The 288,358-nt window shown below is 44.3% G+C and overlaps 9 protein-coding genes across 13 annotated transcripts; 4 read left to right on the top strand and 5 right to left on the bottom strand.

Moving 5' to 3' along the window:
• Window positions 1–38,511: 38,511 nt before the first annotated feature.
• barhl2 (BarH-like homeobox 2) lies at window positions 38,512–42,032 on the bottom strand. Its single transcript, XM_070961018.1, has 3 exons — window positions 41,098–42,032; window positions 40,166–40,391; window positions 38,512–39,257 (listed from the first exon to the last, which is right to left on the bottom strand). The coding sequence occupies exons 1-3, from the start codon at window positions 41,645–41,647 to the stop codon at window positions 38,945–38,947; spliced, it is 1,089 nt and encodes a 362-aa protein (XP_070817119.1). The 5' UTR covers window positions 41,648–42,032; the 3' UTR covers window positions 38,512–38,944.
• Window positions 42,033–95,939: 53,907 nt separating this feature from the next.
• On the bottom strand, window positions 95,940–121,048 carry znf644b (zinc finger protein 644b). Its single transcript, XM_070961245.1, has 6 exons — window positions 120,937–121,048; window positions 102,789–105,470; window positions 101,183–101,752; window positions 99,745–99,852; window positions 99,504–99,600; window positions 95,940–98,664 (listed from the first exon to the last, which is right to left on the bottom strand). The coding sequence occupies exons 2-6, from the start codon at window positions 105,454–105,456 to the stop codon at window positions 98,487–98,489; spliced, it is 3,621 nt and encodes a 1,206-aa protein (XP_070817346.1). The 5' UTR covers window positions 105,457–105,470; window positions 120,937–121,048; the 3' UTR covers window positions 95,940–98,486.
• Window positions 121,049–146,362: 25,314 nt separating this feature from the next.
• Window positions 146,363–208,366, bottom strand: tgfbr3 (transforming growth factor, beta receptor III). The gene is made up of 17 exons (XM_070960916.1): window positions 208,189–208,366; window positions 203,808–203,982; window positions 186,735–186,922; window positions 174,849–174,986; window positions 166,878–167,061; window positions 164,174–164,336; window positions 163,593–163,740; window positions 161,412–161,601; window positions 160,891–161,156; window positions 159,757–159,912; window positions 158,378–158,521; window positions 157,753–157,938; window positions 155,929–156,222; window positions 154,395–154,521; window positions 150,959–150,994; window positions 150,154–150,261; window positions 146,363–146,932 (listed from the first exon to the last, which is right to left on the bottom strand). The coding sequence occupies exons 2-17, from the start codon at window positions 203,866–203,868 to the stop codon at window positions 146,814–146,816; spliced, it is 2,508 nt and encodes an 835-aa protein (XP_070817017.1). The 5' UTR covers window positions 203,869–203,982; window positions 208,189–208,366; the 3' UTR covers window positions 146,363–146,813.
• Window positions 208,367–215,133: 6,767 nt separating this feature from the next.
• brdt (bromodomain, testis-specific) lies at window positions 215,134–227,422 on the top strand. Of its 5 annotated transcripts, none has more exons than XM_070961405.1 (20): window positions 215,134–215,609; window positions 219,335–219,598; window positions 219,713–219,850; window positions 219,950–220,088; window positions 220,293–220,414; window positions 220,643–220,987; window positions 221,084–221,212; window positions 221,657–221,839; window positions 221,937–222,121; window positions 222,237–222,511; window positions 222,614–222,721; window positions 222,814–222,951; window positions 223,338–223,393; window positions 223,491–223,671; window positions 224,134–224,204; window positions 225,275–225,329; window positions 225,411–225,517; window positions 226,003–226,178; window positions 226,351–226,573; window positions 226,658–227,421. In XM_070961405.1, the coding sequence occupies exons 2-20, from the start codon at window positions 219,413–219,415 to the stop codon at window positions 226,721–226,723; spliced, it is 2,883 nt and encodes a 960-aa protein (XP_070817506.1). In that variant the 5' UTR covers window positions 215,134–215,609; window positions 219,335–219,412; the 3' UTR covers window positions 226,724–227,421. The 5 variants fall into 5 exon arrangements, with proteins under 5 accessions (XP_070817506.1, XP_070817507.1, XP_070817510.1 ...); XM_070961406.1 differs by having other exon boundaries at window positions 215,170–215,255; window positions 226,658–227,422; XM_070961409.1 differs by having other exon boundaries at window positions 215,477–215,609; window positions 222,240–222,511; window positions 223,338–223,381.
• Window positions 227,423–228,288: 866 nt separating this feature from the next.
• Window positions 228,289–239,148, top strand: ephx4 (epoxide hydrolase 4). The gene is made up of 7 exons (XM_070961584.1): window positions 228,289–229,066; window positions 230,796–230,881; window positions 232,438–232,595; window positions 234,643–234,771; window positions 235,130–235,233; window positions 236,276–236,424; window positions 238,211–239,148. Exons 1-7 carry the CDS (start codon window positions 228,824–228,826, stop codon window positions 238,449–238,451), a joined length of 1,110 nt encoding a protein of 369 aa, XP_070817685.1. The 5' UTR covers window positions 228,289–228,823; the 3' UTR covers window positions 238,452–239,148.
• A 1,386-nt stretch (window positions 239,149–240,534) lies between these two features.
• btbd8 (BTB domain containing 8) lies at window positions 240,535–262,770 on the top strand. Its single transcript, XM_070960354.1, has 19 exons — window positions 240,535–240,738; window positions 241,508–241,656; window positions 242,862–243,041; window positions 244,369–244,493; window positions 244,820–244,934; window positions 246,114–246,203; window positions 246,896–246,976; window positions 247,061–247,157; window positions 247,719–247,807; window positions 249,485–249,587; window positions 250,057–250,239; window positions 250,332–250,502; window positions 252,704–252,833; window positions 253,763–253,824; window positions 254,686–255,229; window positions 255,899–255,986; window positions 257,518–257,645; window positions 257,730–259,631; window positions 261,850–262,770. Exons 2-19 carry the CDS (start codon window positions 241,553–241,555, stop codon window positions 262,347–262,349), a joined length of 4,692 nt encoding a protein of 1,563 aa, XP_070816455.1. The 5' UTR covers window positions 240,535–240,738; window positions 241,508–241,552; the 3' UTR covers window positions 262,350–262,770.
• Window positions 262,771–263,356: 586 nt separating this feature from the next.
• Window positions 263,357–265,861, top strand: LOC139329763 (protein SPO16 homolog). The gene is made up of 5 exons (XM_070960200.1): window positions 263,357–263,422; window positions 263,673–263,766; window positions 264,070–264,241; window positions 264,396–264,474; window positions 264,587–265,861. The coding sequence occupies exons 1-5, from the start codon at window positions 263,357–263,359 to the stop codon at window positions 264,692–264,694; spliced, it is 519 nt and encodes a 172-aa protein (XP_070816301.1). The 3' UTR covers window positions 264,695–265,861.
• Window positions 264,047–271,041, bottom strand: LOC139329745 (glomulin-like). The gene is made up of 18 exons (XM_070960161.1): window positions 270,921–271,041; window positions 270,184–270,309; window positions 268,908–269,018; window positions 268,720–268,828; window positions 268,279–268,528; window positions 268,068–268,158; window positions 267,803–267,969; window positions 267,637–267,690; window positions 267,515–267,545; window positions 267,314–267,403; window positions 267,027–267,068; window positions 266,858–266,931; window positions 266,278–266,362; window positions 266,022–266,131; window positions 265,582–265,645; window positions 265,355–265,490; window positions 265,148–265,242; window positions 264,047–265,075 (listed from the first exon to the last, which is right to left on the bottom strand). The coding sequence occupies exons 1-18, from the start codon at window positions 270,960–270,962 to the stop codon at window positions 264,980–264,982; spliced, it is 1,773 nt and encodes a 590-aa protein (XP_070816262.1). The 5' UTR covers window positions 270,963–271,041; the 3' UTR covers window positions 264,047–264,979.
• Window positions 271,042–284,262: 13,221 nt separating this feature from the next.
• On the bottom strand, window positions 284,263–287,183 carry gfi1ab (growth factor independent 1A transcription repressor b). Its single transcript, XM_070960600.1, has 6 exons — window positions 287,039–287,183; window positions 286,199–286,384; window positions 285,207–285,571; window positions 284,924–285,061; window positions 284,621–284,786; window positions 284,263–284,443 (listed from the first exon to the last, which is right to left on the bottom strand). The coding sequence occupies exons 1-6, from the start codon at window positions 287,148–287,150 to the stop codon at window positions 284,265–284,267; spliced, it is 1,146 nt and encodes a 381-aa protein (XP_070816701.1). The 5' UTR covers window positions 287,151–287,183; the 3' UTR covers window positions 284,263–284,264.
• Between the last annotated feature and the right edge of the window lie 1,175 nt (window positions 287,184–288,358).

Raw genomic sequence — 288,358 nt, 5'->3', positions numbered from 1 at the left:
GCGCCCAAACACTGAACTTCTGTTCAGTCCCATTACAGTTTGGAAAGGATGAAAAATGCATTAGGTGTGTATATATACACTTTTTAAAGCAACTCTCGCTTATGGTTGAAACACTTAAGCCATGAAATCCCACAGAGCCTCTTGAAGAGTTTCTTCTCCTTTGCAGTTTTCCAGAACAATCTGCGGCTGATTCTGAAACAATTAGACATTTGAGTAAATATTCAGCGACGGTAGCTGGAGGACTCGGGGGTATATTTATGATGCCGACAACCTGGGGAGGTCTGGTTCTCTAAATTCAGTGAGGGGATTTGTACGGCATGCGCAGATCTTGAATTCAGTGACAGACTGCTGTTATGCGGCAGATCCTTAATGGAGAATGATCTTTAACTGACTGGTTCAGGGCCAGCGCTTCACTGTCGACTCCTCAACAACAGGGCTCCAGGGTAGAAGAATCTCTCTGTGTATAACACGTCTGTAAGTGCTGTTTGTTGTCAAAAAAAATCTACTACCCAGTGTCCTGGATTAAAAATGCAACATCTCCTGTTTCTGTTCTCTTTCTCCCAGTTTCCTCTCCTGTAAATGAGCCCAGTCAGGTTAAATAAGAGATGCAGATTGACTGCAACAGGAATCTGGGGGTAAATAGACATGTGCTCAGCTCACTGCAATCCAACCTGTGAGCTTTGCCAGACATCTCTGCTGTCATTTTGACTTGTGTTACAAGGAAAGCTGTTTCAGGGCATATGTTTTAACATCAGTGAACGTAACGCCACAGATTGCTCCTATGGAGTTGTTTTTTTGACTCTGCATGAAGATGGAGAAATTTCTGATCATGCAGAAAAGAGCAGCTCCGGCACAGTACTGTCTGAGTACAAAGACTAGCTCGCTGCTGCTGGCTTGGTTGCCTCTGTTGGCCACGTGACCCTCGTTGCCCCCGCAGGGTTTCCCCGTTAGCAAGTCCAGCTAGCTGCTGCTAGCTCCAGCAGCCAAAAAAAAAACCTGTACAATCTCTTAACTTTTGTAATTCATGAAGTGCTTTGTCCTTGTAGAGTGAACAATCAAAGCTACTGGGACAAGCTAGTTAGATAGCTTGCTAACGATTTAGCATCTCCGTCCTTTTTCAGCTAAATTAAAGGTTATTCATGTCTCTATACTGCATTTATTTACATGTTAGTTGGCTAAAGCACAAATATTTTGCGCTTGTTTTTAGCCTTTAATTGACAAGCTGGTTTAAATTAGTTAGCAGTTTCCATGCTAAGCAAGGCTAAAGCCATGTGACCAGTGGGTTTGTGACAACAGCATTGATGTTAGCAGGAGAGCATGAAATCATCACCGAGCGCCTGGAAAAAGTACAAATACACTACAATACGTTGAAAGATCTCATTAATGTCAGTAAACCACAAGTTAGCTAACTATAGCTAACATTAGCTACTATTAGCTCATACTAAGCAATGACGCTGCAATGATTCATTTGTAAGTGAATATTTCTTTCAGACATGACATAGACTCTTCATGAAAAAACAATAAGACTGATTTAATGCCATTTTATATTCATGGTTGACTTTTAAATGGCTGAGGTGTGTTTTGTAAAGGTGATGTTAAGTTTTGCTGAACGTAAACCTCAGTATCACATTACAGATTGGTTTAACGCCTGAATGAGCCTGAATGGTGATGATGTCTGTCATTTACAGAAAACACTGTTTTTATCTCTCACATTGGTTAGAGATGATGGAATTAATAATTTTAATAATTGTGATTCTGATTACTGTAGTGTTAATGATAATGGGATGAGCGAGCATGACATCAGTGCTAAAAATGATCCTGATTTTATTCCTTATTATTAACAGCAGAGCTTTAGCCACAGTGTAAGTTGCCCAGCAGCTGCCTTTCCCTCGCTGCCACCATCCACTAGAAAGAGCAGCAGTAAACTGTGTTATCTCATCTGGGCCTTCTGTGCCATGTATGCAGTGAGCAGAGACTTGGTGGGGAGGCTCTGTAAACACAGCGTTACAGGGAGCACACATGTCTACCTTCTGAAACATCAGTCTCACACTGAGGCTGTCAAAGAAACGAGGCGCAGACTCGCAGCACAGCACACACAACGGGAACGGACCTGTGGCATCACTTTCAAATGCAATCAGAGCTCGGCAAACCCAACAACGCAAAGCAAAGGCGGAGTGTGTTTTAGCTGAATGTGTCACATCTGAAAAGATACAAATCAGTGTTTGTCTAAAGCGTAAATGCAACCGTGACCTGCGTTTAAGGCAGGTGAGCAGAAACAGCTCATCGTCTGAAATCTCCAAACACGGCGAACCGAACAGCAGCTGATCTGAGGGGTGTGTTGAGGAAACGTAATGACTGAGTGAAAATAGTCGCTTTACTCAGACTGACATGAGAGAAATATGCAAAGCGCTCTCCCTCACGCTGCTGAGAGGAAGTATAATCGTTCATAAACTTGAGATTTTACCAAAACTAGCAGGTTTCTTGTCATTGTTTTAACACCACCCACTCAGAAGCCAAAAAAAGCACAGCAAGAGAGTGAAAACGGAGCCATTTATGGGATGTCTTATACACTGAGCAGATATTCTGCCATCAATCTGAATGTTTTGAGCTTTCAGATGCTATAAAAGCACTGGATAATGATTGTCGGAGACTCTATGACTTGCTGTTGTTCTCACAGAGACGCGGGGCTCTCAGTGTCACCCGTCACACTCTGCCTTTAATTGAAACCATTTCCTCCTCTATGTCTCGACGCCTCATCACAGTCTCCAATGAGCTTCGCAGAGGTGCTCTAAGGCAGCCCCGATGCTAAAAGGATCAGACCTCTGGGGTGATCCACAGCCGGAGAAGACAGCGTTTACGCAGCGCCTTTAAAGAGGCTGTTTTCCTGGCTGTGTTGACTGGCTTTGGTCCAGGCTTCCTGTGACTGGGACAGTCAGGGAGCCAATGCGGTGCAGCCGCTGTGATGTCCTCATTTAAAAAGTTCTCGCTCTGAGTTGTGTGCTGTACAATCCCTCGCCACTTAGGGAGAAAACAGCCGCTTGAGAGCGCTTTGATATGTAGAAATATGAAGGCGTCATATTTATCCCCTATCCCCTTCATGGAGAATGCTTGGATGAAAGCAGCAGTGGGAGCGGGCTGAAGGCTGAGGATTAACAATGACATAACATGAAGAGGGGTCTGTCAGCGCAGTGACACCTCGTTTCGCCTGCCATTGTCTGATTACCCCAACAGCAGCCCACCAATGACAGGGATGATCACAGGAAGGCGGGAAGAACACAACTGTCAGGCTTAGGCTGCAAAGCCAATTCCCACCATATCTGCTGCTTCAAACCAGATTTTAGACAAGAAGAAACAAGAGAGCAGTGGAGAGTGAGTGAGAAAGGGTGGAGGAGGAGGAGAAAGAGAAAGAGTGAGGGAAAAGGACACACGGACAGCTTACAGGGGATACAAACCAAAAGATTATGGTAATCTTCCCTTCTTTGTCCCCTGCGAAATGTTTTCGTACTACGCCTTTTATCTGTGTAAGAAGGGATGTGAACCTCTTCAGTTAGTGACAGTGGGCACTTTCTGTGTGGTTTCTGGGTAATTAGCACCAGTAGCAGGCCCTTTCTTTTTCTCTGCTCAAGCTTATGGTCTTCTTAGGGACGGCAACAGGGGATTTTCCCCCTGCAACCCTCTGTCCGCTCTTAAGGAGCGATTCCCAGCCCGGGCCGAGCCACAACAACCATCTGTTAGCGCTAGAAGGATCAAAACCTTCAGACTCTCAGCACCACTGACAATCAAATGGACAGCTTAAGTTCAGACAGGTGACTGAATTAATTATTCTATTCAGCGTGCAACAGAGATGCTTTCAATAGAGTGGTCAATGGACTGCTCATATGCTCTGCTCAGCTTTGTGTTACTGTGTCCGTACTGCGAAAAACAATTAAAAGTCTGAGTATTATTTAAGAAATCATTAAAATCTTAACTTAAATGGGCATAAACTTTCAAACTTCTTCAACCTCCTGTTGCACACCAGCTAAGTGAATCAATTAGAAGCACAAAAACTTTCTAATGTGTTTTTTTTTGAAGTCTCAAGCTCTGACTCTGCAATTTCCCTTGGTGGTCATTTTGCGGGGGGGGGCACTAATCTTTTTTCCCATGCAGAGTGACAGAAGCCAAAGGATAAATTGGCTGCTGGCAGCACAAACACGCCTTTTCAATTTGGGATAGTACCAATATAAGATCTAAAAGAACACCCAAAGCTTACGCTCATCATATCAACTGGGGCTTTTCAACGGGGGGTCAAAGGTGGCCCTCAGATAAAGTGCTATACAAGAGATCAGTGGGGCCGCGCCTTCTACCCCCAATAAAAGCACTCACAGTGTTAATAGTGATAAATTTCTTGATCAGAAGAGCTGGCACTTCTCTGTGAATTTGTCTTCTTTTCCTTCATCCTTTGATGTGTTTTTCTCATTTTTTCTTCAACAACACCTCTTCTCTCCACTCCAGTGGATGAAACCTCTTTTTGTTGTGGTTCAAGCTGCATCTTATTGTCTCTGTCACGGGTGCTTTGTCTTACCAAGGCCTGCTGCACCCACAGAAAAGCAGGGGGGCTTCATCAAAGCCCGGGCGAGATGGACTCAACAACAGTGGATTAAGGTCTTCTGCATGATAAAGTCCCTACCTAGGGGTGGAATTAACTTAATATGTGAAAGAATGTTATTGAGAGGGAATAAAGTGCCAAAAAGCTCTGTCATTCTCTTCGTAATGTCCTAATCCAGCGCCTGACACAGAGACCTTGGGCTGGAGTTTGTTAATCACAGAGATGCCCATCTGTATTCCCTGTCCTTTAAGCTATTTAAACTTCGCCTAAACTCAATTATTGTCCCTGGGAGACCAAAATGGCATATTAAGTTACGTGAAAGGGTATTCGACCAGGGGGAAAAAGGAATCCCAGCCTTAAAACGAGGAGATGTCAACGCAGCCAATTTAAGTACAGCTAAACAGATTAGAGGCAGGATCTATAGACCTGAAAAACAACGTGACAATGAGTTAAAGAGAGGAGGAATCTCACTTTCAAAGCATCCTCTAAACTGTTAAGCAACCTAATCATGGAGGATCTGAGGGACTGTGCCCCGGCATATATTTCTCTATTTACAGCTCACACATGGCTAAGATCACTGAAGACCTCAGAGATCCCGGGATAAACTGAGTGTGGACAGCATTTATTCTCACACCAGCACGGCTCACCTGACACATGATAATAGTTTGATTTTAAAACATCTCTTGCTCAAATCTGCTTAATGTCAGTCAGAGTTTTTATATAAAAACAACTAAAAATAAGACGCTAGATTCTCTGAACAAAACCTTGAGAAAAAGGTGAGATATTTATATTTTTACAATGAGAGAAAACTGGTTTAATCATCAATATTTGCAAAATATATTTAGATATATTTATAACAAAGGGAAATCTAGAAGCTAAAAATGGGCCACTAGTTGCACATCTCTTGTATTTTCTTCTTTTTCAGTGCTTAAATTTTAAGAATTATCCATATCAGGACAGGGAAGCAGACACTTTATTCACCACTGGGAAAAAATAACAAGTAATGGACGAACCATTTGGATAACGCAGTTAAAGGTGGAGTGCAGGACTTTAACAAATGAACGTCTGTGACATTCGAGGCTTTTTAAGGCACACAGTGCTGATTAAGTCTATCGCCGCCAGGTAAATATCTGTATTTTGCATTGTACTGCCATTGTTTACAGCGGTACTGAATCGTTTTATAATAGCAAGCAATGATTGGTTTTCCAGAGATGAGGAGGGCTGCAGCAACCCTAACCCTAACCCTAACCCATGTAATAATAGCCAAATGCATCTACTTTAAATACTCGTTTAATCTACAACATATTTTCTAAACTCATCACATTTTGTATGTTAAATCTGAAAAGTAACTATAGCTGTTAAATAAATGTCATGAAGTAAAAAGTACAATATTTCTCTGTAGTGTAGGAGAGTTGAAGGATATGATAACATCACATAGAAAAGCTCAACTAAAGCAAAAGTCCCTCAAAATGACTCTACAGCAGATGAGTAAATGTACTGAGTTACTTTGAGCTGCCTGAAGATAACTGTCATGCAGTCATCAGTCACTCCATTATTAGAGTCTTTCAATGTAATGAAGTTGGATCAGACTAATTACAGGTGCATAGAAAGGGCATATATTTGATTCCCAACACTCCAAAGTGCAGAACAACCATGAACAAAGGATGGATGCAATTTCACGTTCAGCAAAGCATATGAACAACAAATGTATGTGACGGCAGTTCTGTTCCATATGCAGCCTAAATGTCCCTTCATTTCAGGCGCATGGTCAAGTGAAAGCGCAGCGGTCGAGGCAAATGGACTCACTTTGTGGCGCACAATCATGCCAGATTGGCTTAGAAGCAGAGGGAGCGTCCTGCCTTTAACGTCAACCAAATACTTAAATGGGAGCATTTGTGCGGCAAGCTGGAGAAGTGCTGGCCTTTGTCAACCCATCCGTCCAAAATGGCCAAACGCACTCGAGTCTGCAAGAAGTCGCTGCTGCCTCCAGTGAGCGTGGTTTGCATATTCTGTCACGCAGGCAGTAAATGACACAGGACTGTACAGAACTCTGGAGAGGCTCCACTTCTCCCCATGTGCCCTGAATGGTGTGATACCGCTCAACAAACTGTAAACAGGCAGATTAACAAGGTTTGCCACACCATGATTCACACGTTTGCTGTGAAGATAAGAAATGTGACTCGTCCGTGTGACGCTGATGTGAATCTATCAGTGCCAGCACAAAGACAGGGATGATAAAATTAGCTGACCGTGGACATTTGGTGAGTATATGAAACAGTACTGAGATAACCATGGTGTCAAAATACGACTTTGCATCCTACCTCACTTTTTTTTTTGTTTTGTACGCATGACAAACAACACCTCCTTTCTCACCTTCATCCAGATAACTCTGATTATGATGTCAAAATTAGGAAAAAAGAAACATGTCCTGTGGTTCTGTTGCAGTGGAATATTCCCAGCAAACAGGTCGGAGCTAGCCGTCACACCAGTGTGCACATCTAGTGGAGAGGATGCTTCTGCTGACATGCTGTATGGAGACATTAACCTGGCCAACCATCTTGCCAATGGTGAAAGCTCCTGAATAAAAAGGAGGACACGATTGTCACAGCGTGTTTGCTCTCTTTGCTTCTCTTGTCTGAGCCATAAGGCCGTCGCACAGCGGAGAGGAAAACCCACAAAGAGGGGCTCTCTAATGAAACGAGAGGCGACCGGGACACTGAACACGCTTTAACATCAACACAGAGAGCGAGAACTAATTCTGCTGCTTTCACTTCATTTTAATCTCTTTTAACTGAGACTTATTTTCATGCTCCACAGATGCTAGAAACCTAAAAACTCCCATCTCATAGCAGGGCTGTTAAATGAATGGCTAATACTACACATCTATACCAGTATCCAGAGGAAAATAAACAACAGAGGAGTACTAACACAGTCGTGTGGAAGTTGGCTGCGCTTCCCTCTGGATAAACCTTTGAGCAAAAACACCACAGGCTATATGAGATATGTGTGTCTGCTTAAGAGCAAGAGCAAGTTTAATTACTGTGAATAAAATGGTTATGCCATGTGGCCTAAAGGGAATGCTACAGTTTCTACTTCCAGTCAAAATGTTTCTTTATCATTACAACTTCTAATGCTTTAAAACATCCAAATTAATGAAAATATTCATATCTAATGGAATACGAGTGCAGCCGGCTTTGTTCGAACAAGGCCGGCATTGACTGTCAGCAACGGCGGCAAATCACATTTCTCTAATACGTGTATCCCACTTCCAGCTGCAGTTATTTTATTTGTCTCTGTGATGGTAATACAATCGGAAACTTGTGCTCCAATTTGTCTCAATGGTCATCTCACCACGGACACGCCACTGTCTCAGAGAAGCCTGGCCCTTGGCGTTCAATTTGGAGCACTTTCCAAAGTATGGATCTCCCTCTTGCCCTGCAGTCTTAAGGACGGCACACATCAGAGGCAGATGTTGCTCTAGCACACACAGAACCGATGTCAAACATTATGCAAAACTGCCGTACACAATTCTTCTGTTCACTCTTAATTCTATAACTCACGTGTCTGCTCGTGAGGGCTGTAATTAAGGAGATAAAATAGAGTTTGAGGGCTGGATGGGGTAGAAAGTGGAGCTAACAGAATAAAAGAAATGACCTTAGGATAGTGAAGACAGAAAAGAATGCACACATCTCTAACTGACCACTCATGCTCCATCAGAATCATATTTTTTCCACTTCATGCTTGGTTTGCCAATGAACCTTTTCCTCCTCTGTAAACAAAACACATATTTGCACAGAAAATTACATATACAAGGAGATGTGCGTTTTACACTCAATGCTTTGGACACCGCGGCTTCTCCAAATGGAGCAAAACAAGGGCCTTTATATCTAGTTATGGACAAAGTGCACTTCAGCATGGCTAAGTGGTTTTAGAGGGGGTAGGGACGGAGGTGGAGTCAAGATCCATCTTGACATTTCTTGCACCACAATTCTGTAGGATAGAGAATTCAAAGACAGATGTGAATACTAACAGAGACAAGCTTTAAAGAGCATTAAACAAATACACTTTGGAATTCAAACCAAGGGGTGTCACAAATGCATTTCCTGAAACAACTGCAGTGGGAGACTAAAAATTTTGATGTTTATAGGTTATAATGTGGCCTCCTCGTCGAACAGTCTGGGATGCTGCTGGACCACATGGCACAACAACTGCAATGGAATCACATCTGACATGTATATATTCCAAATACAATTTATAAATAGCTTAATAAATGTTATGCTCTCCCGCACCACAATACTATTACTCTGGAAATAAATGAAAGGAGACATTTGCCCTCTGTCTCCTCAGCACACAAAGAAAGGAGAGTTGTTAGTAGGTATGCGTGCATCTAATATGGAAAGGTAGAAACGAAAGAAACCCAAACAGCCAGATAGCAGAAAGTCTGCTTATTTAACTCAAATCCTTACAAAGCTAAGTAAAGAAACGAAGTTCTTCACGCGTTCTCTCTAAAACGAGAAACACACTCACTTTTCAACATTTCTGCTCAGCGTAAGACAGCAGCGAAAGAGCCAGTGATGGGAAAAGGTCAATTAGCTTATTAGAGCCCATTCAGGTAAAGGTGATTTCATGCTGTTGACATGTAATATTCCTTCCCCATCTCTGATTTGACAGAGCGCTTACAGTCAGTAACATTTGCAATTTACTCTAAAGATAAATGTGAATGCTGCAGTCCAGCGTTCAGCATAGATAGATAGATAGATAGATAGATAGATAGATAGATAGATAGATAGATAGATAGATAGATAGATAGATAGATAGATAGATAGATAGATAAAATCAAAACATATTTGTAATCTAAGTATATTGCCAAGTGTACTTTCTCATTTCAAGGGTCTTTGTAATTAGCAATAGTTGCAAGCTAGCTAGTTAGCTAGCTTAGAGACAGACAGACAGACAGACAGACAGACAGACACATAGATAGATCGCTAGATAGATAGATATTGCAGAAAAATTAAAATCAGTGTATTTGTATCTTAAGTATGTCATCAAGAGTGTTTTTTCACTTCAGGGGTCTTTGTATTTAGCAATAACTGCAACTTAGCTAGTAAGGAAGTTAGCTTGTGCTGCTATCACCAGTTTCTAGGCCAGATGGCTAATTAGCTTATCAGCCACAGATCATTAAATAGCATGTAGACGAACCGGCTAATGTCAGATTGGTCCATTTATGCGCTAATGTGGTCCTTACTCTTCCACACCATGGACACCAAAACACTGTGCATGGACATATTTTCATTAGCCTATTACTGATGGCAACTAGGCATGACCACATGTGATACCAGAATAACTTTAATACCTAGTACACTAGCAGCTACAGATCAATATGACCGTAGAAAAATTAAAATATCACAAGGATGTCGCTGAGCATAATTAGCTGCATGACCTTTATAGCTGCAAGCTAACTAGTTAGCATCAGCTTTGTACATTTATCTGACATTGCCCAAGCTGCCAGATCGTGTATGAAACACAATAATAATGATAAAATGTGTCATATACAGAATATGGCAACTTGAGCAGCATTTCACTGATCAGCGGTCTCAGTACCAGTAGGACAAGCACTGAAATCCACAGTTCATACCTCAACAGCTTCTAACACCCTGGGAATAAATTGTGGCAAGGTGAAGAAAAGAAGAAAAAACACACAATTGGAAAAATACCTGCTGGCATGGGCTGCAGAGAGGTCGGCTCATTGATACCGCTGGCCTGTCAACTGTGTTCTTTTTGAAACAAGTCCAGTCCCAGGGGTCACTGCAGGGCAGCCACTGCCCACCGACATTTGTGTTACTTTTCAACACTGGCCCCTGAAACATAGACTTGAGACAATTTTTAGCTTTCCCTTTCCCTTTTGCTTTCACTGATTATGGTCACAATTCTCCAAATGCACTGATCTTATTTAAAACCGCACGTTCTAACACTTTTTGTCATAATACATTTGGGTCTAATCAGCCTTAATCAGGCATGTGAACAAGCATCACTTAAGTTCCATAACTATTAGTAGAAGTTAAAGGATAATCTCGTTTAAAATTAAGGAAATTGGTGCATGAAACACTTTAAACCTTATTGACTTCTACTGTAAAAGCTTTTGCCGCCCTCTAACGCAGCCTGACACACATTCAAATGTACTAAGATATAGTTTTTTAATGCCCTAGTCACAAAAGTCTATTCCCAAACTGTCTTTGGATTACTTATCTTGCAGCAATGAGATGATTGATGCAAACACTTAACCAACCATCTCATACTCTTCCTTTGTAAGTTTTCATGTGTAATTTTGTCATCTAATTATTTATTGCAACTTCCTGATTTATCACTTGTGATATTAATCATAACCGTTTAGTTTTTACAGTGTACATTGTACTACACACATTTTATTTTGCTACTACTGTATATACTTATTTATTACTTATTTTTATTACTGTACATTTCATTGTGTTGCATATTTTGTATTGTATATTTCTTAATTTGTGTTGTATATTTCTTATTTACATATATCTTTAGTATTAATATTCTGTTTCTTAATATTGCCTTTATATATATATATATAGTTATTCCTTCTTGTTCTTTCTCTCTTTTTTATTCTAATCTGTAATTCTGTTTTGTGTGGAGCACTGTACAAAAAACAATTTCCCCTCGGGGATCAATAAAGGAATGCTGATTCTGATTCTGATATAGTATTCTAGTATATTGCTTTTATTTCAAGGTTATTTATCAATATGATGCATCTGTTTTAGTGGCTGGTTTTGCTGTTGTGACACTTACGATTAAAGTTTATTTTTGTCTTGATTTGATTTGATTTGTCCTACTTATTGCACAAATCATACTTATCTTGACCCGAGATGATCAAAATTTGAACAAAGATTAGCACGCCTTATTTCACCAGCAGAGGTGTTTTTGTTCCATGTGTTTAGGTCGAGATAATGAAATAAAAACAGCTGTGGTTCATTCCTAACAGCTTTAAAACGAGCTTCTGGCACATTATGACTTCCAGTATCACGTTGTTATCATAGCAGATATAAAAATAACACAAGATTCTGTTAAGTTTCTGTTCATCCAGTGTTCTGAGGAAGATATAATCTTAATATAGATGTTGTTGTTCTGCTCTTGCTATGAGATTTAACACTAACGCAGGCAGCCAGGCCTGCTCCATCACAACGTCTTCCTCTAATGAACAGTGAAACGCTCCATTGACCAGGAGGAGGGAGGGCGCTGGTTTGAGATCACAGCAGATCTGTCTACAACGCTAATGATCATTGTAGTTAAATTCAACTAATTAGCCACATGCATGCCTGCTGAATGTGCTGCTGGTTTCTGATACGCGACAAGAAACACTGAGCTGGTGGTTTCAAACGCGGAGACATCTTGAAGTGCAAAAAAAGATTTCCCCCAAAGGCTCCCGTGGCCGTGTTCATGGCACCCAATATAAGTTAAAGACATTCTCATGCTTATGAGAGAGAGCAGGCAGTGTAATTTAAATTCTGTTGACATTTACTGTCAAGGAGTATTAATTCACAGGCATCCTCTGCTGCATGGGCTTACTCAGCACCAGCGGGCCGCAGGCTCTGGAGAAAGACATGCTCCCTTTACTGTACTCTTAGCAGATTTCCCCTCAGACTGTTGCTGTGATCGGAGGCGCACAACCCCCAACCCATAGGTCATAACCGCAAAATGCAGGGATATAGCCTGGTGGAATGTCATATATACAGGTTGTGTCCTCTAAGCGCAGAGACACCTTCAGACTGCATTTCAGGGGATGTGCCTCTCTCATCATCCCATGTCACAACAGAGAAGATCCCATATTTCTTCAGTGCTCCACTTAGAGGAAAATATCAACCCAGTTTGCTTAGTGTGAGATCTATTTCTGGTCAAACTATGACTATTATCTGGTTAAGCAGCACAGCAATTTCCAGAGGGTAAGAGTAGCACAAAAACACATCTATTAAGACCTTATGTCTCATATCTGCTCTTCGACTACTCCTGCGATTCATATCCAGCATCATGTTTTTCTAAGGAGGAGGTGAGAGAAAATGCTCATTGAGGTTTGACCTGATTTGACTCACAACAAGCAAATCAATTGCTTGAGCTCATCTTCCTCTAATTTACTCTTCCATTTAATTTTTTTCATTTGACTCTTCTTAGATTCGTATCCATGTGTGATGATGTGCCCATATGTGTTCACATGCTCCTTAAAGCGTAATTCAGCATGTGCGCGTGTACATTTAACCGTTGAAATAAAGTCTGTTGGACAAGGCTTGTGCTTGGTTTAGCTTCTAGCAATGACACAATCTTGAGTGAATAATGCAGTCCTAATCAGCCGATGATCTGGGGCTAAAAACTGGAGGGAAAATCAGGAGCCTTTAAATGTAACAGAGAACAATTACTTATTTGCGCGGGGCTAATACATAATTGACTATATTTAAGGAAATGTGTATTATGTGTGGAAAAAGATCCAGTTTGGAAAGAATCAAAGAGCATCGAAAAATTTAGTGGTTATATTAATATGTGCTCAAATAAAACACACAGTGAAGCAGAGAGATGCTTCTGCTCTTCAGCCATTATTTATTTTCACATTTAAATATTCTGGATGCAGGAGTAGCCAGGAAGCAGGGAAATATTAAAAGCTAAAGCTGATAAAAGCTCAATTTTAAACTAGCAAGGGGAATTGTGCTCCTCTTATTTTCTTAAATTAAGAGACGTCTGAACATAAACCCTATTTTTTGGTGGTGGATTGTGACCTAAATGGAGGATTAAACTGTGCATAACAGAGCCTTTAACTGCCTGTGCTGGAGCTGTGACAGGTCCTTGGGAGATACACAGAGACTGCTTGCAACACATGTCATATATCATAGCTTCAATCTGTACCCCAACCACTACCTGCAAGCTACAAATGTGCACTTCTCCTGTCATTTCTGCAGAGACAGAAGAGGGGGTGGGGGGTGGGGGGGGGGGTGAGCTAAAAACCAAATAGCTTTGCATTGTTTGTTTTTGTCTAGCCTACATTGTTTGAATGTGGGAGAAAAAGAAAATGCTGTGATTTGGAAACATAAGTATGAATTTACTTTTTTTTTTGAACAGCGCCTTTGGACGACATTTCCATCACGAGCTCTGATCGCTTAGATGTATTGTGTGAATATAGTTGTGAGGAATAATAACACTTAAAGGGCTTCATTTTGTTTTGATTTTTTTAATTTGGAAAACGCTGTTGGCCCTGTGTGCTGCACAAATTAGTGCAAAGATGATCCAGGTACAGGTGCACACTGGAGAAACAGGAAGAAACAGTAACTGTCATTTTAATAATTTGTGGAAGATCAATTATCCAGCTCATTTTCAAGTGACATTAGCATCTGATATTAGCATGTATACGTTGACAGATTATCTATGTACAGACAGACAGACAGACAGATATGTTTTAAAAACTTATTTCATGAATATTTAAATTTATCTTTCAGGGCTTCTGTGCAGACCACCAGCACTCCCTCAGACAGCAGGCGTATGCACCACTTTGTCCTCTTGCTTTAGGGAAACAGCAGAAATTGTTTCTTGCTGATGTAATTTCTTGTTCCTCTGTGTAAACTGTTGTAGTGTTTGATAAACAGCCCACCTGCCTGTCATGATAAAACAGGTTTTTATTGTCAAAGTGTTCCCAAATTTTTGGACACAGAGCTATGAGACGTCATCAATGGACATTTTTATCTAGCTGCCAGTTAACTATTATAAGTTCTAGTTTAGCTGCCAACAAAATAAACAAAATGAATAATATCTTCATCATGTACCTTCATTAAGAAATTAATACAGCATTATTATCCGGTATTGCAGGCTTTGATTTCAGATCATCCTATTAGTAGGGCGAGCAGTAAACCTAGTAAACATTTGAGGACAGTATTCCAGCAATACTTACTGCCATCACAAAGATTATAAGTTTAATTTTTTGTTGAAAATGTTTCAGATAATTTTGATTCAGCTTATGTCATTTTGGAGGCTGCAGTTTGTGGATGTCAAATTGTATGAGAAGCCTCTCAAATATTTTATCCACCCAATTCACATCAGCGAGGGTAGACTGAATATTAGAAAGTGAAATGAGTTGTCTGAGCGTCTGGTGTTCAGAGTTTGTAAGGCAGAACTTAGATTTTGAGTGCATCACATTTTAAAAAAGAAATATGTTTACCTAAATCTCCCTGACAATTATCCAAAATGGGAAACAGTCAAGCAGAATAGACACCAACTGCAGCTGTAAATTAAATCATCACTAACCAATCATACCACTCGAGCTTCAAGTGCAATATGAGTCACACTGAAAATCAGAATCCTTTACGGCAGACCCAACACCTGCCAGTTGACTTAACTTGGTGGATAAACAGTTTTTTTTTTTTCCTTTTTCTCAGTCAGTATCCAATCATTCCGTGCTGCAGCAAATCAAATGGGCATGAGGAAGGAGAGCAAAGCACACCTCGTTTCTGCAGAAGAGCCTTGGCTGGATGAACAGGTGTTATGGCTGAATACCAATTCAACTTCAGAAAGGAAATGCTGCAAGGCTAAATCCCGCACTGCAGTGACTAATTTATTTCCAAATAAGCATTTAAGATCGCTAAACTAAATAAAAAGAGAAAAATGAACTGGTGAAAATGTTGCATTTGAAAGAACATAATTAAAACAAAGCCTCTCACTGTGTAGTAAATCAGTTTTTACTGCTCTCTTGAATTAAACAGAAATGAAGGGTCCAGGTGGTGAATTTCACACAGGTATTTTCATTCCGCTTTTGTGCTGTTTAAAATTGTATTGGTTTTTGAATGCTCTGTCTGTCAATATGCTGTCTTATACTCTCTGCTCAGAGCACCCTCATGACTGTTTCTTCACAGTAGTTAGAAAAACCATCATGTTTTATTTATTTTAAATTAGTTATACTCGGTAAAATCTTTCTTTGTGGTCGCTCAAGGCTGGTGTAATGAGATAAATTGGTGCTTATAATTTTAACCAGGCAAAGCTTCAGTAGGCTTTATTTTAGGCTTGTGCAGCACCATAACTTTGAGATTTAAGCCATGAAGCAAAACAAAAAGGAGAGTGCGCTATCACCTTCTAATGAAAATTATGCTGGTTGTGGTGAATGGAATTAAATGCTGTACAGCTCAAGACTTGTTGTACATCCAGATTTTAGAGGAAGTCTAATGGCAAAATATTTGAGAAATTATCAGACCTCAGAAACCATAAGCTAAAAGTCTATACACACAAATATTCACACTGCAGTGTGTATTACATAACAATTATTTAGTCAAATGGTTTGAAAGTGTTTCAGATGTCCCTCTATGCAGATGACTATGTTATATACACGTGCTTTATCATTGTTTTGATACTGTGATTTGTATTTTTTATCTCTTCAGTGGAGCAGAAGCTTCAGAGGATGTTTAAGTTTTCAGCATTTCCACTCTTTCACACTTTTTTTATGCACAAATTGAAAAATTTGCATAAACACTGGGAAAATTGATGTGAAATGATCTTCATTGGCCGTCACACTAAACCTCATGTTGTATATCAGGAGAATTTGTTCGCAGACATACTCTTGCTAACTTTGCTAATTCCCACTCAAGTAGGCCTAAGTAATTTCTCAATCACTATAATCTCAAGCAACACTTCATGTTTAAGGACAGTGCTATACAATATGTTAGCATGCTAATTTGTTTGGTGATACAGCTCAAAAAGGTGTTGACTACAAAACTGTCATCTTCACAATGATGAATCAAATGTTCTGAATTCATTAGTCAAAAAGCCTGAAACATCTTCAGAGCATCTTACACAGAGACTACAGGCTACTTATATGTTATTCACATGTTGAAAACATTGCATTTCTCTGCTTTAATATACTTTGGCTGAGGTCTGCAGTTTTTTTTAGTGCTCTGTGATGCTGCTTATTGATTGTGCATGTTAGTAAAATACATCAGAAGGCCAAGCATTACTGGTGACAGCAGATGCTATAGGTAATCAAACTGCAATGGCATTTATGTTTTAAGACACCGGGTAACATTGAAAGTTAAACTAAAACCCACCTTTAAGTCATCGGATCTCGCTGCATGGTAGACATAGCAGCCATGTCAAAGTTATTCCATTTGTTCCGATTCCATCTGTACCTCATTACATTTCTAGTTTCAAGATTTGGTAAACAGCCATTCACATATCGCAGTATGACACGGTTACACTCATCTTAGCAAAGAACAAGAACGTTTGTGTTGTAAAATTACTGGTGGTCTCCTTTAAAAGTCCCACAGCACTTCAGCACGATAGGCTATTTTTATTTTAATTAAAGGTTTCAGTGGCATCATGATCATCTCATGCCAGAAAACTTCAATTTTGTGAATTGTAATCTGATCCCTGCCACAGAGAATGAGCAGGCTCACGCTGGCTTCTTAACTGCTGACACTGCCGGTCAACGAGACGATTTTTTCCTCTCCACGGGTGTTTCTCAACTTGAAATAGAGTGCATTGGCAGGACTTAAATTGGTGGCATTTTGTGGTCTTTATAGAAAGGGGACTCATTAAAAATAACCCAGAGAAGCCTTCAAGTTTCCTCCATCATTAGCCAATGTAACAGCAGATAAGAGAAGTATAATTATAGATCTGGGTAACTTGTGTTGTCAATTTAAAAGTGATGGAGCTGCATAATCCCCAACCTTATAATTGGCCGATGGCCCCTGCAGCGTCATCCCTGTTTTTAATGAGTGTTAGCCTGAGCAGAGGTATACTCACAGAGATGGGCACTGCTGATCGCATGCACGATATTATGTCTGTTGTAAATCACCCAGTGTTAATCTTGTCACTTTCAAGTCTTGCTACCTGTTTTGTTTAATATGTATGACTTACATTATACTGTAAATATCTTTGAATGAGGAACTGTAACTGTATATATCCATTCTGCTAGTATACAGGTAGAGATAAAAAGAAATTCAGATGCTGTAGAGAAGAAGTCCTCAACTATATTTGTCCAAAGGCCAGAATACTTCGAAGCAGATTGTGGGGGCCAGACATTCAAATAATAAAAAAAAAAAAAACACTTACGTTACAAAACTTTATTTGCTTACATCGGTGTGAACAGACTTGAATGAATCAGCTCTTATCTCAACAAAAATAATAAGAATAATAAAGAAATAATAATAATAATAATAATAATAATAATAATAATAATAATAATAATAATAATAATAATAATAATAATAATACCATAAGAGCTTAACTGTTTTCAGAATCAATGTTCCATTAATGAGAAGCATATTTTGGTCATCTTTACTTCATTGATAAACGTCTCGGCCGATCAATTTAAACTCTGATAGTTTAGCCTGTGCATGCTAACTCACCTGCGCCAAGGTTTGTCATTTGTGTCCCAGTTTGCACTTTGTAGTCCCAGAAACGAGCAGAGATGGTTGCAGATTATGGGAGCAGCTCCTGGATAAAACATCAAGAACATTAGGTGAAGGTGAACGCATCAATTCAAATTATTAGTCCACTGCAGTCACCAATGCAGGTATTGTAGATACAGCATTAGAAAGCACCTGCAGCACTGACTTTACATTTTTGCAAACTGCAATCTTTTTGGCCACCAACAGGTTGTAAACACAGAACACCTCATCATCCCATTGTAGAGTCTATACGTTGAGTGTGTAATGAAGCAGCTGTCTACATGCACAGTGCACACACAGAGCCACTTTAACATTCACTTGGAGTTGTGTTTCTAGACACTTGATGAATGTGAGTCCATTACTCATTAGCTCTGGTTTAGTCTCCACCAACTCCTGAGGGAAACATCTGCTTCTTTAGCGGCTAATTGTTCCACTATGTTCACCAGGCAGTTGCCAACTTTGCCTGTCTGCCATTTGTTGCTGGAGAGGTCAGTTTTTTGCAGCTTTTTTGATTTCACTCTAACAAATCAAATATTCAAATATACAGATTCATGCAGTTTTGTCAAAGAAGGTTGAAACAATAATGGAAAAACATTTAAAGAAAAATATTCATATTATAAAAGTTGAACTACTGAACTGTATGAATGACTTCAAGTGGCTTCAAGCTGAAAAATAATCTCTGTATCATATTTAATTACAGAATAAACTTTAATTACAGCAATTAAAAGTTATTTGGGAAACTCCAAGTGTGATTAAACATTAGAGGATGTGGCTCAAACAGGCATTTTACCATAAAATTGCAGTCACCCCCCCGACCACAGATCAAAAAGAGAGGAAAAAAGGAGCTACACAGTAGTGCCACACATGTGGTCGAGGGTTTAAAAAATTAGCAATGCTCAACTGGAACGGAAGTAGCTTGCCGTGACTGCCACAGCAGAGTTCCTCTAATCATATGTAACATCTACCTTTGGAACGTAGCAGAGGGAGTTTACAATAAGCTTAACCCCTACTTTTATATTGCACTCAGCAGGTTTCCCTCTCCATGTTGGGCACTTTGAACACTATTTTGTTATTCTGACTTCACTTGGTTTAATAATCCGCAGTTCCCTTTTTTTTGTCTCTTTTCTAAAAGTCTACCTCGCAGGGCTTTGATGTTTTGTGGAATACGCACTGTCGCCGCTTTAGTCGGCTGGCGTTTGACGGGTTAACTATGGAAACCTCACAGCAGAAAACACTTAAAGCAGACGTTAGCTTTCTTCGACGTTCACTCATTTCTAGCCGTCGTTAAATTAAACTGGAGCGGAGTGAGCGTGAAAACTGAATTTTTTTGTCAGGTCATGGAAGGTAATTTGTTGATGGTGGGAGAGAAAGGGAATTAGGGAAAGTTCCCTCCCACTGACCCATTTGATATCACACAACGGAGGCTGTTTGAGAATTTGGCAGCCGGCGCGGCACGTTTAGCGAGGGTCGAACTTTCGGGCGCTCTGTAGAAACGTGGGAAGAGAGAGCTGGAAAGTGGACGAGAATTAATTGAACTCTGCACATAATTCTGCGTCAATGGCCTCCTCTGTCCCTGGGCTGAGGACTGAGAAAGAGACAGGGTTCGATTGCTCAATATTCATCTACATTTTTCCCCTGGATAGGCACAATATGGCGGGCTTAATTAACTTCTCTCAAAGGTGAAGCAGTGCGCACCATCTGCTGTGAGACAATCACATTTGTATGCCTCTCTGAATAATCCTGTTACTCTATTAAAGCAAGGCAGTATGCAGAGGAAGAGAAGTCTGGGCAGAATTTACACAACTTCTCAATCATATGTGGAAACCTAAACAGTCTTTTAAAGAGCTGAATGTGGATCTTAGTTCACACGCTGCACCTTTATGTCCCTGCAAAGACGGGAAAGTTAGGGACAGTTTAAAAAAAGCTTTCCACCAAACCAACTGTCAAAAAAACTAAACGTTTAAGCATGGCGGTCCACGCCGGCGCGGCCCATTCACACACATTTCTCTGATCATTTCATACATTTTATGGCGAGACAATTTGAATTCTTTAATATATCTGAAGGACCACACATCGCAATCAAGGGCCTGCTGAACTTGCCCTAAAGCCGGGTCATTATTTGATCTTTGTGCATCTTAATCTGATTATCTCATTGTGGAGGTAAACTTCAGACTCAATCTTGTTAGCAGCTGGCCAAGATGGATTACGACGGCCAGTGAGGTGGAAAATGAACTGAGCAGTTCAGCTTTGGCCTTGCTCTCTTTCAAGATACTCACCACCACTACTTCAACTCCTTCTGCTTTTCTTTCTGCTGGCCCTTCAAACGAGATATTATCCTCAGGAAAAGCACGGGCACCCCCTCCTCCCCACACACCCTTTTCTTTATCTCTGATGCTTTAACTAAGTGAGGACAATGGCGAAAAATCCTGACCTCTCTTAAACATTCAGATTTTCAGGCACACCGAGTTATGAGAAGTTGGTAAAGTGGCTCAAACCCTAACTTCACAAAAAGACGAATCTCGCCCTGAAAGGCTTAAATTCTAAGACTTTGTGTTTCAGCTGTTGTCGGGCCATTTTGACCAAAACATGCAGCAACCCGATAGGTCGAGAGAGGTATGCGTTGCCTCGATTCTCATCTTAAATGAAGAGGGTTGGTTTTTTGCCTTTTCTTTTTTTTTTCCTCCCCTCCTTAAATTATGCAAATGCCTTAGATGTGTGGTCCCGCTTAAGACACTCAGTTTTGCTTGTGGTCTTATTGCGGTATTGAGTGCCTTTACAGTGAATGCACACCACAGTCCACAGCACAAAAAGTCCCCCTAAAGGCTGAAAGGAGTTCAAAGCATTCAAAAGACAAAAAGGACTAAGCTGGGATTTTTTATGTACACTGAAAAGAAGAATAAAATATAAGTTCCCTATTGGTGCCTGTTATGGCAATGGCACCCATATTAAAGCATTATGTTGTGACATAAAGGCAGCCTGAAATTTTTCTTGCGCACCATATGCAAAGAAGAATCGAGAATAACTTAGACGGGCGCTGATTTTGTAACACGAAGCGCTGAATGCTCTTTTTGACACACCATTGAGGGAACAAGGAATTCAAAAGAGGTTATATTCGATCAGGTTTTCTGCCTCAATAGGTTATAATCACTCCTAAAGTATTGAGCACTACACAGAGAAGAGAGCTTCTAAGGAGGCTAATCAGCAGGTTTTCTCCCTATTATCGTTTCCCATCTGAGGGTAACAGCACACAGAAGTACCCCCTTCTATTGATTATCTGGACTGGAATTTAAATATTAATACACTGCCCGGCCCTGCTTGGCACTCTCTCTAGAGCTGGGCTGCATGGCAAAGCACTCATTCCCCAGATTAAAAACCCCCTCGTTTTTTTTTTTTTTTTTTAAAGCACAATCCTGCTCTCTTTTCAGCTATAAGAAAAAAACTTCAAGGGGGAAGTTGAGAGGAGAAAGGGGCCAGAGCTCTGTGTCTCTGCAGCGAATTCAAAGACGACACTTTTCCTTCAGGCCTGGGTCTGCTGAAGATGCAGGAATCACACGGCAGCCATTTAACCGCTGTCTGCTACAGAGAAGCAGAGCGAGGAGCTGTGTATGTCCTCTGCTTGGCTGGGCGAGTAAAACTAAAGATTCGCCGAGCTTTTAGCACATTTTAGCACATGAATTCTGCTTGAAAATAAGGTAAAACATATACAAAATTGCGGGTTTGAGGACAAACTTGGCAACGTAAACACCCACAACACAAGCTGGCGACATAAATGAGATGTGACCGTTTCTCGTATGTTCTGTACATTACGAGCATGAGCCCAAACAGCCTTGTCCACTCGACCTTGTGAATGAGCACATTTGCCTCCAGGGTTTGGTTCTGCACAGAGGGGACACAAGCGTGTTGACATCAGTATTGGTGGGGCAACCCAAACACACAAGTTACGGCCCCCACTTGACACAAGAGTAGTGAGCCCCAACAGAGGAAACAACACACAACAGCACAAAGCGCTCAGTGAGATAAACAGTCGAACCAAACCTGGGATCAACGGATCAGCGGGAATTTCAGGAATCCCAATCACAGACACAACATTCAACATCACATTAACAAAAATAGATAATAGGTACATGTGACTTTAAAAGTGATTTAATATCGCCGCCCTCCATTTTCATTTCCCCGTATGCCACTTCAATACACACCTCAGCGTTGTTTTCACTGTTCACATTATGAGTCAGAGGGATCGTCCAAATCCCGGAGTAATCCTCCAAGAGCCATATAATGAAGAGATCAACCCAGAGCACAAGACAAACAATTTAGCATGACGCTAAGTCCCCGTCTCATACAGTGAGGGAGATGTCCATTAATACACCTGCCTTGATTTGCATTCACTCGGGTCGAGGGACGTTGAAAGGAAAAAAAATCGGTCGGGCCCCTAAGTCAATCAGCTCCTTTCACTCTGAAATTGGGTCCTAAGATACATAAAGCTTTGCCTCTCTGTATGAGACGTATTGAGGCTGTAATAGAAACTGTTGCTGAATTTGGAATGACATACTCGTCTCCACCGAGGCACTGATACCGCCACTGTTTCTTATTACACAGCACACATTCTTGTTGCTTTAATAACCAATTTTAATCAGAAAATATGCAAAAATAAAAAGCACAAAAATCTTCCATTCTGCTCTGTAAGATGTATGCATGTTCCCTCGTTTACTGTCACTAAATAGTCAAACTTGTTGCTGAATTCGCTTATTTGGTTTCTTTCAGAATGAGCTGATCTCATGTCTGCGCAGTGCAGAGATGGAGTTTGGATGTGGTTAGCTTAGCTTAGCATGAAGCCTGGAAGCAGCCGGAAATAGTTACTGTGGCAAACAACCAACCAGCCTGCTCTCACCAAATAACATACAAATAACACGCCACTGTCTGAAGTTATTCTGCGGTTATCACAGCACATTTTTTGCTTTTCTGGGGGGACGCTGACTGAGCGTCCTCGTTTAGCTCGTTTCTTTCATAATCATCACGCGACAGGTTGACTGAAAAGCTTCACTGCATTTTTCTCTTTGCTGGAGAGTTTTGCTAATTTTCCAAGCACAGCTGTGCCTGATTACTTCCTATTTTGAGCTGACAAGCTAACAAGGCTAATGAAAAGTAGCCTTCAGCTGAGTCGTGACCCTCGCCTTGCACATCATAGCGGCCAATAAAAAGTCTCCTGTCAGGTTTTTGTTTCTGAATGTGCACAAAAATGCAAAACACTGCGACAACAAGACTAAAGGTTGAACAATCAAGATGTTACTTGGAAAGACTTTTTTTTTTTTTATTTTGGATAGAGACTTTATGCAAAGCTAGGCTAACCATGCCACAACTCCAGCTCTGTACTGTTCTTAATACGCAGATATGAGATTGATATTGATCTCATCTAACTAAAAATTCATTAAATTCTGCTTACAACAAGCACATCAAATCACATAAGAGTAATATGCCAAGTCTGTGGTCCTAACAGTACCATTTGCAGCTTGTGACTGTATTGTAGGCGAATACGTTAAAGTTGCTCGTCGTCCCCACACATCCTAATTATCTAACCTCATTCTGAGTATTAGTACAGCTTTTTCTGATTAAAGGTGAGGACCTCTCCATACACCTCTGCCACATGATAATGTGACAGCAAAGGCCATTAATGCAAGAGCACAGAGGTCATTAGCATCGCTCCATGGTGTAGCATAAAGTAATCACCTCCTGAGATCCGTCTCCTGTGACTGCTGTCCTCCCCCTGTGGTTATTCTCTACACGTGTAAGGTCAGTTAATGATGGTGGACAGAGATATCTGACCAGGGGAGAGCACTGGCAGCTGATTATGCTCCGCTCCCGACACTTCTTAACCAGCCACGAGATGACAAGGCTGACACTGTTAGGGATTTTTAACATTCCTTGCTGCTCATCAAAGATTTTGCAATGAGAGCAGGCTGACCATAAATTGGGATTTAGCTAGTAGGTGTGAAACTCTGGTTTTCCTGCAACATTGTCACCTTCCAGCAGGCTTAATGAACGACGTCTCAGCCTACCAGGAGATAAAAATAAAATTTCCAGATTCATTTTGTAGCTGTAGATTTTAGCCCAAATTATCTGTCAGATAAAGGCTCCAATTAATCACTCTGAGCTTTATCATGGAGGAGCAAAAACGCGGCTTTGTAGCGATCGCACAGCCCAGCGTCCTACATCTGAACTGGATCCTTACGCAATTCGCAATTTACGCTGAGCGCCAACAGAGACGGTAGTCCTTAATATGTCCTTAATGTGTAGCAAGGCGAAGTCCAGCTTTCAGTCCAGAGTTAATGTCCGTGTAGTTGTCCATCTAACCTTAATCCTACTCTAACTTTCAGTTGGCTAAAACCTTCCATACTTCCTTAACTAACCATAATTTATTTGCCACAATCATGAACTTTCTCTAACTTGTGCACACAGATTTTAGGAGTATTCAGTCTAGTTTTCAGTTTTTGATAATGGCATTAACAGGATCGATATCTGATATCTATGTTAGATGACGTTCTGGGCACATTTCCGCTCTTCTTGCCTGATGCCTAATGTTTGGCAAATCACTTAATTGTAGTAAAAATCTGTATTTCTGCTGCGCTGCATTTCAGAGAGAAATATTCTAAGTTTTACTTTATATTTATTTGACAGCTTCAGTTACTGGTTATGTTGCAGATACAGAATTCATTGGAGCTCACCTCAGAACGGCGGACTTCACGTCAGGGTAAAAAGGTGAAAATCCCTCTAGAGTCAGTGTTGGGTTTGTCACTTCTGGGCTACTGTAGAAACACGGCAGTGCAACATGTTGGATTTTCAAACATGACAGTTTTTGGTTTCAGGTGATTGTATACACATGAAAACAGAATTATGAATGTTCAGTTTTTCTGCCAATAGATTCCCATAAATCCTACATAATGGAGGTTTAAGTGTGTATATTCTGATGTCACTTTATGTGGTAGAAAGTGTAAAAATGGCGGCATCGGATGAAAACAAAAGTCATTTTGCAGAATCATACTTTCCTGTCGGGTTGGGTAGAATTGTTGTGTTTGAGTAAATACTACTAACTACTATTCCAAAGTTCAAAAATTTGCTCTGTGAGTTCAGTTTTAATAGTAAGAAAAGTGCGTTCACGTCATCAGTGTTGCGTCGCCTTATCGTGTAGCCTCGACTGCCTCGAACCGTCTCTGACTGATTTGTGCTGATTTAGCAGTAAGTGGCTTGTTGAGAAACAAGAATGGGCAGCCTTGGCGTCTTGTCTTGTCATTCATATTTTCGAGTGTGTGGTCTGAGCATCAAGGGCGTGATTGGATCAAAGCTGACGAATTCGCCAGATCTAAAACCCAAGTTCCTTTAAGCACCTTCAAGAAACCCAGCGTGGCATGTTAACATTCCTGTTGCTGTGGGGAGACCAAACAAAAGGAGACAGCAGTGACAGTTTAGCATGGATGACAAACAAAGATACAAAAGAGAACATCACACCAGAACAATATATCACTACAGCTGATGTTTCTCCTTCACACAAATGGCATCCCAGTCATTTTTCTTTGAGATGTGTGAATGATGTTTGCAACCATCCATCATAAAAGGACATAATGGAGGTTGGGGAAGTCGAAGACTTGGACACTCCAGGGAGCTCATTACTGGACCTATTAATCTGTTATTTGACCCCTGCGAGAGCACTCCCCAATCTAAAAAAGACCTATGCTTCCTTAATCCAAAGATAAAAACAAAACCTCAACTGTGTCTCGGGGATCAACGCTCCAATTCAGACAACAAAGCAGAGAAATAACAGCCTTAGATTGGTCTGTTCTCAGTGTTAGATAAAAGCAAGCTGATACATTTCTTCATCTGACTGAGTGCTTTGAAAATGAACTCCAAGCAAAAGCTAAATTATTGATATTCAAGAGAAATCTTAATGTTGATGTCGGCGCTGAACCGCAGTGCAAATATAAAATGAAGCCGGGGAAACGGAGGGTATGAAAATCACCGTCCGGTACACCTTTGTTATGACTGAGGAACTAACCACAGGAGTATTGGACAGTGAGTGCTCACCACTTTCCCTTTAAAGAAGAGTCCTCCTGCCATTCTGTGTATGCATCCTTCCTTCAGGGGTGATTGTCTCCTTGTTAGTGGTCTGCTGTTGAGCTCAGCACTTTGCCAAGTCAAAAACAATGTCATGCCTTGGAGGGCTGTGTGCATCTCTCTGTCCTTTAGTAAGGCTTCTGCACCACTCAATTAAATTTCCTGCATGCAGCAGACAATAGACGTAGGTATTATCGGACAATTCCTGTTTTCTACCGTCAGTTTTCCCCGGAGAGACTCTTAAAAATGGACTCTAATGATTTTATTAAGTGGCGCAATTTCTCAACCGTTCACACCTTAATCACATTATCTAACATGCATTAAGGTTTTGTCTTCCCTCATAGATTAACAGTGATGAATCACTTTCCGTCTTGTTGCATGCAGCTTTCATTGATTTCCTTCTGCATTTTACACAGATTCAAAGCCACACTGCTGAGCCAGTGAGCCAAAGCAACGTGTTTGAAAAGAAAATATATAGCATAGGCATTTTTTGTGCTGAGATTTTCCTCTCAGGTTACAGCGAACACCTCGTGTTATAAAAAGCCTTTTAAATTAAAGGTTAAAATTCAACAAACACCACCATAATCCCCCTTGTTTCCTGTCTTTCCTATTAGCCTGTGGTACCTCGCATCCTTCCAGAAATAAATTCAGTTGCTTCTCATGTCAGGTGACTGTGAACCATGTGAATAAAAGTCAAAGTATTGCCTTAAACTGGAGCTGAAAGCTAGTTTCAAGATAATTGTCTCCATGTAAATATACTGTGTTTGTCCTGTGTTTGAGATTTGAGGAGCTTCATAGCTCAGCGTCTTCAGCACGTCAGTGAAAACAAATGTTAAATCTATTTAAAAGCATTATTTAGCTGCATGGGCCTTAGTTTCGGCTGCGAAAGTGAGGTAGCGTCGCCTACAACGCTAACTGATTTTTAAACAGTTATAAACAATTTTAAGAATTAGGACGAACTATGTCGACTGGTATTCATGCAAAAAACAAACAAAAAAATCAAAGTGATGTTGCTGTTAATGCTGACTGGCTAACTGAACCGTAAAGCAGCTTTCCGACAGTGTGCCACCGTTGATGCTCTTTACCTCCTCTCATCTCACCACCTCGCTAAAGAGCATTTGCTAGCATCATGTTTACATTGAACATAATGGAGGCAGAAGCAGCAACTGCTTACTTAATTAACAATTTGAAATTAATCACCTGCAGCTAGTGCAGAACAATCCACGCAAAGGTGAGTTGTATTTCTCTTTTGATCATAAGCTGGGAGCGATGTGTTTAAATTGGGATTTAATACGAAAAATAATAATGAGTGTGAAATTGCATATTGCTGCTCAGGTTTACATGATGTGATATGTCTGATTTAACTCTTGCCTTACATTAGCTATTGGACTTTTAGGTATCAGGTTATTTTACTGAAGTTTCATCAGTTTGCTTGGTAGTTCAGAAATGTCAGTTTAAGCACAAAAGTATAATCGGTAATTCATGTTGCATTAGAAAGGAGAGTTATAATGATATTAACTCATTAAGTGAGTTACTGTGATTCAAATAGCCTTAAAACACGACAAACTATTGGTTGGTATATCAAACAAAAATGTTTCAGTATGTATGAAAATCTCATATGTACGTCACTTCGGATAAAAGCGTCTGCCAAATGACAAATTGTGATTGTAGTATGTCAAACTCCACGGGAGTATGAAAGCAGTTAAAACTACGATGTTCAGGCAAAAACAGACAATTATGTATTTTGATATTTTCCCAGCGATCGCTGACGCCGTCGCTGCGCCTGCAGTGGATGTTCATGTTTTGGAGGTCATGAGGGGCTCTGTGCCAGGTAGCAGGTTAAGAAATGATGACACTGTGTGGACACTCCATTTCAAACTGATTCTCACAGAAACTTCTGGCTTTGATTTCCCCCTCAGATGGCTGGAATGAAAAGGACAGTTATACATATTTCAAGGCCCAAGGCTCCACAAAGGGACTTGGGAATAAAGAGGTATGAACCTTTGAACTAAACAAAGGTCCATCACCCACATTTCATATCAGATGTGCTGTGTAGCCCTTGTAAAGACGTGGATATGGAAGGAAAGGGGAGAGGAACCAGCATGCCCTTGCAGACAGGTTGTCTGAGTGTTGTCTGCATGTCCCATGACCCCCATCTTCCCCGTGCCTCCATCTCTAACCACAGCACTTGTCGGCCACAGAGGTGCGCGGAAAGCCTCCACAGCGTCGTCCATCTGTGGGCCTCTTTGAATTGGACCAGGGGCTCACAACAACAGGCAGTATCAGTTGCATTAAGTTGATTAAAGTGCTTGGCGTACACAGGCACTTGTGCTCTCGCAATGCTAGATGAAAGAGCAGCGTGGCGGCGGCCCCTCTCCTGGTTGTCAGAGAATCCGCCTTTGCTCTCAGCGGAGGTCAACAAAGGACCAAATAAGACCAGAGTGAAAGCAATCGAAAGCTTCTTTGCCAAATGATCTCTAATTGGCCCTTTCTTCCTTGCGGATCAGTCATATGATTTTGGTGGTGACGGTCGACTTACCCACAATTCTACCTTTAAAAGCTTCTCTTGAAAGTGGACTCCTTGAAAGAAGTGACCATTACCTAAACTACATTTGTGGAAAGAGAGAGAGAAAAAAACAATCTAACCCAAAGTACAAGAAGAAAGATTCCCACTCGTTGAGTTACGTTTATCAAAAGCAATACATAATTGAATTGCAAATAATTAAATAAGGAGAAGTGCTGCAGTCAAAGGGAGCAGATGACACGTAATTAAAAAACAGGCTTCAGAGAATTGTGGTTGTATTTCTAAAAGAACGGCGCATTAAAAAAAACAGAATGTGATCAAGATCTGACAGCACTTCGGTTTCATTTATCAGCGCTCCGCCGTAATTTATTCAAATAATTACGATGCCAGATGCCATCCCCTCTTTAACCATCAAAACAAACTACAAGCTTTGTCCCTCCCTTGCAGCTGAGGAGGTGTCATGTGAGGCAAGCTTTCCTTTTCATTACAGATACGATTTGAGGAACATGCCATATTCCACTTTTGGAAAGGAGTCAAGACAGAAACTGACAGTATTGTTCTAGTATCAGTGTAGAAAAAAACAACAGGAAAAACAAACAAAAGCTTTGGCACTAAGGAGCTGTTCCAGGGATGATAACAATAAAAAAGGCGAGGTGATCAATGCTGTTCTGGATTTTGATAACACAATGCTCATGCCTGAGACAAATGATGGAAATTCTTAAGGAGAGAGGGCCTGCAATATGCCAAATATGCTCCAAATTAGCCTTCAAGAACAGCGCTCAGTGTGTATATGGGAGCTGCGTGAGTAAATAAAGGGCCAGCATAAATTACCTTTAGATGTCAATCGTGATAGCACACCCTGTTTTTCTTTTTGTTATCGTGTCGCCTATTCGTCTCGCTGGCGGATGACATGAAATGAAAGTATTCTCTCTCTAGCACCACCAACAGTACTCAGAGCGCTTTCTGACACTTGAAAACGCTACGGGTTCGTGAAACCACAGCTGGGCCCCCACTGATTGGCTTGCACACAGGCTGCCACTAAACTTTCGCTGCTTGAGGAGTTGTCTGTGCCGGGACAGGTGGTGTTTATGCAGATGAATGAACGCATTACTGTGTGCTCTTCCTTTTGGTTTAAACATTAGCGTTTCAAATGTGACAAATCAGATGTTCATCTCCTGCTATATGCAGCCATTGTGTATGCTGCTGGGAGACCCTTGTATATGAATTCCCGTAGGTGTTGATGTGCACATCCATAAAGTATGGACAACGTATGCAGGCTGTGATATATTCAGGGAGTTTTCTTTGAATATCTGCACTCAGACATGGTAGCAATACTTGAGTGTTTTTAGTTAGATTCCTTATATCAGAGCTCCTGTATATTGTGATGATAACTTTGCTTTGCAGGGTTTTTGGGCTCCAATGAGGAAGCTGAAATGCATTTTTCATACTGCAGCTGAGTGCAGTGGAGTTAGCTGCTGGGTTTTAAAAGGGGTGTCGTGAACACCATGCAATTATCTCCCAATTATCGCATATATGCTTGTTTATAATTGGGCCTCTCCGCCAGTCAGTGCAGAGTGGATCAGCCACAGTGGATGGCAGCCTGTCGACATATTACATGACAAAACCTAAAGATCAAACAATAAAAACATCATTTCTGTCTGTGCAGGTTCTGAAAACTGGTGACATTCATCGTCTTTACAATTATTTTCATTATTGATTCATCTGCAGAGGAGCTTCTTCATCAGCTGACTCATATTTCGGTCTGTAAATGGTCAGATAATAGTGAATAATTCCCATCACAGTTTGAGTCCGAGCTGACAAATTCAAGTGTTTTCTCCAAAATCCAAACACTTTCAGTTTTAAGACTCAGAAAGCCAGAGCAGCATTACTCGAAGAGCTAACGCTCATGAAAACAGGCTCAGTCACAATTAATAAATGGTCGAGACTGCTGATTATTAATCACTATTTGATTAATCTTCTAATTGTTTCAGCTCTCATTCTCTTCACGTGCACGCTCTTCACTGGATGTTATGGTTGAAATCAGTTTCACAATATTCATAAAAAGATTTTTCAAGTAGTTTTTGACTTATGTAGAGCAGTAATAAGATAGAAAAATGGTACAGTTTCAATGAAAGCCAATAAATGGTCACAGCCCTACTTCACTGTTAATGTACTCGAGTATTTCCAGGGCTGCTGAGTCTTTTGTGTATATGTATATAAATGGCAATAAAACAAACTTGAAAATACATTTTCTGTATTAATGTGCAAAAGGAATCTGGCATGACGAAGTATTGAGGTGCAGGATTTTACCAAAAATTGATTTATTTTTTTAACAAAGTCTGGAGATGGATGAAAGGTCTGCTTGACGAGAGCTGGCAGATTAGACAGGACATTTATAGACTGAGGCCACGACTTTATGAAATGTTTGCTCCACTTGCAGCGAGCTGCTTTGTTTCTGCGACACTCTGTGCTGTGGGTGAGACACTAAAGTCCCTATTGTCTGAGTCAACTTGACCTGACCTAGCTGGTTAAGCTGAGGCATTGTGAACAGCAAATCGCTTCAACTAGGGGGGTAGCTGCTTTGTGTGGCTATGGGGAAAATAACCTTATAAAAAGCCCATACCCATAGTTAATGCAGAGAAAGACCAGTTTTGTCCCTGCAAAAGCTCTGTTTATTTCCAACTGCCAGTGAAAAACAACAATTGTTTCAATGCGCTCTGACTCCCTTGGTGATCTTATCCTTCCTGATCCATTTAGCAACACTTTTAGCGATCCCAGTTGTTTATGCACACGCATTTCTCCACGTTTCGCACCACTTCCTGTGCACCAGATACCGACATATGTCTGCATATGCACGTGTTAAAAATACAGTCGTACTCTCGCGGAAGATGACATTTGTGAAATATCTAGAAAGGCGGCACCAATCAGCTCGCGTTCTGGCCCGAAGCCTGCAGCGGTGAAGTGGTGAGAGGGCCAGACAGCGCTTAGCACAAGCTCCTAATCACATTTCACCACTCGGCAGGTCTGTGCTTGCACATCGCAGGTACTTGTAAACTCCTATCAGTCCTTCTCTTCACACCGGATGTTGCTCTCAATGTCACTCTTCGCCAAGCTGATCTGGAGACAGCCTTAATTTAAAAATGTAATTAAGTGTGCCACAACACAACCTCCAGGAAGCGCTTGCTGCTTATTCTCGTGATTCAAAACAAAAACAAACAATGTGATGGAAATGAGGTTAACGACGGCACCCTCGCTTCGCCACGCTGCGAAATCAGATCCGGCTCGGGTTGTTTAGACAAGGTTTCGTTGGCTGAGTCTGTACGTATTATTTATTGTCACAAAGTGAAGCTGATTGTTGTTGACACAGTTTTCTTTAACAGTCATCATATAACAGATCAGGCAGATTTGGTCGCTCTGTAATGGCGGATTGGTTCCATGAAGAACACTGTTGGCTTTCGGTAGATGTGGCGTTTGCTTGAATAATGACAACAAAACAAACTCTTTACCTCATAAAAGACATAAAAGTCTTTCCTCGCACACACAATCGCACACGGACACGACGGATCAACCGTGAAAACTATCAAAAGCTGAATTACTGGTGGTTTAGTCCAGACCAGTCCAAACTTGTATGATTGTCTGAACTGGGCACAGCTCTTGTTTGTGGTCTCCCACAGACTAGCGAGAGGGCACAGAAGGGGGACAGCCTTTCTCTCCCCATAGGCCCAGTGCCACCTCCTCATTTCCTGCTGGACCTCACCAGCAGACACCTCCCTGGCTCTAATTACCACAGCGTTAGTTGCAGTTCCAGCAGCAGCAGCCCTCCCCAGCAGCACCTCATCCCCGCGATGAAGCACGCGGCTAATTGTTCCATTACATCAACAATAACGCATCTTAAGAAGAACAAAAGATGAAGAAAGAGAAGAGAAAAGCACAGAGGTAGAGACTAACTTGACATGCTAATTTTCATTAACCCTGATCTTTCATCATCCGCCCTCCTCCCCGCCGTCTTGCTCATACAGGGTGGTGAAGCACTCACATTATCCACAAGCATTCCAGCTATCACTAATTATCCAAAGAGTTCCTCATTAGGCTATTTCAAATCCAACCTTAGATCAACACTTACTCAGACCTCGGGGATTCTTGATTCCCAGCAGCGGTTAAACAAACAATCAGTTCAAAGGATCAGGTATTCTACTTTAAGAGGAGGAAAAAAGCCAAGGGTAAACAACTGCTCATTTGAAAGAAACGACTCCAGCGGCTCTCTGGCATGGATGCAACAATCCATAGTTCATTTTGCTCAAATACGTCCAATTTCTCTCTTAAATTGGGTCATTAAGTTATGAAAAGGTCTAAATACGAGGGTGCTGGCTTAGCCCGGACTAAAGCCGAAGCGCTCTACAGCTTACGCTCGCTGTTGCTGTAAAGCGGCCATAATCAATATTTCACATTAGCAATGGATCACATGACTACCTGTATGTGAAAGGGGTAACTCACAATGATGAACCCACAGTAAATTACAGCAGTTCATTTTCTAATGTAAAACATCACCAAACGACCAAAGAGCAAATGGCCACACAGAGTTAGCAGCTAGCTGGTGAACACAATTTAGCATTTAGCATCTAAAGAGCACATATTTTCTCCTCAGGAGTTGGTGGAGACCAAAAACGAAGCTAAAATGAACGTAAACATTAGGCTTGCCAGGTGGCCATACAAACACAACTCTGAATGAATGCTAATGCTGGACGTGTGAACAAGCCGCTTGATGCTAACAGGTTAGCATCATCAACATGGCTAGGCGAGGAGGCCTGACCTTAAAATTAAACAAAGAGAATCCTGCTTCATTATAAAGGGTCACGAGTAAAAAACAGGTTGGGAATCGCTGTAAATCTCAGTGATACGACGCTCAGCTAAAGTTGCTGAGCTGTTGAGACACGTGCAAAAGAAAATTAGATATTCCATCAGTTTCACATATGGGGTCAATACTTTACACCCACGAGGGTCGACGCACAGTTCAAGATGGAGTGTTAGAAAGGATGTTTGCAAAGTACGTTACACTGTCCTTTGTTTGGCCTTACAGAGACCAAACACCGGTGTGTACAGTATGCTCCTCAGAGAGTTGCTGCCTCTCGAACCAATCACAGGCCTAATGTGCAGTAATTCCAGCTGCTTCTCAGCCGCCATCCTCCTGAGCGCACTCCCTTAATGTCAGCGCTGTGCTCTGTGAAACACCACCAGAATTTGAGTCTGTCACTTAAAATATAATGCCGTCAGATCTGTTACTTTAACCTTGAAGCAATTAGCTGTTGCTGAGCCGTAATGAATCCTGACATCACTCCGCTGTGATGAAACCCCTAATTGCTCTGTAAAAATTGAAGCTTTTGACATCACTGCTGACAGACTTTTTTCTTCTTGGTTGTGCGGTCGCATGTGACGGCGCCTGGTTGAAACTTGAAAGGTAGCGGAGCTTCTCTGCCATCAGCTGTCCTGTCACTTGACAAAAAGAGAGAGGGAAACTGGCTGGATTTGCTGAAATGATGAGGCCATTTAAACTATGATATGTCGCAGCTATACGGCATCATTCAGCGGGACTGTTGCAGATGTCCGTGCTAGTCTGGGCTCAGCCGTGAGGTGTTCATGAGATGACGAGTGGATGGCTTACAGCCTCCATGTCAACAAGTCTGTTCACTGGGTACTCACTGCTCTTAACAACCAAACTTTAGGAGCATTTTTAGTTGGGAAAAGCTAGAAAGCTCTTTTTATCACAGATACTTCCTGGCCCTAATTTGTTATATCACCGCAGAGGGAGTAGAGGTAACATGTTGCCAGGTCAGAGAGGACGGCAGCTCCGCACACATGAACTGACAGTCTTTGATAATCATCTTATGCCTTTCGGTTGCAGAGTCCTGACCTCGGTGCACTTTAAGTATCTTAGATAACAAAATAACTTGTGGGTAAGAGCCAGTAGTCCATGGATTTTCTGACATCCCAGAGCTACAAAATCGTAATATCGGTAAGTTGAAAATGAAATACAAAGTCTGTGGTGGACAAATAAGAAATGAGATCTCAAAGTAAGTTATTTTTAGCTAATTTCATCTGGAAAGTCGTCTGGAAATATATTTATTTCAATGAGCCCTGATGAATTTAGTGTTAATTACTTAAATATAAAAAACATATTAACAGTTAAATGTTCAATCTGTTCAGTGCTCAAGTAGGCTAAGGCTTAAAATGTGCTTCTTAGTGCGTCCATGAGTGAGTGTAATGTGCATCATACCTGTTAATGTTTTAGCATTTACATAAAAATTAATGCTAATTAATGCTAAAAGACAGGGGGCTTTCCCTTCCTTTAGGTTTTTTTTCTTCTTCTTCTTCTAAGAAATCAGTGGAAGACGTTGCGCACAAAGATGCTGTGTGGGTGACACCATGAGATTACAGTATGTAGCCTATTTATTTTTAACCATCATTTCAAAGCTGCAGACTCTTAGCATCATCTTGCAGCTAGAGGCTAGCATTTAGAGTTTAGGCTTTAAAATTTGAAAAATTGGAAGCACACTCTCAGATTTTTTTTTTTTTTTTTTTTTTAAGAGTGCTGATGATTGGGAAAATAGTCAAAGAAGTGGCCTTGAGAGAATATCACGGCTGACCATCTTAGGCTTGCTTTCATGTGTTTTGGACTGTGATCAGTCCATACACTAACGTCATGCATGCGTGTGTTTCAGTGGCAAAAGCAGCCCAGCGCCTCACCCCCTGCATGTCCATCTGATGCATTCTTCCAGCAGAAGCTACCAGGTACTATTTTAAAATGTGATCGGCCTTGTAAACGCTGCTGGTCAAACTGCTTTCATGCAGAGCTTTAAATTCTCCTGCAGGCTCTTAATGAAAAGGCGCGCTGCAACGCGCATCAGCTCACAGTCAGGCAGGGGGACGGTGGACAGCAGCTGCTGATAACAGTGTACAAGATGTATGGGGCAACTTAGCGCCAAGATTTTTGGGGGAAGGGGGTGGGGTTAAATTTGTGTTTAGTGAGTGATGTAGGAGATGTGATAATGAGAGGCCAAGGAGAGCAAGTGTTACCTCATTATTGTAATGAAAAAGATATCCCACCATTACATCAGTTGGAAAAAGTGGCAATTAAAGTGCCCAACAAGGTTCCTCGAGGCAAGAAGAAGACGAAAACGACTCTCTGAAGCCCATCTGTTCTGGATAATATGCGCCATGTAAAAGAAAGGCCTAATCCTCTTTATTCAAGTCTGCTGCCCCTTTTTCCACCAGTGATTGTGTTTTCTCAAGTATTGCTCATCTCCCACAAAACTCCGTTTGGCCTCACAGCGAATTAACAGGCAGATGTAGCCCAAATAATAATAATAATAATAGTAATAATAATAATATCGGAACATAATACTTTATTATTATTGTCAGGGCAGTTTTCTAAATGATTTCACCTGTTTATATTTTATCAGTCAAAAAAAAAAAAAAACTCGCATTTTGTCTTTTACGTCTTTAAATTCTTGTGAATTAAAAGCATGAATAAAAATAGTGGTAATAATAATAATAATAATAAAAATAATAATAATAATAATAAAAATAATAATAATTTTACATTCAAACTAGCACTGACCGAGTCCTTAACAAATGCAGAACATGTCAGTCAGCCTCATACTGCCAGTTTCACTCAGACTCACTGTGGCCCAGTTTAAACTGACTGAAAGCTGCTTTCTTTTCGGCTACATTTGCGGAATTACCCCCAAAAAATAGCGCAAAAAAAAAAAAAAAAAAAAAAAATCTGAATATATCCACGCCCAAAATCACCAGGTAGTACGAGACGGTAGCAGCCTATTAATTCAGTGCTGCTGTATGGCTTAGGCTATTATTAATGAATTGGAACAGCCCGCACAACCGCCGACACCCCCACCCCTCCCACCCGCAGAGTGCAATAAATAAATAATGCTGCAGAAGTCATGCATATGAACAACGCGCGTCGGCAGTGTACTGCAGTAATGGGCAGAAGCTGTAGGGTCAATATGGTAGGCTAATATTTCTCAACATTGGCGGTATAGGCCAGAGCTGCTTTCGCAATCATCCCCAATTGCTTACGAGGCCAAGAAGAGAGCGATTTATCCTCCACCAGCCTGCTCTCCAAACGCCTCTTCTGCAGCCGGATGTGGCTTCGCTCTATTATCCATAAACCAAGAGATTTAATGAGAATGGATATTGTATTTAGTGTAATTACTCTGAGCGCTACTGTATGAGGAGCGCGCCGTAATTGTGCTGCGAACACTCGAGCCAACAATACTCCTGGCCCGGGCGGTTTGGTTAAATGGGAAAAAACGCATGTAATGGCTCGAGTGTGTCCTTAAAGGCGATGACCAAAATGCAGAAAGCTGCAGAAAGTGAAAGCGGCGGGGCTGTTCTGCGCGGAAGGACAGAGAAGTGAGTGACGAGCAGGCGGCTTAAACAGGCCGCGTTAACATGTGTTACAGCATTAAGAAGCAGATAAAGTTAAGCCTGCGTTTCCGGCGTCTTCTGGCAAAGTGACACTGCTGTCCCGCGTTTCTGTCTGTCTGTGGGGCTGTGCATGCCCGCTTTGCTCAGGAGGCAGATTTTTATTTTTATTATTACTATTATTCCAGAATTAGCATTAAAATGCAGCAGTGTTGTTAATTTTTTCTCTCTAAAATGACCGGAATGAAAATAACGCAACCAAAAAAAAGCGCACATGAACTCTTAAAAATGTTATAGCTGAAAATAAAATGTGTATGGCTACTGGAGGTTTGTATGCATTCTTCATTTTTTATAGACCAGCAAAGGTCAATTTGGCTCACTGTAATAAGCAATGGTTCAAAGACAAGAAACCCAAACAAACGGGCCCCGAGGCGCTAATTCACACGCAGCGCCTCCGCGCATATTCTCCGGGGTGCGCGCTTACAGGAGGCTAAATAAAGTCAAAGTATTTTGATAACGTTTAATTTCAGACCCGAGCTGTGTTTGTTCAGCTCTGCTCCTGATGCAGCATCGTGCCGCAGTGCAGACACGCTGAGAGAAACGCTCACAGAGATGTGCATCATTTAGTCACCGCGCGCCATCACCGCAGAAAACACGAAAAATACAATTTGAGAAAGGTGCCAAAGCGGCGTGACGCAAGAACGTACGTGATGCAAGGCTGAGGCAAAAATGAGTGTGACACTGAAAAACAGCGCAATGTGAATTAAGGTCACTGGAGATTATTTCCCCTCCAAACTTCCTGAAACAAGTTCACTGACGGCTGTTGGTTATTGAGAGTGAGCAGATTATCAGCACTTTTGTTTTCTTGCAGGCTTCTTGTCCGGATCCTGCGCCTGATCGCTCACGCTGAGAAATTCAGGCTTATTGTCTGCTGTGCTCCCAGGGAACAGCTGCTAAGCCAAGGCCACATTCCCAGTACGCCCGACTCATCAGAGCCATTCATCCCACCGCCAATCAGCTGCTGCGCATCCATATGTATATATGCTGCTGACCAGAAATATGAAGGCGTGGAAACTGACCTCCAGTCAGTGAGCACTGGTTTAAAAACTAAATTAAATACCGTCCACTTAAGACCATATGCTCCAATAACATATTAGTCACGTTGATCCATTTACGTGATAAAAATTGTCATCCTAAAAAAAAAAAGTGAGATTATTTGAGTTAGACTGCAATTATGCTAAAATGTCACTCACGAAATTACTGTATTCAATTTATCTAAATAAAGTAAAAGCCTCAGAATAGCTGTAAAATATTTTCATAATTTTAAAAAATAGATTTAAGTGCTGTGTCACTAGAGAAATATCCCCGGTTCATAATCGATCATATGTATTGATTGATAGCTTCTACGTTTTTTTGTTTTTTTTTTTGCATCTTCTTCTATGAAAGTTTGTAAAATAAAATAAAATAAAAATAAAAAAAATGAAATTTGAAGCCAAGTTTCAATAGAAGCCTCTACAATTCAATTAGTATCATTACTTCTTTATTCATTCCGTTCTTCTCCATCTAATAAACTTTATAAGTTTATTTGCTAATGTAAGTGTATTTGTACAAAAGACAAACAAACAAACAATCAGACATGAGCAGTCCTCGCGCTCTGTCCCGGCCCGGACAGGAAGTCTTTAGGACTGGGTTTAGGCTATCTGGGCCTATATTAAATACCTCCTTTGCTTCTGTAAAATGTCTTTAAATGTGTCTTTCTGGGGGGAGAAAAAGTCCTGCAGTGTGCTTCCGATGCAGTTACTCACATCACGTGTTCAACCAGGTTTCTGGTCATCGTCTTTTCTCGTCTTATTTCGTGTTTTATCGCGGATGCGGTGTGCCGGGCATGGGGTTAGACAGGGGGTTTAGTGCCGGTTGCCCCCCCGGCCCAAGGCCATGAATGAGCACCCTCGGGACCAGAGGTCTCTGGAGGCTGGGATGCGGCGTGGAAGGAGTCCGGTACATACTGCTGTACATGGCCGCGGCCGCCGCGGCTGCCGTCGTGCTGTCCACGGTGCCCAGCAGGCTCGGGTGGTAGAAATAGGGCGACGGGAACATTCTCTGTAAGGCCGAGTAGTTTCCTGCTTCAGCCAGGAGCTCTAATCCGACCGCCGTTTGCCTCTTCCACTTCGTCCTGGAAATCAGATCAAAATACAGGAGATGAATTATTTAATCAGCTCGCGCTCTGCTAATTCCCCAAACGCCTCCTTAATTGGTATGCAGAGGCCTAATTATTGCAGGCACCAATTTATGGTTAAGGTTTAATTAGGAAAAAAAAGAAAGATCAAGACAGTTTGATGATTTTTGATGCAAACTTATCAAAGTCTGCTTTTCTCACACCTGCTCAGATAATAAAAACAGGCTGTAAAATAAAGTGTTCACACCAGCTTTTATTTTGAAGAGTCGCAGGTAAAATGTAAAAAGTGCAGGATTTTAAAAGAAGCTCTGCGGGTGGAAATTGATTTTTATTTTTATTTTTTTTTAACTCAAGGACATTTTCTGCAGTCGTGAAATATAATGTGACACTTCCAAAATTAAATATATATATTCAAGCAATGAGTCTAATTAAGATGTAAACAAGCAGCACAAAATATTAACAGAAAAGGACATTTTCAGAAAATCTGTAAGTTTTTTTTCTGCAAAATTCATCCAAGACGAGACAGAGCTTTTATTTTAAATGTGTCATAATGTCAGCCTCACGTGTGTAAATGTACTCAGTGTAGAAACAGAGATGGTTTCTGGTTTTTGAAAATAAAAAGGCTGCAGAGACCGAGAGGCGGGCTGCAGTGAGAGCTGTGCAGGTCTGTGTGGCCTCGCACTGAGCGCACAAACACAGGCCTGCAAGCATGTGGGGAGGACGCCACTGAATAAAATAAGTCAGCAGCTTTTCTAAAAAGCACCCCTGAACGCGATGCGCAGACAGAAGATGTCAGAGGTTTATTCTGATTGTTTTTGTGTTAACAGCATTTCTAAAAACGAGTGTTTTGCGGGCTCTGCGGACGCGCCGCGGTCTGCGTGTCTGAGCGTGAAGCGCTTTCCTACCGTCTGTTTTGGTACCAGGTCTTGACTTGTGTGTCTGTCAGGTTGAGAGCCGCGGCCAGGTCCATGCGGTCCTGCACGCTGAGGTATTTTTGTCGCTCGAAGCTCCTCTCCAGCTGGTTGAGCTGGTGGTCGGTAAAGGCTGTCCGTGCTTTGCGAGGCTTTTTCGTGCGCATCGGTGGACTGTCTCTGCTACTGGAGATCTCCCGGTCCCCCTCTTCTTTAGTCCCTGAACACAGATCAGGGAGGAGGAATCGGATTAGTGGCTGAACATGAACGATTAGATATGCTTGGAAATGTTTTCACTTACTGTCCAAAATTTTGATAACGGCTTCCTTTAAGCCACACAGCCCATAAAGACAAGAACAAGCACACGGATCCTCAGCCGCAATGCCTGCAGTCAAACTTTGACCAACTCTTCTGACACGTGCAAAGCAGGAGCAGGAAAGAAATTTCTATTTGTCACCTGAAGTTTTTTTTTTTTTTTGTTCTTTTTTCCTTCAGAAAACGAGAAATCAATATGTCAATCCATCTCTATTTGTAGCTGTTTTTCACTGCTCCATGATCCCCCCCTCCAGGAAGAACAATAATCTCTCTAATTGACCCACTAGGGAGGCCCCGCGCGCGGGGAAAATCACCAGGCTTACATCTGTTTTCACATCTCCTGCACTAATAAAGGAGGCTCAAACTAACAAAGAATCACACAGTGAAACATTATTATTAATAATACTATTATTATTATCATTATTATTATTAGCATTCTTATTATTAGCCTGTTAATTGCATCCCTTTTTGCTCAGTCCCTGCTCTATATTTGTTTTTGCTGGCTATTCTTTTACAGCCAATAATAATTCAATAATTCAGCTGCATTTTCACTCCTACAGCTCTCCTCCACTGCGCCTTTCTGGGGGAAGTGTTATTTTCGGAGCTCTTACCGTTGCATTTCATTTCACTCTGAATGTCGTCTCTTTTGTCCAACTTGCTTCTGTTCTCGTCTTGTTCCAACTTGGGCCTGAAGCCGTCCGGAGCCGTGGCACTTTCTGGTTTTGGCGTGTGATGGGGGGAGGATACGCTGGTGCTGTAAGGTGCGCAGGCTGCCAGCGGTTTACTGTCGCCCAAAATGTCTTTGATTAAAAACGAGGAGGTGGCAGTCCTCGGGGCGCAGCCGGCCCCGGCGAGCGGCTGCTGCTGAGGCGACAGCGGCAAACTCTGCGGCTGGTTGTGGTGATGGTGGTGATGCTGAAGGCTGTCCTGGACCAGATGCGGATCGGCGGCGTGCTCCATGGTGACCGAGATGGGGGATGAGGGGGCCGTTCCCACAGTGTCTATCTCCGAGCATGGTGACGGGGTTGCCTGGCTCCTGAAATCCGCTGTCCTGCTGTCGCCGAGCCGAAAATCTCCGTTCATGAGCACGGGGTTACCAGAGTTAGAAGCGCTGGATAAAATAGTGTCTATCCCAAAACTCGACCCGCTGGATGCTTCCATGTTAGGAAAGGAGTGATGAAGCCTTCATAACAACAGTGAGATGCTTCTCCTCCGGTGCAAAGAAAAAGTCAGCAAAATGAAGTGCGAGTTGGAGAATTTTTTTTTTTTGTAAAAAAGACAAGAGTTGACGAATAAACCCAGGAGAGAAAGAAAATCCACGTTCAGATCGGCTCAGCTGGTCCAAGTGTTACATTCAGTGGAAATGCGGAAAAGCAAAGTGTGGGTCTGCGTAGTCCACGTCGCTTTTTGTGTTTGGATATTGAACTTTGTGTTAAAAGTTGAGGCGTATAGAGAGATATACATAGGGCTGACTCCTCGACATCAGGCTCCCCCTTTTTGCTGCTAATCGCTCCAGTGTTGCTCTACAATGACTTCCTATACTGACGTCACGGCCCACGGCGAGGGGGAATTAATATTTTCTCCTTTATAATAAACACTCGACGCCTTTCCTCTCTCCCCCCACCTTCCTGCGCTGCCATTGGCTGCCATCCTGACCGGCTCCGGCACCTCACCAATCAGGGATTTGTTTCTTTATCTAGACAGTTCAAGACAACCGTTGAATTGAGTTTAGTTGTGGAACGGCGCTTTAAAAACGGAGGAAAAAACACGCGAGTGCTTTAAGGTCAAGCTGTAAACAGTTTTATATGAAAGCCGAGCTGCGCCAGAAAAGACTAAAAAAGAAGAAAATTCATTATGAAGTCTAAACAATTTAAGTGTAACTAAAAGGCAAAACTCCACAGTGGCTGTGCAGCACTTCCAGCACTCTGGTAGGATCAATGAAAAATATCTTTTCCAAATATCTTCTCACTTTCTCCACAATCTCCAGCTATTGTGTGAAACTTTCCAGAGCGTTCAAAGCGGTGTGTGACAGTCTAAAAAGGCTCCACTGTTGCTGTATTTTAACTCAAATTTCTAAATCATTTAGAGAAAAAGAAAATACAATTTGAGATGCGAGCATCGGGCCGTGATCGGAGCGGCTGCGGTGTCACGGATGCATCTATATGCATAAATCCTCAGAGCCGCAAGGTCGGCATATTTAGGGATGAGGAGGAGTGGTGGTGACTGTCATGACGGCGCATCTTCTTAATAAGCATGTCATCCTAATTAGTGGAGTAATTATGAGGCGCTAATGAGCGTTCAAAGGTAGCAGAAATGCAGCGCTTCTCCCCTGACGTGGATTTGCAGGATATGGAGGAAAATGCGCGGCGCGCTCGGCTCGCGCAGTGTGAGCGGAGGGGCTGCAGGTCTGCATGTGCACTCTCTCTGGATGAGGTCTGTTCTGGGAGCTGCCACCTCTCTCTGATAGCTGCATGCATGCTCCTGCTCCACTTTGTTCTGGCGGACGTGAAATTCCTCTCAGATGGATTTTTCCCTCCGCAGCCTGCGCACTTTCCCGGAATTTGGTGATGGAGCATCGAGCGGGTCGAGCTTATTATTATTGTTTTTTTCTTCTTCTTTCCTCTCCAGCAGGTTGATCATCACGATGGTGCTGATGATGATTATTGATGTGAGGCGGATGAAGATTTTATGCTGTTGTTCAGAAACCCGGATTTGTAGGTTTGTTCCTGATTTAATTGTTCATTTTGAGCCGTAATCACGCAGGGCCTCGACCAGCTGCAGGGCGATTTATTTATCAGATATTTCTTTGTTTTTATTTAATTGGTCTTTGAATGCAGCACGTTGCAAAGAAATGTACTATAAGGAGCCAATTAGTGAAAAAACCATCTCACCGTTTTTACAAAAAAAAAACAACAAAAAAACAACTAAATGTCTGGTTTTTAACCTCTTTTTGTAGATTTTTGAATTTCTCTAAACTCACGCGGAGCCGCAGCACAGAAAGAAAACACTGAACTTTTATTAATAAGTCAAATGCTTTGAATTACCAACAAGCTGTAAAGCAGCAGACTCTAATTAACAGCTTTATGTGTGGATTATTCACACAGGCTGAAACGTTCAGTGCTCAGTGTTCTTCCTTTCCTGACAGTCTCTGGGTCAATTAAATAAGAAATGGTGCTGATTTCAATTTCAACATTTAATCTAAAAATCGAAGAGTGCGTTTTCTATCCGGCCTGACGCGGAATAAATGAAATGAGTGTGTTTCAGTTAAGCGTCCTTGAATGCTGCACAGTGGGCTGATGGAAAAGTGAGCTTCTCCTGCTCCAGCACGCTGATGTGGACATGCAGGACTCCTCTCGGTGGGTCTGGGCTTCTCCTGCATGAGATGCAGGCGCAGTTTGAGCGCAAGGCGGCGACAAAGCGAGGCCAGAGCGTGCAGGAGCGAAGTTCATGAGCACAGCGAGGCCTCAGCTGCCCTCCAACCAGCCCAAAGACTGCACTCCGACAGCTTGATATTAAATTAATACGGACTAATTATCAACCAGTCAGGCCCCGGTGAAGCCGCAGACTAAAACAAAGTGACAGTCTCAGAAACGCGATGAGAGCAACAACATGGCACAAATAAAAGGCTTCTCCTCCACTGTGGAAGCAATTAGAATATGCAGCCTGTAATCAGGCCTCTTCCAAACCTCATTCCTACAAATCGCTGCGTTCAGATCAAAGCGATGCCTAAACATGTCAGTCAATGGTGAGAGGCGCACGAGCTGCTCATCAGCCGCAAACAGGAACAATCAATCGCTTTATTAGCTTTAAGGCGCCGCAGGAGCAGATTGAATGCTACCAGTTAGCGGATGGTCTTATTGGCCCCGGCTGATGGTCGATGATGGGACGGTGTAATCGTGGCTGGCACCATATTGATTCTGCGGAGGCTTTGCGTGTAAGCTGTCACTTCACCGCTGGCGACCTTTAGGTTGCACAGTTGCAGCGTTTACAAAGAGACACCCCGCATTTAGACTGTCAATCACCGCGGGGAGGACGCGGGACCAGCCGGACGCGCGCAGACACGCAGAGGCTGTGCTCAAGCTGCAAACAAGACAGTAAAGATTACACTTAATTTAAGGCTGTGTGTGAGTGAACCGCAACACGTTCAGGAAACAGGCGCACGTGGCCGCGCTGATGATCTATTGGTCTCATTTCTTTTAAATTACACAAGAATAAACGTCATTAACAGCGGGATCCAATCAGGACACACATGGGAGATTATTAGTGATGACGAAAATATGCAAGCAGAAAAATTTCGAGTTACTGGCAGGATATTTCTATTTCTAAGCATCCAATTAAAAATAAATGTAAATATATTTTTCATGAAACTTTAATTAAAGTATCTGATCGAGCTGCTGCGAATTCAATCGCTTTTCAGGGAGAAATAAATAAAAAAAGGTCCTTTTTAAACAGGAAACAGCAACAATGACTGAAAATGTTTTTATAGAGTTCATTTTAATATTTGCTGCTTTTAACTTACAATAAAAAAATTAAGTTAAATTTAAAAATCAACAAAACTGAGTCACGTGATCTAATATAAACACGTCATTTGAGCAATTAAAACGTGTTGATTACTTTTTTTTTAATTATTATATATACAGTGATGTGTGATAAATAATTTTCATTTGTGATTTTAAAATCACATTTTAAAAGAAGTTTTGTTTCATTCAGAAAAAAACTTAAGAAAATGGAAAATCTGAAGAAATGAAGTTGCTGTTTTTTGCTTAGTTTTTTTTTTTTTTTTCTAATTAGAAACAGCTGAGTTAAATCTTGCCTAATTGAACTGAAGGGTTCATATTGTTGTGGCCTGAAAATGGCAGAGCAGTGGCATGTGCAGGGTGTGGTCTAATGTCTGGCTGACCATCCCATCGAAGCGCTGTTGTCCTTGGCCGATGGTCCAGGAATCAGTGATTAAAAGCTGCGAAAGGACGAGCTGTCTGAGGGGACGTTGAGTCAGAAGATCAGGACTAACCAAAGCTTTCTCTCACAGACGTCTCCTCTGTTTGGTGGTCAGTGCTTATGCATTAATTAAAGAACTAAACAAGCTAAATGCTTAATTTACCTGTGTGTCAGAATATGGCTCCATCAGGGCTCTTTAGAAAATGCACACCCTGCTGGATTATTCACAATCCCAAAAATCAAATCCTCTAAAATCCAAGAACCACGCTGGTGCAAATCACACCGCTCCAATGAAGACTTACTTCAAGCAGGGAAAAAAGTGAAAATGAACCTGTGCGAAATATCTTCCCAGACTTCAAGACCGTTTTAACACCTGGGCGCACGCAGGTCTCATGTGCTTTCAAGTATCTGGCTACAGCAAATATCACACGCTTCCTCTTTTTTTGTGTGTTTGTGTCGTTCCCGTGAGGTCAGGGCGGTAAGCCAGAAGAGAGTGTGTGGTTTAGAGGAGGACTTCTGGAAACAGGGAAGGTAACTGTGGTTAACGCACTTCCAAAACCTCTAACGAGCTTCAGCAGTTGGTGCAGAAGTTCAGAGGATTAAAGCACAAACGTGTTGATCCGAAGAATCACAGCTGATATCAAAAAATATCAAAAGTCCCGCTGATGATGTGCGTGGACGTCAAAACATCTCAGCTTTTTGATCAGTGACAACGTTTGGAAAAATTCTGCGTAACTTTTAGGTGACAGAAGAAGATTTTTATCACTTCTCAGTGAAACAAGTGAACTAATTTACCTGTTTAAACTTTCATGCAAATGATCACAAACGATGTCAATTAATTCATCAAAATGTGTTCGAGGCCGACTTCAATCTACCTGTGCTTACAGAGATCTTCACACTGCATGCGCTCTGCATTGTGAGCGTGTTTGCAGTAAAATGTCAACGTGAATCGGACCTGCAGACCACTTTGTGGGTGATGTTGGTGCAACTGTGGCAACAGTTTGCTCAGCTCGGAGCTCAGACCGAGTCGAACGAGGCTCGAGTGAACCCGGCACATTTCATCAGGAACGACGACAAACTGGCAAATAATTGAACTTCTGTTTGAGCTCCCCGAGTCTCAGCGCAGTCACTGAGAAGAGACACGATGGACATGGATTTCTGCGTATATTGTCAAACATAATGAGACAAAACCACAAAGTAATGTTCGAGTTACACTCCATCAAACTCAAGAAGAGACATCACACTGAATATGTTTCACTCTGCACTTCTGTAACACTTTCACAGCCTGTTTAGCATTAATAAGAAGCACATAAACACTTAATAACTGGGTTATAACACACTGCAGTGATGCTGTAATTGTACTCAGACACGGGGACATTTAAAGTGTTTATTAATGTATTTGTTAACTTTGATTATAGAAACATATACGAGCATCTGTATCTGCTGTATGAACAGTAAACAAGCTGTTACCATATTTAATGACACACACACACACACACACACACACACACACACACACACACACACACACACTAAGTATTTAAATTCATTATAAAGCGGTTTTAAATTCACTGATAAATCACGTCGGCAGGTTTCAGCCTGCTGAGCTCAAAAGGCTTCGCTCAATGTCCACTTCCTGGATTTCCCCGCAGCTTTCGGCCACATCAGTTTTAGATGGAGTTTGCTCAGTTGTCATGGAGATGATTAAAGCAATCATTAAAAAAAGACTTAAGCAATAAATAAAGCCTGTGATAGCGGGGCAGATGTATTAAATAAATACTTAATTCATGATGTAAACAGATGCAGACAAACATGATTTCTGTGATTGCAGCTGCTCTGTTTTACTGTCAGTCTTTGATTATCTGTTTATACACCAGCTGATGCTTCATTTATTACATTAACAACCTTTAAAAATGACTTTATATTTACTTACATCTACACTATAATGTGTTATTATAAACCAACTGTTAAGTGTTTACTTCTTAGAAATGTTTACTTAAAATAAACAGCTGCAAGTTTCAATGTGTTTCTCTGTTGATTATCAATGACGGCCTCTCTGCTATTGATCCACTCGACCTGGATATTCTATTTTGCATCCTGCAGTAATTTGCATTTCTAAATCCAATTTAGGGATTGAGACTGTCAAACAGGTGAAAAGCAAACTGAACACGTGGTCGCCTGCTGCAGTGAGCTAACGAGTTCATTTCCTTGTGTGTCTTTTGTGTGTTTTGGAGCACATAAGCTTGTTGAAGTTGGAGCGTCAGTGTGGTGGATGCTGTGATAGTCGGGTGGACATTCGCTCCATTTACTCTCCTTTACAAGCGTATTAGTGATCAGATCACACATGCAGGACAACGCAGCTCTACTGTGGCAAATGTACTTTTTTTTTTCATTTCCGTGTGATGGAAAAAGGCTAAGACGACGAGATGATGGGAATCAAATTTCAATGCAAAATTACATCCCAGGAGCTCTGGAATGAAAGGTTGCGGCGTGACAGTGATCTGACATTTAGGATGGACATATTGTATGTTATTCCAACCTCTGGACGTCATTTCCACTCATGCAGTAATGAAACATTTGACATTCAAGTTCAATCTGAAGTGCAGGTTAGTATTATTCTGTGGTGTACAATTCAAAATATGATAAAACAGGACGGAGAGTAAAATCTGCTTCTTTTCATCGAGGGTCCGCATTAACATTTCCGGTCTGCTATGAGAATAAAGCGTCCTAAAAATCTGAATTATGTGTAAATGTGTTTTATTTTAATGCTGGAGCATCAACCAGAGCTATTGGCTGCCACTACAAATATTCAAGGAAAGCAGCGTCACTGCAAAGCATTCTGCTTTTCCTCCTCCGGTGTGAAACACATGATCAGAAATACTGAGGCAGTGCAGAACACGTTGATTTGAGAGTGTTCCAAACGCAGACTGGCCCTGACAAGGTTGTTATAACAGTCGGAGGGGTCTATACAATCACTTAATTACCAAAGCTGTCAGTCAAAGAGGGTCGCTGCTGGCTCCATCCATGGCTGCGAGCGGCGTTCCACTCGCAGCCTCTCTGAGTGATTGATCCATGCTGATGGCATCGCAAAAATAATTACAACTCGCCTCCTGATGTGTGATTCCATACCACATTCACGCTTCACAAAGGTAATCGGGGGGATCAGGAGGGGTCAGTGCCATTTCCTATTACCTGAAGTCCAAGCAAAAGGGTAAAACAATGCAAACAGAGTGAGGCGAGGAGAGAAGACGGCGGAGGGGGGGCGGGCGAGGGGGGGTGGCCGATGGACATTACGGATAGCCGAGGAAGCTCGTGTGCACTTTGTCAAACTGTGCTGTGTAATTTTTTTCCCTCCCCAGAGCCAGCAACAGCACATACTGTAACAGATTGATGGTGTCCAACACGGGCTCATGGAAATTCAAAACAATCACAGGGTCATTAAGTTGATTGGCATCACAATTGTCAAGCTGTTGGAGGCTAAATGAGGAGGGCGTGTAGCTCATTCACAAGAGTCCACTTTCATCCGATGGCAGCGTTTGGTGTCTGTAATCAGCTGACATGGCTGCACAGGCGTGCCCACCCCACGCAGGAGGGTCAGGGGAGACAAACTTTGCACCCGATAAGAGTCCGACCATCATCACAGACGTCTGAAAGCTTTCACTAAACATAAAACTCCGCAGCAATTTCCTCTTTTAACCAGATTTAAAAGAATATATATTGTCAAATACATTCGAGTCCCACTGTGACTTTCACTCTGAGTGTATACACAGAAAACCAGAAAAACAAACCTGCCACTTAAACTTTACTGTCCCTCATAATTCTGTCCATTATCAATATTTCTGCTCTTCTTGTGCCAAAGCTGGGAATTACTTGGTGTGGTACCCTTTAGTGTTATGTTAATCAACCTTTTTCCTCACAGATATTTAGTATTGGCTACTATCAGTCATTCAACTGTCAGGCAAAAGGAGCCAAATCACAAGTGGAATCTGCCATACGGGTTCAGATGCACTTTGTGGAGGCATTCATATTCATGGTGAACGCATTAACCGGCGTTAGCCGTCTCCCTGGTCTTGACACAGAACTGCAGCATAAGGAGGACTGGCGGAAACATGGTGCGTTAGTGCCACGCATGGCCCATCCTTCAATCCCTGACAAGACGCTCGCTCCCTTCACCGCGGAAGAAGCGCCGCGAAGACACAAACAACACAATGTAAATTGTGAATCAAGCGAGTAAACAATGTACATATGGTATGTGCACCTGAAGGGACCATCCCATTCTCCTTGTGTTATTGTGAGCAGGCAAAGTGGAGGCATGATGTCACTAATGAACCCTGCAAAATACGGCGGTGAATAATGAAACACAACATTGCATTTTGCAACAGAAAGAATAAAAGGTGAAATCATCAGCAAGCAAGGGAGGAAAGAGTGAAAGAAAGCAAGCAATGATTAAATGATCAAAAGCTGGCAGAGCGAGTCTCTGTGTCACTGCAAGGCACACTCATCTACCCACAAGTGAAAGTTAGGTTTCAAGCACAGTGTAATTATAGCTGGGGATGTCAGTTTGACATTAATGCAGCCAGCAGAAATTCCCTAATTGGCCTCAGAGGAGAAAGTGAACCAGAAAATATATTAACATTTTAAAAAAGCATATTTTGCCTAATCCTTTCACTTTCCAACAATATTTGAAGACCAAAATGCCCCAGGCATGAGAATTTAAATGAGCAATTTTGTTTTTGAAGGAAACGGCCAATGAGACAGAAAATAGACTAAAGGGAAATCATTAGTGTATGAGAGATCCTGACAGGCTCGCCTTGCTGACTGGCTGGCCTGTCACTAGGAGTCTGTGTTCTTCAGCTCCACGCTATGAGCTAAGCTGATAACATGAAAAGACCCATAAACGTGCAGCCAGAAGTCAAAGCCTATTATCTAGAAATTCAAATGCGGGGGTAAGGATGAGAAAAAAAATGTGGGAGGGGGAGGCCTAGCTCTCTCTGTCTCCTGTAGGGGAAAACTGGCCAGATCGAGAGATCTTGTAATAGGCCCTGTTATCCGACACAAACGTGTGGCAGCAGCGCTGCCAGAAAATATTGCAACAAATCATAACATCACTCAAAAAGGGGGGAAGATAAAAGCAGGAAGAACATGGATGGCAACAAACTGCTTAAAGTTAGGAAGAGATGCAATGTCACATGTGCCCAGGCTGATGTGATATGACCGTATCAGAGAAACACAGCTAAGTGCAGTCAGGAGACGTTAGCCCAGTCCCCCGGTGATGAAGCAGCTGAGGCAAGCATCGCCCCTGGCGTGGGACTGCAGGGCAAACTGCTCAGGCTGGAGAGCCTTGCCCTTTTGAAACAAAACAGAGAGGAATGGCCAGGGGAAGCTAGCCGGCCTCAGCGAAAGGGGCCAGGTTTATTTCCTCCAGCAATAAAGAGAAAAAAGAATGATTGAGAAGACAGAGGAAAGTGAGAACAACAACAGATCTCGGCGCTTGCGTCTCTTTTTGTGCGACAACAAAGGGCATATGATATTCCAGCCTCCTTTACAGCTGGCTGGTCAGAGGTTTCTTCTGGCACCTCGGTATCCTCCGCTTTATTCTGCTCACAATCATGCAAGGACGGCTTGCCAAGGTATAAGGATTTGATTTTTTTTCTATTAGGCTGTTACCCTGAACACAGCAATTTAATCAGGCCCTTTGATAAACATTTGACACAAAGCAGTGGGCTTCTGTCTCTGCTGCCTACAGCCCAGGGCAAGAGATTGAGACTGACGAATTTTCATCCACAATTTTCTCTATTTTAACTCCACCTGTCAAATGGTATGCCAGTCAGTGTGACACAAAGATGGGGGAAATCAAAGCCTCTCTCATCTTAAAGGAACACAGACGTGCAGAGGGGCTGCAAGTTTAGCGGGGATTACGACGGCACACAGGCAGACAATGAACCGATGCAGATCGGGCGCCGACGGTTCCGTTTCTCTGCATGCGCTGCGAATGAACGCAAACAGTGACATAACGCTAATCACCAATCAACAGCCGGCTCATACCGCATGCACAGGAAGCGCACACCAACATGGAAGCACAATCACCTCCTTGAGCAAAATGTCAAAAACATCCCAAACCCCTCCCTGCTGGAGATACCTACTCCGCTATCAGCCCGAAACCTCCCAGTTCTCAACAGTCATTTGCAACAAACATCTAACTAGAGGAAACTACAAACTACAAACCATTTGACCCTGCAGCACAGAGTATGGAGCAGCCCTTTCTCGCCCAATGGAAGCAGGCTCAGGTCACCAGGGTCAACACCTTCTTTACTGAGCCTACAGCGGGATGGAAGCCGCAGACTGGCGTAAACATCAGGGGACTCAACATGGCCTGAGAGCTTTGCAGACCCGCAGCAACGCTCCCCAGAGACCGTGCAGGAAATGTGCGCTACAATAACGCTACACAAGCAGCAAATCTACATGCAAAATGTGATTATCTATTCATTAACTCCCATAATTGAGGTGAACGGTGCTAGTTACCAGACTGTCATAGAGGCTGCTCTTATTTGCCCCTCTGGTGCGAGCCGGCGCTACAACACAGGGAAGCAAAACATAACACATACAGCATTCCAGAGGCATCAATGCTGAGAATAAATGATATGACCTCTGGCTACAGTATGGCCTTCAAATCTAAATCCCTACCTGACCAGCAAGAATCATCCTCCTTTGTTCATTCTTCCTGCATACCAAGTACGTTCTGCACTGAATCACATCTCCATGAATCTTTTGATTCCTTTCAATCAGTTTCAAGGACTGTAAACAATGGGGCTGCGAGTGTGATAGGAGAGGAAATCTACCTCAGCTCAATTAAGGAGCTGCCCCGCAGCCTCCCGCGGCCCTGAGAGATAGGAGCTATAATTAGAAGAGGGCAGTTAACTCGCAGACATTATTGATGATCCGCTCCTGACACCTCCCTCATGTTAGCATTAGCATTTTCCCTGAGCTGGGGCTCATGTCAAGAGAGGCTGGTCTCTCAGAGTCCGTGTCAGCAGGGGGGCTATATATGAGCTACACGGCGAGTCCACATTATGGCTGCAGGAAGGGAGAGAGAGGGAGAGAGAGAGACACCCGGGCTCTCCTTCAGGCCCCTCTTGGTGCTCGTCCACCTGATGGGAACACGGAGACTCGGCTGTTCTCCCCCTCATCAATACAGCAGGGCTCTTTGTCAGTAATTTGCAATAAGTGTCCGCGCCACATCTTAAGGGACCTGGAAATCATTACTGGCTGAGGCCCTACTCTGCTACTAATTGGATGCGTTGGGCCTTATCAACTGAGGATTTTCCGAGACCTTTGACAGATACCAATTCGAAAATCATTGTTCAGTTGTCAATTTAAGAGACCGTTAAAAGAGCTTATTTTAATTTTAATTGGAACTTCCTCCTGCCTTCACAGTGTGCTGCGAGGATTAAAAATGAGCTCAGGGCATGTGTGTGTGTGTGTGTGTGTGTGTGTGTGTGTGTGTGTGTGTGTGTGTGTGTGTGTGTGTGTGTGTTCGCACTCCCTCAGAAGAAGAAGAGGGAAACTATGCAGGTCAAATTGGCGGGTAACAGTTCTGACCGGCGTACGAATGAAGACAGCACGCACACACATTTAGTTTACAAGAATCCCCCAGCTTTCCTGGGACTTCATCATCAACATCAAATAAGTCGGAATCTGAGCTGCAAAGCTCCCAATTAAGCAAAAACCGCATCCGCTTAAGATGTTTGTTGGGGAGTGTGCTGGGACCATCATCGATCACCCCCAGTAAACTGACCGGCTGATAGTGCTGCCCTAACATATTTATGTGCTGCACTCTCTCAATGACCCTGAACTGAAACACTCTCTCGGCTTTAATAAGGCCTGGGAAGGCTCAGTCCTGACTATGTATGCAGCCACGCAGGGGGAATGGCTGCGAACGCTGGCAGATGCGGCAAAAAGCTAATATGCGTAAACGGGCGTAGGGCTCCAATGAGCCGCTGACGGTGGCGGGGCCACCCAGGAGCGGAGGGCGCGGGGCCGAGGGCGCGGGGCCGAGGCTTGGCAACGGATGGGAACCGAATTGTTTTGACACCGCTGATAATTTAAAACGCCAGTGATCCCTTCTCAAACCGCGGCGTCTTGGCTTTGAGTGAATTCACCCCGACGCACCACCGATGTAAAACAATTCAAAGCGAGGTTCTGCGAGCGTGTAATGTTTGACAAAAACAGCACACCGTGTTTTTCTTCTTTTTGCTTAAGTAAATAGAGCTGTCATTTGATAATAAACCTGGCATTAATGTTAATTCTACCATCCAGTATTTGCAGTATTAGAGGCTTAGAGCAGGAGAGTAATACTGTTCAGAGGGTAATAAGTGTCTAATTAAGGACTAGACAGGAGGGAAATTGCCAAGGTATAAAAGAGCTTTTTTCTCCCTCTCTCTCCTGCTTTTTCACAACCGTGTCTCTGGGAGCCGGCGTTGTGTTTGCCGGCTGTTTTACTCGCTGTCAGAAAGGATTTGAGGCAAGGAGCCATCTAAGCATGCGTACGAGGGGATTCATTTGACCTCATTATACATCAATAAAGAAGGAAGCCGGTTTACTAAATATCACCATGCTGCCCGCACTTCATGTCAGATCATGCAGGAGTGTGCTACAAAGATGATTCCAGAAACGTCTGGTGAGCAGAGAGGGAAGGGGAGGGAGGCGGGGAGGAAGAGGGGAGAGAGGGGGGAGGACGGGAGGGGGGGGGGGGGGGGGGGGTTGAATCCTGACTAGCCAGGAGGGATTCTGACAAGCACAGAAAAAAAGCAGATACGCAAAGCCCTGTTTAAGAGCAGAGCGACTGAAGAAAAAGATTTATGCTTTTAATTAATGGCAATTAAACCGTGCCTGTTGGGCTGGCCTATGGCAATTGTTCTCAGTAAAAAGGAGGCCGAGCTGGTGACAAGCATTTGAATCCACTAAGTTCTACCAGGGGAGCTGACACTGCAGGCATCAAACCTAAACTAAATCAATAAAAGAATTAAACTTTTATAAATTGCATTTTGACAAGTATCAGATAGCGCTAAGCTTTGATATTACGAATTCCTCCGAGGTGATGCAAACAAGGAGAGGCACACTTAGAGATCCAAACAATCAAAGGGTCTCGTTAGCATGTGCTGTCAGATGCAGCAGTGCTATTAATTACTACAAATTAATGTGACTCTCTCCACCTCTGCTGATTGGAATGATAATCGAGCTCGGCTCAGCGCGGGGAACATATGCAACCCTGCCAAAAATAATAAGGACACAAACCAACAGACGCTCCTCTATAGTTGTGTTTACAAGCCCAAAATGCTTGTTGCTTATTTTATCCTGCAGCCACACACACACACAACCACACACACACACATAAATATGCAATCCTGCACCGCTCTGCTAATTTGCTATGTATGTACATAAATGTACATAATGCGCTTTTTCACTTGATTTTTCCACGAAGCCCTAAATCAGTCGAAGACATAAACAGACTTCAAGGCCGCTGATATCAGCTCCCTCCCCAACACACACACACACACACACGCACACGCACACACGCACGCACGCACACACACACACACACACACGCACACGCACACACGCACGCACGCACACACACACACACACACACACACACACACACACACACACACACACACACACACACACACACACACACACACACACACACACACACACACACACACACACACACACACATTTGTAAGACAAAAAAGTAGCAGTTAAACTGAGCAATATGTGTTCAGACAAAAGTAGGCGTGACAGTGTCTAGAAGGGGAGCAAAAAAAGGGCGGGGGGGGGAAATAGGAAGTGTTCAAAGCTGGCATGACGGCTCAAACGTCCTGTCACTTAAATCACTGTTCATATCTGCACGTCACGAATCCAGAAACGCATCCAGCATCGCGGTGACATCACGCACCCGAGCGCCAACAGGCTTTCTAAATGAGACTGAAAGCAGTAATTACCGCACGCCCCCGCGCTAAATTGTTTACCATGAGACTGATCCAGCTCGCTGGTGCTGCTTACTCACCCAATTTTTCATCCTTAATATCGAGATCTTTCATGGCATGCAGCTAACACTCGTAGTGGGGCACGCCGGAGCTCACACCAGTCTAATTTGTTCAGCAGTTATGTATTATTCATTATTATTCAATGCATTTTCAGAGTGATTTGCAAATTCTATCGGTATACTTAAGTTTACACACATAATACAAAATGTAAGATTTTATGTTTCCCTACAAGACACAATCGCTTTAAGGGAAATACATTTTACAAAAGTTGGCAATGTAAATTTAATGGCACAGATAAATGGATACTCTGCCTTGTGAACATTAATATGTGGAAATTCTTTTAATAAGCGCAGACAGTAAATGCCCAGCACAGCATTTGAGGGGAGATGCACAGAGCGAGGCCGGCTAATGAACTGCAGCGGAAATATCTTCATTGTTTATTGGCAGGTGAGTGTCGTCAGCGGCGCAGAGCACCAGCTGGCCTGCAGGTGTTTGCCCTTGTTGACGTGATTTTTAAGCGCAGCCTACATGAGCTCGTTCCCTTAATAAATTTGTCCCAGGCTCCACCTGGCTTTGGCGACCCCCTGACCCCGGCAGATCTGCGCACCCTCGAGGACCCTAATGGTGACCTCATGGAGACTTGGAGCGTGTTATTAGCTACCGTTTCTGCTGAGATTTGAGCGAGTAACGCGGAGGCCGTCGAGGTCCCAGCGGCTGAGAACATAACCTCTCCTCTCCCGGCTCTAACCGGGGAACTTAGGGGGGACGGCTCCACTTTCAGACTAATTTCTATGCAATTCTCGCTCTCTGATCTCGAGTTAAAAGACAACGTCGACACTCTTAAGAGCATGCTCAACTCTTTTGTGCATAATGCGCCTAAAATTCAGGTCATCTGTTGTATTTTTAATTTTTGACAAAGTATTCCACCTTTAAGAGGAAACATGCAAAACAGAGGACGCGACACTCGTGTTCTATCATTACCTATTCCCATTGTCACTGAGGTGCTCTAACAGCGGTGAAATGTGCTGCAATGCAAATCAATGCTACAATATTAACGCAGGAACCTATAGAAATGTGCACGTATATAAAGATACCGTCTCAGTTTGCAATAAAGAATGCATCGCATTATGTGTAACCTCCTCCTCTGATTTTAATGCTTAGCATTTATATGCAGTTAGACCTCATTATGATAATTTGATATTTTGACTGAATGGCTAGAGGCAGGATTATAAGAGAAGTCTGTTTGAGAATGTTAATGTCTGCCTTTGAAACTAATGCATGTATTTATTGATTTTTCACTCCTAAATCTATCCTTCTTAAGTTGTCATGGTTTAGTTGGAGGAGGAGGGACGTGGGTGTCTTTTTTTAACAAAGTGGTCAGGGCCCGATCTGGCGAGCGTGAGCGGCGCGCAATCATTAACATCGAATCCCTCGCAATCGTGTGTTACGCCTCATCTTCTTCTTCTTTTTTTAACTCCTACCTTCAATGTCACATTTCACAGATGTAGTATTAGCTACGAGACACAAGTGCAGGCAGGAACGGGTGGAGAAAAACCTGGCGGAGGAGAATCTGAGAGACAGATTAATGCCTTGCTGGTACTTCAGTGTATCAGGACAAGGATTACTGCAGTAACAGCTGCGCCCATGAGTCCCCTGACTGAGAAGAATTACAAGTATTATCACCTACATCATTAAAGTAGGGTTCATAGATGTGGAATGGCTTCAATCAATTCATCCCCAGATAACACCGAGCCAGCTGGACCCCCTGCGTGAGAACTTGACTTAATTGGCCAATAAGTGGTGGGGAAGGGTGCATGCTATTTGATCAAATTACAGGGCCCCAGCGAAGGGATTACAATTTTCGGATGAGTGCAGGAGGAGGCTGGCGGCGGAGGCGGGCTGCGGGTCAGGGCTACCGTTAGCACGGGCCCAAATAAGCCTGTCCGTGGCTAAGTGTGAGGCCAGTGAAAAATGGTGGCCCACTTGGCACTGGGGAAGGGGAGGAAGGAAGCCGTATCCAGGTCAGCCTTTTGCTTGGGGAAATATACTCATTCATCATCCCCCCTTGGCCTCATTTCTGGCTGGTGATACTTGTAAACTAATAAGTTGCTTGTGCTATTTAGTTAGGATCATTATGCTGCAAATTCAGTAACTTTTACTTCATTCATGCAGTGTGAGGAGAAGCAGGCAGCAGCTCACACAAGAGAGATAATGAAGTCGTTCACCACAAGGCAGTGAGGAATTTGTGCAGAAGGAATCTGCTCGTCCCGTCTTGAAATCAAGGTTGAGAAGCTTAGACGTTAGCATCACGTACGGCAGAGCAGCTTTCGCCATGTTGTACCGCGATTTCAGCTGATTATTCAAATGTTTAATTAGCATTCAGATGTATGGTTAAGCTCTTGTGGCCATAATGCATACACAACTAAATCTGCTCCAGTAACCATAAAACCAGCCAAAAAAACTGGAGCGATAACAGGAATTTAAATTAGTTAAAATGCCAACGCTTCGCTGAAATTACCTCTTTGCAATATTCATGGGTGAAATGGCTTGGCTGAAAGGCATTTTCATTATCATTATTCCTAAGTAGAGTACAATTTAGTCATCAGTGCCCGACTCGGTTGCAGTTCTTTTTGGAGGTGGGAAGGAATTCACCTCTACAGAACATGAGGGTAAAGAGACTCTAATTAGTGCTGGGGCCCTGAAAGGCGATAGAACATCTGAAAACGAGTTGGACTTGACTCTGTTTACAAAATGGGGATTCATGATGCAATTTCAGCCTGCGCTCGTGTGTGTGTGTGTGTGTGTGTGTGTGTGTGTGTGTGTGTGTGTGTGTGTGTGTGAGGGGAGGAAGAGCAGGAGAGCGTGTCTCCGCAGCCATTTCTCAAGATAATTCCTTGCTGGAGAGCATGTTTGTCATCGCTGTTAAAGTGTGGTGCACATTAATTCTAGTTTTGCCGTAGTGTAATTCTGGCAAAATGAGCGGCCCTCCAGGGGGCCCTGCGTGTAGACTAACTACCGGACAGAATTAGACTCCACAGTCCCCGCTATTCATAATGTCATTAATATAAAGGCAATTAAATGAGTTTTTAACCTCCAACCTCTTATCGTTATTAATGAACAAGCAGATGGAACAAAAACCCACCCGAGATGAAGCTGGTAATTATCTTTGCATCAGGCCTTTGAAACAGGTTTGGAAATTAAAGCTCGGCGAGTGAATTGTTGGGGTTTGTTTCCAGGCGAACCCAGAGGGAGATGATGTGGTTTAATTTAATCACATGATGTCATAGCAGGAGGGTTAATTAGATGGGTTTTTACAGTCGCTGGGCTCGGTGGCCGACGCGCTGGCATCCTCAAACTCACGCACCCCCCCCCCCCCCCCCCCGCTATCAAACTGTCAACCTGGTCATTAGTATCTCGTAGGCTTTCACTGTAAAGAACACTTGTGTGGGAACGAAAACACAGTTCGAGCAGGATAATTAAAAAAGGGATGGAGATGGAGTGCCCGAAGGTCGTGTTTTCTGATACCCTCATTATGGCCTTATTGCAGCAGTAATTATGTAAGTGATTGTGCAGCTCAGCCGGCGTTATCGAGCTCCTAACACGGTGACATCACAAAGCACCGCGGCTCAGTTTCACGGCGAGGAAGAGAGGCTGCTCTTCAGCTCGTTCGGAGTCACAAAACTCGCTTGACCAGGAGCAGAGTGAGGAAGCGGCACAGGCAGGGCAGGTTTTTCTTCTCTAACCCTCGCTGCTCCCCAGACGGTGCGGGTGAAGGTCAAGGGTCATCGTCACTGTGTACCCAGTTCTGCAAACAGCTCATTAGCGAGTCGGCGGTCTCACAACAGACAGCACTCTTGGGAGCGGGGTCGCGCTCGTACCTGCTCCACGCCCCGTTTGTTTAGAGGTCTCTTTAGGGACTCGCTCATGCTTTTCTCTCTTCTGCTTCATGTTTAATTAATAATTAACTTATGTCAACCGCTTGTTTACCCACATGGGGTAACACAAAAAGAGATGAAAACGCTGTGATGCCATGACAATGATAATTCACGTTTATTGCTAGCTTGTTAGCTCAGCCCTTCTGGTCTTGTAATCACTGCCCTTTGGTTACAAAACGCCTAATTTATGGAAGATACAGAAAATACTTCTGCGCTTTATTGACGACGATAAATAGAAACAAAGGACATAAAATCTTTATTTCGAGGTCACGGTTCTTTCTCGTGGTGAAAAATATGACATATACCCGGCGGGTGCTGCAGCTGGAGGTGAACCTCAGCTTAATCTCACAATTTCCAGTCTCACATTCCCGGCATGGCTCTCAAATTGGAAAAATAGGTGTGAGTGTGATATTTCACAAGTCCTTGGACTGCTAACTAAGCTGTCAAACGGGTAAACTGCGCCCCATCTTGCTGACAACAATCCGCAAATGAGCTACAAGTAATTTACTGTGATTATACTGGCAAATGAGTCACTTTTTTTTCCTCCTCCTCCAAACAGCCTGAGTCTGACAGGAAGACAGAAAGGCTACCCATCAAAGTCCTCACCTCGCCTCATTTGGCTAATGCATTTGTTTGAAATCTGAGTGTTATTCAGCAATCATGACAATTACCGGTGAAACGAAGAGTGACAGGGGTCAAAGCCTGACGTCTTTATTACAGTTGTCTCCGATCACAGAAGGCACGGCTGTGGTGGGAGCACCCAGACTCGCGGCCGGGCTTGACAGTGTATAAATCCGTCTGTCTGAAGGTCAACAGAAGTGAAGAGGTTCTCCAACCCCGTGACCCACAGGTCCAACTTGACAACTCTATCTATAGCCTGTGCCCATGATGAAGGCACCGCTGACAGATGGAAGCAGAAAATAAAAGAGCAGGCTGCACTTCTGACGACCTGGACGGTATCTTCTGCAGGAGGATAACCGCGTGGTTAAATGTCGGCTCCATAGATTGACTCGTTCTGTGCTTTTGATGGTTAAATGTCTTATGGAAATGGGTTTCTCGTTCTGTGGGAATATAATTATCTGCTGGAAAGTCTACATTTTGAAAGCAATGTGAACCAAAGCTGTGAGGAATGGAAGAAAGTAGTTGAATACATCACTAAAGTACTATTTGGTTGTACCTGAGTATTTATGCTTATCTTTATTTCTGAGGAAAATATTGTACTTTTTCTCCACGACCATTACCTGCCGGCTGCTTTGCAGATGAAGGTTTTACATAAAAAACATCTGATGCATTTATTAAATATGGCGCCACAGATGAAGATCTGACCCGAGTCTGTTGTCCCCGTCCAAAGCCGAGCCGAGGCCGCTGCAGTTGTGTCGCCCTGTGCTGCCTGCGTCCTGCAGCCTCTGTCCACACGCCACTGCCAGGCTGCATTCACTGCCTTCTCGCGGTCATATCTCATCAGAGCCCCACACGTTTCACATTTTACATAACCAGCTGCTTCGTTATCATCCGCAGTGACGACCAAATGGAAAAGCCTCCGTGTTGTTGATTTTCCTGCATGGTTTTTGGTAGTTTTAAACTTCCTGATGACCCATTTGTTTGACTTTCCCTAAGCTAAGCTACATGAACAGCTATGAAGTGGCCTATGTGCTGCGTTCAGGTGCTCCATCAGTCAGGTCATTAAACATTAAAATGTTGCTTACATGTAAATGCATCAGCAATAATAATTCAACGATATAATAAATAGTTATGTAACATGGAGAGGAACAATCCTGCTGTGTCTTTTTATGGTTTTTAAGTACATTTTGCTTGCTTGCTTGCTCATAAAAAATTCTTCTGTATTTTTTATGAATTTTACTCAAAATACTAGCTAAATGCGTACTACTGTGGCTGGGTGACAGAGTTGACGTCATTATGATGTAAGAATGTTTTTGGATATCATACACAATCACACTATGGAAAATACACGTTTTATCATATCAGAAAATAACATTTAAAGCCATTCTATTGTCATTACATAAGACTGAGCTCGTCACTAACTTTAACAACTCGTTTTGTTTTGTTTGTTGTTTTTAATGAAAGCTTTCTTTAGACAACAGATTCTTAAAGTATGAATCCACAACAGGATCATAATATGACAAAACTATTCATCTTAAAATCAATAAATGATAAAAGTATCACTACTTAGTACTCAGTACTTATTATAAAAATATTCAGTTCACATGGTATCAGTCATGCAGTGTGAAATTCTCTCAGAAAATCCCAGTAAAACATGAAAAACACAGAAACACAGAGAGTGATGTGATATTGGACCTGGAGCCCAAAGTTTCTGTTCTAAGAAATCACAGCTTAGCTGGGACTGTTCACACTGCCTGGACACCATCCTCCTCCTCAGCAGCCACATCTGAGAAATTGTTGATTAATTACAACCACACTAAAAGTAGAAAGTGTGCTCTGATGCGTCTGGGTATCTTTTTGCCAGCACATGCTCCTGGCCCGGGCCCCTGTGGCTCTGATGGCTTTAATTGACTGTCTCGCTGTGATTAATGGTCACATGTTAAACATGCACATTGTGGACATTCTTACACAGATGCAGAAGGCAATTTGAGGGAGAGGGGCCATCTCTGGAGAAGCACTTATCTCTGACTGTGAGCTCAGCATTTGGGATGGGACGGCTGAGAGGAGCACCGCTCTGGTCTGCAGGCCCCAGAGCCGACCTACGCTGCATCGCAGTGACATTGAGGATATTTAAAGAAATGGCCTCCCCCCACAGGGCCTCAGACAATGGGGCTCTGGTAGCAAGGAAATTCACGGCTGAGGCATGATAAAAGGTCGGAAAACAGAGACGGGTCTACGGTTTTATCAGTGTTTGAAGCTCTCCAGCAGAAATAGGAAGCATTAGTACGATAGTGACAGAAATGAGAGGCGTAGCACTCATAAAAAGTACCTTGAAATAAATCTAAAATACTACACTAAAAGTATTTCCCCTCACATGCTTCATCTTGTGTCCATGAAAATCCTTAAACAGCATCAACTTCCATGTGTGATCACAGCCCTGCGATCCCCCTACACCCCTACTTTGGTCACGGCTGCAGATTACAAAGCTTGCCACTGATCTGGGCTTTAAGGAACTAAGGGATTCACCGCAGTGACAGTGTTTACACAGTGGGGTCCACATGGCAGGGCTCTGTGCAGAAGCACAGGCCAGCATCAATCAAGCCAGCACCAGGCAGCCACCAGCCATCAGGACCAACCACTGCTCAGACTGATTATCAGGGTAGCTTTTACATCATTAGCCCAACCCCCTGCCCCCGTACCACACATCCTGATGACCAACAAGGCTTGGCAGGCCACCGCTGAAATGTCTTGGCCAACATAACCAAGGACCCACCATTACCTGGAGCCACATAAACACCAAACAATTTGACCCTGTTCGCCGAGGGGCGGCCGAGGCAACGTGCAGGGAAGAGAAAATGCAACTGGAGACAAAGCCCTTGAATGAGAGAGGTCAGTGCTGGAGCATGTGATTGAGCTAATTGAAATCAACATCCATGATTGGACACGCAGGCTAGGGCACTTGGCAGCGCGTCTCATGCCAACATCAGTCACCGTTCGCGCTGCCCTGCCGGCAGTGAGGGCAGCCTGCTGAGGAGTGGCAGGGGTCGCATGCCTGTCATGAGCGCGGCGAGCGGTGGATCATAGAGGAGCTTCTGCAGCGTCACTGCTGCTCTCCGCGGCCGCATCGGCGCTCCTCCACAAGGACATTGAAGATATGGATCGGAGGGAGCTCCGAGCCTTCACCCGGAGTCTGGACGCGACTGGGTCCAGAGCGCTCTCACCTCCCAGCAGGCTGCCTATAGGCCAGTGTTAATGGTGGCTGCTCCACAGAGCCATGCCAGCCCCCACACTCCCCCAACAACTCTGGGACCACACTGGCCCAGGGCTGCACACATTAATGCTACACTAATTAGCAAAGGAGCTGACCAACCAATTATGCACAGTTCAGTCAAGATTCAGAGGTTAAAGGGTATTCTAATGCCGCATCACACACTTCAGAGTGATCTAAATGTACAGTACAAACGAGCCATCTGTGGGGGTCACACACTGTATCCCAAACCCACCATCCACGCCCCGACGAGGTGCATGTTCAGCTCACTAATTCAAACTCACACCGACTTCACGCTGCAGACACACAGAGCACGAGAGCACGGCGGTTTAGCATCAGGCCACGTTTGACAAGAGCATAACGACACAATACAAGCTAAATTAAAGCAGCATGTGCATGTTTTGTTAGAGATGTAATGATTCCACTGACACAGCCCGCTTTGTTGAGGGTGTAACCCGAAGAAAAGGATAGCAGCTTTATTTATCGGCCATTGCTTTATTTAAAAGAGAAAAACACAGTGACCCATTTCTGCCACATGCTTTTGTCAGGGGTTGTTACACACTCACACTGAGCGCGCCCAAACACAGCAGAGCTGACAAAATGTGACACAAGTCGAGCCTTTGTTTGAATCCGCTGAATGACAATTGACCAATCGCGGTCCCAATACATTTATAAGCTAGCCAATAAGCACAGCGTCTACCTTTGATGTGTGCAATAAAGGCGAGCATCGGGCATTGCTTGACGTGTGCTCATAAACAGTGGCGTGCGTGCGTCGCTTCCTGTGAATCCTCGAGCAATTCAATTCAGCGAGAGATGGCGGACGCCGCCACTGCATGCACACTATGTATGGAGAGATGACTAATACATTTAATGGCTAAAGCCATAAACAGTACAAAGAGTTGAATTGGTAACAGAAGAAAAGTAATGTCAACAGTTCAATCCACACTAACAAATTAACATTAACTTACCTTCTTGTGGCATTTCTTAATTGCTGTGAAACATCTTTACATACTTGCATGCATGATATAATCATATACGCTTGTTACGGAGTGATCAAACTTTGCATCTGGCACTGGTAACCGGGGGAAACCAGTCTCCTGCACAATTTCTGAAATCTACCCACAGCCCAATTAGCAGGGATGTTTAAAAGACCAGACTTGTGACCAGAAGGTTGGAATCCCAGCTGGGACGCTGCTGTGTATCTAAGGTACTTAACCTGAATTGCCTCAGTAAATATCCAGCTGTATTAGCAGATATAGGACATACAATGGGAACACACTTACCCTTCATATGGGATTTAATGGGCAACATGAGCACACTGTCAGTTCTGCAGCTTTTTCTGCAAACAACATCAATAACTTTGCACAAATGAAAAGTTTGCTGTCATAAAAGCAGCAACAGCAGAAGGCTATGTATTATCCCAGAGGCGGCCATTACTGTGCCTTTGTCCTAACGGGATCCACAGTTCACTCCATTGGACCGCACTCATTTGTATTCTGTTGGCACGGCACTGATCATCTGCCACCATCTGCATAGTTTTACTGCCTGTGATCATGGTGCTGTTCTGAGGGGCTGTCATTATGCTTTACAGCATTGTTAAAGGCTGCCTGGGTGCAGCATCACAAACATCCCCTCTGCCTCTCTCTGTATATGTCCGGATCAAGGGTTACGAAACACACCTCATCTGCACACAAGCGCCAAAAGACAAAACTGACCAGCACTTTGCGAAGTGATGCGCAGAGCCACGGAGGCGAGCCTGGACTCAAAAGGTCTACGCTCGTCAGCGCCGTGAGCAACGCGGACTTCTGACTCCTCATTCCTCGTCTGATGGACAGACACATAAAACATCCCCTCAGACGACAGTACCGTCACACTGCTGCTTATGTATATTGTAAATTGCTTCAATATGAAATACATCAAGCCCAGGGTTATGATATGTAATACCATATTACCTATTCAATGTAGATAAATCATGCATTTTAGTGCGCTGTGAAAACAAGAATACAGAACTTCTTTGAATAATGACTTTCCAGTGATTTAATGCTGAAGTCTACTTCCTTTTGAGAGTCCCAGGTGCTGGCACTTTGCATATTGTTGTGAATAACATCCGTTTGTGTGATGGGGGAGAACCTAGCATTGCCCCTTTGGCAATGTAAAGCAGTCCTTTAGTGTGAATCACTTAGCCGGAGGTTATCGCTTCAAATTCTTGAAGTTCGAGGCAAATCAAAGGCCTGATGTAAATGTAATTATTCAAAAGACAGTCAACTATTTTGTTCAAGTGGCAGCTAAACATTTCACATTCACGTCATCTGCAGCTGAGCTTTTAATAGTTTCCATCAGGCTGTTATTGTGCATTTGTAACGTGATGCTTATAGACGAGGCGCGAGGTTCTTACCGCACAAGAAAGACGAGAAGCGCCGTCAACAGGACGGATCTGCTGGAGTAAAACGCTTCCCGCGAGTCTGCCAAGTCGCTTTTTCTGTGTTCTAAGAAAAATACTGTTCTGTTCTTGTATTACAGCCACACATTTAAAGCCAAATTCATCATCAGTGTTCATGCTGCAGCTGTTACTTCATAATCATGTGCTTATTACGGCTGTTTCTTTTTATTACGCAGAGGAACAACCTGCTTCTACTATTACAACCACGATCGGCTGAGGCCACGGCTTCTGTCTTTGCTAACATCAGCAAGCCGTGCTGAGCGGATACTCAGACACAACAAACCATCTGAGAAGTGACGCAAAGAAGCATTTTGGATGGATGAACTGCGGATAAACGTGAAGCTGTTTGTTGACTTTTTAACGGCTTTTATGGCTTTACAGGGTCGTCGCTGACACATCAGATCTACTGCGTCGTTTACTTGGATTTTATTCAGATTAATTCAAATGAATTATGAGTTTGTTCAGTTCAGATTGAAGCGTTTGAACTACTGTTAATTGTTTTCACATTTAGTTTTCATGAATGTCCAGCAACACTATGTAACATTTGAAAAAGAAATATGTAGGAGTTTAATTTGTTTGTGTTTGTAGAAATTGTTACAAAAGCTTTAAAATGTTTAAAACGTCCTTGATTTTTTATATATTATCCTTAAATGACATCAAAAACCAGAACAAATGTTAAACACACTGACATGACTGGTGAGCTGGGTGGCACATTGAAGCAGTCTGTACTGTGCAGATTATCTTTCAGCAGCGTTGTTGCTAATTTGACTGGAAACGTATCAGCAAAATGGAGTCAGACTTTGCAGGAATTTGAGGCGAGTTTACAGAACGAGGAGCTTAGAAAAAGGAGGCGGTGGGCTCGGGAAGGCCTATTGATTTCTAAAATACATTCTAAAAGGTCCCATGCCTAACTTTAGTTTGACAGCTGGATTTGTGAAGACTTTGAACAACTCCAGAACAAGGGTGCCGAGATAACTCGTGAAAAGACAGCGCTGGTGTGGACCGGGCTAAGAGGGCCTTAAGGAGACGTTCAGAAACAGTTGACGACTCCGCTTCAACCGGCACGCAGGGCCGACCCTGGGCCACAACCATTAATGGTATGGGAGGATGCTGGAAAAACGCTTGGCCCAAATTTGCATGTATAAAACGCCAATGGCACATTCGGATAACAAGACAACAGAGGAGGAGGAGGAGGAGGAGGAGGAGGAGGAGGAGGAAGAGGCAGGGTGGGAAGAGTCAGCAGCATCCTTAATAATATCAGGGAAAACTCAGAAAACGAAACTCTGCCTATAGGTATGGGGCTAATTAACAAAGTTTTGTCTGAGAGAGGAATCCAGGGCAAAAGAGAATGGTTAGATTCAATATTCCCCAAAGATTGTCTTCAAAGCTTAAACCGAGGATATTAAATGCATCAGAAATAATAATAATGCGAGTGTGTGTGTCACTGCTGGCGGCTTCCGTCTCTCTGACGGTAGGCGAGATGTGTGTGTGCGTGAGCAGCCGCTGTTTGGGAAGGAAGCTTTAAACTCAAGAAAAACCGTCGCGTTCGCAATCAGCAAACACCAGTTTTCATGAAAAGGAAGAATATTTTCATACATGCATGCATTCACAGACAAGGCGCGCACACACGTCCCCCTCCATGAGACCCGTCCCCTGGAGACCCCCCATTACTAATTAAAACTCTTGACAAACCGTCTGTCTGCCTGGAACGTGGTCACCGTAGGACCCCCGCGTGTTGATGAGATGATGAACAACGCAGATGAGCAGAGGTTTATTTTCTAACACATCCTCCTCGAGCGGGGAGACAGATGCATTCATCTTTACGATAATTGAACCTGCTCGTGCCGCTCTGTCAATTTATTTAAGTCGGGACAGCGGCCTCGCGTAGCCTGCCGCTACGACAACGCAGCAACCGAGCTTCGTCGCCGCTTTTGTTCTTCTGTTGCACAAAGAGTTACTGGTTCAGTTCACCAAATTACAAAAAACTATGCTCATACTATACAGTTTTATAATACAATAATGCAATAAGCTTGGCGATATTCCATATTTTTCTTATTGTCCCATGAAAATACCAAAACCAGCAAAGAACAGATCCCACACTGTTTATTGTGAGTCAGTGCTTCTTACACTGTCCTGTGCTATAAATACTCAACAGACCACCAAAAGCAAATCAATGCAGGGCTAAAAATAGTTACTGATTACACATTTTTGAGTAATTGTTGCTAAACATTACTTTTCAGTTCAGTTCAACCTTAAGCAGGAAGCAGTGGGCTTGAAGCTGAGTGTCACTGACAGACAAACTCCTGTTTTCAGGGTAAATGATGCACGTTTACGCTCATTTTGGTTTCACCTGCTCACATTTTGAGGCGCATGTCTCTGAGAGTCTTGCCTCCACCTCACAGTCGTGTGAAATTGCATTTAAAAACTTTCAGCACCGACATCTCTTTCCTTAAAGTGGCCCCATCGATGTGCAGATACTTCAGTAGAAAGCAGCTCCAATGAAAACTGTTCAGTCTGTGGATTAAACGCCACGTGAGGTAAATTAGCTGTTTGTAATCTGGGTGAACCAAACCTTTAGGACTGCCTGCAGTGGAGGAGAACTAGCTAAAGTGCATTTTACTGCATCCTGTCTGTGGCTGGTGCTGCAGCCGCAGAAAACGCTGCTGTGCTACACTTACAAGAGCGTTTCTTTTGAGGCAGCCCTCAAATATCTGAGGCCAATTCAGCGTGGCAATAAGTGAAGAATTACCATGGAAGCACTCTTGATTCGAGCCCTTTAGGTTTCCTCCAGCAGCTTGTTTACAGTCGGGCTTGCTGAAGGTTGACCCCGGCTCTTGTCAACCTTGAGCAGGTCTCTGACTCCGGGCTTGTCCCGTCCAACGCCTCCGTCCATTTGTGGATCTTGGAGGGCTGCGGGGTCAGCTCCGTTCTTACACCGTCAAGCCCCCTTGCCTGGATCCTCACTCTGCCAGCTCCACTTACTGTCTCCTGCCCCGTCTCCTGCTCGCTCTGCAATCTGCCGCTACCTCAGACCGACCCTGATACATAGCAGAGCACTACAAGACATGTTTCCCTCTCAGCCAGCAAGGAGGGTTATGTGTTGTGTTATCCTCCACTATCTGTGCCTTTCTCCATTTTTTTTCCCGAACTGTCGACTCACATTGCATTACAGCTGCGTGCTATAAGACTGGAAGCCATTGCAAAGGATCAGCTTCTATTAGGGTGCCTATTATCATCCCAAATCAGTCGCATTTTAGCATTTAAGTGTCGAAAGTTCACGCTGAATTTTCCAGCACCGTGCCTCAAGGTATAGAAGGCACATCAGGCAGCCGCCGATAACATGTTCTCCCTCTCTCTCTTTCTCTTTCTTCCTGCTTCTCTAACACGCTGACTGTTTGCAAAATTACAAGGGCTTTCACAGGGCCAGAGCTGGGTGTGATGAAATGCTTGCTGAAAGTTCCTGGCACTAGCAATAAATGTTCACGATGTTCAGCCAGTGCTGCATTGTCCAACAAATATTAAGCTAATCATCAGTCACTTTTGTCTTCTAGGCAACACTGGAGCCCTCTTCATAATCCTATTTACCATTTCCAGTGAAGCCACCCCCTCGTACCCACTGCCCACCCCCTGCATCCACACTCACCCCCCCGCCAATCCAACCCGAGGCTGTTCATCTCTAATGAAAGAGAAGATAACGCACAGACAGTCGGGATCACACACTAAGATGCCTGCCCTACATTGTGCCTTTTCTTCCACCAAATACTTCACAAGATGTCACTGACATTATTTAAAGTGATTACATTTAGCAGAAGTGATCGCAGTGGAACAGCGCAATTACTCTCATGGCAAATTTAGCCCTTTTGACAATCTCCCCTACAGGTTAGCCCCACCCCAGCCCCGTCAGCACCCACCCAGACACACACACACACACACACACACACACACCACCTCTTAACGCAGAGACGAACACAAAATGTCCCGTCATCCACGGCGTGAAAGCTACACGTCAGAAAACAAAGAAAACGCCGGCTTATGTTTCAACCCAAGAGGAAACATCGGCTGTCAGGCGAGTTCATCTCAGTAAACAACACGAGGAGGCTGGTGCTGCTGCGTGTCTACAGCATCGTCAGCAGAGCAATAATAAAAAGAACAACTTCATTTAGAGATGCCACTTCGTGTGCATAATCTGGATTTTAATGCTTTTTGGGTAAAATGTAAGATGCTACAAATCAATGCAGATCACACACAGAAGCAGTCACATCAATTGAACACTAATAGAAAAATCTGTTTGGTGCAAAGAATTAAAATTCTGATATCAGTGTAGAAAATCCATCTGAAACATATGCACACACACACACATTCATTCTCTCACACGCGCACACACACACAAATAATTGAGATTTTTTTCACAAGGACATGTAGAGCCTGAAGCCAGCGCTTAATTGCACGAGCTATCATTACACGGAAAATCAACAATTTTAAAAATACACCGAACACCTTTCATCTTCACCCTGCTCTAATCGCACCAGTAAGAGCCGTCTGGAAGGGAGCTTGATGTAGTCAAACTATCTAAACAGCGCCAGCGGGTGCCTCACAATCAGCACCACTGATGCAGATACTTTTGGACATGGCGGAGTGCTGCAACGCTGCCTCGCACTGCTGCCATCCTCTCACCATCTCGTCTCCAAGAGGGAATCAGATGTGACCCGTGTGCCATGTTTGCCTGTTTCGCCCATGGTGAACAGCAGACAAATGAACCAGAATCGCACACACCGACACAAACCTCTCCCCACTGTGCTGCTCTCTGCTCGCCTCTGAAAAGCCGTTTGGAGATCGGCATTGAAACCAAACTGTTACTGTCTTTGTGGAGCGGTGAGGATGCACTCGTCTCCCTCCTTCCCAGCTGAAGCGCTGCCCTCAGCCCTCAGGGAAACGATATAATGAGGATCTCTATGCCGACACTCTGCCTCATTTCAATTGTAAACGCTGCACACACCCTGCGCTTTGGACCGGTGATGGTTGCATTATGGGCCGCGCTCAGAATATGACAGTCCATCATGTCCGCACAATGTGCCGCTTCGCTTTTCACTGCAGCTTTCAGAGCTGTCTCCTGCACTTCGTTTCACACGCTTTCAGCTGCTTTGAGAGAGTTTGAAATGTATTAATGTGATCGCCATCAGTGATGAAAAACTATGCTAACAACGCCGACAAAAGCTAACCTAGCCGTGTCGGTGCCAGCACGCGAGGAACCTGCTCAGAAACAGCTCGGTGTTGTTGGTGCAAATGAACAACTGAACGGAACCGCTGAGGTCGAATGCAGCAATTAGCAAAAACAAGGTTAGCGAATGAGTGACATGCTGGGTTAAAGGTCAACTCACATTTGAGGCGAGCAACGGCGCCAAACCCCCAATTTACACACACTGGTCCAACCTCTTAGCCTTAATATTGACAAATGCATAACAGCAGTGTCAAGTGCTCAAGGGTGATCTACTTTTCTCCTGATGTGGGGCTCCCCTGAGTACGCCGCAGAAACATATTCTCTTCAAACAATCCCAATGACAGCCAAATAGCCTGCTTGTCGCTTGTAAAAAACCTTCTAATGATGCGTGTCGAGGGAGCGCCCTGCCTTCTTGTAGCAGACGACTCCCCTGTGTACGAGGGAAAGCAGAGGGAAAAAATAATCATGTTTCCCCCAAATCATTCCTCCTCATGAAACCCAACGACACCCGAGCATCTAAACAAACCTCGTCTTCTCTCAGGATCTCTCGCGTTTCCTCTCTCCTGCTTTTCTGATCCGCTAAGTCAACATTCATTACAATAACCATTAAATTTCCTTTTTCAAACAGTATTTGCACATACGCGCAGACTGGAATATCTATTGGAAAAAAATTGGACATGATAGGTACATGAGTAGAAGCACAGGGGTCCTCATGCTGCTATTGCATCGACGTAACACTGAAGCAACTGTGCAAACACTTCAGGTTCCCCTTCACCTTTCATATTATAATTAGAACAAAAATGATGCAGAGCTGGATGTGTGCTGTCTGGAGCTTGAGGTTCCCACATGAAATATTGGGGGAAGAACACAAAATCGCATTCATGCTCTTCTAATAGTATTTGTTAAAGATCGCAGTCTTGGCTACCAATAGAGAATAAGTTAGGTTAGAAATGCCACCAACTAATCTGAGATACTGGAGGTTAAATTCGATTGATATATTAAATTAATATTTACAGTCTAGTGCTGCAACTAATTGTTGTTTTCTTGATTATTTGACTCATAAATCTCTGAAATGAGTTTAAAAAAGGTCAATCCCAAGTTGCCAGCACGCAAGTTGAAATGTTCACACGGTGGCTTTGTCCTATTAACGGTCGGAAATCCAAAGATTTTTTATTTACTATCACATAAGACAAAGAAAAGCAGCAAATCCTCATCATTAAGAGGCTGGAACGAGAGAATATTTGGCATTTCTGCTTGAAAAATGGCTTACATGATTAATCAACTCTGAGAATACCTGCTAATTAACTTCCTTTGATGACTGACTCCTCGTTTCAGCTCTATTACTGTCACATCTTCATGAAACGGACACATCTGCTACTACAACTGTATTCCCTTTCGCTGTGCAGAACAAACCCCAATTAGACCACATACAACCGTCATGATGGTTATTAAAGAGAAACAGCCTCAAAATTCATAAAACAGTGATTTACCAAGAAACTCAGCGGTTAATAAGATCATTAGAGAAGCCGTGGAACAGTATCTCGATCTTGAGGGAGCAGGCCGGTTCATTGTCAGATCACAGAGCCTCGATTAAAAACATATCTTTTTCATGTTCACTGAACAGATGACAGGGCGGCCAATGAGAGAGCAGGAGGCTCCGTGTCTTAATGCCAAGAAAGTGGGAGTGCTAACGGGCCCTGATTAGCTCCGTTTATCTCTAATTAATTACCTTTACCTAATTAGATGCTCTGTTTCAGCTAGACATGGAGTCAAGTAGACTAGATTATTAGTGTGCTCATCGGGCCTTTATAAAGGGCTGAAATTAATGTTACGTGCAAAAGAATCCGCTGCTTTAATTGCACAGGTGTTGCCTTATGGCAACACTTCATCATCCACCAGCTCCCCAAGATTATTAGCAGGGATTCATACAAAGGGACTATTCTGTGAACTGCACCGTCGCAACAGCTCATTAGTTAGGCTTGTTATTGTATTATTTATTACATTTGGCCTTCCCCCATTGCCCATATTGATTCATAGACCCTATTTTTTTACCTCCTCTTCTCCTTGGCTGTCTGTTATTTCATAGCCAGTTAGTGAGTCTAATTTCAAAGGCTGTTTTTTGCAGAACACCAGAAGCCATGAAGATGGAGGAAAAGAGGAAGAGTGTGTTTTCACACTTGCATCTCTTTCATGAAGAAAAGCCCCGATACATTTCCAAATAGCTCTCCTTGATAAACAAGAAAAACACAACACAAAGACTGTAGACGGGGTGGCAAAATTAATTTGTTGATAACTAACTTAACATTGATAAAATTACACATTTAAATCCCCAGTGTGGGTTTTGTGAAGGATATTTCGAGAATACACACAGATTTGTGAAGCCCGGCTAACAGATAGAAAACAAGCTCTTTGTATTTTCTTCATTATGACCCCAAACATCTGTCTGCTAATCATACAGAGCACACAAACCCAACATTTACTACTGCAAAATGCATTTGCATATTATTCTGAAGGTCACACAAACACGGTGAACCACTGACTTTGGTTCCATGCTAACATCGTTTAGCTTCAACCATCTGAGCAAGAAACAACATGCTAACAAGAAAGCGTGTAAATACTGCAAACCAAAGGTGTGAAAGCATTTAGCTCTCCTGTCAGAATTAACTGTGAAACTTAATGTGGAGGTACGTTAAATATAAGACTTATCTTTGTGCAAAGAAACAGCTAGCTTGACTCTCCAAAGGTCAAAAAATCTGCCTAATGGCATCTCTAAAGATCACTCACTGACACATGCAGTATTTCATCTGTGGACCGAGCCATGCTAGCTCTTCCCCTTCAGTTCCAGTCTGTGTGCTAAGCTAAGCTAACTGGCTGCAGGTACATATTTACCCCACAGACATGAGAATGGCATCAATCAGAGTGTATTTCCCACAACGCTGAACCATTGCTTTAACTAGCTGATGTGCAACAGTGTGACCTTTTGTAAAATACATGTCGCAGTGCTCTGTCAGTTTAAAATTTCTTTATTCTTTTTTGGTGGCATTTTTTTCTTTATTGATATGGGCAGCTGAGGGGAGATAGACGCAGCAGGGGACCCGGGCTAGAGTCGAACCCCATGAAACGGTACCAGGTGAGGCCCGTGTTGAAGCGACACGCAGGTCCACGACAGCCACATATGAAAATGCCTTTAACGTCAGCGGCTGCAGCTAAACCTTCTTTTAATCTGACTGTGACGGCCTTCTCTTCTCATCGCTCTCCAGCTGCACCAGCTGTTTTTCTTACTCTCCTCCAACCATCAGGGGGAAAGCACGGCTGACAGCTCGAGGAAGTCTGATGTCCTGGCACTTATAGCCCTGCAAAGGAGTGGATAATGCAGTGAAGTGAGGGATGTGGAGCCTGAGGGAAGCCGTCCACTGGACATGCATATGGTCCTCTCCTGGTTAGCTTCTCCACCGCTTCCTCCTCGCCACTTACGGCCCCTCGCAACCCCGTCTTATGGCACCTTTGCCAATAAGAATGGGCAAGGCAGCTGTAACCAAGCATGCTCAAGGCCGCTGACCTGGAAACGTGGCTCAACCTAGCAAGCCCACTCACTAGCCCCTACTGGATTTGTATTGCCGGGAGAACGTGAACCCCCCGCTCCCACTCCATATCACACTGCCCATAGCGCTCTTATTGTCCTAAAACGCTTGTGCTGAAGCTCTAAATATGTATACGAGCATGACAAGGGAGATTAAAATGTCAATATCCTCCAACACATGCTGTCGTGTTAGCATCAAGTCTTAGCGTTAAGTGAAGTGAACACTTCAAACGCCGAGCGAGTCAAGAGTCTGTGTTTGAGGGTTCCCTTTAAGGTGCTCCACTATAACGGTCTTTAGCTAGCTCTGATGGATATATTAAGATAAATTTCCGACCGCACCCCCACCTTTACTTTATTTCATCACATGTCGGTAACATATCACACGCTATGACAATTTCTTAACAAGGCACACTTCAAATTTAGTCAACAATAGGCTATCGCTTCAGAAACTTCTCTCAGAGGAGGAACACGTGCACGCCATGTTTGTTCAACGGCTCGGAATGAGTGAAATTAACAAAGATGATGTGACACTATCTGTCACCAGCCATTACAAATCAATGGGCTCTCCACCCGCCCGGGCATATTCCCAGTGGTTCTACTTCCTTAAAAGTACAGCAGGTATTTTAATGCGTGATGAAAGGCCCGTTTCATAGGCGAGCATGAAATATGAGGGACATGTGACGACTGCGACGCGACCTCCCGTCTCAGAAGCCGCTCGCGGAGACGAGACGAGAAATCAAGCGTCACTTTTGAGATGTGACGACGGGCTTTAAGCTGAAGTATCTTAACTTGTGTCACGTTTAGAAACAATTAGAGCCCACTGATGTTTGAAGGTGGAGCGGGGGGGGGGGCTGCTCATTTTAGACGTTTAGCGCCTCAAGTACGCCGACATATTCGACTTAAGACAAAAGGCTGCATTCGACTGATAGTGTAATGACAGACATTGCTTTAGCTTGTCTTACACCTGCGTCGTAATCAACTTACTTCAGCATAAAACAAGCAGCGGTGACCTAAATTTGCTCCATATCGCCCATTGATGTTCCCCCTTTCATTCTATTATAATACATATACATATGACAGCACGGCCGCCGTTTGAAGGAGGATGTTCGCCGCGCTGTGATCATTTATTCCTGAACTTCTTTCAAACCAGTGGAAAGTTGGACGAAGGCCCTCTGCCAGACAAAGGTCACTCAGCCAAGAGCACAGAGAACATTCTTCCACTTTCCATCCCGTTTCTTTGGAAGTGTGGGTGGAGCGTAGGGGTGTCTCTCACACTCTCTCTGCCTGACACACTCCCGCCGCACTGCTGTCCTCAGCATCTCCGTGGGGCGGTGACTAATTGCCCCCGTAAATCACTGTGCGGGCCGCGCGATCCTCCGTTTATTTTTCCTGACAGTAATTTAGTGCTTGCTCTTTTACACACTTGTCATCGCGTGTTTTTCCTCACATTAGAGGCTGGTGGAAAAAGGACGGTAATTAACGGTGCGACGCGCGCTCGCCACGGCTCTTTCATCATAGTGTGATAATTGTGCTCCTTGTCTGTCACAGTAACCTCTCAGTTTCCCCTGGAACTTCCTCGGCGCTATTTGTCAACCCTGAGAAATAGGCAGGATTCCGGGGGCCCGGCTGCGATCCGGCTCGCCTTGCTCCCGGTTTTCCTATTTGTATCGAGACTGGGTCATTTATATTTCACGCAAAACTTGTCAGAAATATTAGCCTTATCCTGCACAGGCAGATAAAAGATATATGGTAAACACACCTGAGCGCTTGATAGCTGAGGAGTTCCACACCCTCCTCTGCTTTTTATTTCCTGACTCTTTTCTGCTCCTGCAGGGAGGGGAGGTCGCCGAGGAGTTGGCAGGGGCAGCCTAATAAACAGTCCTTCCATTCACACTGCTGAGATGCAAAAGCCAGGGCAGTGGGGCTGCGCAGAACAGCTGAAACCGTAGAAAACCCTTTCAATGAGCTAATCTATTTACAGGGAAGCCCAGTTCACTCATCGCTTTAGAATTTACAGCGGAGTAATGCAGCGTATGTGCTGCAGAACGTGTCATATGCTATTTTTATCAGCTGCGGGCAGGTGATTCACTGTCTGCCTTGTTATCCTCTGCTGTTCCATGCTGGGGATGCACAGTATCCATCACCCATAACCTGCACCCCAGAGGTTAAGTCATCAATAACTTTGCTGCTGAAAATATTGCAGAGGACTTGGAGGTTTGCGTAAGGTCCTTTGACTGACTGTCCATGTCCCGCTCCGCGTCCCCCTGCACCCGCTTCTCCCAACTTCTCCCGGATTTTTTAATATCTTTATTCTCCTGTCACAGACAGGGGCTAATGGGATGTGTGGTCAAGATTTCAGGATCCATCACTGGCTTGCTGAAGAATTAGCATGAGCCCCATGCATCACCTGCCAGAGCTGTCAGGCCTGCTGTCTCCCGCGCTTCATTATAGCGCTGGCACCGTGCTGCCTGTCTCCCCTCTGCGCTCGCTTCTCCCCAGCCAGAAACCACGGCCGGGGAAAAAAAGGCCCTACCACGCCCCTCAATGTCAGCCCTGGTCACCAGCCACCAAATTAGGATAGACTGTCGCGCTTTTAGAAATTAGGAAGAGGAGCGGACGGAGCTTCTGTCTGCCGAGGATGCTCTCGGAGACAAGCGATTCCTCCTCCCTCCTCTTATCCTTTCACTCCTCCTCCTCTCTGTGACATAGCTTTAAGTGGGTTTTTTTTCTTTTTTATCAAGAGTAAAAAGTCTTTAAAAACTATTAGGCTAATTAAGCAGCATTTGGCCCCTGTCGCGCTGAAGGAACTATTTGATTACTCATGTCCCTCTGGTTGGGAGTCGGGGGTACTGCTCTCATTTTTGGTGGCTAACCCCCTTGTGCCTCATTCAGAGCGTGGACCCCGAAAACCCCCTCGAGAGCCATTCTTTATGTCTCCTCTGCAGCGCAGATTAGACCAGCAGTGCTAAGAAGGTCACAGTGAAAATGAAGAGAGCAAAGCAGGACTACAGCTGGGGACCCTGCCCCGGTCCTTTCCCTCTCCCTCTTATTAGCAAATCAAAGCTGCCTCCAGAAAGATTCACACTCCTCACCTGATTTTGTCCTTTTCCGCTAATCACATAGCCACTTTGCCTTGACTGACAGTTTTCTTTATAATTGGCCCATGATCTGGCAAGGATCTAATAACCAGAAAATCCCCTCTGAGGGTCCGCCGGGCTTGGGCGACCTGTCTACACACACACGCGCGCGCACACACACACACACACTGCCTCCACCATCCCCCTAACACCATCTGCAAAGGGCCGTTGCCATGCCACACTGTTTGTGCACAACAGCGGCGAGCTAATCTTAATGTTCAATAATGGTGTGAATATTCAATGAGCAGCCCAGGCAGAGGATCCACAGTAGCACACTCTAATTACTGTTCATTTGCCAGAGTATCAAAGCCTAATTACTGTTCATTTTAATGCTCCAGAGAGAAGGGAGGAGAGTCAAGGCAGGGTTAGAGGAAGATGCCCTCCAGAGATCAGTCAGTCAGTCTTTATCCGTCTCCTTCGCCGTCTCTCTGCTCGCAGCCACTTCATTGTCTTTGTGCGTGCGAGCGCTCGCGTCCGCCAACATCCTGCACGTCTGCGTGTTTCACTGCGCGAGCAAACATTCTGAATTTCTTCAAACAAACACGTTAATCAATCACAGAGACAGCTTAGAGGAGAGAAAAAAAGAAGAAGACACGAGAGCAGCGAGACGAAGGCGAGAGACAGGGTCCATAATCCCGAGCTTATTGTTTCTTTTCTCTTCTTTATCTGTTTAATGTGTTTTGGGTAAATATCAGACAAGAGGAGGGAGGGGACTGCCGTCACATTGTCTTTGCCTTCACCAGAAGAAAGCTCCTTTTTTTCCTTCCCTCTCACCTAATCCTGACAGAAGCCACCACAATCACTATCTGCCACCCATTTGACAGTTTCTGTCACCAATTAGCAGCTAAATCAGCATCTCCCCAAACAAGAAAATGAAGCAATTTATATGTCTTATAAATCATTATTTAGCGCTTGTCTAAGTGGCTTTTCTTCTCTTTTCATTCACACTCTCACTCCTTCACATTAGAAAACTGCAATGCAGTTGGCGGCTCGCTGGTCCTCTCAGATCTTCGGGCTCGCTGCATCAGCGCAGGAGGCCCCTATGGGCGGGGAATAAACCCTGTCTCCCCTTATCAGGAAGTTTGTCTTGTGAATTTTCGAGCCCTTGCTCCGCGAAATTTACAAGGCATCGACAACCCTTTTAATGAGGCGCACCAAGCTGTTCGCCGGCTTTCCCCGTGATAGGATGTTAAATGAAAAGCTGCGTGCAACATGCGCGGTTTGTTATCATTCAATCTGCTTGAGACCACAAACTGGTCATTATCCGGCCATTATTTTCCTTGATTTACAATCGCGGGTGGAGGAGGCGATTGCGGTGGCTTGTTCTCCCCTCGGTGGGACGGATGGGAACCAGCTTGAAAATTTGCATTTACATGATCCGGCTGAGCAGCTTATTAGATCTGGATATTTATTTTCCACTTAAAGCAATGTTTGATTACACTTTAATAAAGAAGAGAAAGCCACTGAGCTGGCTGGGACTGACTGATCCTGCCCACTGATTTCTTTGGGATTTTGTGTAATGAAATGAGAGGGACAAAGGATAAGGAAGCACCAACAAGGGGATGCAGAGAGGAGACCCCGTAAAAATGGCATCTATTCCCTCAATGCAGCTAAAGTGTTACTGTCAGGGAAAGGCAAATCATAAAGGATAACAAGGAGACTCAAAACCAACAGTCAGATCAGTCAGAGATGCTTCTTCAGACAGGCTGAACCTGCCGTTAGGAGGAAAACACCAAACATTCAGCCTATAAAATATGTCACGACCCACAACAATCGCCACAAACAACACGGCAGAGGTGTTTCTGTGCAGAACCGAAGTGCAGCAACAGAAAGCACATGAAGGACGGAGGGCTCGAGCCTGTCGGGCTTTCCACACACAGACTGCTCAGTAATGTATTATAATGAAATACAAATCACACTAACTAATAGATAGAGGGAATAATGTGCTCAAAGGCGTCAACTAAAGATGATTTTCATTATGGGTTTATCTTTTATTCTCTCAAAAAGACTCATCTTTGGGTTAAAAAATGTGGGAAAATAATTCAAAAAAATGCCACAATATCACGAAGCCCAGAGCATTTTTATTTTTGTCTGAGTTCAAAACCTGCGTAAATATTCAGTTTATCACCACGTAAAACAAAGAAAACCATCATAATTCAGATAATGAGATATTTTTTATCGAATGCAGCATATTGAGACGTCTCAGATTTAAAGATCCCCTCCAGACGTATTTTAATGCTTCGTCCTCATTGAGAGATCCAGAAACATGAAGGCGCGATCATTGTTCATTTCAGTTTTAACTTCTGAACCTGATGTGTGCCACGTCACTAAATGGTTCGTTCTCAGTGTTTCTGCACCGCGCTCGTGCAAGTTGCATTCTGGACCCCGATTGGCTCCACGCTACTTGTGATGTCACAAAATTCCGCTGGTGTTTGCAGGCATTAAACTGAGATTTAAGGTAACAAGAGAGGAACTTTCCCTCTTCAGCAGATGAATGTGAAGCTCTGCAGGTGCATCAGTCTGCACGAACGTCTGAGTGAAGGGGAGAGGAAACATCATGCATTCACAATGTCGCTATTTTATCCAGCTTTCTAAATGAATTTCAAGAAAATGTCCGATTTTGCTGTGAAATACATGTAAAATTTCATATAGAGCGATAAATCCATATATATACCTATGAGCCACCCCTGTGTTCACATCATTTCTGTCAATCAACAGTCAAAAAAGCCATAAAATGACTCAAAGACTCAATTGTTGTCTTTAGGCTCTGAGGCCAAACTTCAGGCTACTGGTTATTGAATAACTATCGACACCCAGTGAGCAAAAAGAAACGCTGTCCCACCTGACAGCACGTAAGGGAATATGAAACAAATGAGCGTGTCAGCCAAAGCAAAAATGGAAAATACTACGAGACAACGAGCCTTAATTGCTTATGGACATTTACTTTAGGCCAGGCGATGTTGCACTTGACTTAATCAATATTTGCCTTGAGAAGCCATTCATAACCGAGTCACAGTTGATGAATAAGTCACAAACAGTGGAGAGCATCTCTGGTGTAAAGCGAAAGGTCGTGATCGAAGCCGTGGGACGGGGGCGGTGTGGGCGAGGTGTGTTTTCTTGGACACACTTGCTCCTTTCTGGACTTCAAGATGATGCATGTGATCCGAACAAGAGGCTTATTTACGCCGCAGACACCAGAGGCGCCGCGCCTCGCAGACGGCCGCCGCGATAACGACAAAAAGGCCGACGCGCGTTCACTGAAATCACGGATTTCAGCTACAACTTGACAACAATGGACTCGCACACACCTTTCCAACAAATAAACATAATTCCCCTCTTCCAGCTCCTGTTACTGCTGCTTGTTGTCCACTGAGGAGCACAGGCTCACAGAGAGAAAATGCAGAGGTGAGCCTTTGGCCTGGAGTGCCCCTCATTTAAGACGATCGACAAAATCAATAAAGTGAAGTATGTTTCCTCGCTCTTTTGGCTCTGTTCCCGCTCCTGAAGCGTTCCCTCAAGTAACCCACTCCAGCTGAGTTCTGTTACTGCTGCTCTTCCCCCACGTGTATACATCCTCAACCACTCTGTCTTCCCCTCAGCAAAGTGAAAACTCCACCAACACAAACTATATGGTGTTGTCTTAATGGTTAACGCGGTGGTGGAAAACAAGCCGAGCCTCGACTCAAATGCCAGAGAACGATCTCAAAAGCTTCTGCTTCAGACTGAACCTCTGTGCTGTTGCACATCCACTCGTACAATGGAGGCTGTTGTTTATTATGTCTCTACAAGTCAGACAAAAGCTAATGGGAGCACCTCAACCACAACAGCATGTAGGCTATATGGATTTCTTATTCGATATTGACTGACTCCTGATCAGTAAAATCATCTGTATGATGCAACTTCACTGTTTATTAATCGCACAGCTGCTGGTTAAAGGTTTTCTGGATTAGCCTCTTTTTGACAGTCATGATATAATTTAATGAGAAAACAAGACTGCAGCCATGCTAGCAGCTCTGTGAGGTCGTACATTGCTAATGCCAGCGTGCTAACATTATGGCATGGCTAACTGGTGATCATCATGGTTTAGCATGTTAGCATGGCAAAACTTGCTAATTAGCTTTACATACAGACACCCGCTGAGGATGATGGGAATGTCAGTAGCTCTGCTTGTATTGCACAAATTAAAAGTGTGACCTGATGATGGTGCTGGATGAAAGATCAGGGGATCATGAAAGGTATTTTAATTGATCTGCAGGGACTTTGCTTTGTCATCCAAACTCAGAAGACATCTGGAGCCAAGTTTGTGAGTCTGCACTTCACCCCCCCCCCCCCCCAACCACTTCCTGTTTACCTCTCTGCTACTGAAAAGCAAAAAACACCATAAAGATAATCTCTTAAAACCGATGATGCTTCACTATAAAGCTCACGCACCCTAAAGAAAGCCAACCATCAGCACTTCCAATAAATATCACATAAGAGAAAACGGCGCTGCTTTTCCTCCTCTCTTTATTCCCAGCATGCCCAATTAGCTAGCACCTTGCTGGGCGTGCACTGTCACCATTGGTTACTGTAGAAATGGGAGGGGGGCTGAATATATCTTGGGATTTTAAAGTCTTTGATTGACGCAGAGACATCCCCGGGCTGTGTACCCATCATCATAAAAGCAAATCAACAAGGAAATATACAAGGTGGAAAAAACTGCTGCTCTGCTATTGTCAGTGAAATCCATTCATTTGTAAAACAAGATCATTACTTACAGCACACAGGAGCTAGCTTTGTTTTCTATAAAATATATTTTAAATACGTTATGAACACAGTGTGTTTGTTAGCTTTGCTTTTCAGAAATAGTTTGACATGTTGGGAAATTTGCCTTATTGCCACGTGTTCAATGAGAAGATTGCTAGCCTGAACAGGAAGCTACAGCCAGGAGACTGTTAGCTTAGCTTAGCCTAGCATAAAGACTGGAAACAGCTAGCCCGCCGTTGTCTGTAATAAAGAAAATGTGCACCAGCAGCTCTACAGCGCACAAATTAACACATCATGTTTGTTTTATTCTTACAAAAAGAGATGTTGTGGTTTTATTTCGTGCAGGACAAAGACGTTTCTCCCTGTCTCCTGTCTTTAAGCTAAGCTAAACGTCTCCCGGCTGCAGCTTCATATTTGACATACAGACACGAGAGCGCATCAAGCTTCTCATCCAACTCTTGACAAGAAGGCAAATAAACATATTTTCCAATATGTCAAACTATTCCTTTAATCAGCTGATCAAATTCATTGAAGCATCACAGCACATTCCACCAGAAAGAGGAACTAATAGAATAAATGTCACTGTAAATATTGTTTATTGACAGTGATTTGATGTGATTTTTAAGGATATTTTGGACTCGTTTCCAAAATGAATTCTTGTCTTTTTGGCCACAGAATCATTTGCTTATATCTGCTGCACGTGTCTGAAAAAGTAACTTCTTCTTCTTCTGGGTTCTAATAAGTGAGTGCTCGTTGAGGTGTGAGAGATGAGGGGGGAAACAAAGCTCGAGTCTGGAAGGTCAAATCTTTGGGTTCATAGACCCCGAGGAGGTAAATTGATTGTTGAGTGTTAGGGGAGGGGCAGGAGGTAAGCATTTAACTGCTGACAGACAAACTCTGGCCCTGCAGGGGAGAGCAGGCAGCACATTGCTTGACATCATTTCCACAGGCCTGTGTTCTGCAATCCTCTTCTGTTCAATGGGGCAAGACCCTGTGCCTTTGTTACAATTAACCTATTAGGAGAAGCCTTTCATTCGCAGGTGATTCCGCGCTCCCCTGCGTGCCTCAATAACACTATTTTGATCTGGGGGACTACGGCCTACAGACATTTGCTGGATAAATTCTGTTGAAAAGTGGAAGATGTTTCATCAAAAGCGATAGGTCAGCAGCAGCGTGGCTCTATCAAAACTTAACCACGTTTTGGTGAAATAAACAACATTAAGCACACTTTGTATCCCTTGTTAGGAATAAATGTGCTGTTTCTGCAGGTGTACATGAAGTATACGGCCGACAATAAAAACAAATGACTCTTACCCTCGGTGAAAAACATAAAAGTATTTAAAAATTGACCCCAAGGGTCTGCTTTGTCCGTGGCTGGAGGCATTATTATACCCTGGTTGTCACAAAGTACCCCCTCAGGTCATTACTCCCGGGCAGCCACCGACCCTTTGGCAGACAGAAGCTGAGCTCCATTATCTGGGACGCAGAGAAGGGCTGAGCGGAGCAAAGAGGAGAGGGGAACGAGGGGGACGCACTGGCCGTGGATCTGAGGAAACAGAGATGTAGCGGGAGATGGCACCGTTCTGATGTGACGCTTTCTGGGGCCTCGCCCAGGCCTGGAAGCCGCCCATTTGGGACAGGTTCTAGTGGTAGCTGGCATTTGCTGGCAGGGAAATACTTAACCCAATCAGGAACATAATTGCATATTTTTTCATCTGCTTTTCATTTGATGCATATATTCTCTTTAGTTAAACTGTTTTTTCTCGCCAGTTCCAGCCCATTGGAGTGCAGATGAGAGTGAGACGCTTTTTGTGTGAAATAAATCAAAGCAAAGGCCCATCGTAAAATACAGCAGCATCACTATTCTGAGGCCAAACAAAGGAAAATGTGTCAGTCCACACAGCCATCACAATGCTCCCTGCATAATGTATACTAAAACAATACATTAAGTGTTTAAAATCACAGGCAGGCGCGCTGCGGTGCTGAAGTTGCACACTAGCTCTTAAACAAAACAACGAGTGCAGAGTTCAAGAGTTGACTCGAGCGTGAAGAGGTTCGTGTGCACAATGAGGGAGTCATGCAGCACTTTTTATACACAGTCTGCCAGTTTTACAACAATGAAGCAGGCCAGTGAATTAAAATATTAAAGATGATTACTTTATTGAAGCTTGTGGGTCGAGGAATGATGCAAAAGCAAACTTTGAAAGAGTCTACAGCCACGCTAACGCCTCTGTGAGGCCTGACGTGTGCATGGTCCAATGCTGAGCTAAATGCTAATGCTAACATTCTTTCAAAGACAATGTAAACATGCTGATGTGTAGCAGGTAATGTTTACCATATCCAGCATTATAGTTTAGCGTTAGCCTGCTAACATTTGCTAATTTTCCATTTGTTTGTTATTTGTTTAGTCACAAACCAAAGTAATGAATAAATTAATCTGACTGTTGAAAAGTCCAAGAACCACCAAAGTTACTCTGCTTCATCGTCTCCGGACCTTGAATGTCTGAACTGAACGTCATGACAACCTCTGAGACAGATGTGTTCCTACATGCAGCACGCAGTTTGCCGTTTGAGTGTTTGAGTGGGATCTTTTACAGAATCATCATTAGTTTTAGTTTGATTGTAATAAAACATGTTTCAGAATGTAAACATGCTTGCTATAACAGATTTCACATCACAGTTAGCTATTATGATATGTAATTTTAAGCCTAATTGTGCTTCAGGGGCTCTACAGGCTATTACAAGCAGAGCAGAGTGGAAAGTGGAAAGTGCTTGGCCGATGGTGTTTCAGAGAGAAAGTGACGGTGTTCTGTGTTTAGTGCTGACACACTGAACATTAAGCCGGTTTGTGGAATTATCTGTTTAGCAGCTGTGAAGATTATCTGCATTATTAGTAAGATTTAAAGCCGATACTGTGATACAATCTGCAAGCTGTTATGGAGTTTATGCAAATTTCTCTGCGTGAACTCGGAGAAATCCCATCAGAGGAAATGTAGAACACTGTTGGTTTTTGTGTAATTACTCATTCATTACATCTTCGGTCTGAAGACAGCAGAACCATCATGTACTGTGTTCTCACTGAATCTCTTCCCCTCTTCCAGGGCATCGCATGTGCACGTCAGACCGTCAATCAAACATGACAGCTATTTACACTCACTGGGTGAGATGAAAGGTTCTGGGTCTATCACTCAGGCCCCGCTCACCTAAGAGAATGGGAAAGAAGACAGACAAAGCAGGAAAAAGGCCTGTAAATTTTTATATTCTGGGCTGTCTCGGATGCTTTCCTATGGCAGGCACGCCGGCGTGCACGCACACTCACACGCACACGCGCATGCACGCACGCACACGCGCACACACACACACACACACACACACACACACACACACACACACACACTGCTGCTAATACGGCTGTGCAGGCCTTTGATGTTCAAGGTGCTGTATCTGTTGTGCATGTCTGTCCTCTCAAATCATTTCCAGCTCTGGGAGTAAAACATGGAAACAAAGGCAAACAACATATTCAAAAGTGTCAAACGACACATCTGGTGTTTCATGTTAGCTGGATTGCGGTGACACGGAGGCAGCTTCAGTCAGTTAAGATGCAGGACAAGCTAATTGACAGTGGCTGCTGCAGGAGGCGAGAGGTTAGAGAGGCAGGGAGTATCCATCTCCGCCATGAACTGTCCTCCAGCAAAACTAACTCTAATTAGGCTGTGGATAAATAGTTAAAGGCTTCAAATTTACGATTACAAAGACGTGAAAAGGCTCTAACCTGACGCACGGAGCGGCGGTGTCCACTGAAAATTAATCAACAGTTCTGATAACTGATTAATAATTCAAGTCGAGCATCAAGTGAAAACGTTCTCTGCAGTTCCTGGAACAAGAGATTTGATGCTTTTCGCTGTTTAACATGATCGGAAACTGAATACCTTCGGACATCAGGCGTTCAGACAAAGATGCTAATTGAGGATGTTAAATTGGGCTCTGGGAAGTTGCGAAAAAATAAAAAATACTCATTAGTAGCAGCCCTTTTTCCATTTGACCCGAACTCCACAGCTGCTCACAACCTGACCCCAGATCAGTGGGGACGCTGTGTAAAATAATAAAACAGAAGGTGACCATTTGCTAATCCTGTTCGACATCCAGCCAACTGAAAACAGCACAGAGTCAATATATTTAATGTTTGAGCTCATCAGCTTCATTGATTATCTGCTTATTCTGAATTTGGGACAAGTGGGGACAGGAGCAACAAAAGTCTGGGAAAGATGTGGAACGCTCCAAAAACACCTGTTTGGATCATTCCACAGGTAAACAGGCTCATTGGTAACAGGTGAGAGGATCATGATTGGATATGAAAGGGGCGTCCTGGAAAGGCTCAGTCGTTCATAGAGGATGGAGCGAGTTCACCACTTTGTGAACATATGACTGGATGAAGGAGATTGACACATGGATTAATACAAAGAGAGAGCTAATGTATGAAAGCAACTGCTGCTATCATTGGTAACAATAACGAACCTGTAGACATGTGACTGTCAGTATCACTTTTAACCAGCGAAATGTTCCAGTATGTTCACCAGTTAGTCCCTAACGTGTCTGGTCTGTCTGCTGCTTGGTGCTGTTTCCTGCTATGGCTGCAAACCAGTTCAATGAGAGCCGTAAGACTCAACCGAAATATCTTGACAGTATCAGTCTATATATCATCATAATTTCTTTTTTCTACTCTAAAATATTTAAAATATTCTGATCGGCTGCAAGAACCGGAATCTGTCAGACTCTTATTGGCGTGTCAAAAAGCCTAAAACTGGCTGTTGGTTTCAGTGATATGTCTGCTGACTAGTGGTTTCAATCGGTCATGCTGGCAGCGTTGACAAAGGTTTCTGAAAGACGTGAGGACATTTTTAATCCAACAGGTTGGCCAATGCAGTACCATGCCACGATAACGTAATTCTGAACTCAAGAAAACAAGGTTTACTGTGACGGACTGTGTAACTTCAAGCAGGTGTCAATTCTGTCTTCGTGCTTTACTGCAATGACTAGAAATATGGCTTCAAAAAGGTACGAAGAAACATGAAGAACTACCGCCGCAAACGCTGGGAGCAGAGACATTAAGTGTTCGTGAATTGTAGCAAATACAGCTGCTAAAATGTGCGAAAACAGCAGCGTAGTCCTTCCATGTTACATCACATCAACATCTCTATAACGCTTTTGTAACAATTTCTCAAATATCTACTTAGAAATCATACATAAATGAAACGTCCTGCCATCTTTAAGCGTAAATGTTTTTCACTGACGTTAACAGACTTTGTTAAAGAAGCTTTCTGTCAGGATAAATCAGGCGTTTGTTCTGTTGTTCTACAGTTTTGTTATTTTCAGTAAAGAGATTTGGTGAGTTTCTATGAAGAAAACTGTGGCTGATGTGTTCAAGTTCTCTCCGCAGCTCAGGACGAAGTCCAGGCCTCTATTTGAAAAGTTACAGTCCAATTATGCTCAAACAGAAGACAGCCTCGTGGGATCTGTGTATTTACTGAAAGTGAGTGACAGAGGCGGTTTTTCCCGGTCCGAGCACAGGTGAGGATGTTCCTCCCCTTCAAACGCTGTTGGTTTAAATACATTTGCAAACAAACGGCTGTGATTGTAAAAGCAGAGCCGACGCCTCCATCGGCGCATGTCATTCGCCGCAGACGCAGCTGATCGGTGACTCCCTGCTAAAGGACGGCTGTGACTTTCAGCTCCGCTAATAACTGCTCACTTCTGTGTGAAGCAACACAAAGGCGGCCGTGTGGAAGCGCGTGCCAACGCCGGCTTCAGAAATGATAATGAAATGACTCTGAAAGGTGTGGAGGAAAACAACTCCGCCTGCTTCATAAATCACTTCAGAAAATGATAATAGATGCTGAAATAAATTTGACAATTATTGGCTGAGGGGAAACTTTTCAAATAAACAGGTTTATGGTAAGTCATATCACTTGGCAGTTGATCATCATGATCACTCCTGGATTGTCCCAGAAGGTGGCATATTTATTAGTATGCAACAGATGGGAGGCATGCGTTTTCCTTGCTAAGGCCTGTGAAATTGGTCTTTTGGTAGCAGTATAAATATGATGAACTGTAGCCCATAACAGGCACTGGAACCCACACAAGGACAAAATGTCCAAATGAGCAGCAAAAGCCGTGTTGTAGCTGCTTTACAACACCGCCATCAATGATTGATCTACACCCCGCTGAGCCACTACAGGAAACAAAGTATAGAGCCTATAATTTAGTTGGAAAACAATGCATGAGACCGTCAGCTTGTGCATCCATTTCCACACAAGCATTCCCTGGTGCAGATAGATCATTAAACTACCAGGCGCTTTGCAATATGGTGCAGTCAATGTCACTGAAAAGATGGGACAATAAAGTGAGGTAGGGGGTTGCAACAGCAGGGAGAGAGCATGGAGATGTATTAATGTCACATAGGCTTTAGCCTGCCTCCTTAAGCCCTGCAAAGAGTCACCCAAGCCAATTTCCATTATCATATTGATTGAAATAGTTCATCATAGTGTAATTTTAGGTTTATCGCCACCCGGTTGGGAATAAGACCAAAGCATTATCCAACAAAAGCTATTGTTCCAGGGGACGTTTCGCTGTTCCAGTTCATTGATGGAGTTGATTAAGTTTAAATGAAGCAGACACTGGATAAAAGTGAGGGTATTGACCAGCGAGCAGTGTGCCGCGCTTGAAAAAGCCTGATACATGCGGAAAAGCAAGATTTGCTAAATGCTCTAATCTTCAATCAAATCTAACATCAATACAGACAAAGTTTGGTAATGAGAGATTCAATGAAGCATGCAGCAGAGAGAATTAATCCCCCTCGCCTAAACTGAGTTCAACTTTGAAGCTTGCTCCTCAGGATAGATAGTTATCTAAATGCTAAATAAGAAACGTATTGTACTTTTCACAGCATACTAATCATTTGTTCATTTTGTCTCCATTATTTGTTCTCTCACACATCCCGCTTGTTGATCTGGTGATTAGATCAACCTTGGATGGTGGAGGAGAATGGAATAATGAGGCTGCCGGGGAGATTTGATGCACAGCGGCACGTAATGCTCAGGCCTGCGGGGACGCTGCCACCGTGCGCGGTTACAGTTCACAGAGTGGGAAATTGGGCAAAAAATGAAGAGCATTTAAAGTGCAGCATAAAGACGGCTTCACACTGGTCCACAGGTTACGAGGAAATAATTCTGAATGTTCGGGGGGCTTCATTAGTGGTTTAGTGGGGAGCAGGAAAACTAATTCTCAGTTTAGAGAAGCTCACTTTCTTATTTCAGAAAATCAACAATTACGTGCTTGTTGTTTTCTCCGGTGTGTTGCAGGTCATTCTCACAGAGCAGAGCAGCCCCCCCCCCCAACCTTCATCACTCAAAAACACTTCAATGAAGCAACGTCTGCTTGTGAGCCCTTGCGTCCAGCTTCATGTGTGGACGACCTGTGAGCAGCTCAGATTGATTTGACGCCTGCAGAGCGAAAACGATGCAGTGCGTCACAAAAAATGAGGCAAAAATGAATTTAAAGCAGCAGATTTGTTTCTCTCCTGTGCATAACCAGCCTGTGACTCTTCAGACTGAGCTGGGGTCTGCGGGGGGGGGGGGGGGGGGGGGGGGTCTGGGGATGACGTTTATGCAGGAACATCTGGCCCAGGATAATTCACAGTGTTCTGAAAGCCTTCATACAGTAAAATTAAATGTTCTGCATCACAGCTGGGTTCACGTGCACGTGGGGAGATCTTACCTTCTGCTGGTCGGACGCGTCCGTCTGAAGCTCCATCATGAAGAAATCCTGCAGAACATCCGCGCGCAGCTTCAGGTGTGTGCAAACACCTTTCTCCAAACTTCCAGGCACCAAAGTTAATTAACATGCACGTACGAATTATTTAGCAACAAAAAGCTCAAATTTGTTTGTTCCTCCTCTTCTGTGCGCCACCCAAAAACGCGCCATTTACCTGGATTTCCTGGATTTACAAGACGCATGTCCAAATTAAGGGTCACGTGACTTTCAAAACTCTTTCAAAACTAGACAATAATATTTAAATTTTTAAAAAAAGGCCAAACAATGCATATATATATTTATTAATGTTTGTTTTTATGGGTAAAACACAAAAACAAGCCTGTTAGGCTGCACGTTTGAATCTATGAGCACATATTTAAATAAAATAGTTTTTTTTTTTATTTTGTTTGAGGATTTTTGTTTGTTTTTGCTTTTTGTACTAAAACCAAAGTATTTCACACATAATGCGCAACATGTTTTACAACAACAGAGAATAAAATCTCCCTCGGCCTCAGAGGCGCTTCCGGCCGTCAGGTGAGATTTGTCCGGGCCTGAGGAGCCGGACCAGCCGCAGCGTGGCGGTGTGCGTCAGGTGAGTCTGGGTGCGGTGCTGCAGGCCCGCTGAGGCGGTCCACAGCGGAGCAGCATCCTGGAAGGTGGGTGAGTGAGCGGAGGCTGCGGCTGACACGCAGCCTGCTTCCACAGAACAGGTGACAGCTCCGTGCACTTGAAGTAAGCGTTACACATGCCTCGTAAGGATTTCTCTCCTTCTTTAGAAAGGCTTCCTGCTGGCTACGCCCAAATCCACTGTGCGTCACTGCATGTGAAGACAGACTTTTTGGGGTTTAATTTCTATTTTAGAAATAAAAAAAATAAGAACTCATGTGCACCAAATGCGTCAAATTCACGTTTATCACACAAATGTATTATTTATTATTATTTCTTATTTGTGTCTGCGCGCTTGAAACGTCTAAATAAAGATTCTTGGTGCCACCCATTGGGTCTTAAGCGGACCAGAGTAAATATCAGTTTGTCTTAACTTCCTGTATTTACTTCCAGATGCCACCTCATTATTTGCATTTATTTTCTGCACAGTGACGGTAAGTGAGTGGATTTTCCGAGCCTGTTTTTCATTGTTGAGATATGAGCTGTGGGACATGAAGTCTGAGCTGTGTGTTGTCACAATCCCATCTAATCTGCTTGTTTGTTTCTTAAACAGGGCATGTTCACTTATCCCCCCTTCTTTCTCTGCAAATCGACAGGAGATGCAACCCGGGAGAAGTGCAATAAAACAAACTCTTGCTCTCAAAGGTGCGCGCGGCTTTGTACCGGCGCGTTTTGCCTGTTAGCTGCACATCCTCCGTCTTTTCATCTGTCAGTTATTCCCCCTCATGTTTTGTCATTTGCTCTGTATATTCATTTGTCGCCTGGTATTTTTTTCCACTGCCTGCATACACCCGCGGTTGTAATTAAATTTCTCCCTCAAATGCGACAAAGGCAAAGAAGATCTTTTTGTTCTTGGATCTGTTTGATTACTGATCTGATGTTGAGACGATCTGTGCAGCTCCTGCAGACTCGTGCGTCCTGAGAGCAAGGCGCGGATGTGAGCTTTCAGTAGCCACAGCAGATTAATAAAAATGGAGAGGAATCACCCACAAAACGGGCCTTAAAGGAGGTCTGGAAGTCAGCTTGGCTTCAGTGCTGGGAGCTCACTGTCCTTCACCCTGCAGGAGGAGGGGGTCTGTGCGGTCTGCAGAGGGTCTGTGAAGTGAGGGATCATTGCAGGATGTTGTATCAGTCAGTGTAAAAACATCACAATGAACTGAAGAGCAGTGACTCAGGCAGCTTGAAACACTCTGCAGCGACTTTTATTTTGTCGAATAAGCAGCTTAATTTCCTGCTGCTGTCTTCTTTTTCTCTCATTTACTTCTTTATTATTGTTTGTAATATCAGTGGAACCACTTTGTGTAACCCAGCTGATGTGTTTCTCCCTCTGGCTCTCAGAACGAAATGAGCAGCGCCCCCTGCCGTCCGAAGGCGAGGCTGCGCGGTGGCATCAGCACATGAAGCTCAGGGCCCAGTGGTTCCTAAACAGTTTGTGATCCCACAGAGGCGCTTCACACTCCTCTAAGTGATTACTGGAAACAGTCACTAATATTCAGCGTTTGCGCGAAGGATTGAAACGTGTTTGTTTGTTTGTTTATTTATTTATTGTGGGGTGGATGGTGGTGGTGGGGGGGTGCAGAGATGGACAACATGTGATGGGATCAGGGTGGATGGAAGTCCATATTAAAGGGGAAGCGGTTTCAGCAGTCCGGGTGTAATATGATGGATCACTACAGACACGAGGTCCAAACCAGAAACGTCCAGGTCGGATTTTTTTTTTTTTTTTTTTTTTCCAGTTAGTTCTTCGGCTCTGCGGAATCCAGCCTGACTCGTCATTTCTGGCTCATATTCTACATTTCTCCCTTCATCCAAATCAAACCCCTCTGTGCTCGTACACGCTTGTCAAGCCTCCAGTTTAGTGATGTAAAAAAAAAAAAAAAAAAAAAGGAGGTCAGTCTGAGCCCGGCGGGATGCAGGGCAGCTGCTCCCTGACCAGTCCCCCCGTCACACCTACTGCAGCGCCCTCTCTGAAGGCATTTGCTTGGCGAGTAATTAATAGGAAATAATGATGTTGCCGAAGGTGCGGCGCATCGCTGCCGCGGACGTGAAGACTGGGCATATTGTTGACTGCATTATTAATCTCCTTCCTGCAGATGACACAGTGATGCTGCCGATGATGCTCAGCCTGTTGTTGAGCAGTGATGGACGCGGAATAAACACGCGGAGAGGTGGACAATTATAGCTCACTTTTAATATTTGAAACGTGAAAATATTACGCTTAAAAAAAATTAAAAATGCAGCTAGACTGATCCTGTTTTTCACTGTTTTATTTGGAAGATATTTTTTCACGCACCATCAGCTCCATAATATTCTGCCAGAAAAATCCTCTGACTTAGGTAATTACAGCAGATAACGTAATCACGCCATAACGCACTTGTCTGCCCAATTAGCTGAAACAATTATTGCAACTTTGACTTTAATTACGTCTCAATTTGAGCCCTCGCGCTGGTCTATAATTCAGTGATTAAAACCCCTGTTTGCCCCAGTGCCTTTAGGGCAGCGCCTGATTAGGACCTGTCAGCTGCCGGAGTGAACGGAGGCAGCCATGCGTGTTGTGCAACATGACCCGCTGTTGTTAAACCTTGTCAACATATTAACCTGAATTCCCCAGTCATTATAGACTGAACGGGAAGAAGATTGTACACATATGTGTGTTTAATTGAAAAAAAAAAAGAAAAAAAAAAGGTTATTTTCTCAAATGAACAAGGAGTCACATAATGTGGCTGAAGGTTGAGTTTAAATCTAAAAGCTGGAAGGAAAACCTTTGTGTGTGAGCTGCAGACGCGCATGTGTTTATTATATTTCTAAGGTTAAATGGGAGGAACAAAGATGCTGGCAGACGGTTAACGCTTTCATTTTGTTGCTAAAAGTGATCTCAAAAACCACAAGTCACGGGACATCTGATCATTACATGCGGACAAACAAAAATAAAGAGGTCTGACAAGAGGAGAAAGACTGTTTTGGAAGGGCCAAAAGGTTCATCTGAAGCACATTTGATCCTTGTCAAAATATATTGATTCATGTTCTTTCAAGAGACAGTTGATGTCTTCCTTAATTTCTGACTGGCCATCTGGACTGACTGATGAGGGCAGACCCTTGTTTTCTTTGTGGGTGAAGAATTAATACGTCAGGAGGCTAATAAGTAAGTTTATGACTATGAAAATTATCATTTCCCATAAAAAACATGACATTTTCCTGCATGATAATTTGCAGGAGAAAAGGTCACTGATGTCACGGGTGTGTTTTATGTATAATCCGAAGCGCAGGGAGAGCACAGCCGAGCATGCTGTAAGCATGGTTTGCATAAGTTTGCAGGAGTGGCCATGCAGACTGGGCCTTAGGTTTTTATGAATTTCCCCTCAGCCACAATCAGTGCAAGCCAGTTTCCTTTGGTGTATCCAGAGGTGAATAATTTATGGGGGGATAAAAGCGTTTGTGGTAGAGAGCTAGACAGTCAGACAGTAGAAGGAGGCTGGCTGGAAATCCCCCCCACCCCCAGCCCCTCCACCCCGCCCCAGCCGAGCTCGCCCCTTGCCGTGTGGTGGCCTTGCACGATACCTCCTCGGACGGCTGCTTGAAGTGCAAATCTGTGTTCCAACTTGTTCCCGGTGGCTGTCAGCATGTTTTCCTCTTGTCAGCAGCCATTGAGTGTGGGCCTGTGTCACCCTTGTACCGCCGCTGTAACAGGATCATTGACAGGCCAGTGACACTGCCCAACCAGATAATGGAAACCTATTGATTTTTCTCCTTTTTTTTCTTTTCACACAGGCAGTCTGTGGCACTTCTGAATAACTGGCCAAAGGACAGGTCATGATCAATGGTCCTGATCTCTGGATCACCGCTGCCACAGACACTGAATGGGAAAAAACACAAGACTATAGCTGACAAAGAAGTCCTCTTAGTGAGTGCACACTTTCTGAGGAGGCAGCAGCAGACAGACTATTCAAATGAATGACTTACAATCCAAATTAGCTTCACTTGTTAGCAACCAAACGCTCCAAAAACACCGTCATCCAAGAGTTTCTGACGTTTCCACCGGTTCCAATGTGCTAAATCAATAGAAAGTGTTACTCCTGACTAAAATGCAGGTTTTCTCTGTCTCTCTCTGTGAGTACATGGATTGGCGTTTGCAGTTTTAATGGACCAATCTCCAGAGAGGAGGCCCCTTTGATACCCATGGCAATGATAAGCATGCATTGGCTGGCTACCATTGGACCCCCATGGCAGATGGTGAGTGTGGGTCCTGCAACAACACATTTCTTTATGTCAGCCTTGTCTCTGTCTCTCTCTCTCTCTCTCTCTCTCTCTCTCTCTCTCTCTCTCTCTCTTTCTTCAGCCAGTGGAATAATGAAAAGCCCAATTCTGGTCATGGCTAACTCAATCTCATTATAATCTCCCCTTTTTTATTCATTCGGCCCCTTGGGATGCTGTCTGCCAGCGATGTGGCTTTCAACCTCCAGAGAGAACATCTTTTGAAACAGCCAGGAGACCTAATGAAGTCACAGAGTGGCACAATTATTTCCCAAAGACGGAGCATTAATGTACTTGAAAATTCCCTCCGGAGAAGCATGATGACAATTGGTTTGTACAGCTTTGATCGCTGCTTTAAATACTGCCCAAGATAAACTGCAGGGTTAGCCCCCTTTGCCACTGGTAAGTAGAAAACCCAGAAGTGGCTATCAAGCATTGGATACATCAAATACTCAGCCTGCAATGCTAAAAACTGGAGTTTAAAATAGTACATAGCCTTAATATCACTTCCTGTTGGGAAAAATGACACAAAATCACACCGATAGCGAGTTTCACCAAAAGGAGTTAAATTAGTCTGTTTGCCGCAGGCAGGAAATGGGCCACCATCACAAAACACACCTTAAACAACAGAAAGGGTCGACAACAGCTGCAGCTCAAAGTTATATCTGCACTTTGTAATGAAAGTGGGAACGCTGTCTGTTATTAAACTGTATGGAGAGTAATAGATTACACCAGAAACAACTTTGAACGGTCTCATACAAAACACACCAGAAATTCATCTTTTGATTTTATTTTGCCGGCATGTTTCTTATATCATTATTGCACGGTGAACCTCAAATATGTCACCAGTATTCACATATTCTCTGCTGCTCAAATCATAAAACATATTGCTTCCTGCGCAGCAGACAGTTTCCCTCAAAAAGACCCGACAGTCAGTGGAAGCAGCAAAGACAAAGTCATAAACGTTCAGGTTACAACGATGTGCTGACATGAACATGTGAACAATTAGAATAATACAGATAGAGCAGAACTTGACATAAAATGCATAAATACTGGCATCATGGAACAACTGCAGGTTTTTCAGTTTCTGTGAAGAGCTGTGAGCGAAACTGTGACAGAATCACTCAGAAATGTTTGAGTTTGTTTGGCTGATTAAGAATAATTAATAATAATTCGCTACGTCTTTAAATTTAGTGACATTTTTGTATCATGCGAGTTTATTATTAATATCACAGATTTCTATACAAATATGTATCTACAGAAAAGTCGTATTAGGATCTGACTAAAAGTCTAAAAGCTTTGAGGGTATGAAACGTGGAACTGTTAGGGAGCGTAACACGTCCACGACTTTAAAGGGTTAGTTCAGATTATCTGAAGTGGAGCAACAGTAGTTCAGGTGTAAGAAGCCAAAACATATTAGCCACCAAATAAAAACCTGCCTGTAAAGTCAATCTAAGTTTTCCATGTTAGTCTGGACCTGAACTCCAAAGTGACACAATAACACAGAGAGACGAACCGATCGAGGCGACGTTAGAGCAGCGACCAGAGCTAAAATCACTGTTTCTGTCAAAGGAGTCTGGTGGATTTGAAGGGAGCACAGATGGATACAACGGCTTCAGCTGCAGGTCGGACGGAGCTGTCTGATGAGAAGGAGAAGCAGTGAAAATAGTCTAAATATAGCGTATACATTCAGCATTTTCAGCTGGTTAATATGTTTTCCTGCTGCGACTGCAGCAGGACATCGCTTTACTTCCTGCACCAGAGCTCCTGCTGCTTCTCCAAACTGGGGGCGCGCAGACCTCCAACTACTGGATTAATAACTCAACAACCACATTTCAGAAATTTTGAACTAACCCTTTAAAAGCCGCTGTGTAACAAGTTGAATAGTTGAAGAAAGAAGATAAATATATAAAATACCTAAAATGACCTTCAGCTGTTAAAGCTAAATATGTCTTTGATTCATGAAAATCTACAGTTCTATTATATTTACTAGCTTTTAATACATGAAAAACTATCCTGGGCCAGCCGTCCTGAAAGCAGCATATACATTCATATTCATTCATTACAGATGGTACAGTATATATTCATGTTTTTCTTTCTAATATTGGACTTTAAAGAAAAATATTTCTCAAAATTGTGAAGTGTGAGTTTGCTTTGGCGATGGATTCAAGCAGACTGAACCGCACAGGTGTGCATGATGCGCACACAGAACAAACCAAAGGCAACGTCCTGGGACAAAGACGACATGCCCTCGCCCTGGGATAGACCCTGAAAAACGTTCAGTTCAAGCATCGCTTCAAAATGATCTGTCATCTTTGCACACTGCATAGCCTGTGTGGAAGAACGGAGGCGTCCCTGCAAAAGAAGCACCAAGTCTACGAGTTGTAAACAAGTTCAGAGATCAGGCGATGGACATGCAGATGCTCGGTGGGTTTGAGAGTGTCCAGTCTGAAATTTAAGCGCAATGTCTCTAATTACAACATTTTCTTACTCGTGAGAGACGTAGAGAGCTGCCACAATGAGAAAAATGCTCTGACAATGTGTTACCAAAGGTTTCCTGTTCAGAGTTTTCTCACTATAAAAAGACGCTGCTATCGTGGCTGTAATGAGAGCCGGAAATTACACCGACGGCTGAAGGTTAAGCAGAAGAACAACGACAGAACAAGCTGTCCCAACATGACGCAGCATGCTGAATGTCACTTTGATGAAGAGAAATGCTCTCTGATTCAGGCACAGAGAGGTGAGACCCTTCAAAGCGCCCACCGTGTAACGACAGCCCTGTGAACACCGCTGAACAAGAGCACAACTCTACTTTATGTCGGCTCCAAAAGAAAGTGAGACGTGAGCTTAATTGAAATGCTGTTTTTCCAGTAGAGGAGTGGCAACGCTCCTTTTGTTCTGACAAAAAGTTTCTCATTAAAAGAGAGGAAGATATCGAAAAATGTTTCTGATAATGCTGAACTTTTCTATTGAGATCTGAAATGTGGATATTGTGTTAAAGCGAAATGATTAATTATTATTAAAGCAAACTGTTGTGTCATAATAACAAGGCACTTTTTTACCATGACAAACAGAGGAGAGCAATGTTTTCCTAACAACGGCAGCTCTGCACTGCCGGACTAGCTTAAACTGAAGAAAGAAATCCTAGAAGTGGTATTATAAGGCAAAGCATAGCATTAAAATGTCCCCTAGTAAACTTTTTGCTAATATATAGAGTATTTTTAACATGTGCTATCAAGTGGATTAGTGATTATATTTTTATATAAACAGTTACAGGACTAATCTAAAACAATGTGCTGATATAAACATTGTGCAAATTCAGGCAACAAATTCAGGCAAGTTCTACTCAAGATCTTGGTGCGCACCAGACATGCTTATTTGTATTTTGTGATGAAGACCCAAAACCTCCACCATCCCTGTCCCTGAGTGGGGCACGCTGGTGTGCAGGAGGTGCCTCTGTAAATGCTTGATCCAGTCCTCCTGGATAGACAGGGGACCCTGGAAGACGAGATCACAGAATCTGCAGAGACAAGAGGACAAGCAGGTTTCTCGAGTCACAGCACAGCCAGCCTGAAATATACGCTGTATCGTATTATTTGACTGTAACAAGGTCCCTCCAGCACCCAGTTACATGGTTACACAGATTGGCTCAGGTGGGTCGCAGTCACCTGATCCATATGACACGTACACTGTGTTTGCTGGAGGGGACAGTCTCAGCAGTTTATGAGTAATCTGGAGCTGATTCCCACCTGAATCTCTGACTCTCTCAGAGAAGTCATTGCTCCTGTGATATTTGTGATAAGGCATTAAATGTGGCCACATTTGAGGTTAAAATGGGGAGCAGATCTAGAGGAGGGATGACACTCTGGAGGAGTGAGGGTATGAAGGTGGTCTCACATGGCCAGACCAGCTCCACACTTTGAGAAAGGTCCAGCTGAACCCATTATCAGCCCTTTACCTGAGATAGGACCTGGACTATCTCTAAAGACTGCTACAGAAGGCCATCACTGTTCCCAGGAGGCCTCTGGGCCACTGCTCAGGTGGCAGGTGGTAGAAGACTGGGCAGGTCAAGGACTAGGACAGGCCTGCTTGGTGCTCTGGTGACTTGAGGGCCTACTTACAAACAAATGAGCAGTAAGGGCAGCAGAGCAGGAGAGCGTGGGGTACTGCTCTGTTCATGCCCTGCAGCAGCTGGTCTTCGGTGGTCCCAGATAAGGACTGACGTCTGCTCATGCATCATCTCATTTCTTTCATTTAGGGCCTATATGAGACATGGAACCGGGTGAGGAGCTCCTTCACGTCAGTCTTCAGTGAGAGGACCATGTTTACATACAGCATGCGGCCTCGCATCCTCTGTACCTGCAGGTGAGTGTGTATATCTCAGCATTCAAGGAGTGTAAAATCTTCTTTTTCAGCCCAGGCCTCAGTCTTGGCTTCTTCTGCTTATAATCAGAGCCTGAAAAGACAAAACGCTGACTGCATTATCTGAGGGAAAGAATTAAGTTATCACTAACGAGAGGCATGAAAATATAATCCCAGAGCCGAACTATTATTCACGACTGACCACAGATTGAGCCGTAGTTCATTGTCACAAACTCACCTGGTCCTTCGAAGACGCCGGCCCTCTTCCTGTGTGCATAGGCGTGAAGATGAGCAGGAAGCAGTGCGCCGTTACACTGCACGCAAATCTCACTTGAATCACATTCCTCTGAAAGATAGAACGACGAAAAGAGAAATTAAACTCAAAGAGAGCAAAGCAAATGGATCCAGATGTTTAGGCTGAAATTATGTGATTATATTTCCACTTGCTTCATCTGCAGGCTTTAATGGGAAATTTGATTGGATGATGTTTTAATTTTAATACAGTTTAGCTGAAACGTGGGTCTCACATCAAGGTTTGGGATCATCAGACGTTCGATGGTGCAGCATTTAAGGAGAAAATCATTGTAACAGTGTTTGAGTTCATGCAGTAATTTTATTATCATGGAAAACTGTTAGTCCCACTGTGCTCCGACGCCGCCTTCCACCTGGTTTCATCCTAAGCATCTGATTTGCACTTTCCAGTTTGAAAAGTGTTACTGGTGAAGTTTAACACGATTTTGTGTCTTTGGGGGAGTTATTTTCACATACACAACCTCATGAGAGTCACAGAGGATTCATAAACTACACAAAAACTGACAGATGTGTTAGTCCTCTGACAAAACTGGAGATGACACTGCTGTGCGCCATAACAGGGACTGCTGAGTCATCACTAAAGATTAAAACTAATCTGAACTTTCACTTTTTCATTTCATTCTGGCTTAAAGGGAATTTCTCACTGAAAATGTCTGAGCAGAAAGGAATAAACACTGATAAAAAGATGAATGTGAGCCGCAGCGCAATCATGAATATTTATCATCTTTAACACCTAATAACAAGTAATCTAAAGGGCACTGACAACAGAACACTGTCTTTGGACCACTGAGACGCCATAACAAAGGAAAGCGCCGTACCATTCAGTTTAAAACAGCTCAACAAACCTCAAAATCTTCATCATCATCTTTTTCAGTATCTGACTGAAAGTGTGATTTGGACAGACATTAAACGAAAGTGTGTAAACACGGATGATTGGCTTCCAACTAAACATCAAGAGCATCTCATGATTTTTTAATCTGAATTTCAAAAGCACTCACACAAATTCAATCCAGTGTGTTTTTTCTTTTTCCACAAATCAAATGATCGTGATCTCTCCTCGCACCGTTTCACTGGTATCTACCTGCTGAGTGCAGCTGTCTGTCAAGAGATACTGAACATTCATGGTACGGATCGTTTGTGTCTGAACAGCAATAAACAGTGGACTCATCTGTAATCAACCAAAGCGAAGCGACAAACATATGATCTTTGACTGCATCAACACCGCTGCTGAATCCTCAACCTGAGAGGTAAATACTCCAGGTTTCACTGTGATGTGAGGGCTGAGCTGCATGTCGTGAAGAGCTTCTTATGTCTCTGTTTTGCCAAATATCTACAAATGAGGTAAGCTGGACTTGAGTTCGTACCGTGAGCCCACTTGGGTTCCACGCTGGTCCTCCGGGTCTCCTCTGTGTAATCTTTGGTCAGGTCTCCGAGCCTCCTGGTTGCATAGGCGTCCTGGTTGCTTCTCGCTGCACGCTCCATACTTTTCTGTCTCATCTTAAGCAAATCGACTAAAGTGCTGGAGGAGGATTTAGAGCCTCTTTGTGCTTCTACCAGAAGCGTCTTCCTGTCTGAGAAGGCCTCTGCCTCCAGCTTTGGTACAAGGCCGTCCAATATGGGATGTGGACTCTCATACTGGATTTTCACTGGGATGCCCACGCTCATCGGGACCAGGCCGGTGCTGAATAGCTTCTGTGAGACAAAGGGCCGTGAGGGGAAGCGGCTCTTGTCGAGGACCTGGAGGATGTTCCGATGTTCTTGTTTGTCCTGCAGGAGTTCATTTAGGATGCCCAGCGGGGACTTACTGCTGCTGCTCACTCTTCGGCCAATGCGTTTCAGATGTCCCCTCACGTGGTTGGACAGTCCGGTCTTGGTATCAAACCAGCCCCAGCACAGGGGACATGTGTGCTGGCCTCGGGTTTCTGGCTTCACAGCTGTAATAAATCACATGATGTGTGTCATAAAAGTTTAAATGAACCAAGTTACTGTTTCTAATATTACACTGCATGAGATGGCTTTATAATGCGCAAGCTTTCATATCCACTATCTGTATCACACACTGCAGCTGTTAATCTAAAGTGGACGTAATCAATATTTTTGACAATGTGAGGAGTGCTCGCAGTGACGAACCTGCAGAGAATTATCAGCTGAATCTACGGCTCATCTCAGCTTTACAGAGCTTCATAACAGGTCTCTGATCGCTGTCCAGCTGTCCGGCTGTCCGGCCCACGACTTGACTATTTTGGCCAACTGTGACTCACAATATTCTGAGATTCTGCAAACGGATGATTATGTTCAACGTGTTATATAACCTTTAAAGATATCTGCACATGGCAACAGCGGTATGGTTAGGGTTTGGGAAAGATTACTGAAGTTACAGCAAACAAACTGCTTCTTGGACGCTTCTGAAATGGAGACAGAACGTGTCCAACGGAATAGCATGACATCAGTCGCTCTGTCAGATGTGCAGCGGACAGAACCCGACAGAATCAGCTCTGAGAATCTGGATTTAGGCACAACAACAACACACTAAAGTAAGAATAACGTACACCACCATATTAGTTTCGATGGTTAGCATGCTAACATTTGTCAGTTACCACTGACACAAAGTACAATTCATCCTGTTGGGAACATAAATGTCATAGCAGTCCAAAGAAAGCTGTCAAGAGATTTCATTTAAAACCAGAACTGTTAACATCGTGGTGGCCATAGAGGAAAAGCTAGAGGATCACCAGAGTCTATAGGATTCATCCTCTGTACGCATGAGCCAAATTTCATGGTAATCTAGTCTAGAGTTATGGACCAGTGAGGGACCAACAGTCTAACAGACCGATGCCATCTCTACAGCCAATGCTGGTCGCATGGCTGAAACTCTGATTGCAGGTGTGTGCCGGGTTGCAAACTTCCTTAAAGACCTTTTGTGTTGCGCTGTCAGTGTGTAGCTGCTCGTAGCTCAACCCGTACTCGTACCTTTTCTCACTTTCCTCGTCGCACAGGGGATCCTTCTCCGGATTCGTGGTTGATGGTCCCGCAGCGCCACTTGCTCTGGTGAAACCATGTGGCGAGCGTTATAGCTCAAACCAACTCGGTGAAGGTGCCCTCGCACATGATTGGACAGACCCACTCCGGACTCGAACATGGCGGGGCAGTACGGACAGGGCTTGTGTTCGACCCCCACTGTGGGGAAAACCTCAAAGCTGTCACTCGTAGACGTACGAGGCAACTGTGGGGAATCATCACGCGCTGCTGTTTCGATATACTCCTCTTTGATTATGAGTTGCTCGATGTCACTGCAGTCTTCATCGCCATCATCTTCATCCTTGAGTGCATGGGGGCTCTGGTCTTTGGCCGAAAACCTCAGCCTCTTTCTGAAATACCTCCGAGCGTACGGGTTCCTTTCATTCTCGCCGCTTTCCTGGAAGCTGCCTGTAGCTCCACCGGTGTCGTCACTGAACTTACTGCTGCCCTCACAGCCTTTCTCTAACTCCTTATCTGCAGACTGTTTCTTTAGCCGCTGGCTAAGTCGTGGCGATTTATTACCATTCAAATTGTCGATAGTGTTATGTGCAGGTGTTGACATTTCTCTCACTGATGGAGAATTTTGCTTTGCTTGTAAACTCCTGCGTACCCACTCGTTCTTGCTACCTTGACACAACATCTGGTCTAATTTAAGATTTCTGGCTGATAGTAAAAAATCAGGGGTTGCAGGACAGTTTGCCTGCTTTGTGCTGCCAAAAGCCTTGCAGTCATCGTCTCCTTCCACACAGGTGAGATCAGTTGCCACATCTAATTTTTGCAGGAGTAACTTCCCGTGCCTGTCGACCCTCCACAATGATGGTGAGAGCATGCTTTTGGCGCAGCCGACGGGACACTTCAACTGAGGAGAATTTGCAGTTTTTTCATTGGACTTTTGAATGTGAGCGTCCCAGTTTTCACCGGAGCAGAGGGTGAAATGGGTCGTTTCTCCAAACTTAGTCGACAGATTTGGTTCAGATGCAACAATTCTGGGCTGGTCATCAACCTCACCATTACCACTATGCGATTGCTGGCGCTCTCGCTCGGAGCGTCTTTCCAATACTATACTGTCTCTGCTTCTGAAAAATCCCATTTTACACTGAAACTGAACACGCTTCCCTTCCTCTGCATCATTATGAGTCGCTTTCCTATATTGCGGCTGGTGCATGTTGAGGTGCGCGACATGTAAGTGTGCTTCGAGTGCTTGCTGCGTCAGTGTAATGTAGTTACACTCCTCGCAGAAGTAGTAGTGCTTTAGATTATCGTGTGTTTTGGCGTGCTGGACAAAGATTTTAGGACAATTGCAACCAAAGACACACTGAGGACACTTCCTGCCTTCGAATTTGGTATTTTTGAGACTTTTGATTTCTTCCGTAAGTTTTTCCAGCCTGTCTTGGTGAATAATGATGTGGCTCATGAGGGAGCTGCTATCACAGAACAAACGCCCACACTCCCTGCATATAAAGGGCTGTGAAACATTCTCACTGTTCACCTGATTATGCTTGCCTAAATGATACATCATATGTCTATGGAAATGCATTTTTTCCTTGAAATTAACATTGCATACGGTGCATGAAAAGAGAAGCGGATCCTGCTCAACTTGCTCTGTCTTCACCTGTTCCACTTTTGGACTAAAATTGTCTCCATCTTCACGGTCATTTTCCTCATTACAGCCTCGCCGCGCTGTGCTATAAATACAGCGCTCAGAGTCTGAAGCTGTGTTCCTAGACAGATCTTTGAATGGCACACCAGAATATTTAATATCAGCTTGTGTACCCAAAGAATCATCTTTGTTGCCAGTGTCAACATTTTCAACATCATTACCGCTGCAGAGACAGAAACGTCTGTGATTTAGGCTGTTGTTAACCTTTTCCGGAGAGCCTGACATGCATTTTACATGCAGATTGTGCTTCATGTCTCTTTGGTGCATCACTTTGGTCTCCAGCCTTCTGTCGTCGTGCGAGGAGCGCTCTCTTGTTGAATCCCATCTGATTACTCCAGCGTCATCGTAATCATCGGAGGAGCTTTCTGACCGTTCTACGTCCCGTCGAGATCTTGTTTTCATTGTCTGCTTTGTCAAAGGTTGGCTAATGTGCATTTGCTCCGCACCGTCACCTGTCAGTGTGGAATAGGCCAGTTTAGACTCATTCTCCTCCGAGTGAGACAGTGGCGTGTTGACACCTGGCTGTGTGGCCAGTGTTTTTACGACGGGCCCCGCTGTGTTCTTCCAAGCGTCTGATTGAAGCTCACTAGGTGGTGGTAACACCTCGGGGCTCGTGTCCTTCTCCGCTTGCCACGCGGCATCCAGGACATTGTTGGATAAAACAGTGCCTTTGTTCAGGACACAGTGTACCTCTGAGGTGGGGTGTGAACCAGGTCCATTAACAAGTGCTCCTGAAGGCAATGAATTGCCTGCATGGGGAACAGCAGGGACACTGCTGTATACAAATGGATTCGGCTGGGTTCCATTTAAAGGGTTTTCGTGTTCATCTGAGGACAGACCTGCAGCATTGTTCTTCAGGGAGAATGTGTGACTCTGTAATGGCTGCTGAGTACGACCTGGGCTGTCAGACACAGATTCCACGTCTTTGTCCTCTTGTGCATTTGGCTTCAAATCAGACATAGTCGTGGTACTTTCTGAAATATGAAAGAAAGTCAGAAAATGTTTAAGAGCACTTTTTAATCATTTCAAGAAAGTCAAGCAAGGCGAGCGTAATATTTCCTTTATTCTAGTGCAGTGTCCAACCACGTGAAGACGATCTGCTGGAGGAAATAACGCAGATGCAAATTACAAAATGAAACACTGCTGCACAACAGGTATAATAAAATCATGCTGATAATGTGCTGCTGTTAAAAAAACTAGGTTTTTTGGGCTATTTGAGCGGCATTATTCTGTGCCACATTATGATTTTCCAACACCCTCTCTTGCCACCTCTATTCACAACAAACCCTGCTGTTAGCCCTGAATACCCTGGCGAGGATGCTTAATTATGTGAGCGTACCTCTGGGATACAACCTTCCTGCTTCTCCACATAAAGTTCTCAGTCGACTGCTAAAATTGACCAATTTCCATGGGAACAAAGTACACCTCCAATGAGATCATATTGCGTCTTATCACTCTGTGATGGTGCCAACACAGATCCCAGCATGAGACTGTTGTTACTTGAATCCTGACAAATTGGCAGGCACACAATCTGTCTAAAACACAAACACAGACCCACACAAAGAAAACATATGCCTTCGCACATACGCACACACAATGACTCATTTATTTCATATTCGGACAAATCTCTAAAAACTGAAGGCTTCGAGTCGTTAAACAAGATTAGAATCGGCATACAATTAAACGTGTGTGCTCCATCTTACAGCAGATTACACTCGGCTGTCCGGAGCTGATTTACTTTAAAATGTATGCTCAGTGGATTTGACATCCAGGGCTGGTTGCTCTCTACAGGAAGCAGCGTTGCTAACGAAGTGGTAAATTCAGTGTTAATGAGTGGCTTCACTGTTACCACCTCAGAGGTAAAACCTTCCGAGCTCCATATTCTCCCCATCTGTTGTGGTGTTAGAGGTTCGAAAGGGGAACAGACGCTCGACATTTAAAGCGTGCTTCACTGTTACCCCCAAACGGCAGGGTGGCAAAACCATCAAAATATCTTGGTTCAGAACGTGTAAGCCTCATTAGCAGCTGACTCACACAATTGGCTTCTATATATAACGAACTGGGGTTCAACAGAAATATAATTCTTAAAAATGCATTTGCTTCTATTTACTTCATTTAGTCAATGTTAAAAGGCTGACTTTGCCTTGCCTGGAGATATTTACAGGGATTAGGAGCTTTAATACAGTTAAGCTGTATGCACAGATCAATCTGCTGTGAGCTTTTTCTAACCCTGTCTGGCATTTTCTCCAAAACACTTGCCTCATTTTTCAGTTCAGTAAATGAGATTTAAGAGGAGCGACAGCGTCACTGTTTACTGTTTGACGATGGAAAACAAACTCACACTTATGTGTTGAGCCATCTTTTGGCTTTTTTAATGCCTTTTCTCTGTGTGTAAGATGTATTTCTCACACTGGCATCTGTGCAATGCAGTTACCATTTTATTAGATCCGTCTGTACAGTCAGATATAATCCAACACAGCAGCCCTGCAAGTACTTCTACCTTCGTGAAAGAGTCAATTGAAGGTTATAGTCAGAGGTGTCCTTAAAATCTGTCCTTGGGGGACAAAATATTAGGAACACACTCAGTGGCCACTTACTGTAATTAGGTACAATTTAATGCAATCCAATACAGCAGCTGTGCCGTCCTCTGGCTGCTCAGCTCCATATTTATGCAGCTTATACTGTTCAGTTTTTGTTGAGAATATAGTGGTGGTCATTGTATTGACAGTTTTCTCTAATCTTCTGCTCCCACGATGCACAATGTGTGAGTGGGATGGTGAAAACATTAGAAACACACCTCAACATAATGCAGAATGAACACCTGTGTAACTGATGTAATAAGCTTGTTAATAGGTTTTATTGTTGTATTGGATTGCTTTGGTTTGTATGGGTGTATGTAATAAACCACATTCAAATAAAAGCTTGAATTTGCACCAGCAGCTAAAAAAGAGCAGGATAACATGCAGCATGCTCTGCTGGTTGGTGGGCTGGGACGAGTGCCATGTACTCACATCAGCATGGCTTTGAGTCTGCTCACAACCTCAGTGCATGTTAAGCCCTATTCTCTTTCATCTGGCTGTCATTCTGCACTGTGTACATAACATTTACCTATAAAAACTGTGCATTGATTACTTGTTTCATTACACCAGGTAGCTGTGTAAGTAGTAATTTTGCATGTGCAAACATGCAGAGACGAGCCGAAGCAACAATCTGCCTCCATCTCAGTGCAAAGGTCAAGCATTACTGCGTGACCTCTCCATCTAATTTTGTAATTACTTCCTCATCTACACTTCAGGAACCATCTCTGCGTTAAGGCTGAAATCTCCAGCAGTGTGACGACGATGGGCTGTAGCATCAGTGCTCCAGGAGCTCAGGCTTTTTCAAAACACACATTTCACGAGGTGTAAGTGACTCCAATGCAAAGAAAGCTAATATTCCATTTGTTTTTACAAAGTAAATGTGCAATACATTTTTACAGTTGTTCAGACAATGCAGGACAATAAATATAACCCTCTGAGAACAGTCATGGGACCAGGAGTGGGGATGCTCGGCCAAATGGCAGTGATGATGGCTCAGACCCTTTTCTTACTGCCCACAAGACCAGACAAGATATCACACCTTAAACTGCACCTGATGCAGCATGGGGAAAAAAAATGCTGAAAAAGCTCATAAAATAATTAATAATAAGAATTTGGGTGCAGGAGAGGAAGAAGCACCAGTTGAGGATGAGCAGCAGGAAAATAATGACGCCTTAATGAGGTCAGCGTGGGGTCACAAATAACATGTACAGTAAATCCCCAAGATGTAAATGAGCGAATGAAACGTCAAGACTGAACACAGATTAAACCCAGTGTACGCTGTATGATTTGTTTTTTCAGGTGTAAAGTTACAGAATTTACTTGATTTTGGGATATTCTTGTGCTCTTCTGGGATGTAAAACAGTCAGTAAGTCGATTAACTGGTTAGTCAATTGACAGAAAATTAACCAGTTATTATTTGAGTCAAATATCAGGACTAAGAAATGTATTTCAAACAAACTGAATCTGTCATTTTATATATAAAAAAACAATTAGAAAATAATCAGCAGATCAATCGATAGTGAAAATAATTATTCATTACGACCCCAGAGTCCTGCTGTCCACTGCGAAGGACAGTGTGGACCTGAGCAGGTCGGGCAGTTCGTCCACCATTAAGACATTTTTCATCATCATCATCGTAAAGATTTAATGCAAACAGGCTGAAATCCCCAAACTTCAGGTCTGAGGAGGAAGACAAACAGATTGAGGAGGAAGACGCTGGCGCTGTAGGGATGCAAGGCTGCGAATGTCTAAGCAAATTCCTTCTTCCTGTTCAAGTGAAGACCCAGGCTGGCAGCACAGTGGAGACGGCACAAAAAACCAACTGGGACCAGTCAGCCAAACCATTTCAACTGCTGGAGCTGTCTGTACGGATCAACAGCCAAGCCTCCGTTCCTCTGCCATCGCCTTTGCTGGAGAAACGTCTAAACAAGGGAACCACGGTCCCTCAAGTACTGCACCACACTACTTCCTCAGCTAATGGGATCTATTGATTTATTTGACACAATGTGAATTTATGAAGCTGCTTCTTAAGTGTGAGAGTATCAAAGTGTGGCTCAAAACAAACAGAGATTCAGCTTGACACTCCAGTAATCCCAAGGTGAGTATGTTCTCTCAGCGAAGGTGCCACAGCGAAAAGAAAAAAAAACACTGTTAAGTTCTTCTTCTGCTATCGGAGCCCTGCAGCATCAAACGGCACAAAAGCAGGAAGAAATTAGCAGCGTGCCAAAATTCGCAGAAGAATGTGAAACTAAAAAAACGCAACAATGAAACAGCCTAAATTTGCACGAGAGAAAATAAAGCGAGTGGCTTCACACGACGTCTTTGTCTGGATTACATACTCTTTTATCCCACTGAATTCTTGTCACCCAAAGGTCATTTCCATAATAATGGTCTCCATTCTCCCTAATGGGATTTTGGCTGTGATTATGTATGCCAGCGCCTTGTGCAGACACTATCAGCCCTGTCATCCTGAATTGCACAAATGTAATTACACAAAGCCTTTGATAACTAAACAATGTAATTTACTGCTTGAGTGGAAATATATGCTGGAGTTATATGAGTCAAATTACACAGTACAGGAAAACATATGAGCACCATCGATGGGTTGATGCAAAGAGAATTATGTTCTTTTAGTGAGAGCAAATTAAATGCTAAGACATGATTTAACAACAAGAATATTTACGATTTAAGAAAAGATCCACACATAAGTACGACCGGAAGTGCTAATTTAAAGGAATAGTTGGACTTTTTTTGGGAAATACTCACATTTGCTTTAACAATAATGTATGAGAACATGTGTGAGGGGTATACATACATACATGATAGACAGATAAAGTGAAAAAGGGACTCCCAGGAAAGAAAGAAAGCAAGAAAACATCATTTGAAATGTCACTAACATTTGTGACAAAGCTAATTACTAAAAACTAAACACTAACTTACTCAATGTTGTGCGGTTCACATCACGAGTCTGTTTTTAGCCGCAAACACGAACACCATTTCCCATCAGCCCAGTGGATATGGACTGTACCAAGTTACAATTAGTTTGTTTGCCAACAGAGTAAATGCTGAACTTTGTTAAAATCATGACGGTTGAACGTGAATCAGAGACTGAAGAGAAGCTAGCTGGTACGAGACGAAGCTGCAGCCAGCAGACGACCGAAGAGACCGAGAGCTGAGGGAAACAACCAACACGGCTCTGAAGAACCCATCGACTGTACCGCTTGTTCCACCGCTCATTAATGAACACGGCGTATCTCGTTTGCTTAATGTGTCCAAAAATTAGCCGAGCATAAACAGCAGGTTGCATAGGTGTGCTTCGTTGCCTTCAGACAGAGTCAGGCTGGCTGTTTGCTGTGCTGAGCCGAGCTCGGCTTCGGGCTGCAGCTTCGCGTTGAGAGGACAGAAATAAGAGACAAAGATGTACGGCTTTAACTAATGAGCTAGACTATAAACAGTATATGATCATTCATGATAAGCACATGTGATGACAGTGGAGTCCAAAACAGACATACAGAGACAGGACGTGGGTCAAAGCCTTGAACTGCAGGTGAGACTGAATCTCCCCAACCAAAAGACAATCCCATCCTTCAGCCAAGGTTCAACACCAGCGTAACATGTCGAAAAAAATCCTGCCCACAACAAACTTCTCTCCCCCCCGCCCCCCCCCCCGAAAAAGGGAACGAATGAAATGGCTGTGATGGTAGATTTACTGATGAAAAAGGTGAAGCGAGAACATTCGGAGTGATAAAAGGGGACAGGGAGCGAGTGACAGTTGGGTTAAGACAGAAGTCATGTTCAATAGCAGGTAGAAACATCAAACAGTGAGTTCACAGGAAACCCATGCAACCTTGTCTTGAAGGAGGATTTTCTGTTGTGTGGAGTAGATTATATCTGTTCAAGCTGCTGACACGGCCTCATTTGCTGCCCGTAGTGTTGGAGGGGGATTAAACGATATAAACTTTAAAGCTTTAAACAATACCTTTCAAAATTAAATGGATTAAGGGAGGGATGTCTGATGGGGATTTCCCAAGGCTTTGTTAGTTTTAAACTCTACTCCTTTTAAAGGCGGGAAGAGGGGGGAAAAAAGCAGCGGTTGGAAATTTCTCAGGCATGTGACCGTTTTAATGAGGCTGCTCTCACGTTGAGGAGGGCAGCGGGCGCAGGAGGGCTGCCGAGCAGATGGCTCTCATAAACATCATATCTGCTCTGTTTAGATACACGACTCCTCGTCTCCCAACACCGAGAGGAAAACAAACCCGGCCATCACCACAAGCACTACCCACTTGCCCGCTTTTGGCAAGCTGCGCCGGCTCGTTGAAATGGCACATTTCCATTTCTTGCATTTCTCCTTCATAACGGTATGCATGAGCTGCGCAATTGATATACATAACCTCTAATCTGTTATAAGTATGCAGGAGAGATGCAGCGATTGCAGTGGTGGGTATTTTTGTTTAGTGGCAGTTAGGATGTTGACTTTTATTAAATGTTATTATTACCATATAACTGAAAGTATGCACATACTGAGCAAGACAGGAGCTGTTGCTATGATTAGGCATGCTCAGACGCTTTCCTCCTCAGTTCAGATGGAAGAAAATTATATATATATATATACATATATATATACATCAAACTTTGTTGCTGCCGCTTTGCTGGAGACATGTGACCATCCAGATGAAAGGGAGTCAGTGTCAAACTGCTCTCCAAATTGAGGACAGGCTCCACATTGCTGAGCAGACATCAGTGAGCTTAAATATGGAGGCATGTCAAGCATTGCAGGTATTAGGATGAAATCTCTCATTATCTTCCTTTAAAACATAATGTGAGTGCACCGCGGCGGGGATAGGTGGGGAAGGCAGGGGCCTCGTAGTCACTAATGGCAAGCAAAGCCAGTCCTCGGTAGTCACCTTCAATTCTATTATTAGACTCTAAACAGTAACTGGATCAAGTGCGTCGTCTGCAGCCTCAGACATGGCTGAAACGACTGCGATCGCACGGGGTCAACGAGGCGGCGTGCGCGGCGGAGCCTGCAGTGAACAAAGAAGAAGCGAGCCTCTGAAGAGAAAACGCCAAAACTGCGGCTGTCAGGAAGTCACAAGGAATTCGTAGGCCAACAAAAGCCTATTTATCTAACTCTATCAGGAAAAGTGGACAGCTTTAGCACTGCAGCCTTGACAGCAGTGGGATTCCCTTGTCATCTCCCAAGGTCCACACACACACACACACACACACACACACACACACGCATGTAAGGCGATTATTCAGTACTGCTTGTCAATTGTACCTTTTCAACCCGGATCAATGCGTCGTCTTGCACCAGGGGCCTGTATCAGCACCAGTCATTAACATGTGAGTGCCACTCTATCAGCTCCAGCTCCAAATAAATCAAAGGGTCGGCCACAGAAGAAAAGGGGCTAATATTTCCTCAATAACCCCAGAGAGACACCATGGAGAGATGCAAATTGCCTCCCAGGAGACCCCGGGGGATGTGAAGGAGGAACTTGCTGGGAGGCAACGGGAAGCTAATGAGTATAATGGTAAATGTATACAAGGAGAGGGAGAAAACCCTCTCTATTCATACCAATTAATACAATCTTATCAATGGAGGTGTACTGTAGAAGGAGGGCCCACGTCTAACCCCTTGCCCTCCTCCCCGCTTCCACCTCGCGAGCATCTGTATTATTCAACACAGGCCAGGCTACGGTCATTAGCCCTGTGGGAGACTGGGCCAGGCCTGGGGAGTTAAGGAGATTTTAAAAACCACTCACTCCTCACATCAAAACAAATCGGGCCAAATCAAAGGGGCTCAAAAATGTCCTTTCTTGGAGGGGTGAGGGAGGGAGCTGCCATTGTTGTGAAAGGCTGCTTTCTGCAGCGTCGACGCACAGAAAACACGAGACAGAAGAAGCGTCATCAGTCATGCTGCGATGGAAGGAAAAAGGATTACTGATGAAATATAATTTATACCATAATAGTGTTAAATTTCTTTGCATAATAACTAGAAAATGGTGGCATCAATACATTTTATTCATTAGATGGTGCTTAACAACTATGACATTTGAGCTTTTTTTCTATATCATTAGCAGATTAACAGGATTTTTTTCAGTTTCTTGTTAGAAATGAACACTTTAGTTGACTGAAAATGAAGATTTCACTGCAGCTAAAAGGTGAAACAAACCCACACATCGAGTGAGGAAACAGTTCATGGAGCTAAGATCATCTCACCTGTTCCTCATACAAAAAAAAGTGTTTCAGGAAGTCATTTTCTCCGTCAAATTACTGATGTGTTTTTCTAGATCATTCAAGAAAGAAGCAAATTTATTTAGGAAACTGGTTGAAATAATTATCAGGAGTTATCAATAAACAAAACGGTTCTTCTTCTGGTTTTCTTTTATGTATCATCTGACTCAACACAGATCCTCCTGACTACATGAACACAGCAATGCAAGCTGGTATTAAACACACTTTCTCCTTACTGATAAACCTTTAAATATTAAATATATTTATTTCTCCTTTTCACAGTCGGTTATTAAAGTAGCGCTGTAATATTTACAGTGCACCAAATCCTCCGCAACACCAAATATCACCAACAGGTGGCACCTGCAGCCGTGGAAACTCGCTGAAAATGCAAAATTGTTTACACGCTTAGCAGAGACACTTCAGTCACCTCCAATAACGCGACATCACACTTTAAAGGTGCGCTGTGGAGTTTTTCTCGTAAACTGTTTACATTCAGTGTGCGCGATGTAAACAAAAACTGCTCCACAGCGCCACCAGTGGTCAAGGGCTACACGGGGGACCTTTAAGTTACCTCTGAATCGATTTGGCCGTACAGCTGAAAGAAATTGAAGTGCTATGTAGTCCTAGTTTAAGGAAGCGTTTGAACTACCTGAAAGGGCAAACAAATGCTTCAAAAGCATAAGAAGACGAAGGAATGCCTCGATCTATCATTTTGAAGGTCATTTATAAGGGTGGAGAAATACACCCGACAGCAGCCGATTGGAGGAGGATTTGCCTCCCAGAGATCAGCGAGGGGACTGAAATGAAGGTTAATGGCTATATAACTTTCTACATGTATAATCCTATACTCCAGATTTCATTGAGCATAGCTGTAAAAGCCCTCCGTCAGCATAATTGTGCCTAACCTGTGCCCCGCATGCTCAAATCTCTAAAATATCACATCCAGCTCTGAGAATGAGTGGGAAATTAATGAGGAAAGTGCTGAGCTCAACCTTAGATAGGTATCACAGGAAGGGTGAGCCGCCTCATGGCTCATGTGCAACAGAAGCCCGCTAATCCAAACCCTCGAACGCAGAGGCTGTTTGGACTTGAGAAATGTTCGGAGGGATAAATACGAGACCGTACTGATCTGAATGTGGATCAGAGTTAAATATATCAGAAACTGCAAGCTTTTTTTAGGTGCTCTGGTAATTTAGATTAGGTTGTTGCATAATGAATAAAATCACAATTAACCCAGATGCAAATAATGAAAGTGCACAAGATGCAAAAAACAGAAAAATACTATCACATTTTTATTATTATTATTATTATTATTATTATTATTATTATTATTATTATACATCAGTATGTCCTTTCGTCATATTCGTCAATTAATTCCGGTATTTTTTTTCCTTTGTGCATTACTGACTTGCAGATTTCCCATAATGACAATCCTGCATGTTAAAGATTGTAAATAATAAGACATTTTTTGTGTCCATCCTTTATTCCTTTTACCATCATCCATTCAATTTACTGTGATTACACAGAGCACATGAACTGATGCTGCTTTTCAACATCTCGTCCTCCTGAGCAGAGCTGAGAGCATCAGTGATCATATTCTGCCCCTTAGTGGAGGAAACGGTCCATAACCTGAGTGAAACAGGATAATGGGAGGCTTGATCTGCAGAGGCTGAGCATCAGGCTGGGTTGTGGACATCTGCAGCTCATGACTTAGGTGCTGCTTCACTCAGCCTTTGATGGACCAAAGCAATTTCACCTGCCAGTCCCTCAGATTTAAGCAGCTGCAGTCGACTCTGCTTTAAAACAAACTCCTCTGCAGGAGGAAGTCGCTCCCATGGCTATTAAAACGTGGAGTTCCACACAATTTAGATTTAAATTCAGGTTTGTGAACATGAAAAAAATCCCAAACTATCAAGTAAAAAGAATGGAGATCCAAGTTTGGATGTTGTCACGACATAAACTGTCTTCAAAAGCTGCTTGCTTGAGGGTTTTTGTACAACCAGGCTGCATAATGTGTGAGAGAATCAGAACCACAGAATGAACCCTCGTCTGTGGAAATTCATCCAAAATGTGCTTCTGCAAATCCCTCTCAGTAGAGCTGCCATCGCAAATTAAGCAAGCAAAAGCTTTCTCGTATCTCCAGCAGCAGCAGTGAACGTTCGCTAATATGAGCTGAATGGAAGCAGGAAAAAGACAAATATGAGAGCTGAAATTACAGTTTGAGATGCAGGTTTACATGCATGTGTAAAACCAATGAAATGCTTAAAATGATCTGTTTGTTACACATTCTGCCAGAAGCTGCCATTAAGTGTGTTACAATGTGGTGCTTGAGACCTGATCCTCCCTCATGCAACATAGGTATTAAAGTAAGGGGACTTAATGAGATGGAGGAAATAACATAAAGCTTTAAAAGCCCAAATGTATGCAGAGGTGGAGTCCTAAAACGGCCTTTTTAAGGCATTAAGGTCATCAAAGGCATTCCACACTCTCCTCAGCTGCAGTCTGCACATTTTACACAGCATGCATGCTGCTTAAGATCTTATGTTTCTTTGAATTTTAATGTTTTTGCAGCTAGAAAAATATGAACACTGGATAAAGTGCACTGTTTAAGAGCTGCATTCATCAATCACTTTCTTGATGAATCAATTAATTGTTTCACAGTTTCACAGAGCACAAGGTGACAAACTGCTTGTTGTGCCCACCCATCCGTGTAAAACCCAAAGATATTCAGTTTATTATCACGTAAGACAAAGACATGAGACAAATCTTCACAAATGAGAGGCTGGAACTGGGAAATGTTTGGCATTTGTGCTTTCTGTCATTTAAAAAACGGGACGTCTGCAGGGCAGTGCAGGGCCTGTCCTCAATGAATCACAGAGAGTCTGCAAGAGATGCTCATTTAAAGGACCAACATGTTACAATACTCATTAAAAATAATTGGAAATTAAACAAAGTCTGTGTTTTACCAGGCTGATGTCGGGTTTAGTGACAATAACCAGCAAGGAACTACCAATGAAAGCTGGATAAAATAAGGCCGAATAACCTTTTATTAGTTATTTTACAGAGGAAATGTGCTCTCTGTAAAATAATGTGTCATTAAATGTGTAATTTAATGATCAAACCACGATGATACAATTTCAACCTGGTGATAATTTCAACATTGCAGCATTCGGCGGCTAACATTTGAAGAAAATCAAACAAAGACTGGAGGATCATAAACTAAACACTGGTTGTGTGTCAGTGATTCTGTTTCACACTGGAAAATAATCAACAGCCAGCCTGTCACTCCCTACAACCTGCCAAGCGTAGGAGTGGAAGCACTGACACATGTAACTGACATCTCAGATTTAATTTGACTGGTAATCACACCCAGCTATAGTTTCAGAGCATTTCACACATCTGAGCTACAGTTTCAGGTGCTAAGCCGGTAAGGAGACACACAACTGTGCCTCTGAACGATAACACCTCTTCAGAGACGGTCACATTTTAGGTTTATGCTCTGCCATTGTGATTATAATAATGATAATACTAACAAGAACATTAGACTCCACGCAAAACGCATTTCCTTGCTTTTCAATTAGGATGCAATCAACACTCAGCTCGAGCTCGAGCTCAGCTTCAGTCCTTCAGCGGGTATTTGAGACGAATGATTAACGTGCATCGCTTCACGGCAGGTCACCTTGTTGTGATTCTTGTCTGAATCCACAACCACGAGCTGATAATATCACTTCTAATAAGAGTCAATATTCCTCTAATACCGCCTGTGTTTGTCACATTTGAGAGAGCGGAGCTCAATAACCACGCAGAATGTTTAACGAGATGAAACGACAGGAAGAAGCGGTCGGCGTGCGCCCACCAGTCGATTCCTCCACGTGGCTCTGTGCAAACACACCTGGAGCAGAGACACAAACACCAAGACGACGTCCTTTAAGTTTGGCAATGAAGCTGAAAGCAGGCATTTGCTTTCAAAGATTATTTCAGCTTTCACGAAGGTTTTGTGGTTTCACGTGACACACCCTGCCTCCAAATTCAGACTCCATAACTGAAAGCTGAGGACTCCATTTCTTGAAAAGTGGATCCACACAAGGACAAGAGGAAGCATGATTTCAGGGTCAGATCAGAGCTGCAGTGATCAGCTGATCGATCGGTTCTTTCACCTTTGTGTTTTTGCTTAAGAACTCACTGCTTTATGTGTAAAAATGAGAATAACTACAACAAAAACCAACTTTGTTCCAATGTTTTCTTTCTTTTGTGGTGATTATTGTTAATATAAAAGCAGCTAAATACAGAAATGACCATAAAGTATTGTTAGTGTTCGTACGCTGAATGTTTCATATAGTAGATATCCCTTTATCCTTACCCTTTCCTTTATCCCTTTAGTTTGCCACAAAGAGTTATCAACACCAGTCAGAGATAATAAGAACAATAAAATCCATTATATTTAACCACACAACTAATAAATAATAAACACAAGTCGTGCATTATGTCCTGCAGTGGACAGGTGAACTATGACATCATAGGACATCAGATTAGCAAACGTCATTAAGCATCAAGGTGAAAAAACTTCTGCTCTTCTCTGTTTTATAGATGGTTATTTAAGATATTTAAGAACAACACATGTAATCTGAAGACGTCTCCCTGGGCTAATTCTTCACTTCTCAAACCAGAATCAACACTTAAAATGACTGTTACCATGCTGACCGTACGTCACAGCAGCAGCACAATGTGTTCGCCTGAATGGAAAATGAGCACCATCACAAACTTACTGAGGAGGATATATAAGGCCACTAGTTCAATGCAAACAACATGGAAACTGGAGCTGAAATGGTTTGTCAGTTAGCCAACAAAAATAAACCTGCAACTATTTTAAAAACTTTAATGTCATGTTTTATGGAAAAATGACACATTCTCAGGTTGTCGTGTGGTTTTGCCGCTTTTCTCTTTCTTACATAACAGCGAACCAGCTGTTGGACAAAAGAAGCCTGCACTGACAGAATCGTGGCCGTGGACAAATTTCACTATTTTCTGACAATTTAACACCATGATGAAAATAATGTTTGGTTGCGGCGCTAATGCGAGCTGGCATTTCTAGTTTCACGTCATAACAGTGGAAAGCGAACAGCTCGATATGCTCTGAAAGTTATTCATTTCATGCAGATGATTTAATGAGTCGAGGATTGATTCGGTCAATGTGATTCTATGAAAGCGTGCCGGCCTTATTTCCTCGCCTCCGATATATTTCTGCAGACCTCAATGTTCTTGGTGGAGCCACCTGATTACTAAAATATCTCATCTCTGCAGCTGCTCCTCAGCTGAGTTGCTAATTCAGGCCAGTGTACTCCCATTTAAGTAGTCCCAGGTGTCTTCATTTATAGCTGTGTAAGCAGCAGCCAGGCCAACAGAGAACACATAACTGTTTGCTATGCTGAGCATTCAGGGACTTCAGGCATCTTGGTTAAAATATTTGACCTTGTCAAGTGACATATAATCAATTTGTAGATAACATGCCTCAACCATCTGATTTATTTAGTCGAGCAGTTGACTCCTTTACTCTCTGTGGTACGCTAATGCAGTAAAATCTACGCTAGGCTGTTAAGCTTCTTCCTATAGCCATGAAAGCTCGTCCTTAAACACCTGCAGGGAGTGATGGACTCACTAGTGTAGGTTCGAGCATTGATTTTACAAAACTCCCATTCCTGAGCTGACAACAACCACAATGTAAATAAACTCCCACAGAGTTATGGAAGTTCCTCAGTGCCAAAACTACTGAGCTACAACAGAAATAAAGGAAGTGTGCCATCTAGCAAAGGTCAGTCACTGCCTGCATTATTTCATGTTCAATATCCGGAATATTTCTGCAGGAAAACAGTCAAATGCTGCAGCAAATGTTATCAAACACAGCCCTTCACTACAGAACATACTGCAGGTCTGACCCACTGATACGAGCTCACGTTAAATACAATAAACGCACATAAAAGACGTCAGAGTCCTGCATTCTTCGTCAAGATTAGGGGAGGGAGAGACTTTAGCTGAACCAAAATTCCTTCAAAATTCACAAACAAGCTAATTTTGAGCAGAAAAAACAGTTTATGCGTGTATTTTGTTGGAAAAATGATTAACATCCAAAGCCAACAAGAATCTGTGACTACATGTACGACGCAAAAACAACATGAACATATAATTTAGCACGTAGTTCCTCTTTAAATCAATTCCAATGCTATCATACGAAAATGTACTTTTCAAACGTTATTACAACTTCCAGTACAGCAGCTGCAAATTCAATCATTTCAGACTAGAGGCTTCCATGATTCTACAAGGATCCGAGAACCCAAGAGCCAACCCAGGACCCAAACGAGTTGAGTCAGGAAATAAGGTGAAAAAATTAAAAGAGAATCATCTTGAAGAGGACAGACAGCAAATTAGCAATGCTACCGTTAGCTACTGTGACTACGAACAAAAAATCATGATTATAGTTCAATGGAAAACAGTCAAAGTCATCTTTATTGTGCTAAATGCTAAAAAAAAAAAAAACTGCGAAGCTGAGTCTAAATTAGATGCATTTTGCCAGACTTTTCAGGTGAAATAATGAGCGGATTAGCGTCACTGTTTGAATCAGCGCGAGAGGAATGACAGAAATCCTGTGTTTGACAAACTTTCTTGGAAAGCAGGACGGATTGTGCATCGAGCCTGGACACAGAGGAGAAAGCTACTAACGTTATGTTAAGTAAGACACAAAGTTTTATTTTGAAAACTTCTAAATTAATGTTAGCTTGTTAACAGCAATCAACGGTGAAATTAGTGCCAACATCTCCCAAGTTTGAGCCCAACATTGTGCTCTGCTTTCAGACGTGGACTTGTGAAGACCTCTATTTTAAAATGCAATAATCAGGAAAAAATCCTATTAGAGGCCCAAAGTCCAAAAAGTCTCCCTCACTTCCTTGTTCACTGCTCTGTATATAATAAATACAAATATAATGAAAAGGCATTCAACAACCACTTTGCATCTGTATTGTTAGTTTACGGTAGAAGTAACACGGACGCAGATTCAACAGTAAATCATAGTAATGCAGTATTGAATAGGGAGTGATTTGAGACGCAGGCGGTCCGGTTAGAGTTCAACTTTGCTTCAGCAGCAGTTTCGCCATTGATGACCTTCCATACAATGAGGGTTCAGGCTTTTTAACAGGCCATGCAAAGTGAGAGAGGGAAGGCAGAGACATGAAACTTAAGAAATGAAGTTTACTGCAAGCACGCAGCTCTGCTTTCAGTGCTTTGCACACACAGTTTATCCTCTTCACACACGAACTTCATCTCGTCTTTAAGGTAAACAGCTGCCACAAACCGACTGGCCTTCAGTCCAAACTGACATGATTTCAGACAAGCTATGCGACAGCAGCTCTGCACACGCGCTGACCCACAAACACCGAACCGCACCGGCGGCGTCCTGCACGCAGACTTGATGCTGCAGAAGCACTAAGCGGAGGGAAGTCGAGCTACACCTTTCAGTCATCACTCACTGCGGTGTTTTCATACCTGCACGGCGACACATCGCTGACTGATGACCACACCTGGCGACAGCGTATCAGTGCGCTCATCAGACCGTGCAGCGGGCTGCAACACCTACCTCAGCACCGCCTCAGGACGACGGCCGTGTCCGCAAGTCTGTCAGTGACACCATGACTCGTCTCTGCAGCTCTGAGACTGTCGCCATTTTGCTTTAAAATCACGCAGGTCGCCCTGTAGTCCGGAGGAGAGGGATGCTCACGGCGGAGGTAGAGGAATGCGCGTCACCCTCAGCGCTCACCGAGCCCTTATACTGTAGATCCAGGAGCGACACACGTGGAGCAGCTCACCTTCATCACCCACCTACAGGACTGAAAAGACCCCAGAACATCTTATTTTAAGTTTGTGAATGAGGTGCATGACCTTGAACTGCACCTTACATCCCAGATTAAATCTGTATTCTTCATCATCAGACACACACTGCAGTGTATTTCTTATCTGCTGAAGTCATATGAGTGAAAACAGGACATTTGTCTTCTGTGACCATGAGCTGAATTCCAAAATGCTTGTAATGAAAGTTTCACTGGGGAAAATACTGAGCTACTGTTGTATATTTAATGTCCAATTGCTCTTGTATGGGTAAAGCAGTGAGCTTTAACTCTCATTTAAATTGTAGAATAATGATGCTGAATGCATGCTGAAGATGCATTATTAATGCTGTTGCATGGTTTTTCTCGCCCAACTGTTTATTTCCATGAATCTGCAGGAAAAGCATCGGGCGTTTCAAACCTCACGAGTCAGAGGGGAACTCGTGTCGTCCTCAGTGTGTTTAAAACAGGTGTTATTTTATGCAAACGTCATCTCTTTCCATGTTGTTGCAAACTTAACTTATTTCCCATCAAACTTTCCAGGAACGCGAGCTGTAGCTGCAGTTAGTGATGAAGTGAGGTGTTTAATTCACCTCCTCTCCTTTCTGTATGATTGTCAGATGATGTTTAGATGGATCTTGATTGAGGTTAAACTGAATTATATTCAGTATGATGTTTCCATAACTCCAAATTAGTCATTCTTAAAGCTGCTATAGGCCCTGTTATTATTATTATTCTACACTAAACACAATAAAAGCAGATATTTCAGAGCATAATGTAACTTAATTGTGCGTAACATCAGTGCATCTTTGTTCCACGCATTGAGGAGAACACTGTGTGGTGTGTGTGCAGCGGTTGATTGCAGTGGTAATTCTCATATTCATGAAATATTGATTGGATTAAGCAGACAGCTAACAAACCTTTGAGTGTACATTGCTCCAGCGGCTGCTATTATCAACGAGAAGCAGTCTGCATACGACTAAAATTTCTCCCAATCTGCTGAATATTTATAGAGTGGGCAAAATATGACTTATTTATTTTTGCTAAATTATTAAAAGTGTGGAATGCAGATCATTAATCATTAATATTGATATATTGAGAAACTGTAAAACATAAATATTTGTGCATAAATATTTATCCACTCCATGCCAGTGTGTATTAACTCCAGGTTCAGCTCCTTATTCAGCAGAGATATGTTTCTTTCAAAGCTATTTCCAAGTCACTTACTGTATTTGTGCTCGCCTCACTGATCTCAGCTTATCACCGAACCCACCTAGATGGCAGAAAACACAAAGCAATCCCGAGGAGTGCGTTGTCTTTCTGTGTGAGATATAGGGATTGACACAAGCCCTCTGTTTTCAGAGCATGAAGTAATTCTTTTAATGGCCTGCCAACTGTGCACTCCAAAGTTTGATTTTGCTCTGCAAAATGAGAGCAAAAATCTCGAACAATTTATTATGCTGTTTGTGCCTCGCTTCACTAGTTAGCGTCTGCAATTTATTTCCTACCTTGGGGTACTGCAAGCCATTTTTCTCCATTTTCAGTGGCTCACTTTTTTTTTCTTGATCCTGCACGCTGCTGACTAAACTCCTGCCTCCAGCCATGGTGTTGGAACATCACAGAAAACTACATCATTATACTGAATCTAGTTAACAAAGAGAGGCAGAGAACCAGTTTAAATCACAGGGCACAATATACTGTATGAGGAATTACTCACTTCACCAACTCAGATGCAGCGATTCGCAGCCTGTCTCTCTGCAGCTGCACAGGTGAATTGGCTCACTAATGAAGGCTGTTTCAGACCTCATTTGGAATTCAAGGTCAGCACCTGACCACTCTCTGCTATTTGAAATTCATTTTTTCTATTATAAATGAAGCTTTAGTCCAAACGTGAGTCCCATGTCTGCATCAGCTGAGCAGCAGTGATGACCTTTTTTCCAGACATTTATTAATACATTACTTCCAGCTCTGCAGGAAGGCTGCGGCGTGTCGTCGTGTCTTTCCACAATGAAAACACAGTTTATCTGTGATTTTAAAGATGAAAGAAATTTTAATTTCAGGAGCAGATATTCCCAAAGCGTGTGAAGTCGTCTGTGATCATAAAAGTCTTCTATTACACGTTAAACACCTGCAGCACTGCCCCTCTTGTATTAATATATATCATGTTATTATTATGACATGAAAGCAGCCTTTTAGTGTTGTAGCTGTTAGAGGGAGTTCATTTCATCTTTAACAATGCGTTATGTTTTTAAAACCGGTCTTGTAGGTTTTATATGTAAGTTCTTAATCTGAAAAGTCAGTATCTGTGTCAAATGTAGTGGAGTAAAAAGTACATTTCTCTTTGAGGTGCTGCAAAGTAAAAGCATAAAGTAGCGTAAAATGAATCACTCAAGTAAAGTACAAGCACTTTAGATTTGTACTTAAGTACTGCGTTTAGTTATATTCCAAATCATGAAGGATTTTCTCAGACAAAACTCCTCCACAGTCACGTTACAGACTCCTCGTTATGATCATCATGTGTAAACTCCACCTTTAACCTCCGCCTCATTGAGCAGCTTTACGGACTAAGTAAACGTCACAGAGGCGCATCACTAGTTCAAACCTGCAGCTGTGACATGAACCTCATCAAGTACACACTAAAATAAAGGTAATATGTTGTCTTTGAACGCCCCTTCATGCGTGCAGTGGTGCAGAATGACCACAAGGTGGCAGACGGAAGCCTGCTGTGCCCATTCCTTTTGAAATGAGTCTTATTAACTACCATTAAATCACTGCTCACAAATTGTATTTTGATATGCAAAACGATTTTTAAACGCATATTATATGCTGTTTTAATCCTTAATATCAGTAAATATGGCATATTAGGGATTTTAATATTCTTAAGAGATTATCAAGCACTCGCTGCCTGTGTGCTTATGCAGGGCTTCAGCATTATCAAATATTAATTCTTCTAAACTTGCTCTTTAAAGAGGACTTCTTTGATGTTGATGTAATTTTTCATCGGCTAAGCAGATCTGTGGTATCTTTTGGAAAGCAGTGGGCTATAATTCATTGATGAGCCGTGTGCAGCACATATTCACATCCTAATGCTTATGCAAGATCTTAAACAGTTCTGGATATAACAGAGTGCAGCGGTGCTGCTGCTGGCCTGATTGAAAGGGCGAAGAAGGGGGCGAGGAAGACTAATCTGTGCGAACTTTCATTTAAAATGCTCCAAAATCAACCAGCAGAGTCATTTAAAACGCGTGCAGACATTAAGATTAGAAGACGTCAGAGCTTCCCAGACAAAAGCTTCGCGAGCCTGCTTTCCAAATCTGGCAACAGCTGAAGGTCAAAGTCGTTTAAAAAAACATTTTTGTCACCACTACGAAATAAACAAGCAGCACTGCTTTGATTCCAGTCATGTCTATTTAGCACAGAAAAAAAGTCAGGAAGAATATTACAGAGGCAATTATGGCAAAACAGAAAGTTTAAGGTTATCATCATTAAATTATTAATTTCTGACAATGTTGGCCCTTGGAGTTTGGGAATTGATCTCTCTGTAAACACGCTAAAGCAAGCCAGATTGACACAAATTGAAGAGACGAAGCCATCTTTGAGCACTCTGCTTCTCTTTCATGTTGCCTCACTGTGGGGGCTGAACATCGCTAATGAAAAATGGGAAGACCTTGGGCGAGTAACACAGGCTGATTAGTTCTGTACACTGGAGACGAGGAGCGCTTTGGAGTCTGCGATGATATTTGTTTTCTTTTCACAACATATCTGAGGAAGAGAAATAAAGGGAATGCTTAAAGTTTCACCGATGTGTTTGTTCTCTTCAAAGCTGAGAGAAATCTTGGGAGTCTGTGTCAGATGTTATATGTGCATGCTCATTATTTCAATAAGCCCATTTTGCCTCCCGTGATTGCTCTATAAAGAGAATAGTGGATGACCCTGGCTCTGTTGTTAAGTTAATGCTTTTGCACACACACAAAAATAACAGATGCTGGTTTGAGGTTGTGCTGGGACCCCCTTCTTATCACGGGCCCCTGCCTCAAATGGACCAGACGAGTCCATCACACTGCTGCCCTTTGGGACATGAGTTCAAGACAAACGAGGCCTGTTTGGGCCCTTCTGTAAAGTTTGTCACTAATGGGATAATTGATTGACAGTCTCCCAGCTTTCATGCAGCTGGATTACTGACTGTTGCACATGCATGCTGCAACATTTTCAATTTAACTGAGAAACAGTTGGGCATCAGGGGCCACACCGCCATGGGGGAAAATCAAGCGACGGGACTGTTTTAATGATTCCCCGCCAGAAAAGTTAGATCCACAGCGAACTGATTCTCGCTGCACTCTGATCTTGCAGTGACAGCACGCTGCGAGTTGCTCTAGTCATCATTTTTTCTGTGAAATCCCATCCCAGCTGGATACACACGACGGCACCCAGCGTGCTGCTTCATGTCAATTTCAATATCACAGATTAATTCTTTTGTTTAGCAGACAGCGGCGGTGCAGGACTTTCACTTGTTTGTAGAAGAAGCGCGGCCTTTTTTTTGCTCGGGACAGTTATTCCCTTGGACAGTTATTCCCAACACTTTGGCACGATGGCCGCGCACGACGAGCCAAGCAGCTTCCTGTACATCCGCGGCTGTAATAACTGCGCTGCAGTTTGCGGACTGTGCTGCGCTCTCTGGAATGCAGACTTTGGCTCCGGGTCGCAGTCTGCTCTCCTCCACACACTCATCCCTCTCACAGTGCTGGAGGGGTTCAATCAAGTTCAGATGCATCTCGAAGTATACTGCACCATTTTTTTTTATTTTTTTTCGCCTTTCAGTCAAAGAGGGTTTAATTCACTGCGTGCATCAGTTCAAAGAACACAAACACTCTGAAGGAAGAGCTGCCTGATTTACCGTTTTTCTGTCCAAGTCTTGGAAGATAAAATGTTAGATCTGATCAATTGTTAAAGTTTTAGATTTAAATTGTTTTACTGGTCTTGTGGTCTTAACACAGGTGTAATCATTACGTCATGATTTAAAGGTCACTTACTTTGGATAAATGTTTTTTTTTAAGCTGCTACAACTCAAATCTATTGCACACTCTAACTGCACACACTATCACTCCCTCCTGCCTCCTCTGTCATGTCTAATCATCATTTTATTTCTTTAATGTATTAACTTCAAGGTGACAAAACAGTAGTGACCTTACAGATGAAACAATGAGAGGACAGACAGAAAAACAGGGTGATGTACAGAACTTGACTTATTGCTTATAGCTGTGACACACACACTCCCACGTCATGTGTGATCAGTGGATGTAATCTTTGGCATGATGTTGATATAAGAATTCAAAAAGGCTGAAACCAGCAGTTATAATTCAAATGATCCTGATAATGCTCTCTTTGTTTTGTATGATTTACCACTGGATTCTGCTGCTAATGCACTTTCTCTGGCGCTGTTGGCTTTAATGGCTTTTTATCTCCACTAGAGGGCGCTGCAGATGAGCAAATTCATTCAAGTCAGCGGCTTCACTCTGCAGTCTCTCCATTTAATCATTACCTGAGCAGTGAGATAAGTGGGCTCAGGAGCCTGGAGCAAACTGTGGCACCTTGTTATATTTTTCTTTACTGATGTTGCATTAACTATATATAATAGCTGTAACTTGTATTATATTTAGATTGAGAATAACATGTAATAACTTCTGCATCTCTGCGCACACTTGCAGCAGTGAATATTGAGTGCAAGTTCAATGACTGCATGCACGAACAAATGTAGACTTTATTTCATACTGAACGTGCATCTGGCAAGCATGTGTGAGTGTAACTACAAAGAACTGGGTCAGCGGCCGTGTGTGTGTGTGTGTGTGTGTGTGTGTGTGTGTGTGTGTGTGTGTGTGTGTGTGTGCGTGCACGTGCCTGAACCTGCTGATGATACAGTTGTACAGTGTAACTGCACTGACCTCAGCACATCAGCCTCAAAGAGAAATCTCATGTGTGTCTTATCTCATCTCACAGTTTGTCTTGATGAAAATGAGCTCATTGTTAGAGTTCCACCTCCTGACCGTCTCTCCTGTTGTACACAGTGACTCATGTGTACACACTTGCAGCCCGGGTAGTCTGCGTTACACTCCACTCGTCACCTTCTGTTAGAAGAGGATTTGGACCGGCTGTCCTCTCGGACAGCTTGGATCCCCTTCCTTTCCTCTCCGACTCTGAGCCTCACTGATGGTTCGTCTGCAGCCTCTGTCCCTCCTCATCCCAGATATTACGCAGAGTGAGCTCAGCCGAATATTGCGCAACCCTCTCTGCTGGTTCTCATCCAACACAAACCTTTTCTGCCTCTACAGTGTGTTACCACAGCCCTCGGCAGTGCCAGTGAACACATCTCAGGCAGCGGCAGAAACTACACTTTGTGCCATCTGTAATCCCGGGGAGTTTTCTCTGAGCAAGCAAGAACAAGTGATGGCTTCACTGCCCCGTTATAACGACCAGATTTAAATGATCAATAAACAGGACTTATGTTTGTTTGTGTTGGACTCTGAGCTGCTCCTCCCTGATCTCTCATTAAGCTGTTGAATAGTCATCACCAGCTTCAGTCTTATTAAGAATTATTAGGTCATTCGAGATGCTGACACACACTGACTGGATGGAAACACTGGCTGTGAGCCAGGACTCAGTGGAAGGACTCCATTTCCCAGCTGGCCTCAGGAGCTGGCAGGAGCTCTGCAACCATCATATGGACATAGATGGGTGACAAATTAAAGGAAAACCAGATTAAGTATTAAGTAATAAGTATCTCAGTTAAGTTTCAGGCCATGTGTGTTTACATGTGCACTACAGCTTTAGTATGATCTACTTTTTGTTGTTTTGTTATGTGTTGCACATCTTGGTTTCACAAATATGGATATGGCTTTATCCCAAGTCTGAGAAACCTGGATAAGCTACTTAGAAACCAGGATGCTGTGGCATGTAAACACCTGATCCAGGTTTCTGAACACTGTTTGCTGATATTGAGAACAAGTTGACTGAGATGGTGAAAAACCAAGACGCTGCAAAATGTGTACAGGAGATATGAACTACCAGGTATCATACCAGGTGGATATCATATCCAGAAACCCAGGATAAAATCTCGGATATTAGCGTGCATGTAAACACAAAAAGATTCTCCATGTCTGTGGACTTTTTGTGGTTTTGATGATGATGGTGGGGAGGACAGTCAATAACGGTCCACAATGTATGCAAATATTCCATTTTTAAAATAAAAACACAGAATAATTTACACTGATACAAATATGAAACCTGACATTCTTGGCAGTTTTTTTTTTGGAGTGAAGTGACTGTCGCTGGCATCAGCTGTAGCTAGCTAGCTAAATAAGCTAACCTTAGATCCATGAGTTACTTGACAGCACTGTCTTCAACTGACTGTTTTAACACAGCTGTACAAGAATCCTGAAAAAGGAATCTTACATTTTCACATAATGGCTACACCTGCTAGCAAAGCTGCATGTCCCAGGCAAAACGTTAGCATCCTCATTAGCTGCTGATAGATGACGGGAAAAGAGAAACTGCACGATATTGCAGGGGAGAGATATTACTGCTATTTCGTTGCTACATAAGTGTTTTGGTTGCAGATGTGTTTAGCAACACATAACATTGTCTGGGGTTGCTATTAGCCCAAATCCAAAAAGCAGGCCCGAGCTGCTAACGTTAGCCTACACTCTGATAGCATCCAGGATCCAGACTTCCACGCAGTTCAGAAATAAAGTGAATGTGCTCGTCGTAAACAGGGTCTTTTTTTAATGCAATCTGTTAGCCCACAAACTAAAGTATTTACTTTAATGATGTGCTCCCTGGCCGTGGACGTAACACCTGTTTGCTCCTGTAGGTAGTAAGCTAGTTAGCGAGACATGCACTTTTAGGTTAACACACTCTTTAATTCATTCCTTACACTTCTGCTCTTGTGGTTTGGGAAAGGAAAGTTGGAAGTCTGAAAGTATTTCCTCTAATTTGTCCCTGTCTTTTTTTTTTTTTTATTGATACAGAGACATTGGACGGATAAGGCTGATTGCTAGACGTCCACAGGACCCTTTGGCCCAAACACTATGCAAGCAGAGTCTGCAGCGCTCATGTAAGGATGAATTATTCCTCTCCGGCCCGTCAAGAGGAGACAGGCGTTTCCCCCTGGGAGTCGCTTCCTCCACACATCTGGATCACTGAGCATTTTTTTTCCCGTCCCTGCGCTGTGATTACTATTAACATTAATCTGCAATGCACCAGCTGCGAGTGGCTCTTTATTTATCCATATTTTATCGCCCTCTCTCTTCCGTGATTTGGTGTCTGCTCACTGGGTTTACACCAGGCCGCCAAGACTCTGCAGGACCCAGATGTTTAGCTGCTCCGTGGGGAGGAGTAGGTGGCTGCCGGACAGCAGGTAGACCACAGCTTCCAGAAGAGGAGCAGTCTGGGAAAATGCCATGAAAAAACGAAAACTTATACCCAGAAACGCTTTTGCAGTGATTTTCTTTGGACATTATTTTCTCCACACAATTAACCTTTCCTACTAAGCAGTGGAGTAATAGAAGAATACACCTTTGTTTAGCTCTCTGCAACTGATGGAGCTCATTTAAACGATTTGTTATTCTCTTAAGCCATTTCCTGTTTGCCAGGCTGAATGTGGGGGTACATGTGACAGTAGTCTGTCTGTGAAACAGAAGACAGCTGATATAATTTCCTTTACTTAACACCATTTAAGTCACATGACCTACAACGGCCTCAACCTGGAAACATCTGGCTCAGATAAGATGAAGTCCACACGCACATTCAAATCGGAGCATGCAAAGAAAGTCAGTAACAACTGCACAGTTTACTGTGTGACGAGATTAATTCCCTACATACGTCAATCTCACAGAATCAACGTTTCTAACGGCTATAAAAACTTAAAGACCTCGATAAGGCTGCCCGCTTCGCTCGCTCTGTGCAGAGATTGTGTTAGAGATTTGAACCAGGCTCAGGAAAATGTGTGTGGGAGAGCCAGCCAACAGCCTAATTGTCAGTTGTGGCTTATCTAATGGTCTAAATATGCTTTATAAGAGCAGGGGGAGTGTTTTGTGTGTACACCGCAATTTTGATCACAACAGAGCCTGAAGCTTAATGATCGCCCACGTGATTTCCTTCACCCCTGGGAACGGAGATTTGGTGCGACCCAGCTACCACACGAGCTGCGCCGGCGTCTTTAACTATGCAGTTTATAGCAAAGCAGGTCCCTATCCGCTTTGAGCCCACCATAAGCACGCGGTCTGTGTTTTTACACAGCACACTACATTTCCTTGGCACCGCAGTGTATCAGATGCTGCAATCAGGCTACAATCTGTCATGCAGACCTGGGCTAAACTGGCATAACACGAGGGTTTTACGCGAAATCCTGTGAACAGTCATGAATATATTTTACCAGTATCAAAGTCCCACTTAAATATATCAACTAAAGCCTATTTATTCAGAATCTGACCGCCCATACTGATAGCATCTTTCCACCCTTTTCTTTTCTTAGCTCAGTGCCCTGCAGGCATGCAAATAACACAGAGAGCTGGCAAAAATAGGATTGTTATCCAATTATCCAAGTGAAACATAATAACGTGCTGTAATTATGAACAGCATGCACACCAGAACCTTTGGTTCTATACTGGGATTGTAAGTAAGGGGACACTTACCTTTAAGGTCTTACAACAAAGCGTCAGACCATTCAAACAAGGTTCATATAGATTAAAAGGATGCTGATTGTTTGATACTGACCATGAAGGAGTTCTTACATCAGTGAATGACTGACCACTGAAGTCTGCAGATCAACAGCAGAGCCAGAGATGAAGAGACGGAGAGATGGACTTCGCTCCTGCAGGGCAGAGATGGAGCTCTTGAAGGACCACAGAGCCCCAACGGGATAGCAACGAACCTGCCAAATCAAAGAGGATCGTCCGTGTCCCCGATGACGTGGACAGCAGAGCCCGCTGTACCACAGCTCCCTGTTTGCAGCTCAGTGTGTTGCCTCGAAGGGCTGCTTTGAATTCTCATTCAGTCAAAAAAGAAAAGAAAAGAACATGCTGGCTCGAATAAAAGATTAAATGAAAAACTCTTGTTCTATTGAGGACATCTTTTATGGTCAGACTAACTCAATTCATCTACTACAACAAACACACTGACTGCTACAAATTGAAATACTGCCATCAGGTATGAGGTTCCCAGAGAGTCATCTTAGCCCTAAAATCTCCAGTACCCTCTCTGATTGATGCACCTTTTCTATCTTGTGTTTGATTCTACGTTTATTCCTGTTCACATAAACACAGAAACACAGTTTAGATTATTGACGTGTATCAGACCAATACTTAACGTACAAGGTGAGACCAAGGAAATGATGTAAATCAGTTATTTGTGCATGTGAAATATAACTTACAGGTGTGTATTTCAATGGCCGCTCTCCAAATAAAAAGCCCATCGACACAAATGATCAAATTAAACACATAATGGCTTTAATGTCGTCCATAACGTCAGGGTTTGACTGCCTCACAGCAGCATCTGGAGACAGACATCACAGCTTTTCTTCCACTGCGGTGATAGAAGCAATCATTAAATAAATAGCCACATTAAGCATAATCAGACCCAGTTGAGTTTCCCACAAATAGCGCTATAGGTTTTCATGTACAAATTTGCAGTAGCGGTCAAGTCCAAGATCACATTACACGTTCAAATTAAGAATCCAGGTGGCGGTCGACTGAAACACTGCCTCTTCCTCGCTCAGCAGCAGCAGAGGAAGGTTTAAAAAACAAGACTTTGTGCTGCTGCACTTTGCCTTTAATGTCATGTGCTGTAAAGGAGAAATCATGAATCACGCTGAAAAAAAAAGAAGAAACAGGAGTTAAGATCTGTCATGTCAGCGTTCACGGTGACGGCACAAAGGAACAGCTGGAGAAGATGCTGACAGAGTCGAGAGAGCTAACCTTGATGGGTGCGGCGTTGACAGTGGCAGCGAGGAATAAAGGAACTCCGGAGAGCCCGCGAGTCAAGGGAGGCTTTCAGCCAGAAATATGGCAGCCTTCATACTGCAAAGCTGCTCTGTCAAGGTTGTAGAGTAAATACATCATTAAGAGGAAGGGCCAAGGCTGCGTCTGTGACAATACAGGGTCACTGGAAGAAAATGCAAAATGAAAGGAACCTGGCTGGAGGGAGCTGGAGGGTTATGGAGAGTGATTCATTATGGATGCAAGAGTGCACAACTGTGCTTGTAACCTGTGTTCAAGACAGCGTGCATTGGATTTTGCCTTCAGGAGATGATCATTTCTGCAAAATAATAGATTTGATTTGGTCAGTATTTATCGTCACCCAAGAGAGAAATCACAGCAGACTCAGCCGCTTACATGAGGCACATAAAAGCTAATGCTAATGCTAACTGAGCTGGCAGCAGACGTGGAACATTTTGTTGAACTTTCTCCATGGGTTTGTGGCACAGTGACAGCTTTACAGATGAAGGTTTAAGTAAGCAGTAAAGTTGGTGCTTGGTGTCCAGTGGCTGCAGAAAAAGGTGTCAACTTAAGGTCTAAAATATGGAAAACTTTCTGAATGAGCAGAGCAGGAGCTGCATGGTAAAGCCTGGCTGAGCATGCTTTTCATTCACCAATCAGGTGTACTGAAGGTAGACGAGGCAAAAACTGACAGGGTACTTAACACGAGGGTTAGGGTCATTAACACACAGCACAGCAGACAATACCACCAATACTGGTTGTAATCCGGGTGCTTATACTGAGTGAGCAGGTGGGTCTTGATTGATGACTGCGTGCAGGTGTGTTCAGGAGGCTGTCCCGACCTGCCGGCCACGCCCCGCAGCAACACGGACACGACAAAGAGAGACACCAGGAAGGAGGAAACGCTGGAGCACAGAGGGGGAAATGGAGACTGCAGATCTCCAGGCTCAGAGGATGGAGCGTGGTTCACCACTTTGTGAACACATGATTGGATAAAGGAGATTAACACATGGACTCAGGAACATTTCAGAAACTGTGTGAATAAACTTGTGTTGTACTTTGTCGGGTCAGAGTTAGGGATTGTGTAAAAAGTCTGATTCTCATTCAATGAAACACTATGACTGGAGCTCTGATTCTGATAACTCTAACAACATAACTGAATTGAAAGACTTGTCTTATGACACACACGGTGACTGTGACTGGATTAGTACGTTTTGTAAATCTGATTTTGGCCTCTGGAGTTTTTGGATTGTAGCACGGCTGATCATTACAGGTCGCCCTCTGCTCTGCCAGATATTAATCTTATGGTTCTTCACCTGTACTAAATATTCACCTGAGTTTGATGTCTTTACTGCATTTGTTTTAAAATGCCTTTCATGAGCAAAGCCAAAGCTACTAGCAGCTCATTTCCACTGTATGAAACATGGCCTACCTTTGGGTAACACCTCATAAAAACACATTCAAAGCATGTCAGCATACCCTAAGGGTGCATGATGAATAAAACAAGTCGATGTGCATTGAGTTTATGTATTATTAAAGTAGTGTAATGAATGACGCTGTGGCCTGCAGCATCACACAGTGGCAGGTCTGAAACCAGCACATAGACCGCACCGATTTTCACTGGGACAGTCATCAGAATAAACTGCTGGATCAAAACTGAAAGGTAAAAAATCATCACATCAGCTTTAATGTATTTAACATATATATATAAATTTGTACTTGATCTGTCACAAAGAATTTGGACACTTCACAGCAGTGATTTGATAAGATCGACCTTCCAGGTCCACTCACACAAGTCCTCCGCAATAAGGGAGAGGGGGCGGGTGCAGCTGGGTAACGCATTAACAGATCAACCCAAACACTGTCTGTGTGTCTCGTAGCTCTCACTGCTGCCCGGCAAGGCCGCATCGCTCTGCATCATGTCCACGTCTGATTTATGGCGGCGCTGAGGTGTTAGCACGCTTGTAAATTTTCCCCATGATTGGGAAATGCTGAACAAATGAGACACACGTGCATGCTTAATAAACTCAACAGCTGATGTGACCTGATGGGGAGGAACATCTGCTGGCCTGAGGAGGCCTCACAGGTGCTGGAGAACGCGTGGCGTCTGCGTGGACGTCTGCGTGGACGTGTTCTGTGACATATCGATCATCAGGGATTTACGGCATCGAGGTGTGCTGTTCACTCTGAATGCACGATGCTTACCGCAGGGGGTAATGTTTCACTTCTCCGTGTTTAAAGAGTGAAATTTTGTGCAGCTGGGCTGCTGCAGAGAACAGGAACCTTCACAAAAATGTGAAACTTCAAGATGGTGACACTTCCATAAACAGAGGTCCCTGTGAATAATTTGTTTTGGGTTCGAACCCTGAGTGTTTTCACTGTGCTTACCATATAGGGTGTAGACTCTCTGCAGGGCAGCAGAGCATGGCTGGAGCTGCAGAGCAGGGACAGCACTGTTTACACCAGAGCAATCAGGCAAGCAGGACTTTCAGAAGAGTCAGTGGGCTTCTTTTCTTAGATTAGCATGCCTGCTGCGCCTCTGGTCCTGACAGCTCCCAGAGTAAAAGAAGCAGATTTCTCAGTGTGAAAGGTGCTGTGTCTCCAGAGCTGACAGAGTCGTGATGCTGCGTATGGAGCCCTCGTCATGAGAGCTGTTTATGTAATCCAACCACCGCTGTCTGCAGGACATCATTGATCTTCAGGGGAACTTAAGAGCACGTCGAGCTCGGCTGTCAGCCTGCATAAATTAATATATTTGTAATGAGCAGCTCTTCAAATTGCATGGCTTGCTCCAAAACACCAGAAATCTTGGTACCGATCCTGGAGGACAAATTGCAGCAGGCAGGATAAAAAAATGAACTGTGTTTGGTCAGAGAGGGAGAGCTCGCAACAGCACACGAGGAGGAGAGAAGAGGAGACGAAGCAAAGCCAGGTCTGACCTAACCATGACTGGGCTGCACGCAGGAGTCTGTTATTAAGATTGAGAGAAGAAATGAAACTCCTCCGGGAAACGTTACGGTAACGTGTCTGTGGAATTTAGCTCCGCTCAGCCAACATGCAGGGCCCTTTAAGGGATACCTTTGACTAATGTACCTGATATTTTTCTTTGCTAGGCACGCGACCAATATCAGAAAAACTATTCCACATTTGTCCTTGAGCTACCCTAAAAACAGACGTCAGCCTTCCCTCTGACGCTGATTGGCTCCACTTGCTGCAGGTTTATTATGCTGCAGTCTACTACTGCTGCTTTAATGCCAAATATGTGCAATGCAACAGACTGACCAACAAGTCAAAAGCTCTGCGTCTTAAACAAGTCATTGTGCTCTGTTTACCAACTTTAAAGCCCTGTTATTGTTTTGAAAGGTGACAGTATTGTAGATTTGCACAAATAATGATCATTAATGATGAATAATAATGAGTGCGAGCAGTAAAAAGCCTCAGGCAGATGATTTTCATGTTACTTTCCATGTTTTTTACCACAGTCTTTACATCTGAATCTGATCATCCAGCATGCTGGCTGCTGTTGGATTGATTCAATGTATATCCACTGTTCAGAAAATGGAAAGTTAGATCACTGCACACTTCTTTCTAACTACATTTTTATGATCATGGTTCAATCTTTGGGATAGGGGAGCATATCAAGTCATCACAAGTCAAAAGTCCAAGTGATGTCACGAGTTATTGGCGTTAAAGCCAAAGCTGAGTTACTTGGAGTCTGACTTGAGTCCAAACTCAAGTCCCAAAAAACACTCAAGCCTAGAAGTTTGATTTTTATTTGTGCAGGTTTTAAATGATCCATCTCAGAGATTTTGGCCTCCAGCTCAGTACAATGGAGAAAAATAGAATGTAGTTTGTGGATCTCACAACATTAAAAATACATTAAGAGTATTCTTACACTCTTGTATATAATGTACACATACAGTTCATTTTATTCTATATCCTTACTGATTGTCTTTTCTATGCTTCTCTTTTATTGTTTACAATCTGTAACAACTGAATATCCCCAGAGTGGAATTAATACAATTTTATCTTATCCTACTTTATCTTAATACATCTAAAAAAAAAAAAAAATTAATTAACAGCTGTATATTTTCCAGAATCAATGTCCACAGTAATCCATACACCTTCATATCTGCACGGTCAGATCATGCGTCCCTTTAACCAGTGTGGATTACAGATGTTTGAGCTCAGCTAGCAGCTAACACACTGACGTCTTCTCAAGGGCAAACTATCTGTCAGCGTCGCATTTATACATTCTTCTTGTAAAATAATGATAGAAATGATGAGAAAAGTTCATCATTAGTATTCAGGTGTTCTGTCTGGAGCCTCACGCTCGCTGTTGTGTGTTTAAGCCTTGTTGTCGTTATAACAGCATGCGTGATAACACACACGCACACGTGGGTCTTGATGTGGGAACGCCGGTCTCAGCCTCGGGGCTGCCTCAGGCTTTGAGGGCCACTTTGTGAAATTTGATTTAGTGCCTCCCACCTGACCCACGCTGAGGCGGTCAGTCTGTCACGTCAGCCGCCAAGCAGACAGTAAACAGTTCAATCAGTGCGGCCCGTCAGTGATCTGATGATCGCCGTGATTCTGGCTCTTTGAATCTCATTTCTCCAGGATGTGATGATGCTCAGAGAACATCCCTCAGTCCCTCAGGCTCAACACTTTCCTCCTCTGGAGGCTCTGGTCTTCTTCTCAGTGTCAGTATCAGCTGCAGCTTTTTGCACAGCAGCTTTCATTTCATGCCATATTTCACTATTTTCTTTAACTACACCTCTCCTCCATTCACCTTTCAGCTGCCCCGAGCGTAATTTCTGCGCACATCTGTGCACATCTGTTTTCTGGATGACAGCTTTCACTGATCAGCTGGGGCTTCCACTGGACCAATCACAGGGAAGGTCTGTATTTTCTCTGATTATTAGCTGAGGGCAGACATCTGGTTGTATTTAGGAGCGGGTACTTGGACCCGGCTTATTTGGTTTGGTTGCAGTGCAGATTTGAACTCTGGAGGCCTGGCGAGGCGGTCCTCTGCGCTGGATTCTGGATGGAAAAACAAATCTTAACGAAGTCTGGCCTTCCCTCCTGCAACTAGTGCTATGTGACACTTGTGGGCCCTGACAGCAAATAGAGCTGTTTTCATCAGGAAAGTGCAGCAGGACTCAGACTGTGTGCGGTTCAGACACTCGCTGAACGGCTGTCCTCCGTGTCAAAGGTTATGTTTGTGTTTTTCAAAGAATAAATCAACTTTATGTTGATGGACAGAAGCTAACAGCTAGCAGCTAATGGACAGAAGCCAAGCTATCGGTGGAACTACTGCACATCCCAGTTCAGACCAGTCTGGATTTGGTTTAAATGGTGAAAAACAACCCAAACATCCCAAAGCTTATTGTGAAGGCAACTTGACTGAAAAAGGTATTGATTGAAAATCCATACATCAGTGATATGTTTGCCACTTCAACAGCAAGCCCCAAAGTACAATCTTCTAAACAGTCTTTTCAGATACCTTCTTATCAGTCAGCAATCAAACAATAATCTTCCAGATGTTCATCAATAAGTGATCCAGTTATGAAAAAGCTTTCATAGAACATGTGAATGAAATTTTTATTATTGTGACATACATACAAGTACAAGGCGCTATAACTACATGTAAAGCAGAGTGCTGCGTATACATTAAATCACTGTACATGGAGAGTAAAGTCTAAATAAACAGTCAGTCCTGCTTCATTTTCCAGGCTTTGGAGACAAAGTGAGCAAACTTCAGCACATGGAAATGAAGCAACGTTCCAGTTTTTTGCTCATCTCACCAGAATATTTCAGCCTGTTTTGAGCCATTTCATGGAAAATTAGCTCTCTTAAATCATCATAATTGGTTCAGTCCAGAAGAAAATGGGACTCACTTTCCACTTCACAGGCGTCACTCACACATTCTGCTTCCCTCTCCAGTATTTTTGAATTCAGCCTGAATGACCAGAGGAAGGAAACCGGCTCCCTGTGCAACCAGACAAACACCTCTGACCTCCAGATAAACGAGATTTAACGTTTCAGACAGGCAAACTTTTGATTGGCATGCGTACTGTATGTGAGGAGCCTGAACGCCACGCAGCAGCAGGTGGAGGCGGCGTGGGTGGGAAATTCATTTTCGTTTTCAAGATGGCGTCGCAGGAATGCTTTTCTTTGTTTTAGTGTGTTTTTGAGCTTTTTTGTCTTCCTTTTTTGTATATAATGTATGTATAGTTGATTTTATTTTATATTCCTTTTCACTGTCTGTCTGTTCCCTCTTTATTCTTGTCATGCTGCTGTCTTAAATTCTTCTTTTAAAGTTTTGTTTAAAAAGTTTGTTTCAATTGTTTCCATTTGCTGCTTCACTGTTTGTGTTTTTCTCTTTTTTATGACTTAAAGAGTAAAATATCTGCCATCAGTTAACTATAGAACAATTGCATGTAAGATATTTTCTGGTATTTGTGCACAAACATCATGTGGTTTATGAATGCATTTCTCTGATTCTATGAAAGTCTGACTGGTTTGATAGAAATAAACGCTGACGCTCACATATTTCTGATAAAGATGAAATGTGCTTTTAAACTCAATAACTTTTTGTCGGTCAATTCAAGATGCTGGCTGACAAACTGAGATGCACAGCAGAAGGACTGTGGAGCAGCAAATGCTCGAGCAGGCACCGTCTGCAGCCTGGATGTCATCTGTGGAGCAGATGATGTGCTTGTGTTGGCGCAAATCCAAATGAGCACTGCACAAGTTCCTTCTCCGAAAAATAAACAGCGTCCTTCTCTGTATGAGTTTTAGAGTAATAACAGTCACTCAGGATCGTTAAACAATCAAAGTCCTCCAAAAAAGCCATGAACAAACCGATTGGCTCAGCTCCACAGCCAGCTCCTGGATCGATGCACGAGGCAAACAGCCAAGCATCAACGCAACCAATAACTCATCAGTCTGGATTCTAATGTGTTTGTCTGCCATATATGTTAAAAACCGCCTCCCAGGGCGGTTTGAAACACTTCAGGGTTGAGGCCACAAGCTGGTCAAGTCTAAATGAATGATGTGTCTGCACGAGCCACGTGCGCTGCTATGCTCCTCCTAAAAAGTTACGACTCCAACCACACCAGCGGAAACATAAACTCCCAACCACCTCCGAAGAAAAAGTTATTTCCACAGGAAACTGTCGGGTCGATGCAATCAGACGAGGACGGTGTGGTCAGGTGTGAATGTGAAGTGGATCTGATGGACGGAGCAGTAAATAATGCTTTTAAGAAGAGGCAAGCGGGGAGTTTTCAATGAATCACTGGAGGTTTTCATCCTTGCTTTCATTGCTGGTGCCTCCATTTGAAAAGCAAGCAGCTTTCTTAGACGAGACACTTTGTCCACACAGTAAATGCTGGCTCCTTTTCTCCAGTTTGTTTTTGTTTTCAGTTTGGATTTGTGGCTTGGGCAGCGAACCAGTCAGTAAAAACTGAGTGCATGGAGGAATGAGAGTGTTTGCTGTGTGAGTGTGAGTGTGCGTGCACGGACACGCAGCGTGCACATGTGCATGCAAACGGTCCAGGAGAGAAAAAAACACGTTTACATTAATTGAGTGGGAGATGTTTGTGGTATGAAGCTAGCTATGATTGCACTTCTTCATTATGAGCAGTGTAATTTTAGGCTGCAGAGGGCTTTTTTTCTGCTCTTCCAACTGGAAACACTCTAGTGTTTTCCAGCAATAAGAACGAGGGCCTCAAATGTCTAAAAAAATACACACATGCAGCACCCATGTGCCACAATCAAAACACAGTTTGCAATTCAGCAAAATGAAGGCTGTTTTATGGATTCTGGCAGCAGTGAGAAACGTAGCGTAGTCATATTTTGGTGCAGCATAAGAAGCAGCTGTGATGTGAGGCTAAAGTTAGCATGCCTCAGTCAGGGGCTAACGTTTCAGCACGGCTGAAAAACAATCCCCCAGCAGGGAAGTCAAGCTAAGTGGACCAGATAAGCATTTTTATGCCTTAATATGTTCACCTTGAGGAATATCTCACCAGAGAGAGTTTGAATACTGCATCAGTGTGAAGGATGGGACTCGTTTGGCTGAGAGGAAAACATTAAAGCTCCACTTATCAGCCTTTTTTCACATTGGCTGTGGTTGAAATGACAATTAACAACACAAAATGTGTCACTTTTAGTGATAAACATGTACAAAATTTATGGCTCCACCCTTTCAAGCTGGCTTATTTGTCAGTTAATAGCTAGCGTGAAGGCGTGGGCGCTGGAGCATCCCTTCTTTTAGAGATACATATCGTTTATCATATGAATGTTTGGGCTTTTTTGGTTTTGTTTTGGGCTTTTAAGTGATATTTTCCCTTTTTACGCCAATAAAAAGCAGCTAGCAGTCTCCCAGGTGTTGGTGGAGACCAAAGCAGAGCTATAAGGAGGGTGAATATTGGACTTACTTAAGTGTTGCTCCATGTCTGTAGAATGTGTAAACAAACAAATATTTGCTACTACAGTCATATCATTGGTTCTTGCTGCTCTGAGGAAAACATCCGGTTGTCTTTGCAGCAGCGGCTCAAACAATAATACCATGTGGAAACACTAGGGGGCGTTGAAAGGAGTCTGTTTCCACTGTAAATAGTCCAAACCTCAGCTTCTCTGCTTCATCAGGACTGTAGGTGTGGTTTGGTCAGACTCTATTGACATTGGACTGGCAGCATCTGCAAACAGCTCACAGCTGTGATCACATTTTCATTCAAATGCGGCCAAATTGTGATTGGTGCATGGAAGAAAGTGTCATCACGTTTTTCCAGCTGAGCCGTCCACTTCAATCCAGCGAGGAGATCAGTGGACGGCTCAAATCCAGAAACCTCAGCGGAGAAACGTGCGCTCGTGTACGAGCCCATGCAGCGGTTCATCTCTTGCATTGATCACTCAGCCATGAGAGTCTCACGTCCATCCCAGCTGTGGCAGTGCTTCCACTGAGTCATTAACATCGTCTATGAGACTTCGACCTCCTGAACCAAGAAGGCCTGAAGAGCTCTTCCCACCCGGCTTCTCTATAAAGTGATAATATGTGAGATGCTGTGCGCTAAATTACATTACAGCACCACAAGGACTTTATTTCCCGTTTGTTCGAGCCATCGGAAAATTAGTTTGACCATTTTTACGTATGAACAAAGAGGATTTGGGACATTTAGCCCTCTGTGCGGGCTGACAGGCTGCGACACTACAGCAAATCCTTTTTTCATTGCTTCACATAAACACTATGGAAGACACACACCTATTAAACTAATCATCAACTATTTTGATTATTGATGAATCAGTTTGAGTCATTATCTTTGTGTTGTGGACAAGAAAAGAAACACAGATTTTCATCACTTTCTGACATTTTATAGACTAAAGAGAATGATCAACAGATTAATCGATAGTGAAAATACTTGCAGCCCTGGTACAAACGTATTTTCATGGATGCCGTCAGAGTTTTGCCTCTGATGTGAAGTATGTCTATCAGTTCTTTGAAGGTTTCACATCTTTTCTGTGAGACTCTGTGAAGCGACCTCAGCCTGCCTCTCCGGCTGCGGCTCATGGCGGGACGTGCTGCTGTGTTCCAGCCACATTGCAGTGATGTGCCATGGGACAGGAAGAGGTGCTGTGAGGGTCGGCACACTCAGCCTGTTAATCTGCTCTCATCCTCCTCTGATGTTGGAAAGACTTCCAAAACATCTCACTTAACTTAATTTGAGTAATGGTGTTTAGGAGGAAAGGTCTGGTCTGAATTAGTCCAGGCTCTCCAGCGTCAGTGTTTGGAGTCCCGTCAGCTAGAAAAAAACAAAAAGCCTCTTTTAATCCAATCCTGTATTTGTCACGGACTATTGTCTGGGACACAAGCAATCAGTGACTAAATGGATTAGCTGCAGAACACAGAAGACAAACAACAAATTTGTGCTCCAGGTACCCGAAGGGGAAAGCTGGAAGTGGAAATAATTCCATGACAATCAGCGTTCTGGCTTGATGAGGTGCATGAACGTTTGTTTAAGACTTCACTAAATTAGTCATCAGTTGGACGAGAGTGTTGCAGCATGAGGATGCCTCCGCGAAGAAAGTCTGGGAGAGGAGATGCAGAAGGTCTGCGGACCAGTCAACCTCAACCTGAGCTGGCATCACCAGAGGCCGCTTCACCGTCCGCCCTCGGCCTCTTCTTCACAGAGCCTTTCAAATCCAGTCCCAGGCACGCCGCTCGCAGCCGTCTCCAAGGGGCTCTAATCAAAAGCAAAGATGGAGCGAATCCCAGCGGGGAGGAGGGAGAGGTGAGGACCCACGCACTGCAGTGGTCGCCCCCCCAGAAAACCTCCAGCCACATGGTCTGTATCAACGTTATGAGCTCACCAGAGACGAGCCATGACTTCACCGCCACGGAGCCAAGCCTAGCACATCATTATTACAGCTCATTGTTCTGAGCCCCACTCCGGACCCTCACCCACACCATCCACCAACGAGTCTCGTAAATTATTCTGAAAATTTATTGAACATAATGAGTATACAAATATCATGCGTATGTACAGCATATAAAAAGTTTCAAACACCAAGAGAAACAAGAGGGGCCGATCAAAGTTTACAACAATCAGGAAAAGGCGTCACGGGAAGCCAGAAGTCTTCATTGTTGGCTGGACTGGAAAAGAAAACTGCAATAAAACCGTGAAGGAGCCCGAATCATCCAACCGCCGTGTGATCGATAAGCTCGAGTTCAAACACAGAAAACACTCGCACACATACCAACACACACACATTCAGTACACATTCATAGAAAAAAAAACATGAGGTAGTCAAATGGTTAAAAATACAATCAATAACAGGATGTATGGATTTGTGCTCTGATTACAGCCGTTCCAGCACAACGCTCCTGTTGTCTGATACAGCATCATTATTTCAAATCTTTACACACTTATCCGCGCTCATGGTCATGTGGGGGAAGTGGTGGAGCTTTTCCCAGCATGCTCTGGGGCAAGAGGCAGGGAGGAATGCCGTGACCTGCGTCGTTAGTGTGACTGAAAGAATATTCCCAAATTATCTCAATTGAGAAGATTAAATCCAGATCATGACAGCGTGAGGCGAGGGGCCGGGGAGATGATTGCATACGGGAGACGGAGGACTCGCCACAGCCGATAAGAGAAACCTCAAAGCTGCAGGAACGTCAGGAAGCCTGAATCCCACAACGACCGCTGATTATAGGCAGCATTTCCACCGCACGATCGCTCACTCGGCCTGCTCTGCAGTGGGAAACGGGCTGTTGTTCGCAGCAATGCTGCCTGATCACAGCGACGGTGGACTGCACATCACTGCTGCTCACTTCCTGTATGACTGAGCTCCACCAAACGGAGGTTTCAGCTGGATTTTGGCACGAAAACACCTGGAAACAGGCCCGATAAAACAAACAAGTTCTAATGTTGCCCTGAATCCAAGTGGTTCTAATACAACTCAATAAAGAATATTTCTCATGTGTTATTGAAAACAGCCGCGTTTCCAGAACACAGTTGGATGTTCTACACATTCCGTTCTGACCGAGTACACACACGCTGATTACACATCCCACTTTCACTCTGTTCGACTGCCGCCATCAGTGGTCTCAGTTTTCTCATTCTTTGAAGGGATAAACATGGTTGTTGTTGACAACAGAAGGACCTAAACATGCTCTCGATCTGGGTTTTGTAACACAGCTTTGAGTTTGTGAGGAACCGACTCGACGTTACAAACAGTCTACAGCTTTTTCAATGAAACTTTAAGAGGTTCTAAAACATCTGATTTCTTTACTTCACATGAAAACATGTCAGTTAACACATTATTTATACATCAGGAATCAATCTGCAACAACTTCAGAAAGTGGGCTAAAGTCTTATTTCCACCCAAGTATTAGATGACCATCTATGATAAACAGAACATGAAGGTTGTATTCAATGCACACATGAAGGTAATCTCATGACATGTTTTATGACACGTTCTTCAATAAACAACTGAATATAAAAGTTTCAGTTAATAAAAATGCCGACAAAGTTCTTTAATATCAACATCCGGATTTTTTAGAAAGGAGAAATCTGAAAGTTTTCACTTTTCTAGATCAGCAAAACTGAATGTGACTCATAAGAAGCAAAGCTGAATCATTTCGGATTACAAATCTGAATATTTTCATTTTCACATACGTGCCATAAACCGTGCGATGAGGCTTTTATGAATAAATCCCCCACAAAGGTGTGTTATGTATGAGCACATCCACAACTCAATTCACAGTACGTACACACATAGAAGACAATAAATTTCTCTTGGTAAATATATTCCAAAATATAATCTATACACAAATATATATATATTTATATATATATCTATACTCTGTTCCCTCTGTAGAAAGCTTTATACATGTTTACATAAAAGAAAAGTCAAAAGCTTTGAGATAATATACATTCTGTTTCTCTTGCTATGGTTTACAGGAGGGCGCACGCAGTCTGACGAAGGCACGTCAGGATGAAGAAGGCACTTCAGCACACATTCATATTGTTCTGAGACGGTGGGGCAGCGGCGGCGTTGCAGTTTAAAGAAAACATGAAAATATACGTCCATAACGAAGAGCTTCAGCTGCAGCTTATTCAACACGCTGTCAGTGCCGGGATGAAACAGAAAGATGTGGGACAGAAACAGGCCTTAAACTGTACATTTGGCTTCAACGTCTGACAAATCTGCTCCTCCTCAGCGTGTCTGAAGGCAGGACCACCAGCCGAATGTGTGAAGACGTACTGAAACGTGGGCTGAAACTCGTCAATAAGTCATTTATCATAGGAAAATACCAAATGGTGTTTTAGTTCAGAAATGAGGATTTGCTGCTTTTCTCTGTTTTATATCATCTCTTTGGGTTTTTGGTCAGATTTTCTGACATTTTAAACTGAATAATTACATGATGAACTGTAAAGGTAATCAACCAATAAATCAATAATGATCATGATAAAACTGTCAGCTATAATAAACCATGATTTTTAATTCATGTCCTTTAATTCTACTCTACGTTGAAGCTGTCCTTGAACACTGTGATTCTTCTTTAACACTTTTGAAATGAGAAATGGTTTAAACTCACGTCGGTAAATTCTGTCTAATCCAGAAGCACAAAAAAATAAAGTTTCACACTCGACCTCGTAACATTTTAGAGTATTTACAATATTCACACAAATATACAGGTCTCAAAGGATAGTTTGGCATTTTGGAAAACCTGATAGCTCTCTGATGTCTGCACGCGGAGCTGGAGCCAGAGGTGATTAGCCTAGCTTAGCATAAAAACTGGAAGCAGGGCGTTAACACTAGCCTGACTGTGAGTCTTCATGCTAAGCTAAGCTAATCACCTCCAGTATGAAGCTCGGTACTTAACGTGAGAGAGGAATCAACTTTATCATCTAACTTCTGGATAAAGCACAAATAAATGAATTTGCCAAAATGTTGAACTATTCCATTAAAAACATCTACAACCCCGATTTCCAGAGAGTTATGACGCTGTGAAAAACATAAACAAAATCAGAATAAAATCATTCACTAACAAACTGTGTCTGAGTCATGTTAATCTTCTTTATCCAATCATGTGTTGACAAAGAGGTGACTGCTACCAATGAGCCTGTTTACCTGTGGAGAGCTCCAAACAGGTGTTCGCTGCTCCTGAACCAACGTGTTTCTGCATCAGATTCAGATTATATTTACAAAAATCAATGAAGCTGATGACGTTAAACGTATTGTCTTTGTGCTGTTTTCAGGTGCGTGTCTCATCCTGTTTGATTTATGTTCCACACAGCTTTCTGGGAACCAGGGCTGCAGTAAAAGGAAGCCCCACGCCCCCGTGAAGTTCTGCAACATCAACGGAAGCGAGACTGAAATGCGTTTCTATGACTGCTGCATCGAGATCGCTGCTAAAGTATATTTTATCGACCTGTGTATGAATCCATTATGAGGGAAGGAGGAGTGAATTGAGGACATTATAAAATGTGGCTTTTGATCAGCACGTCTTTCACATTTGTCTTTCACATTTTTTGGCGTTTACTCTTCTGTATACATTCAATACCTACACTGTCTGTGAAAAGCCATTATCTCTGTCTGTGTCAAGATGACGACTTTGTCCACGTGTTCATAGTGGTTGCTTTGCTCCAGGCCTGCATGTGTTACAGCCATCAACACCTCACCTGCCGTCACTGCAGCCTGACTGCTTTCCTTTCTGTCTGAGTCCACCTGCTTGTTACAAAGAGCCTAAATCACCATTTAAGGTCTGAAGAAAAGGCCGCGTTGGCGTCAGAAAAAAGCAGCAATTGGATTAGAAAGAAACACCTGCTTTAAACATTTGTTTCTTGTAGTTTTTTTGAACTGGATATGAGGTGAGGCGGCCAAGCTGGTGCTCAGCACTGTTACAGACCAGTAACACCAGGACGGTAGATCTGCCTGCACACACTTCACGTGGCACCAAAGGAATTTACAAGGACCAAAGGTGTTGCTGTGTTATTAAATCATACTTTTCCCCTTCCTATCATGTCCCCCAAAACAATTCCTTTCATGGAAGGAGGTCAACAAACCGGCCCCTGTGAACCGCCGGGCCCTTCCGGTGCCACGGCAGGGCTTGGCGTCCCGCAGGGCGGCGTCCTGAGCTACGCCGTGCTGCTGCTGGAGCAGGGAGTGCTCTGCGTGCTGCCGATGCTGTGAGCCGCGCTGCTGTTCTCTGAGGCCGGCTGGGACTTCTGGATCTGCTGTGTGCCTGCGGCCTCACCTGGACCAGGTGGAGAGGAGGGTGGAGGGAGGATTGATGTAAGTGACAAAAGGCAGAACATGATAATCATCATTTGATTAAAGCTACAAGTTGCTGGATTGGATTGTTCCTCTGTGCCGTTTAGTCTCCTGCTATTTACGACGACTGCCACCACTTGACATGAACCTCACGCTTAAGTTAACATAAAATCCTTCATCTCTGTGTTTTGTGCACATTCTCGTGCAGATTTACGCGCTCTTACTTAAGTAAGAAAACAACGTGCAAAGTAAAGCAAGAAGGCCGGGCTTCATGTGCCCTCATAACTTTCACCATCTTCAGACATAATCTGCCACAGATTCACAGACCCACAAGCTTTCACCTCAGAGAGAAACAAGCGCTCACATCCTATCTGACAGACAATATTTTGAACAAGAAGAGAAGACCTCAGTTATCTGGATTCAATTAGCCTGGTTTAAGTAGATAAAGCAGAGCAAACACAAGACAGGGCCTCCTGACTGGAGCTCCAACCGCTGACTGGTTTATTGTTCTATGCCTAAATAAGCATTTCATTTCGTAGACTCTCGGGATCCGACGCTTCTAATGAACGGGCGAATAAAACTTGTTGCATTTGTTTACAGAAAACGTCTCTGACAGACGATGAACAGCTATTGAAACAAAGCCAAGTCTGTGTTTAATTTGAGCTTTTGGCTCAATTATGACTGCAGTCTGTTCTGTGGCTGCTTCCTCGTTTTATTCCTCCCAGAAAAACAGAGAGGACACAATCAAATTTTCTCTTTTGTACAGTTTGGTTTGTATCACAGTTTGTGCTAAAGGTTACGTGTGTGTACGTATGAGTGGCTGCATATATGGCAGGCATATGTGTCCACAGGCGAGCGTGCATCCTGCTCCCTCTTTGGGGCCCCTGAGTTCTGTTAATGTTTACCAGAGCAGAGCTGCCAGGGGTCTTTTCCTCAAAGGACCAAGAGCTCTACTAAACAAAGGGACTTGGAACTTCACCTCATCTGTCTGAGGAAATATAAGCTCCCAAGTCCAATATTATCTTTCTAGATAGGACAGATAAAGGCTGCTTTTATGTCACAGAATCAAACTGTGTGTGAAAACTCTGTAAGCAGTCGATGCAGCAGATGGCTGCCTGGACGAGGAATCGCAGAGGCACGATCTCAGTATCTCCTGGCACTCAACACTCCAAACTTACAACATCTTGAACAAAGTGTCAAAGGATACGACACAGAAAACTTATCTGAAGATATTTGGCCTTTTGGTTTGCTAACATTTGCTAATTAGCACTAAACTACAGTCCGGGCTGATGGGAATGGCATCAGTCTTGCAGGTATTTGGCCATAAATCAAAGCAGAGGACAAATTCCAGTTTTGAGCTGATGACGGAGTTAGATTAAGAGTGAAGTTATTGCAATCCATCCAAAGCGGAACATGACTGTTTGTATGAAATGTCACGGCAATCCGTCCGACACAATTTCACTCAAAGCTACAAATGCAGACGTCGTGGTGGTGCTACATGAAAGGCAGAGGGTCACTAAAGTCATTATAATTCACACAAACTGGAAGATGGATATCTGTGAATAACGTTACGCCAATCCATCCAGCAGTGGGTGAAACACTTCAGTCTGAATTTCTCTGCAGATATCTTATCTCACTATTGTGCCGCGCCATCAGCTTATTTTCTAATCTTGCAGCAAATGTTTGGATTTCACAGAATATAACGTGTGAAATCTCCCTGCGTGTGAGCCTGTTTTTACAATTGGTTTGAATTTTTCATCCCTGTGTTATTGCTCAAATTGAGCGGAGGTGGGGAGCAGATCTGCTGGCAGACGTGACTGCAGCGCTGGCAGAACGCAGGCCTATTGTATGTGCCAAGACAATGAGCAAAATGTCAAATAATACAATGTGGGGGGCTTTTTAAAGCATTTATACTTCTACTCGCCTTATAAGGAGTCAAAAAAAACAAACATAATGCCGACGACTATATCTTCAAAAAGGGATTCTTTCTCAAGAGCCGGCACATTGTCCTCAGACCCTGAGGGGATGCACTCAAATCTGTTTTCGTGTTTCTTCACTGTACACTAGTTTAAAATACTCTGAAGTGATATTTTTGGTGGTTGTTTTGGGGGATCTACATTCTTGGGGTTTACATGGAACTGCCAATATTGCCATGTAAGGTCATTTCAGCTGAGAGCTTAACACGCACAGCGAGGCCTATTTTAACAACATCAACTGGAACATGTCTCTATGAGCGCTTCCATAGCTCCTCGCCTGACACCTGTTTCTCTATGCATGTTCACTCTTGACCTCTGACTGTGGAAAAGCAGCTAGTTACAGGTCACTCAGTCACTCCAGAAAAGCCACGGAGCTTAAAGAAAGTGGCTTCCTGAAGAAAAGCCAATACCAATATTGTGATAAAGATAAGGGCACTAAAATCTGACAGCTCATCTTTTCTTCTACATGAAATCCTGTTGGGTAAACACTTGTGGCTCAGCATGACTGGAACTTTAAACAGTGTGCAACAGCTCTGACAAGTGTCCGCATCTTTGCTTTCACTGACTCGATGGTTTCGCACTGTCCAACTGTGAGCTTCTTCCAAGCCGTAAACTTAAACACTCACATTGTTGTATTTTCTGAAAGCCCCGGCCTCTAAACTCAAACATCCTGGCCCCGTTTATGAAAGGCATCCACGGACAACACATCAGCCGCGGGGCAACGGGTCAACGGCATGGCGGATCACCATTCAAGCAGCCAGGCCAACGAGAACAGGGCAGCTCTATGCGACGGCCAGCCGAGAGGGCTGCAGGGAGCGCACTTCCTCCCAGGGGTCGGCCGGGGTCGGCAGGCCGGGGACGATGGGGAAGGTCTTGGCATCTAATGGACAGATTGTGTGTCTTTTCCTGTGAGTGCCGCTAAACCCAACAAGGGGAATTTCCAACTCGTCTCCAGCCATTGTACTGAGAATATTCGCTGACCACCCCGCAGCCCCCAAAACATTCAAAGGCAGGAAAGAGAAGAGCTCTTGCTGCTGACCAACAGGATATATTTACAGTAGAGGAGTCAATATGTTATTGTGAACTGGCCTCTGTCAGCAGCAGGATGTTTGGCAATCCCAGCGGCACATTTCTGGCACCGAGACACTCGGACATTCTTCTGCATCTTATCTTTTCATTAATGTGGAGAGGTGGGCCGGGGCCGTGGAGCAGCAGGTGAACGACCTACCTGTGTGTGAGTAGATAAACCACAGGGCTCCGGTCAACAGAGCCCCGATCACAAAGGCTGCGAACGCGATTCCCACCACCGTCGGAGTGTCCAGCACGTACAGAGTCTCTGCGAAACACAACGGCACGGTCAGATGTGTTGACAGCATGGAGATGATCAGCATATTTTCATAATAACACAAGTTTCATTGTTTTGGGGCATTAAACGAAAGCTGAAAGTGGAAGACTGACAGGAAATGAGGGTAAAGTTAGACTTCATAATGTCGCTTTTTATTTCATAATGTCGCTTTTCCATTTAACATCAGAAGCCCCCAACGAAATCAACTACGCATATTTCCCAAAATGTTGAACAATTCTTTAGGCGAGCAAGCTCTGCATCTAAATTCAGCCAATTAGCTTCTATTAGCTAAAGCAACAGTAGTGCTAACCTCAACCTGCTCGAGGCTGCTGCTGTAAATAACAGACATTTTGTTTAAGATTAACATGGCAGCACGTCACTCGCCTGCTAACGAGCCACGCTGTGCCGTGATTGGATTATTACCCAGCATCAAAGCTAATTCAGCGCTGCTGAGCTAGCTACCTGCCAGCTAGTTAGCCTGCTGGATGATTGGGGGCATGTGATTGGCTGACAGGTGTGACGGCAGGAACTCTCTCATGAGAGGTGTGACCTCATATGATTATGTATTTTGATAAATGTATACACACACAATGCTGAACACTCTGCGGCTCCATAAAATGTTCATTCACAGACACAATTAGAAAGAGGAGGAGTGAGAAAGTTATAAAAGCTTTGTAAAATAACTCACTCTCGGGACGATCCTCAGGGATTTCAGGTGCTGCTGCTGCAAAGAAAGAAGTAATTTTAATGTACGTTAACCATCATATATAGTGATGCACAGTATACATTATGAATTTTAATTATTCAGAAACAACCCAGCACATACTGTGAGCCAGCCTGTCAGCCACAGGCCGGAGGATCAGCAGATCGCTGATATTACTCTGTGCTGATAAGCAGTTCCCTGAGGAATGTGATACAGAAACGTGAGGCAGGAGAGCGCCGAGAAGAGCAGCTCTTCTGTGAGCCGACGGCGTCCTAAAGGATGAACCTACTCACTTCGAGCAGTTCTGCTTACCCATTTATTTCTGGAAGCCTTTCAAAAGTGAACTTAGCTGTAATGATGTCTTAACAAACAAAACAAAGGCGCTTGTGTACGGGCGAACTCAAGAGGCGAGCCTGGTCCATGTCCAAGACTCCGACACAATGGCTGCTATTCTTGGAAAGAACACCTTTGAGTTATCATCTCGCATAATGGATGATGACAGGTCATCAGAGAGGACTTTAATTTCAGAGGGGACGATGGCCAGAGGACGTCCTCTCTGCCACCCTTCAACCCTATCCCATCGCTCCCGCGTTATCGGTCCCATGTGACTTGTTATGCTAAGAATGCAGAGAGTGGCTGCGAATGCTTTCAGGCCTGCGGGCAGAAGAGAGAGGAAGAGTGCGCTAAACGGCGGCCAGAAAAGACAGTGGTGTGCACTGTTTTCCTGTAAACTTCACTCAAAGATCAGGTTTCTCATCGAACAGCGGCCATCTATATCAAGCTGAAAACTCAGCGCACCTTTTCACTCGACGCCTTGATGTCTGCGGGGAGCTGCTCTCTGCTGGACGTCTGCCGATCCGAAGATAAACTCATGCCTTGTGTTTGCAGCTTTCAGCTGCTAGCAGAGTTGGGACGGTCCTGATATCTCTGTGAACGTCATTTGTTTACGTAAGCTTGCTTGCTATGGAATGAGAGCACACCCCCATGTAATCGCTTGTTTTTGTTCAACTCTGACCTCTCCTGCAGAAACCACTCATGGCCTCCTCAAGACTCTCCACGCTCCACAGTCCAAAGCTTGTTAGCAATGAGCGTGGGTCCATACGGCCAATCAGGGCCACGTACAGCTGATGACACGCGGAGGTTTTATGTAGTGACAGCTTTCCCAGGATGAATCGACTCACAGATTTTTGATACTTGGTGGAAGAATTATGCTTCTTTAACAGCCACAATCTGCTGAGGCATGAATCCAAACTCACGTACATCAGTACAGACATCCTTTATTCAGCTCTACGATGACAGGTTTTGAGTCTTATGGTAATTTTAATAATGAAGTAAGCTGCTTGACATCAGCAGCCGATGTGAAGGACAAAAGGACCTCATTCAGCAGGTTTTAAGGTGATGCATCATCACAGGTATCAACACATTCAGCCTGTCCAAGTTAATAATATGTACTACAATAATATTAATCTCATTCATTGTAATGTAAATGATACAAACTCTTATCGTAGGTTTCATATCTTCTTATACTTCTTGTACTGGTGAAATGATATAATCTCCACTGCCAGCCTCCCAAATAAGTGATACTTTTTCAACTTTTCCTGAATGTTACCAGATCCATAAAAAAGGGCGAAAATTTATTGATGTTGTGAAGCCGTAAATCTACTTTTGATGGCAGAGCTTCGAGGCTGTTATGTTTTTCCATGCACCAAGTTGGCTACGAGTGGCCCTCTTTGATTTGTAGATCAAGTTCAGCTCTTTGGGATGCTGTCCAGTGCACAACTGCGGCCCTTGAAAAGGCTGCTTGTTTTGTTTGCCATCCCAGCATAAGAGATGCCTTTGTGTTATGAAACACCGCCTTTGAAATTGAGGCTTTTTTTCAGTGTTTATTGCATATCTGTGTTTACCTAATCCGCTCCATGGAAAATAAACCGGCTGCTCTGGCACAGCGGTGTGGGCAGTGCATGCCGCTGCCTGGCTCAGCTTACTCACTCAGTACTGCACATTTCAGAGTTCACAGTATCTCCAGCAGCTTCTTTTACATTAACAGTGGAACTTCTGAGCCAAAAAGTGACCGCATCTACATCCCTCCACCCAGCACTGAGCCACAACGTCCAATTAAAATGTACAGGAATGAATCCGCCCACTTCTGTCCAGCACAGCTCACGCTAGAGCCCGACCTATTTTTCAGGCCAATCCCTGCAGCGATATTTGAGGTTTATTGTGGCTTCTGCCTCCTGGTCGGACAGGTGTTCAGCCCCAAAGTCGTTCTCATTACCAGCTGTGTATGTTATAGTCGGGAGGCATATCAAGATCCACCTGGTCTCCCCCATTTCAGAGATCCTGGAGCTGCTGTCGGTGCTTTCTGGTTTAAATTACTGCAAACATTCAGCATCTTCGTCATTTCTCTACTGCAATTTCATGCCACTCGTCAGCTTCATATGACCTGATACAGCACATCCACAGAAAGCTCGAGTCAGCCGGTATCGGCCACGCTGATGTATCAGTCGGGCTCCGGCTCAGGCTGATTAAATTAATGTGATTACACCTTAAACTCATGACTCAGTGCGGCTGACTCAAACCGACCACGGCGTGTTGATGTCATTGCTCAGAGGGGATGCTGATTTGAAAAGCTCTGGCAGCCCACCAGAGATCGGGCACTCATGATATCACCCCATCTTAGCTGAAGTCATAATTAGTAAAATGTGATGGGGGTTACCTCAGTGCCCCCCCCCGGCTTCCAGAGGCGAGTGACTATACATGTTGATGATGGAGGGGCCTTCAGGCTCTGACTGGACTCCCAAAGCCAACAAGAAGACCACCACTCCCCTCGCTCACACACACTCCTCCCTTCTCTAGTGGAAAGGGGAGGCCACAGTGAAGGTCCTAAGTGAAAACAACTGGAGCTTGGTTCTGTATGACTCCTCTTTTTCCACCTCTCCCCCAGCATGAGCTGGTCCAGAGGAGCCGAACTGGGCCTCAGCGTTAGCACACTCCCCTTTTTTACTGCACTCAACCGCATGCTAGTATGCACACACACCCCAAAACACACTCTTGTGTACAGACATTAATGTAAACAGGCACACACACGCACACACGCATGCACAGTCACACAATACGCACACACACCGCAGTTAATGATGACCAGATGTGGGGGAGTGATGTGCAGCGTTTGCGGTTTGTGCAGTGCAGGACTGAGCTTTCTCTGGCTCCTTCGCCCTCGGACCGACTCCTCTCTTTACTCCAGCGTCCTTATCGCACTTTATACTCAAAACAATGGAAATCAAAACTTAATTCATGAAGTGTGGCGCTGATAAAACGGAAACATGGCCGAGAGAGCCACATGCATCTTATTCACGGAGAGCTCATGGCACGGAAAAGCGTAAGTAGGTGTAAATTATGTTGTTTTTTCCTTTTCACTAACCTGGTGTTTCTGGTTGACCGGATCCATCCACCACAACCAGCGGCTTGGTCGACACCTTGGTGTTCAGCATCATCTCCATGATGTTGTTCACATTGAGAGAATCGCAGGTCTCACTGGGCTGTAAGCACTGTGTGGATAACATTTGAGAAAGAATGAATTTAACGTGAAGAAAACCTACGAAAAAACAAACCTTCACTCTCTGAAAGCCGTTTATTCTCTGCAAAAAAAAAAAAAAAGGTTTTATAAAAGCAAAAATTCCCATTTCTCAAGCTCAGGTAAATGCATTCTGTCACACACGGCCGGCAGTTTAAACTTGGCAATCAAACAAACGACAAACTCATGAGTCTGACGCAGATCGTTATCAGAATATAACAATTAGCTTCAATGTCACACGTCAGCCTCGGGCCGCTACGCTATCGCCACTTTTTTCAGTGGTTGGAGGAGATTGTATGAGTCGGAGAGAAAACCCAGTTAGAGAAAAATGAAAATAATGGCTAAGATGGACTCTATTCTGCAGCTGGATACTTGGCAAACTTTACATCGATTCATGTTTCCTGCTAAGCTTTGGGTGCAGACCTGATGCTGAATGGCTCAGGTCAGCCAGAGTGAAGATGGTGCACTACCCACAAACCAAACAAACAGCTAATGCTTATAGTTGCTATCATCAGGGAAAATTATGACTAAATATCGTCGTCAACGAACCTTTATCACGTGACGAAAACGAGATGAGACGCAACGTAAATGCTGGTCATGTGAAAATAACTATAATTAAATATATAATGACGAATAAAAACGAGACTAAATGTGGTTTACAAAATAAAAACTCTGCTAAAATGTCTCTTCATTTTCGCTGACTAAAACGAGACAAAATGTTCTAATGTTATTTCATCCCGTTTAGTCGCGTTGTTACCGGCCATCGTGATAATAACCGCGATAACTAAATCGGTAATGTTACCGATTATTTTACCATGGCTTTGGTTGGTAAAATAAATATGTTGTAAATTCAAATCAGAGCGTCTTCGTGTCTGGAATGGATGTATTCTTGAGTCTATAAGCTAACAATATAATAATAAGACAACCTTGTTTGAATTGTGAAATGGGTTTGATTAAAAGAAAATTTTGGTTTCATCTATACTACTAGATACTATATTGACTGGGTTAAATAGAACTGCTTTACTAAAAAGAGACTAAAATACAATTTTCATTGAATAAAACTAGACATCAGTCATCAGTTTTCGTCGACTAAAACTAGATGAAAACAGTCAGGGATAATTCTGACTAAAATCAGACTAAAATGCTCAGGCTTTTAGTCGACTGAAACTTGACTCGACTAAAAAGAGTATGAACGTGACTAAAACTAATAAAAACTAAAATGACAGCTTGACACAAAGACTAGACTAAGACTTACATTAAAACAGGCCACCAGAAACAACACTGCTAATGCTACACACCTCTGGAGAGGCTGAAAAGACCTTGATGGCTTCATTAAACATGCAAAGAGTGAACGCGATTTGGAGAAGGTTGCACTGCGTACCGCCGGCAGCCTTTGGTTGCTCTGAGGCCTCTTGGAGCACAGCGACATCTCACAGTGCAGGAAGAGCAGGGACATGTTGAACTTGGAGTTGAAGGTGAAGCTGAAACTCTTCTTCTCCGCCTGTGTGTGAGGGACAGGGAAGTCCCTCTGAGGGTAGTACTTGACGGAGTCGTCGGTGGGGCAGACCGTCTCGATGAGAGTGTATTCTGGGGGCATTCTGGGGTTGGAGTTGGGAGAAATCGAGCACGACATGAGGGTGAACCCCAGCTCCGGATCTGATGCGGTCGATGTGACCTGAAGCACGAGAGAGAAAAAAAGCACATTTATTCTTAAAATATGTGGATCATTTATCAAGATCAGCCTCAAGCAAGCCTTCACCCTTCAGTCCAGAGCGAAACAACCAGCGCGAAAAAGAGTCTTTAAAGGAGGAAATCAACATTTTGGGAAATGCATACATTCATTATATTTGCTCTGTTACTGAGAGTTAGATGATAAGTTTGATACCACTCAAATATCTGAAGGCTGACTCTCTGAGATTCGTGTTTACTGCAGGAACATACAGTGTGAGCCAGTCCAGCTGTTAGACGTACAGCAGTGAGCATAAATAAAAAGGCGTTAGTATTCCTTCATGGGTGAATAAAGTGCTGATCTGGCCTGACAGAGAGGGAGGGTCTGCACACCTTCTGATACAAGACACAAAGATGGCTGCCATATGGGCTGTCAGTAATAAATCTAAGAGCTGAGTGATCGACAGCATCAACATGTTTAAGGTTAGAGACAGAAGCATGTCGATAAATAACACGGAGAGAAAGGTCACTTCCACAAACCCTTTTCCTGTGCTGAGATGGGAAGCAGCTTAGGTTGTCTAAATGGGTTTTAAAAGGAAATCCAGAGTGCAGATCTGAGGACGACTGTCACTTTCTTTAGCTCTATAAAAATCCAAAATGTATACTTGTATGTTTAAATCTTTCACCCCCGGAGTGTTTCTCCTTTAGGCCACAACGTTAACGTTTAGTTAACTCTCATTGAAAGTCCAAAAACCTTGATGAACCCAGTGTGTGCTACCTGCCCAGCACCAAACAGCAGACAGACACAGTCAGAGACTAACTGGGGAACTCAGTAGAGCATTTAGCAGCTAAAGAGCCAGATGTTTCCCTCAACAGCTGGTGGAGACCAAAACAGAGCTAAAAGGAGGCTGAATCTTGGACTTCATATTCATCAGGTGGACAGACAATGACTATGCTAATGTGCAACAAATTTTGTCTGCTGTTTGTGTTCCATATATCTTTCCACCCATGAGGCGTTCTCTTGAGTTATTGTTCCCCTCTTTCCTCGTGTTGGATTGTCGGTGATGGTATCCTCATCGCAAAGGTCTTCCATGCACATGCACAGAAAACTCTTTGTGACCATCTGGCTCTGCGTCCACACTGTCAGCGAAGCGTCTCCCGCTGATATCATCATAAATCATCTTTTCAAAGGACCTCAAAGTGTGAGTCCTTGCCATCTATTACATGACCTCCATAATTACTGTTGCGAAACAGACAGACAGGATTTTGAGCCAGAAAGACATGAGACACAGACATGAAGCGAGGAGATACAAAGTGGATACGAGGGGTGAAAGTGAGTGTTAGCATTTTAGCCCCAACTAGACAAAATACAAATTGACCTTGTGGATGCCACACTAAGAGATGAAAGCAGGAAGAGCTCACGTCCCAGACGGAGAGTAAACAGAGCGCAGCTTCCTACTAAAGTCTCAATTTAGGACACAAGCTGCATGAGACAACACTGAAACAAGAGGTAACGCACCGCAAATACAAAGCATACCTCCACAAAGACTTGCTGGTTTTGTGAGACAGTGAAGAAGGCCTGGCGCGAAGGGTTGACGAAGGACAGCGTGTTGTACAGCTCCATGCTAAACGTCATGTTTTTGAGCGGCGGCCTCCCGGGTGCTGGTACGATCCTGGGAAGTGTTTCTGAGGTCTCCTGGTTCTTTCGGTACGTGCAGTTGAACTAGGAGGAGAAATAAGATGAAGCCAACACAAACATCAGCAGGGATCTGACATCAGATTCCACTGCGAAACACCCTCACCCGACATGACATGACTGCGTTTGACCACATTAGGATGGACCAGAAAATAGGGAAGAAATACTGCGTAAACTAGAACAATAAGTGGGAGACGAGGAATGGATGAGACAAAGGAAAATAAGTCAGTGGAGGGAAGAAGATGGAGAAACTTTAAAATGGAAAATGTCAGGTCAAGTTCATAAAACAGACATCATGGAAAGACAGAGATTGCAAGAGCCAGATGAGTCTTAACTAGCACCAAGGGACTCTGGGAAATGGAGTTTCTTCCAAATCTGCATGATTTACGTGGAGATCTAGATGATCAGTGGTCTTGACTTGCAGACTCGCAGCTCTCGCAGAACCACAGTGATTCCACTGTCTTACCATGATGACGGACTGGTGCTCTGCAGGCTCCGTCCTCTCGAGCTCCACGGGGTCCCTTGGGAACACCAGGTCTCCAGATTCCAGATCATCATAATCCAGCGGCCTACCGCTCCCATCCTTAGTCTCAGCATGACTTATCAAAACCTGCAATCCACAGAGGAGCCCGTTACTCGCGAAACCGAAGCCACATCGGTCAGGAGGTGAAAGGAAAACTTTCACAAAATCACTTTTTTGAAGTTGTGAGCAGTATTGCTTAATTCAGGGTGTTCTGTAAGACAAAGACATGGAGATTCGGATCTTTGAGAGGGGTCGCCAAAACATTCTGCAACCATGGAGTTGGATTTAAAATGTGGGAATGTCCTGTGGCTTCCGCAGTGGGACTCACCCGGGACAAAAACCATAAAACATACTTTTAATTTCTCAGCAGAGCAGAGGAATGTCAGGGGTCTGACATGAGAGCACGCTGCTTTAAGAAAACTCTGATTTAATGAGGTGAGAGGACAATCTCAATGACACTAACAGTGTTTTCCTAAGTCTGCACCAAACGTTAGCTGACCTGCTGTCGGTGCCACAGATGAATTAAATCAACATGTCACAGGACAGAAGAAACAACAGCCGAAGCAGATCATCTTTGAAGTGCAGGGAAAAAACAATGTAAGTCTTTTAACTGGAGGTCAAAGGTTATCCCTGCACCCAAACGCTGACACAAAAGACAACCTTGGACGTGCGCCCGGGTTTTTTAATCTGCACTGGACAGAAAATGTGCTGTTCCAAAGTTCCTCCACAAAAGATTTCTAAAGATTGGGGAGGAAGTGATTCATCCTTGCTTGTTAGAACAAACACGCTGAATGAATGCATTCCATAATAATGAAGATAAGTGGGGATGTCAGATGTGAATGCTGAGTCCCATGAAAGCCCTCAAGTGTTCACTTTTCCATAAAATGTTTTTAAAGAGGAACAGAAAATTGATTCTGTCTCACTTTTTGTGTTACGAAATATAAACTGTAATAAAGCAGCTGCTGCTTTCGTGCATTTTTTCATATTTTCTAATGATCCAAAAAGATGAAAGAATTTGTGGAAACAGTGTTAAAGCTTCAAGTTTCTGATTGGGCGTTTCCCAACAGGTAGTCCTGGAAGCTCCGCACTCCACAAGCTGCTCAGCAATTCAAGCATGACGCAGAATAAAAACAGAGATTATCGCAAAGTAACGTATGGTGTCACGGTTTAAACATCTCAGTTAATCTCAGTTTAACTGTTAAGAAAACACCTTCTTTGCACTCATGTCATGAACTTGGAGGCCACGTTTCATGGTTCAGGTTAAGCATCTTTATTGGCACGACTGGTTTAAAGTAAAATCTAATAATAGGTACGGTACTCACAGAGTTGATGTGGAGGGCCATTGGGCTCCCCTGCATGGGATACACGGTGGTCAGACAGCCGGTCAGAGGAGTTTCCAGTGTGTAGTGGGTGGCATTGACGGTTGCTCTGCACGCTGGGTCCTGGAGCGTCAGGTTGGCATGAGCGAACCCATTCGCCTGAGGAAACATCAAAAAATGGCAACGCTGGATGAAGATGCAAAAAACTTTTCTTTATTAACTCATTTTCAGACTTGTAAAAGAAAAAAAAAGAACCAAAAAGTCAAAGCTGTGTGAAAGACTTCGAGTTCTCAGGAATAAACAAATCCCACAAGGTGGTCTCGCTCCAGCTCCAGCTTCTCCTAATTACAGTCGATGCCAGTTTCCATTCTGTGATGTGGGCTGACTGCGCTGTCGCTGTGTTCACACGCCAAATGCTGGAAAGCGTCCTGTTCGCTTCAATGTCAGCCTGTGTATAACAGGAACGCTGGCATTTCAATAAAGAGCAATAGAGTAATGACAGCATTTCTCACAGCACTCACAAGCACTTCTTTTGATTTCACTTTTGTAGGACTGAAGCTAACTTTGACGAGGTTATCTTTACGTATACACAGCGCAGCCGGGCGAAACTGATCTCTGCAGCTGAAGGACGCGTTTCAGACATCAACAGCCTGTCAGCACGGACGTTTATGTTGGCCTTTTCTAATCCGAGTGATTGATCCAGACGCTGGCATTCTCTCTGGGTGTCCTCCGTGTTTGCTGTTCTTTGTTCTTCGTCACAGTTTGTCACATCAAGTCCGTGTCGCAAGAGCAGAGACGTAAAAACAAAAAGCTCATCTGACCGAGCAGACCATGAAATCATTTTCAGATGTGTGACTTGAATCACATGTGAGATCACTGATGACACTGGCTAAAGTCTGGGCGGGAAACAAATCACTTGATTGGTTTTTGCTGCTCAGACTTGTGAGTGAAGTGTTATAAAGCACCAAAAATGAGCGTTCCTGAAAATGAAAATGAATATATGTGCAGCTTTGGTAGTAAATAAACTGAAATATGTTGTTGTTGTTTTGTGCCTCTGTTTTGCTTTGTGACATAGAATCAAACTAAAGTATTCAAACATGTGTTTCCATGCTGGACACAGTCATGGCGTCCACTCACCTGCAGGCTTTCTTTGTCGATGCTGACCACCATCCTTGTGTCCTCACACTGCACGCTGAGGCCAACGCTCAGAACGCCCTGCTGCTCCTCGGGCTCGCCGTTCTCCCAGGGCCGCTCGTCGAGGGCGGAGGGCAGAGGCAGGGCAGGAGGGAAGGGAAAGGGCAGGCTGGAGCGTCGGGAAGCAGCTCCGGGTCCTGGATGAGGACTGGAGTCACGCAGGATGGACAGCTCTGGAGGAAACATGCTCTCCAGAGGATCCACCACATCTGGAAGTCGCACATGGTTAGAAGCTCACGAGGCTGATTTTACAGGGGGGGAAATTACACAGGACTACAACTATAAAACCAGTTTACAATTTCACGCTAGTTTCTCTATGAGGACTGTGAAATGTGCAATATTAGTCATGTAAAAACTGCAGCAGCTGCTTAAATGTACGTCTTGTGCACAAAGTTTTAGCACAAACTCTGCTGCAGTTTAATTCAAACCGAGTGGAGAATTCAGAGGATGTTTCTTCAGCTTACCTGGCTCTCTGAGGCGGATATTGAAGTGGTTAGCCACAGGAGTGCTGGTGTAAGATGTGACGGGATTGAAGCCATGCTCCCTTGCCCACTTGATCAAGGCTTGAGACCCCGACGGCAAGTGCTCCTTGGGGGACGTTGACACCTGCACCAGTCTTTCCATGTTTGAGCTGACGCTCACGGTATCAGAGGCCTGTGGAAAAGCAAGCAGATGTCTAACTAATTTTGTCTTGTTTTCCATCAAAAGCAACAAATGATCATTTCTAATAAAACCCACAGATTTAAGTAAGCTCCCTTAATCTTCTGAACTGGGTGACATGATTTACTGTTCAAATATTACAAAGATATTCAGCTTCATGTACAGTCCTGCACTCATTCTGTGTCAGGAGTGAATCATGGGTATAAGTGTGAGGTCATGGGCGTGTCACAGCTCAATCATTGCTGAGAAAGCAACACGTACGTTTGCTCTTAAAGCTCGTGTCCTGCCCTGCAGCATACCCTCCCTGTGAGGGAGGAATGATTCCTTCTCACAGCCATTTCCCACACATTCACGTCTCTTGAGCAACGGCGAGGAGAACCCTCTGTCTGACAGGGTTTTACGAGGCTATCATATCGCATACATAGCTGACACGCTCCCAAACGCTGGTTGCACAAGCACAGCATCCTGTGTACCGCTGTCAAATAAAAGTCAAAATGTCAGCTACGTGGGAACAAAAAAGGGCCTCGTGTTTAGAAGGACCATCCGTCTGTGGCTTAATGAGACCATGAGGCAGCAAACAGGTAAAACTCAACAGGAAACACACATTCATCCATTTGCAAGCCAAATTTCACGACAATCTATTAAGTAGGGTAATCAAATAAAAAGCCAGCCTCATGGTGGCGCTAGAAGAAAAGTCAGTGGATCACCAGAGTCAACAGGATACATCACCTGAGGACCATGAACATGCAAAATCTTCTGTTTATGTTCAGATATTTCAGCCTGGACCAGAAATAAAGGCATTACCATCCACAGAGCCATGCTAATTATCTTTTCATCATCTTGCATGGCTAAAAATGATCTCCGTCCTTATCCAAACTGCTTTACTGTGCGCGTGTGAATCATCGCCATCCATTTGCGCCACTCTGTGAGCACCACAGGCTGTGACCTGGCATTACACTCACACAACCTGACTTACTGACTGTACAGCGATGAGCAGGCAGCTGTACAAACACACGGCGCCCGGCAGAAGTGCAGCGTCACGGCTGCAGCAGCCCTGCAGGAGTATCAGCGTTACAGGCTGAGGGAACACAGAACCCCCTGCACACCTCCAGCGCAAACAGCACAGGGCTAACGGCAGAGAGGTGCACGACACAACGAGCGTCGGCCGAGCAGTGGATACAGATGAATTACTTCGGGAAACGTAAAATATGGGTGAGTTTCTTTCAGTTTGACTGCAGTGAGTTTGTTGTTCTAAAAACAGGGTTTAAAATTCCAACCCCGGAGCGATTGCAGAGGTTGGACACCTGCCAGTTCTCCATCAACATGATGTACAGTTGAACCACTCTTCCAAAGTGTTCATACTCTAGGTGTCATATTCTCAGACATCCTGAGAGACTTGAGGAACATTAACGAAGATTTAATATCAAAACTGTATATTCCTACTCAGCACTGATATGTATTAAAGCGTAACTCTCAGTAAAGGGCACTCTGATATATTGCAGTAATTAGCCAGTGTTTGTCTTCTGTGTGTGCTGAGGAGGTCCTAACAGCTCGCTGCTTAACGCAGCGCCTGAAGCAAAGCGCTGCTCATAATTCACATTCTGACTGATGGCAAGCGGCTCAGGCTCTATGTGCAGTCGCCTTGCCTCTGAAAATACGTGATGCCCCCACCGCTCCCGGCCTCGGATCTCCGAATGTGATGACAATCCCCGGAGCTGCCGCGGTGAAATTTCACAGTTCCTCCTAACCTGTGATCCCCAGCCTCTCCTGCAGCGGGGACCAGGCACCAATTCAACACACACTCGGGTGTGACAAAATCTTTGGTCGGCGGTGCGAAGTGATGACATTTCTGTCTGCGACATGACTTGAGAGCCACTGCGATGTGTGATAAGACTAAATAAAACCTCGGTGGTGAAGACTGGAAATGGAAAAAAAAGATGTTCCTGGGTGAAAGGCTTTTATCTGCTGTCACGCTGCTAGCTTACCACGACGTGCAGCACGCCGATCACATTGTGGGCCTTGATGACCCAGTTGACAGACTTGGCGCACTTGAGCAGCAAGACGACGTCACGATGCAGCGGGGCATCGTCCTCCAGAGGCCGCAGCTCCACGATGACATCCACCTGGAAAGCGCTGCAGAAAAGGAGGGAGAAGAAGAATTTTGGATGGTTAGGCCGTCTTACTGTTATCATGCCCTCTGTGTCTGGCCAACTAATTAAAAAGCTGGATGCGTTCCCAGAAAAAAAGCAGACATATGCACGACAGACCAGATAGCAGCAGAGTGAGATACAGCACAGCTACCAGCACATTCCCAGATCTGAGGCCTTTTGGGTGCAGAGAACGATTGCTCCACTGGGGGAGTGATGAGATTATCTGGCAACCTGGACTGTGAGTCCCAGTTTTGAAATATCTTTCTCAAAAGAACACCACTAAGTGAACTGTACCCCCCGCCTTCATGGAAGTTTCCATCCAAAACCAACTCTGCAGAGATTAGTGAGAGAATCTTGACCTCCAAAATAAACTATGACAACATGTTTTCTTGGCTTCGGCTGCTTTGGCTGCTCACCTGCTGGAGTTGGGGGCTTGGAGCTCGATGATGTGGACTTCTCGGTCTTTGTCGGGTCCAGACAGGACACAACCCTTTGATGTCTGGGGCTCCACGTAGCCGCCCAGGTAGTTCAGAGACAGGAACTTGGTATCAATCTTGCAGGTGTCAGAAAACACTGGATCTGAAAGCGGAGAGATGTTTATGTTAGTCTTCAGGGGGTTCTGCGAGGCTATTTTGAGGCCCTAAATGAGAAATACGGCTTTTTGTTACCCCTCCGCCGCAGGGGGGTTGGAGCAGAAGGTCAGCTACAGAACAGCACCCCCTGTTTCTGGGAGGAATTCAATGACCTCCTCATGGAGACTTCAGTCGGGTGGATGTTTGCTTTGACCCAGGCGTTCCAGCTGAACAACAGCTTCCCTGCTCAGCCCTGCAGCTGGTACTCCCATTGTCTCAGCACCACCAAGGCCAAGTCCTGTTGGATGAGGTTGGGTGTGCTCCGGTTGGCACGATCAGTCTTCTGATCAACAGGGAAATTTCTCTTTTGGCTTGACGTGGGAAAGCTAAGCCAGGGGTTTTATCAGAATTTCGCTACAATACCAGGACAATAATATTCACAAACACATTTAATCAAACCTTCGAGTGTTTTTTCCTCCACTTTCACCACTGCTCAAAAACTGGTGAACTGCTAAGAAAGCACCTTGAGAACATGACGAGTCAGGCCTCGTCTCAGCACTCAGAGAAAACACAAGACAGCTGCTTCCTTATTTGGCAAACAGAGCCTTGGACACAGTGTAAACTGAAGGCTGGCACCTTCCTCTCCGGAACCCTTGTGGCACCGGTGTGGGCCTGGTTAGGAAGCAAAGTGAGGATCTGTCCATCTTCATGAAACACGACTAATGATGTGAAGGAGTGGAAATCTACAGCTCTTTGCTCGGAGTAAACATCACGGCAGCCTGGGCTGGGGCCAAACCACAGCCCCCTAATGACACAAACCAAACGCCCGAAGGCTGAGCAACCGCTGTGCTCTGCAGAACGTAGAGAGAGGAGCTCTCACCGGCACTGGTGGAGCTGGTACTCCTCCAGACGTGAGCTGTGGTTTATTTCCACGCAGTAAAAGATGCTCATTAAAAACAAGACGTCCCGTCTGAGAGCTGATGCATCGTGAGGTCGGACGTGCCGTCTGTTCGCCGTGTGGAGAGGCCAGCAGACGACGGAGAATCGAGTGTGAAGATCAATCAGGGTGTCCCCTGAGAATCCCCCAGCGCTCCTGCACTGCAGACGCACTCCCCCTCACCTTACTTATAGGAAAAATGTGGCCGGCAGAGTCTACCTCCTGTTTACCTCTGCTTATTTCCACCTGACATTTGGTCAACCTGTGTAGGACGAGTTCACCAAATCTGGTACAGATTTCCACCAGAAAATCTCCCCAGGATTTTCAACATTTTTCTTTTTTACTGCAGGGCTTATCATGAAAACCACAGAGGTAACGTCAGTCAGCAGAAGAGAAATGACATTTCTAAAGATTAAATACCAAGTTCCCCGTTTTACTGTTTGCTTCAAATCACTATCTACACCTCTATTTGTCTCACACTAACACATTAACACACATGCAATCATACAGGAAAACAGAAAACCTACATCTGAATGGTCTCAAGACCCTCATTTGAGGTCATATTTTCAACTCTTAAGCTTTCTACCAGCCTGCTGTATACACACACCACTACCAGGTAACATTACTGGTGATGTTGGTCATTAAGTTAACGCTGCCCTTACTGACCATTAGTGGTGCTATGGTGCAATGATCTGGTGGCCCCCATGTTGTTTGTGTCATGCATGTACATGACGCTCGTCTCACGCTTTTCGGTGATTGACAGTTGGCAGCAGCAACATGGAGATAAGCGTAACAATGATCCCACAAAGGCAGACGGCAGTTTGCAAACATGGACAGAAACATGCACAGATGGAAAAGTCAGTCAAAGAGACAGACTCACTTTTTCTCAAAACAGAAAGCTGTGGTCTCAGTACCTGAATGTGCAGTTCTGGTCTTTTTTGCTCATAGAAACACACCAACAGAATCACTTTCAATATTGATTATCTGCCGATTTTTTTGTCTTTTCACCAGTTAATCATTTGGGCGGTAAAATATAACAAAATGGTGAAAATCACAATTTCCTATTTTCTGCCTTCAAATTGTTTGTTTTGTCTGAATAACAGTCCAGATTCAACCAATATTCAGGTTCTTATTCCATAAGACACAAAAAGCAGCAAATCCTCACATTGGAGAAACTGAGTTTAACAATTAATCAATTGTCAAAATGGTTGGTCATTACTTTTCTGTCAATTGACTGATTGATTACCCCAGTAATCGTTTCCGCTCCAATGAAAAGATCGTAAAGAGCTGAAGAGAGAAAGTGCTGTGCATGAGGTGATTTTAAGTTTGTTGTAAATGAACACAGATCTCAAACAGCTAATCCACGCAGTGCAGTGAGTTTAAGGCTGTGAGCAGCCACGTCTCAGGTTCACCACAGCTCGCTGTGAAATGCTGTGAAAGGCTGGATGACTGCTGAAGGAAGGAAATTCTTTTCCCAGAGTAGCGCATGTAAACCTGCAGCAGGGGCTCAAACACAAAAGCTAAGTTAAGTTCTGGGGAGCTGAAGGGGAGCAGGGAGGCGTGCCTCGGGGCCTGGAGCTATGTTGGGAATTTTGGGAATCCAGTACACACCTTCTCCGACTTTGATGTAGATGTCTTGAGTCATCCTGAGCTCAGAGAAGGAGGTGACTGCCCTGTACTTCTTCTGGGCGAAGTTGAGGAGGTGCTCATTGCCATGGGGAAGGGTCTCCTTCTGGATCTGGCAGGAGAGGGAGAAGTTTCCTGGCTGGAAGTGGACCTCTGAGCCCTCAGATACCTTGAGGAGGGGAAAAGGGGGAGCATTAGAGGACAAAAAAGCTGCTGATGAGCTGTTCTCACACAGTTTTTTTGGAGATATTTTCCAAATTATTTATCAGATATTTTAGATTTGACTTAAAACAATAACTTCTCACGAGTTTTACAGCAGCATAAGCACATAAAAGTGGAATGAACTCCGCTCATCCCTGTGTGACACTGTAAAATGAAGAACCTGCAGGCGGACTGAAAGAAGAGTTTCCAAAATTAAACCTGCTCTGTAAACAGTGGTGCTTCACACTCCATCCCAGCCGTTATTTCAAAGCTTCTACAAATACGCTCCACGTATTTTTACACATGCTCCTCTGCACAATAAGGTGTCTGGTTTCCAGTGTTTAGACAGGACACCGCGTTGTAGTGCGTCATCACAAATGTGTAGGACTGCTTCCAAATGGCCACAGGAGGACGACGAAGAAGACACGCACACATCACACAGGCAGGAAGGCCAGCAGGTGGGCGCACACACTCAGTAAAACACACAAATGTCGAAGGCACGTATGCTAGCTAAACTGCTAGCATGGTGATTAGCGTCCTGAACGCAGCTGAAAAGACACGAAACGGAGGGAGAAGCAGGGAAGCTGCCCGAGCCGCTCTGAGGAGGGACCACCCCTTCGGCACTTAATGGAGCTCAGCCCATATGCCTCATTTCAGAGAGATAAACATTCACATGTGCTGAAAAACCGGCCGAACAACCAAATGAGTCCAAGCACACGGTCTAGACAGCCTACCTCATTTTATTTCCATGCTTGTTTTTCTTTCTCCCTAGGTATCCTATCTGCATGCATGAGCTGAGGCAGTGCTGGCAGGCCCAATTAAAACATTAAGCCTGTTTCCATCCAAGAGGAATACGTCAGACCACTGCTTTGTGATGATGTTATGAAGCTGTCCCTAAATTGTAGTCATACTTTAATGATAATAGAACAATATCCCTTTGGGGTGTTTAGGTTTTTCAGACATAACTATTCAAATCCCTTCATGCGCAACATCTGTCTGACCTCTGGACGCTCCTCTCGATGTTCCTGGCATTGTCACTAGAGGCAGTAAATACTGAGGCGTAGGAGACAGACTCTGTCGAAGAATTCAGGTTGATTTTATTTTTAGTGTGTTTACTACAGCGAGAAGTAACAGAAAGAAAGATGGCGGAGAGGTGGTTCCCTGAGCCGGCGAGGAGGGGCCGGGGTTTCTTCGCTAACCTTGCCAAGCTCAGCACAGTTTATCGGTTTAATTGCGGGAATACGACTGTAATTAGTCGCAAAGAATTAGAGGGGAAAGCCTGAAAGCCAAATTAGCTCCAGGCCTTCCAGAGCGCTGAAAACCTCAGGAATTTGAATCGGGGAAGTGAAGGACCCACTGTGGGCTTTAACAAACTCTCTCTCTGCCTGTCTGTCTGCGCTGCTGCATGCCCTGTTGACAGACCAGAAAAAGCTCTATTTTCCTGGCCAAAGCCAGCGCTACAGATGCAGTTTTTCAGCAATTTTCCTCTTGTGCAAGTCCGTGTTTCTGCATGTGCGCCTGTTTGGTACTTTCCTGGCATCGCATGTGAATGTGTTTTTCCTGAGGTGGGATGAGAGGCACAGCAGAGCGCAGCGCAACTCTGGTGCTCATTTCAGCACGAAGTTGCATTTGTGTTAAAACCTGCGCAGCATATGCAGATGAGGCAAATTCTGGTGACTTTAACACGTTTTTAAGATTGATATGTGCACCACAATGCAGATTCTTCCTACTATCATCCACCTGACTGTAATCTGTGCACAGTGTGCAAACTTGTTGGATGTTTTCCACGCAGCTGATGAAACACCTGCAGTCATCACACAGCAGATGGAGTGATGCATATTTCATCTTCATTAAATATTTAAATCCGCCGGCTGCGATATGATCGGTCAGCATCTGAAGGTAAATATTGTTCTGTGTTCTTCCAAACATCGCACTGGAAAGCTTTTACTCAGAGATTCCAAGTTTAAGAGCAAAAACCATCGCAGCTGTCCTCAGGACGAGTCCAGAGCTCCATCAAATCTGTCTGGACATTTTAATCATCAGCAAAAAGTCCAAACTTCGCTTCCTCCAGAGAGAAACTTCTTTTTTTTGGTCATGTCGAGAAGATTATTACGCCGAGTTTTCCATTCTGACATTTTGGACTCGCAGTCCTGTTTATAAATATTTGCAGTTGCGGCTTATGTGCATGGAGGCATATTCATGTAATCAGTAACACCACAAAAACGATCCATCAGACCAACAAATAAAACATGTTATGGAAAATATTTACATACAAATAGCTCACACATGTGTTTGAACCTCTGGAGTCCAGTTTGCAGTCCTGTACTCGTCCCTCATCAGCTCAGCTCAGCTCGAGCCGTTAACATACGAGCTGACCCGGGTCCATGATCGCATACAGGCTGCGACTGGACAGTGAAGGCAGCTCACCAACGTTACAGCTGAGTCTGAGTTTGTGCCTGCAGACTCTGCCTCTGTTTGCACCACAGTTAATAAAGATGGAGGCCTGAAGGGGCTGGAGAACAAAGAGCAATTTCTTTCATCGGTTTGAATAAAACATCTAAATAGAAAAATGCAGAATATATAAACGACACGATAGCACGTACTACTTACATAAGATTTCCCTGAATACTCTAAATGCTGTTACTTTTGTCAGCACAAAAAACAAAAAGCCTTATTAAATTCGAAGAAAACTTTCACAATAACAAAACTTTATTTATTTAAATGCAAAATTTCACACCAATGAATCTGTCTTGTTTGTATTTGTCTCATCTAGAAAAAGCTCTAACAGACTCTAAAAGACTGAGCTTGCAGCAGAGGTCTCACGTCTGCATGCAGCTGCTGACTGCCAAGCAAAGCATAACCTCCCTGTATCGAACAGAGCTCATCTCTTACTGAGCAGTCTAAATCTGCTCCTCCTAAAAACCGTCTTGAAGCTCTTGTAATGCGTTCTGAAGTTGAATTACATGAACGCTGCAGATTACATCGCCTTAAGAGGAATTCCTCAGACTTGGCGGTTGAGTGCAAAGAAAGAATGAAGCAGAAGTTAGTGACATACTGCGAGGACTGACAGTCATGCTTTCATGTATGTAATGCTAGAAACTCATGCGCTGATGTTTGTAATGGTATTTGCAGGCGGGCGCGCTCACTGTGTCTTGACTAATATAAAATAAGTTCAGCATCGTATCTCTTCTCTTAAGACAACACTTCTTCGTTCCTTATGTACTGTGATAAAAGCACATCTGCCAGCTCTGTGTACCCTACAAAACATTTAACAGTATATTTCCTGCCCTTTCTGCCTGTGAGCATCAACATATCACAGCCATATGTGCAGTAAATTGAAGAAGGCACGCCAAATGTTTGAGATCAATTATCATGGAGCTGTAATCCTCCACCTCTCGCTGAGCAACACCCCGAGCCCGGGAAATCGCAAAAGGCTGTTTGGAAACGAAGAGGTGTTGCAAACAGAGAAAGTGCGGAAAGGGTTGATAGAAAATATGAGCATGCAATAACTCTCTGGTGATATTAATGTGATAAACGCTTTGGTGGCTGAGTTGATCTCGTCTCTCTTGATGGGATACGTGGAGCTAATCACGCTGCTCGCTGCAAATGTGTGCGCGTTCCTGTGAACTGGCAGCCTCTGTTGTGGAGAAAACAATACCATATGTCTCCGCGCCACTCTGGAGCGTTCCTGTCTCCAAATAAAAACCAATAGTGGCTGCCCATGGTTTCCATTAACAATCAAACTGAGAGCTGAGCTCGTGTGTGAGAGCGAGAGAGCTCGTGCTACAAGCCTTCAGCTAATGAAAGAAATGCAGGAGTGAAAAGGCAAAGCTTGGCTAACAAACAATAGGCAACACAGGCCAACAGCAAAACTACAGTGTTGTTCCATGAGAGTCATAAAACATTTGATCCAGATCAAGCCTTTCAAGCAGAGATGCAACGCAGCCCCCCTGCACTCGCCCCCAAAAAGAAATACATCCATTTGGCCACAAAGTCAACACACTCTGCACATGTGTCTCACTCAGCGTCCCTTGGTAAAATAAAATTTGGCCCGATGTCAGCGTTCATATTTCAAGTCATTTCTGACCCCCGGTGATTCCTGTCTGCTGCTGATGGACACGGAGTGCTGCGGAGAACATGTTTTACAACAAAAGTCTGGATTCTGGCATTTTCAAAGACGGCAGCGTCCACTGGCCAACAGAAACAGTGTGCTCAGCGTCTCTGAAGCTTTTCCAGGCAGCCCATCTGCGTCCACCAGCCCAGAGCACTGGGACCAGGAAACAAAGAGTGGCAGGCCTGGTTCAGGGTCCAATTAGTCCCAGGAAACAGCTTCTCCAGTGGAAAGGCAGTGGTGAGGGAGGTCCGCTGCTGGATTTCTGTGTTAAACCCAAAACCAGCTCCTGCATTTGTACTTTTACTGATGCAAATGTTTAATTTAACAGACCAGTTACGACCTGCAGTCCAGGTCCAAGCATATTAACAGAACATATTCGTTTGTGGGGTCAAAGGTCAGAGAGCCAGAGTTCAGAGACATCGGCAGCTCCATCCTGCTCCTGATTGGATTTAAGTAAATTTACAGAGAAGCGACTTCAGCCAGCCCAAAAATACACGTGCAAAACGGTTTGTCCTCGTCCTAAAAGCCTTTTCTCTCATGTAAAAAGAGGAAACATATGGTTTAAAAATATGAGCAGGTATGTAAGCTAAGCCAAACAGGGTTGTGCTTTTCCTTATGATGCTATGAGTAACTGCTGCTTCTTCATCTACATGACTCTACACTGATCGACAGTAAAGATGCCGTCACAGTATGTAGGCATCAGATTAACGTTGCAGCTACAGCTATTACTGCCAGCAACACTCGTCAAATGAGAAGCCGGCTTTGGTCTTCCTCAGACAGCTCACTCCTCTGGTTTTAAACTGTGCCGTGCAAAGACAGAGTGTGAACAGTGAAGAGAAGCCTGGGGTTGTTCTTCCAGCAGGATGCTGCAGGTGTTTGAGTTGTGTGGCATGTTAAGGAGGTGTGGAGAGAGCCTGAGAAGAGGAGCACAGTCTGGTTCTGCTCTGCGTTACAGCCCTGAGCAGCCAGGCCGGCGGATAAGATACCAACAGCCTGCACTGCCAGCGGCCTCAGCGCTGTCACTCAAACACAAAACGCTTAACACCTGATTCAGAGAGGGGCCCGACAGTCAGGCAAAGCCATTAGCTCATCTTTATCTGACTGCACAGTTCATCCTCTTTATCTCTCCACGTCCCACTTTAAAAACCATCATTATGTGTCAGACAGGTATCAAACAGAGAGTGAGTGAATGCTTCAGATTAACAGCTGAGCACGAGCAGCTTCTGTGAATTAATCTGAAGGCACTTGCTCCTCTAAAACAGAAATGTGTCTTATCATTGAAAAAGTACATTCAGAGCAGATTCTTTCTCATGTGAGATTAAGAAGATGGGAAACTCCTCGCTCTGCCTGGACCGTGGGCTTCAGTGAGGGCTGTCAGCTGGCTTCTGTCTGCCAGCACTGACAAGGGGAGACATTTACTGTGATGCCGACCTGCTGGTCTCTGCAGAAACACCATCTCAATGGCCGCACATGATCACAGCTTAGGAAAACACGAGCAGGCCAGATGCACATCCATCTGCGTGATACACATCAGTGTCTCTTGACATGAGAACATTTTCATTTCTGCAGGAAATAATAACTGAACAGTAACAGCAGGGTCCTCTTAACGGAAATGCTTATTTGGAAGCGAGATGAGTAGAAAACTAGCTTTAACTTTGACTATGCAACCATTTTTAGCGCACAGTAATGATTTTAAATGCAGAGGCGATGAGTTATGAAGACGTCTGCTTGATGAAAGTCGTGTCGGATAAGCCTAAAAAGTCTCATATGGTCTAGAAGAAGCGTATTAATCCTGTGGCTGCTCTAAATGTCAAAGAGGCCGTCTATCTAAGGGGAACACAAGGCTCTTTGTATAATATGTGTGTTGGTGCATGTGTATAGATGAGCCTGCGCATAACGCAAGGATTTTGTAATAGAGGATTTTTTTTTTCTCTGTGTCACATTGGCTTTCACAGCAGGATGTTTTACTCATGAGAAGTAAGCAAGAAAACACTCGACCACATATGGAAAGAATCTGTGTACCTGATACTGCATTCTTGCAGAATGCAGTGGTGTTAACGTACAATTGAAAATGATTACTTCTGGGAAGCCAAAAATACAGAAAAGCCTTCAGAGCATATGAGAGAAAACAGTTTTCATTACAATATGGTATAGTTAAGCCACGGCTGAGGCTGCTGGGTCTCATTTTACCATGATTGTCTCATGTGATGCACAGGCTTTGAAGCATCCATTTTTACATTTTTATTAAGTTTCCCAGTGAGGCCCCATGGCACCTTTGCTAAATATGGCTGGCTCTCCAGGGGACCAGTGAGATGACCCTCACCACAACGTCTGTTCCTCCCTCATATGGACCCTGGTCCTCACATAACCCTCGGCTGAGTTATTCTGATATTGCTGAAAACTCTAAAGTGAGACGTCACTTTTAAAAGAAGAAAAAAACAACTCACAGACAATAAAACAAAACATTTCTAAACTCAGTGCTCTGGACGTTTTGCTGCAGCAGCCACGTCTGGTCTGCTATGAACGGTAGTTTCTGGTGGCTAACAACAAAAGCAACTGACTCAAGAGAATCATGGTAAATGAAGGCAAATTCAATGTGTTGCTGTCGTGTAACGCTGGCCCGACGCGAGATAAGAGGAGCCACGCTGATTCTGTCTTCTCAGACGTGCCTTTTTTTTTTTTCATTTTTGCTCAAAACGTCGACCCCGGACTCCCCACTCTGAAACTGTTCGGCATAAACGCTGACTGTATGGCCAAAATCAGTCAAGATGTCTATTGTGCACGAGGCGTAACGGCCACTTGGTGGCCACAGCAGCTGCTGCTCTACAAAAGTGAGATGAAGATGAAGATTTTGAATTTCGAATAATCAACTTCTGGATCAGCTGCACCGGAGATTAGACCCCGAATGCAGTTATTAAGATGATCATTACTGACAAAACCAATCAGCAATATAACTCGTTTCAGTAAATATCAGATGGTTAGGGATCAGCAGAGCAGCAGAGCTTCAGCTGGTCGCTGCCAAACATTCCCCCTCGTTAGGGTTTGCGTGGAGTTTGGATACGCCCTGTCAGATCTGAACAGCTGCCACGATATCAACAGACTGTTTGGGGGGGTAGTCAGGGTATGGCTATGTCTGTGGTTATGGAGTGTGAATGAAGCTGACAAAGCACATTTCATAGGTGTTACACCATGATGTGAGGCACTGATGCTGAGTTTGAGTTTGGCAAAGAAATGATAGTAAAAAAAGAAAAAATAAACCTCCTGAATCGTTTGATATAAATCAAGAAAATCCAAATTAGTCAAACTAATCTAAAGAAGCATCTTACAGTCACATAAACTAAAATGTTCAGACGTCTGCACAGCTCTGAGAAGACTGCACAGCTGTAGCTCAGCACAGAAACATTATGCATGTATATACAGAGATTAATGCCTCGCCACAATGACTGTGCACGCATGCCGCTCAGATGGAATCATGGGAAACCCTTTGTGAGTGTGGAAAGGCTTCCTCTGCAAATTTCTATCACTCTGAATGTTTCTCAGAGACGACGGCTACTGAAATGGGAATACGGTTATCCTGTGAGGAAATGAATACACGGTTTTAGGAAGTGGGACTTAAAGGCTTTTAGTGATGCTAGACTCACATGAAAGGTACGCTTAACGCCCGGGGCCAGGTTCTCTGTCTTGATCTTCCAGATCAGGGGTTGGGGGGAGTTGAGCACGAAGACCAGCGGCTTCTGGTGGCGCAGCAAAGACTGGATGGGCTTCAGATGCAGCTCGACCTGGTAAGGCAAGAAAAAGGGATAAAGGAACAAGAAAACATCAGTACAGTGAGGAAAGTATACGAGCATGAACTGAGATCAGTCAGAGCGTCACATGAACCCGTTTCAAACAGCTCCACTGTGAAAGTGTCAAAGCTTCGATTTCCTCATGTTCGCTGAAACTTAACCAAAATTATCAGGCGACGCAGACACTATCCTGGTGTAATTGCTCTGCTATAATGTCGTAGATTGGACGTCTTTATCGGGCTTTGTGGTTGTTTATATACTCACTTTGCTGATAAACTCACAAAGACGGCATACTGTGTTCTCCCTAAAAGGCACTCGCTTTGCTCTGATATGGAGCCTCAGCGGGATCTGAACTTTCACACAGTGGAGTCTTTGTTGAGGGAGAAAAAAATAGTAAGTCTCTGTTACCATCTCTACAGCATGCAGCTATGCCTTTGGTTCTCAGACGGCCATTAAAATAGATTTTCACAGTCTGGTAGTGAGACGGGGAAAACAAACTTGATGTTTCGGGACCTGAACTGTTGTTTTCTTGTCTCCAGTGTTAGACCTGTGCAGACCCTCTGGACCAGGTGGTTCATGGCCTGAGCACAAACTGGACTCAAACTCATCTCAGGCATCGTCCTCTTTACAGATAAGCACAACTTTAACATCATGTCAGAACCAAAGTTAACTCAAAGAGCTGTTAACTCCCTCTGGCTTTGGTGGGAGGTGATCCTCTGGAGGGTACGCCGGTCTGTTTGGCTCCCCTCTTTAAAATCCCTCCCCTCTGTATTCCAGGCTAATCACATTAGCCCCATCCTGTGTGTCAGCAGTAAAAGCCTGTAAATTACTAATTCAACCCGCAAGGATTCACATTATATGACACAACGACCCCCAACAGTAACTTAATCAGTCACAGCTCGCAAAAAGTTGGCCCTTTGCTTTGTCAGTAAATACAGCCTTTGTACTTCCATTGAAGCTAATAATGGAACAAATGATCCGTGATTTCAGCGATGGAGAGTGTAAAACTGAGCTGACAGATTAATATTCTGTGTCTGAATGAAACAGAACCATGAAAAAGTGCAAAGAACATTCATACTAATAATTTGTTCGGATGTGGTTGCTGCACTTACCTTACTAACAAAGATCTGCACCGTTAATTGAAACCATGATCGTCTTCTGGACCGATGCATTTGGGACAAATAAATCATTTCTCTAATAGTCTAAAACGGGTTCTGAAGCTGACTAAATGCTGATGAGAGCAGAAAAACCTGCTTCCATGATATCAATATTTTCCACCCCACCCCCCCCGCTACGCTGACATCTGAGGCCAACACATGGGTCAGTCTGACTCAGATAAATAAGCAAGTCAGCTTTTCCTTTTAAAATCCTCACAAAAAACACATTTCCATATCTTTGATGTCACAAAAACTGGGCAAACTCTATCCAAAGCTGCAGAGCTGCTGCTGAATTAAGCTTCAGGTGTGATTGTTTTTCTGTTTTCAAGGTTGAGAATGAAAACTTTGAGCCTCGAGAAGAAGAAGATTTCAGTCCACAAATACAAGCCTGCAGTTCAACTCACAAAATCTAAATCAGTCCGAATAATCAGCAGGCAAGATATGAAAAATAATGCTCTGTATCTCTCTCACTCCCACACAGTCATTGCTAGTCTGCCTAAGAGATCTATTCTATCCAGTGAAGCGTGATTTTCATCTTCTGGCAGACTTTCACTGTGATGCTGCGTGAAGCCGTTTAACAAGAGACACCAGCAGCAGAGACGGAGTGAACATGAAGCATCAGAGTCTAACTGTCGGTCCTCTACAGGGTCCTGGAGGTTTAGTGACGTGGTCCATGAAGCGCTGCAAAAATCATTGAGAAGCCCCTCTGAGGGAGGAAAACAGACACCACTGAAGAGCTCTATGAGGCAAACTGGATGGTGATCCAAACAAACAAGTCAGAGACACACTGCTCTCTCTCTCTTTAACATATTTGCGTCTTCCTTCGTCCAGACTCTGGAAAAAACGTGTGCACTGCTCCTCTGAGAATAACAACAACCAAGATATAATCATACCTGGCTTGGCTTTGAGGCCCTGGCTTTGAGAGATGGAAGACGGAGACAGAAGAGGAATGAGAGTGAGGGAGAGAGTTGTAAAAGACGAGGAAATTAAACCCAGACAGAAACATTTCCAGAAGACGTGAGTCACCTGAAAACATAAACAGACACAGGGTGCTAAGGAGAGGGGAAGCGCCAAGCAGCGCTGACACTGAAAAAGAGAAAACCGTGGCAATTATCTGCTGTTCTGCGATTAAACAGCGATAATACCAAGCTATGTCGGCTCTGGGTTGCGCAATATAAGTGACGATCGGGATTCAGCAGCAGCTGGTGAGCGTCTCTGCCCACAGAGCTGCGGTCACAAGGTTTGGTAAGACTGGTCCACATAGCAACAGACCCTGTCAGACGGCCAGGGTGTGGAGAGAAGAGGTGCAGAAACAGCAGCCATCAGAGTGTCTCTAATGGTGTTCACGAGGATCAGATGGCACCGCTACCTTCGTCGGACCCTGCAGAGGCTCCGCCAGGGATGGGAGCCCACACCTGATTGATTATCAGGAGGCTGGCACAGGGATTTGGGGGTCCAGTGTCCATTACAGTTACGGGGCGCATTTGCCAGAAGCCGAGGATGGAGAGCTATCGTGTTACTGAAATTACACTCCACACAAGGGACGACAGCTGTAGCAGGATAAGCAAGGCCTGTCACAGAGCGTGCCATTAGTGGTGGTAGCATGAGTAAACAATGGGAATGTAAAAAAAAGGAAAGAAAAAACAATACAGCTTCACCTTTAAGCTCTAAATCAGCTTCAACAACAAACGCGTCGCTGCCTGGAACACAAACCCACATGAACCACACTCCAGCCTTTCTAGTACAACAAAGCCACATGGTTAGATTTAGAACCTACTGATGCCTCTGACACTGCAACGCATGATTTGTTTGTCCCATCTCGAACATGTGGTTGCAATTTCATGACCGTTGAAGCTAAATCACTGTTTCAAGTGTGGTTCATAAACACTGTGCGCCAACATCGTAATGTGAGACTTTCACAGACAAACAGTGACACCCTGCAGTTAGAGCTCCGTATCAGGGAGGCGCAGCGTCCATGCCGTTTCCTCCATTGACAGAGCTAATTAAGAGTCTGGTGATCCCTGTTGATTCAGAGAAAACCCAAAACATCCTTTAATTAGCTGAAAAGTGAGACTTATCTGGGAACACACTCTCCCTCCCAGGAAATAATAATCAAAATCAACGACATGAACCAGAGACGCGCTGAGTGGCTTCTGAATAACTGGCCCACATGTCTGAAATCTGAATCATTGCGGGTTAAAATAGATCGATATCCAGGCTCGTAACAAACACTGGAAGCTGGAGCGTTGCAGGAGTTGAAAACAAACGAGGTCAGGCTCTGAACTGAACAGTCATGGCTCCAGGAGGAGGCCGGCACGCTGGCTGGGACCAATCATGTGGTGTTATCTGATGTGTGTGTATGTGCGTGTGTCTTGTCAGTCTGGATCTTGGTTCTTTCTGGATCACTGAGGGTGTACAGAGGGAAGCGAAGCCGGGGCCAAGCAGCTAAGTGATGGAAACCTGTTGACCGCTCTTATCAGTGCCACCCACATATTTGAGTGCGATGGGGATGCTACCTGGAGCCTTTATCCCGTACTGTGATGGTAATCAGTCTGAGCAACGCCGAACTGCAAGAGGCCCGAACGGCCTGAGGAGACGTCTAAGTGAGACAGGACCTCCGGATAAAGATCTTTCAGGGATACGGCAGAACGGCAGGACATGAAGAAAATAACACAGCATGGGGGGGGGGGGGGGGATCAGGAGGAAGGACCAACGTTAAAATCTGATTAGCATCAAACTAAAATGAAAAAACATTTTTAGAAGAAAATCCAATTTTCTTCAGGCTGTAATTTCATCAGTAATATCTGTTTGTAACATCACTTCAGCTGCACAGGCCGATAATCAGCTGATGCTGTTAGCACTGAGCTCACTGTGTGACTCTGAAAGTCAAAAAGCAGTGTACTTCATGTGCATTAGAAATATAACTGAAGTATAGAAAAGTCATTACAAGTACACTTTTACTTTTTTGTGAATAATTTAAAGTATGTTTGACATGTGCTTCTAAATAGATGTCACTCCATTCTGCTGAAATTTATCAATGCTAATTCTGTAGTACTTAAAGTGGTTTTTCAAAGTTCTTTTAAAAAGTGTACTAAATTATACTTTTAATAGGACTTTAAGTGTACTTATGAAAAGTATACTCATTTTCAAGTTGATTGTAATATGCTATAAGCATGCTGAATGAAAGTGTACTTTTACTTCATCTGAAGTATATTTATGTATATTTGCGACACATTGCTGATATAATACAAGTGTGTTTTGAATGTTCATGAATCCTGATTTTCACTGGTGTACTTCAGTTATTTAGCACAGGGGTTCCCAAACTTTTCCATGCCATGGCCCCCCAAACAGCATTAGCTTCTGGCCGGGGACCTCCTTTGCAAACCCAAACAATGCTATAAAATATGTAAAGAAACATCAACTTTTAGGGTCATTTTCTTACTTTTATTCACTAATCAATTATTACATTTGTTTAGCAGAAGAATATTATTAACTAACATGTTTTGCTTTTTTTTTCTTAACTTCCCTCCAATTTTCTGAGCCCCCCCTAGCGCCCTCTGGTGGCCCCCCAGGGGGCCCCAGCCCCCACTCTGAAAACCACTGATTTAGCAGACTATTAACACTTCAAGTATACTCAAGTATTAGTCAAGTGGGACTCAAGGACTATTTGAGTACACTTAAGTATACCTGGCTAGGCTAGGCTAAGCTAGGCTAGGCTACTTAGCCTAGCATGCTAGCTTCCACTTTCTGAGCAGAAAACTTGACGACAGATCCATAACGAGACACACTTCTTAAATCGCTCATAGCCAGCATTATTTGGGCTTGTAGACAAAGTGGGAAAATGTGTGCTCGCTGTGTCAACGTAAACGTCCGTAGGCTGAACGGCGCTCCAGTCAGTACAGCTCCATGGTAGCTGACTGCGCCAACTGCTAGCAATGCCAAGTTCAATCAACTGCTGCCGTGAGAAACACCCACCCAAGTGCGGAGAATTCACATCTCAGGTTGAGGTCAAAAGGGTGTCGTCCTGACAGAAAAAATACAGAAAAGCTCGTTCCAGTTAGCAAAAACGCCCGAAGGCGGGTTTGAACAGAAAGCATCGCTGGCTTTGTGTTTGCAGTCCATCCACTCATATCTGCCGCCAGCTGATTGTGTCTGCTGAGCTCCTCCAGCGAGTCGCTCACAGTCAAAGATATCTGCGAATTCCAGCTGATAAAACAATCATCTGCTCTGCCTCACCCTGATTCAGAGCCAGTGGCTGTGTTTGATGTTTGCCTTTGCTGAGCTGATTAGAGAAAGATGGGCGATTCACGATACCACCGGCCCCCTTTGTTTATTTTCTACCCTATCACCCGACTGTTTGCCCTGACAGGCCTCTTTTTTTTTTTTTTTAAGTTGCTTATTTTTGCTCCACATTTGTGACCAAGTTCTGCATCAGTGCACATGTGGTGTTTGCAGGGTGCAAAAGGCCACTTCAGTGTGTGACGGAGGGAACATATGGAAAAATGTTCCAACCTGATACCTGCACTGTTGAACCAGAGCGTGGGGGGGTGCAGAAAAGAACATTTCAGGATGAGGTCACTGTTTTGGTTGAGATTAAGTGGCAAAACACCAACACCTTCAGGTCAATAGCCAACCAACGAAAATATACTTTGCCTCAAAACCCCAAGAGGTTTAAAGCTTGGATGAAATCTGAGCCGGCAGTCTGGTCTGCGGTGCAGCTCACTCCGACTTTAACTCTCATTTGTTCTCTGGCTCTTAAAGATTAGATCTTTTTTTATATACAAGGTTGTTGAATTTTGTGAAAATGAGAAAATTATTCTGCTCTTATTTTTGGAAATCACTACCCGCAGACACACACTCCAGGATTTACAATGACTTGCAAGACCTGAAGTCACTTCACTAGTCCTATTCCGGGATACAGCCTCTCAGCCTTCCTTCAGAGGCCCCCATGGGTATAAGAGAGAAAAGGGGGCTTCTGTTACTTTGATCAGGACCACTGGAGCTGAAGAAACCATCACTCTTTATTTCAGACAAATGTGAATAACATTTTAGAGGTAAAAAAATTATTGTCCAGGCGAGCCAGTTTCAGCACGGGTCGCTTCATGGAAAAGGAGACTTAGAAATCTCTGAGACAAACAGCCCAGTGTCTATAAGAAAGGAGTGAAAATCCAGAGTATGATTAAAAAAAAGAAAATTATGTTGAAACTGCAAACTAGCTCAGTAAAGCCAGCCCTCAAATCTGCCTCATTGTGGTCTGGCAAGGCTCAGTGAGCATTGTCAGAGCGGGTGTCATTTCAGGATATGCAGAAAAAAGAAGTGCTCTCATTTGCTGAAATAGAACACATATATATATATATATATATATATATATATATATATATATATATATGGGTGTGTGTAATCTTGGTCACCTAATTAGACCAATGCACTGAAGAGTCTGCAGCTTGCTTCATATAGTAATAAACAAGACAAACATCTCTTTTCGAAGCATAAAATTTCGCCATAGCCGCCCACTGAAAGCAGTTTTTAACAGGTCTACGGCTAAGCTAGCAGCTCTGTCAGGCTGTATTTAGACACAATGGTGCTTTGAGCTAGCATCTTATTAATGCTAACATGCTAACATTTGCTCAAGCACAACACAGGGAACAGCTGGAGTCAAATGTCATTTGTTTTATTATAAGTATTTGATCATAAATTTAAGGGTTGGACAAATTACATTTCTTACCTAATACTATGCTAAATGAAATTTTAGGGATCGCCAAAGTTGCTGCAATTGATCACGAGGGGGACATGAAAAGTGTGGAGCAAATTTCTCCAAAAGTTGTTAAAACAATTCAATAAAAAACACAAATGTGAACTTCATGATGGCATCAGAGGAACATCGTCTGAGAACCATGAAATCGAAAGGAGTTTTGGGATATTTCAGCAAAGCGGTGCATCGACGCTGCCGCTCCGCTGCTAGCATGGCTGAAAGCCTTTTGGTAAAAACCCAGCTGCTCGGTTTAGGGCGTCTTTGCAAGGTGAATTTCTAATTTCATCAGGACGCTGCATGAAACTGATCATTCAAAACCACACCAGCATTCAGCTGCTGACTGGTGGACATTATGGACAGTAACTGGGTCTTTAAATACTTGAGTGCAGTTGTTGGGAGCTATGCTTGATTTTAGCCATTTGATATCTTTGCGGGAACACTTGCAAAACTAGGCTGAACTAAATTTATTATTTTACATTAATACCAGAGCCGAACAGCTGTTGTTACTATTTTAAATCAGCAGCACCTGTGTTATATACACACGCATCAAGCCCAATAAGAGAAAATCTGACTTATTTATTACTTGCTCCATTTCAGCTTAAATCTTACAGCAGTAAACTTGTTCTAATAGAGCGCAGACGTCCCGACTCTCACCTCAGCAGATCTGAACACATGGCTTGCACATCACCAGAATACCCTCCAAAATATTATTGTGGATATTTCTACCTTTAGGCTACTTGAATGAATGATTAGCATTTTTTTCCTTCTGGTGTGTTGTTGTACGGCGACTGCAGTCCCTGTAAATGTGAGTGTATCCCAGATGGAGCGCGATGCACAGTCACTTCTGAGGTGTTCTGTTGCACTTAATAACTCAGCGTTGGTGTGGACATTGGCCAGGAGCCAAAGTGTGTATTCTGAGTCAGGTCCAGCTGTGCATTTCTTTCTGTGGATAACAGTTCACACCCCCTAGTTAATACCCATACAGAGTGGGTTCACTGGCGCAGGCCGGAAACAATTCATTGCTCTCACGTCTTTACTGGAAATATGGACAAACTGCAAGCCGCGACTTTCACACATGGATGTGAAAGACGTGAAGCAGGCCTCACACATCGCAGCTGCAGGATGTGTGTCTGGTCTGAAATTGGCCATGTGATCCCCTTTGTCCGCATTAGTCCATGCACGCCATGTGCAATAGCAGATTTATTCCCCTACCTGGTCCAAGCTTGGCTTTGGAGGCACTCAGTAAGAAAGGAGTCAAGAGGGGCACATCGTGTTCTCCAGCAGTACCTCAATCCAGACAGCCAAACACGAGCCACAGGCACCTCTTATACTGCAGGCCATCGTACAAAACATCCAAATAGAGTCTGTTCTGTAGGCCAGACACCACTTCCTCCCCCATCAGCAGAGGTGAAGAGCAGAACTCAGAGAAAATCTACATAATCACAGACTGACCAGCCACCTCTGTACTGACTTTGAAAACATGCAACGGACGCACAAGCCAACGCAAACAGTGGAAAAGATGCAGGAGCTTCCACATCTGACAACCACGATGGATTTGTAGAGGAGATTTGGACGACTTTCACGTCTGTGCATTAAATATCGAGCTACAGAAGCGGGGGAGCTGCATGTTTTCCATCATCCATCATCCAGGACAAGAAAAGCGAATAAACGTATTTCCAAAAATGTTAAACTTTTCCTTACTCTCTACCTCCACAGGTGAACTTCCATTGTCTCTAAATATTTTAGCATAAATATGAGTGATTGGCACGAACGGAGAATGCAGGTGGCCAGAGGAGAAATGGATTATGCTGCAGGAGTAGCCTGAGACGTTTATGTAGGCGTCTTAGTTCGTCATGAAACTGGGACGCTGCTGTGAATCCAAACCGACTGCAGCTATTTTCCTACACAGTGGAGCAAGCTGCAATCATTTTAGACACCTTTCGAGCCTAAAGGTTGATGTTCAAAACTTATTTCAGTGGAATATTCCTTTAAGAGGAGTTTCACGGTTTGGAGGAGATCAGCCCTCCAAGGCTTTGAACCTTTCTTGCTCTCATTATAAAGAGCAATGAGATGCTTCTTCACAGCCTTTTAGATGTGAGCATCCAACGTGGCCAAGGACGTTAAACATTTCAGATCTCTTTGTCTCGAGTTGTGATTCTGTTTTTCCATTGGATTATCACCTGCTGCTGTCACGAGAGATCAGGGGCAGATACACAGGGACGGGGTCCGCAGTCTGACGCACTGTGTGCCCTCCAGCCGTCTCTCTGAAGGCCAAGCACGCAGGAAGAGGCTGTTTGTGTCCAAACAGGACGACCTGTACCCACGAGCCAGGTGGAAACGCGATCAACAACCAGAGACGGAGTGGGCCGCGAGTCGAAGCGTCCTTTAGATCTTATCACCGGCTGAAAGCTTCACTCGCAGAATGAACTGCAGCCTAATCTCAACCAGAGCCGGGCTGACCTTCTGCAGCCAAGGCTGTAGGCAGGCAAGCAGACAGCTGGATTTCTGCCTCCTCCACAAAAGTCCTCACTTGACCATGGAGGTGACGGGTTACCAACAGCTGGATAAACTGATGTGGAGAGATGGGTTTCACAGACCCTCAGAGTAAAGGTTTGACTGGGCTATGCATACGAGCTGTGCTGTGAGTGGTCGTCTACAGAGCTAATTATTCTAAACATCCATCAGCAAAGAAAACAAATAAAGCAAAATAAATGTGATGCAGAAAGTCAGCACAGAGCTAAAAGCTAAAAATTAAAAAGTCAGTCCAAATGTGTTTGATTTCACTCATGCATTCACTCCTCAGCTTTAAATCACCCTAAATAAACTCAGTAGAAGAGTAAAAATATGAACTTTGGACAAAACCCAGTCCAGTTTGTTTCAGGTGAACGTTTAATCATAATCCACCTGGATGAAACATAACAAACTCACTGGGCAGGAGCCGACAGAACCAGCTGGACCCGCGCAGTAAAAGGCTTATTTTGATGCAGCTGACTCACTTCTTTAAACTTTAAATAATCAAATCATTGTCCCGAATAGTGGATTTAATTTAGTACCACCAGCCAATCAAAAACAAGTCTTTCAGTGCTGTTAAGGGAACTGAAGGCCACAGAAATGATAGCAGCTACACGACAAACACAGAAAAATAACAGAGAGATTTTTGTTTCAGATTGAAAATGAGCTTTTTCTTCCAGATCTTTGAACGAACGAAAATGTTTTTTTCACAAACAAATCTTTGTTTTGACGAGTCTTTTTTTTGTCCTCCTCCTTTCAGAGTTGGAGCAGAAGTCTATGTCACAAGATGTTTGTTAACTTGTTTTCCTCCATTTTCTCCTGCACAGACCCAGAATAATGAAATAATTACTAACAGGGTCATTTATCAGCTGGTTTCAGTTTAGCAGAGTTGAAACATTGTAGCATGTTGAGCTTAATTTGCTTCATTACTTTGCATCTTTTGTGTCTTTTGCACACTTCATGATGAAAAATCTGACAAATCTCAGATGTAAAAGAATCCCTGTAAAGACATCCCAGTGTGGAGTAAACATGACAGATTATGGCTAAAGACAAATCCTCCTCTTTGCTCTGATTACAGGAATCTATCACTTGGGTTGATGTAGTTAAGCTTTAGAACAAGCGCACTGAAACCAGAGTCGGTTTGCCAGCTGATGCAGCGCACACACACACACACACACACACACACACACACACACACTGTGTTTCTGTACATTCGGCGTTGGCAATGTTTAAGCCTGCATCAGCAGCAGAACTGCAACGGCAAGTTTCTACACGCTGCTCTTCACGCTGCCGTGACTGAGGGGGATGGGAGGTCGGGACAGTTTAAAATCCAGACGCAGCGTTTTCATAGGCCGTGCGCTCATGATTCATCTGGAAGCTATGGCGAACTGTGTCTGCCATGAGACACGCTGCACAACACCTGAAGACAGGGAGCGGTTTCAAAACCGACATCGACCTCAGGAACACCATCAGGAGACGAGATGTGCTGACAGCTTGAACGAGCGCAATGACGAGATGTGCTCAGAACAATAAGTGGAAAACACCCAACTAGCCTGGAGAAAGTCATGTGGTAGGTGAGGCCAGGCCATTGCAAAAGGTTTGTTTGAACCTTCCAGGTGAAAATGAAGGATGTTAGCTGTGTTGCAACGTTAACTTTTATCTTCTGTCTGAGCTTTAAGCGCTGCTGAAAAGGTTTTCATTCAGTGACGAGACCAATGCTGCAAATAGGTCTGTTGAATAAACAGTGCAAACAGTGCAGTGTCCCGTTTCCTTTCCTGGTCTTCAGTAACTCTTAATTCATTGAAATGATGAACGATGTAGTGATGGATACTCCTGAAGGCCGGGGGAGTGTAAACGGTGTAGCACAGAGAAAACAGAAACAACAAATATCAGTTCCTGGCTGATGTTAGCCGTTAGCTCACCAAACTGAATTCACCAGCAAACCCTGAGAGTCAACCAGCCTCTACCGTCGGCTCTTTGTGAGGACATGTGGATGAACTTCAGGTCTTTCTTCCCTTCTTTTGGCTGGGAAGCTTCCTCTAAACTAAAGGGTTAAAGACTGGCAGCCACAATCAGTCGCGGCTACAAACTGTGCAAACGTGGAAACATTGAGTGAACAATAAAACCAGCAGAAGACGAGACGACATCTCTCACTGGACGATGCTGTTCATGTTAAAAACAATGGAGACCTCTCTGTGGGTTTACTGAATTACTGATGCTATTTTGGTCCAAAGTCTAATCTCGACAGTTTTTATTGAGGCGTTAATTATGGTGGGAGAGGATTAAACTCGAGTTTAGCTTGTTTCAGGCAGGCTGACTCACTTGTGTCGGGGCGCTGTCTGGTCCGTCTGGAGCATGCGCTCTCAGGTTGATGATGTGGACTTCCTGAGGGAGGCTGGTGGTGCCCCTGCTCGCACAGCCTGACAGGGCGGTGAAGCTCTTCAACGCGGCCTGAACCGGGTGTCCCATCCCGACTGGCAGCAGCTCGCAAGGGCTGCGAAACAACGGCCCTGCAGCAAAGAGAAGAAACCTGTGAGTCCAACACTTCAGCATGTGCAGGCGCTCAAATGCTGACTGATTTAAGTGTAAAAAGGTAAATTGGCGTGAAAATTGACCGTTATGTTAGCATGTACATTAGGCGTCGCTCCGGCTGAGTAACATGTGAGACATAAAGTAAACACACACATTCAATTACAAATCCCTTCATCCATCCAATCCGTTTCAGCCGTTTTTATTTTCCTTGAAAGGCCGAATTTGACCTTCTCTAATCACTTCAGAGGAGAACCAGACGTTACATTGAGGTGCACTAAAGCCTGTAACTATCCATTATCTGCGGCCTTCACCAGCTGCTGATCCAATCTGAGGTGAAAACCCATCAGCATGGTCTCCAGCAGCGATGCAGATCACAGTGTCCGACTCTCACTGTGTGTCATAAGATAAGATGACACAGATATTCCTTTATTTGTCCCACACTGGGGAAATTTCCAGTATTACAGCAGCAAAGTGGATAGCAAAACATAGAGGGCATCAGTAAAAAGACATTAAATAGCAAACAAGCAATATAAACGAGGAATATTGAAAAATATGAACAATTTAAACAAGGGGAAATACAGAAACTAGCAACCTAGTATGGGGAAATGTAAAATATGGGAGTGGTACAACATATAGTGTTTTCAAATGTACACCCTGGCACAGAGGAATGCTGCACAGGGCGACTCTGAACAATCAAACCTGCTGAGGCGCCCACAGGCGTGTCTGGTTTCTAAAAAGGTCACATGTCAGAGGAGGGTTTTCCCCCTTATCTCTCCACAGGGAAGCCATATTCATGTTCTTACACTTTGAGAGTTTCTTTTTTGATTGGCAGACTTCAGAAATGTAAAGTCCTTTTTTGTCCTGACTGAGTCTTTTCACAGATACACAAAGCTGGACGAGAAGCTGACATGTGCATAAAAACACCCGTATTTGTAAAAAACAAATGAACAGAAAATTAAAAATTGAGTAAAAAATAAAATAAAGAATACACAAAAATGTAAAAATAAAAACAAAGACACACAAATTAATAAAACTATGAAAATAAAAAAAATAAAGAAGTGATGACTCGATAGCAGCTGAAAATATATTATTATTGTTCAGGATTGTCATTTTGGCTGAAGTCCAGTGAGGTGGAGCCTTTTCTCGGCTGTTCTTCTGTGAATTTGAAGATAAACATGGAAAAAATCAGTTGGATCATCTAATTTTGGTGCATTCGTGGTGAAAAGGGACATGGACGGACTCTTATTGTCTCTGGTAGAAGCTCTCCTTCCAGCCAGTCTGCTGTCACTGCACAGCTGCAGTGAACACTTCAGTGGCCTGTGAACGTCTGGACGACTTGACTTAGACACAGATTCACTTGTTGTGATGATGTGGAACTTCCTTTTCACCAGCCACAAGCTTTCAGGTGGTTAACAAGCTTCACCATAGCCTGAGATCTTCCTGTGCAAGCCTGCTACAGCTTTGACCCACTTAAACACAGCCGGGGTGTAGCTGGCACGTACAAAGGATGCAGCCATCACACATGAAGTCAGGGTGGCACAAACACACAGCGCTGATGCTGGAGCGAGGGACCAAACAGCTCGTTTCCATTACAGAGTGGTGTATCCTACGCCGCCGCCTGAGGCCGGGCTTCTTCTCAGGGTCAGGCCTCGTGTTTTACCCCTCAGCCGTGTGCCAGCGAGGCCCGCTCACATTTCAAACACATCACGCTAAACACGCAAAGGTTGCCAGCAGCAATCAGATGAACATTTGGAAATCATTACAGTCAGAGTGAAAGACAGTTAGATAACAATGTTAAATTCCCCCCGAGTGACTCCAGGAACACAGCGCCTGAGCAGCAGAGGGGTGCAGCGAGGGGGAAAAGCTTTTTTTACCCAGAACACACAGCGATTGTTTTCTGTTTCTGTGCTGCTCAATAAGCTTATGTTAGTTCATCTTAAAGCCAGAGACCACGTATGGCACAGCTCCCCTCTGCCTGTTGTGAGAAAAACAGAGGCTTTATTGTTACCATATTTGTCTCTTGAGACAACCCCAAGCCCTTGACAGATGTCTCAACCTGGACTTTGTGCCGTCTCTTGTTTGTGAATTCACTCCGATCCCAGAGAGACGATCTTTAGACTCTTAGTGGGAGCTCTCGTATATTAAAAAATGGCAAGGTCTTGCTGCAGTGATAAAAGGACGAGGCTTAATGGCAAAAACCTGTGGTGCATCAGCATTTCAACCCCCGTCTCACCCCCTCCTCTTCCTCCCAAAGGACCGAAGCCTATTCTCTCTAACCATGTCATCAAGCCTCCCTCCCACAAACACGTCCGAGGGCACTCCAACTCACTCTTTCCCCTCACACATGGAGAATAACAAACAACTGCCAGACAAACAAAGAAAAACGGAGTTCTTTCTGGGAGACTGCCAAAAGATTACAACACATGCTGGCCGATGATTTGATTTTTTTTAATTGTTTGGGGGAGAAAAGGGAGGCACGGAGGGGGAAAATGGTACCACGTGGATGGAAAAGTAGAGCATTCAAACCTTCACAGTCACCAGAGGATGAACCCTGATGTTCTGGATGATTCATGCTCCTCTAGCGTCACCAGAATTTCCACTTGAACTCATTAAAACATGAAAATCTTCCTTCAGAGGATGAACTGAAGTCATGTTTCTGGTCAGCATTTGCTCTTCTTTTAGCTCTGGTTTGTTCACCACCAACTCCTGATTGTTGCCGTCTGCTGCAGCGCAGGTAGCACACAGAGCGCCGACCCTGAAAACTTCCAACGGCACGAGGCCAAAGCAGTCGACCTGTGGGCACTTAAACCACAACCATCGGCTGGAAAAAGCTGGGTAGAGCCGAGGGGAAGTACAGGTGTGTATGAGAATAGTCTGTGGGTTCATCACCGTGAGCAGCCGCTTTCACATGAAGTCACTGACTGCAAATCAATCAATCATGAGCCGTGTGGACTTCCAGTAGCTTCACTGTGAGCGTCCAGTACCATAAAGTGACCTCTAAACCTTTTAAATGACACAGGACGGCAAACGGTCATCGCTCATTGAGGTGTTCCATCGACCTGAGCTCTACTCTCATCACAGATGCTCCTTCCATCATCCTACAGCCTCCATGGACAGAAAGAATGTTCTGGAGGAAAGAAGCAGCCTGTCCTGCTGCAGCTTTGTGTCTTCTGTCACCTTGTCTGTCTGCCTTCTGTCTCCTCGGCCATCGATGGAGTGCAGAGTACGTCCTGTCCAGCTGCTGCTGCTACTACTGCCTCTTAGCTAGCCGGGCCAAACGCCCACAGCAGACGAATGAGAGAAGCTGTTGTTCAATCTGCCCAGAAAACAAGTCGAGCCTGAGCCCACCAGACTCTCTGCAAACCGTACCACAAATACCGCCTTAACTAACAGATACAGCAAAATCAGAGGGGAAATCTGATACTCCAGCTGTAACAGTAATCTGTATAACGTATTAAATGTCTGCAGAGAGATGAACTGTATAAAGGATGAATGGCAGAGAATAGAGGCCCAACTATATCCCACAATTAAACATGCAAAAAATCTGCTGTGTCCATCTGCAGCCCCCGAACCGCCGCCCCAAATTACTGCAGTAATCTTAGTGTACAACTGTATTTTACTGTTAAGCTGCAAACACCAAACCGCAGCAAATTAAATGAAAATGATCTATTACCAAAAGATCTGCAGGATCATTGCAGTGCACTTTTTGGGCTTAACATTTTGGGGGCGACTGATACTGTATGTTGCATAAAGATGGATGATCCTGTATTTTACCTTCATTAAACTGAACATTATCGATCGTTAACATGGATGGGAGTCTCATTAGACTCTGTGTTAGGTTAAATAAACAACACACGAGGCTTTAGGGCCAAAGGTTAGCATCAGGCTCAACATCCCAACGTCTAATCAATGCACCAGTCCCACCCCCCTGCCCACAATTCAGCTAAAACTGGGATTTAAGTATAAAATTAACTACTTTACTTAAGTATAAAGTAAGCTGAAAGTCCAGTCTGAATGTCTGTAAATGTCTGTTTTCTTTCTGTAATATTAGCGATGCTACACACGTTTAGATTCTGGAAAAATGCCTTTTGGAGATCCAACACACTCTTTTCACTGATTCAGATCTGCTCTTTCAGCGTTGCATGCTGGGATTTGTGCCACTGTTTTAACAGGGGAAAGATCTGAAATCTGAAAGAAAAACAAAACAATTGAAAACAATCTGAGCTGCAGCGGGTACCACCCACCGACCCTCCTGCAGCCTGCTGTGCTCTGAGCTCCACATGCATGCACCTCTGTGCATTGGCAGATCTTACTGTACTGGAAAAAGGTTGTTTGTGACACCTGCACACAAACAAAGGATCTGAAATTCACCAGATTTTATTAGCCAATAGGATCCCTGCAAACATGCTTGTTATCAGCCTCTGTCCAGAACTCTGCAGATCAGTTCAGGTCAGATCAATACATGATCACAAAACATTAAATCTGCTCTTGTAAAGACAAAGGAGGACTGTCCTCACTGGAGTCAGCAGACGCTTCTGCTCTGGTACAAATGAGGCTTTCAAAGTGGCAGCGATTAACACTGGCAACTATGACAAACGTCACAGGTGTAAAAACCACATGTAAAAACCACCACGGCTTTGTGGTTTTAGCACAGACAGCGAGATGGGAGTTTACCCGCTGGAAAAAATTACACACATATCATAAATGTGCCTCTTGACTGTGGGTGGGCACAGGCACAGGAAGTCACATCACTCGAGCTGGAGTTTGCCCAGATCACTTCAGGGTCATACTGAAGCTAAAAATACTGGCATTAAAATTGGTAATAACTGCGCAGCAGCCACACTTAAACGAAACCCCTGTAACAACACCACATCTTATCAGGTTTACTGTGCTGAACAGATGCTGGCCAACGCTCGCATCACATCCTGGTGTGGGCATCTGAAATACTGAAAGCTTCACTTCAGGTAGAGGCACTGAAGAAAGCTGGAGTATGAGTTGAAGTGAAGGCGCTGAAAAGACTCAAAGGAGTGAAAGGAGCTGAAATCACCGAAGAATAACCCCCAAAATTCCACCGGGCGTCTCTGTAACGTCAAACTTGGGATGTGTTGTTGTTCCATCCTCCACAGGGCTGCGAACCCCACCAGGTGTGTTTCAGAGGCAGCGTTCTACCTGCCTGATTACAATGACTTGCTCAGTGTTGCTAACTGGTTTCACTGGTTTCTTTTATTTTGAAAATTTACCGGATTCTCTACACCACTCCTGCATTTGACTTCCTGTCTGACTCGACTTCCTCTGTCCAGACAGTCATACTTCAAAAGAGGACTGTGAGGACTGTAAGCAGCTGAACTGTAAGACCTGAAACTTTCACTCACATCACTTTTAATGAAATACGCTCCTGCGCTGCGTAAACAGACTCTTCACTGGTCCGTCCCTGCACAGTTGACCAGGCCTCCCCACAGTCTGACTCGTTCTGCACGAGGACTGAAAGACCTGAACATGAAAGACAAACACTGGTGATGGACGTGCACTTAGAGCCACCTTTTTTTCTCCAAACCACCCTCAGTTAAGTGTATATTTCTTCAGTTATACCTTTTTGGGGGTATTAGTACTACATACACACAGACTGATTCTAACAGCAACACAGGAGAGGGCATTACAAGACCACATGCAACAGGAATTTATTTTCTGTAGAAAGATATTAATTCTTCTCTTTATTATTATTATTTTACACAGCCTACAATGCATTTAGGCTCGACTGTGACAGTGTTAGAGGAAAGACAGGAAGTGACCTCAGTAAATCCAAATTACGGAGGGAGAGACTGTATAAATACTCATTTTTGATGTATTCAAACAGTGTGAGGTCCAGGCGGCGATGTCACTGGACATTTTTCACGGCCTTCGGCAGCCTGCTTTTGGACTATAACCTCTTTTTTTTGATGTAAGAACTAATATCTCTTTCACATGTTATATTTCAGACTCTTATAAAGTGTGAGAAAGTAAGGGTGATTACAAGACCTGCTATCATTTTCACACCTTTCACCAGACCACAAGTTTCTCAAACCACTGACATTACGCAGACTGCTGCTCGTCCTGAAAAAGATGTCTGAACCAGTTATTTTGAAGCAGCAAAAGCAGCCACATGCTTAAGAGCAATTGCAGAAGCATCAGTAAAATTGGATGAGACAGGAATTACAGGAATTCTGGAGAATGTGAGCAGGAGTTTTGCCGGCTCGGAGCCAGAGAGAAATAATGCTGTGATTAATTTGTAATGCTCCAAAGTACGCTGTGTTTGTACTTTGATGAAATATATCCACATGAGCACTAACATTATGAAGCAAATACTTCACTCCCATGTAGGCTGAAGTCATATTATCACATATTTCATATTAGTCATGCAGAGTCTGTGATTCCTCCTGCAACATAATGGATGGAGCAGAAATCATTTCGAGGAAGAGCTGAAGAACGAAAGCACTGTTATCAGCATCAGATAGGAACAGCATCGACAATATTAAGGTCATAACTGTTTCACCCGAGCTATAAAATGTCATAATATAGAAAAATACCAATCACAGTTTCTTAAAGCGAAAGGGGATTTGCCCGAGCAGTAGTTAAAAACCTAAATATGACACAGGGCAAATAAAAGCATCAAATCTTCACTATTAAAAACTGAACTTTAAATATTAACATGTTTGCTTATAAAAACTACTTAAATCATCCAAATAGCAGTTTTTTTATTTTTCTGCATCTGGTATACTGCGTCAGTCTCAAAGTTCTGGTCTTAAGTTTAAACATACTTCAAGTGAATATCTTTGGATTTCAAAATAAAAGCGTACAAAAGCAGGAGCCTCCAAAGGTGCACTGATCCAGGAGCCTTCTCCTGTCGTCCTACAGATAAATGCTTCTGGTTCCAGAGAACTCACTTTGTTGCCTTCCACACTGCGGCGCCGAGCCAAGATTTTGGGTACAGGAAGTGATGTCAGTCCGTGTGCCAGTTAGGGACAAATCTGATATTCCCACAAAGCCATTTCCGAAGATAAACAAACAGAGCCTTCCCCCTGTGTGTGTGTGTGTGTGTGTGTGTGTGTGTGTGTGTGTGTGTGTGTGTGTGTGTGTACACATCCTCACATGTCCAGTTCCCAGAATCTGACAATCCTTCAGCCAGCAGGCTAACTGTGCTAGCTTCTACAGATGCATAAGAAAGTCAAAGCAGAGATTTCCTCACACATGCTTCGTGAAACAATGTCGAGCTCCCGACGTGAGCAGAGGAGGGCAATAATGAACACGATAAGGCCAATTTAATTACAATAAATACAAAGTAGAAGAACGGGGCCTCTTTGTTTCAATACGTCTCCTCTCTACCCCAGAAATCCCAGTTCCCATACGAACTGCAGGATTAAAAGAATCCTCCGGTCTTCTTTCTCTTGACTGCAGGGCACGATTCCCATGGACCGGGAACCACGCAAACCAGTTTAGGGAATGTAATATTCTGCCTGCCTTTGTTTTCCTAAGGGGCTTTGGACTGAAGAATCACTAGCTGTGCAGTGTTGACATTAGCACAGCCCACTCACCCCTGAACCTTCAGTCACTACTACAGGAAGTGAGTAAAGCCTTTCATAAGGGTGGTGTAAGTTCACTTCACTGGCCTGCCTATGAAAAGGATTTATCTCCGCACTGAAACATTGGAGGCATAAGAGGAGGAAGCTGGAATGGGATGAAGGGAGGAGGGCAGGGGGAGCCTGAACTCCATTAGGGAAGTCGTAAACTCCTCCATCAAAGTGTGAAATCTGAAGTCAGATATCCCACAAGCCAGCCTGCAACTCAATATCGCCCAAACACGCTTTTTCGGCCGATGCATCGACCACAATCATGTCAGCTGGCAAATAATTGAAAAAGCAGCTAAAAGACGGAAGTTTCAGCGGATTATCTTTTATCTCTGTGGGTGACGTGGAGCAAAATGCAAGTATGGATACGCAGGCAAAGCTTTTTTCAGTCCTTAAGTACGTTAACAGGTGTTCAGACAATAAATTACATCCATGTGGAAACTTCAGGAGCAGTGAAGGCAGTGAACACAAAGGAGAGCAGTGACAGTAAAAACTCATCTTTCTCATTTTTAAGGGCAAAGGTTTGAGAGGGGGCACGATAAAAGAAGAAGGAAATGCTTGTTCCTGCATTTATATGGATGCAACCCGACAAAAACCAGTCTGGACGCTGTGTAGAACAAAATAAAAACATAATTCAGCCATTATTTACCAACAAACTGTGTTTACTGACAGTTTTCTGAACTGTTCCTGAAATGAAAAAGCAGATTAAGATGTCTTGTTTTCACCCCTAAAAGCATGCTGAGTACTTTTTTCAGCTCTGAGTCGTGTTTGCAGTCTTTCAGATGTAAGGGCATCAGGTTTATTAGTCAGGCTCTGATCTACAACAGCAGACAGTCACTCATATATTCTGCGTTATGAAAGATAAGTAAATCACTTTTCTGTTACCGACATTGAGCCTGGTTGTTATTCATCAGCCCTGACAGATGACGTGGGCACCTGTTGGTAAACCATCACACTGGCTGAAAAAAATACTCGACCAATTACAAGCAGCGCCTGAAGCCACAGGCAAACAGAGGAGATGGAAGTGGGTAGATTTCTCTCTACCTCTAAATGCAGACATAAATCAGAGGGCTTTGAGGAGATGGATGACAAGGCTAATTCCCAGAGGAACACAGGAGCCACTGTGTAAAGCGAGACAGCTGGGAGAGACCGAGCATGTGTGCATATGACTAAAGACTTTACTGGCTGTGCTACCGCGGCATGTCTTCACTGATGGGTGCTGACATGTGCTGTCTGGACCTATAATATCAAAGGACAAAAAAGTTGTCAGCACAGTCACGAAACAAGATCTGACTGTTAGTGTATCTAAGACGTAGCATGTTTAAGACTCACTGAGAACCGCAAACTGGTCCTGGATCAGCACACTGACCGAGTGCTGTTAAGAGTATAAATGTAACGCCACAGATGTCGACTACAAGCCTGAAACTGAAAGCAATCACGTTCTATTTGCAAAGAGGCTGTTAATTATAGCCATTAAACAAAGTGCAGCGCAGTAAAAAGTACATTTTGCTCTCTGAAATGTAGTCGACTTTAAATGTAAATTGGTGTGAGGTGTCTTTCCTCATGCTCGGCCTCGTCCAAAGGCCTGGGAGTTTGAGGGTTCTGTGCAGTGTCTTAGCTGTTCCTCGGACTGCGCTCTTCTGGACAGAGACCTCAGATGTTGTTCCTGGAATCTGCTGAAGCCCCTCTCCCAGTTTGTGGGTCACTGCCCCCAGTGCTCCAATTACCACTGCTACCACTTGGGATGGCTACGTCTATCACTTCTGTCATCTGTTGTTTGTCAATCAACACGATGTCCATGTCCGACTCATGTCAGTCTGGATCTGGAGGTCCCACAGGATCTTGGTCATTCTCCACCATCTTAGGAGGTGTCTTAAGCATCCATGCACGCTTTTCCTGCCAGCATCTTACATCCTGCTACGATGTGCTGAATGTCTCGCCTTTGCACAGCCTGTACCTGGGGTCCTGTCTGGTGTAGTAGACCCCTGCCTCTATTGTTGTGCAGCCATGATCAATGCTTCCACGCTGCCTTTCAGTCCAGGCTTTTCCAGCCACTGGTAGGATTAAGTGTCGACAGGTCTACAGTCACGCTAGCAGCCCTACAAGTCTGTGTTTAGGCAAAACAATGCTATGAGCTAAATGCTAACTTCAGCACACTAAGGTCATTTCTCAATACCAAATACGCCAAGTTAGGACTTACAAATTTGGCAGTTCGGACTTAGCAAGTTCGGAATACAGTCTCTCCAGGACAGGAGGACGCAGGACCGTCATTCTGCAATTGGGATGGCAGCGTACTTGATGACGTTAGCAGGACGACACATCTCTAAAAACTTTGGAGCAAATTTTAAACTACGCACTATCATGATGAATCAACTACAGATTTTAAGTTTTAACATCCACTTTCTCACAATCCTAAAACCACATTCTGTACTACTAAAACAGCAGTATTTCGAAACTTGTAATTTACAGTTGTTAGTCCTCTCCTACGACATCATTGCTATGAAATGCATTCTGGGATGTCCACACAAGTCACCACACGATGCATCCTCGATAAAATGGGAGGTGCAAGAACACATCCGGGTATTTGACTGTACTTGGCGAGATGCAGACTTTTGAATTGGATCAGTACTTGGACTGAGACTGATGACGTTTCTCAAGTACACAAGAACACAAGTACAGAGAAGAGCGCATATTGAAAAAGGCCTTAACACTCACAGTGACAATGCTAACATACTGATGTTTCGCAGGTATGTTTAAAAGAGCTTAACAACAAAAGTCAATGGAGCTGATGAGGTGCAACACTGAATATAATGTCTTTGTTGTCAGCTGAGTTTGTCAAAAAGGATTAGCGAGTCATTGCATTCTGTCTTATTTATGTTTTGCACAGCGTCCCAACTATTTTGGAATCAGGGTTGCAGCTAAGAGCGTAAAACATATTTCCTCGTAATTCTCTGTGAGGGTGCATAAACTTGATGAATTACTGTCACTTCCTGAACAGACCAAAACAAGTGAAGGCTCGGTTGGAAATGACATAAAGAGGGTGAAATGCTGCTCCAGTAGCACCGACAGTGCAGTGGAGTGATTATGCAGCGGTTATGTGGGTAAGGTTTCCACCAGACATGACTTTGTTGAGATACTATAAGTGGGCTGCATCAGTCATCGGCTCGTCCTGCACGCTGCACAAGTGCCTTTTCTGGTTAAATGCGACAACGGAGGGAAAATGTCTGTCCTGCAGCTCCGACGGCATCTCCCTCATCAATCATACATGCCTGCAAAAGCCGAGTCCTCTGACAGCAGCTCGGTGGGGGTTCGGGAGCAGCCGCTTCATCTACATTCACAAAGATCCAAACCCAGCGGGGGGGGGGGGGGGGTGCCCTGGGGTTACGTGTCTTGACCTACTCGATATCAGCCTCATTTCATTTGTGCTGGATCATCTTCATCAGAAACCATCAAAGTACAGTATTTAATTCATCCACCAGCAGTGAGTTGAGTCGGTCAGAGCGGCTGCAGGAAAGCTCAGCTGAGAGCTCCATGTTGAGTCCTTAAGTCCGGAAAATCTAAAAGCCCACAGAATGTAAAGAGGTTTGAAAACATGCTGTCGAGCTCACACGATACTGTAAATCACAACGCACGCGCATTCGAAAGTTTATTAGGTCAACGTTTCATCCACTGCACGTCTCAACTGGATGACATGGACGATAATTATATTATTTCTGGGTATCAAGAAGAGCCAGACTCAGATATCTGCTCCAATCTTACGTCCAAGCTGAGAAACACACACCCAGGAAGAATCAACACATAGGTCTGAGCATGAGGGACGGAATCAATAAAACCAAGCACACTGACTGCGCAGATGTGTTTTTTATTTTTGACACTGATCAATTAGCAGCCCGAAAAAGACCTCTTTCATCCTGAGATACTCTTCAAAAACCTCATCACTCAGATGTGATAACAGGGGCCTTTGGGAAGCAGCAGGCTGCCATCCACAGAAAGCAAAGAGTGAAACAAAGCCGGGCCTTTGTGCCAGCGTGAAGGAGCCCCAGAGGTGAGACGGGGCAGGGCCGACGGCGTTTTCACACCAGCTGGAGGGAGCGACATTCCTCCGGGGTTCTTCATCGCCCGGAGAGGAAGGGCAAAAGATGAAGAATGACCTGTCAAATGCCGTGCTGCCTCGTGTATTAACACGTACAAAGGGCGCTGGCGGGGCCTTTTTACTGGACAGTTAACAAACAGACAGAGTGATGACTAATCGCTTTGTTAGAGGAGTCACCGGACAATAAATAAGCTACAACAGAGTTTCCTTAAAAACAACACACACACACAGAGCAGATAAGATAACTGATGTTGAGTGAACGCTACAAACTTCAACACAAACATCTGCTACTACGTGAACACAGTTTTTTGATTGTTTTTTTTGTGCTGTTCAGATGCTTTAAATAATGACAGTTCAGCTGCTGTAACAGCCTGTCGAGGTACTTTTTGAGAAGGTGTAGCTCATGGTCATCTTATTCCTGAAACAACCTGGACCCCAACGACCGTCCCTCTGAAATCAACTGTTGGAAAAACAAGTGGAAAAAGAGCTTTTCCAAGCGTATGTGTTTGTGATCTAACGGCTGTTATTTAGGGCAAAGGAAAGGGCCTTCTGTCATTTTTTTGGACAGACGCTCCTGTTTTCCAAAGGACTCTTCCAAAACTGGGACATGGTCTTTCAGCAGGACTCATCTGGTGGAAAGAGAGTCGGGAAGGTGAGGCCTCAGGAGGGGCCGGTCTGATGAAAGACAACACCTGGAAGCCTTCAGCTACAATCCCATATCAGGACTTTTTCCCTGATAAAGACTCTTAAAGGTTGGCACCTTTCTAAAGTGATTCTGCAACTGAAGACGTCACAAACTCGGACTGGTTACGGAAAAAAAACAACACCTCGACCACGACGGCGTGACAGCGTCTGAAGAGAGGGACTCCATTCTTTTACAATTACTCTCCCTTTCTTCAATGAAGTCACTCTCTCTTACTCTTACTCTCGCCGGCCTCAGTGGCTTTTTTTTTCTGTGAAACACAATGGAAAACGCACGATCACCCCAGCTGTCTCCCATTACTGGCTTTGACCGAAATTATTTACACGCCTGCTTACTGGAACTGTGGAGAGAGAGAGAGCGAGAGGGAAGGGGGCGGGATTCGGTTTACTCCTGCAGATTTACGCAAGCGCTCCTCTTTACAGGAGGCTGACAAGATATGATGGAGCTGGACGCAGATACGAGTCTATCTGTGACGAGCTGTCTGCTGCAGGTCTGCTTTGAGGAGTGTGTGTGAGAGTCACAGCAGAGCAAATCAAAATAAATATCCCACAATCTAATTTACACAGTGCTGTTCATTAAAGTGGGTAATAGCAGGGTGACCTTTATTCATTAAGGACAAGATATAAAGAGACAGGGCCAGGATGGCTGCCTCCTCCTGGACAGCGTGGTGAGATAAAGGCCTCACCGTGGGGGGAGAGCAGCCCTGTAATTAGACACACACGGGACTCCCGTTGCTGTGTAAACATCCCGACCGCTCTGCCTAGCAGCGCGCCGCCTCTGTGCTGCGCTGCTCCGGCTCCTCGCATGAATCACAGGGCAACATCTGGTTTGGCGTGCTGGAAGGGGCTTTGTCGGTTTGGCACGCTGTACGTGTGTGGAGTGTGTCGATTTGGACCAGACGACCCACGCCTGCGCCTGCCTCTCTCCGCCCCCTGGCTACCCCACCTCTCAGATTACAGCGGTTGCACAATACGTTTTGGCAGTCCCCCTCTCGCTGGCCCTCAGAAAGCGCTGTGGCTATAAAGACGAACCTTTTGCTCAACTGTGGGGGAAAAACATTACAATCACTTCTGGCAGCGCGGCGGCTCTCGTCTGCCAAGAGTACGCAGATATGCAGACAGAGTGAAACTACGTATGGACCGTGGATACGAGCACAATTCTCTTTCCACTTATTGTTGTCTTTAACAGTCCTGTTGTAAGTGACTCTGTGGTTCCACGATGAACAGCTGAAGACAGATTTGCATTAATAGCTCCATCACTCATCAAGCCGGTACAACAGGCTGTAACAGGAGGAGAAAGCTTCACCGATCAATGATGCTCGTGTGTCCTTCAGCGAGCCACCAGCCCGCCGTCGTCCCTCCAGTGCAACCAGCATCCTGCCAGAGCCTTTCTGGCAAGTGCCTCAAATTAATATCTGGCACTTCCACAAGACCCTATTTCACGAACTCAGCCCAAACGTCCACGATATATCCCTCACAAAATAATCATTTTGGCAAGCTGAGGACAGACAACCACAAAATGGTAGTAAGGATACGGAAAGAAAAAGTTCTAAACAGCGAAGGAGTGAAGCAGCAGAGCAGGGAGTTGAAATACGGACGTCAAGGTGCTCTCAGTCTGACTTTTAAGAGTTATTGGAGGCCCAGATCCTGGATTGCATTACGCTGAGAGAAGACTCAGTGCAGACTAATCTAAACATTACGTAAGAGCTCTCCTGACAAGTTTAGAGGGCAGATGTGACTGTTTACACAGATGCTGATAGAAGAGATGATAGAAATAGACAGAAGAAGAGAGAGAGAGCTGGAAGATGCGTGAAGTGTTTACAAACGATGAAGAAAGACGGTCGGCTTCACACAGACAGTGAAAAAATAAGCTCAATTGGCCAAACGGAGCTGGAGGAATGTCTTTTAATCTTAAAAATGTGTTTATTGGACTGCCTGCTCGAAAATCAGCCGACTGGTGAAGAGGACGGCATCTGAAGTTTGTCTGTAAATCACCGAGCGCACTCCCTGCCAGCGCACTTCGGAGGAAAAGGGCATTCGGCCGTCTGACTGTAAATATCTGTCCCCTGTGACGCGGAGCAACAATGCATCGTGCTGCGCGAGGAAGAATTCAGAGGAAAACTTCATACGTGACTTCATTGTGTTGGAGATCCTGGCATTGTGGGAGAAATGATGTTTGCTCTACCAGCAGCTCACACTCACCACGCTGCTATTGTTTGAGTCAGTCAGCTCTGTGCAGCGTGGCTCAGGCCTCCACAGAAAATAATAACCTATGGTGGCGATTAGACTGAAGGCATGAAAAACACAAACCGCACTGCTTTGGACGGGCGAGCTGCGGAGCACGCCTCCTGCTGGGTAATTATTCCTGCGTTACCGGAGGAAAGCAACACGGGATGCTGCAGATTAAAGCTGGAGAGCGTTCAGGTCCAAAGCTGTACGTTGTGAAATCAATCTCTGTAAACAGGACATCTCACAATCTGAAATACAGGAGGGAGGAGTGCTGCCTGCATTCTCTGTCAGATTATTGCCGACTCGGCAGATTTGTCATCAAACTGCGGGGCTGAGTGTCAGCCTCGGGGCGGGAAATTGAGTATTTTGGTCAAGTTACCAAGCGACGAAAACCGCTGAATGTTGAAGCCAATGTGGACAAAAGAGCAGCGACAGTTCCTCTAATTACATCTCGTGGCCAAGTCCACAACAACTTGAGACTCCCCTGACTCCCGGCCAGAGCAGATACGACCACAACCCAACTTCTCACTAGAAACCCATCATCAGCATTTAGCTGTGCAGCAAGGAACGACAAATCAAATTAAACCTGGAACAAGTACGTGTTTTTTCAACATTTGGATGATTAGACTTTCCCACCAGGGCTGCTGAAACCTGATTGGCTAATGTTCCTTCATCATGATTGGATGCTTCCCTGAATTTGTTTTGTTTTTAGCCACGATAGCAGCAGGGCTCCATGTCTGTCCGTCTGTCCGTCAGCACTTTGGCAGACACTGAAATATCAACACATTTATGACATACGACAGATCCACCAAAAGATGAATTGTAATAACTTTTGCGACCATCAGGCTTTCCATGACAGTCATCACGTCAAAAGTTCGTTTGGACCAACACTTTGGTTTAAGCCTCAGATTTGGTCCTAAATCCATTCAACTGCAATCTTCTCTACTCTGTAGTACAGATTTTTGCTATTAGCACACAATCAAACTGCAACTTTGGAGGCATTTTAACTTTCTTAGCTGCTTTTCCAAACATTTAATGTTATGTTTCTGGTTGGTGAGATTTTTCTGGAGCTGTCTCCACATTTCATTTCAGTCTTCTGCAACTGTGAGTGAAGCACCTCATTCTGCACGACACGCTGCACTGTGGGAAAGTAACGCATATGTGCATCACACCACTTTGCCTCAGGACAACCACACAGCCACTGGTGAGGCTGCAGACTCTTGGCCTCGACTTCCTGTGTGCATCAGATGCTTCCAGGAGGCTAACAGTCCTATACCAGGTGTTAGAAACAATGCTACTTAGATTTTCAATCTCATGGCCACAGTGTTTGTTTAATGACAAGAGCAACTCCCATGATCCTGTGCTACTACTTTATTATATAGTGTGCTTTTAATGGCATAAATCAACAAAAGAGTAACAGAACTGGCACCGTTCTTATGAGGAATATTATATGATTGAATCATTTCATTCATCAGTTCTTTAGCACAATGAGGACAAAGTGAGCCAGAAACATCTCAGTAATGTGACGACTGACAGAGAGCAATGAGAGGAGATGCAGGAGATGAAGGTGACTGTGACAGAGTAAAGTAGGTGGTAGGAAGTCAAAGGTACAAGTTTCAGAACTCTGGGAAATGCTTCATATTTCCAAGAACTTACTGGAGTACAAAAGGTCGTAAGTAATTCCTCCAAGCGCGAGGCGCAGCACTTGTTTCATTAGTCACATACGGTTCATACGAGGTGGGTTGATATGACACACTGATAACACACATGCATTTCCTGTATTCACCTTTGCAGCAGTTTACTTGCTTATTCTCTCTCTCTCTGGTTTGTCAGTTTAACGGCTGTAAATTACTGCGTATTTGGCAGAACCTGAGCCTCATTCCAATCAATCTGACAGATACATGTCGGCCTGCTGAATGTTTGTAGTCTGAGATTGAACTTGTCAGCACTTTCTTAAATGTAAATCCCCCTTGTGCACAATTCTGACAAGCACTGTCTAGAAAGGCATGCTGGGAGAAGTAGTGGAAAATCCCAGTGCACGGGCAAAGTTGTGGCTGTCTGACAGAACAGCACTGCGAGGCTTGATGCATGTCAATATCACTTATTCCTGATGCCAGAGCTGCACAGGTTTGACTTTGGCTACCAATTTAATTATCAGTATGGATGTAAACAAACAGCAGTCTGTGTGTGTGATAACTGTGTGTGTTTACATGCAGCTGAGCAGGGAGAGAAACTTACCTGCAGATGTCAGGCAGCACAGTGCAAGCAGTAACAAGGGAATGGGGGATCTTCTCGCCATTTCGTAATTATCCTGCAGCTTCCAGTATGACGAAGACAAGCAAACAGGCCTTTCTCCCGCTTTTCACAAAGGCGTCGCTCTCTACGAAGCAGTCGAGTCCGCTTCAGGCTCCAGCTGCAAAGTGGACAAAAGCAGAGAAAGTCAACCAGTGAACGCAGGTCGCACTGGGCAAGGACAAACAGCAGGCAGCTGAGCTCTGCTTAATATGCGCTGTGCGAGTGATGAGATGAGACAAGAGAGGCAGCCGTTTGGAGAGCGGGGGGATTAATCCAGGAGGGTTAATTGGGGGTCCTGCATGCTTCAGAGCACCGTGACGCACACACCTTCGGGTGCACATGGCCAGTCAGAGCGTGAGCGTAGTGTGCGGCGGCTGACCGGCGGCTGACCGGCTCGCTGGGTGTGAAACACTTTGTAACATGCCACAGGTTATTAACACACTTTTACTGAGAGCGGCAGAAAGCAGTAGATGCTCCAGTGGGGTCTTGAGTAAGCAGCTTAGTACCACCATGCTAATCAGCGTGAGCTCAGCCGAAGCTTTAACTTCACTAATTTAACCTCAAACACTGACCGCCGTGATCTGTGTGCGATCATACACGAAGGATGTCGAATTTTAATTGTTTCTTTTAATTAAGCTAAAATAAAATCATCCAGACTTCTGAAAAAGTAACACTGAAATGAAGTTAAAAGTTAGTTTAAGAAATTGGTAAATATATTTCCTGTTTGGTCTGAATTGTGGAATTTAAGCCCTGATTCCAAAAAAGCTGGACGCTGCGTGAAATAGAAAAACAGGAAGTGATGAAAACGGCACTAAAACAATATATTTAATGTTTGACCTTATCAGCTTCATTGATTTAAACATCTGCTTATTGTGAATTTGATGCAGCAGCATGTTTCACAATGTTTGAAACATTCCACAGGTAAAGAGGCTCATTGTAACAGGTGAGAGGATCATAGAGGATGGAGCGAGTTCGCCGCTTTGTGAACACGATTGGATGAAGGATGACATGAATGGGTTCCCCAAAATGTGCCGTCCCTCAGATGTCAGCCAGCTGCTGCCATGGAAAAAACCCACCAGGTGACAGATGCCTAAATGCCACAAATACGTCTAGAAATGGTTTTACCTCTTTTGAAAAATGGGGAAATGTGCATAAAAGCTGCACCGCCATTACTGTTTATATGTCATTGCACAAAAAGTCTTCACATTTGAGTTGAATTTCAACAGTAACGTCATTCTAGTGAACTGATGAAATGTAGAAAACTGAGTCCAAGTGCAGGCAGACTTTAAAAGAAAGTTTATCATCTGCATTGCACTTGAGCCAAATCCACTTTCAATCCCATTAGTTCATCTGCAGCTATTTGGAATCAAATGCCGTCATGCTCAAAATCATGTGTTTTGCATGACCTGTTTTTCCATATTCATCCACTTCATCCATATATTTCTGTTTAACTTGTTTGAAATTTGAGAAAAACAAGTATCACAGTCCAACCAACACTGGATTTGTTTAGTCCAACGCCAACATTGATAGTTGGCATCAGACAGAAAGATGTCAAAGCTGTGAGCTGTGAGGATCAGACTGCAGAAGAAGAGGATTTTAGTTTCAGAGTCAGAGAGGAACACATGCATTCTGGCCAGCATTGACATATTCTTTAAATTTAGGGCCCATCATAAACAAAATAATGCAACATAATCTGGAGTATCATTTGAAACATGTGCATGTTTGGCTTTGACTAATTCGAGATAGTTACTGGACATGTTTTGCAGCCACAACCAAAACATTTATTTTAGAAAGATGTGGTCCACAGACAAGGTATGCAAACTACTCCTCAGAGCGGTTTCTTTACGACAACAAAGCTGTAACTGTATCTGCAGAGACGGCGCTGTGGCAGGAATTGCACTCGTTCACAGTTTAAAGGCGACTAGTTCAGCACCACGTGGAAGAAACAGATGTGCGCTATCTGGCTCGCGGTGAACCAGAGAGGGTGTAGAGGAGGTGATGCACAAAGTACCAAGGTGCATCACTCTGCTCTGCTGTGCAAGCAGCTCGCACAGGACAAAGGGCCTTTGACTGTGTGGCAGCTGCAGGGCTGGAAAGTCATTTTGGAAGATCATGACAAATATTACACTTTCAGCTCGCCAAGGAGAGCCAGTGCCCTCTGTTTGATTTATGCCCCTCCTCGACCTTCGCGTCCTCGCTGACTAAAAGAAGGTTAACTGTGCTGCGAAGGCTTCTGTGAGGCAGAGACCAAACCGAAGGAAAGCAACATTCAGGACTGAAAGAAAGCAAGAAAGCATCCGACTGTGCTGCTTAATAACAGGCTTGAAGATTTAAAGAGCTGATGTGAAAGAAGTTCTTGTTGTATTGCGAGATCACATGAAAGGATTTTATGCCAATGACTTCCTGTTACAGTTAAATTTAGGGCAGCAAAGCCTCCCGGTGTCTCACTTGTTTAAGGTTAGGTAGGTCAGGTTTGACTGCAGAAGCTCCGCGCCGCGGTGCTGCTTTTGTTGCAGCAACAACTCAAATCACCTCATGTGACTTCTCTTCAACCCTGACCGTCTAAGCCGAGCAACTATTTCACCCAAGGAAGATCTGGAAAGCCCATCAGATCGTGCAGACCCCAGACTGAACGCACTGCACATTACTGAAACCCAGCTACATACTTGTGGTCATTTCAATGTTAAAGGCCTGGCTTATATCTGTGTCATCACGTATGCATACACTGCAGTTAAGTGCTGTTGCGTCCACAGGGCATTCTCTGTGTTCCCGTAATCACAAAGCCAGAAGTGAAGGCTGAGGCGGCGTCTGTGTTACCTTCTGCATCTGCTGGCACATGACTAAGATGTTTAGTTGTACTAATCTGACTACTAGTTTGCTTCTTAAGTCATCTGGAGGTATAAGTGATCATATGACCTGATGAGCGATCATAAACGAGCTCCTCTCCTCTTTCAGTGTGAATGTGTGTCAGCTCGGGACGGACAAACCACCAAAACTCTCCCTCCTCCCATCACAAAACTGGAGCTCTGAATGACTGATTCCCAGTCTGACTCACAGCCTTATTTGTCATCAGAGACCCCGTCCACACACAGAACAGCGAAACCACAAAGCTACAAACACCCTGGACTGAGTTTAGACCCTCACGCCTGTGCATGTTCGCTGGCTGAGTCACCAGGCAGGAGGATCTTTCACACATGTATTTATGATCTGCTGGAAAACAAATAATAAATCCAATTTGCAGCACAAATACATCATTTACGTCACTTTTTAAGTATTTGTGTTGTTGCCCAGTTTCTTGAATTAGAGCTAAAATAATTACTCATTAACCAACTGACAGAAAAATAAAATCATTCAATGTTTTCAGTCATTTTTTTTAACAATGTGCCCAAAGTTTGCTTCTTCCAGCTTCTCAAATGAGATTTGCTGCTTCTCTCTGTTGTGCATCATTGTAATGTGAACACCTTTGGATTTAAGACTGCTGATTGGAGAAAATAAGCAACCTGAAGACATCACCTTTACTGACAGACTGAACATCTCATCAGGTAATCAAGAGTGGATCAATTAGTCAAGGAAGAACTAGCACACCTTGCAGCTCATATGAAAATCAATTGATTGTAGTGTTTCCTCATTAATTTGCCTGGACTGCTCATTCACACTTGATAATAAACGTGCATAAACAACATAACAACAACAACAACAACATAATCTGAGCTTCCTGTCAGTCCCTCAGTGCAACACATCAGACTGTTAAGCGCTTATTGATCAAATTGATCTGCTCTCAACTGTTTCAAACAATCAGCAGCCGGATGCGCTCTCACTGCCGCCCTGACTGACACCAGCGCGGGTAAAAACCCAGCAGCTCCCGCTGATCTGCCTCCACCGCGACTCAAATAAACCCGTTCCTGTTCACCAACATATTGACTGAAGTGCTGGACTCGCGGCTCCATGAAGTCACGTCTCGTCCCTGGGGAGAAGCTGGACGCCAGCAGCTGAGCACACCGGCCTGCGCTCTACCTGAAGGCAACACCTCTGCCAGCGCTGGCCACGCGCGCTGTTTACCTGCGTTTGTTTCTGAGGAAACGAGCAAAGCAGCAGAAGAGTGGATCTCAACATGAGAAAGTGTTAGCCTGAAGCTTGCAGGAGAGGAAGCAGGAGAGCTGCATGTCAACGGAGTGAGGACTCAGATGTTCGGCTGGACTCACGGAGGTTTAGAAAGCTGGAAAACGCTTTGGTGACTGATCGCAGACGCGGTGCGCAATGACAGCCTAACGAGGAACTCTGAGAGACACAAGCGGTGACTTTCCAAACCCCGGAGCGCACTCACCATGCAGAGTCTCCAGAAAAGGTCCAAGCAAACTAGGTTGAAGTCGCTCCGGTGGATGCGGATATCACAGCGGCTCTTCTCCCGGCTGGACACTCACAACATTCCCGTGTTTTCAAGAAAACAGCTGCGGACGAAGGTGACGGACGCGATGCCGAAGTGCGGATAAACAGCCCGTTCGCTCCGAGTTTGGGACAGTTTCGTCTTGTCTGTCTCCCTTTTACTGAGGCTTCATCTGGGGGAGGGGTTTCAAGGAGGAGGTTGAGCCGTGCGCGACATGGGCTGCTGCAGAGCTTTCCAAGGCGGGGCGCACGGCCTCTTTCGGGGTCCCTGCAAGAGCGCCCGGAGGTCCCTGAGTCCCTCCTTACTAATCATAAACATTTAGCTGAGAATGCATGACTGTGTGCTGAAATGTTTTCACACTCATTTACAGAGCTCACAGACGTGCAACTCTATACAAAGCTTCAAACCAGTTATCACAGAGGGTTGCCATAGGTCACTGTTATCACATGGGGGCCGTGCAGCGATCTGTATCTGGATGAGGGTCTTGATGCCAGATTGTGGGGATGTCTGGCTAAGAAAGAGTCTTGTTCTAATCACTGATCACCACACACAGATGTGCCTCAGCTGAGCACTGCAGCATCTCCTGCAGCAGAGAGACTGTAAATCTCTCTTATTGTGGGTAACAGATAACACTTAAGTTCTGCTTTTAAGTACAAATATGGTGCTTTTTCCTGACTTGAGTGTTTACTCAAGTGGATTAAAGCAACCATAAGTGTAGTCACATAAATAAGATTTGGACTACAGACCTTTTACTTAGTTTTTACATTGCGGTATTAGTTATCATACTTACATTAGCTGATTGATCTGAACACTTTCTTCCACCTCTTGACTCCTTCACCAACTGTCTCGTTCATGAGCAGGAAACAGTGCGGCGCCTCGCTGAAGGACCAGCTGTTGGAAAAAGCTCTGACTGCTGCAGGAATCAGACCTGGAAGTTTTAGATGGAGGATGCTGGGAACTTTAACTCTCAACCATTTCAGTCACGTCCAGGTTTTGGATTTCCAGCCAACATCTGTGTCGACCACTGCAGATGCTGTAAATAAATCCTCACTGAAAAAGCAAATACGTTGAACCAGGAAGTTATTTATTGACACAATTTGTTCTTAATAACAGAAAACTGATCTCAACAAACTAATACAAATTCCATGACAGAGGAAAACTTTTCATCTCTGAGCATTTATTGTACACACTACATTATAATAAAATATCCATAATATTGCCTACAAAATTATATGATATCATGTGAATCACATCATGACCCCCAGGTTTGTGGATTAATTGAGTTTTCATGACCTAGTTATTCTTTTAAGGGGGAATGGGAGAACTTATCGTGGTCAAATGAAACCATCTCAGGGACTGAAACAGAAAGATGGATTAGAAAACAGTTTCTAGCATCTAATTTAGCCGAGTGCATGCGAGCGTGTGCTGCTGATGATTTCTGATGATATGAGGTTTGTACTGCACTACTTAAGTCTGCAAGGCTCCAAAGATGGGGCCCTCTGCAAGGCACAAGGCAGTGAAGAACATAATGTACAATTTGAATGAAATATTTAGTTTTCAAGTGAAACTTTTAAGGCTCTGCTTCTGGAGCTGCATTCATCAGGTATTATGAATTTCTCCATGCAGCAGTTTAAAATGCTCAAATGGCCAGTAAATATAGTCCACCCAGCCAATTTGAAAGCCATGTCTCCATATGGTATTGTTATGGATTAGGTCATTTGGTTATTTGAATGTTTAGGTAATGTTTGGCTGTGGGGAAAGGAAAGCACTTGCCTGGCTTGCATTACATTTATTTGGCAGACGCTTGCAATAAAAACAACTTGCAGTAAATTCATTTAAACCTCCACAATAAGAGCACTGAACCTGCTGTGTGGTTTAGAAATAGTACGTTTCTTTTTGTGCATTATTGCGTTTGATATTGAGGCAAAGAGGAGTTGAGATTAATGTGCTTTTCACTGTGATCACATCAGCATCAGCACAGTTCTTATCAGGTTTATGAATCACAGTAAACATCAGTTGCATGTACTTAAAGTTTGGGCAGCTCCTGATAAGACAGTGTGGAATATGTTTTGGGCTCTCACAGCACATCCTCCTCACACACTTTCAATCCGCCGCCCCTGAACCTCCATCGCAGGCTCTAAACTGTGTGCAGAGTGAGTTGTGTGTGTGAAATCTCTCGTAGCCTCCTGAACAAACACTGCAGAGCTCTGCTGTGATACCAGACTCCAGCTAAAAGGAGCTGCTGCGTGACTCGATGCAACATACAGTAAATGTCAGCTTAGTGATTTACCACTAATGAGACGGCACCTGTGACAAGAGGGAAGGAAACTTTTGTTGTGGAAAACACACACACGCACACACAAAAACACTCACATGCTGCTTTTGAAGGCTGACAAGGAAACGCTCAAAGGGATCAGATGATTTTACATCTCATACATATGCATTTCTCCCTTAAAGTGTTCCACTTTGTTTATTTACACTGTGTTAGGGCTGTGAATACAGCTGAGAGGACGGGGAATCGAGAGCGTAACAGTGCATCAAAGATGTGAGCATCTGAAGCATCTGAAGCATCTTCACGTTCTATTAATGCAACGCCAGTCCTCGAGTTTGTGTTGACCTGGTTGATTGCTCTGGCTGTCAGGTCCAACAATGCTCTGTCACAGATATCAAGCTGCACTCAACACAAACGCCACCAAGCATCACTGCAGGGAAGCACAAACAAACTCACTGTTTGGTTGGAGTGCATTTCAGGCAATTAAGACACTGCATTTCTAGACAGTTTCAAGCAGTGAGTGAATCTTTTTTTACATGTTAAGCATCTATTTATTGTTGTTGTACCATAATATTCAACAAATGTATCAATCAGCTTGTCAACAATGATGCATTAAACTATTAATCTCTCATAATGATTACATGATGGAAAGCAGTAAGAAAATCCCTCTTAGACACGATGATGTGACTATTTGTTATTCATATTATGGACATAAAAGAAGATATATAGTAGGAAAACTTCAATTCAACTGAACTCTTGATACAAATCAGAATGAAAAAGAAAGCGTGTCCATCTGCATAAAGAAACACATTCAGTGATTCTCAGTTTCTATTATTCACATTTCACCTTCAAAGGCCGCTCAAAGGATTTTACACAAGGACGAGAAATGCATTGAAACTGAACCGAAGCCACAATGGAGACCAGAATAAAAGTCAAAGTAGAATAAAATGTTTGAATGGAAGTTTAGAGAAGAATCACAGAGAAAAAAGAGAATACAGACAATAATAATGTAGATTTAATAAAGGAAATAATAGTGTGGTAGATACATTAGGTTTAGATTTAGATCAGATTATTTCAGTCTGCACAGGGTTAATCAGCCAAACGCTCGTCTTGTGTAACACACTCTGATATCAGCAAACTCGATGAAAAGATGTTGAAATGCACTCGTTTTTTTCTTTGTTTGATAATTTAATAATAGTTGATGGAGGTGAGAGTTTCTCTAAGGAGATCTGATGATGCTGTGCTTTTCCAAAGTGAAGTTCATGAGTTAAATGTTCATTTCATGTCAACGTTTGTTGACTTTGCAGATAATTTACACTTGAACGATCTTCACTCTCTAAACTTACCTCTTCTTCTGGATGCTCTTATGCTTAAAAAACAAAACTGATGTCTCTTAATGAGGTTAACCAGGTTGTACTTCTGCTCTGTGCACATTAACTGTGTGAAGCTGTAATAAAGGGAGGCTGCAGATGTCTAACGTGGGTTATATGTAACAACCTGCTTTGTTCGACTGAGTATTTCTTGTCATACGACTGTGAATCTTTTAATGAATAGAACCACTTCTCATCAGTGAGAGTCCCCTTGTCTTTGTCTCTGCTCCAGCAGCGTCTTTGGGACTCTCTAAATATTTGATTTGGGCAGGGGTTGCTGTTGGACTGCTGCTGGGCTGAGCTGCAGGGAGTTTTCTGTGGCCACAGTGAGGCAGGATCTGCTGCCTCATACTTCCCTCAATCACACGAGCGCCACAAAAAGGCAAATCCAGCATTAAAAGTGCACTCCAGCTGGCTCTTTGTCCTCTGAATGGACCAGGACAGCTCCTCACATGGGCTCACTTTGATTTAAAATACCTATCAGTAGCAGGAAAGATGAGCTGATTTTCATTGTTGTACAGCGTGTTTTGTAATAGTGGGTTTTCTGGCCTAAACCAAAGCAGAAACACATCTGAATTCCATTCAAATGTGGACTCTCCTCTTTTAATTCATTTAAAACCAAACCACATGCTACTGCACCGCTCCAGACATCTTTCCTTATTTGAACAGGCTCCCAATCTTTTACCAGCAGCATATGGGGCACATTAAGGATAAACTTAAACAGAAAAGCCAGTTAATAACTGATTCCTGTGCGTATCGGGCACGCTGCCGCTGTCTATTTCGGTTTTCCATAAAAACACTCAGTTTTCAAAATGAGCTCTTAACACTCAGACGTGTGTCTGTCGGCATGTCGCCTGCTCTGCTTAACAAAGTGGGTGCAATGTGTTCACAGATTTAAGCTTTCAAGCACCTTCATGTACGTTGAGTGTAGTTTATAATTCAGCGGTTCACACTGAAATAAAAAGGAATAAAACAACAGTGAGATATGTATCATTTGGTAAACACAGTTATTGGGCTTCTGTTGCCCTCTTATGGATGATTTATGGTCTGCTCTGTATGTTTCTTATCGGGGAACTACAACGTACTTATCAGCAGTGGTGGAGGTTTGATTCTTTACTTACTGTCCGTAAAAGCAGCAACACCCCAATCCAAAAATACTCCATACACCCATAGTACACAAGTATTAGCAGTGAAGTGTACTTTAAAGTATCAAAAGTAAATGCTCATAATGCAGGAAATGGCCTCGGTCAGTTTTATATGACATTCTTGCCAATGTGTAAACGTGAAAGCAGCATTTTAAAGTTGTAGCTGTTCAAAGTGGAGCTAATTCTAAACTTCATTTACTGTGGGGTCGTTTAATGCTGAATGTGCGACGTATGTAAGACATTTGACAATCCTTTTTGAGGTATACTCGACTGAAAACAGCACAGAGAGACAGTATATTTAATGTTTTTCCTCATCAGCTTCATTGATTTTTGTAAATATCTGCTTATTCTGAGTTTATCTTGTACTTGTCGTAGTACTCGTGAAGTACTTCTTTCAGTAAACGCACTCGGCTCCATTCGACCACTGAGCCGTTGTAAGTGCAAACTTAGCTTGTTCCCTCACTTGGTTTGAAGAGTTTATATTTATTCTTTGAAAAACAAATAGCCATTGTTGCTCCTCACATTTGAAACATCAGGGGGCAGATCCTTTTCCTCTATGACCTCCTCCCTACTGAACAAGCTTCCTGTCATTGTCAGGGGAACAGACGCTGTGTCAGTATTTATGGTCACATTCAAAACTCAATGAGGGCATCTGACAGCCTGACAAATCGCTCAGCGCTTTCACTCTCTAAACCCTCCTGCACTTCACTGCTTTGCTGCGACACAGCCAGAATATAACTGCAGGATTTCAGAGGTTACTGGAGAAACTGGCAAAAAGCGTAGAAGGAATAACATCACAGAGGAGGACAAATATCATCAGTTATGCTTAGTTATGAGGACTATCACTGACTGATTGTATGAAAGGGAAATACAGACAGTTTACAGATCATCAGGCTGCAATAAAATGGATTTCAGCATTTCCCTTGAACATGCAAAGAGGTATAACAGACTGAATCCTTCATGACAGACCATGCACGCGCAGGAGTAAAATAACAGTATGTCATTTGACAATGAAATTTCTGTACAAAAACTACATGAAACTGCATTATTACAGTCAAACACTCATAAACACAGACCACAGCATCCTACATGTAGGTGCAACCAAAGCGCCATCTTTTGGAGGATGTTTTACATTTTTGCCCATAGCTCCATCTTGTGGACAAAAAGTGTAAATGATTAAGAAAGGATTACTCATTTATTATTATTCTAACAACTATAATAATAATTATTATTATCAATATGAGTACGGAAAAACATGTGAAGGTGGAAAATGTTTTTTCCAGTATTTCCTAATTTAAAGTTAAAGATATTCATTTGAAAATTTCAAGAGTGCTTGATATTTATGTTTGTAGTGAGAATAAAACTGTATCATAGCTTATTTTATGTATGTATATATATATATATATTTTATATATTTTATATATATATATATTTTTTTTTTTTAATCCAGGAATTAATGACTGCTCATTACTGTCCATCAGCTAAAATAATTAAATTAATATTCGTTGCCTTCTTTCACAGCTTGGGCTGGGTCAGGAACAACGCGGTTCGGTTAACTTCATTTAATTTTTTGGGATACTTTATATCTATCATTACGTTTTTTCATTAAACCTTTATCTTCAAATTTTATTCCATCGTGACCGTAACGAACGTAACGCGACATCATCGTCTCAGACACTCCTCCCGAACCTCCAGTTCACAGGAAGTAAATGCATGCGTAGTTCATGTTACCTGGGAAAGTCCAAATTCGCTTCTCTCATTTCATTACTCTGCATTCTCTCCATTCTATAGTAAGTAAAAACATATTAACATCTTCATGATTCTTCATGTCGGTCATACTCATTCTGTATTTTCGAAATTTTCGGCTTAAAAGTCCTGAACAAGCATCTCCTATGCAAGATATTAATTAATGTAGGAAAAGTATTGATGTGTCATGCAACGAGTAGTGTTTGATAACATGCAAGAGGGACATATAACTATGCGAAATGTAACTGTATACTGTACAGCACATACAGTATTTTTTCCTCGTGAAGAAGTAGCCTCTGTGTATTCCGTAGTACAGATGTACCACTTCTGGGTGAGCACGCGAACTCACCGCACCGCCCACATCCCCTCGTTGAGGTCCTGTGAGTCCACAGACACGTCCCACCTCCTCTGGAGGTCACAGAGACGCTGCCGTCCTCAACAGGCAGGCTGTTCAACCACTGACATTGTTTACAGGTGCTTTGGTGACTTTGCATTGATCGAGTCAGTATGCTTATCGATCGATAACCCTCCAGGATCCTTCCGGGATACCGAGTAGCCATTTTGTTTGGAACCACTCAACAAAAATCTTTACATAATGCTTTTAAAATCCAGGTAGCTAACGTTACATGTTTGCAGAAGACACACTGGGTTCATTTTTATTGCATGTAAGAAAATGTTTAGAGCGCCGTTTCCTCAGAAACACGTGTAGGTCGTGTTTTGACCAATCAGTCGTAGAGGCTCGAGCACCGGGGTATAAATGTGAGGCGGTTGCCGTAGAGACGCCTGCCACCGAAGAGTTGAACGCAAGAGCCTGTGATATCTTGTAAGGTAAAGCTAGCCCGGTAATGCTCACTAAATGCCATGTTTTACACAGTTAGACTTACGAAGGTGTATTTCTGCTCATGTGTGAGGCGTTTGCGAAAGCTGACAGAAGTTGGCAAAGAGCTCGTAACGGTAACCGCATAACAACAGCTAATGCTAAGTAGACGTTACTGTTAGCTATGCTAACTGCTTCTTGAAGTCGTTATTGAGAGAACGTACACCTGGTACGTCTTGCTGGCCTTGTTTCGATAGATAAAACATACTTGTACAAATGGCTGAAAGGTGAAAGTGAATAGTTATGAATGCGGTACCGATTGCCAGTTAGCTAGCGACCAAGCTAAAGTTGCCCCGGAACGTTAGCATTTTCCGGTGTTTTTGCTTGTTTTAGCTAACGTGACTGCGTAGGTTACCAAGACGTCATTTATGCAGGGCGTCGGAAGAAGGTGAAGCAACAGAAATTTCGAAGCAAATCTCTGACAGGTATAACTCAGCTCCACTCTCGTTTATCTCGTAAACGTCTTCTCGGAGCTGTGGCAGTGTGCTAACGTTAAGCTGGCCGGTGGGCGTGGTGGTGGCGCCTTCACGTGTTAGCCCGGACACTGTCAACAGTGCAGCATGCAGCCATGCGCTTTGCTCCGAGCGGTACAGCACTTTAATCAACAGGAGATGCCTTTTTTACCGCACCGTGTGTGTTTCAGCGTGTCATAAACTTTTAGATTAGTATCATATATAGATAAAAGTCTGCTGCTTAAGTTAAATGCAGTGCTCCATTAAAACTGGAGGCAGGTGACGTGATGGTTCGCTTTCGTGTGTCATGTAACATTACAGCCAAAACGCAGCCAGCCTGCAGTAATGGCTGTTACTGTCAGGGTTTAATGGTTAATACGTTTTTTAAAGACAGCTTCGTGTTGTGTCATGTGTGATCTGACATGTCTCCATTATTAGGTTTGTGCTGCCATGTCCTTTCGGCTGTTTGTGGTTTTGGTAACAGAATTAATCATTTTGTGTTTCGAAACGATCAAACAGCCAAATGAACCACAGTTTTTATAATTTCATGTGTAATATTGTATTTAAAGGCACATATGCTGACCTCTCCGCTGTGTTTGCCTTTTGCACTGCTCACAGTGATCTGAGTGCTGCAGCTTTCTACATCACCACCACATCCCATCCCACATTAATTTACTTCATAACTGAATTTTCTCTTCTACTAATGGTCATTTTACATGGTCCTTTCTCTTGACAACAACAAATATTTGAATGATGACAGGTCACTGGTCCAACCAATTATCAGTTAGCTCAGATGTTTTCCTTACAGTGATATGAAATGCATTAAAACAGTAAGTCGGGACCATTAAATGTAGGGCAGTTACCTGATAAATGACAACAAACAACTGATTATTAGAGCAGTTACTGAGTACTTGACAAGTTGTTTCATATGCAGAATGTCCAAAAAGATGGCCATGCTTTGTCAGAATAGTGCTTTCTGTATGAAGTAACTGCTAACGTCAAATAGTGTATGAGTGAGCCCTAAACTTGCAAGTGAATGACAAAGTGTTGGTTGTCTGCTCCTTCAAATTTACTTTGCACCAACAAAAGAACAAAAATGTGATGGGTGGCGGATTTATTCATGTATGAAAGTGTTGTCTTCATTTCTTTAAAAATAAAATTGTAATAAGATCCAGAACTTGCAATGTAAATTTATTGGGTTGGGTTTCAAATGAAAATAATTGTGAAATAAAAAAGCCCACACTTTGAGAAAGATCATTTTAAAGTGGCAAAGATGGCACATCAGTACAAATGTTATCGCTTTATGGATCCACTTTTTTGATCCAGCTGAGATATTTTGGTCATTAGTTTGATGTGGTTCAGCTGCTTTAATAGTTGAAATAGCTTGTAAGAACAAACTGTTTCATCATTTTTAAAGCTTTGTTGTGCAGTTTCTAAAAGGCAGGACTGCACTTTCATGACAGGTTCGTTCTCTTAAAACTGAGCAACAAGTCGTACTCGAGTGAACACAAACCATCCTGAAGGTTATTATGACACCAGCTTACATGGATACACAGTAACGTAAACCTTGAGCTCAGCCTGCTTGAACCACTTTTTATTTGATTATATAACACAGATGGTGTTCATGGATGTACTGTCTGGTTAAACGGACGTGGCGTGTCCTCGTCACCGTTTTATTGCTTTATCTTTTGAAACACTGACAGTGTTTTCTTGAAGCACGTCTGTAGTGGTCCTGTTTTTTCTGAGCTGACGTTCTGAATGGAACAGTTTCAGAGAGATGCTGTAGGTGGCAGTATCACCACGTTCAGCAGGATGAACCTCTCCTCAGCATCCACTGTGAGGAGCGCTGATATCCAGACAGTCCGTGATGACCTGTGGTTTCTTTGATATGTCACAGGGAGCCATGAGGTGTAAAGTCCGCTCAACAATAGAATTTGTTGCAGATTAAATGAGTAGAGATTTGTTGATAATGCATGTTTTTTTGGTTGTGATGGTTATTTTACTTTACCTCCAGCATCGCAGTGTCTGTCTGCCTTTACACCACAGAATCAATGAAACACTGGTTTGAGTGAATAATTAATGCAGTGACTTTTTAATTTTATAGCCTGTAAAGCAATAACGGTTATACTGTAATCAATTTCACGAGCTATTTTCCCACCATGCCCTGACAGACAGGTGGACACGAGGGCTGACTTTGGATCAGTTATTGAAGGCCATTATGACACAGTATGGGTATACAGATGATCACATCCTGCCTGCTGACTCACTGATCCTCAGTCTTTCATTGATGTCATGGTTAGGATCTGATCATGTCTTATAAGAGATAAATCCAGTTTTACATTCGATCAAACAGATGGGATAGTTACTATATGAGTGTTAAAGCTTGACTTTTAATTTCAAACTTAAAACAGTAACCGACCAATCACTGTAAATCTCTAGCAAGGTGTTGAAGCCTTCATATAACAGCAGGTGTTATTCTATATTTTTGTTTTTGTCAATAAATCCAATGAAAAGACTAAAACCCAGTTTTCTGACCTGCCCACCCTGTGGTGCTCGCCCACAATCAAACTGGTTCCTGCTTCAAAGCTGGAAAAAAAAGAGGTCAAAAATAAAACTTTGAGTAATTTCAGACAATATGTGTGAGTTGCATCAATTAATTGTTGGTTTTGGTTGTTTTGTGTTGTGTTTGAATATCTGGAATATTTCCAGGCTTTTGATGCACATGTTATGTTTGAGGCCAGAGGGGATTTTGTGGAAGGAATGTGAATGTTCTTATTAGCACCGTCACATTAGCTGTAAATGCTTGTTTATGAGTGTTAAACAGGGCTTGTAGAAAAAAGTTGCCTCGAGCCTTCTGTGGCTCCAGAGGCAACTGTGTGAAATCAGATAAACTGCCTCAAGTGCTGAAAGTTAAGTGAGTGTTTGCTGAGGCTGAAGACTGAGTGTGAAAATGATAAAAGGTTTGGGCTGAGGAGATTTAAAGAAGTGATCTCGAGGCTACATTAGCCCCAGCTAGCATAATCCATCCAAATGACAGCCTGCGCTGTCAGCATTTGCGTTGTGGGTTAAAGTAGGCACCAGGTCTAAGGATGTCAGATGTGAGGCATGAAGGCAGGAGAGAATGATCATAGATGTGGTGTTAAGGAGACGCTGTGACTGAATTACTTCCTTTGTATTTACATTTTTACTGAAGCACTGCAAACCACTCTTCACTCCTTGTTTAGGAAAACGTGTGATGAGCGCTAAGTTGCAGCAAAGCATACCACTGACAGTTTCCCCCTTCATGGCCTTTGGACAGCACAATGTCTGATGTGAAAGTCTGGCCCAGTGGAAATCCTCCTCCGCCAGAGGTCATCAATCCCAAGAAGCCCGGACGTGTAACCAATCAGCTGCAGTATCTGGAGAGGGTGGTGATCAAAGCGTTATGGAGGCATCACTTTTCGTGGCCCTTTCGTCAGCCAGTTGATGCAGTGGCACTGTGTCTCCCAGTAAGTCGGAAAAACTGGCCCAACTCACGACAACATTTCAGTGTTTGAGCCTGAAGTTAGGTGCAGACTGTCTGTGACTGATGTATGCATGACAGTGTCTTTGTTGTCTTTCAGGATTATTATACAATTATTACAAATCCTATGGATCTGAGCACAATCAACAAGCGTCTTAAGAACAAATATTACTGGCAAGCAATTGAGTGCATCCAAGACTTCAACACCATGTTCACCAACTGCTATGTGTACAATCGGGTGAGCTTCTCTTTAGATATTTCTGCAGGTCAGACTGTCCTGTCGCAATGAGTGCTTTCATTTGATTAGCATGTACCGCTGTACGTTTTCTTTCCACAGCCTGGAGATGACATTGTTTTTATGGCACAGACCCTGGAGAAGCTTTTTTTGCAGAAATTGTCCCAGATGCCTCAAAAAGAGTGTGAAGATACATCAATCACTGCAAAGGAACCAGTGAAAGGCAGGAAGACGAGTGCAGGTATCCTGCACAGCAACAGTCTTTGTGGAAGTACTACATCAGGTTTTTGGTCTTTAATGCATAACTGGATTTTAACTATGACTATCAAATACCCCCAAAAACCCAAATGTTAGAGCTATGCAGTAACGTCCTCGGCTCATTTGGCCCTTTTTAAAAGTGCGTCTGACTCTTGTGCATGTCTTCGCTTCACCTCCTGTCGTGCAGGTGCACTGAAGCAGAGATCCCTGGTGTCAGAAGTTGTTCTCCAGCAGACGGTCACAGTCATTCCTCCTGATGCGCCTCAGTTCATCCCACCCATCAACCTCTCTGCACACATCGATGCAACAGTGAGTGTTTCATTGGTCTGCATGCAACTTTCACTGCAAACACACTGACTTTAAAAGATGAAATTAAGAGTGTGAAACATGTAGGCAGTGGCGACATTGTTACTATGATTGGGTGGCACAGAGTTTATGATTAGGTTCTGGTTTGTTTTGTCATAAATTACATTTTTGAAAATGTCAAAATGCTAAACCAATTCTTAATTCTTCCTTCACTGTTTTCTAATTATTCAGATTAAAAAGGGATTAAAACGGAAAGCAGACCCCGCTCCCTCCACCACCTCCGTGATCACCAGCAGTGAGGTTTCCCCCGCTGTGGGTCATTCAGCACCTTCTACGTTATTGTCAGGCAGTGGAAGGCCCATCAAACCCCCAAAGAAAGACCTGCCTGCCTTTGAGACCAAGAGGGTCAGACTGTCTGAGCAGCTCCGGCACTGCAATGACATCCTGAAGGAAATGCTTTCGAAGAGACACTATGCGTACGCGTGGCCCTTCTACGCCCCCGTCGACGTGGTTGCTTTGGGTTTGCACGACTACCATGACATCATCAAGCAGCCGATGGACCTGAGCACCATCAGGGTGAGATGATTAGGACGGTGCTGATTAACTGGAGAGTGTAACATCATCTTCAGTAATTTCACATCAGCTTTTGTGACATGAAGTGTTGTTTCTTAGAAAAAAATGGACCAACGAGAGTACGCAAACGCAAAGGAGTTCACTGCTGATGTCCGACTGATGTTCTCCAACTGCTACAAATACAATCCACCGTCGCATGAGGTGGTCTACATGGCAAGAAAACTGCAGGTATATGACTTTTTTCTTGTATTTAGTATAAGATCCTTTGACATAGGAATATCAGTATATCGGAGCAGGAAGGTTTTACAGCCTCTGTATCCTCAGCTTGAACTAAAGGCAGAAGTTTAAATGCTGTTTGCTGCCAGCAGGAGCTGTTCACAGGCGCGGTGCAGCTGTGAGATGCTGCTAAGATAGTGACAGTTTTTGTGGGGAAAGTGTCTCTTTGTCTGCAGATGCATGCTGTGAATGTGGGCTTCATTTAGTGATTGTGGTCACAGTTTAGCGAGGAGTTACAACCAACAAGGCTCAGACCTGGATTAGGCTTTCTAAAACCAGTACTGGTGAATTACATAATGCATTGACAGATCCATGTAGTGACTGTGTTGAAGCATCGGTGACACTATTTTATTTACTGTTCCCACTGAAGAAAATCTCTTCTTTTTGTGTCTACAGGAGGTCTTTGAGGCCCGGTATCTGAAGGTTCCCCGACAAGCCGAGGATTGTTCCACATCCCATCAGCAAGGTGACAAGAGAAAAGGAAGCCTGTCGACCTCCGCGAGCTCCGAAAGCGAAAGCTCCTCAGAGGCCGAGAGTTCGTCAGAGGTGGCCACGCAGCTGGCCAGTCTGGAGGAGCGGGTTGGTATAATCACGACGGTGACTGCAAATGGCTTTTGAGAAGATGTTCAAGTGAGTGCCTGTTCCCTAACTGTCTCATTCATGGCCGGCCTTTCAGCTGAAAGCCGTCAGTGACCAGCTGAAGAAACTTACCCAGGAGCCCCTGATGAAACCAAAGAAGAGGGACAAGTTGAAAAAGGAGAAAAGAGCCAAAGAGAAGGATATCGCTAGACTAAAGAACAAATTCTCCAAATGCAAATCTATTGTAGAGAAAATGGCCAAAAACAAGAACTCTGCTTTGAAGTGAGCCCCATTTTAACATGGTTTATTTTGTTCTTCTTATATTTCTACACTTCATTCCAAATCATGCACTGTGGCTAACATTCAGATGTTTTGTATGCATGTCCACAAATGGCAGCAGACACACTATTAATGGGGCCTTACCTCTGAAATGTGAGGATGAGGTCCCATCAACACCAGTGACTTACCAGGAGAAGAAGCAGCTGAAATCGGACATTGACAAGCTCTCCGGTGACAAACTGGGCGCGCTGGTGAGCATCATTCACGCCCGGGAGTCCTGTCTGCGACATTCCACTCTGGAGGACATCGAGGTTGACTTCGAGGTGCTGAAGCCGTCGACGCTGAGAGCCCTGCAGAGGTTCGTCGCAGCTTGTACGAAGAAGAACGTCGGCAGTAAGTCAGCTCAGTCCTGCAGCTTTTAAAGCGTCAGCTCCTCTGCTTCTCCTTACTTCTCTTTGCAGTGAGAATAAAGAGTTTATCTCTTCTGTCCTGCAGAAAAAAAGCCGGTGAAGCCCACAGGAGGGATGCAAACCACCAAGGATGCTGGGAAATCTCAGGTTGCCAATAAAGAGCAGCGTCTGATTAAGAAAAAAAAGCCAGTAGGTAAGAGCTGAATTGATTAACAGCGTAATCATCAGTTATTTTTCCACGTGTGAGACGACGGGTGTAAAAATGACATTTTTTTTCATTAACAGTGAAAGCGAAGGCGTCTCCTGACCTCAGCTACCCTTCATGCCTCAGTGACGGCGGCAGCAGCTCATCATCCAGCTCTGTCAGCAGCAGCAGCAGCAGCAGTCCCTCCAGCACCTCTGACAACAGTGACTCTGAACCAGGTGAGCTGCTCTCCCCTCAGCACTCTGCTCACCTCCCCTTGTTTTACCTCTCTGCTGAAATGAGAGATAATACCTGGGGGGCTGACTACTACACCCCAAACCCAATTTCTTTGGGATGCACGGCAGATTTTAAATTGTCTGATATTTTGCAGATTCAACAGGTGTTTGCACCTGCAGTAATCTGTCTTCATGGAGGAGGAGCACACAGGAGGGACAGTCACAGCAAGCAAAAACAGTTTCAGTGTGCTAACAGTGAACTGTCATGTCATACGTACACGTCCTACATGAACAAAGAGAAGCGCTGTGAAATGTTTTGAGACCGTTTTGGAGAAGAAGGTCTGAGGCTCGACTCTGCAGACTGAACTTCTCATGTCCGTTTCTTTCAGTGCCAAAAACAAAGAAGCAGAGAAGTAAAGACTCCTGCCGAAAGGTCCGGACGAAGGTAAAGCATTCAGTGTCTGCTTCCTGTCGTCACCTGATCCACGCTCACATGGCCTCGCCGCTCACCATGAAAACTGAGAGTGTGCTTTCTTTTAAAGTCAAAGGTGACTCGCGCTGCCGGCTGTAAGCAGATATCAGAGACTAAAGATTTGACGAAAGCCTCAGTCAAGCCTTGTCAGCCTCCTCCTGCTGTGCAGCCCTCAGCGGCAGAAACCAAAGGCCACCCGACAGCCCATAATACAGACCAGGCCTGTGAGGAGCCGGCGTTATCCCCTCCAGGTACTGCTTACATTTATCCTTTTTGTGTTTTAACCACAGGGAAGTAAGATTTGTCAGATTGATTTGTCTTCTTCTTCTTCTTCTTCTTCTTCTTCTTCTTCTTCTTCTTCTTCTCCTTCTTCTTCTTCTTCTCATTCTGTGCTGGCTTTTTGTTTCAGTCCCTCTGAGCATCGACGCCTCCCAAAAACCCTGAGCTCAGCTTCTTTAGCTCACACCTCATTGAGATTCAGTATTCCTCCCTCACTAACAGTGACTCCACATCCTGAACAGTCCAAATACATCCAGTGAAACTTCCTCTGTTCCCCTTTAATTCCCCCAGATGCTCAGAGTCCTTCAGAGACAGACGCTCTCAGTTCTCAGGCTGAATGGGACAGTATGTTTGATGGACGCCTGCTGTGTGTTTGTCTGAGTGCACAGTAGCTCCTGGCCTCTCACACGGTTACCATGTGTCCTGTTTGTCAGATCTGTCTGCCCTTTTGTCCCCCATGGCGTCCCCAGGAGTTTTGCTGGACTGGGCCGCCGCCAGATTCGAGGTACTTCTGATGAACACTCCAAAAACACGACTTTAACAGTTAAAAAGACAACTTTTAAAACTTCTTGTCATCTCTGAACTGTTTCTTTAAATGACCCGTGGAGCAATAAAAGCACACAGCTCAGTTTATTGATTTTTAAAAGTTCATTTAAGGCTTCACTGTTGATCGTTCTGCAGTGTGGTTTAAAGGTCCAGTGTGTAGATTAAGGCTGAATCCCATTTCACCCCTTGGCCCTCCCCCTTGGCCCTACCCCTCCGTTTTGCGCGCTCACGTGGAGGGGTAGGGGTGTCCCAATTCGCATTATGACGGAGGGGTAGGGGGAAGTGGTAGGGCTATGTACCCCTCCAAACGGAGATTTTTCCAAGGCACACTCCAAACGGAGGGGTACGACAGATTTCTCAGAATGCCTCGCAAGACCGGTATTTTCTCCATGAACGAAGTTTTAAAATGTACGAAAACCACTTTATTGTCTATTTTAACGTTGTTTCAATGTGTAGTGGTCATTTTCCTCGTAAAAAAAACCCCCGAAAAAAATCGATAGTAGTCGAGGCTTCAGTTACGTGGTTACCGTTGCCAGGCTGAATGCCACTAGCGGTGCTCTGTGGGCAGCCTGATAATCTGCAGTGATAACGTTATCAATAATAACTTTGGCAACCTCGCTGCTGGTATTCAGTTACATTGACAGCGTTGTGGGATACAACATGCAGGAATGTCATACACAAATCGAATGTGACGGTAGCATTAGCTTGTCGCATCTGCCTACGTAAGAGGCAGCGGCGACTACTGATGACGTACGCCATTGTCGAAGGGGTGTCCCAATTCGGAGGGGTTGACTTTCGGCCCTACCCCTTGGCACTCCGTTTCAAGGGGCAAGGGACAAGGGGTAGGGCTAAGGGGTAGGGGTAGAAAAGAGAAATGGGATTCACCCTTAGGGTGATCTAGTGGCCGACAAGGAACATGATACATAATTATGTTTTTGTTGCTGTTGAATCACCTGAAACTCAGAATTGATGTGTTATGATAACCTATTGATGTATTAAATGTTAAAACTAAATCCGGCTTTTCACCAGGGTCCCATGCTGTCCCCTCTGAGGGACAGTCCACTGCAGTCCAAAGAGGAGACGGGTAAGTCACTGGACGACGCTCACATCGTTGAAAAATGACTTCTACTCCAGCAGAACACTTGTTTTTAAGTGATTACGCCAGATTTCAGATACCCTGAGGATTTTCCCGACGGTCCGCTGACTCATGTGCCTGAAACCGACGCAGCCAGTAAATCCACTGAAGAAGAAAAACCACAGATTCCCAGAAAGGTTGGCGTTGTTTAACTGAGTTAACGGTTAACAGAAGGGGAGCGTAAGAGCTTTTTTCTGATGTGTTCAGGTGCCGCTCGCACAACGAGGATCCATTTTAAACTGATCTGAGGTGACACATTTCAATATGAAACTCTTTGTAGATCTTTGATTTGAAGATTAATTCATGTTCAGAAAGACGAGATAAAAATAAAATATTTTTTCTACTTACTACAGAAGCAGTACAGTACTTTTAAAAATGACAACAGAGACAAATTTTGATTTGAAAAGGTGATTTTATGCTTAATATTAATTCCAGACTTACGTCTTGCAGTTTGTTTTCACCACCAGGGGGCATCAGAGTATCATCCATAACAACATCTGATGTTTTTCTGCCCTCTAGAGGCCAAAAATCAGAGACTGCAGCTTTAAAGTTGATGCTAGTCGATGCAGCCACGTCTCAGCGCATGTGAAACGGGCTGAACGTGGAACTTTGTCTCGTTTAGGACGTAGTTCTGAAAAATGCTGAGTCCTGGGCGAGACTGGTGAGGCAGTCAGTCACGCCAGCTGCAATCAAGTCCTCGAAGGAAAGCTTCCAGCAGTTCCGAAAGGCAGCCATAGAAAAGGAAGAACGAGAGAAAGCACTGAAGAAGAAACAGGTGGAGGGAAGCAAGGAGAGCAGGTACTCAGTGAATATTCAGTCTGTGTATTTCATTCTGCTGCCATGAGACTACAGCGTTCAGCAAACGTCACAGTGTCCAGATCCCAGTTTTTGAGAGGAGTATTTCTCTGTAAACGCTCAATGGTTGATTTTAAAGAGAGGCTTCCAAATAACTCGGACTCTCTCCTGTTAGTCTACCAGACTCATGTAAAGCAGAAGCAAACCCACAGCCTGTTCAAGAGAATCCTGATTCACCAGAGAGCGTTAGCACAGAGGCCGACTTAGACGCTAAAGATGCTGAGCAGCCGCCGCCGCCGTCCCCCACAGAAACACAACCTGTGGGCGCACAGTCCTCGGTGGACAGGGAGCGAGAGGTGGCCCGAAGAAAGGAGCAGGAACGTCGCAGGCGGGAGGCCGTGAGTACCTTCATCATGTGTTCGTGTCAGATCGTTCCCTCATCAGCGAGAAGGCCTTAACTCCTCTGTGGTTTGTCTCTTCAGATGTCTGGCATTGACATGACGATGCAGCGGGACATCATGACTACGTTTGAGCTTAACCTGGACTAGAAAGAAACTGGGATTGACCTTCTCAGGCACAAACGACAGCTTCACATCAGCCTTGTGTCTGTTCCGGAGACTTAAAATAAAACGTTAGCTGTGAAATCGACGTTCAGCAAACGGCTCTCGCCCTTCGTTCTCATTCGGTCGCTGAACGTCGCCTCTGAATCGCACTTGAATTTGAGATGTTTGGGTGACGCAGGATCAGAGTTCGAACCTGAATCACGTCTTCTGTGCATGTTTGTTCTGTTTTCACATTCAGCCGTTGGTAAAGTGCCACCTCGTCGTGTGGAGTAGCTCTTCTGTCGACTCCACTGGTTCAACCCCGACCACCACGTTTGTTTTCCCGCGCTCAGAGATAATAACAACGCCGGTTTGTACGTCTGTGTCACATGCATGCATGACTTTTTCTTTCAAAAACATGCAGGCACAGAAGAACGTGAACATTTTGAACAAAGCTTGGTCGGTCCGCGCCGAAGCTTGCGGCGTGGAACAGAATGGAATAATCTCAGTTCCTCATTCGACCTCTTGAAAATGCGCCTGGTTGCGTTCACTGGACACGCTCTGCACTTTGCTGTTCATGCTGTTCTGGCTGTTCCAAAGCAGTTTTTGGAGATATCAACATATTCTGTATGTTACAGTTTGTATAAGCTAAAAGACATTTCTTTTGTTTTGTACTCAGAATAATAAAGCTATTTTCACTAAGCGATCTGCGTCCCTTCGTCTCTGCATCCAGTTTGAATGGACGTCTACTGCAAAGTGCATCATTTCATGTGTTCAGTGGTCCTTTTGAAAAGGAAAAGGTTTCGATTCACCAGATGGTTGAAAAAAGAAGTGCCAACAACTGCAGTTTCTCCAGGAGTCAATTCCCATAGACCCCCACATTAAAGTGTTTACAGCCTGGTTCAAAAAACACTTTTATTTTTTTGACACCTGTGGGAGGGTGAATTTTTGTGAATTTTTTATTTTTATGTAACTCATTCTTTTAAATTATTTTAAGGCTTAACGTTCTGCATAATTACAGGCGTGGCCGTGTTGAGTGACAGCTAGCTGCTTGGTTTCAGCAGTCAGGCTTCATTTGTCCCGCCTCAGCTCCACCCACGCTCCACCTCTCTGTGGGTCAGCCGGAACATAAACCTATGGGTGATGGAGGCGATGCTCATATATATATATATATATATATATATATATATATGTGTGTGTGTGTGTGTGTGTGTGTGTGTGTGTGTGTGTGTGTGTATATATATATAATTTTATTTTTTTAATTGAATTCATTTCTGTACTGATTGAATGGAAAAACGACCTTTTGCAAAGCCTTAGATTTCTTTCCTATAAGCCATTTTAATTATTTAAAAACATTATCAGTTATTCATGAGCTCAGCTGTATTTTGTCATCTCCGGGGCTCCATATTTCGGTGCTGAGCAGCAGCCAAAGGTCTTAATCTGTTCCATAACCAGGCGGGATTAGGCTAATCTGGCCTTGCTCAGCTCATTATGTGCTTCATATTGTCTCGAGTTGTGTTTTGCAGCCTAATAATTGAGCTGCTCGTCCTGCCTGATAAAAACACACCTGTGACCGCATCACGGCTCGTTCACGCGTTCACGCCCTGCCCGGTGCACACCTCCTGACAGACAGACCGATGACAGCCGAAACTGATCATGTCTCATTGATTAAGGGCGGAATCATTGAGCACGTGCACGCCGTCTTCAGGTGATGTTGTTGCCATAACAGCAGCGTGCGGCGCCGGTGCTCTGCGGTGATTTGCGGGCTTCTTCTCCGCCTGACAGCCTCTCAGCTGCGCAGAAATCACTGCGAAGCTCTGCGTCGGCTGCCTCATCGCCTCATTTCGGACTTGCCTTGTATAGTCAACAACACCGTCTCCTGCTAAACAAGCGCTGCTGTCACACGCAAGCGTGAAATCTGACGTGATGCTCTCGCCACCGTCCCATTCAGCCGTTTGTTGGGATCCTCCCTTCAGACAGTCGTGCGTATGCGCTGGTAACGACGCCGCGGCGCTGTCAGAGCAGTATTTAAGCAGAAAGCAGCGACTGACAGAGAGAAATCAATAGGTAACTTGATCTGGATTGATTTCCTGCGGCAATGTAAAGATGGCGAGAGTGCTCCACAACTTGCTGTTATTTCTCTTTAGACTTGCGCTGAAAATCCGAGTTGTGGCTTACTGGTCGCTGATCTACGCGTATTGTGCTCTGTGCACCGTCGTGGCCCTGCTCAAACTTTGGTGGAACATCATCTTAAGGCCGACGGCGACCTTCCAATGGGCGATTCGTGAAACTCCCCCGGCTTGCCTGAATGACACGTCCTTGGGAACCCACTGTTATGTTCGGATCAAGGTAAGACGCGCGCGCACACGCATGCACACGGACGTGAAAGGTGTCTGGTCTCTGCGAAGGGGAGAAGCCCTTTGTGTGTGTGTGTGTGTGTGTGTGTGTGTGTGTGTGTGTGTGTGTGTGTGTGTGTGTGTGTGTGTCTTTGGAGCTCCGCGCTCAGGTGCACGCGGCTGCAGCAGCTCGCTCTGTGGCGTCGTGAGGACACAAACAGGCCTGATGTTTGGGCAGATCATGAGGCGTCTGTTTGGCTTTGGAGACGTTTCTCGGTGGAATCGCAGGTCGCGCTCAGGTGGTGCTGAAAAAACAGCTCCTCCGCCTCACGCCTCAACACGCAGGGTGTCAGCCAGCCCCCCGCCAACAACCTCTGCGTGCAACATTATGTAATTAAAGACCAAAGCAGGTCCGTCACAAAAACCCACTGAAAGCTCAGCCTGGTGTCTCTGCTGGAAGACATGATTCACATGAAGGTAGCGACGTGACAGGATGCAAAAGTTCTGCATCTAAAACCTGAGGTAAGGTAATTATCAGCAATAAGTACTTTAAGTAATACAACTACTGCATACTGTTGTTGGGCAGCAGTACTGCATCAGATTCACAACAGTTGGTACATGCAGTGCAGTCCTAAAATGTTGCCAAGTAGAAGAACAAAGCAGCAGAAAATGGAAATATTCAACTTATATACAAGTACTTGAGTAAATATACTTAATTACATTCCAGCAGTGGCTTATTATAAGAAAGCAAAGCCATGTTTTCATGCAGGAACGTTCAAGCATCCCTGAAAAAGCAGCAAATCACATTCAGCCTGTGTTTGATTTCACGTCCGATCGTTCATGATGCAGATGAAAGTGAGACAGAGACAAAATAAGACACAGCACAGTCAGACCAGAGCGGACAGCAGATATGTGTCCATTCAGCTGCCTCTGTGGAAAATAAGTACGATTTAGAAACAGTCTTAAAGCAGCTGAAATAAACTGTTGATGCAGCCGTTCTCAGAGCCTGAGCTCGTAAATACACACACACCATTCAGTGGCAGCAGAGTCTATATGCTTTATGATATTATCAGCAAAGAGACGTCAGATCTGAACTCGTTTACAGCCAGATGAATAACCACCGCTTGGACCGCAGGTTCATTTCCATTTGCTCAAAATAAATAAGAAATCCATCACTGAGACAGCAGAGAGTGAGATGAAGCCAACACAGCTGAACAATGTGAGCGGAAAACCGGAACTACATCAGTGTCTCCAAAAAATGAATATCCACAGCAAAACACACAAATATAACAAACACATAGCTTACGTTCTTCACTCTCTGAAGGAGCGTGCACAGCCCTGCTGAGCGTGTGTCAAACACACACATACGATGCAGCCTCTGAGCCTGCAGCTCGCATGCAAAGAGTGATGTGGGAACTGGAAACCTCGAGCTCACAAACACTGAGGATGAAGTTCACAGTGAGCGAGGAGAGTCCAGCAGCTCAGCGTCTGAACTGAAAAAGATTTGCACATTCACAGATTTTAATCAGGGATTCGTGTCATTTTAAGGACTTTTATCCCGTTTGTTGAATGTTTTGTGTCAAAATTACATCAGACTCAAATTATGGCTCAAAGCAGGATGTTTTTCAAGAGTTTGTGATGCGTTCATGTTCATCTTCCTGTGTTGTTTTCAGTGATTTTCAAGCTGTGCAGCTTAATGTCCATGCAGCAGGTAAATGTCTTTGTGTCCTCTGTCCACGCAGGAGTCTGGCCTCAGGTTTCACTATGTGGCTGCCGGAGAGCGAGGGAAGCCGCTCATGCTGTTTTTACACGGCTTCCCTGAGTTCTGGTAGGTCAAAGGGGAGTCAGGGGTGGGGGTGGGGGTGGGGGGGCTGCAGTAACAGCATTAGCTGCACTGCACTCAGCAGCAGCAGAAACACGGCTGTAAGATTACAGTTGTTCAGTTGTTCGTTGTTTCGTCACACGGTCACCTCTCTAAAATTTCCCTGACTGTGAGAAATCCTCGGCTGTAACGTTTCTCCATTAAACCCTCTGCGGTCGAGCTCCCGGCCTGCAAAAACAAATCCACGCCAGCGAGGAGCCCCCACCCTCAGACTTGATTTGCCGTCGGGGGAAAAGGTTCCAAAGCTTTCAGGATCTCCTCCTGCTGATATGAAATGAAAAATGGTGTGAGCATTGCTTCTGGATTGAGGCCAAAGAGGTTGTCAAGTGCTGTAAGGCCGTCCATATCTCTGACTTAGTATCTGACAGGACTGGGATTAATTAACGGTGGAGGGCGGCTCTCTGCTTCACTCGCCGTATTCTTTACAGAAGTGATGAACTGTGCTGAGTGACATGGATGCAAAGAAGTCTTCACACACACTGAAAATGTGCTAATTCCTTCTTAGAAATGAGAGAGAGGAGAGTGTGTGTGTGTGTGTGTGTGTGTGTGTGTGTGTGTGTGTGTGTGTGTGTGTGTGTGTGTGTGTGTGTGTGTGAGGGAGGGTGGAGGGGTCCGAGGGGCTTACTCTGCTTTAAACCTCATCTATATTCTAAGATCTGAGGGTTGAGTGCAGGGATCTTATACTGACTCATCAGAATCACAGTCAGGGCTCTGCGTCTTGCTTCCCTTCGCTCGGTGGAAGAGGAGGAGGAGGAGGAGGAGGAAGAGGAGGAGGGGGATTTCAGGAGCTTCTACAGCCGACAAGATCTTCAATTAGGAAGTCATCCCAGTCCAAATGATCAGTGGGCAGACTGGAATCTAAAGCAGCTTCTATTATACTGAGGTGACCTTCGCTCAGCTGGAGAGAAAGCCGAGTGCTGGCTTCAAGAAAAGTTTGTGACGTTTGGAAATCAGCTCGAATTGAACAGTTTGGGTACTTTTAAAGCGGCGCTGCACCGAGGCTGCACATCAGGGCCAGCTTACACGTCATGGCGAGGACTGCTCAGCCTGTCAAAATGATGCGACGTGCGGCTTTAAAGGGGGCTTTCTGCAGTCTGAGGAAATACCCCTGATGATGTCATCAGAGGAATTTGCCCCTGATGATGTCATCAGAGGCACTGGTGTTTGAGATTGGACACTTCAGATGTTTAACTGAAAACCAGTGCTACAACTGGAGGGATGGAGTCAGACACACGCAGATTTAGTCAGCAAGGAGGAACCAATGAAAGACAAGCCTGAACTGCATTATGGGGGATGTAGGAAGCAGTGTTTAGGGGGGGTAAACCCACAATAAAGTAAAAGTCTTCTTGCACCTTCCCGACCTTCACGGTGGTGTAATACTAAATGGATTGTACCCCTTTGAAAGGTGGAAGGCTGTAAAGCTGCTGTGGAAGGCACACGTTCAGGACTGTTTAAACGAAATGAAGGAAATACGTCATGTTTCATGTGTTTGTGCTCCTCAGGTTCTCCTGGCGTTACCAGCTGCGCGAGTTCAAGAGCGAGTTCCGCGTGGTGGCCATCGACATGCGCGGCTACGGCGAGTCCGACCTGCCGCTCTCCGCTGAGAGCTACCGCTTCGATTACCTGGTGACCGACATCAAGGACATTGTGGAGTACTTAGGTGAGGCAGGAAGACGGCAGAACTGTGTGTCTGAGATCTTAAGATGACTCCCAGGAGTGGACTCTGTGTTGACGATGTCTCGAGTCCAAAATAAACTTGTTTATCAGTCTCAAAGCGTGGACAGCCCTCAGGCCTGCAGCACGGCATGACGAGCTCCCCGTGACTCATTCTTACTGAACATGGGACAGAGCCCACAGCCTGCTGACTGCATGCTAACACTAGCAGGAAGCTAGCCCCAGGCTGTCTGCACACACCAGCATCCACTAATGATCATCTGGCCTGAATGACATGTTTGGCTCTTTTACAGGCGCGTCACAGTTTTTAGCTCTGCTGCTGTTTAAGATAACCCGTCCTGGAAGTGAAATGTCAGTGAAGCTGCTCTAATGACTCCAGTGCAGCAGATAGTGTCTGAGAGCCCCGTCTTTGTTTCCTCCTCCACACCTGTCACCTCATATTACAGCCACTGTTTCCTTATTAATTAAGAGAAAGCAGGTCTAATCCAAACAGCCACGTCTTGATTTTGCTGCACACGCTGTCGTCACTCGTTCAGTATTTATTTATTCAAGGATAAATCTGGTGTATTACAACTTGGGGCTGATTTTTAGAGATGGCCCTCATTCCTATTAGTAATAATAACATCATACTCAGCAGGTTAATTGTTGAGATCTGCAGATAAAACACTGCGATTTTACCATCCTATGAAGTTGTTGTTGCAAACAGTTCCCCATTGATGCAGCGATGTTAGCATTCATGTGGACTTTGTTCATGTGCATCTGGCGAATATTCGTCCAGTATTAACTCTCCCTTTAGCTCCGTTTCGGTCTCCTCCAGCTCCTGTTTGGCTGCTTAATTCTCCTCTATGTTCATTAGCCAGCTGTTAACTTTGCCCATCTGTTGTTTGGTGCTGGGCTGGATTTTGGAAACAGGGTTGAACTGTGAGATGAACCCAAACGGTTTGGTTCAGTCTCTCAGCTCACTGTTTTGTTTTAAAGCCAAAGAAATGAGCTTGAAGATGGAAAAACGCTCTCCCTGCAGAGTCAAAGATAATTCTTGTGGGTTCATCACTACAAGCGACACCTTTTACATTACACCTAGTCACTGTTAATATAAAAATATTGAGCAGTGCAGCTTTGAATAATACCACAAGTGTGTCATCCACAATAGTAACCCGGTAGAGATGCGGCCCACAGGCGCTCCATCGTGGCCTGTAAATATTCTCAAGCAGTTTTTCAACACATTCCTTATTAAAAATTCACTCTCTGTTAGAAAGTGCTTCTGAACGAGGTCTGTGGTTGATGTTTTGTGGCTTCTTCCATTGTTCTCGCTGCCACTGTTAAATTCTTAACAGGCTTTCAGGAGCTAAGCGCTCAATAATGCACATTGCTGTGCAAATGATTCACTTAATGGACATTTCGGTGGAAGTGGGAGGCTTGCATTGATCATACGATAACCGCTGTACTCTGATCTGTGATTGGGCTTCAGAGGGTTAGGCTTAACACCAACTGTTAGAGCCCACATGTTCCACATTGCAGGCCACATTCACAGCCAGCTAATGGTGCTAAACCAATCAGAGGTTTGACCTGTAACCATGCAGGGGAAGTAAAATAGTCCCAACCGACAGCACAAACCTCCACGTGCCATTTTCCAAAAACAGACTTCGCTGCGTGACAATCCCCTCTGAAGTCTACGTGACATCAGCGTTGAGATGAGGCCTGCTCGAGTGATTCACATCAGTGGGTGTAAATGGTGCGAGCAGAGATGAGCTTGTTGGGACTGGAGCAGTAATGTGATCAGAATCCCTTCACACGGACGCCCTGACCTTCATCTGCATTTGGCTGCATGTCATGAAATACATCCATTTGATGGGTGTAAATGTCCTCCGAGGTTGAAGCCAGCCATAAAGAAGTGACAGCAGTATTGATTTGGAGTCACTGACATGCTTTAATACACAGCACCACATCAGCGTGGACGTCCAGCCTCCGTCAGAGCTGACAGAAAGCTGCTGCGTAACAAACGCTGTCTGACGTGAATCTGCTTTTCTCTCAAGGATACAACAGATGTTGTCTCGTCGGCCACGACTGGGGGGGGACCATAGCGTGGCTGTTTGCCATTCACTACCCAGAGATGGTGACAAAGCTCATCGTCCTGAACTGCCCGCATCCCTCCGTGTTCACAGGTAGGAGTTCACCGTGTGCAAACCTCAGACCAGATCCTCCACGCTGGGAAAGAAAACCAGTTTTCTTCATACTCGTTAGGACGACTCTGGTTTGGCTCGTGGATTATTACCGTAATTATTATCATCAATTAGGACGTATTATTGCTTCAGTTTCATGTTTGCATCCATCTGGCAAATCCTCCTCTGCCTTAAGGGGGGATGATGAGAAGCTAATTACAGGAGGCTAATGTGAGGCTGAACAGCTGGTTTAACTGGTGCAAACAGAGCAAAGTCACTGAGAGTTATCGCATCCACGACCCCGACCAACACGGCCTTTAATTACCATCAAACTACTGAAATCTCCTCCTCTCTCCTCCAGATTACGCTCTGCGTCACCCGAGCCAGCTGCTGAAATCCAGCCACTTCTTCTTCTTCCAGCTGCCTCGCTTCCCGGAGCTCATGCTCTCCATCAACGATTTCAAGGTGGTCTGTTGTGTGTGGGCTTAAGCGGTTTCAAGGTCAAGGTTGTGTGTGTGTGTGTGTGTGTGTGTGTGTGTGTGTGTGTGTGTGTGTGTGTGTGTGTGCATGCGTGTGTGTTTCTATGCATCGGTGTGTGTTGCATGTTATTACAGTGTCAGGCTATTTTTAGTGGGACTAAAAATAGCCCGCTGTGACAGAGGTTAGTGGTAGTAAACAAAAGGATCAGATAATCCTGCAGGAAATGTGAAATTACAGATTATTACCAGATCAGGAAATAAGGTGGATTAGGACATGCTGTCAAAAATGAGGCGATCGTGTTGTTTTTCACATTAAAATATGACCAATAGTTTATGAACACGTAAACATGCACAGTGCAGGTTTATGAAGGTGCAATTTTGGTTTTAAAGTGAAAAAATTTGAGGTTTTAGTCGTTTTTTTTTACTAAATTTTCTTCTTTCAACTTAACTGAAGCAGCAGTTTCACATTCTGAGCAAAAAGCCGAGAATTAGAGAAGGTTGACGCCACTTTCATCTCTGTCGCTTTAATGTAAAGCTAGCACCAGCAGCCAGTTAGCTTAGCTCAGCTCAGGATAACTGGGAGCAGAGGGAAAAGGCTGATTGACATCATTTTTTAATCAATACAGTGTTTTTTTATGCTAAGCTAAGCTACTCTAAGCTAAGCTAACTGGCTGCAAGTAGTTTTTATATTTAGAGATTTGTAAGAGAACAAATTAGCTTATTTCCCCAAATTGATTAAATCTAAATGCCACTTTTAAATTTCACCGAATGTTTGAAGGGAGACGTATTTTTGTGAACTGAATGTGAATAAAGACGCTCCTTCGTGTCAGTGCGGGAGTTTTCGGGGTAAAGAAACAGAGAGCAGCATGTCGGGCTGCAGCGCTGTGGCCGAAGGTCACCACAGCCCGTTTCACTGGACTCACTTTCCTGACTCACATTACAGCGACACAGACGTCCAGTGAATGTTCTCGACATCACATTGCACCCGTCTCATAAATTCACCGCGGTGTTTGCTGCGTCTGCTGCAGGCTCTGAAGGCCTTGTTCACCAGCCGCAGCACGGGCATCGGGAGGAAAGGCCGCTGGCTCGCTGCAGAGGACCTGGAGGCGTATCTGTATGCACTGTCACAGCCGGGAGCTCTGACCGGAGCCCTCAACTACTACAGGAACGTCTTCAGGTGGGAACAGCCGCCTCAGACACACACGTTCCAGTCGTTCACTGAATCTGAACCAGAAAACTGGACTGATCCCTGAGAGGAGAGGAGGTCAGCTGCTGCCACTGAACAACAGGAATAAGATACTAAAAGGAAGTAAAAAATGTCTGAGAGCATGTACACAGTACTTCAATATGAATCAACCATAAGTAATCAACTAGATGAAATATGGAAATATGTGTACTATGCTCGAATACATAGAAACTGTCTGCAGAGAAATATATCTGATGTACATCGAGGTACAAAAGTAAAAGAATACTAATACTGCTAATACTAATGATGCCAATATTAACAATCTTAACGATGATAATAATGATAATATATAGTGATATGTATAGTAATAGTGGCATATAGTATTATATAGTAATAGTAATAATATTGATATAAAAGTAGTAGTAGTATAATGCAGTATAAATAATACACATATACACTATAGTGTTACACCATTGAGTAAAAAATGAGTAGTAAATAGCAAAACTACAGTATTACTAACAAAATGGACCGAAAGTATCAAAAGTAAAAGTACTCATAATTCACAACAAAAATGCAATATGTTATACTGTTATATATTTTATTAGTAGATTGTAATTACTGCAACATTAAAGTATACGCAGTATTTTCCTGTCGTAGCTGAAGCTAATTCTACATGTTTTATGTACGATTGAGTAGTTTAATGATACAGGAGCTGCTGCAGCAGGTACGCTGTTACTGCAGTACTTTGAGATGCTTTGAGTCAGTGTCAGTGTTTGGTCAGGGGTGTTACTGTGTAGTGATGCGTACTTTTCAAAGCCTTCAGGTTTTTAATGGAGTTCCAGCTCAAACAAGAAACGCAGGTGCAGCAGCACCCCCTGCTGTCAGAGCTGTGAACGTCACACCTGTCCCTCTGTCCAATATTTACGTTTACGTACACCTTCGTTCTTTCCGCGCACACGAACCAGCTGGCCGAGAGTGATCGCACAAATCAGATCAAAGGAAGTATCGGTGCGTGCGTGTCTGACATGTGAAGCGCACACGCGTGGCTGAGCGCGCCATCTGCTCCTTCTCAAGCAACGAGCTATCTCAGAATAGCTTTTATGTGCTTACGTAAAAGAAGCAGCACTGACCCATGTCCAATTAGTCTCTGCACGAGCACGTGCTGTATCTCAGCACGAGGGACAAGGATACGTCCGTCCATCCGTCCATCCGTCCGTCCACTTCATGTACATCCACTCATCCCATCCAGGGTGGCGCGGGGCTGCAGCTTAGTCCGGCACATTTGGGGTCAGACGTAAAGCGACATGAGATTCATAATTCTGACACAGGATTAACCGTCTGGACAAGATTTCAGCGTGTTTTTTAAATTAGAGCCAGTTCCTGAATGAACTGAGACGTCTCTGTCTGCCTGCTTTGGGGCAGCAGTTTGTAGCTGATGGAAACTGACTCAGATCATTTTTATTTTAAAACTGCTGCGGTGCTTTAATGGACACCCAGCTGCAGACTGAGGAACCTGCTCGGATGGAAGATCTCAAACTGAAACGGCAGACAGGCCCAGCAGATATGTTGAATCACAGGGCTCTGTTCTGTTCAAATGTCCCAGTATCACAGTGAGCCAGCATGAACTGAAGCAGCTAAATGGAACTCAGCCATCACTTAATATCTGATACTGACTGTCCGTAATCACTGAAATATTTGATTCTGTTTGAAGGTCGGTTTCAAATCTCTCGTGCAGCATCACCCTGGACGCTCTCACCTGTTTCCCTTCCCTCCTCAGCTCCTTGCCCCTGAGCCACAATCACGTCAGGTCTCCGGTGCTGCTGCTGTGGGGTGAGCGCGACGCCTTCTTGGAGCAGGAAATGGCGGAGGCGTGCCGCCTCTACATCCGGAATCACTTCCGTCTGAACATCATCTCCGGGGCCAGTCACTGGCTGCAGCAGGACCAGCCTGACATTGTGAACACCCTCATATGGACCTTCCTGAAGGAGGGCGAGGGACGCAAAAGCTACAGGAACTAAACCCACAGTGAGGCCTCCTCCAGCAACCCCCCCCCCCCCCCCCACTTGCCACACCTGGAAGCCTGGAATATGCCTGTGATACCAAGCGACATCGTGATAATGCAATCATTGTTTCAATCTCTCACATCACAAATATTTTTTAAAGAAGTAAAGGAACGAATCAAAGCACACTTCACTGGAGAGGACACTGGGCAGGAGAGGACACTGGGCAGGACGTTTGACACATATTCAATATGTTTTTTGCACATGACATCCGCCTTAAAGTTTGTCAGTTACAGCATTACAAATGTGTGGCGAAATCTCCTCGTGACTTGTATTGTGTGGTGCCTTTTAACTTCGAGCTGTCGCGGTGTAAAGACGTCCTGAGAGGCCGGGACGTGGCGTCGTCCGCTGTGTGTTTCACCGGGTCGCTCGGCTCTTCTTTAGGCGCAGTCCTCTGGGAGCCGTGACTCTCCCGTCCCCCTGATCAGGTAGTGTTGTCTAAAGGAGTTTTCTTTTTGTATTTTTTCCTCAGAGATATTTGCTCAGATGTAGAGAATGTTGTTATCTTGATCTTTATGTATAGAAATGTCAGTGATGGTTGACTATTTGACTATTATTTTGTATCTATTCCTACACACTGCATTTTGAAATTCACTGAGCCAGGTCTACACCATTTGATTTTATAAATAAACTAAGTGTCAATCTGTTGGACTACACTGGTCTTGAACATTTTCTGGCCTGTTTAAAGAGCGGTAGCAGTGGTGCGTTTGAGGCCTCTGCAGCAAGCCTCGTGCCCCCATGTGTTCATGGATGTACCGTTAAATATAGCACAGAGCTGAGTGACACAGCAGTTTACGCTGGTTATTCTGACAGTTTTAGGTTCATATTTCTACCTTCCCGTCTGAGGTGTGTGTTCCTCAGTCTTACACAAACAGCACACACACACATTCACTGATGGGCTGATTTGGAGGACACTCAGGCGATGCTTGATTATGTCTGTTTCAAACCAGCCAAAAGACACTCAGAGGGCGTTTTTTTAACATCCAGACAGACCAAATGTCATTTTTAATTCCCTATTTTTTACATTATTTATGAAGATTTAATAAATTATTAACAAACCCATTAGATTTAACCCTGTAAAGAATGCCTTTGTAGGAAGCCTTTGCAGCAGATCTCACCGTCCAATCAGACTTCAGCTTTTGTTTTTCTGCCTCTAATGCTGATTCAAACATTTACAATCACATTCGCACTGACATCACAGGATGGGACCAATGACGTGGGAGAGGACAACGACATCACCGACAGTCAGGGGCAAGGTCTTGTGCTGCATTCACGGGTAGTTGGAAATATGTACTGGAGGTGTTTAGGTGCAGTAGAACCCAGCCAATATTTCTTCAAGTCAGGATTTTTATTTTATTTAAGTAAAAATATTAAATGTATATCACACTCTTGTGGGGTCTAAAGATGGATTTCCCTTAATTACTATTATTATATGCTTTTTTAAATTGAATGTTTTGTTTCAATCAAATCGAAATGAATGAGACTGAAACATAAGTTTGTATGACTCTCTATAAACTAAAATATAATTAAGATTATTAAGGATGTTCTGCAAGTAGCTGCCAGAGTTTATTTCTGCCCAGACACTGATTAAGATCTCCATGTCTTATGTGACAGCTTTGTAAGCAAGCAAACCAGTTTAATAACAGCTTTGTGCTACAGAGTGTCCATGCTCACTGATTGCAAACCTTTTCCTTCAGAATTATCTGAAGATCAGATTTAAATATTACGTTGAAAATATATTATATATAAACAATAAAAACATACTTTTTAAAAATGCCCCAGCTTTAATCCAATTTTAATGGGAAATGTCTAAAATAATGACACATCTCTACTCTGATATAAAGATGTAGTCTGATTAATAAAGTGAACCAATCCTCCCTGAGAGAGTAACTCCGCCACCAGAAGGCGCCTCTGTCACATGATGCCCCCATTATGACCAAATCAAACGCGTTTTTTTTTTAGAAAGTTCAGAATTTCGATGCTGGGCGCAGCACCTGAAGGCATCTCCGTGGGCACGGCCACGTCCTCACTCACACTGCGCATGCGCTTTAGCTTCCGGGTTGAAACGGCTTGTCCATTCCTTCTGTGTTTTGCAAACCGGGTCTCAGTAGGTGTCGGACAGCGTGCAGCAGTGATGTCAACAACATCGGTCAGTGGGTCAGCTCGCTGATGAAGATGGTCTGCTAATGCTTGTTCTCGAAGGCCACACTTACAGCCAACTATCGGCTGCAGTTACTGCCTACAGGTCTGTTTTTTCACCCGACATTTAAAATGTTTGAGGAGAAACGAACTACTAACGGTCGCCCATGTTAGCTAGCGTTAGCATGCTAGCGGCGAGACGAAAATGAGAGTAGTGTTTTTAAGCTAACGGCACAGACCGTGTCCAGCACAGAAAATACATGTGTTAGCACAGGTCTATGTGTGTGTGACTGTGGCTGAGTGTGTTTTATTTGTTTTATTTTGAGTGATGGCTGCTTTTGAATAAATGAAACTTCCATTCACATTCAGAGAAACTGCTTTTTCTGGGCGATGTTATCAGCGGCGCGTTCACCTGGAAGCTAACGGAAGCAGGTCGCGTGTTAGCGAAGCTATTATTGTCGTTTTATTAATAGAGTTCAACCGTTTTCTGGGTCACAGAACAGTTCGTGAATTCGTGTCGGGTCGTCGCGGTTATCGCTTCCCATTTTCACTGATTTCCCCTCAAATTGGTGAAACAGCGCCTCTTCCGGTAAACACGTGAATCACCTCAGGCGGGCAGGTGGAGTAGCCGTGAAAATCACTAAAAGCATTAAAACACAGAATTTATTCACATGTGGTTTTTCTTGTACTCCACCATGTAAAAGGGTATAAATTGAAATGAGCTAGCAGGCAGTAAAGTGTTAATATCTCACATTTTGTACCTTCTACAGTTTATAGACGACCTGTTTCATTGGCCTTCCTCAGAATGTCTCCACAGCATTTCACTGGGCTTCATCTTATTCTCTTCCTCTTTCTTCCTCTTGCGTCATTCACAGGCTGAGGGCTCTGTTATCTCTCCACCTCAGAGGACAAAATAAACCATGATCACCACTGAGGCTGCCAGAGAGTTTCAGGCCAAGGAGCGGCGGTTCAAAGAGCAGCTGAAGAGATGTTTATCATCAGCTCTGTCTGCAGACCTGAACAGGTAAGACCTGCTGGCCCGCGCTGAGCCACAGAGGGCCACGCTGAATGTTCATCAGCAGCATCAGAAGGGAGGGTCTGATGATCGAGCTGCACTGTGGGAATTGGAGGGTCCAGTGTTTTCAGAGCGAGGGACAGGAAGTCAGGATGATCCCGGCCTCTGCTGCTGCCTCAGTTTTGATTATTCGTTTTTTAATGCCCCAAATTTATGAAAGTACACTACTGAATTACTCCTTACTGCATCTCCAAGTCTTCCTCAGAGGACTGAGTGTCTCCAGTTGTCCTTCTAATACTACACTTATTACCCTAAATCTCCAAAGAGAACGACTGCAAAATGTGGTTGAAAGCTGCAGAAGTAAGTTAGTAATTTGAACTTAAGTTAAGATTTTCTTTCCAAGGTCAGAAATGCATGAATGTAAAAAGAGTATAGACTCATTCCCAACTTATCCTGTAGAAAAGATGAACTGGATGTTCTCATCTTAAGCCTCTCAGCTGCTGAACTGTACACCCACATTTGACCAAAGGCAAGTTCATGACTGTTTCTGACAACTCATTAACTGAGGGAGAAGGAGCTGCAGATATATTGCGCAATAAACAGGTAAAATCCAGTTTTTAGTCACAAAATAAAACCTAGAATTTACAGCTTCATGCTTTAATTGTGTATAAGAGTGTGGCAATATTGCAACGCTGGAGTGTCTCTTCAGATAACAGCATCTGGTAAATAAGACTAACGTAAGGACAGTGCCGTCAGTTTCACTGGAGGTTCACTTTGAGCAGCTCGTTGGCTTTTAGTTGTGAGTCTTGCACAGTGGCTCATCAGTCTGGGCCGTTTTCATCCGAGCGCTGCAGTGATGGACATAGAAGCCACATTTGAACTCACAGCTGATTTCTGGGTCACCCAGATCAGTCACCGAGGCAGGACACGAGCGAGTGATGGGGACAAAGAAGTGGACTGCCTCAGGACTGTGCTGGTGTTTTTCTGACGTGGAGAAGTAGGCCGGCTGATTAATGTGATCCTCACAGATCGTAGAAGACGGCCTTTGCTTCTGTGTTGGCTCTTAAAGGAGCATTTCATCTGAGCATTATGCCAACTTTTCCCACTCAGAGGTGATTCTTTCACACTGATGGGATGCATGAAGGGCTTTCTTTCCTTAAAGGGACACTCTGCTGGAACTGCCCCTGATAAAAGCTTGTGCTGTGTTTCCTCAGGTTGCTGCAGGAAGAGCTGGAGGCTGATGTTTCTCTGCACGCTGGATCGGGCTCGCTCCGAGCACACAGAGCCATCCTATTGGCCAGAGCTCCTCATCTTCTTCAGGGACAGACACACCAAGATCCCGCCATCATTCATCTGCCGGGCCATGAGCTGTCCGGGCTGAAAGACATCCTCAGGTAGGCTGTGGTTTGAAGTGGTTTCTAATTTGATGATAGCAGCACATGTTCTTTCAGTCTATTGGCCCCTGAAGAAGAAAGCTTAGATAGTCTTTCTGAACACCAATCAACAGTTTCATAGCTCATCATGCTCTTTCTAGCAGAGCATGTTCTTCATCCCTCTCGTGGTGTTACAGTTTCACAGACTCTCTGACAGGGGGCGCCAAACGCACCGTCTCTCATCTGCAGGATTTGCTGGTGTTTGCATGTTTGTTTCGAGGGGCACCGCAGAAGCTGCAGTTATTAAATAATAAATTACGCATCATATTTTCATGTTAGTGTTGAGACACAGAACGGCCAAACTGCTGTAATCGTCTGCTGGAAGTCTGGAGCGCAGCAGTTTTCATCCAGACTCTGCAGTGCAGTATCACACGAGGCTTTGATCCACACTTTGTGTGTGCGGCTCATTAGCAATTTATAATTAGGACGAGAGGAAAGAGCCTTCTGTGTTTGTGTGTGGAGTCTGAAAGTTTGTTTCAAGCTCCTTTTACACAGAGAAGCTGCAGCATCGCTGCGTTCAGGGATCCAGGTGAGACAGAGGTTTGGACACTCAGGTGTGCCAAGAAAAACTGATTCATGTTCATGTTCAGGTTAATTTTTTCTGTTTGACATGATGGCAGCGCAGATGTGAACAGCAACACGCTGAAAGATGATACCACAGAACAAAAGTCACACTGAAATGATCAGTCCATCAACTGATTATCGCTGGACTATTTTGATTATCAGTTGATTGTTTTGAGAGTCAAAAATGGAAATTATGGTTTAGATAAGGAACTTCCAACTGAGGGTTAAGACAAAGTTCAGGAGGTATCCAGAGGTTTTAAAGGACTGATACTCGGCCCTGCTCCAGGCCTCCAGGCCCAGACCCTCTACCCCTGCAGATGCTCTGCTCACGGCTGACTGGGAGGATATTCCAGGCCTGACCCTCTTCAGATGGCCGTGCAGTGTTCGTGCGTCCTGCTGGAGGATCTGGAAGGGGTTCTTAGGAAAACAGATGTTTAGGTTGTCGACCATGACCAGGACAGACATATAGGCAGTGAGCAACAACGCTCTTTGCACAACGAGCCGGGAAACCACAGCACGTTTCAGAGCATCAGGACTGATAGACTGCCAACAGGCCGCAGCTGATTTCTGCAAGTCATTTTCTAAAACGCCTCGCTGAGGAAAAGCAGAAAATCCAGCACAGTTCAGGTTGCAGCTGGATGTCACAGCACATCAAAATAGATTTTAATTTAAATAGGTGCGAAAGGCCTGGTTTTAATTAACCTTTCGAGTCCCCCCCCTGCAGGCGGGTGTACACAGCAGACCAGAGCTCGCGCTCGGCTGAGATTCTCCCAGACGACGACGGCTCAGTGCCAGAAAGTTCTCTGCCCGCTGCCGACCCAGCACGCCTCCACAGCTCCTCTGACTCAGGTGAACAGACCAGCACACTTTTCACGGAGGGGTTATTCAAGGTTATGTGACCATTCAGCTGCCCCCTCCCTCCCCATCATGTCATCTCAGACATAATCCACTTAAGAGCTAATCTCGTTTGGATCCATGTTGTTGTCACTGCTAATTGCCGCACAGCCACGCTACAGATAAAGCAGAGTTTTTTCATTATTTACTGTTTAATGATGGCAACCTGTGCTTTCTCACACACACACACACACACACACACACACACACACACAATGCCCATGTTACGTCTCACACACTTCCCATTTCCCCCCTTGTTATCCGTCTCATCCTCCCTCCAGATGCTGTTGTTGAGCCGGCGTCGGGCCTCGGAGCCGACCTACTGGATCTGTACCAGAGGGCCGAGCAGTGTGACATCACCATCCAAGTGGCGGAGCAGGTCTTCTCCTGCCACAGGTAGAGCTATTTATAGCGCCTTATTCGCACATCTGGAATCCAGAAGCTCAGTGTTCTGTGATCCTGTGTGGTGAGAGCATGTTTCCAGCCATGCAGCGCTGCAGAGGTCCACGCCGGCGAGAGTCAACAGCAGGCGTGGTGCCTGGTGGTCATTCAGCGATGCAGGGGTAGTAGTAGCAGCTGGTAACCATGGAGACAGGTTTCTCCCAGCGTGCTCAGGGGAGCAGCCGGCAGAGCTCCCTGCTCTGCAGCAGTGACCTGTATAACGCTCAGTGTTAGCTGCTCAGTGTTAGCCTCTCAGTGTTAGCTGCTCAGTGTTAGCTGCTCAGTGTTAGCCGCTCAGTGTTAGCCGCCCAGTGTTAGCCGCTGCACCTCTCACACAGAGGCTGAGCCATGGCTCCTCCAGCCCAGCATCTGCTTCACTGTCCATGTTTTTCAGTCTCTTGAGATGGACTGTCCTTAATGCAAAATTAATCTTCAGTCCACCATATTCTCAACATCACAACTGTTAGATTTACTGAGGAAGTCAGTGATTTTACTGGAGTATCTGTGACCCCTGGAAAATCGTCTCACTCCAGCCGCTGCCTGAGGATCTGTGTGCAGGTTGCTCTCCAGGTGAACATCGTCCATTAGCTCATAACACCTGACAATGTGACCTGCTGTAAAATATTCTCTCACTTACCTCAGTGACCGTGATCCCCTCGACTGCCTCTGGTCGAAGTCCACTTACTTACACACCTGTCATGCAGGTACGTATTTGTGGCAGCAGGACGGTGTGTGTGGGACTCAATAAACTACAGTGTGCGTGTTCATGCTAATGAATGAACACGTCAGCTGGAGCAACAGTGCATCTCACTGATGTGGTTTTAATGGAGCTCTGTGAGTCAGAGGAGGAAGATCGATCAGGCTCTGATGCACACACAACACTTGGTAGCGGGATCGGTATATTATTGGTTTTGATCTTTTTGTGAGATTTATAATATTGCCAGCCTTATCCAGTAGTAACACCTCCGCAGGGAGGCCAGGGAGAATAAAAACACAGAACACACTCTCATTTTTTGTCTTCCTGCTCGTCACTTCACAGCCACTTAAATGCTGACGGGCCGGCCGGATGACTTGTGAAATATTAAAACGGTGGCTGGATCTGACGTGCGACTGCCTGCTTTATTGGGTTTCTAGGGCAATCCTGTGTGCACGGTCGCAGTACTTCCGAGCCATGCTGAGCGGGAGCTGGATGGAGAGCTCCAGACAGTGCATCACTCTGCAAGGGTAAGAGTGCTGCATCAGCACCAGCACCAGCATCATCTCAGCAGTCACAGGGATCAATAATACTCCTCCACCCCGGCCCAATAATTCTACATTTCATTCCTGAACAATACGGCTGAATTACTGCACGCTGCATCAATTATTCATGTACAGTCTGGGCTTTCATGTTTTAACTCCACACGCACACGCACACACACACACACATGCACACGCACACACGCACACACGCACACACTGCCTGCACCCGCTGCCGGTGGAATCTCAAATGGTTCGCTCAGATTTCTACCAAGCAAGGCTGCAGTTTCCTCTGCGAGGCACGTAAATGTCTTCTCATCCACTGCCGACTGAGGAGCCCCCACCACCGCACCCGCCTCGCTGCCACCCGCGGCCTCCTTTCAGAGCGGCAGAGGCGAATGAAGCCCATTTTTCCCTCCGGGGAGCGGCGTGTCACTCGCCTCAGCATCACTGATCTGAGGGTAACGGGGGAAGACGCGGCTGTCAGAGTGGAGAGCGGCGGCGCTGATGTGAGGGGGAAACCTGTGAAGTGGCCCCCGGGCTGCAGTCACGTGGACCGAGTGCTGCATGATATGTGGACTTGATTTACAGCGTTCTGGGTTGTGTTTGCTTCTGCAGAAAAAATGGCTGAACATGGAGACGTGTGACTTGTAAACAGTTTGTTTTGTGAACCGTTTCAGCTTAGGGCCGGATGAGATGGAGATCCTGCTCCAGTTCATGTACGGGGCCATCGTGGATCTGCCTCCTGGAGCCAGTGCCAGGTGCTGCATGTAAACAGTCCGTCCAAAAATAGATACAGGCCCAGAAGACAAACTGACCTGGATTTGGTGTCTCCTGTCCCACAGCCAGGTGGTGCTGGCAGCAGACATGTTGGGTCTGGAGGGGCTGAAGGACGTGGTGGAGATGGTTCTGAGCAGAGACTACTGCCGCTTCTTCCCCAAGGTCAGCTGTCACTAACAGAGAGGAAAGAATGTGTTTATCAACAGAAAAATGACAAAACAAGATTCAGTACTTCAGGTGAACAGTGCAGTAACGTTACACCTGCACACACACCTGAGACTGTGAGCAAAGGTGAATCCCAGTCTGCTTTTTTTGTCGATGTCGTCATAAAATTCAGTGTTGTCTCTAAATGCAAATCATCATTATTACGACCAATCAGATGTAATGGGTTCTAAATAACGACTTTTTCTGCTAATGGTTTAGCATTTGTCCAGAACAGCAGAGATTTTGCCTGCTGCACGTGGAGCATCACACCTGAAGACGCCCAGAACAAATCCTGTGTTTGTTCCTGTGGCTTTGCACTGGTTGCTTTGGTTTGGTGGCTGCAGGCTCTGTGTCAATAATAATGTTGTTTCGCTCCTCTCAACACTTCCTCACTCCCGTTTTACTGTGTGCCAGTCGCTTAGTGTCGTCTCTCTGCGGCTCCTGCAGATCGCAGAGCATCACTGCCTTCACCGTGTGAGTATACGTGAGATTTTGTCTTTTGTCTTTGTGTGTTTGCAGCTCGTGGACGGGGTCCAGAGGACGGTTCTCGAGTGCCTGTCCCTCACGCACGCCTTAGGCCTTCAGAACCTCCACACGCTGTGCAAGAGGTGAGCGCCGGCACTCAGCGCCAATTGAGCAGTTTGCTTTTCTCTAACTGTGCAGCAGCTTGGACATTAAAAATGCATTCTGTGTGTCAACATTTGGAAGCTCGGGGCCCCGGGGCCTCACCTGACGGAGCGTGTACCGTGTGCTCAGGTTTGATTCCAGCCTGAGGAGCCTCCTGTCTGTCTCTCTATCAGCAAAGCAGAAATACCAAAAACAAATCTTAAAAACACACACATTTTAATTAATGGTCCCAAAATTTGAACTGCCGTCAGACTTGACCTTAAAAATTAATTATTAATCTAATTTGTGCTGAATATTTTCAAGCTTCATCCATGATGTCGACTTTAAAATTCTAAATCAACATTTGAATATTGCTCAGCCTTTATTCTTCTGCATGTCCGCTCGGAAATAAAGTTCAGGCTACGCTTTTATTATTATTATTATTATTAGTAGTAGTAGTACTAGTAGTAGTATTATGCTATTTGAGTTGGGTTCCAGTGGTGGCTGCGTAGGATCGTTTCCAACTCGTGGTTTTCCACTAATAAAAAAAGACGTCACAGCGTATTTTTATCCAGTGAAATAATGAAATATTCCTCTCTGCACACAAAGGGAGACACACGCCTGTATGAACAGCAACAAACCTGAAAGTGCAGGTTATTATTGCATTATTATTTTAAGCTTTTGTTGGATTAGCCTGCTGCCTGCTTGTATTTACACTGACAAATCGACGAGTTATGTTCATTAAAGAAAGTTGATTTAATAAAAAGAAAGACTTTAGTTTAGATCGTTTGATTATTTTTTTATTCTTTATTTTTAGTGATGACAACATAAAATCTGTTGACATTCATTTGAATACCTCAACAGAAGCTTTGAATGTAAAAAAAAAGAAAAAAAGACATCCGGTACGGCGCTTGTTATCTGAAAAGTGAAGTGTACCCCATCTAAACCTGTCAACCTGCAATTTACATCTGCATCCTGTTGCTAGGTAACCAGCATGTGGGTTCATACGTGTGTGTTATTAAGCGACCGAAGGCCACAGTTGATCTGTAGTGCAGTTTGCTTTGATGTGACTCCAAATGTGGAGTGTAATCAATATTTTTTATATCTTAAACTGATCACACTTTCGGCAGGAATCGTGTTTTTCTTAATAAAGTCTGCAGGTTGCTGCGTGTAGTTGACTGTGTGTGTTGCATTGAGAAGCTCGCGTGTGCACTTGGAGGAGATTTCATTGAAACCTTGAAGATTTCGTGTCTTTGTGTTTCTTTCCTCCGTTTCACTGTGAGTCTGATACGGCTGCAGCAACACCAGAGTGAGCAGGAAGTGTGTGAATGTGGGGGGGTGGGATGTGTTGAGCGAGTGTGTGAGCTGGTTCTGATTTGAAGGTGTGTGTGTGTGTGTCCGTGTGTCCGTGTGTCCGTGTGTCCGTGTGTTCATGTTCGTGTGTGTGGTCTCACCGGGTTGCCTCTGCTGAGTCTGATGAGTCAGGCGAGTGTGACCGAGCGGCGCTGCTCTGTGCAGCAGTGCGTTACTGACCTTCTCATCCTCTCTCATTGTGTCGTTCCCTCCAGCGAAGCTCTGCCTCCGAGCCTCTGGGTCACGCTGCACAAGCACAGAAAAGGCCACTGTGAGTTTGGGAAAATGCCCGCAAACTGAGCTGTTTTGTGTTTGTGTATTTTCAGGTGGGTTGCTGATCATTTCGTGAAGACGTGGTGTGAGAGAAACTTCTCCCTCTTGTCCCCTGAGCTCCACAGAGCCTGTCTGAGCGCTGTGACTGACACCATGGTGAGTTCCTCCCCCATCGGCCTCGCTGTGTTCATGTAATTGGACAAATATCATCAACCTACTGTCCAGTGTTTTTCCACAGGAAGGAAAGTCAAACGTAATCGAATCCAAATGATCTTAATTAAATTCTCCATTATTAAAGACAGACTAATTCAGGACTAGGATGTGGATGTAGATGGGTGTGATCCAGCCTTGTAGCTGATAATTGAATCTTGAGTCTGTGTGTCATCAGTGCAAAGGAGGTGCTGCACATTCTGGGAGCAAATCAAGACAAATGCACTGTTGTTCTCTCCTGGCAAGTATTGAGATTCAGTGCCGGCCAAGAACCATTACACAATTCAGGGAGTCCCTCCGCTGATCAATAGGTCCTGGGCAGGGATAAACGAGTGTGTCGGATTGTGTTCATTTGACTTTATTTTGTCTTCTCACCTAGAGAGAGTGTCTTTAGCTGACAGGTGTTTCCATTCAGACCGTGCAGAACGCAGTGACCATGCTCTGTGGCACTGAGCAGCTGATTGGCAGTCTCCCAGAGGTCAAGTGGGCCCAGCAGGTGAGGAGTCTGGCCACAGAGCTGCAGGAGGAGAGCCTCGGTGTCATTGTCCAGCATTTCCCCAGAATCGTCCACACGCAGGCCTTCCAGGACCTTCGCAGGGTAAGACGCACTCTGCTTCACTGCGGAGGCCTTTGGAGACGCTCGGCGCAGGTTTCTGTGGGGTTCTCACGCTGTGTTACATGACATCACAGAGGGAAGAGTTCACCCGAGAGCCCACGCTGTTGAAGAAGCTGTGCTCGGCCATCAGAGCAGGCGTGACCGTGGACAACTGCTGCGATCTTTTCGCTGCCGTGCACCTTCTGTGTGGAGGCGACGTGGAGGACGACTCTCTGCTGGAGCAGGGACGGCTCAGACAAGAGGAGGTGAGACGAAGCTGATTCTCTGCTCTGAACTCTGTTTTTCACCGCGACCTTCAGGCTGTGCTCACACCTCGTCTGTGTAGTGCAGTTTCCCATTCACTTCAATAAACCAGTGAGAACGATGCCAGTCCACCAAACAACAACAGTTGCTCTCCTTCTACATCCTCTTACTAGCTTTGACCAGAGCTTACAGCTGCCTCTCCTGTTCCTTCAGTTATGATTTCTTCTGTCATCGCTTGTTATTTAAGACATGAAGTCCAGTTTGTTTTTGATTACTGCTCATAGCATTGCATCTATTTGTGAGCTTGTTACAGCCGTTAAAGAGAATGAAGCTTGCAGTGCAGCGTGACTGCTTTCAGTCATGGATTCATCTTTTGGCTTCCTGTCGCTCCATGTCACTTTGGACTTTGTCAGTTTGAGCTCTAAACAGACTGATATTACAGTGCAGCAGTGGTTTTTCTTTTTTAGTTGAAGCCACAATGAACCTGCAGGTGTGAACACAGCAGTGTTTGCTCTTGTTGTGTCTCCTCTTTAACCAGAGTTACTTAAAGCCGCCGCGTGCTTTACTTCATTCTGGATGCAGAGAAGCAAACAGTTTTGAAAGAGCAAATTCTACATTTGTTTGGTTTTTCAGACCAAAGCCAGAAAACACATGTGTTTATATGTGTGGGTAATGTGTGCTGAGGTTTGGTCTGATTGGTCAACATGAGTTTTCCAGTGTGGCTTTGCAGCCCTGTTCCTTACTGAGGTGTGATGTGGGTCTGACTGTTCGGCTGTGGTATGAGAGTGTGGACGAGGGCTTCTTTAATGACTGCTGAGCTGCTGGAACATATTTATGTGCTTTTAATGGCGGTGGTGACTTCATGGGCTTCATTGTGTACTTTGAGCTGTTGCGTTAATGTTTCATAAGTGAGCAAATTAGTGGGAGGCAGCCTGCAGTTAAATCACTGCGACCGACTGCCGTGTTTCACTCAGAGCAACTGTCATGTTAGAAGGACCACGAAAGAACTGTGTTCATCTGTTAGCGCTTTATTTAGAGATTATGACGATGAGCTCTACAAATCGAGTTTGTCTTTGAAATGAATGATTCTAATTTAATCTGGCGGGGTCTTCAGAGTGTGTTTTCTTAATGATTGTATGCACAGAAACCTGCTCCTGCACACGTAAAGGTGCACTGTGGAAAAACAAAGATATTCAGTGTTACTCGCTTTGATGCATGTCCAAGAATGAAGCCAAATATTTGAACTCTTGTATGTTTACATCCGTGTTCACGTGCTCGCAGTCTTCTTCTTCCCTGCCGTTGCCGGTGCACTGCAGCACATACACCTCTAAATCAGTAGAAAAGTGTGAAACCGCTGTGTCACCTGCTGCACGTGCGTCCTCGTGCACGTGCAGGTGGCCACTCAGAGAAAAACTGCTCCAAAGAGCTGCTAGAGGTCAAAAACTCCACAGTTCACCTTTAACGACGCGGGACGCGCGTGATGCAGCCAGCCCTGCAGCCAGCGAGCAACAACAACATCAGCCCTCACGTCCCAAATTTCAACAGAATGTGACCTGTAGCAGCGAGAAATGTTGGCCTTAAATGGCAGAATACATCATTTGTCCACTGCTCACTCCGTAGATATCGATGTGAAGTGATGCTTTGTGATATGAGTACTGAAATGTCGGCTTGTGGTCGTTGAGCGTTGAATCCATGCAGTCAATAGTCTTTAAACAGTTAAGAGATTAACAAAGTGCATTGTGTGAGCGGGCCGGCTAAGCTGTGAGATGACTTCCAGGGGAAAGTGACCCGGCCGCACATGTTAAAGCGCATAACCCCTGTAAATACCGTCCAGTGTGGCAGAATGGATTAGGCTGAGGGAGGCTGTGACGTGTGCCGGCGGCCTTCGCTAATCTGGCCGTGTGGTTCGAGCAGCTGAGGAGGTGGAGACGGCTCCTCCCCGCCCCCCAGCCCTCTCTTTATAATCAGGCGTGGAAACAGGAGTGTGGGCATCGGCCGCTGACATCACTGATTTCGCTCAAGTGGATCCTGCAACAGAGACGGAGGTGGGGGGGAGGGAGGGACTGAGGAAGGGAGGGTAGGTGGGAGGAGGGAGGGGTATTTGTTGCCATGGCGAAAGGTTCTTCAAGCAGCTGCTGATTCGCTTGTGCTGTAGCGCACCCCTTCCCATTCTTCTCCTCTCTCTGCTCGGTGTTACCGCCAGCCGTTCAGGCAGGAGGTTTGTGCGCTGCGCGGCCGGCTGTGGACGTTCCTGCTCCAGAGCTTCTACGCCGTCCGCCACACGCAGGGATGGGAGACCCTGTCCGCCAAGCACAGAGACAGGATACTGGCAGGTAAGGAAGGATGTTCTTGTTTGTGGTCACACACAGGGTGTTCACGCTGCGGTGTGTGTGTGCGTGTGCATGTGTGTGTTTTCTGCCTAGCCCAGCCTAGCGCTGAAGCAGTGGCTCTGCATCGTTACAGATGAAGCGAAGCCCTCGGAGCGTATGCTGTCGGCTGATTTAACACTTGCTGACTTCTTTCTCACAGCTGCCTGCCCGGACTCTACTGACCCATTTATTGTTTTGCCTGTGCTGTTGTTGTGAGTCTGTGCTTCATGTGAGCTGCCTTTTTAGCTGTCTTGGGCAGATGAGTGGACGCTAACATGGTAAATGCACCAGACACGCCATGCTTGTTTAAATGGGTGGGAGTCAATGCAGGATTCCTGCCTTTGTGGGTGTGCACATGATCAGGAGCTTCCACAAATACAAATAAAATGCTGTTTCCTCGCTGCTCTGCAAGTGATGTGGTGAAATTCACTGCATGAATAATTTATTTGGCTGAATCAGAGTGTGCCTTTTACTGGTGCATTTCTTGCCAGTGAAATCGGATTCCAGGTCTCACATGCGAACAGTACAGACAGTGAATTTCACCTCATTTGCATTTAATCAAACAAACCACAAAGCTCCGATGTTGTTTTTAAATGAAGTGTAGAAATGGCTGTGATTTGTCCGGGATAGTCTTTGCAAGACGCGGCTGACAGATCGATGCATTGATTTAATGTTTGTTTCCTGGCGGTCAGACGAGCGAAGGGTAAACACGGCGTGGAAAGCAGAATTTGTGAATGAACAGAATGGCTCGTCCAGCTCGCCCAGGCAGCGTGCTGGAAAAATGGTGCATCCCGTCTCGTCTGTGTTATGGTTGATTTGAATAATGGCTTTTGCAGGCAGAATACTAACTGGCTAATTGACGACTTTGTCTTCCTTTTATGCTGTTTTGACAGATGCTATTGATAAAGGGGACAATCGAAGACTTGCTAAAAAGCCTGTGTTCACTAGCTCACAGGTAATATCATCATCCAACGATGCTTTAACACTCACTCTTTTATTTAAAGTTTAATTTTGTGTGTGTTTTGTGGCATTGAGGTTTTGTTTGTCAGACAGAACTCTGACTCATCTGATGATGTGACCTGATGTGAAGGCTGTTTTATCTTATGTAAGTTTGTGTAATCCCTGACAGTGATTACAGCGTGTGGCCATCAGATGCCATATGTCACACATGCCCCACCCTCACAGCAAACAGATACAGTATGAAATGAGCAGTAGGGCCTCTCTGAGCAGATGTAACATGAAGATAAGCCCGGCTGAAGTGATCCAGACGAGGACTGCCAAGATGTTAGGCATGAGTGGTTAAGAGCGGTGGAGCTCCAGGGATCTCTCAGGAAGTGGTTTGATGCTGTCCGAGCAAGAGCTTTGCTCGTCTCGAGGCTTTTTGTGCCGATTCGCTGAACCTGCCAGACAAAATCCACTGAAGTTAATCGCTCCTCTGACACTAAAAGCCAATTAGGAGTTGCAAGTATGTTGAGTTGATTTGTAAAACTTCACAAAAGTCGAACATGGAAGAAGCATCGTTCCTTCTTCTCCTTAACATCTGCTCAAACCCGAAAGAAAGAAATCAGACTCTCAAACAGTAGAAACACACAACAGGATACGCAACAGCACGATTCTGATTGGCTAATTAGAGGATAGAGGCTCTGTAGCTCTTGAGGTGATGTTAAAGAACATCTGTTCCCGAGGTATGCTCCAGTAGCTTCTGGTAATCTGCACTAATGTTATTCAGTTCATTCATGTGACTGTGCTCTGGTTATTTACTGATTACTCTTACAGTTACAGGACTGATGCGTTGATGTTTGTTTGTCTCCTGCAGTCGAGGGCTGTAAGATGCCCTTCATCTGCACCTGAGAGTCCCCCTGTGCACAGGACCCAGAGGGTGTCTGAAAACGCAGCTTCGTCCTCCCGCAGTGCTGCATCAGCCATGAAGTCTGATGGACTGGGGACAGCTAACAAATCAGGAGACGGTCACACATCCAAGGCAAAGAATGTGAAAAAAGCAGGAGATCGGAGCGTAGCAGCGAAAGCAAAGACAGCATCAGCTGGCGCGCCAGTTGTCAATGGCACAGGAGCAGCGGGAGCCAGGCGGGATGTCGCCAGTGCCAATGGCCCCAGAAGCTCACACGGGGCTAAAGAGCAGGAAAAGAAGCCAAACCCAGGTGCACGGCCTAAAACGTCCCCCCCGAGCTGCACATCTTCAAGCCAGACAACAGCAACGAAGGCTCCGAAGAGTTCAGTTGGAAAGGCTGACGGCACTGCTGGCACCACCCAGGCTCAGCCCAGTGCTTCATCCACACCGGGCAGCGCCTCGCCAGAGAATGGCGCCAGCAGCCCTCGCAATGACACCCACTCCATCCCAGGTTTACGCTCTTTATTGACTTCCTTACATTTCATCATTGTGACTGGCACCAATTACAATGTAGGCCATCGGTGTAGCCAAGCCGAACTGTCGGCGAGTCAGCTCCAGGCGTAGTTCTGTCGCTGCAGTATGAAAGATCCTGCAGACTAATTAGTATGATGAATGTTGTGCTGTGGCCGAGAGGGATTTTTGGGAAGACAAGGGCAGTGTCAGTCTGAATGTTGATTTATCGGGAAACAAAGCATGTGAGGCCGTCCTTGGCAGCCGCTGGTGTCAGTGTACAAACTCACAGCAGAGGTCAAAGCCCCACACAGCTGTCACACAGAGGGGGGGCGGGTGACTGATCACTTTGAGCTTTTGTGGTGAGGACGGTTTTAGGGAGGTGGGGTAATCCCAACTGATATTAGCGTCCACGGCTAAAGTGGGTCTCAGCTGTCGGCCCTGCTGCTATGAGCGCAGCGTGTGTGTCTGTACCCCACCCATGGAAACGCCTGTGATATGAGCTCACACGCTAACAGCACGTGACCCCACCCCACTACGTATCCGTGCTACCCTGAAGACAATTTGGTTTATTCTTAAGTGAATGGAGGATCCTATGGAAAGGATTGTGTGTAGTCTTCTGTCTGCCCTGACAAACTTCTGTGGATGTGCTTCGCTTTCTGTGTTTTAGGTGCAAAGCCCAAACAGCAGGTGAAGGCGGTGACCAAATCCCCCCTGACAAAACATCCTCAGAAACCCGACACAGCAAAGATCAGCAGGTGAGCTTCACTCGCAGCATCACGGTGCTCATCAGCGAGCTTACTCGTGGCTTGTTGTGTATTCAGCGAAATGCTAAGTGTAGCATCTAGAAGCTCTAAGTGTCGTTCTGCTGCTCAACGTCTTCAAAAAATGCTAATTTTGGGAGATTCTGTTTAAGGGTCAGTAATCCAGCAAGCAGTTCGGTTATTAATAACTTCCTGTGCACAAGCCAACATTAAGGAAACATAAATCTCTTCTCTGAGACAGATGAACACACTGCTTACCACTCAGACTCTGCCTGGCATCCGACGAGTATAGTAGCACATGAACCAAGGGGCAGCAGAGAAGGTGTTAAAATGTGGCGTTTAAGGACTCAAAAATAAAAATCACCAACACTGAAGCAAGCAAATCAGTTGAAGCGCTGAAGGAAAACAGAATGAACTGACTGTTCGTATTAAGTTAATACTTTGAACTTGAATATAGTCTGAACAAGCGCCGTGCATCCTCACTGCAGTTTAAACATGACCGCTCCAATCTGCAACGTGAGCTCAATGCCCATATATCCAACCTCCATTAACTTGGAGCGTTCAGGGCCGAGGAAACAAAACAAAGACAGCTCAGACTGCACCCTCACTAATGCAGATGTAGGGTAGATGACATGGCTGTTGCTGCACAGCATCACCTTGCTGTTTTTTTAGGCCACATGTGGCTGTCAGGAGGATAAAAGCAGCTGTGTTGTGTTTTCTGACAAGCTTCTTATCTGTCCTTCAAAGGTGTTAAAAATACCTGTTTTACAGTCAGCATCATCCAAACTCCATCTGTCCTGGAAGCACATTAATATTTGATAGTCTCCCTGGAAAGCAACCATGTAAGTTAGCCAATAAATAGCTGATGGGCTAATAAAACACATCTTGGTTGTCGTTTTGGCTTGGCTTCTTTTGAAGCAGATTGTACGCGTAACAGTTCATCTATGTAGTATCCAAATTTACATATCTGGGTTTTAGTGCTGCAGCCTGCTGACATTAGCTGTATAACTCACTGTGGGAGAGCTGCTAACATCGAACTCCCCTCTTTTCTGAATTAGGTGATGGAACTAATAGTTTGTACATTATGTATTTTTAAACCTAAACTGTAATATTATCAACTATCTCACAGGTTCTATCAAACTGAACTGCATAAACTCTGTCGCATCATGAAAAGCCTTCAGCCTTGGCTGCACAGCGAACTGTGAAAATGTGCTTTTGTTCTCTTGGTCTTAAAGCTCAATTTTGTTAAAAACCAGGGCAGAACATCCCTCACAAGGACACAAGTGACAACTTGAAATTCTTCACATTGATAATCAGCTCATGTCTCACTGGCTTGACCTTGACTAAAGGGGAGAAAAGACTTTGCTGCCCCCTGCTGGAGAGAAATATTCATGACTTACTCTGCAGCTCTGTCCATAAATATTGTTCATCAAGCTGTGAGTCGGAGGAATTAATTAATTGGGATTTTGTGGTGAAAACATTTGTGTGATGTTTTACGGTTTGCCGTCTGTTTAACCAATCACAGTCCGACCAGTAAGTCAAGTGTGAGAGAAAGTGGAAAAGCCAGGACTGGTGCAGCAGAGAAAGCATCGACTGCAGTGACAGCAGCGAGAGCAGCAGACACCAAAGGAAGGGGCACACCGGACCACCACGGTGAGCCCAACAAAGTCTGATGATTCAGAAGTCTGTCAGTGTACTGCAGCAGTGCATTAATGTTCTGTTCTGTCTTTGGTTTAGTCTCCAAGCACGGATCCTCCATGAAAAAGCCAGCTTCCCCCAGGAAAGAAGACAGCAAGGATGGGTTGAAATCCTCAGCACCAGACAAAGCAGCCAGTGAAGCTCTCAAAAAGAAGATCACAAAACAAGTTTCAGCAACTGGAGCATCGGTGAAATCCAACGCTAAACCAGCAAAAGCCTCGTCAACCCCCTCCAAGCAGTCTTCTGTAGTAGCTGCCAAGTCCGGACCAAAGCCGAAAAGTAGTACCGAATTAGCTTCTCTTAAATCTGGAGGCGCTTCCAAAACCTCAGCTGCTGCTGCCCCCAAGAAATCAGGAACCAAAGGAAAAGAGACAGCGAACGGTAAGAATTTAGACTGTAAGACTGAGCTTGCTCAGTCTGAAAACACCGGCGATGTAGCATCAGTGCACACAGAGAGCACAGAGGCAGCGCTGCCTGAGCTGCCTGCAGCACACACACAGCCAACGAGCCAGGATGGAGGAGGTCCACTCAGCCTTCAAGTGGAATCAAGCCCGCAGCAGACTCTCCAGAAGCCTGAAAAGCAGTCAGAAAACACTGACTGTGCGGGTGACGGTGTTACACCAGCAGCTAACAGCATCCCCCATATCAAATCTGCTCATGCAGGCAGTTGCAAACAGTCTTCAAACGGCGTCCTGCCCGCTCACATCAGCGGAGGGCAAGTTCACGAGGTCAGCTCCCCGAATTCTCCGAGAGACGCCGAACGCCCCGTAGACACGCCCTGCAGCATGGGAAGCACCGACACTCCCTTAGAGGACTCCTGGAGCGGCATCCACCATCAGGTCAGCCCAGAGTCCGAGACCGGCAGCACACACACCACCTCCTCCGACGACATCAAGCCCCGCTCAGAGGACTACGACGCGGGAGGCTCGCAGGACGACGACTGCTCCAACGACAGGGGGGTTTCCAAGTGCGGCACCATGCGCTGCCATGACTTCCTGGGCCGCAGTAGCAGTGACACAAGCACTCCAGAGGAGTTAAAGATGTACGAAGGTGGGGCGGGGCTGAGAGTGGAGGTGCGGCTGCGTGGGCGAGAAGCAGAGACCACCAGCGAGGAGGAGGGAGTCAGGCAGCGTCCTCGCTCCTGGTTGCAAAGAGATGAGGTCCCTGTAGAGGAGGAGCACTCGGAGGTGGAGGCCACGGTGACTGTAAAGAGCGTGCCCGACCACCAGCTCTTCTCCTCAGAGGAGGAAGACGATGACGACGATGAAGAGGCAACGGAGGATGAGAGGTCTGAAGTTGAGGTGATTCCGGGTCAGGCTCCGCCGCCGCCAACCGAACCCTCTCCACATTTTCAGGGGATTGTCAACCTCGCCTTCGACGACGACGGCGTGGACCAGGAGAACGAGCAGCCCGACTACCAGTCGACCTCTAACTTCCGTCGGTCGGTGTTGCTCTCTGTCGACGAGTGTGAGGAGCTGGGCTCAGAAGAGGGCGGCGTCCAGACTCCGCCTCAGCAGCCTGGCGACGCCGCGACCCCCTGTGATGTTTTCGAGTCTGACTCTACAGTTACCAGCGACCAGCAGAACCACCTGCCGTGCCATCCCAAAACTGCAGGTACGAAGCACAAAAAAGCCGACAAGGAACTGGAAGAGAAATCCTCCGTGTTCCTCACGGAGCTCCAGGAGCCCGTGCAGGAGGAGAGTAATCACATCCAGGTGGATGGAGTGAAGTCCAGCCCGCTCCTGGATGCTGACGCCAGAGACCTCCCTCCCCAGGAGCGCCCGTGCCACCTGGATCTGCGGCACACTGAACAATACAACGGAGGGCCGCGCAAAAATCACACCAATCCCTCCGAAAGCAAGAAAGCTGATTTACATCTAGACTTAAATGAGCCTCAGCTGACAGGGGACTCTCCTGTACATGCTGCACAATCTCCAGCAGGTAATGTATGATCTACGGACTCTTCCTAGACCCCAAATCTGAACCCATCTCTTATCCCTAAACTCCATCAGTGAAGGTGTAGTTTCCCCCTGCAAGATTCATCCTCCTCTGCTCTGATTCCTAGACCTTACCTACATCCAGCACATTCCTATCCCTCTTTCAGAAAAAGGATATCTTTGAGCATACTAGTTGACTAACTAGTTATAAAGTTCAAATTCAAATGAAGTCATTGGTGTTCGTACCTCCATAGCTAAAAGCTTCTGCTCATTTCAACCCATCGACTGTGTAGCTGTTGTAAATTTGAATTTGCAACATCAATATCCTTTTAAAGACGGAGATCGGTCTCATCACAGCAGACAGCCCAAACTGTACTTCTTAAACAACTGAACTACCTGCAGTCAGAGGCAGTTAGGCCTTGGTAACTCAGTTTACACAAAAAGGGGAAAGCAGTGTACTCTTCACTATGACTGATCTCAGAAATGTATTCGTCAAAAAGAAGCTGCCTTGTGACAAGGCCTGTGACATACGTAGGTATATAAATGCACTTTTATGTACATAAAAATAAGATTTTTGGATTATTTTTGTCATTTCTTTTATGCAGTGGAACAGTCGTTGGCCTTTTTAAGCCATAGATAATTTGACATATTTGAAGGTGCGATGTGTAGCGTTTTAACATCAATGTGTTAACGCCAAGTTAATTGTGGTTTGTTTGTATCATTACTGTTAGAGTTAGATCAGTTTTAAATTTTATGTTGAGCCACTGAGTTATTAAAAATTTAGCGGACATTTCACATGAGCCACGTTGCTAGGGTGTGTCCTCTCCTGCTTCATGAGCGTTGCTTTTTCTTCAGCGTTATTGTAAAAGTTAAACGTGTTTGGCTCTTTGTTCGTCACTCTTTTGCTCCGTAAGCTCGTCTTCAAGCTGATGTGGACGTCGTGGTCTGTGTCGCTCCGCTCACTTTGATTTCAGAGTTATACTAACATCTCAAAATTAACTTTAAAAGATTGGTCGATGTTAAAATGCTATATGTAGCACCTTTAAAAAATTGTGTTCAGGTAAATTAAAAGCAAGCAATGATTTTTTTCCTGTAGAGTGAAGCCACTGCTCCTCAGAAAGTGTTATACTGGGAAACGCTTCCCTTGCATCTCCTTGCTCTTTGTTTTTATTTGAGAATGTACCTTTGTTTTTATTTTTTTATTTTTATTTTTTTGCACTGCACACATGCATGCCACTGTTGAAATTTATTTATCATCCCTCTACCATCCATCATTTTTGTGATTTTTTTTTTTTTTTTGCCATTACCCATCACCTTTTGTCATACCCAGTAGACCTATGTCTAGATGCATAGACGTCCACTCTTTCAGACGGCTGTGTTCTGTTGTCTATAAGCTTCTGTTCAGTAGGTCTGTGTAGTGTCAGTAGCCTCCTCTGTGCAGTGACGTGTCTCTACAGCAGCTGTCATGGTTCTGCCATGTCTCTCTTTTTTCACTACCATACTACAAAAAGAAACCCCGCTGCACCATTACCGAGGGTCTGTCCCCATGCAAACATGTAAATTATTTTCTTTTTAATATCAAACAGCGATCAGTCGCTTCATCTTTTCCCTTTTTGAAATTGTTAAAGTTATAAAACACAAAGAATGTCAAAAGAAACTGGGTGGTGTGCCATCTTTTGTGCTACCAAGTAAAGCACTGTTGCTTGCATTTTAGGTTTTTGTGACAGTATTTAAGTCTGTTCATGAGGTCTGCTCGTTCAAAGACCTGCACGTAAATCCAATAAACATATCACTGTTACTTCCTGACAAATGCAGAGTTCACCGGTGCTGGCAATGCATGGCTTACTTTGTTCGAAGAGGTGGATAAAGAGATGCATTCAGAAAAGAGTCCCTCTGTGCATTACCTTTAAAGCAACCGTAAACCCTTGACATCCATATCTGAAGGAATCGGTGAATTTTGAAGTAAAGACATTAAAACTTAAATTGGTTTTGACAACGCCATCTAAGCGACCATAATGGGACCATCAGCGTCACTGTCTCCCCCCGTGCTGCCCTTACCAAACTTCACTATGGAATAGCTTTTAAAGGACACGGTTGCATTAAGGGTAAACTTTCAGTAATCAGTGTTTTATGGTAGTAGGCAGTGACTAGTCTGAAATGAAGAAAGAGCTGTGGAGGAGTGTTCCAGTTTGTCATTCTGCAGTATTGTCAATTGTTTTTAGGGGACAATGGTTGTGACAGATTGGATCAAACCTGCAAACATGACCGCCGACCATCCAAAGCCCTCTCTCCCATTTACGAGATGGATGTGGGGGAAGCCTTCGAGCACTGCTCGGACAAGGACAGGAATGTTAAACTGAAGGCGGAGGAAGAAAAGCAAAGAGCGGACCATGACAAAAGCAGTGAGTTTGCAGAGCGGGACTGGAGTCTGCTCAGGCAGCTCCTGGCAGACCATGAGTCCAACCTGGGCATCATAAACCCCGTGCCTGAGGAGCTCAACCTGGCCCAGTACCTTATCAAGCAGACACTGTCCTTGTCACGTGACTGCCTGGACTCGCAGACCTTCCTGTCCCCAGAGAAGGAGACCTTCAAACGCTGGGCGGAGCTCATCTCACCCATGGAGGACTCCTCCACCAGCATTACGGTGACCAGCTTCTCCCCAGAAGACGCTGCATCTCCGCAGGGGGAGTGGACCATCGTGGAGCTGGAAACACATCACTGACTGCACAGAGCCGGACAGTCAGCGCCTTCTCTTTGAACGTCTTTACATCGAGTTCGTCTTAATTTATTATAATTTATGAGATTATTCTGTCTGTGTCTTTTTGACATTTGCTTTTTCCTGGACTCTGCAGAACTCTGGACTTCGCAGCAGCTTATTTGCATTCTCCATTACGCCCCGTGGACTGTTTCTTGACACGGCTGGGCTGTTATGCATGCTGATATTTTTGTATGTTTGACTGTTCAATTGATGTTGCTTCGACGCTCTAGAAAAGAATAGAGTAAGAAAAAATCTTTTCTTTCTGATAACGTGGTTGACTGAAGTTTCTTAAAGAAAAATAATATTAGCCTACTGGCTTGCATTTAGTGTTCTAATGAAAATAAAGATTTGTGTTTCCGGAAAAAATGAAATGCCCGTCACCATCAAACTGTGAGTGATTATTTGTTTCGGGACACAGATTTTCAGATTGTATGCCAATTTTAAGGTTTTTTTTAAAAAAAATACAGAATAGATCTTTTAGTGGACAGACTGATGTTATATTAGGAAAAGCACAGGTATAATAGGAACATTAATTAACATTATCTCATTGGGCAGGCTTCATTAATGTTACTACACCTGTGTAAGTCCCTTAAAGGTTTAGTTATATCAGAACAAGTGGATGAATATGTCATCCTACTACAAGCTAACAGCTGCTGTAAATGAACATATCTAGAAAAAGCACCCCTGTGTCACGAAAAATAACCACATGAATGGAAGAATCCTACCTGTGAAAATATGGTACGTTCCAAGCTGTTCCCACAGGCTATTTTTAGCCACAGCACGAGCAGGCAGTTGCTAGGTGAAACCACAGCGGCCTCTCGCGGATCTTTGTTAACATGACGCCCGTGCTGCGTTCAAGGCACGGGCTCGAGCAAAGGAACCTGAAGCCCTCATTGGTTCAACTGGCGGATATCAGTTGGAGGGTCTCGTTAGCTCAACGGCTCAATGAACCCGCCGCTCAGCGAGCAGTAATGGCAACACAAAAAGAGACGAGTCCTCAGTGGAAAACTACAATTATAGTCAGCACGTCACTTCAGGTAGAGGTTCAACTGTTCAAGCGTCAAATATTCCGCGTCTGTTTTCACATGGCGGTTAAATAAAGTTAAGATATCTTTGCTAACTTAGCTATCTGACGTTAGCTAACGCCGGAGACACAAAGAAACAAACCGGAAAACGTTCGTTAAGATAATAATAATCGGTAAAATATTAGTCATTATGTAACCTAGTCTGGTTTTTGACCGAATTCAGAAGGAAAGTTAATCAAATAATCCGCATTTGTTTTATCAGAACCATGAAACAAACAGGATCCTCAGCGCGCAGCAGCACCGAATCAGACTCTCAGACGCTGTTGAGGCCGGAGCCTTTATTTTCCCTCTGTCAGGTAAACCTGCTCTGTTTCCCGCTATGAAGCCACACAGCCATGAACTCCAGCCCTCCAACGCACCTGCCATACATTTCATTGTTTTAGCCATGTCGACAACATTAACTGCTCACTTACACAGTAAATAAGTACTTTGATAAACTGCTGTTTGACCGTCACCAGAACTTGAAAACACAGACTACACATATTCTCATTAAGCCTGTTTGTAATGGTCACAGAAGCTGCCTCACAAAACAAAAAAGGCATTTTCTGTTGAAGCCTGACATTAATAACTCCATTGACATTTGTGACTGACTTGTCCAGGTATTGCATTTCTATTGGTTGACCCCCAAGACCTCCCAGAGAGTTTTGATGAATCTGGACTCATTGAGAGGATACAGACCTTCATAGAGGTGCACCGGAACAGCTTTCTTCTTCTGTATTCCCCCTTTAATGGGAAAAAGGAATTGGAAATTTTGTCTGTGATTCAACGCAGGTACATACATGGCTGCATTATGTCTTTTACCCTCTTCTTTGGCTTGACTGACTCTCATGTATCCAGGATTCTGGCTTCATTGTCATTGTGATTCTAAGATTTATATTATTTGTTCAGATACTTTCATAACTGAGGGAGTCTGCTTCTCTTTCAGTTTCTTTGGCAGTAATCTGAGGATCCTGCCTGTGCGAAACAATGCTGAGATCGTCAAAGGAATGTTGACAGCTGCCAAGGTAAAGATGGAGGCGGCGCCCAGCAGTTATTAGGTTACTCTGGATGATAAGTTGGACATGCTGTTGTTCCCTTGTGATACTTCGAAGTAAGCCATGGCTCATTTGTCTGCAGGCCACCAGTAAGCCCCATGTAGACGGGATCTGGGACCGGATGTCTCTGGCTCGCGCTCACGTCATTGAAAGCAGTCCAGTGTGGGAGATGCTAAGTGACATTCTGTAAAGCTCAGCAGGTGATCCAGCATGTTTTCACCAACACCTCTGTTGTTTTATTTAATGCAAACCAGTACATGCCGGACTTGATGAACACACAAAAGCAAAGGTAAAAGATATATTCACACAGTTTGTTCTGTTTTTACATTTTTGACAATAACTTCACCAGAGAGAAATCAACACTTTATTCAGTGCGTTTTGTTTCTTTATCGGTCAAAAAGCAAATAAAATGAAACAGTGTTTAGAAAAATAATCCAGTCCTCTGAAGTGACACTTGAGCACAAGCTGCATCGGTTCACTTCAGGATCTTCAGCTTTTCCTCTGTGATCTCTTCAATGCGGACAATCAGACTCTCCATCAGGTCAAATGTCACCAAAGCACTCTGCAGCACCTGAGACACACAAGAATCATCAGTTTGTTGGTCAAAACCAAAATGATAATTAATAAGAAAGAGTTTCTGTACCTGTTGCTGGACCTCTGGGGACATGTTGGACCCGTTCGCATGTTTCACTGTAATGCTTTTGACTACTCTGGTGGATCGAGCAGCATCTCTGGCTTCTGGGGTGGCAAATAGAGATAGTTCACAGTATGAAAACAGACTATTGTGCCACCATTTGTGCAAGGATGTTTCAATGTCATTTTGTTGCACCGATTAGCAGCTAATGCCTACCTTTTGCTTTGAGCTTTTGATCCTCCCTCAGTGCCTTCAGTTCAGCAGTATAATAGGCTCTGGATATGCTGATACACACACGCAGCATTTTAAGGTATTCGTCTTTGATCCGGCACAGCTCTCCCCACACATCTGTCTGAAGGTAGGAGGAGTAGATCATCAGCTTTCTGCATTAACCAGGCTGGCTGGCAGAAGAGCAGTGATAGCGCTGAATTAGACTGACTTACACGGCTCCTCAGTTCTTCGTCTCTGATGAGGAGATAGCGTAGAAGATTCAGACTCTCCATTATCCTGGATAAACAAAGACAATTTCTTAATGGCTCAGCCCGGACCAAGTGTTCCACTTCTCACATTTACTGTAGTTTCTGTGTCCTTGAATCTCTGCTTGGTTTGCAAGTTTTCCTTGTATTTCAAATAGGCCAAAACATACGGGAGATACATGTCTAAAGCTTGCATATATGTGGTATGTGATTTGTCCAAATAAAAGCCCTGATGTGTAGGGTTTGGAAAATCTCTCACTCTTGTGACTGTCGACACAGATCTTTGCGCCGTGTTGTGGAGAACATTAAACATGCAGGAAACTATCTGTAGTTTATGGATTAGAGCTGGTATAGGCTCAGAGTAACAAACAAGCAGGCCTGTCTGTACAGTAAACCTGTTTACTCACGTGTCCATACTGGTAAGCAAGTCTGTGTCAGCACCCTGCGGCAAACGTAACACTAGTCCCAACAACGAGATGAAGTCCTCTCCCAGGAACCATTTATTGGCATTACCTGGCTGGAGGAGAGTTATCAAAGATTAAACACCTCCAAATAAAATCACCAGATCAAACACCTTCTGCATCATCAGGATCGTCTGCACGCTTAGGAAACATGATGGTAACGTGATGTTTGTAAGCCTGAGGGTGTCACCGTTTATCTCACCTCCATAGAAAACTCCACCTGACTCCTGATGTTCTTTACTATGTAACTCTCTACTCCTGCATGGTTGCTGGTTTTTAACATGCACCTGCAACAGAAAATATGAGGTCAGATCAGTACAAGACGTAGCTGCAGACAATACCAAAACAAGCAGAGCAGCAGACAGAAATAGACTATGAATTGAAATATAAATAGAGTGAAATTTCTAGTAAATGGAGTCATATAAACATGTACAATACTGTAACACTGCAGCACATTAACTGATATATTTATGAAGAGTTGAAAAATTTATGGGTGGAAAATACAGCTGCCACCAAGAATGTATTCAGAATATGAACATATATTAAAAATAGATTCAGTATTTAGTACATGGCTTATAAACATCAGTATACAGTAGATGCTGATGGTCAAATAATTTTTAAAACTCTTGAATTCAAAGCAGATATAAAGTAAATCATGCACAAAACAAATATACATTGTGTTCAGATGATCTGGACCAAGGAGGGCCTGCATCAATACAAGTCTGTAGAAGTGTTTCCTGTATGCTGTTAACGTGAACTTTCCTCTCTGATGATTCTCCCACCTGAAGAACTTGTGCTTTGCTTCAGTATCTAATTTATTGATGAAGATCTGGAAAACCTGCAGCCCCGATTCTCTCTGGGGAAGCACATAAAAAAGAGGTTAAGCAAATCCATCCAGTTTGGCAGCGTCACAGATGCAGAATATATTCCTCTCACCAGCAGTGTGCTCACCAGATGTTTCATTGGGCAGTCAGTGAGGACTTCACGCAGGTTCTGTGAATTTCAGTGCACCACAAGTCAGTGATTGGTTGAAAATGTTCATATCGTTCATTGATTTTAATCAATACATCGGTGCCAACTGGCACTGTGCTCACTGATGTCTTGGTAGTTGTAGTATTAGCGACTTGTTGCTTTTACATTTTATTAAAAATCTTATCAGATTTCGTGTGATGTGACAGTGAAGCTCTGAATGCTGCCTTTTAAGCTGTAACAGTGAGGCTGACGACGTGCTCGTATACCTGCGGTACGCTGTAGAAGCTCTTCAGTTCCAGTAGGCTCACTGGGAGGCTGTTGTCCTGCACACACTCCAGGCTTTTTGCGTACAGTGCCTGAGTGAAAGTACACGATTATGCCGATTAAGAAAAAAGCCTCAGTTTTCTGCTTTCATGCTTCATCTCATCTCATTTCTGTGAATGCTTGTGAATGATGGTGATTCTTACCAGTCCTTTGAGCAAGTGTGCTTCCTTTTTGCTGTCAAAACAACAAGATTACAGATTAATTTAAGAACTTAATCATTATAAAAGAGGAAATACATGCAGCTCATGTTGTACTGACAGCATACCTACTGAGGAGTTGATTGATATGCTCCATGTTGCACTGAAGAACAAATACAGGACTGGAAAAGCAGGAAACAGGACGATGTGAACTGTTTGTCACAAGATGAGCGCTGCCTCCTCTGTGTGTCAGTGAATGCATCATCAGTCTGACCAGATTGGATTTCATCTTACCTGAACACTGCTGGAAAGCTGTCCATGGTGATGAGCTGCACGAACAGCAGATAGGCCAGACAGGCTCTGGACTCCTTGCACTGACTGCTGTCGCTCTGGGTGCTTTTCTTCAGAGAGCTGAAGAACAGGAGCTCTGACAGGGACTCTTGGATGGCGGGTAGTGTGACCTGATGGCATTGTTGAAGTAGCACAGTCACACTGAAGCAGAAATCTGTTGTTTGACTGCTTTCCCATCAATAGAAAAGGAGGAAACACTCGCTCTTACCATAATCTCTGTCGCAAAGAGCCACAGCGACGACTTTCTGTTTCTGTTCAGTTCAGCCTCGAGTAAAGGATCTCTCAGGCTCCTCATGCAGCTGCAAGCAATCATAACTTTTAACAGCCTCAAAGATTATTAGTTTAAGATCATTCTAACGTGTTATGAACAACTACAAACACTACTCTGCCTTTACCCAAACAGAGAGACAGAAACCTACAACTTGAGCAGCTCAGTCCGCAGCTCCTCATCCTCAGAGGTGTTGACGTCGTTCCCATTTGTCCTCGTCACCTCCTCGATGAACGGCTTTGTAAACGCAGCCAAGGCGTTGCAGCAGCGACACAGACCGTGCTCGTCCGCCTCCTCCTGCTGCTGGGTGTATGGGACAGGCAGCCGGGACACCTGCTTCTGCAGGCCGGACAGAGCCAAGCCCACACATGCTGCCTTTCTGTCCTCCAGGCGAAGCAGCACTTCAGGAGACACAAGGCTGTAGTTAGCATTAATGTACAGCAGGGGGAGCCAAACAGCTGTAAACCATCCATGAGTACATCGAGGAGCAGTAACCATGAAGGCTTATCACTGTCACTGTGGTGCTTTTCTTTTTCTCGGGGGGTTGAGGATGTGTGAGTCGGTAATAACATGGCATCAAAAGTTGTTTTACCTGTTTGAAGATGTGGCAGAAGGGCTAAGATGGTCTCAGAGATGGCACCTGGTTCAATGTCTTCAATTAGTTCCAGCAAGCTATGCAGGAGTTCGTTCGGCCTGCAAGTCTAGACGATAGCAGAATTTAGACCTGATATAACAGGAAGCATGTCAACTTATATGCATTTATGAATTATTGGTCCGTACCTGGGTCAGATGTGTGATGGCAGCCTGGCAGTGATCAAGATCCTTCTCTTCTTTAACTGCTTCTTTTATTAGAGGTGCCATGAGAACACACCCCATAGACTTCACAATCCCCTAAATGCAGGAGAGAACAGTCATTGTGCTTCGTCATCAGTAAGCAGAGAAACAGAAAGGGTGCTGAACGTTTGCCGGGCCCTTCCTTTCCATTTGCATGTGTTGCCACATAAACAGGCGCGTGCAACAACAACTGCAGTTTCACACTTGTTGTGCTTCTGAATAGAGCAACTGTGGCTTAAAGTGTGACTGAACAGGCTGAAAAAAGCATCGTTGTATGAACCAGGAGGGCATGTTTGGCTGCAGAGGCCTTTGGTAATATGACTGTAGGAGCTGTTGGATGGTGGGTGTAAGCTCTTTAATTTTCTTAGAATTTCCAAAAAGTTGGCTTTGTTGTGCTTAGAAGGAAAATATGAATGTCCTTGAAAGAAAAGCCCCATTTAACCAAATAAATATCAATTAATTTGGCATTTATTCCTGAAACTGATTCAGTTGTATAATTTTTGCATGTGTGAGCAGTTAATTAGAATTGGTCTACCAGCTGAACACTGTCTGTAGTTTTTGTCTCTACATTTTAAAACAGTCTCTTCAGCAGAACTGAATTAAATCTTCTGAGACTGCAGTCCCATCGCTGTCCGTTCACGATAAGCATTCATGGCTCTGCACTGCCTGTATCTCCCTCCATGTTGCATTCTCTTTGTCCATATCCAAAGCCCAGGATTTCTCATTTGATAATCAATCATTTTGAACCCCTTGAGATTGTTTTGGCCTCAGAAAGAGGAAGGAATAAGAAATGACATGCTTCTAAAAGTCTGCCGCACACAGCTGCATGAAGCGTGGAGAGATGGGACAGCCAAGGGCACTTAGAGGAGCGCCGTATCGAGGAGGGTTATCAGTGGAGCGAGAAATCTGACTGAATATCTGCTTGTTTCCTCCCCACACCTCCAGGTCAAGAGGCCAGCGGGCAGAGAAGTGGCTGCATGTTTCTGTTTAGCATAGCTGGGCTGCAGGGAAGTGGCTGCTGCTGCTGCTGCTGCTGCTGCTGCTGCTGCTGCTGCTGCTGCTGCTGCTGCTCGCTTCAGTAGCTACAGGAGGCTGCAGTGCGACTGTGTGTGCTTTAAGTGCTGTATGACAGATTAACACTGTCCATCCACTGTCACTTCCCATCTGTGAGGTGTGTTTACGACCAGTCAGGATCTGTCTCTGTTGGTGGTGGGGGGAATACCTGGTTCCTCTCATCCTGAAGGAATTTCAGTAGCTGTGCGCCGTCACCCTCAGTGAGACACGCAGATCCCAAACTCTGGAAGTGCTGGTAGTCCTCTGGCTTCAGCTCGTCTTCTGGAGTATCTCGCTGAATACAGGATGGAGGGAAAACACCTTAGTTATCGCCAGATGTCTGCAGATTTTTTATTCTCAGCATGAACGATGAGATGGGTTAGTGTTTCCTGAAGGTTCCTGAAGTGTTCCTGAGCTCATGTATTAATCTCCTTCATCCAATCATGTGTTCACAAAGTGGTGAACCTCACTCCATCCTCGATGAACGACTGAGCCTTTCCAGGATGCCCCTTTCAAACCCAATCATGATCCTCTCACCTGTTACAATGAGCCTGTTTACCTGTGGAACGATCCAAACAGGTGTTTCTGGAGCGTTCCACATCTTTCAGTCTGTGAAACGTGCTGCTGCATCAGATTCACAGTAAGAGATATTTACAGAAATCAATGGAGCTGATGAGCTCAGACTTTGAATATATTGACTTTGTGCTGTTTTCAGGTGAGTTTATGCCAAAAAAGGGTTGTAATCCACAGAGTAGGTGTGTCATTTGATTTGTTGAAAATATGCACTTGAAAAGTTCCCCTCCTTTGAAGGTCATCCCCCACGCTGTCCTGTCAGCCGCAGTAGGTGTTAATGAGATGATTACCTCAGCAAAGTTGTACTGCAGCGATAGAATATTGTTGACTTACCCATCTGTGGATTATGTCGTTCAGCTGGTCTTCGTTCATCATCAGGGTCTCCTCAGTCCTCACCGGCGATCCTATGATCAGTACGTCTTTACTTTCCACACCGCACAGCAGACGCCCTGAGAACCAGGGTCGGCACCAGTATCAAAATGGCCCAATGTGTGGCTCTCCTGGAGTCTCGAGGGACAGAGATTCAGCCCGTAAGGAACTCTGACATAAACCTCTTATCTCCCTTTGTGCTTGACGTGTAAGAGGATTAAACCAGAGCACTTGTGTGCCGTGACAGAAAATGTGGAACTGTCTGGAAGGATCCCGTCCAATAACACTTTCAGTTCTGTAAACAGGACCAAATATATTACAGCAGAGGCTCCTCTGCTCTGGTATCCACAGTGAGCAGGTTAAAGCCTGTCCAGCACGCCGTTCTACCCACTCACTGAAATAATTTCCTGCCCTGTAGGTGGGGATATCACCGTCTGTGATTAAAATAGTAATTCATGTACTTTTTCATATTACTGTAATGTCTTGGATGATGGTTGAAACTGGGCTTTTTATCATTTTCCTGAGCCCACCTGAGACCTGACTGCCTCCAGTCAGCTCGTCTTTTCTTGACATGGCTGCTAACCGTTCGTCGTGGCGTGCGTTGTTCTGGCAGCTTGTTGAATTGTTTGCCCAATTTTCCAGCAGCTATTGGTTTCATTGGTTTAACTGGGTGTTTGAGTCAAGTTGTGTAGACTTTGAAGTTGTTCTTTGGTAGTTCATCAGGATCACACTCAGCACATACGTGGAATCCAAGTCTGGTTTAAACACTGGACTTGGTGTACTCGCTCAGAGTAAAAGACAGAGCTCGGTGAGGAAAAGCAGTCATGCTGTTCACTGTGTATCTCCAGAAACCTTCACGTCCTCAGATGTTTATTTTTATGCAGAAATTAAAGGAGAGCAATGACTGAAACCTCTTAAACGCTCTACCCAGCAGCTAATTAATGTGGTGCAGTGAATGAAAGCAATACAATAAACCAAGACTTCATGAAGGTTATGAAGTGTTACGTGGTGCTCAAAGAGGAGTCAGATGAACTTAAGATCATTTCAGGCTCTAGTTTCGTGCTGATGAGCTTTCCTGAGAGGCCTTTCTAATATTTTGTCCATTAATACAGCATTTATATTGATGAGTGTAGACTGAATAAGATAAAATAACACTGTGTTAATCCCCCATAGAAGAACTTAGGGTGTTACAGGCAGCAGCAATATTATCAGGAATATAAAGGAGATATAGGGAATAACAATACAAAATAAAAAAGGTCAGATTGTTATTGTTTTAGGCTGCACATCTGCTCTTGATTGACAGACACCTTCACAACAGCGATGTGATGGATGCATACACCATTTATGATCTCACTAAGACAAGCAAGTCGACTCCTGCGCTCCTCTGATCTGTGAGCTGAGCGACAGTTCATCAGAACTGAATCCACCTGAGACGTGCTCTGGCTGCTCCGGACTTCTCTGAGTAATTAAATGGAGCTGCAGTTCAGAGTGGCACGGGGATTAAAAATGCCCTTCCACGATTGCTTAATGACAACATATTGCTCCTCTGTGTAAACACAAAGGCCGTCTCCCCCCAGCGTTGGCGTGTGTGTGGAGGATAATAGAAGAACAATCAGGGACTTCCTGCTCCAGCCGGGCGGCTTCAGCACAGAAGCAGCTCAAGTCCTGATTTTGGATGAATAGGGAGGGACGCGTGTTTGAACGGTCGGATTTAGCCGACATCTGCCGCTCAGGTTTGCTCTCTGTATTGCTGCGTGATGAAAGCCTCAGACAAAAGGCACAAAGCAAACACAGCGCAGACCGGTGCTCGCTCCCTGTTTGTCACTGATTCTGTCCTTGGTAATTGCCGGCTGATGAGGTTTTATTTTGACAGCGGTGCAGGGCGCAGGAAATGCAAAAGTAAATAACACCGAGGATCAGTGTGTGTTTGTCATGTCGCTTGTGTCTTCTTTTGCTTTCGATTGGTGAAGTACAGCAGATCATCGAACACAGGAGATCAAACGATGCCCTGTTCATTATTTTAATTAAATGAAAACAGTCACTCTGTCTGCTGAGGAAGACTTTTAAAAGCTCCAGCTGTGAAGAAGGACTTGAGTTAAGGTTTCCTTTTTTTTAACTGCACTGTTTCAAAGATCAAGAGTGAACTTTCACACTCAAATTAATTTCTGTCTCATGATTCTTCACCTTGAAAATCAGCTTTGTGTAGAGTTTTGACTTTCATCTAAAGTCCCGCTGTGACCTAAAAATGAGTCCTGCTGCTTTTATCGTCATCATGGGTGCAAAATCCTGGAAATGTGGCAAAAAGGTGGAACTTAATTCAGTTTTTCATGAAAAGTCTGAGCTCCACCTGTAACGCTGTCAGCCTCTTGATTCGTAATGACGAGTGAAAGCAGTGATCAATTTCTAACTCAGGGGGGCGCTGTTTGTCTGGAGGGCCACATCTGCAGGATAAATCTGTGGATTCAACACTTTAAGGAAGAAGTGTCCCAGTACTGAAGTAAAAGTACAAATACCACCAAGTCCTGTGTTCATTATGTCTTTCACAATAAAAGCACTGAAGTATTAACAGCAGAGTGAAGTTAACTTGGTGTATCCTGATTTGTATCCACAGTATTCTGAAATATTTCGTCATTTTGTACTTAAACGATATAGAGCAGCGTCGAATGGCGTGAACATTTCTGCATGTGAGCTGCTCCCTGTCTCAAGTGCATGAAATCTGACACACAACCTGTAGCTTTACACCTGCAGTTCATCTCAGAGCAGTGAGCAGGTTTATGTCCAAGTATCCGTTTCCACGAGTGAATATCCTGAGCTGTCCTCAGGTCAGCTGAAGAGACCGTATGACGGTGTGTGTGCTGTCCAGGCATGTGGGGAGCGGTCGGCTCAACGTGTCTCAGGTCGCTGATATCACATGTCCATTTATATTTAATTTGCTGGATGACAACAACGCAGTTGTGTAACAAGGTGTGTGGAGGAGGGAAGTGGCAGCTCCAGCGGAGGAGTTTAGCTTTTGGTCTTTCCTGTAGTGAAGTTTGAGGGTTCGGTGTGTGTTTGTGAGGACGCAGCTGAAGCTTTGCTGTCACATGTTGATTTCTCCTGCTAGAAAACAAAGTGCAGTGATCTTATTTTGTTCTTTGGCTGAAAGGAAAGGCAGCCGTGACTGTATCATCTCGGCGTGCAGCAGATTTGCAGTATTTATGGAGCAGTCTGGTATACAAACAGGCAGCGGTCCTGTGAGAGCGAGATAAAGCCTCTCCATTTTCCCTTTCCATCCCATATTTCCTTGGTGACCTCTTAGAGAGCAAGAGGTTCTAAGTGAACTATTTATCCAGTCGGCTTCCCCCGGAGGCCTCGCAGACTGCTGCAAGCTCTCCTGTCTGCCCAAAACCTCCCCAGGCCCCGCTGAGCTTGTCAAGAAAAGCTGGCATGTTTAAGGCGTCTCCCCCGGGTCCCGCCTCCCCCTCACTGCTGCTTTCTGAGACCACGCGAGTTTGATTTCAGGATATTTTTATACAGGCCAGATTTGCTTTTGTGATTGCTGCTTTACTGTCTGAATGCGAAGGTTCTCTCTAATCACGTCAAAATGATTTTCTCACTCAGGCTCGTGGCGCTGAATGCAGCCGCAGATGATCAATAACCCCTGAAAAGGTTTTCAGCAGTCAGCCCGTCACTGCAGGCGTTCAGCTGGAGTTTAGTGTCAATATGCAGCAGCAGCAGCAGTGTGAGAAGAATTCTGATTCAGCAGCAGTACATGAAAAATACTCCAATACTAGTAAAGCTAGTAAGTAAAAGCACAAATATTATAAGAAAAACCTACTTTAAGTATCATTATGTAAGGAAAACAATTAGTTATGCACAGTGATCCCTTCATACTGTTGTGTTATATCATGTTACTATTTGTCCTAATTTTAATGATATTAATGATTAATGATATATTGTTTCATTTGTATGCAAAATGTTTTATTATATTAATCTAGCTGTTAAATGAAGTTGAGTAAAAAGTACAGTTTTTCTCTGAGCTGTAGTTGAGTTGAAGTGCAAACTGACTATAAATGACCTCAATACAACCTCAGCTCTGAACAGTCTGGACTCTGAGTAGAACAGAAATGAAACCAGAGTTCAATCATTTGCAAACGAAATATGTTCACCTGCAGCGGTTTTTAAGTGTCTCTGAGTCCATGTGTTCATCTGCTTCATCCCCTCATGTGTTCACAAAGTGGTGAACCTCGCTCCATCCTCTATGAACGACTTAGTCTTTCCAGGACGCCCCTTTCATACCCAATCATGATCCTCTCACCTGTTAGCAATGAGCCTGTTTACCTGTTTACCAGGTGTTTCTGGAGCGTTCCACATCTTTCTCAGTCTGTGAAACGTGTTCCTGCATCAGAGTCACAATAAGCAGATATTTACATTAAATATATTGTCTTTGTGCTGTTTTTATTTGTCCAAAAAGATTCAATGTTGAATCAACAGATATTTGTTTTACACAGCGTCCCATTTGGAGTCAGGTTAAACCTTAAAAGGGAACTTCTGAACAGTACATGAGTACATGTTCTTTGTAGCACTGTCCTTCTGTCCTTATATCCTCATGCAGATACCAGGAACCTGAAACTGAAGCAGCTAAATGGAATTCAGCCGTCAGTCGTTTATTTACACCTGTGTTTTCCTGTTCTGCTGCCGTGGAGGTCAGTTTACGTCAGTCGTTTGTCTTCTCTCACCTGAAAGTCTGGAAGTAGAATATCTTTTACTGGGGAAGAGAGACCCCAGTGAACTGAGAGCTAATGGAGACAGTGGTCTCACAGGGGACAGTCTTGACCTTGGCCCCTTTTTGTAAAAGCTTTGCCCCCTTAGCAGACCGTGGCGGGGGGGCCGTGCGGGTGTTCAGTGAACGTTTGTTTGTGCTCGGGCCGTCTCAGTGATGTAGTCCAGTGTTCTTCACGTCTTTCAGCACGCCGTGAAGCTGTGGACTGTGAGGTGAGACGAAGGCCCAGGACGGACGCTGCGGCACGTCCGCTGTGAAGCTCCGCTGGGGGAACCTCGCAGACTTCACCACCGCCTGCTCAACCTTTTGTAAATCGGCATTTTGATGACGATTCCTTGTGTTGAGTTGTTCCCGATCAATACACACAGAGCGGACGGCCTGATGGACACAGATAACCGCTGCTCGCCGGCTGTGTCTCTGGGCTGTGGAGACTGACACCCTGTCTGACTCGGATCGATGAGTGGCGCGTGGCGCGGCGCTCGAGCTCGGCCCTGCCCACTCTGCTGTCACACGTGGGGCTTGGTTTCCCCCGGCAGCGGGGCAAAACTGCCCGGCAACTCCCCGAGGTGGATGAATCGGAGATGTTACATGTGAACTGGCTGTCAAAACGATTCTGTCATCTCGCCTTCTCTCCGGTGTTTAAAGATGCTGACACACTGTGTTTGGGGTACCAATGTCTTGTTGGAAGTGATGGAGGCTTTTAGCCTTTTTTTTTTTTCCCCCAAACTCCCTTTATCCGTTTAAGTGTTCACTCGAGTGTTAGAGTTTGTGTTTCACCTGCCACAGATGTCTCCTGGCACTTCCTGCCCACTCACGGCTTCCTTTCAGGTCGTCTGATCCAGACCTCGCTTAATTCACAGACTTTACAACTTTATATGGAATCTTTTCTTTCACTAGTTATGAAGGTCAAGCTTTATTTTAACGCTCAGTTTTCTAATTTGTTTATTTTGAGAGGACTGAACCTGTTTTCATTTGAGCTTAGAGATGTTTTTTGACACGGCTGCTCAGTTGGTCCTTTGTGTTTATCTCAGACGAAGTGAATATTATCAGCGGCGTGTTTCGTTCTGAGGAAAGATGAAACAGTGAGTAAAGAAGGCCAGATCAGATTCAGCTTGAGCTCATTAATGTTTCAGAGGATGCCAGAGGGAGAATGGGAGAGTCTCTGCACTGCCGGGATCCATTTCCTTTCACTGTGGCTTTGTCGTTTTGGATCAATCCACCGTGTGCAGACCTTTTGGAAAGTGGCTCGTCTCTAATGGGTTGATTGGCAGCACGCTGGCACGTTGTAAAAACAGCTGGAGATGTTGATGATTCAGTGTCACCTTTTATTTTGATCAGTTCATTTATGGGAGAAAATTGGAGGAAATCAACTAAAACTTGTTAACACCTTTTCCCCTGCAGGAGTTTTTCAACATGCACCACGTGTCAATGCAGCAATAATTTCACCCACTTTCTCGCTTCAGCTCCGCGGCCACGGCGCAGCGCAGACCTCTGGGGCCGGGGAAGTACTTACCATCCTACTCCTCTATGCTGCGATCCCCACAATGGCATTACTGCGCTTTGATCCTGCTGCAGTCTGACACATGACCACACAGACCCCTGAATGGGCATTAGTGCAGGCTTCAGCAAACCCAACATCTGTGCCTCCCAGCACTGCCACCGCTCAAATCATTCATTAAATCAGAACACAAAAAGTAACTTTACTTGAATGCCTCAGCATAAATATTTGATCATGGCTGAGAATAAATCTTTGTCATTTTGTACTCCTTCCTCAGCAGCGGCTCCTCTTATAGATCTTCCCGCCTCGCTCTGTCTTTGCGATTTGGATACAGGCGCATGCTTGGCTTGGTCATTTGTGAAATGGAGCTAATAAATTTTTTAAAAAGATTCATAGCTGCAATCAGGCCTGGTTAAGAGGACGCCCGTATCACGAAGTAACATCTTGTGCTGCCATGCTCGCTCACAAATCATATGCAGTTTGCATAGATAATATAGGCTGAAAGAGGTTTTGTGTGTTTGTTTGACAGAGGCACTAAACGTTCCTCCGTTTTAACACACCTCACGACTTCATTAACGTGTTTCCAACGCAGCAGGTTCATGTACTGAACATGGTTTTTGGACTCCCGTGTCCTCGCTTTATTATTTTAAATCAAACGAGGTTTGATGTGGCTTTGATCAATAGAAAAGGTCAGAGTGCAAACAGTTTTCTGTAAAGTGGTTTCAGTTAATCTCACATACAAAACGCATACATTACAGTACTAAGTACTCTGACTCAGAGTCAGTGTTTAGCCTGTGTGGATGTGTCTGTACCAGCTTTTCACATCTGGACAGCTTTTCCCCGTTTCTCCTCACAAAGCTGCTCCACACTGTGAGCGAGCAGTCGTTTCATGACCAGCAGCAGGTTATTGATTGAACTGACATCTGGACTGATCGGATTTGTTCGCTGCAGGAACAGCAACACGTTGTTGTGTTTAAGCTCTTCCTGTGCTGCTGTACTCTCTCATTCCTCAGTGATTGATTTAAGGGGACTCCACAGGATGCCGGGTGACTTGGAAATGTTCTCGTAGCTGTACTCTGTTCTCTTTCCTTTGTCTTCACAGAGGAGGTGGAGCCAAACTCTGACCTTGCAGGTACAGGTGTGTGTGTGTGTGTGTACAGCAGGCAGGTGAAACCCCTGAACTCCATTGATCTATTTTGTGTGACATATACAAACATGTATTTTGTATTTGGGATTGATTCATTTGACTTTAAGGAGATTTGTTTCCCTCTTTGACATTAAAGGCTTTTTCCTGTTGATCGGTGACAAAAAGCTGCAAAGTTTAAATATTTGAATTCAATCAGATCAAATATGAAAACTGCACTGCTCGTACATTTAAATATAGAGATGTTTTGCACTTTGAATGGTAGGATAACTGACATCACAGCGCTTCAGCCCTGTGTGAAGTGAACTCTGAGCTTTTGCAGAGTTTCTCAGTGTGTTAAAGACTCACCGTTCACACTGATATCAGATGTGTAAATGTGTTTAAAACATCTTTTAATAAAAAAGGTCACGCTTCTCCAACGTTTAATGTGTTCTGAACACAAGCATTTGTACAAGTACTTTGCTTAAAAGAATTCAATTTAAAACTGCATAAAAATATGATTTAAGTCAAAACCTCTCAGATAAAAGACTCACTAAACAAAAGGGAAAATCTGAGCATGACGGGTTTTTAATCCAGAGCTGTGGACACATTTCCATCATCACCATGAAAGAATAAGAGTGTATCTTGCAGTATTGTAGTACACAGTTATCAGCACAGTTTTCTCTCAGATCGACGTGCAGCGTGAGGACATGAGCACGAATCTCACAGCTTTGAATTCCACACATCAAATCGTCAGCGGTGTAAAACCTTTTAGGGGTGAACAAGAATATCAGAAAGGCTCAGGAACAGACCACAGCGTGCTCTCTTGTCACATGTTCTGGAGATTTCCCTCTTTCCCCTGAAGAGGAGAGAATCTTTTGTTCTGCAGCCTTTTAGCCAGAGTGGAACCTTTTAATGTCACCTCCAGGATTCATACGTTATTAGACGTGACTTCAGATAAAAGACCAAACCGGGCCGGCGGGGCCAGAGCGCAGTCTACAGCAGAGGCAGGATCTTCTTCTACACGCTGATGTGTGTAAAAGCTCCCAGGGAGCAGATGGATGTGACACCGACACAAGATGTGACGGAGCGGCGGCCGAGCGGCTCACGCCCAAATCGTCCACTGATATGTGATGCTAAATGAGCCAGATAAACATGTCTTAGCAGCCCCCCCCCTTTCATCCAAGCTGTGGGTCCCCATCCCAGCCAGCCCCCACACATCCACCCCCACCCCCCAGCAGCAGCCCTCCATGGACTCACGCTGTTCAGGGCCCCAGACCCTCAGAGCAGAGCCCAGCTAATGGAAAGCTTTCAAGGCGGCCGGAGAAAAATGTCTTCTCTCATTTGGCCTCCACCATTTTCTGATGTCACTGTGTGTGTGTGTGTGTGTGGGTGTGGGTGTGTGTGTGTGTGTGTGTGTGTGTGTGTGTGTGTGTGTGTGTGGGTGGGTGGGTGTGGGGATGGGGTTAAGGGTGGGGGGCACGGCTTTGGAATCACACACACGCACAAACACCTTGGGACATGCCATTATAAACAGTCCTGAAAACTGAAAACAACAACATTGGCCACCCCCTCCACACACACACACACACACACACACACACACACACACACACACACACACACACACACACACACACACACACACACCTGCCTCAGCCTGCATGAATGTGTCATATTATGTTGGCCTTAAAATATGGGCTAAAGTCTCTAATTTCGTTATTAATATTAGTAGTGATTATGAAAAGTTTAATTTATAGAACAACAAACAAGCATAATGAATATAATAATAATAATAAAATACTAAACTAAGACAGGAATAAAACAAGACAATAGAAGATAAAATAAAAATGACTATAAAATGTGGAAAATAAGAGGAATTAAATCATACACCATGAAAATGTGATTTAAATGACGTTTGTAGTTCAGTGCAGTGTGTTAAAAGTCATCAGATCTTCAAATCCTTTCTGGGCTGAAACAGGTGTGATAAACTGTTACCTCTGAGCTAAACGCCTTCAGCAGAGTTTTGTTTAATCAGCAGCTGCTTTCGGTGAAAACTGCATCACGTTAATGAAGATGAGAACAAACGAAGGCGTGAACGACTGTTTGCAAACCAAGAAGCTCAAGTGTTTGCTTCGCTGCTGACAACAGGCTGAGCAGCGCGGTGATTGGACAGGAAGCTTTCACGCTGCACGGTACGAACTGTTGGTGTGTTGAGAGTTCAAAAGAAAAATAACTTTATACCAGATTTACTGAAAAAAGCTGCTAATAACACGACCGCGAGGGAGCAAGTCAAGCTGCATCGTATGAGTTCCTGCAGCTCACGTGCACGTGTCCTTTCTGCAAAGTCTACATGTATTTTGTGTGACGCGGTGTGTGTGTGTGTGTGTGTGTGTGTGTGTGTGCGTGCGTGCGTGCGCGCGCGCGCGCGCGCGCTGCAGCAGGAAGCTCGTCAGCTCTCCACGCGTGCTCGGCCTGTCAGCTGCCTCGCTGATGTCTCTTGTTATTATTTTCCCCTCATTCTGCTGCCTTTTCTTCGCAGAGTCATGAATAATTTGTGCCTACGCCTTGTTGCTTGATGACAGCTGTGCAGTTGCTTTGCAGTCTGTTTTTCAGATCAGGTGAATAATGAATAAGCCTCGGCAACAAAAGAGCCATGTCCTGTGTGAGCCCTGCCTCTGCTCGTCTGTCCCGGCTGGGTTGGCGTGTGAGCCGCCGGGGAGGGGACAGGTGAGCGCAAAGTTTCCAAATGAAACGCCAAATGTACGAAAACAGCTTCATTTCACATCTTTTCATCTTCCAAGAACTCCTCATCATCATTTCCTGTATTCGAGCGTCTTAATCGGTGCGTTTTCTCCGAACCTGCCCTTAGAAATCCGGTGTCTCTCTCAGGTTATCTCTCGCCGTAACTCGTCCAACTTGTGTGAAATCTGCTGAGCAGCGCGTGAGAGCAAATACCGCAGTATTATTACAGTACACACAGCAGGCCTGCTCGGCCTCAGGGAAGTAATCACATTTACTCTCTCCTCACGGGCCTCCGTATCGCCTCCCATCAGTCTGACCACTCACCAGATGTTGCTGATCGTAGATGCTGATGCTCAGCCGCGTGTGTTTGATCCTTATCATCTTTAACTGTGAGGTTTTCATGTGATGTTTTAGCGCGTCGTGCTGAGTATCACGGCTGTAGATCAGCACATGGCTTCAGAAACCTCTCCCCTTCAAGAGTCATGTTGCTTTAAACCTGGTTGTAACTGTGTTTAGACCCTCTCATCCCAGCCCAGACTGGGTTCATGTGTTTAAAGAAGCAGCAGAAGATGCAAAAAAAAAAAAAAATCAAAATCAAACACCAACGTGTGTCTCTGAAGTCTCTCTTTTATTATTCATGTGTAATTTTAGATTAATAATGAATCCTCCAAAACCACAAAACCCAGACTCTGAACTTTCTAATTGCACAACCGTGTCCGTCAGGAAACGTTAATCCGTCGTTCCTCGGGGTGGACGCACGTGCGGTTGTGTGCACGGACGTGTGTGTTTTGCATGAGCGTGAGCACTTAAAGACCAGGATGCAGGCCTGGACGTGAGCCTGAGACTGCAGCGCTCTGATTACTGGCCCACTCGAATCGATTGAGCTCTATTCTATTCATATTTGATATGCCTCGGGGCGGCGGGGCGCTGCTTTAAAAACATCCAGCGGTGCCTTTGGAGGAAATCTGGTCGGCCTGATGGCTCGTTTGGAGATTTTTGCTTCTGTCTCAGATTGTGCTTGAGGGGCGAAATCATGCAACGCTTTACGGGCTGATAGGTTCACTTTAAAATAACAAGCTGCTGCTCAGCTGCTTAAAACGTCCTGAGAGGAGGTGGACGTCAGAAGATCAGCTGACGTCTACCTGTCCTGCACGGCGGTGACACGTCACCTGACGTCGCTCGTCGCTTCAGAGGGTCGAGGTCAGGCCGCTCAGGACTGTGAAGGCCCTCTTTAAGGGACATCAGGACATCAAAACCTGGGACTGTGAGGTCGTTGCTCATGAAGAATAGAGGCTGCAGCTCCACTGAGTCCTGCTCGCCTCTCCTTGCGCTCCTCTCTCCTCTCCCCTCTTCTCCCTCTCTTCTCCTCCCTCTCCCCTCGCCTCTCCTCCCTCTCCCCTCGCCTCTCCTCCCTCTCCTCCCTCTCCTCTTCCCTCTTCTCCCTCTCCTCTCCCCTCTCCCCTCGCCTCTCCTCCCTCTCCTCTCGCCTCCTTCCTCTCGGCCTTTAAAATATTCAGTATTTTCGCGGGCCCGGGTGTTGTACGATTTTGGGGGAAGTGAGGCAGAGAAAATCCTTGTGAGTCAGTGATTTCAATCAATGTTGAGGGAAGACGACCAACTGATTGTTCCTCTTTTTCCGTCTGTGCCTTCAGACGGTGGAAGAATCAGATGACAGCCATCAGTGATGCAGCTGCTCAGGTCAGGGATGCAGGAGGTGAAACGCTTTTCTCATTCAGCTTCATCCTCCAGTGATGACTGAGTGGAAGTCATTATATTCTTTATCTGTCGCCATGCTTCTACATTCTATCATTTCCTTTAATGTGATGGACTTTATCATCAGTGTCTGGATGAACTGAGTGTCGCCTGATGACCTCTCGCTTTCTGCTTGTCACTCCTGACACGATGAGAATAAACTAAGTGAAACTCCACCTCAGCACCGCCCTCACAGCTGCTGCCAGCTGCCTGCTAAAACGTGTTTTTTTTTTTCTCTTAAATAACAGCCATGAGGGTGAAAAACATTTGGTTAACGGTTAAATCTGCTCAGACTGTTTGAGGTTCAAACACGCTGCAGTGGTGAAAACAAACAGGAGCCTGTGGGCATTCCCAATCACAGCAGAGATGGAGCCTGAAACACCTGAGCACCACACACCTGATTAGGTTACACCGCTGCTGTGCAGGAGGAAGGTGTGTGTGATATAATAAAGCAATTTACGTCTAAAATAACAGCATGGTTTTTACGTAAAATAGCGCGTAATAGATTACACCTGACGGCCTGTAAACTACGGAGTCTGCAAGGTGTCAAAAAATACCAATGTTAGAGAGGAAACCTGAGTTCAATGACCAGCAAACATTTCAGTCACTCTCATATCCCTCATGTGGAAAAGAAGTCATCTCAGATCATTGCACTTCGAGATTTTATTGCGTTTTTAATTTCAATAAAACCAACCTGAAAATAAAACGAACTCATGAGAAAAAAGGTATTTTGAAAAAGTTCATCCTGACAATAAAATGTGCAAAATGGAAAAGTGGGAGAAAAGAGGCCGCTGAGCGAGGCAGAAGCCTCCTGTTTGTTAAATCTGTGGTGTGAGGAGGCTGTTGTGCCCGCATCTCCAGCCTGAACAGCGCGTCCTCACCAGCGCGTCCTCACCAGCGCGTCCTCTGCTGCCTTCACGGGCGATCCGTTTTTTTAAACGTGAGTCCAAATGTTCGGGCTTTCATACCCACCGAAGATGATTCATATCACATGATGGACTGTTTTATCACGCTTCGTCTCATTGTGACGCACAGTTCACAGCTTATCTCTGGTTTTGTGGACCTTTAGGACAATCTGACGTGGGATGATAAAACATTTAGTGTTGACGTCCTCACTGAAAATGTCCGGCAGAAGAAGTCGTTTGCGTAAACCTAAATTCTCATTCGTGAGACGTTTACGTTTTCCTAGTAAAATAAATAAATAATCTGCCTCTCGGCTGAAATAACTATGTATATATATATATTTCCAATGAACCTTGACGTTAAGTTTTTATGAAGCTGAAAGTGGATCAAAGTGAATCTTGATCCAAGAAACGTCCTCAAGTGAGACGACTGAAAAAGGCGCAAACGTCTCTTTTGTCAGATGTTTGAAGGGTAATAACAGAAGGACTCTTCGGTCAGATTGCAGTGTCTGTTTGCTGTGGATTTTCACTTGAGGCCGTGCTGCGTCTCTTTGTGCCTCCTCAGGTCTACTTTCCTCTGGAAACCTTTGCCGCAGTGGTCGCAGCCGAAAGGTTTGTATCCGGTGTGTTTCCGGCTGTGTGTGATGAGGTTGGAGCTCTGGCTGAACGCTTTCCCGCACACCTGACATTTATGTGGCTTCTCACCTGAAAGAAATATTTTGAAAAAAATGTTGTTGTTTTTAATGAACATCGGCTAAATTAATTTGTCTTCGTCGGGAAGATTTGGAGGTTTTACGCACAAGTTACGCACAGATTTTTCCTCCCGCACGGAACTAAAATCCCAACAATTTGTCTGAGACAGTCCGTCTCTTCTGCACTTGCCTGTGTGGATGAACGTGTGTTTCTTCATGTCTGACTTCTGGTGGAACCTCTTCCCGCAGTACTGGCAGGGGTACGGCCGCGTGTCGGAGTGGATGAGCAGGTGCGTCGACAGAGTGGACGACCTCTTGAAACTTTTGCCGCATATTTTGCAGTCGAAACTTCTTTCCTAAAGGGTGAGCAGAGGCGGGGTTGGTCACGGCTTCGAGTCAGCACACGGATCTTGACAGAAAAGCGTCTTGACGGCAAGATGCAGCACCAGAGAGGTGCGAATTGCAGGATGCGGTTTAAAACGTGTGAAGTTACCTGAGAGTGCACAGCTTTGTGCTGCTCCAGGCTCACTGCGTGGCCGAAGGTTTTGCCGCAGATTTCACACGCAAACGGCCTGGTGCCGCTATGCGACCTGCGGACGTGGACTTCAAGACCGTGCGGGGTAGAAAACACCTGGAGGAGAGAGAAGAATACGGTCTGAAAATAGATTTTTTTTTTTTTTTTTTTTTTTTTCCCCTCAATAAGGAGTTAATTCATTCCAGCTGGTGAATTTCTTTACGAAAATGAGGTCAGAGGTCAGCCACGGAGCTGTTCTCACCTTACTGCACTTGATGCACTTGTAAGCACCGCTGAGGATCAGACTGGAGCACAGCAGGTCAGACTGGGCCTTCACACCGTGGCTGTCTCCGTGCAGGCCTCCCTCCGGAAACAGCAGCGCAGCCGCGTGCCTCCTGTAGTCACCGTAAGTCTCCTCGCCCAGGGTCCGCTCTGCGTACAGGGCCGGGTGGGCGCTCCTGTCGCCGAAGAAGGCCATCGGGCTCCTCTCCACCTCCACGCCGGGATGGAGGCTCTGCTGCACCAGGGGCCTCGACCCCGGGTAGCTGTTCCAGGCGTAGGGCCGGAAGGGGACGGTGAAGGGCTGGCTCTCATCCACCAGAGGAGACAAGGATTTGTCCGAATCAACTGGAGAGGGGAGCACAGGCCAGATGAAATTTTAATGAAACCGCTGACATGGTTTAAGAGGGGCGTTTCCAGGGCCCCACAGGGCCCCACAGGGCCCGACGGGGCACAAGGAGTCATGCAATGTTCTTTCAGAGAATTCCCAGATGATGATTGTTGGGGAAACGAAGAATATCAGATGAAATAGAAGGAGCAGGCACCACAACAAAGCGGGCAGTGGGTGGATTTCAAGGCCCAAAACACTTTTACAGAGAAACAAGTAAACTGCAAACTTCAGGTACCGAATTATTTAAATGAGGGAAATTAAACACTGACAGCAGACTGACAGAAAACAAGCTGAATGCACAGGAAACATGGAAACTGTTCACCACAAAGGCCCCACATATGTTTGTTAGTCAGGGATGATGATTCCAAAACGTGTTGAAAATTAAAATCTCACATTTATTTCATAAAGCAAAAATATAATAATATGTCTTCAGTGTTGGACTGTGTCATCTTATTATATTACTCGTGTTTTTGTTTTATTTTCTGGCCTCCTTCAGGTTTCAGTTTCCCCCTCTGAGCCTTTAATGTGTACAGTGTTGTTGAGTTGCAGTGCTGGATGTGAGCGGTGTGTGTGTCTGTGTATACCCGGTGATGCAGAGGGGGACGGAGGCCTCCAGAAGTCCTCATAGTCCGTGGAGCGACCGCACAGGCTGTCGGCGCAGCTTAGCGGCGACTTCGGGGAGAAATCAGGAGCGTCAGCCAGGTGGGAGTCCGGAGAGAGGCCGTACCTGACCACCGACGCGTCGGCGTCATCTGGGAGCTTGTCTGCGTCTGAGAGGACACACGGAGGACAGTCAGCATCTGACGGAGAGGAAGTAAGTTCATTTTAGTGTTGTTGTCAAACGGATATCACTGCACAAAGACTGGAGCTTAACCACTGGACTGAAGGTCGCTGTGTGGCACAAATATCAGTTATAGCGCAGTGGAAAATTGTTCCAATGTGACTGGATTATAAAGTACAAAATTACAGAAGGGTTAGGACAGTTTTTCCTCACGTCTTGTAATAACCTGCAATGTAATAGAATAATAAAAATAATAATAATAAAAAACTAGTGACACTGTAATGAATTAAAAAATGCGCCTTTATAAATATCCGGTTTCATTCATGGAAGTGATTTTTCGTTAACATGAAATCTCAGCGCAGATGTTCCAAATCTGTGACCACTTTCAGTTCTCTTTCAGTATTTTTAGAAAATGTAAAAGTAAGACGTGTTTTAATAAACTGCTCGGACGCGTTTCAGTCATTTAAAGCGTAAAATCTGCGTCCGTGCAGCTGCTGAAATGTGGATTTACTCAGAATAATTCTCCTGTAAAACCTAAAATGTGTATTAGTCAAAAAAAAAAAAAAAAGGATTAAAAATATCACATTTAAAGACACATTTTGCGCAGTCAATAATATCTGAAAAAGGAATAATTTTCACAAACCTGAGCAGATGTGCGCCAGAATGGTGTCCAGCCGGCTGTAGTCATCCTCTGCGCTGCGGGGCTGGTGGTAACTGTGCGCCTTCTTACACTTCACCATGAAGGAGCGAGGCATCTCTGAGCCGAGCGCAGTGATAATCCAGCTGTAGAGGGGGGGTCCTGGCCTGGACGCTGCTGCTGCTGCTGCTGCGAACCCTGCAAACACTTGATCCGCACTGGTGCAGAGATGCGGGTCCAAGACCTTTAAGAGACTTCAACCTGACGACGGAGCATGCGCACGGCCTCCGTCCCGTCTGCCAGGTGTTGCGTGGACAGGTGTCTCTGCAGGCTGCACCGCTCACCGCGCTGCAAAAAATATCCGCCAGATATCCGTATTAGTCAGCACGCACGCGGTCAAAGGTAATAGGAAAACAGTCTGCAGCGGGGGCGACTTCTTGTCACTTCTGCTCAATGCAAATGCGCAAATGACGGAGTGAGTGGCCTTTGTTTCAAGAAACGCTCGTTCATCATCGCCAGGTCATTTTAGTAACTTTACGTCAGCGTGTCGGTGACTTTTGAACCGGGACTTTTTGCAGCGTTGAGCCCACCGCCCGGAGCTGCAGTCCCCCGCGGATCACGCTGCAGCTCGTGTCTCCAGAGGAGCCCCTGGCAATCAGGAGAAGTGATAGAGGCCTTATCTGAGAGAGAGAAAGAAAAGGCGGAGGCGCACTGCAGGGTGTCAGTTACTCAGAGCCTGCATATAGCATGAAGTGGTAAAATAAAAGGGCGGAGGAAACTCTGAACCGACAGCGTCCTTATTATAGATCACATTGTGTTAGAAACGCGCACAGGTCGACCTTTAAAGCCTTTTCATCCCAGCAGGGCTGTCAGCAGCGCGTTTGGTCAGATTTTTAGTAAAACTGGATGGAATAAAATACTAACACGTGTCACACTGAATCAGAATAAATCCTCATGTTAAATGCTGCTTATTTTGGGGTCCGCGCGCAGAGCGTGGTGGCGCTTTGACGGGGTCTGGTGCTCAGTTCGCCGTGTCTGTTATTATGTGACAGACACTCGCCGTGCTCACGCCCGCGGTGACAGTTTCACGTTTCCCTGCGCGTTCAGCTCTGAAGACAGAAGCCCACAGCACACAGTTTGTTTTGTGTTCGCGGATTGTTGCGCCTGTTATGCGTCATTACGCACCGAACAATAGGACGGAGTCGTGCGTCCTGGAGCCTTTTATCCACTGCAGGTGCAACAAATGAATATTTCAAAACCGCGCTCGTGATGGAGAAAGAGGAACTTTGATTATCACATCAAAACCGACACGAGTGAAGTGAAGAG

Source organism: Chaetodon trifascialis, chromosome 4, assembly GCF_039877785.1.
Source record: "Chaetodon trifascialis isolate fChaTrf1 chromosome 4, fChaTrf1.hap1, whole genome shotgun sequence".
NCBI classification, from domain to species: domain Eukaryota; kingdom Metazoa; phylum Chordata; class Actinopteri; order Chaetodontiformes; family Chaetodontidae; genus Chaetodon; species Chaetodon trifascialis.
This window is presented reverse-complemented; position numbering and strand designations above follow the sequence as displayed.

What these genes read in the sequence shown, in the direction of transcription:
- tgfbr3 (XM_070960916.1), bottom strand. Translation starts at nt 203,868, where the DNA reads ATGGCGAGAAGATCCCCCATTCCCTTGTTACTGCTTGCACTGTGCTGC. An exon ending in TCGACAAAGAAAGCCTGCAG is followed by an intron (nt 159,913 to 160,890) that starts GTGAGTGGACGC and finishes ATGTTTCCTCAG; the next exon opens with GCGAATGGGTTCGCTCATGC. An exon ending in GTTTATCTACTCACACACAG is followed by an intron (nt 146,933 to 150,153) that starts GTAGGTCGTTCA and finishes CACCTGGTCCAG; the next exon opens with GTGAGGCCGCAGGCACACAG.
- barhl2 (XM_070961018.1), bottom strand. Translation starts at nt 41,647, where the DNA reads ATGGAAGCATCCAGCGGGTCGAGTTTTGGGATAGACACTATTTTATCC. An exon ending in GAGTGAAATGAAATGCAACG is followed by an intron (nt 40,392 to 41,097) that starts GTAAGAGCTCCG and finishes ATCTGTGTTCAG; the next exon opens with GGACTAAAGAAGAGGGGGAC. An exon ending in ACCTGGTACCAAAACAGACG is followed by an intron (nt 39,258 to 40,165) that starts GTAGGAAAGCGC and finishes TCTGATTTCCAG; the next exon opens with GACGAAGTGGAAGAGGCAAA.
- gfi1ab (XM_070960600.1), bottom strand. Translation starts at nt 287,150, where the DNA reads ATGCCTCGCTCCTTCATGGTGAAGTGTAAGAAGGCGCACAGTTACCAC. An exon ending in GTCCCCCTCTGCATCACCGG is followed by an intron (nt 285,572 to 286,198) that starts GTATACACAGAC and finishes TCCCCTCTCCAG; the next exon opens with TTGATTCGGACAAATCCTTG. An exon ending in ACACACGTTCATCCACACAG is followed by an intron (nt 284,444 to 284,620) that starts GCAAGTGCAGAA and finishes TATTTCTTTCAG; the next exon opens with GTGAGAAGCCACATAAATGT.
- LOC139329745 (XM_070960161.1), bottom strand. Translation starts at nt 270,962, where the DNA reads ATGATGAACGAAGACCAGCTGAACGACATAATCCACAGATGG. An exon ending in TTCAGGATGAGAGGAACCAG is followed by an intron (nt 269,019 to 270,183) that starts GTATTCCCCCCA and finishes TCCTGCATTTAG; the next exon opens with GGGATTGTGAAGTCTATGGG. An exon ending in CCCCAGAGGTCCAGCAACAG is followed by an intron (nt 265,076 to 265,147) that starts GTACAGAAACTC and finishes TGTGTGTCTCAG; the next exon opens with GTGCTGCAGAGTGCTTTGGT.
- ephx4 (XM_070961584.1), top strand. Translation starts at nt 228,824, where the DNA reads ATGGCGAGAGTGCTCCACAACTTGCTGTTATTTCTCTTTAGACTTGCG. An exon ending in ACTGTTATGTTCGGATCAAG is followed by an intron (nt 229,067 to 230,795) that starts GTAAGACGCGCG and finishes CTGTCCACGCAG; the next exon opens with GAGTCTGGCCTCAGGTTTCA. An exon ending in GCATCCCTCCGTGTTCACAG is followed by an intron (nt 234,772 to 235,129) that starts GTAGGAGTTCAC and finishes TCTCTCCTCCAG; the next exon opens with ATTACGCTCTGCGTCACCCG.
- brdt (XM_070961406.1), top strand. Translation starts at nt 219,413, where the DNA reads ATGTCTGATGTGAAAGTCTGGCCCAGTGGAAATCCTCCTCCGCCAGAG. An exon ending in TGGACCTGAGCACCATCAGG is followed by an intron (nt 220,988 to 221,083) that starts GTGAGATGATTA and finishes GTTGTTTCTTAG; the next exon opens with AAAAAAATGGACCAACGAGA. An exon ending in CAACAGTGACTCTGAACCAG is followed by an intron (nt 222,952 to 223,337) that starts GTGAGCTGCTCT and finishes CGTTTCTTTCAG; the next exon opens with TGCCAAAAACAAAGAAGCAG.
- znf644b (XM_070961245.1), bottom strand. Translation starts at nt 105,456, where the DNA reads ATGTCTGATTTGAAGCCAAATGCACAAGAGGACAAAGACGTGGAATCT. An exon ending in GGAACCCAAGTGGGCTCACG is followed by an intron (nt 99,853 to 101,182) that starts GTACGAACTCAA and finishes TCTATCTTTCAG; the next exon opens with AGGAATGTGATTCAAGTGAG. An exon ending in CGGCGTCTTCGAAGGACCAG is followed by an intron (nt 99,601 to 99,744) that starts GTGAGTTTGTGA and finishes TTGTCTTTTCAG; the next exon opens with GCTCTGATTATAAGCAGAAG.
- btbd8 (XM_070960354.1), top strand. Translation starts at nt 241,553, where the DNA reads ATGATCACCACTGAGGCTGCCAGAGAGTTTCAGGCCAAGGAGCGGCGG. An exon ending in GACGGCTCAGACAAGAGGAG is followed by an intron (nt 250,503 to 252,703) that starts GTGAGACGAAGC and finishes TGTTACCGCCAG; the next exon opens with CCGTTCAGGCAGGAGGTTTG. An exon ending in CTGTGTTCACTAGCTCACAG is followed by an intron (nt 253,825 to 254,685) that starts GTAATATCATCA and finishes TGTCTCCTGCAG; the next exon opens with TCGAGGGCTGTAAGATGCCC.
- LOC139329763 (XM_070960200.1), top strand. Translation starts at nt 263,357, where the DNA reads ATGGCAACACAAAAAGAGACGAGTCCTCAGTGGAAAACTACAATTATA. An exon ending in TAGTCAGCACGTCACTTCAG is followed by an intron (nt 263,423 to 263,672) that starts GTAGAGGTTCAA and finishes TTGTTTTATCAG; the next exon opens with AACCATGAAACAAACAGGAT. An exon ending in CTTTATTTTCCCTCTGTCAG is followed by an intron (nt 263,767 to 264,069) that starts GTAAACCTGCTC and finishes TGACTTGTCCAG; the next exon opens with GTATTGCATTTCTATTGGTT.